The following is a 284,015-nucleotide window of genomic DNA, read 5'->3' as shown; positions in this document are numbered from 1 at the left end:
TGGGAGGCCTGAGGAAATAACCAGCTCTGTCTCCCCCGGAGTCAATCAAAACTACCAAGCCCTAGTGAGGGCAGAGGTCACTTCTCTCCTAGGAGAGCTGAGGGTGTTCTTGCACTCCCCTAACCTATGTAATAGTGACCACAGCCTAAACCAGGTGAGCTGGTGGGGCCACATAAGCCAGACTTGGAAGGACAATGCAAGAGAAAAGGATGAGCCCAAACAGTGCAAAATAAGAGAAGTAACTTAAGCTAGGTAACAAGTTCTGGGTGCCTCACTTTCTCCTCCACATTGATTCCAACCTCCCTCTTTTGCCTATGACAAGATTTCACAGCTCAGAGAACAAACTTAGTGCCATGACTGGAAATGTTTAATCAGAAGAAGAGGCTGAGGGAAGACCACATTGCTCTCCACAAATCCCTGAAAAGGGGTTGGAGGGAGGTGGGGGTTGGTCTCTTCTCCCTATTATCAGATGGTTGAAAAGACCTGAAATTGTGCCAGGGGAGATTTAGGTTGGATACTGAGAAAAATTTATTTCCTCAAAGTGTGGTCAGGTACTGGACAAGGCTGCCTAGGGAGGTGTTGAAGAAATGTGTGGACATGGCACTTTGGGATACAGTTCAAGTGGCATGATGGTGTTAGTTTGACAGTTGAACTCGATGATCCTAGAGGTCTTTTCCAACCAAAGAAATTCTATGATTCCATGACAGAAAGTCACAAAATACTCTTTATTCATTTCCACCAGACCCTACGTCTGTGCTTCTTCCTTGGGGAGTTCCTTATTTTCAGTCCACTCCTGAGTCTCTTACAGGGCCCACAGTTATCTGTCTCTCTATAATTGCAGCAAACGCTCATTAATCAATACAACCCTGGCCACAAATCTGCTCGTGAAATCCTGGCTTAGTTGGCACCTGGACTTCTGAATGTCTGTGAGACAAACCTAATTACTTCCTTGGCTAACAGAAACCACATACTTTGAACATGAAAAGCTCCATTGTTTAGATGAGTCCATTTTAGCAGTGGAAGCTGGCAAGCTGTGATGAAAGACCCAGACACAACACCTGAGACAACATCTTGATGCCTTTATAGGAGGCAAAGCACAGTTTAAACCTTTAGAGTTTTTAAGGCAAAAAAATTTCCAGTGCTGACAGAAAATACAAGATGGGGAAGGTTTCTACTTGAGAGCTGTTTGATTATAATGATACTATCCACAGGAGACTGATTTTGCTTGTATAAGCATGAGATGCCCAGAAAATTTGTGCTGGGTCGCACATTAAGCTGGAGAATTGGGGGCCACAACAGTTAAAGTGTAGAGAAGCTGAAGTCCTTACAAAATCACAGAGTGGTGGGGGTTGGGAGGGACCTCTAGAGATATCCAGTCCAAACCCCTGTTCAAGTAAGACTGTCACCCACAGCAGCTTGCCCAGGATCACTATGTCCAGGTGGGTTTGGAATCTCTCCAGAGAAGGAGACTCCACAACCTCTCTGGGCAGCCAGCACCATGGCTCTGCTGCCCTCACAGCAGAGAATCTTCTCCTCATCTTCAAATGGAACATCCTGGGTTCCACTTTGTGCTCTATGATGTCACACATTCTGCTCTATGACATCACACAACCCCTTCTGTGATGTCAGACAACTAACTCTATGGTGTTACACAATCAGCTCTATAATGTCAAACAGGCTGGCCCACGATGTCACACAGCCCTTTCTATGATGTCACATAGCACACTGAATGGCATCACTCAGCCTGGTCTGTGATCTCACAGAATCTGCTCTATGATTTCACACAGCCTGCTCTCTGAGGTCACACCTCTATCTTTGTGTCACACTGCCTGCTCTATGATGTCACACAGACCCGTTTATGATGTCAAGCAACTCATTCTGTGTCAAAAAGCCCACCATACTATGTCACCCAATCCTGCCTCTGTTCAAACAGCCTGGTCCAAAATGTTAGACAACCCACTCAAACAATCTGCTCTGACAGTGCAGCATCCCAAGGCACTTCCCCTGGGGCAGAGATTAAATTCTCAGGCACCTCCTCCCCAGCTGGGCGCAAAGAGCTGTGATATGTGTGATGGTGAAGCCACAAACACAGATTTGGAGGACAGAGAGCAATGGAGCTGCAAAGCAGAGATCAGCCTGCGAATTCACCCATGTAACATAAACAAGTTCAAGGAAGACACATCAGTTCCCAGCAAGGGCAGGAGGAACTGGACTTTGATGCAGTTTGCTTTTTTGACACCATCACACCATGATTCATTTTGTGTGCATTACCTAATACAGATGACTGTGAAGCTCTGATTCATTGACCTAGATAAATAAAGGAAAGAGCTAAGCCATGGGAGGAGATGGAGTTACTTGTGCTCTGCAGAGGCATGTAGGAACCTGTTAGGTACAGATGCAGAAAAGGGAAGCAGTGGAAAGAAAGTGAAGAGAGCGCTCCAGGAGCCACGTTAACTGGAAGTTCTTGCAAAATCTAGTTTATTGTTAGTGCACATGAACACTGGAGTCTGGAGAAGAAACAGGTAACAGCTGACTGAGGAGAATCTGGAGAGCCTGCACTTTAGAATCATGGAATCATTTTGGTTGGAAGAGATCTTTAAGATCACCAAGTCCAAGCATTAACCCAGCACTGCAAAGTCACAACTAAACCACATCCCTCAGCACCACATCCACATAGCTTTCAAATACCATGAGGGAAAGCAACTACAACCAGAGGTCTTCATTAGTCAACTAAGCAGGTGATGCAGAAAAGAAACAAATGTTTTGCCACCATCTGGAACTCGTGAAGGAAAAGCAGTGAAGGTATGAAAGACAGCAGAAAAAGTGTGTTAGGATTTAATGGCCTTAGTGGTGTCAGGTCACCAGTTTGACTTGATGATCTTAGAGGTCTTTTCTGATGAAAACAATTCTATGATTCTGTGGTATTCCCGACTCAGCAGAACAGGAACTCTCCCTACCTTGGCTCTGCAGAGGTGTGGTTTAGGCACGCAGCCTCCACCCTCATGCCTTCTTGTATTTCTACAAAAAATATTATCTCAAAACAACCTTCACAATCATATGCACAGTGGAAATTTCACATAGATCATTCCAGGGGCTGCATAAACCTTAAGCCTTCAACAAAGGTCAGACAGAAGAGTATCTGGTGCTCCGACCACCTAGGCTCCGTTGTCAAAGAGCCTGACAGTTTTCTCCTCCTTTCCCTCAAGACACATAGAGCTGTCAGGACCATGACCTTCTCAACAGACTGACAGTTCCTAATGACCGCAGCGCAAGCAGTAAAGCTGAAGGTGTGATGGATAAGCCATGTCATGGATTTCAAAGCATCCTTCATTTTTACTGGAGGACAGAGTTTGGATCAATATGCCTCTGTAGTATACTCTGATTTCAAAGGGTTTCAAATGAAACTCACCACAGACAACTGTAAAAGAACGAGCTTGAAGCACTGGGAGTACCAAGTGACTTAGCCACACACTCATGGAAGCCAAGTGCCAAAAATAAGGTGTCAAAATGATGGAACATGTGAAGAACAGTTTCTACTCACTACCAAAAATGTCCTTCAGAAAATCACTAATATTCTATGATCACTGAAGTTAAGCACTTCTGTTCACCTTGGCCTTCTTTCTGTGTTAGGAAATAACTATGAAAAACAACCTTGGCAAGTTGGCTAATCATTATCCTATCAGAGCTTATCGATCCCTCACATTCCTAAGAGAAACCACAGCAGGCTGCAGTAGCTCTCTGAATGAGCTACTGCTCAGGCTTTGGATAGGAGCTGGCTGGGCTTTGCATGCCCTTTTCCGTGCTTTCAGGAAATTATGCAGCAGAAGCTAGCAAAAACACTGCTGTAAGGTAATAACAGGGTCTTCTCCCCACCCCACAACTGTTGTGTTCCACTCAATAAAGAGGAAAAAAAAGCAGAAAAAGAAGGACAAAACAGCAGCTGTCAGATGTTCCTCAGGCACCCTCATTATGAAAATATTATTTCATGTTTTGCAACACCATTTTCCACAAGAGAGAGACACTTGCTCAGAGCTTTAAATTCTCATCATATTACAAGAATTTGTGAGCGTGATGCACTCCAGGAGACAGATGAATAAATAAGATTCCCCATAACTTTACATTTTAAACATCTCTCCTCTCTTACATAGCTGTGGAGAGGTAGAAGGGGAGCATCATTACACACAGAAAAGCACCTAAACAACGTGCCCATTTGTGCTCTGCCTTTTCCCTATCATTTCTCTTCTGTGACATCCAGAGATGTCTATTAGGCACAGAAAACACTCTTCTCCATTACCCAACAAATGAAAATACCCATGACTTCAAAATTACAACCAGATCACAACGAGGAGTCAGAAAGAGCTTATTTAGGCCAGCTGACAGCCTATTTCTCCTTTTCCAAGCCTGCCACTTTGCCTGCGTGGAGCAGAAGAAAGCTGATAGGAAGACTAATGACACCTAACATGCACACTTAGATGTTGCACACATGGATTTGATGTTCTGAGGAAGAGCCCTAAAATACTCTGTGCACCAGCATCCTCAGTCTCATAGCATCATAGAATAGTTTGGGTCAGAAGATTAAGATCATCTAGTTCCAACCCCACCACCACTATGGGCAGGGACATCTGCCACTAGACCAGGTTGTTCAAGGCCCATCCAACCTGGCCTTGAACACCTTCAGAGAGGGGACATCCACAACTTCCCTGGGAACCTGTTCCAGTGTCTCACTACCCACACTGTAAAGAATTTCTTTCTAACCTGCAATCTAAATCTTCCCCCTTCTGGCTCAATGCCATTCCCTCTCATCCTATCACTACAAGTCCTTGTAAAAATTCACTCCCCACCTCTCCTGTAACCCCCTTCAAGTACTGGAAGGCTGCCTTAAGGTCTCCCTCAACCTTTCTCCAGGCTGAACAGCCCCAACTCTTGCTGCCTGTCCTTATAAGGGAGGTACTCCAGCCCTCTGATCACCTTCGTGGCCTCCTCTGGACCTGCTCCAGAAATTTTATGTCCTTCTTGTGTGGGGGCACTAGAATTGGATGCAGCACTCCAGGTGAGATCTCAAGAGCAGAGCAGAGTGGGACAACCAGCTCCCTCATGCTCCACCCACCCCAACAGCCAGCTAACACTTCTGAACTACAGCATCCAATATTCTAGTTGTGTGCAACAGGGAAAATCCCTCTTTATGGGGCTTGAATGAGCAAATCCTGGTGCAAGAAAGAATTCCAACCTCTTGTGCTCAGGAAGATAAATATCCCCAAAAAAGTCAGTTAAAGTTAGAAAGACAACTGAAGGATTGAGGCTATGGCTATTCCTACACTGGCCACAACTCTTTGCAGCACTGGGGGCTCCAGTTTCCCCCAAACCCATCTAAGATGGTAGAAGATCCTAGCCAAGAAGCAAGGGGAAGACCCCCAGATTTTTTGCAAAGCAGGCAAGGCCAGGAAGGGAGACTGATGGCAGCAGAACTGGAGATATTTCTCCAAGGGCACATCTACACAGTCAGAGAATAACTACCATGAGCAGGTGGAATGCAAACAAAACCATTTCTAAAGAGAAACCCCAGATCATGCCAAGGTTAACATGTCTGGGGAAGGGCAGGGCAATCAGCTTGGGCTCAGACTCACACATCTACATGAGCACAGGCAGCCCTGTCTTGGGTCTCCCCACACCCTAAAAGGTCTGCACCCCACCAGAGAAGTGTGACACACAAGGTAGCATCACAGGTGTTTCCCAGCTCAGGAACAACTCATTGGATAGCAGATCCAAATCTGATATTCCACCAAGAAACCACACAGTAAGAGTTTATCACCTACATCATGCCTCATATTTTGTCTGCTGCTTGTGAGAAGCCCCAATAATGATTATATTGCAAATCAAGTATGATGGAGGAGATGAAAAAAGTGCAAGCAAAAAGGGCATCTGCAGTTTGCAAATACCTCCCAGGAAGAAACACCTTGGTCATCACACACCACATTCCAGCTGGGTTTTTTTGGCAGAGTAACCTGACCACAGGTCAGTCTAGGTAGCCAAAAGCAGGCATGTCCCCTCCATATGGTCATAAAAGGCAAAGGCGCACTGTCTTGATTGTGGCTTTACCCACAGATGGAGCCACTTCTCCTCAGCTGTATCAGGCCTATTTATGGCAAAGAAGCAAAATGGCAGGATAATGAGAGTGACACAATTAGAAATAATTAGCCAAGTGGGAAATCCATTCCCAGCCAATTACTGGTAAGAGGCAAGGACTGTGTGATAACAAGGCGAGACCACATTTCGCTGTTCTCAGCTCATCCTGCTTCCAGTAACAAGAAGGCAAAGGAGCAAATTGTTTCTTCATTAAAAATAATTGGCTAACAAGCACAGTACCAGTCGTGGGAACCTGGGAGAGGAATCGGACTCACGTTCCCCTGGACACCACAGAAAAGTCAGAGAATCATAAAATGGTTTTAGTTGGAAGAGACCTTTAACATCATGGAGTCCAACCACTAACCCAGGACTGCCTGATCACCACTAAGTCATCTCCCTCAGCACCAGAGCGACACAGCTTTGAAACCCTTCCAGGCATGGGAACTCCACTACTGCCCTGGGCAGCCCGTTCCAGGCCTTGGCAACCCGTTTGGGCAAAAAATTGGTCCTAATGTCCAACCTAAACCTCCCCTGGTGCAACTTGAGGCCACTTCCCCTTGTCCAACACTTGTTACTTTGGAGAACAGACTGACCCCACTTCACACCAGCCTCCTTTCAGTGAGTTGCAGAGAGCAATGAGGTCTCCCCCTCAGCCTCTTCTTCTCCAGGCTGAACAACCCTGGCTCCCTCAAACACTCGTCTCAAGACTTGTGCTCTAGACCCTTGTCGAGCTTTGTTGCTTTCCAGCACCTCCAAGCCCTGGAGTGGCTTTTTCCACTGTACAGTACAGAATTAACCAGGCTGGAAAAGACATTCAAGATCAAGTCCAACCTATCACCCAACACTGTCTAATCGACTAAAATCATAGCACTAAGTGCCTCATCCAGTCTCTTCTTAAAACACTTCCAGTGACTCCACCACCTCCCTGGGCAGCCCATTCCAATGGCAAATCACTCTTTCTGGGAAGAACTTCTTCCTAACATCCAGCCTAAACCTCCCATGGAGCAGCTTGAGACTGTGTCCTCTTGTTCTGGTGCTAGCTGCCTGGGAGAAGAGACCAGCCCCCTCCTGGCTACAACCTCCCTTCAGGTAGTTGTAGAGAGCAATAAGGTCTCCCCTGAGCCTCCTCTTCTCCAGGCTAAGCAGCCCCAGCTCCCTTAGTCTCTCCTCATAGGGCCTGTGCTCCAAACCCCTCCCCATGTTTGTTGCCCTTCTCTGGACACGTTCCAGCAAGTCAACATCTTTCCTAAACTGAGGGGCCCAGAACTGGACACAGTACTCAAGGTGTGGCCTAACCAGTGCTGAGTACAGGGGCAGAATGACTTCCCTGCTCCTGCTGGCCACACTATTCCTGATACAGGCCAGGATGCCATTGACCTTCTTGGCCACCTGGCCACACTGCAGGCTCATGTTCAGCCTACTGTCAGCAGGGAAAAGTTGTTTGGAGCAGGGGGTTGCCTTTAGAGGAAAGGCACAGATGCCACTGCAGGCTGAGTCAAAACCAGGATTTTGACTAATTCATATTTATCAAGCCATAAAATGATGACCACCTTGGTGGCAAAATGTTTATATTAACCACAACCCTGGCAACTGTGCAAGCATGTGTTTGGTGGAAGATTCAAGACCCAATGTGGCCCTGGGCAGCCTGATCAAGTTGAAGGTGTCCTTGCTCATTGCAGGGGAGTTGGACAAGATGAACTTTGAGGGTGCCTTCTGCAATCTGTGAATCTGACCACGAACAAGCAGACCATTAAGGTTATCAGTTCTCCCTCTGCTTGGTGCTGGTGTCTTCACAGAATCATGGTATCATAGAATCATCTAGGTTGGAAAAGACCTTCAATATCATCATCCAGTCATTAACACTAGTCTATCAAGTCCACCACTAAGCCATGGTGTTTCACCACCACATCTGAAGCACACACCTTTCTCAAAATACCCAAGTGCCTCACCAGATAAATCACACATAGGAAGAGTATGTAAATACCTCAAATAAATTGTCTACAGGGGACAGTATTCCCTGAGCACAGGTAGAAAAAGCTGCTGGAAACGGTGAACAAAGTGTCGGCGTCTCACTTTGAGATGTGAAAACAGTGACAACACTGTGATTTATGGGGCGCTAAAGCTCATTTGGGGAGAGAGGAGCTCACAGGAGCTGTGCCAGCAGAGGGTGAAAACACAGGACTCAGCTCTGCTCATCTACCGATTGCAAGGGCTAATATTTTAGAAGTGCAAGAGATAGGCAATGACCTTCCCCTTCAGAGCCTCAAATTGTTTCTGGGTTGAGCCTCTTAAAAACAAAAAGGTAGGTATTTGTCTGAATACAGTATGTCTAAGATCTTATCTACAACCTAGTAATTCACGGGGAGAAGACCAGAGTGAAAAGATTTAGGAGAGCTGCCTACTTTGTGTGAGCCTGCACTTAAAAAATACTAATTTAGGAGCTCAGGGTTCACCTTGACCTGGAACATTCAACCATGACAAGAAGAGATTAAACACAGTACATGACACATCGTGTTTCCTCCTTGGATGAGTGTGCGGAATGTCCAATCACCCCACTTGCACGATGTAGTCCTGAAAAATTATAGCCAGTTCCTAAATTCACTGACATCTCACACACAGAATCACAGAGTGTTAGGGGTTGGAAGGGACCTCAAAAGGTCATCTAGACCAACCCCACTGCCAGAGCAGAACCACCAAGAGCAACTCACATAGGAACACACCCAGGTGGGTTTTGAATGTCTTCAGAGAAGGAGACTCCACAACCTCTCTGGGCAGCCTGCTCCAGTGTTCTGTCATCCTCATAAAGTTTCTCCTTATGCTCTCGCAGAACTGTGCTCCAGCTTGCACCCATTGCCCCTTGTCCTACCATTGGACATCACCGAGAAGAGCCTGGCTCCATCTTCCTGACACTCACCCTTCACATCTTTATAAACATTAATGAGCTCACCCCTCAGTCTACTCCAAGCTAAAGAGCCCCAGCTCCCTCAGCCTTTCCTCAGAAGGGAGATGTTCCACTCCCTTCAGCACCTTTGTGGCTCTGTGCTGGACTCTCTCAAGCTGTTCCCTGTCTTTCTTGAACTGAGGGGCCCAGAAGTGGACACAATATTCCAGATGTGACCTCACCAGGGCAGAGTAGAGGGGGAAGAGAATCTCTCTTCACCTACTAACCACATTCCCTCCAAGCTACAGCTGTGCTGTCAGCATGGCTCTGGTGAAGTCCAGTTAGAGGGATTAGACTTCTCTGGGGTAGTCAGAATCATAGAATTGTTTTGGTTGGAAAAGACCTCTAAGATCATCAAGTTTAACCATCAACCTAACACTGCCACACCTATTACACCGTGTCTCAAAGTGCTATGTCCATATGTTTCTTGAACATCTCTAGGGATGGTGACTCCACCACCTCCCTGGGCAGCCTGTTCCAATGCCTGAGCATTCTTGCAGGAATGAAATTTTTCCTAATGTCCAACCTAAACCTCTCCTGGAGCAATTTGAGGCTATTTCCACTTGTCCTATGACCTGATACTAAAGAGAAGAGACCAACTCCCTCTTTGCTACAACCCAGAGGTGTAGAGAGCAATGAGGTCTCCCTTCAGCCTCATCTTCTCTGGACTAAACAACCCCAGTTCCCTCAGCTGTTCCTCGTATGACTTTTGTGTTCAAGGCCCTTCACCATCTTAATTGCTCTTCTTTGGACACTCTAGATATAGATACCAAGGGATATCATGATTCTTATGGTAAAATGGTATGGATGGGCAACATCTCAAAATGTAGAGGGCAGACAATGAATCTGGCCATAGTACTTTGTGCCATTAGGTAGGTAGGATGCTGTGTGGTTCCAGTGCCTGGTGGCAGAGTTATCTTTGCCCTGTCCAAACCACAAAACTCCTTCTTTTGACCCCAAAAGAGAAGGAGGGAAGATCTGCCACTTAGATATTTACAAACCAGCTGGGAAACAGAATCACTGTTTCTGGTTCCTTAATCACTTAAGTGGTGACAAGAGTTAATGGTCCCTGAAGCTTTCCCAGCAAATGTTCCTTGACATGCCATTTTCTTCACATCTCAATGATAGATAGGGAGTGAGGAGTCACTTTATGACAAGCCTTCTCAATTATTTAATAAGGCAGATTCTAATAACTTGGGGAAGTCCCCTGGAGAAATAAACGAATAAATACAGTTTCTCTTTTCTTCTGTGAAGAGCTGGAAAGGAAAATGGATCATCCCTCTCCTGCTGCCTGTCAGGTTTGGTTCTGGGACAGTGATTTTCTCTATTCCTGTCTCCATAGTTCTGGCTTCTTGAACTGCAGGTGAAAACCATAAATGAAAACAAGGGTAATTTTTGACTCTGATCAGGAAAAGTTGCTGTTCTATCTAAAGCTGAAAATAAGGCCAAATGCTGGACAAAGGGCAAGGTGAGCTTAGCAATTCTGATGAACTCTGCCCTTCTTCTGATGTCTCTCTGTTCAGATCACTTATTTTCAGATGAGGGTCACTGCTGAGGGTCTCTGGCAACCTCAGATAGTTCTTCTGTCCATTGAATGATGCAGAACTGCTACCATAACATTCACTGATCTTCTCATGTAAAACCACCCAGCCAAAGGATTATAAACGGGTCCCAGGGATCTGACCTTATGCTACAGCCTTGCACCAGCAACAGAGTTTTGTTTCACCCACTGCACTCCACCAAAAAAAAACCCACACTTGAAGGTGGCAGAGGAAATACTCAGGCATCTCTGTAAGTCATGGAGGTCTTTATGCAGCTGCATGTCAAGAAATCACAGAATCTCAGAGTGGTGGGGACTAGAAGGGACCTCTGAAGATCATTCAATTCAACCTCCTTGCTAAAGCAGGGACATCTGGAGCAAGTCATCCAGGATCACAATGTCCAGAATCTCTCCAGAGAAGGCGACTCCATAATCTCCTCAGGCAGCCTGCTCCAGGGCTCTGCCACCCGCACAGCAAAGTTTCTCCTCACATTCAGGGTTCCAGTTTGTGCCCATTGCCCCTTGTCCTGTCACTGGGCACCACTGAGAAGAGTTTGACCCTATCCTCTTGCCCCGACCCTATAGCTCTCATGGAACGCTAAGAAGATCCTCACTCAGGCTGCTCTTCTCCAGACTAAACAGCACCAGGTCTCCCAGTCTTTCCTCCTCACAGAGATGCTCGAGGCCCCTCAGCATCTTCACAGCCTCTGTTAGCTTCTCTCCAATAGTTCCTTGTCTCTCTTGAAGTGGGGAGCTCAGAACTGGACCCAGTACTCCAGCTGTGGTCTCACTAGGGCAGAAGAGAGGAGGAGGACAACCTCCCTCAACATTTCAGTCACAACATTCTTAATGCACCCCAGAAAATTATTTGCTTTCTTGGCCACAAGAGGACATTGCTAGCCCATGGTGACCTTGTCGCCCACCAGCACTCCCAGATCTGCTCATTTGTGCTGGGAGCCAGGGTCAGACTTAGGTCAGGGCAATTATCCTGCTGGAAATGCACATCCTGGTGCCCTTTATTTCTTTTCATTCACATTGGAGTTGGGTCCAATTTACAGCAATATCACAAGATGAGCAAAGCCACCACTTTTTGCACCAACAGATATAATGCATATGCATGGTGGAGAAAGTAGGCTGTGATATATGCTGGTCTGCATCCAACATATCTGCAACATCCCGCTATATCTCTTGAAAGAAACACCGAGCTGGGCATGCCAAAAAAGCAAAGAAGATAAATCTGAGCTTAACAGAAAGTCACTTGCATTAAGCCAAGGACACCTTCAGCCTGTTCCTGATACCAGTCCAAAACCCAGTTGCTGTCAAAGCCTTCCTCTGCCTATTTAGCAAATGGGAACAGGAGCTAGGAGCATTAAATGGTTAATCCAGGCTGTTTGTGGAAGATATGTCTCCACAAATGTTGTACCATCTGGTGCTCTGTGAAAGCTGGAGGAGTGGGTGCTGTATTTTCATAACAATACGCCCTTCTCCTCTCATTGATTAATAACATGAAGCTGTTTTGCCTTTGTTCTTCTGTATTTTAAAATATTTGTATGAAGGCTTTTCAATGTGAAATCCAGTAATTATCTTAAGAGCTGAGTCAATAGGTTCTTCAGGCAGAGAAATTACACAGTAAACCCAGCAGTAAAAAGCTCCCTGAACCAGGCCCAAAGCCAAAGTCCTTTTTCTTTTGCCCCAAATACCATTGTATCCAGGAGGCTTTTACCAGATGCCATCTAGAAGCAAGAAGGTGTTGCTACAGAAAACTCTGTGCAGTCAGTTCATGCCCACCCTAAACCATGGAAAGGTGGCTTGCACCATCTATATGCCCATACCAAGGCCAGGGCCACATCAAAACAAAGCGGGTATGTTGCCCTCAGCCAACACCTTGAACCTGCTCCAAGAAGGGCAGAATCACAAAATGGCTTTAGTTGGAATGGACTTTAAAGGTGATCTGGTTCCAACCATCCCTCCTTGCCATGGGCAGGGGCACCTCCAACTAGACCAGGCTGCTCAAAGCTTTATCCAGCCTGTCCTAAACACTTTGAGGGAGGAGGTGTTCACAACTTGTCTGGGCAACCCATTCCACTGTCTTTCCACCCTTACAGTAAAAAACTTCTTCCTAATGTGTTCTTAACATCCTAATCTACTCTGCTCTAGTTTCAAACCATTGTCCTTGTTCCTATCATCACACCCTTATAAATAGTCCCTCTCCAGAAGAGACTCGCTGCTCCACACCCCTCCACTTCCTGCCAAAACACCTCACTTTCCCAGTCCACCATCTTCCCACAACACCTGAGGGAGCTGCTGAAATGCTCAAGGCCATAGGGAATGACAGGAACTGAACACAATTACCTTCAAAGCCTCCTCCTTAGGCTACAGAGTTGTCCTCTCATGAAAGCGATGCTTTGGAAACACCAGGGGAGGAAAAGCTGCAGAGGGAACAAGATGTAGCCCCAAGCCAAATGTAGGTTCTCCACCTACTTCCAGTGGTCCTCAGCCAACAAGGGAATGATAACTCCTGAGTTTGGCTATAATGAAGGGAAAGGGGACAGGGACAGGGCGGGGGGGGGGGGGGAAACACAGACAAAAGCAGAGGAAAACATGGTCCTTCCTGGCATCAGAATCATATCATTGAATCACAGAACTGTTGAGGTTGGAAGAGATCTTTAAGATCAAGTCCAACTGCTCACCGAGACTTCTCAATCCCATCACTACTGCTAAGCTACTACCACTAAACCACATCCCTCATTAGCACATCACTGTCTCTTTTAAATACCTCCAGGGATGGGGACTCCATCACCTCCCTGGGCAGTTTTTTCCCGTGCCTGAGAACCCTTTCTGTGAAGAAATTTTTCCTGATATCCAACCTGAATCTCCCTTGGCACAGTTCACTGAACCAAAAATCAATCACCACACCACCAGCCCCTCTTAAGCTACTAATAAATTTAATGTGAGGGAGACAGATTTAAACCTGACCACAAACACCTTGATGTCAGAGGCAAAATCCCTCTTTAATTTAACATCTAGAAGACGGTTTACTGAAGCAGAATCTTTAGTTCCACCAGATGAACAGCTTGTGAAAAGGGAGCAAAAACAAAGTATACAAGCAGAAGTTGATTTAAACAGTGCAGTTTGCAGAGAATGCAGCTAATAAGCAATTTCTCATGAAGGTCCCCAGGGAACGTAATTTTTTACCTCCTCCAGGAAGCTTTATTTCACCAAGTGGTTCCAGTTTGATGCTGGAAACCCAAATGAAATGGTTTCACCCTTCCAAACATCTCAGCAGTTACAGAAGTTTAATTTCAATGAAAGTTTCATTTCAGTAAAAGCAGAGTTTCCTCCATGATTGCCCCCAGTGATTTGCAGCAGCAAAGCCTTGGAAAAGAAACATCAAATACTGGGAAATTTGTGTCAAAATTAAGAGCTTTCATGCTTGCTACAGCTCCCTGAAAGTGAGGTGGGAGTTGGTCTCTTCACAGTATCACAGTATCACCAAGGTTGGAAGAGACCTCTAAGATCATCAAGTCCAACCTGTCACCACAGACCTCATGACTAAACCATGGCACCAAGTGTCACCTCCACTCCCCTCTTGAACACCTCCAGGGATGGTGGCTCCACCACCTCCCTGGGCAGCCCATTCCAATGGCGAATGACTCTCTCTGTGAAGAACTTTCTTCTCACCTCCAGCCTAAACTTCCCCTGGTGCAGCTTGAGACTGTGTCCTCTTGTTCTGGTACTGGTCACTAGAGAGAAGAAACCAACCCCTTCCTGGCTACTACCACCCTTCAGGTAGTTGTAGAGAGCAATGAGGTCTCCCCTGAGTCTCCTCCTCTCCAAGCTAAACAATCCCAGCTCCCTCAGCCTCTCCTCGTAGGGCTTGTGCTCAAGGCCTCTCACCAGCCTTGTTGCTCTTCTCTGGACACGTTCTCCCAAGTAACATGACAGAGGAGGCTTAGGTTGGATACTAGGAAAAAATGCTTCCCTGAAAGGGCTGTCAAGCCTTGGAACAGACTAGCCAGGACAACAGGAGAATCCCCATCCCTGGAGAAATTTAAAATCCTTCCAGATGTGGTGTGAAGAGACACAATTTAGTGGTGACCAGGCAGTGCTGGCTTAATGATCTTGGGCTCAATGATTTTAAAGGTCTTTAGTAGCCTAAATGATTCTTTGACTCTTATGATCAGCATAACTCAAAATATATTTTCACTCTTTCACACATTGGATTTTAAAGCAGGGGGCAGAGAGCATGGCAGAGCAGCACCTCCAGCACCAAATTTGATCAGCCCCTTTGTTTCCCATAAAAAACACATCCACTTGCCCCTTCAGCCCACCATTTCCAGCTTTGGCAGAATTTCCCCTCTTCCTCAGCGTTTTGTCTCCTCCTTCCACTTGTGCCACAACAAAGTCTCCAAGTACAAACAAAGTGACCCTCATCAGGCAATAAAGAAGCAAATCCTCCAACAGCCGTTTCGTCTCCAACAGTTGGTATGCGAATGCTTCACTGCCTTTACTGTTTAGTCATGAAACCTTCATCACAAGTGTCATTTGGCTTTAACTTTGCAATAAGATAATTAGAGCACCACACTTATTAAAACCAGACTGCATCAGGGCCGACATTGACTGATGCTGGTTAGAGTTGGGACTTGACAGCCAAGCAGGAAGAGCAAGTGCATCAGGGCGCTAACGACGTTACGCTGCAAATGCTGTTTATTTTCTGTCAGCCCCAAACTATGCAGTAAATAACACATTATAGATTTGAATTAAAAAAAATATGTATCCAGAAATAACATTAGGTTAAAATGGAACTATCCATTACCCCCCTTTCTTCTGCTTTTGGGAGATTTCTCTTTTTCTTAATTTTTTTTTTTTTAATCTTAAAGAATTTGTGCAGGTTTGGTTTTTTTTTTGCTTTGTTCATTAATTGCTTTCTTCTGACTCCACTGTTCTGTTTCGGTACTCATAAATCAATGTAAAAAAGATGAAATGCTACTATTACAAAATGAGTGTAAAACTGGATTTGAATAAATTTCCTTTTGCACATGTTTCCTCCCATTTCAGCTCCATAGACGTCTACTTCCACTGAGAGCCAGATGGGTTTTCCTACCACAAAGTGGGCCTAGCTTGTTCCTTCTTTCACACCCCTCTCAGGTCAGCGTGCTGGAGGACAGGCCCCATCACAGGATCCTAGAAGGATCTTTGAGATTTTCACACCCAAATGCTCACTCAGAGCTCACAATTTCACCACTACTGCTAAGCGACTACCACCAAACCACGTCCCTCTGCACCACAGCCACACGTCTTTTAAATACCTCCAGGGACGGTGACTCCAGCACCCCCCTGGGCAGCCTGTTCCAGTGCCTGAGAACTCTTTCCATGAAGAAATTATTCCCAGTATCCAACCAGAACCTCCCCTAGCACAACCTGAGGCAGTTTCTCTTGTCCTGTCACTTACCGCATGTGAGATCAACCCCCACCTGGCTTCAACCTCCTTTGAGGTAGTTGTAGAGAACTAGGTCTCTCTTCTTCTGAAGACTAAACCACCCCAGTTCTCTCAGCTGTTCCTCCTAACTCTTATGTTCCAGAGCCTTCACCAGCTTTGTTACTGTGCTCCAGCACCTCAATGTCCTACTTGGACTGAGGGTCCCAGTATTCAGGGTGTGGCCTCACTGGTGCCCAGTGAAGGGGGACAATCACATTCCTAGGTCTGCTGACCACGCTATTCCTGATCCAGGCCAGGATGCTGTTGGCCTTCCTTGACACCTGAGCACATTACTGGCTCATATTCAGCAGCCTTGCATAGAATCAATAAGGTTGGAAAAGACCTCAGAGATCATCAAGTCCAACCTAATACCCAACACCTCATGACTAACTAAACCATGGCACCAAGTGCCACATCCAATCCTTTCTTGAACACCTCCAGGGATGGTGACTCCACCACCTCCCTGGCCAGCACATTCCAGTGGCTAACAACTCTCTCTGTGTGAAGAACTTTCTCCTCACCTCCAGCCTAAGCCTTCCCCTGGCACAGCTTGAGACTGTTTCCATCCCCTCAATTTTTTTACTCACCATTTCAGGCACTTTGGGATTAAATGACTTCAATTACAGACTTGAAAAGGTAAAACATTACTTCACACTTTTCTTTTTTTTTGCCATACCTGTCCTTCCTCCTTTTTTCTGTTTCTTGTTGTTGCTGTTGTTTTGTGTGGGGTCAGGGGTTTGTTTGTGGCTTTGGTTTTGTGTTGGTTTTTTGGTTGGTTGGTTGTTTTTTGGGGGATGCTTTTTGCTTGCTTGCCTCCCCTCAATTTTTTTACTCACCTTCAACCAACACACCTAGATCCTTCTCCACCTAGCTGCTCTCCAGCCACTCTTAACACATCCAAGTGCTGGGTTCTGCACACTGGCCACAACAACCCCATGCAGTGCTACAGGCTGGGGTCAGAGTGGCTGGAGAGCAGCCAGGCAGAGTGGGACCTGGGGGTCAATGGTAGGCTGAACACGAGCCTGCAGTGTGCCCAGGCAGCCAAGAGGGCCAATGGCATCCTGGCCTGCATCAGGAATAGTGTGGCCAGCAGGACCAGGGAGGTCATTCTGCCCCTGTACACTGCACTGGTTAGGCCACACCTCGAGTCCTGTGTCCAGTTCTGGGCCTCTCAGTTTAGGAAGGATGTTGACTTGCTGGAACGAGTCCAGAGAAGAGCAACAAAGCTGGGGAGGGGTTTGGAACACAAGCCCTATGAGGAGAGACTGAGGGAGCTGGGGTTGCTCAGCCTGGAGAAGAGGAGACTCAGGGGTGACCTTATCACTCTCTACAACTACCTGAAGGGAGGTTGTAGACAGGCGGATGATGGTCTCTTCTCCCAGGCACCCAGTACCAGAACAAGAGGACACAGTCTCAGGCTGCACCAGGGGAGGTTCAGATTGGATGTTAGGAAGAAGTTCTATACAGAAAGAGTGATTGCCCACTGGAATGGGCTGCCCAGGGAGGTGGTGGAGTCGCCGTCATTGAAGGTGTTCAGGAGGAGACTTGATGGGGTACTTGGTGCCATGGGTTAGCTGTTTGGGTGGGTTGGATTGGTTGATGGGTTGGACACGATGATCTTGAAGGTCTCTTCCAACCTGGTTTGGTTTATTCTAATAATAAAGTTTATTCTAATAATAAAGTTGCACAGGGTTGTTGTGTACTTGGCCTTGTTGAATCTCATACCCTTGGCCTCAGCCCAGCCAGCCTGTCCAGATGTTTCTGGAGAGCCTCCCTGACCTCCAGCAGATTCACCCAACTTCTTGTTATCTGCAAACTTCCTGAGGGACCACTGAATTCCTTCATCCAAATCATTGATAAAGATGTTAAAAGAGAACTGGGGCCAGCACTGAGCCCTGGGAAACACTGCTTGTAACTGGCCAACAACTGGATTTACCTCCCTTCACCACAACTCTCTGAGCCTGGCCGTTCAGCCAGTTTTTCACCCAACAGAGTAGCAATGAGCAGACCTGTATACCATTTATCTCCTTGCCAAGAAGGAGGCTGCATCCAGTACCAGCTTCAACTATTTGATGGTGATACCCACAACATGACAACATGCAGACAGACACAAGTCTAAATGTTCATCACACACTTTCTGGCTTTTTTGAAGTTTGCACTAGACTCTGGCACAGCATTCACCACAAGGGCTTAGTGTGTGAGCATTTATTTAAACAAACAACAAAAAATGTTGTGGAAACTAGAATCAGAAACCTCAGGAGAACTATCTGTCTATGCCTTTACCACAGAGCTCCTACCAACCTAATCACTCCAGTAAAAACTTACCTAATTTTCTAATGCCAAATGTTGGCATATGTGGTCCAAGATAGCTGAAATATTGAGTGCTTACAAGCTGCAGCTAAGGTCTGCTGTATGTGTATATAGATATCTACACATGTAAGTATAAACATAGATATAGATAGATATACACTTGGTGATGGTGCTGCGATTTGTATCCAGACTCATCTTAAATTAGTTCTGATAAGCCTGCAGCTCTCTGCTGTAGAGGTACATTTCGGGTGGATTTAGACTGGATATTAGGAAGAAATTCTTTACAGTGAGGGTGGTGAGACACTGAAATAGGCTGCCCTGGGAAGTTGTGGATGCCCCCTCCCTGGAAGCACTTGAGGCCAGGCCAAATGAGGCTTTGAGCAACCTGGTCTAGTGAGAGGTGTTGGAACTAGATGATCTTTAAGGTCCCTTCCAACCCAAACCCTTCTGTGATTTATGTACCAAAAATGTATTGTTTCCAGTTTTCCTAGAAGGACATTCATCATTGGAAAGCTGTGTGACTTTTGGAGTACTAAGTTGGGTGTTTTTTTCCACCTAACATTTCCTCTGTGGGAGATGCTGGAGGAATTGGGAAGTAAACACCTTTCCTTTCCCCAGACACAGAGAAAGAGAAAATACAAACTAGTTTTAGCTTAAACCCCAAGAGGAGGGGGGTGAGGAGTAGAATTTAGTACATTTGTGTTGTCAGAGTTTCCTGACTTTCCAAACCAAATTAGAGTCCCTTATTTTTGGTGAAAATGAGCATTTGCATTTTGCAGGAGGTGGTGCTAGAAGCACAGAACTGTTTAGAGCAGGAGATGTAAGCCCCAGTATGATATATTTCTCAGCTTTGAGAGGCACCTGTGTTTTCTGAAGTAAAAAAAAGAGCATTTTCACAGGATTGTGGCTCTCCAGAGCAATAGGCATCAGCTTCACAGTACCTGATCCTGCAGACGATCTCACGCTAAGTATACAGACACACAAAACTTGCTTTTGGATAGGAAAACCTCCACCTTACAACTTGTAACCCCAGACCCAGAAAAAAAATACCTGTGGATGTCAGCATTTTAGGACACAAATTGATTAAATTTTTTTTGCATGATTTGTGATAAGACAGGAAAGATAGAATTTGATTTTGCATGGAAACCTGCAGCTTGGGAAGACATTAGAAGATCAACATTCACACCACAGAATCCTAGCACAGAGAGGGCTGGAAGGTCATCTTGAGATCACCTGGTCCAACCCCACTGCTAAAGCAAGGTCACCCACAGCAGGTTTCCCAGGATCAAAATGTCCAGCTGGGTCTGGAATCTCAATCTCACCCTTTAGGTACCGATTAGCAGTAAGAAGGTGCTGATCTAAAGGTAAGGAAATAAGATGGGGAAATAAAATACTTGGACTATCTTTAGGCAAATTGGAGCACTTTTATGCTCCTCCCCCCCCAGCAATTAAAGGATCAAGACACTCACAAAAAGTCCAAGTTGTGTGCTCTTGTCACTTGAATTATCTCTGCCTGGAAATGTCTCACCACAGTGTTGAGCTGCCAGTGTTTTCATCCAGGCTTCAATGTTTTCAAGCCCTCACTGATGTCCATATGTCCATAATAGTTTATTTAGGCAAATAGTACTTTAATGACATTGAAGCTCTACCATTTAAAATAAAACATATTTGATTTCTGTGGTGTCCAGCTTTGGAGTCCCCAACACAAAAAGGATGTTGAATTGCTGGAGCAGGTCCAGAGGCTGAGAGAGTTGGGGCTGTTCTGGCTGGAGAAGAGAAGGCTCAGGGGAGATCCTGAAACACCCTTCCAGTATTCCAAGAGGGCTGCAGGAGAGCTGAAGAGGGACTTTTTACAAAGGCATAAAGTGACAGGACAAGGGGTAATGGCTTCAAACTGGAAGAAGCTGGATTGAGATTAGATATTAGAAAGAAATTCTTTACTATGAGGATGGTGAGGCACTGGAACAAGTTGCCCAGAGTTGTGGAGGCTGCAACCCTGGAAGTGCTCAAAGACAAGGTTGGATGGGGCCTTGAGCCACTTGGTCTGGTAGGAAATATCCTTGCCCATGGCAGGGTGGTGGAACTAGGTGATCTTTAAGGTCCTTTCCAATCCAAACACTTCTATAATTCTGCTATGAACATTTTTTAATTAAACGTATTTCCTAAGGGGAAAAAAAGACAAACTTGAAAGAAAGCTGTTCAGTCCTCCTCAAGCAAATGGTTCCTGGAACTGGTATGACAAAAATGTCACTTTTATTGCCTGTTGTTTCAGAATGGAAATAGCCAAAGCAGCCAGATTCCTTAGAAATTTGTTTTCCAATTGGTACCCCACTGTAAATTCAATGCCAGCTGATCACACTGCCATGAATGCAACTCATGTCTGTTCCATGAAGATCTGCTCTCCATAGCTCAATTCTGATTCCCTTTCTCAGTGCAGGAGATGCCAGGAAGAAAACTGTTCCTCCTCCCAGACCTGAACAAAATTGCTGCTTTGATGACTGAAAGGTGAATGCATTCTTCCTGCTTCTAAGTGACCGCCTAACCCTTTTGGTAGCAAAGTGTTCTAAGGATAGTTGTAGAGACTTTGAGGGAGTTGGCCCAGCCCTGTCCATCCAGTTGTACCCATAAAAAGTAAGTCTATCCCCCTGGAAGGAGCAATAAAAATGGTGTTCAAAAAGATATCTTACTGCACAAGGGTCAGGATACTTTATGTATCCGTTCACGGTGACGAGATGCTGACCCCAGCAGGCTGTCCCTAGGGAGACCCACAGTGCACAACTCACTTCTCACTTGTCTAATGATCAAGATAAAGGTCAAAAATGTTAAATATTCATCACAAATCTGTGGATTTGCACAGAAAATACAGCCTGATGTCTTCTCAACATTACCTGGTAGCTTTCTTCAGAAAGAAGCGATGAGGGTGGGACCTCTTTGCCGTTAGCAATATGGACCAGAAAGGTCAAAAAAAATTCAGCTGCAAATTATCCAAGTGACCACAAAGTAGACTTGCTTGGAGTCCCTGCCTGTTGCTATGAACAGCCCATCATCTTTCCCCTCCCTCAGTTAGTTAAGAGGAGTCCAGGAGGGGCCAAGGTCAAGCTCTCTGACTTCATAGGGCAGAAGATAGGGAATAATTAAATTGGTGTTTGACAAGCAGTCAGCACTAATCAGAATAAATTACTTCTAATCTGAAGCATCTTCTCTACAGCTACTATGGGTCAGTTACTACTTTAACTTTGGTTATTCTACCACAAACAGAATCTGGGATGAGAGATACACCCATTTGTCTCCAATCCCAACCTCTGGGGTTTCATGGGCGCAGCAGGGCTGCCCTGGAGCAGGCTGCTCACAGAGGTTGTGGCGACTCCTCCTCTGGAGAGATTTCAAACTCACTTGGGCATTGTGATCTTGGGCAGCCTGCTTTGGGTGCAGGGAGGTTGGACTAGATCTCCAGGGATCCCTTCCAACCCCAGATGCTGCAATTCTGTGATTGTGTTGTTTTATGTGGTTGAATTATTAACAAAACCACACACACACATTCTTTGATGTGCCTATTCATGCTGCTCTTTTATGCAAGAAAATCCCAACACCCATAAGAGAAAAAATTGCTTTCACAAATTGCACAACATTGGGGGTATTTCTGATAAGAGACCCACACAGATAAGAGAGAACTCCTCAAAAGCATACATATGTCCATATCCTCAGTTCCCCTCAGGTTAAGAAGGACATTGAGACACTTGAACGTGTCCAGAGAAAGGCAACAAGGCTGGGGAGAGGCCTTGAACACAAGCCCTATGAGGAGAAGCTGAGGGAGCTGGGGTTGTTTAGCCTGGAGAAGAGGAGGCTCAGGGGAGACCTTATTGCTGTCTACATCTACCTGAAGGGTGGTTGTAGCCAGGAAGGGGTTGGTCTCTTCTCTCTAGCAACCAGCACCAGAACATGAGGACACAGTCTCAAGCTGCACCAGGGGAAGTTTAGGCTGGAGGTGAGGAGAAAGTTCTTCACAGAGAGAGTCGTTCGTCATTGGAATGTGGTGCCCAAGGAGGTGGTGGAGCCACCATCCCTGGAGGTGTTCAAGAGGGGATTGGAGGTGGCACTTGGTGCCATGGTCTAGTCATGAGGTCTATGGTGACAGGTTGGACTTGATGATCTTTGAGGTCTCTTCCAGCCTTGGTGATACTGTGATCCTACCTACTTGGTTTTCAACTCTAGCATGCACAACCAGCCAGGACGTTGCTTTCCACAAACTTGTCACACACCCTTTCAAAGCTGTTGTGATAATTTCCCAACTTGGGACAAAAAACTGTGTGAGTTCTTATGCAAGCTGTTTGTCTACTACAGGCCATTAGTTTCTGTATATTTAACATGAAAATCATCCCTATCATTGGGATCTCACTGAGTTCATTCAAATTTTATTTCACTTTCAACACCAACAAAACTTCTCACAGTGGAGACCTGGAAGTCTCCTCCTCCATCCTTCCTATCATTGAACTGTGAAAATACTGTAGAACTTGATTCTATTAGAGTTGTAAAGCAACTCTAAATACACATTGCCCCAAGTGCATTTAAATATATGGAGGCAATTGAGAGTACTCAGAAATAAAGCAAGAGTTTGAAAACATTCATAAATCATCATCTTATTCTGCTATGCAACTATAAGAGCATTGTCTGGGGAATAACAGCGTGGCAGGGGATGGAACAGACCTCTGGAGATTTTGCCAACTGTCCCCTGCTAAAGCAGGGGCACCCACAGAAGCTTGCCCAGGATCACAATGTCCAGCTGGAATCTCTCCAGAGAAGGAGACTCTCTGGTCAGCCTGCTCCAGGGCTCCGACACCTTCAGAGGAAAGAGGTTTTTCCCTTATCTTCAGATGGATCCCTCTGGGTTCCAGTTTGTGCCCTTGTCCTGTCACTGGACACCACTGAAAAAAAGTCTGCTACCCCATGATCCTTTTAGCTCTTGCTGAGCACTGATTAGATCTCCACTCAGGCTGCTCTTCTCCAGGCTCAACAGCCCCAGCTCTCTCAGCCTTTCCTCCTCACAGAGATGCTCCAGGCCTCTCAGCAACTTTGGAGCCTCTGCAGGACTTTCTCCAGAAACTCCCTCTCTCTCTTGAACTGGGGAGCCATAACACAACAGAAGATACCAGCTGTGGCCTCTCTAGGGTAGCAGAGTAGGGTGTGTGGGGAGAACTTCCCTTGACCTGCTGGTCACACTCTCTGAACGCATCTAATATTCTTTATCTATCATGTTTTTTGACCATGATTCTTTCTATACAACACTTGCATTTATTCATCAGAAGAATAGGTAAACGGTTCAGAAAACTTTTGTGTTTCCTATTTGCTGATTCTGGCCTCAGAGAGCACATCTGAACTTCCACATAAAGCCACCTATCTTCCACTGTCCCCATCACCTGTCTGCTCTGTAAGGTGATTAACTCTATGATCACTATAAAAATGTTTTATTTAGTAGATAATTGTAAGCACTGGGTATCTCCCATTTCCAAATCTCTTGCTTTATTATCCTTGTCCAAGAAGGTCTTAATATTTAAGTGATTTACTGATTACTTAAAATGCCAGCCCAGCCATTAGGAGGTACATTCCACTGTGCATTGCCTAATTTTATAGTACATTATTTCTTTATAAACAGACCCATTACTCTGAAGCATTAATTAAACCTCTTTGCCCATTATGAACTCCATTTGGAAGACAACAGCATAACCAACTGCTTGCCTTTGATGGATGGGCCTGCAAACTCCACCTTTTGGCTCACACCTAAAGAGCTTCCCAAACAGCAGCGCCTACCGGAACATTATGCCATGGAGAGCAGTGATTTGTGGAAAGCAAGCAGCTAATGAATAATACATGGCATCTCCACTTCAGCAACCCAGTTTTGCTAAACTCTTTTGCATCAATAACCTGGTACTAAAAAGCTCTGTTTAATATTGTGAGCCCCAAAGGCTTTTTGAAATAGAATTACATCAGCCACACTTATAATTCTTCATGTTTGGAGCACGCTGCAGCTTGCCGTATCACTGGAGACAGCCTTCACCCAGAAGTTTCTCTTGGACACGTGTCTGGACTGACCTTGAGGCTTTTCACATTTCCCCCACAATGATATGACATTGAAGGCAACTGTAGAGCAGTTCATCCATCACCTCCTTTCAACAGTCCTTTTAGACTGGAAGACCTCAGGACACACACACTCAAGGTAGTCAACAGCATCTTAGCCTGTATCAGCAACACTGCGGCCAGCAGGACCAGAACAGTGATGGTCCCCCTGTACTGGGCACCAAGGAGGCCACACCTTGAGTACAGTTTGGGTTCAGTTTTGGGGCCCTCACTCCAAGGAGGACACTGAGGTGCTGGAAGGAAAGAGAAGGCAACAAAGCTGGTAAAGGGTCTGGAAAACAGGTCCAGTGAGAAGCAGCTGAAGGAACTGTTCAGTCTGGAGAAAAATGAGGCTGAGGGGAGACCTTCTGGCTCTCTCCAACTCTCTTCAAGGAGGTTGGAGCCAGGTCAGGGTTGGTCTCTTCTCCCAAGCAAGAAGTGCCTCAAGTTGCACCAAGAGAGATTTAGGCTGGACATTTTTTGGGGGGGAAGGGAACCAAACACACACAAAAAAACCACACACACAACTTCCTTCACTGAAAAGGTTCTCAAACACCGGAACAGGCTCCCCAGGGAGATGGTTGAATCCCCACCCCTGGAGATGTTTAAAAGACACAGAGATGTGGTGCTGCAGCAAAGTTAGGTGATGGTTCAACTCAATGATGATAGAGGTCTTTATCAACCAAAATGACTACGATTCTACAATCCAGACAAATCCATCCAAAACAACTCTTCTTAAGCAGTTGTTGTCCTTTCATCAGGATTTCTACATCAAAGATTAATTCAGCCTTCCCCTTCCCTCCTGGCATCAACTCCATCACTACCATATTCTTAAAGGCTCTTTGCTTCTCACAACGTGGGCATCCATCCCACAGTCTCTGTACCAGGGTCATACCCCAGTTCCCAATATTTATGACAGAATCAGTCAGGGTTGGAAGGGACCACAAGAATCATCCAGTTCCAACCCCCCTGCCATGAGTAGGGACACCCCACATTAGATCAGGCTGGGCAGAGCCTCATCCAGCCTGCTCTTAAATACCTCCAGGGACAGGGCCTCAACCACCTCCCTGGACAACCCATTCCAGGGTTTCACCACTCTCATGGTGAAGAACTTCCTCCTCACATCCAGCCTGAATCTCCCCACCTCCAGCTTCATTCCATTCCCCTAGTTCTATCACTACCTGATATCCTGAGAAGTCCCTCCCCAGCCTTCTTGTATAGACTCCCAAGGCTGGAGAAAGCCTCATCCTCCAGGCTGGATCATTCCCAGCTGTGTTGCTTCAGAGCACACATCCCCTTCTGATTTTCACTCCACAATAGTCAGATTTACATAAAACAGCTTGACATAAAATGAAACTCCAGCTCTCACTCCTGACTCTGTGGAGTATTTTGGTCTTTTACATCTTCTGTTCTCAGGTGTGCACAGCCTGAGGTATCAGCTCATTCCCTCCCACACCTCTTTGGAGGCCAGGACAGCCACTCCACAACTCAGCAGTTCAGGACAGCTTCATGTCCCGCTGCGTCTTAACATCCTCATTAAGAAGTCAACATTTACCAACAGCAACCCTGCAGATGTATGCACAGATGTCCTCTATATTTAGGAGAGGAAATAACCATGCTTTCTTCAGGTACCACTGTGTGCAGCTGACTGGGAAATGATTTAATGGTGCCCATTATAACTGAAAAAGCCAAAAAGCTATTAAAGGTTGTAGGAGAAGTGCTGTCACAGTTGGAGGACTCTTGGCTGAGCTGAGCCAAAGGCCACCTCACGGGAATTCGATTTATGAGGAGTTCAGAAAACATCAGGAGCAGCAGCAGTCATGACAGGCAGCAGAGATTGGTGCCACACATCAGAGACAAAGCAAAGCTTGCCATTCTCTCACTGGAAACTCCACAGCCACACAGGGCACCCTCATCCTGAGCCCACAGAAAGCAGCTCAGATGGTTCCCAGTTACCAGAGTTGTGCCACATCTCAGTGACAACCAGAGCTCCAAGCAGACCTGGAAGAAACACAAAATGAATTAAAACACAAAAGGCAAAGCAAGAGGGCTGGCAGCTGATGTTGCTTTCCAGCTATCTGCAAGCAACAGAAGAAAAGAACTGACAGAAGGATGTTCTGGCAGGGCTTGATGCAGGCCTTAAAGGGGAAGGATGAAGTTTTTCCTCTCACACCAGGCACTGACACATGCCAGAAGTACACAAAAGCCATCCCACCACCTTCCTCACCCATCCTCAGTTCCTTGCACCCAGAAACACGATCACTAGCTGAAGAGTATTCACAAGCAAACCCTCATCACACAACAATCTCCCCAGTCCTTAAGGAAACTCATTTGGATTCAGCAGGAGAGCTACAAAAACTGCTGCAGGAAATGATAGCTCAGGAGGGAGTTGGAGGCTTGCAATAGAGATAACACTGTGGGGACATTCATCTTCCAGCTATGGAAGGAAAATGCAAGGGAGGAGACGCAGACTGCCACAGAAAGCTGCTTCACTGCTCCCAGTCTCTCCCACACTCACCCCAACCATTCAGACCCGCATCATCAACTGACAATCCTACCAGCACCTCAAGCCTTCCCCAAAACCCCCAGTAGATACAACACTGAATCAAAACAGCCTCAGTGGAATAAAATGCCAGTCCTCATTTTGGGGTGGCTTTGAGGTTTTTTTAGGGGTGGGGAGGGGCAGTGTTGGGTTTTTTTTGGTTGGTTGGTTTGGAGTTTTTTTGCTTGTGATGCAAAAAGCTTTCAGATCCTAAATTGCAGTCCTGCTTCATCTGTTACATAATTACTCTGCTACCACTAATTAGCAGCTGACTGTAAACATAATTTCCATCCCAGAAGACATCCCCTGATTGGAGCACAGCTGAAAACACAAGTCAGGCACTGTGCTGGCCCTCGGGCCAGTTTGCTTAATAATCCCCAGGACTGGTCCTCCTAAAGTCAGAGCCTGTTATAGTGGCAAGCCAGGAAAAACCCAGAGCAATCTTGAATGTGAAATTAGGGGAGAAAACAAATTCTTAGGGAAAGAACGCTCATCTGGACACACACAAAAGTCTACCTAGGCCAAACAGTGACAAATTGCTCCTACCAGTCAGACTTGGAGAAGCCTTCAGAGGAATGTGCTGAAGAAATGCCACATTCTACTCAGCAGAAAGATCTGAGATTGATGCAATTAAATCCCTAAAGGTCTAAGGGTAAATGCAGTGGCAGTAATGAAAGCAAAGAGGGTGCTGACTCCAGCTAATTAAATGTCCATTTTGATGCCGATAGGATCAGTCCAAAAGTGGAAACTTGGATCCTGCCTGCAGCCAGTGGGAAATGTAACAAGGCAACAATGAGGAAGGGCACTGAGCAGAAAGTGAGCTAGGAAGGCACAGCACTGACCAGAATCAGTTTTGTTCTAGTCAAACCAGGACAAGCCAACAGGAAGATGAGTGCAACTCCCTGCAGCTCCCTACAAATGACTATGGAGGGAACGGTCCACACAGAGAAGCTATTTCATCCTGAGAGACAGATGTTCAAGTGCTCTCACAAAGCCAAGGTAGCAATGCCACGAGCAGAGCACACAGTAATTCCCACAAAATGGACAACTTAAAGAGGCCTTCAGCAGAGGTCGGGGACAGGACTATTTCAAATCAGATACTTCAATCACAACCCCCAAATTATCCCTAACTCAACAATTTCCTGCTGGAATATTCCCTGCAAAGTTCAATGTAACTGCAAAGTGTGGGTATCATTTGCTGCACAGAAATGAAAATTATATGTTAGGTTAGCATCACTCTCAAGACAAAACCTGCAGAGTTAGAGCCCTGGTAGTAGGATGGAGATATTGCCTGAACACCCTCCATTAACCATTTCATTAGGCCAGATCAAATTACTTCAGGAAGAACTTATCTCTAAAATCCATGGGGTTTAAACTTTCCCAGTAACTTTTTGAGCAGCAGCCACCATTATTGAGTTCCAAAATGAGCTCCAAAGATGGAGACTCATTTTCATCCCAGGGGCTTCTTCATCATCCAAAAACAGACAATGAATAAAGCAACTGTAATTCCATTTCAAGGAAAGAATCATAAAATGGTTTGGGTTGGAAGGGACCTTCAAGATCATCTAGTCCCAACCACCCTGCCATGGGAAGGGCCACCTCGCATTAGACCAGGTTGCTCAAGGCCTCCTCCAACCTGACCTTGAACACCTCCAGGGAGGGGGCATCCACAAACTTGCTGGGCAACCTGCTCCAGTGTCTCACCACTCTCACTCTAAAGATTTCTTTCCAATATCCAGTTTAAATCTCCCCTCTTTCAGCTTCAATCCAATCCCACTAATTCTATCACAACAAGCCCTTGTAAAAAAAAAGACCATCTACAGCTTTCTTGCAGTCCTCCCTGTACTGGAAAGCCACTCTAAGGTCTCCCTGGAGCCTTCTCTTCCCTATTCATCTTCATGACCCTCCTCTGGACCTGCTCTACAGTTCAGTGTTCTCCTGTGAAAGAAAGAAGAGGCTGGTGCTGGTCTCTTCTCATAGGAAATTGGTGACAGAACAAGAGGGAATGGCCTCAAGCTGCAACTGGGTAGGTTTAGATTGGACAGTAGGAAACATTTTCTCACAGAAAGAATGCCCAGGCATTGAAGTGTGCTGCCCAGGAAGGTGGTAGGGTCACCAGCCCTGAATGTGTTTAAGGGTTCTTTGGATGTGGTGCTTGGGGATATGGTTTAGGGGTGAACCTTGTAGAGTAGGGTTATGGGTTGGACTTGGTGATCCTGAGGGTCTTTTCCAACCTGAATGTTTCTGATTCTGTGAAGAAATTCAGCACTGCTGGATTCACCAAGAGTTTCCAGGATTTGGTTTGGTTTTTTCTCACTACACAAAGGAGCTCACCCAGCCCCTGCCCATAGCACCTGAACTTGTACCCTTGATAACATCTTATCACTGAATGTGAAGGTGAACCAGCTTTCAAGAACTGCAGAAACCTGAACACATACTTCTCCCACAGAGTCCTTGTCCTGGACTTGCACTCCAAAGTTGACTTTTAGGCTAAGTTTCAGGAGAATCTGAAGTAATGTCAGTGAAAATTAAGACACTAATAAGAGTGGATTGTTCCCACTGCAAAGGGACATTTTCATTAACTAATGAAAACCAGAGGGAAAATCCTTTTTCAGCCCAAGTCAGAGTTTTCAGCCAATCTGCAAGCAGACTATAAGGAAAGTCACTGAAGGTTAGTCATTAGTGACCATATCAAGGAAAGCAAGTTGCACAAATCACTCTTTTCCTCCTAAAACAATGCAGTCTTAGGCAAATGGAGTCTTTCCTCCATTCCTGGTGGAAGCATGAGGTCAATGAGCCAAATGCAGCAGCATTTCAGACAAGGGGGTCTGATAAGCTCAGGGAGACCTACATCAGCCCCAGCCCAGACCTACTTCTTGCAGGCTTCTCTGCAGGGGCTGCAAACCCTTGCAGCAGGGAGAATTGTAGAATCATTTTGGTTGGAACAGATTTTTAAGACTAAGTCCAACCATTAACACAACATTGCCAGGTCACCACTAAACCATATCCCTCAGCAACACAGCTGAGGGATGGGGACTCCACCACTGCCTTGGACAGCCTGCTCCAGAGCTTGACAATCCTTTCAGAAAATAAATTTTTCCTAATGTCCAACATAAAATGGAAGCTGTTCTGTCTCTTGTTCCTTGGGAGAAGCAAGCAACCCCCACCTGCCCCCTCCCCCCACCCCCCAATACCTCCTGTCAGGGAGTGTAATGAGTCAGAAGTTCTCCCATCAGCCTCCGTTTCTCCAGGCTGAACAACCCCAGGTGCCTCAACTGCTCTTCACCAGACCTGTTCTCCAGACCCTTCACCAGCTTTCATTGCCCTTCTCTGAATATGTTCTAGAACCTCAATGCCCTTTTTGAAGTGAGGAGCCCAAAAATGAACCCAGTATTTGAGGTGCAGCCTCACCAGCACGAAGCAGACAGGGACAATCCCTGCCCTAGTCCTACAGCTTGAGCTTGCATCTACAGTTTAAGTTTATTCCCAAAACCCCTCCTGACATGCCCAGCCATGGGGAGCAGATCCTGCATTACAATTCTCCACCATTCCAAGCACAGGGCTTCTGAAGCTACAGCCCTGAGAAGGGCAGTCACTGCTGTAGGATGGTGGTTGAATATCAGAGGTGCTGAGCAGACCAGCTGAACACAGACTGCAGAGGGTGGATGCCTCCAGCCAAGGCACCAATTTTGTTTTTTTAACCTCCACAAACCATGCTGAAACAACTTCACTGCCTGCTCCAGCCTCTTCTCAGAAGGTCCATGATCACAAGACAAAGCTTTCCAAGTCAGCTCTGAGGTCAGAAATGAAACATCCTGAAATACCAGTAGAAAAGAGCTTTTTTTCCTCTCCCCTTCAAGCATCAAGAAACATACAAAGCAAAGGGTTGCCCATAGCAAGGCTCACAGACTAATTATTTGCATCTTAACTACTTTCCAAGCCCACAGGGAGAACTCAGTTAACCATTTCCCCATCTGAGGTTTTATTTCATTAATGGGAGCTCTATCAGAAGCAGGACATGTTGATTTTAATGAGCATGCTCCCCTCATTTATTTGGCAACATCGCTTTAGCACCATGTAGATCTGCAGATCAGCAAATGAACCTTGTTAGTCTGTGTCTGCAACTCATAGACACAGGCAAAAACACCAACAAAAAAGCACTAACTGGCTTGATTTGCTGATCAGCAAGTTTGTAGCTTGCTTAAAAGTGACTGTACAGCTTTAATTCATTAAGAATAATTTAGTGATTTCCCCATCAGCATTTTCCACCGTCCCTCACTCCCCTCCAGAAACAACAGCTGGAAGGGGGGAAGGAACTCATCATTAAAACTCTACTCCATGGCTCCTTGTTGGCAAAGATTTCAAATTGTAGGGAAGAAGTAATCCCTAAACCTCCTGTATCCACCCCGAAGCAAACATGGACCCTGCACACAGCTCAGCTCCACCACCATCTGCCAGCTTCTGAAGCAAAGCTAATTCCATGCTTTCAAAGATGCGTCTCCCAGCTGATATGTTGTTTTATATTCTTCTCCATTCCTTGCATACCCTGCTCAAGCCTCTCTGCAAGCTCATCCTCCTCCATCAAACCTCCAAACCTGTCTGCTTTGAGTATGCAGCTCCCTTCAAATACATAACTTCAAGTGGGTGCCTTAAGAAGAGTGCAGCAAGAAGGTCAGGGGAGGTTCTTCTTCCCCTCTACTCTGCCCTACTGAGGCGTCAGCTACAGTGCTGTGCCCACTTCTGGGCTCCTGTCAGGACCTGGTTATCCTGTACCAACTGTGGTCAGCAGGAGGGATCATATGCTTAGATTGAAAGAATTCCCGTGGAAGAAATAAAGGCAAACCGACGCCAAACGGCTGATGAACTGGGTTTGACTGGAGTGGAGCAGAGAGGAAAATAGGAAGGACAAGGAGAGGGGAATGGAGAGAGGAAGAGAGACAAAAATCATTCCCTGGAGCCAGCTCATAGAATTACCACAACAGGCCCAGGTTCTTGGTGCAGTGCACACATTGGCCTTTCAGTGGGGCTGTTGCAGTGCTTTAAAGCAAGGCTGTCAGGCTATGTCACGCCCTGTTGAAGGCAATACAGCCTTTGAGATCTCACAGCTTCCCAGTTCAAGAGAGGGAACTACTGGAGAGAGTCCAACTGAGGGTCCAAAGACGCTGAGAGGCCTGAAGCATCTCTGTGAGGGGGAAAGGCTGAGAGAGGTGGGGCTGTTTAGCCTGGAGAAGAGCAGCCTGAGAGAAGATCTAATCAATGCTCAGCAAGAGCTAAGGGATGGGGGACAAGAGGATGGAACCAGGCTCCTTTCAATGATGTCCAGCAACGGGACAAGAGGCAAGAGATGCTAATTTGAGCATCTGAATGTCCACCTGAGCCCTGCCTCATTCCCTATTTCAACTCTTAACTGCAGCTATAACAATGCAGAATCTTCTTCCTTCCCTTTAATTTAATAACCAATCTAATTTATTGGATGACACCAACATTCTTTCTGCAGATCTTACCCAAGTGCATGCAGAGCCAGGATGGGAAATGTTTTGCAGCTCCCAAGAAGGAAATTTCCCAGTCACCAGCCGTATCAGGGAGAACATCCATGCAATAAAGATGTGCAAAGCATCCTGGTAACTACCAAGGGCTTCATCAGTGCAGGACGGGATGTGCCAGTAAAGACGGTGATACAGGCACTGCTCAGACCCATTTCACAGTTCTCTGTGACCTCTTTGATTTGCTAAAGAAAAAAAGGAGCAAGCACCTAATAAAGCAGCAAACACTGTCCAGGCATGGGCAATAGAGTGGGAAGGTGTAAGACAGGGAACAACCACGTGTGTTTTCACAGAATTACAGACAGGTAGGGGTTGGAAGGGACCTGTGGAGATCAGCTAGGTCAATTCCCCTGCTAAAGAAGGATCACCCACAGCAGCTTGCCTGGGATCACAGTGCCCAGGTGGATTTCACATCTACCCAGAGCAGCACACTCCACCTCTCCAGACAGCCTGTTCCAGGGCTCTGCCACCCTCACAGAAAAGAATACTCGCCTTATGTTCAGATGGAATCTCCTGGGTCTCAGTTTGGGCCTGTTGTCACTGTTCCTGGACACCACTGAGAAGAGTCTGACCCCGTCATCTTTCCTCCCACTCTTTAGCTCTTGGTGAGCACTGATCAGATTCCCTCTCAGGCTGCTCTTCTCCAGGCTCAACAGCCCCAGCTCTCTCAGCCTTTCCTCCTCACAGAGATGCTCCAGGCCCCTCAGCATCTTTAGAGCCTCTGTTGGACTCTCTCCAGTGGTTCCAGGTTTCTCCCTGCTTTGCTCAGGCTTCAGCCCTTGGTCTTAAGGTTACCACAGACAGAGCATCACCAGGTTTTAGGTCTGACCCAGACCAGCAGCATTTCTTCTTGCACTTTCAAAACAAGTCTTTGAGTGAGCAGAAGCAACAAGATCTGGGTGCACATCACTGCTGTGAAACATAGGAAGTGCCTGGATGGAAGAAGCGATGCAATTACCATCATACATATTCAACATGACTGCCTGGTGGACAGTAAGCTACCACACAGCATGTTGCAGAAAAGCTGCTCTGTCAGCTTACACCAGGCTGGATGAATTAACCCAACACACTGAGCATGTCTAAGGGGAATCACAGATGTGCTATGCTCAAGTGTCCATCTCTATTCTTTCAGTTAATGCTTTCATTTCCACCTTCATGTCAGGCAATGGGATTTCTGCAAGGGGAAGCACAGAGCACTGTGGCACATACAAACCTCCCAGTGCAGGCACAGAATCATAGAATGGTTTGGGTCAGAAGGGATCTTTAAAGAACACATAGTTCCAAACCCCCTGCCATGGGCAGGGACACCTTGCACTAGACCAAGTTGCTCAAGGCCTTGTCCAACCTGGCCTTGAACACCTCCAAGGAGGGGCCATCCATAACCTCCCTGGGCAACCTGTTCCAGTGTCTCACCACCCTCACTGTAAAGAGTATCTTCCTAATATGCAGTCTAAATCTCCCCTCTTACAGCTTAAGCCATTCCCTGCCTCATACTGTCTCAGACTGCCCTAGCTTGTTCATCTGGTACAAGAAAGCTGAGAAAAGAGGGAGGGACAGGCTGCAGATGGCACCAGTAGAGGCACAAATCATCCTGGAACACATCCACACTTACTGATGACAGAAGGCAGCTTGAGAAAGCTGCTGGAAAGCAGTGTGGCAGGAAAGGTCCTAGGGTCCTGGTGGACACCAGCTTGACCAGTTGCCACCAAGGTGCCCTTGCCCAAAGCCAGCCAGCTGCTGGCAGGACATGACCTGTCCCCTCCGCTCAGCATCAATGGGGCCATGCCTGCAGTGCTGTGCCAGGTCTGGGCTCCCCAGTACAAGAGACATACTGGGAAGAGCCCCCAGTGCCCCTCCACCACCACAGCTCCCCACTGAGACTGCTGGGGTCCCAACAGCCAACTGGTGTTTACCTGGTGCTGCCCAGGCAATAGGCACAGTGCCTCCTTGGACAGTGCTGTGGCAAGACTGGTGCTACTGGGTGAGGAAAGAAGACTTTGGAAAAAGTTGAGAAGCATTGTGTGGCACCAAGAGGCACTTGGCAGCCTTGAAAGCACCACCTGGGCTCCTTCTGATCATCACCAGTGTGCCCTGTGACACTCTTGTTGACTTGTCAGGACAGGCCAGCTTTACTGCTGCTGCAGGTCCAGGTGAGTTCTCTTCAAGGCTCAAGGACACATCCCCACCTGCTCATCCCAACTCCTCTGGCTACAAGTCCCTTCAGGTGGTACCTGATTGAGGCCAGGAACAGCACCGAGCTGAAAAACACTTCTGGTTTTTCTACTTCCAATGACCACCTGAACCTCCAAGTGCTGATTCCACTTTAAACAAAAAATAACTCCTGAATTTGACTGGCTCTTGAGGTGATGCAACCAACACTGTAATGCTCCTACTGCAGTCACCCTTTGGTGTTCCTCCTTAACCTGTAGGCCCAAGCATCCACCATGGCTGAGGTCTCTTCCACAGCTAAGGTGGTGGACCAGAAGTTCTCAGGCAGGACAGTTCCCTCCAAAGACTCTTGTTCTTCTAACTAGGGATTCTGGTTTTGAAGAAACCACTGCCTCCCCCAAACCTGAGAAGCAAGCAAGAGCAAAAAGAGAGAAGTCCTAGGATGGGAGACAGAAAGCCCAGTCAGAGGACTCTTTCAAAAACAATTCAGCATTGAGAAGGAGCATATGGACAATCCATGCCACATGCTTGAGTTTAAAGATGGACATCCATGGTTTGTGTCTTGGCCAAAGAAATGGAAAGGTGCAAGTTCCTCTGTGAATCTGGACAAGCCAGAGAGTGTCCCAGCTGAGCTTGTTTGAAATGCACAGGGTCTGAGCTGAGCTGCTTTGCCACATTTTTGCTGTGCTCTGCACTCTTGGAGCCATTCTTCTTTAAAACACAACTTTCAAAAAGCTTCCCAGAGCACACAGATGAACTCTTTCTTCACCTACATCCCTTGGGTCAAACAAGACATGAAGGACACTCTAGGTACAGAGCTTTAGCACTGTCACACAGACGCTAGACCAAGGTGTGGGTTCAGCAGCACCAGACAAAGGTAGAGCCTGGCTCATAGATGTTCAGAAGCTGTGGCATATCTCTGAAGGATAACAAAGAAACAGGAGAGAAGGGGATGTGCTTCAACTGAAATGAATGCAAATGCTATCTCCATGCCATCTGTAGCCATCTGTCAGCTTCTCATTTCTGTGTCACCCAGGAAACAGGAGATAAGAGGGAAATAGCAATGGTGTCAGTGGACAGAGCCTGACCACTAACATGCTTACCATTCCAACACAATGCTTTCTCACCTTCTAAAGAAGGGTGAGACTGCTGAAATCATGTCAAAACCCTTCTGGAGAGTACAAAGATTTCCCTCACCAGTTCCATTGACTGGAAAACATTCCCAGCTTGCTCCTCCTTCCACTGTCACTTCACTCCATCCTTTCTAGGTACTAATATGTAAGAGAGATCACCTGGATATGGAGAACAAAAGTAGTCACTGAAGACATTTCCTTCTTTTGCCCCAGATACCATCTCAAAAGCATGCAAGCGACAGCACCTCAACAAGGACATAAAGGTGCTGGAGCATATGCAAAGAAGAGCAACTAAGCTGGTGAAGAGCCTTGAACATAAGAGTCTGAAGGAATAGCTAAAGGAACTGAGGTTTAGTCTTCAGAAGATGAGGCTGAGGGGAAACCTTCTAGCTCTCTATAACTACCTCAAAGGAGGTTGGAGCACAGTGGGGATCAGTCTCTTCTGACAGAGAAGTGACAGAACACGAAGAAACAGCCTCAAATTGTGCCAGGGGAGGTTCAGGTTGGATACTGGGAAAAGTTTCTTCACAGAAAGGGTTCTCAGGCATTGGAACAGGCTGCCCAGGGAGTTGGAAGACATCCATTCCTCCTTGTGAGGATGGAAACAGGCATAGCCACAAGCACAAAGATCCTCTTAAACTTGCTTTGAGAAGCATTTGCCGAGTTTCATAGTCAGCTAAATCAATGAATCTGATTTCAGAAGAATGATGAGGACCAGCTGATTCAGGCATTTTCCTCCTCAGGAGGCCTTGATAAGAATGTTTTATTTCTCAGCACTTCTATTTTAACCTCAACCATAGCCCTTTTCCTCCATCAGAAACTGATGGTCCCAACCACAGATGTCCCAGGACTTGGGACCATGAGAATTCTTCAAACTGCACCTTCACCATAAAAATACATTTCCTAAATAGCATCACTGCCTCCAAACAAGCCCCTGACATGTTGAGCACAAAGAAAAGAAGAGCTGCTGCAAGGACTATTAATCAGGGGGTCCAGCATTGCAAGGGCTGTAATCAGAAGAGAAAAACACCAGGCAAGACTTTCTCCTTGCTTGTGAAAGTGAAAAATGGTCAAAAAGCCTGAATGGACCTACTCAGCTTTAGGCACCTTAATGAAGCCTTTGTCCTTTTCGTCTACCAACAATTTCTGCCCTCAGTGAGATCATTCCTCTTCCTTGACTCAATTTCAACATTTGAGACAGAAGTCTGGCAAATAAGAAAACCACAGAGTTTGCTTCTTCCTTACACAGCTTTCCCAGCATCAGCACACATGGAGACCACTCCCAAAACCCAGGCAAACCAACTCTTCACAAATTTATTTCACAGAGTCAGAATTGTACAGAATTGTTTCAGCCTGAAAGAAAACCCAAGATCAAGTCCAGCCATCCACCCAAGACCACCATGAACATTAAGCCATGTCCCCAAGTGGCATGCCCATGCATATTTATTGGGGCAAAGTTAGCACAAAACAAAATTATAGCCTAACCAGAAGCTCTCCAGAACTTTCTCCTCAGACACCATGATCATAAAAATCACAGAAGGTCTTGAGTTGGAAGGAACCTTCAAGATCACCTAGTTGCAACCCCCCTGACATGGGCAAGGATACCTCCCACTAGCTCAGGTTGCTCAAGGCCTCATCCAACATAGCAGCCTTGAACACCTCCAGGGAGGGGGCATCCACAACCCCCTTGGGCAACCTGTTCCCATGCCTTGCCACCCAGTGACATTGGGCCATCCAGTCCAAATACCCCCTCCTCAAGCTTAAATCAATTCCCTCTCATCCAATTACTACAAGCCCTTGTATAGCCTTCCTGTAGGCTCCCTTTGGGTACTGTAAGGATACTATAAGGTCTCCCCAGACCCTTCTCCTCTCTAGGCTGAACAGTCCCAACTTTCACAGCCTGTGCCTACATGGGAGGTGTTCCAGCCCTCTGATCATCTTCATGGCCCTCCTCTGGACCCTCTCCAATAGCTGAATGTCCTTTGTCTAGCTCCTACCTGTTAAGGGTAGGGACACCTTCTACTAGAGCAGCTTGCTGAAGGCCACATCCAGTCAGGCTTTGAACACTTCCAGGCTTGGATCCTCCACAACTTCTGAGCAACCTGTTCAAGTGCATGATCCCACACATGCTTCCACAAATCCTGGGCAAAACCAACCATGTCAGTTTGTGAGTCACCACAAGCCGCCCAACACCGCATTTCTGAGCAGCCTTAGAAATAGCTAGCAATAAAATGCCAGCAGCTTTTGTTGTCCTGTTTGTTTAGGCATTTCTTCTGCCTTATGCTCCATCTGTGTAACTTCCCTACTGCACCACTCCCAAGTGGCACCCTGTCAGCCTGCTCTATTTGGGGGGAGGGGGGGAGAAAAAAGGCAAAAAGAAATTAGCAGCCTCTCAGGAATTCTTTCATTTGCCATTTTATTTTCATCAGGAGCACCTCCTTCCAGATGGAAACACAGATTGGCACAAACTGCAAGCCTCCACCACTACCTTCTGTTCAATCCTGCTTTGCCAGGAAAGATTATGTCCCCAGACAAGCTGGAACTTCACGCCAATGGCAGATAGTCCCTTTGAATTAGTCCTTCCCAGATTCATTTTAGCAATTTTAATGAAGTTTAGTTGTTTACACAGCCCATGGCCTGGGTCTGTCAGCTCTACATATACCATCCTGCCTTATGAGGCTGTAAGGTAGGTAGTTATTTTTAATGGAGAACTCAATGAATCCCAGCACGGTGGAGGCCGGAAGAGACCTCTGGACATCCAGCCCAACCTCCCTGCTAGAGTAAAGGCACCCATAGCAGCTTGCCCAGGATCACAATGTCTGGGTGGCTTTGCAATCTCTCCAGAGCAGGAGACTCCACAGCCTCTCTCTGGGCAGCCTGCTCCAGGGCTCCAGCACCCTCACACCAAAGAACTTTCTTCTCCTGTTTGGAAGGAATGTCTTGGATTCCAGCTTGTGCCTGTTGCCCCTTGTCCTGTCACAGGGCACCACTGACAAGAGCCTGGCCCCATTCTCTTGCCCCCTCTAATCCCTTCACACACTGTTCAGAACCCCTCCATCTGCACCTCTCCAGGCCTTTCCTCCTCACAGAGAGGCTCCAGTCTCCTCAGCATCTTTGCAGCTTCCAATGGACTCTCCCCAGTAGCTACCTGTCTCTCTTGAACTGGGGAGCCCTGAACTGGACCCAGTACTCCACAACAGTGTGGGAGGAGAACCTCCCTTAACCTGCCAGCCACACTTTTCTTAATGCACCCCAGGAGACCATTGGCCCTTTTAACCTTACTACCCTACTTCCCAGGGCCAATCTAAAATGCTGTTAGTAAAAATAAGATTAATTTTAAACAAGTGCCTTGACAAAAATATCCTCTCAGTTCTGTTCTGCAAGGGACTTTGAGTGTCACATCCTCCTGGCAAAACCAAAATGAGAGCACTCTGCAAAGCAAACTTGAATTGAGCTCAACTACACTCACCCTTATTTCAAGCTGGTATTGCAAACCCCAGTAATTCTCACTGTCCTCCACCACATCACCCAAACTGTGTCTCAGCCTAAAGTGTCCTCACCAACAGCCAGCAGTGAAAATAATCATCAGAGCCTGGCAGCAAAAGCAACACATTTCAGTGTCACGTGCAAACGAGCGGAGAATCCAACTCAACCTTAGAGCGACTGGACTGAGAAACTCAAATCTAACAACACCAACAAAAAAAGAGCAAGTAAAATAGAGAAGCGTTGCCATGGTGACAGCAAGGCAGGGAAGCAAGAACTGATGGAACCTTCGCAGTTATTTAAATGCTTATTATGACATTATGCAAAACGGTTGAGTAAAGAAAGCAGCGAGGTTAAGGTAAGAAAAACAGTCACTGTGGGCTGGGCAAGGCAACCATTTGTAAGCCAGAAAGAAAGCCTCACTTGAATTGAGCCATTTCAAATAATGGCATAATTATTCCCTCTCAAATTAAGGAGGGAAATTTGTTTTGAAGAGCAAAGAAAAGAGGGAACTTGCATTGAGCATTAAAAAAAAAAAATCTTTGCTCAGCAAAAGCTGCACAAGTTCTCCTGCACCCTGCCTTCACACTCTTCAGCCCCAGCCATCTCCAGGTTCACAGAGAAATGGTTCACAGGTGAGGTCTGGCACTACTGTCAGAGTCCCACCTTTGGCTTTGCAGCATCTCCCCATTTGGATCCCCACTCTTTCCCTTCCTTTGAGCAGTAAGATAACACGAGATGAGCATGGTCATACCTAAAGCTTGTGCCTGTTGCCCCTTGTCCTGTCACAGGGCACCACTGACAAGAGCCTGGCCCCATTCTCTTGCCCTCTCTGACCCCTTCACACACTGGTCAGAACCCCTCCATCTGCTCTTCTCTAGGCCTTTCCACCTCACAGAGAGGCTCCAGTCTCCTCAGCATCTTTGCAGCTTCCAATGGACTCTCCCCAGTAGCTACCTGTCTCTCTTGAACTGGGGAGCCCTGAACTGGACCCAGTACTCCACAACAGTGTGGGAGGAGAACCTCCCTTAACCTGCTAGCCACACTTTTCTTAATGCACCCCTGTCGAAGAGACTTGGAGTCCAGACTTCCTCTGACATTCAGGTTTGGTGCAGAAACTAGATATTATCACCCATGGATGAAAGCAAATCAAGGCACTTCAGACAGCAATATTAGCATCCTCAAAAACCTTCTTGGTGTGAGGGTGCTGGAGCAGGCTGCACAGAGAGGTTGTGGTGTCATCTTCTCCAGAGAGACTCTAAAGGCACCTGGACAAGCTGCTGTGGATGCCCCTGCTTTAGCAGGGAGGTTGGACTAGATGATCCCCAGAGGTCCTTTCCAACCCCCACCATACTGGGATCCAAACACACCTATCATGGCCTCCTAAACCCAAAATGTTCACCCATGAACCTATGTGATGCTCTACCTCTGAGCTAGAGGATATATTATCCTTCCACTGAAAACAAAGAAAAATTTGCTACTTGTCTCTTCTTGACCCATAATTCACCCCAAACCTGGAGCAGGGCTGCCTGGTGGACTTTTCTCCAGCAAAGCTGATGGGAGTCAAGAGAAGTAAATCCCATTACAGACACTCAGGCCTTTGGGCTCAGCTCCTTCCTATAGCCATTCGTCAAGTGCTTTTCATCTGAAACATGATTCTGGGATTCAATTACTTTATAAAGTCAATATTTTAGGTCACAGCTTATGCATCAACAAAGACATCTCCAGGGATTAGAGTTTAGCATGGTGGAACTTTAAGTAATGTTCCCTGCACTGCTCCAGCTAAAAAAAAAAAAAAAAGTCAATAACATGGGTTTGTTCCCCTCACATTTCACTCTGATGCTGCAAAATTATTCACTTCAGTAAATTTAAACCATCAAGAAGGTGGAAATGTTCCTGGCTTCATTATTTCCAGAGAGATAAAACAGGATTGCTCCACCACCTCCTGTCCGTGTTCTTGGCAATTCTTTCCTCCCGCTGAGCTACTAAACAGGTGTGGGTCAAGCAAGCTCTCTCAGGATGGGTTTTGCCCATCCAAAGGGCCAACAGAAGGCCTGGAGCATTGCTTCTCCCCCTGTGCAGAAGTTGATTTCTGGTGTCAGAGGTGGGATTTTTTGGTACTAAAGAGTCCTCCAGTCTGTTTCAATTTCCTAAACCTCCCAAGGAGGTGGCACTCAAGCTGTGTTGCTGGTACAAGCCAGTGCATGCCAAACCCAGTGAGGACAATTTCCTCCTGAGCAGCCTGATCTGGTTGAAGACATCCTTGTTCACTGCAGGGAGGTTGGACTAGATGACCTTCAAAGGTCCCTTCCAAATCAATTGAGTCCTAAAGCCAGCAAACCCTCAGCAGTAGGGTGCCATATGCCCTCATAAAAGAGAAGACAGTGGTGCATTCTGGGGTACATCCTGTAGCTAGTTGAAGTCTCCCTCAAAGTGTCTGAGATCAAAACAGCATCACACAGACACAGAACAGTGGGGGGGGGGGGGGGGCAGGGAAAGGACCGCTGGAGATCTAGTTCAATCTCCTTATTAAAGCAAAGCCACCCACAGCAGGCTGCCCAGGATCACAATGTCCAGGTGGCTTTGGAAACTCTCCAGAGAAGGAGGCTCTCTGGGCAGCCTGTTCCAGGGCTTCAGCATCCCCTCAGCACAAAGGTTTCTTGAGTTCCAGTTTGTGCCTGTTTGCCCCTTGTCCTGTCACTGGTCACCACTGAAAAAAGGCTGTCACCATACTCTTGCCCCCACCCTTTAGCTCTTGCTGAGGACTGAGAAGATCCCCTCTCAAGCTCCTCTTCTCCAGGCTCAACAGCCCCAGGTCTCTCAGTCTTTCCTCCTCATAAAGATGCTCCAGGCCCCTCAGCATCTTCATAGCCTCTGTTGGACTCCTTCCAGTAGTTCCCTGTCTCTTGAACTAGGGAGCCCTGAAATGGACCCAGTACTCTATTTGTGACCTCATTAGGGCAGAAGAGATGGAGATGAGAATCTCCCTCAACCTGCTGGTCCCACTGTTAAGCTTTACCCAGGAAAACAGAGCACATGTTTAAGATAACTTTTTTCACGAACTGCACTTGGAGAGAAGTTTCCAGCAGCCCAGGTGGAATAGAACATCAAACAAAGCACTGGTAGGAGCCAACCTAGGATATTGTTCAATCCAGACTACAAACCCAAAATAAGATGCACTGAACCTGCTGCACAAGGGAGGATTAAGAGGCGTGGGATCCAAGGGGAAACCTCAGAGTTGGTTTCTCCACCCTTGCAAAAGGCAGACAGCAAAAGAAGAGGGAAAAGACAACTATGTAGGCCTGCAGGACACTTATCAAGGGGAAAACACCAGGATAAGATGGTCAAAAGCACATTTAGACTGGAAACTGATCAAGTTTCTAATGATCAAAATGAGAAAGTCTAGAAGAGCTTTGTAGTGAGGAGGAGGGCCAGTCAAGAAGGTCAGTAGGTCAAGCGAGGTGGTTCTACTCCTATACTCTACCCTAGCAAGACCATATCTGGAGCACTGTGTCCAGTTCTGGGGTCCCCAGTTCCCTAGGCACAGGGATATACTAGAGTGTCCAATGGAGGCTACAAGGGTGATGAAGGGAACATCTGTGTGGGGAAAGGCTGAGGCCTGGGATAAGAGAACACTTGAGAGAAGATCTTTTTAATGTTTATAAATATAGAATAGAATACTCTATTCTATTAATGTTTATAAATATCTGAGGGATGGGTGTCAAAAAGGGGTCAGTCTCTTCCCAGTGGTGTCCTGTGACAGGACAAGGGGCAATGGATACAAACTGGATGATACTCTTTCCTGTAAGGGTGCTGGAGCCCGCTGCCCAGAGAGGTTGTAGAGTCTCCTTCTCTGGAGACTTTAAAGACCCATCTGGATGCATTCCTGCATGGCCTGCCCTAGGTGGCCCTGCTTTCATAGAGGGGGTGGTCTTGATCTCTGAAGGTCTCTTCCAACCCAACCCCTACGATTCTGTGATTCTAGAATAGCTTTGCAGAGAGAAGTAGGACATCTGCCTGGCTTTTGGGTGGTTCTCAGTGGGTTAAGGGAGAGTGGTGGACACGGACATGAAGCAGTAGCAGGAAACAGATGTTAGTCAGTTAGAGGGTAGAAAGGCTCTGCAGAGGGACCTCGACTGATTGGACAGATGGGCAGAGTCCAATGGGATGGCTTTCAACAAGTCCGAGTGCCGAGTGCTGCACTTTGGGTACGGCAATCCCATGCAGAGCTATAGGCTGGGGTCGGAGTGGCTGGAGAGCTCCCAGACAGAGAGGGACCTGGGGGTGCTGATCGACAGCCACCTGAATATGAGCCAGCAGTGTGCCCAGGTGGCCAGGAGGGCCAATAGCATCCTGGCCTGCATTAGGAATAGTGTGGCCAGCAGGAGCAGGGAGGTCATAGTGCCCCTGTACTCTGCTCTGGTTAGGCCGCACCTTGAGTACTGTGTCCAGTTCTGGGCCCCTCAGTTTAAGAAGGACATCGAGACACTTGAACGTGTCCAGAGAAGGGCAACAAGGCTGGGGAGAGGCCTTGAACACAAGCCCTGTGAGGAGAGGCTGAGGGAGCTGGGATTGTTTAGCCTGGAGAAGAGGAGGCTCAGGGGTGACCTCATTGCCCTCTACAACTACCTGAAGGGTGGTTGTAGCCAGGAGGGGGTTGGCCTCTTCTCCCAGGCAACCAGCACCAGAACAAGGGGACACGGTATCAAGCTGCGCCAGGGGAGGTTCAGACTCGAGGTGAGGAGGAAGTTCTTCACCGAGCGAGTCATTCGGCATTGGAACAGGTTGCCCAGGGAGGTGGTTGAGTCATCGACCCTGGAGGCATTCAAGGGGAGATTGGACGTGGCACTTGGTGCCATGGTCTAGTCATGGGGTCTGTGTTGATAGGTTGGACTCGATGATCCCCGAGGTCCTTTCCAACCTAAGTGATACTGTGTGATACTGTGAAACTGAAGCCTCCCACCCTCTGCTCCAATATTTCAGGCTTTTTTACTACACAGTATAAATATCTTCAGAGTTTTAATTAAAAGTTTCAGGCAACCCAAGGGGCAGGGAAAAAAAAAAATCCAGGTTTCATTTGGGATGGGGGCCTTTTCCCTCCTCATTGTGAGGCTTAGCTCAATGTAAAATTACATATCTCAAATTCCTCCCTCCCCACCCCCCCAATCATCCAAACTGTAAATTTTGAGTCTGTGTCTAACAGGCTATCTACTTATCTTCACCAAGGCCACAGCACTTCATAAATTGCAGCTGAAGCCAGAAAAGCATCCAAAATAAAAAGGATTAAAAGTTAATGACTGATCACATTCCAAAAGAAAATTCCAAACCCAGAAGTGTTTTCAGCAAAGAGACCCTGCAGAAGATGACCATCCCAGTGCTCACCAAGACACATAATGGCTACAGTGCTCACAACAGTCCACAAGAAATTTTCAGCTGCAATGATGGGTCTCTCTCTCTTGGCATTAGCAGAGCACTGCAGAACCTTCCACATCAAAGCCAGCAGCTCGAGCCTCTGTGATACCTGCCATGAGAAATCTCAGGACTTGTTTCAGCTCCACCAGAACATACTCAAGAACAGACTCCAGGGTGCTGGGCCACAAATTGACCCAGGCAGCCAGGAGGTGCTTTCACAGAACCCCAGCACAGTGCAGGTCGGAAAGAACCTCTATCAGTCAGAGCTGCAAACACCACACAGCTCTGGCTTATGATGATTGTAGAAACCCAGAGTCACAAACTAGCAGGGGTGGAAGTGACACTTGGGGATCATCTAGTCCAACCTCCCTGCTAAAGCAGGGTCACCCACAGCAGCTTGCCCACAATCACAGTGTTCAGGTGGGTTTGGAATCTCTCCACATGAGACCACTCCACAATCTCTCTGAGCAACCTGCTTCAGGGCTCCAGCACCCTTACTCCAAGGAAGTTTCTCCTCAAGTTCAGGTGGAACCTCCTTGAAAGTATCTGGCTTCATTGTCTTGTTTCCACCCTTTACATATTGATCAGCATTGATGCCTACTGAGCCAACATGAATTGATTTTGGCCAGCACCATTAGCATCTCCCCTCACCTTGCAGCTCAGTGAGGAGGAAGCAGAGCAATGAAGGTGCCTGCATGCCTTCAGCAAAGAGGAGAAGCTACACCAAGAAAACCCATCAAGTATATTTCATTTTGGTTCCTTAGAAAGGGAAAGCAAGTCTGACCAGTGAGCTGAGCAGCTCAGTGCAACACTGTGGGCATCTGAATGGTCTTGCTTCAGCTGTGGTCAGGGCTGAATCACTCCCTGGAGCAGGGCATTGCAGGCAACCCTGATCCAGTTGCATTTGGCTTTGCTTAACTTCATGAGGGTGAAATTGGTCCACCCCTCAATCCTGACCAGGTTCCTCCGGATGGCATCCTTCCCTCCAGCATGATGACCACACCACACAGCTTGACATCACCAGCAACCTTACTGAGGGTACTGCAGTTCTACTGTCCTGGACTGCCAGTCCTCAGTGGTGCCTGCAAAGCCCAGCTCCAGGAAGCAATTCAGCAACCACAAATCCAAGTGGAGCATATAATGGATAGAGAGCAGTCTTGAGTAGAAGGGCTTGGGGGTGCTGGTCAATGAGAAGCTCAGCATGAGCTGGCAACGTGTGCTTACAGCCTGCAAGCCAACTGTGCCCTGGACTGATCCCCAACAGTGTGGGCAGCAGGTGGAGGGAGGAGATTCTGCCCCTCTGAACTGCTGAGACTCCACCTGAAGTGAAGCCCCTCTGTTGTGGAGCCCCAACACAAGGAGGACCAGGAGTTCAGGCAGATGATCAGAGGGCTTGAGAACCTCTCCTGTGTAGACGGGCTGATAAAGCTGGGGTTGTTCAGCCTGAAGATGTCCAGGGAAACCTGACAGCCTTCCAGTGTTTGAAAGGGGTTACAGGAGAGGGACTTTCTTTACAAAGGTATGTGGTGATAGCATAAGGTATGATGGATTCAAACTCGAAGAAGCTTGATTGAGGTTAGACATTAGGAAGAAATTATTCTCCGTGAGGGTGGCAAAGCACTGAAACAAGCTGCCCAAAGCAGCTGTGGAGGCTCCAAGCCTGAAAGCATTAAAGGCCAGGCTGGATCAGTCCTTGAGCAGCCTGATCTAGTAGTATGTTTCTGACCATGGTAGAGGGGTTGGATCTAGATCATCTTGAAGATCCCTTTCAACCCAAACCATTCTATGATCCATTCAAAATTACCTCAGGCTGAAACTAGCCCCAGGAAGAAAAGATGGAAATCCTCAGCCTCTGCAGAAGGTCTCTCTCAGGATTGCTTTGGCAGCTTCTTCTCACCAAAGGCTGGGGGCAGACTGTGCAGTTCGCATAAGTCAGGAAAATGAGATTTCACCACAGCAGCAGCACAGTTTGCCACTAGATAGAAGAACCTCCCTGCTTTGACACACTTTCCCTGTTGATAAGGGCTGATAAAGCTGTAGCTTCACAGGCATTTTCTGGCAAATGAGCCATAAAATAGGATAGTTTAAGTATTATCCTCTAAATGGTAAACCTTCCAATTATGCTTGAAGAAAAATTACTATATGCTGCTAATTATAGCATCCATGGCTTGGGTTTGTTTGAAGAGGAGCTCACTTCATTTAAAATAAACACCAACTTGGAAGGCAAGACAGGGGGTGGAAAAAAGGGAAAATGAGCAATGAAAGACCTGGAAGGTGCAGAGCGATTATACACCCACGTGCAACCATTTTCAGCAGCCTCCTTTAACCAGAATCAGCCTGGTCCAGAGCCAGCCACCAGCATCATGGCCCCACGGGGCTCCCAACGTACCTCCAGCATGCACCCACATCCCACCCAACTCCATAGAATGGTTTGGGTTGGGACCCAACACCCCTACTATGGGCAGGGACACCTCCTACTAGAACAAATTGCTCAAGGCCTCAGCCAGCCTGGCCTTGAACACCTCCAAGGAGGGGGCATCCATGACCTCTCTGGGCAACCCGTTCCAGTGTCTCACCACCCTCACTGGAAAGAATTTCTTCCTAATCTCCAGTTTAAATCTCCTGTCTTCAATCCATTGCTCTCCATCTATCACAAGGCCTTGTGAAAAGTCCATTCCCAGCTGTCTTCTAGGCCCTCTTCAGGACACCTTCCAGCACCTCCAGATCCCTCTTGTAACAGGGGCTCCAGAACTGGAGGCAGTACTCCAGGTGGGGTCTCAGCAGAGCTGAGTAGAGGGGGAGAATCACCTCCCTTGACCTGCTGACCACACTTCTGATGCAGCCCAGGATCTGATTGGCTTTCCGGGCTGCAAGTGCACACTGAGAGCTCATGTTGAGCTTCTCATCCACCAGCACCCCCAGGTCTCTCTCCTCTGGGCTGCTCTCCAGCCAGCCACTGCTCAGCCTGTATTTGTGCCTGGGATTGCCTCGACCCAGATGCAGGACCCACAGGTGTGGGTGCATTTCCACAGGTGGCTCTTAGAGCAGGTTTCTGGCTATTTTTACCTTGGCTGTAAAACCAAAACACCAAACTTTTCTGCAAGAACTCCAAAAGGCTCTGTTTTGACTGATAATCCTGTCCACAAACTCAGCTGCCCAAAACTAAGAGGCAAGGTTTGCAAATGGAGCCAAAGTGGAATTGGTCCAAAACAAGAAGGGATGAATATTCATGGCAATACTTTGGGTGCACCTAATCTATCTTTGTAGATGCCATGCCAAGGCTGGAGCTCTAAGCAGCAACAACAAGAAGAAACCTAATTATTAGCCCTTATCCTAATTAAGTATGCAAATAAAACAGATGCCAGTCATTAATTCCTCAGGAGATCACTGAAGCTCCCCAGGGAGTGGGCAACATGCTCCCCTGGCCCATTAAATGGTGTGCTGCACCATCATACATACTACAGGTATGTACAGTGTTCTACTCTGCTTGCACAAAGAGAAGCACAGCCCAATAGCCTTACTGTTTGTGTAACCTTAACTTAGTGGTAGCAGCTCAGCAGTAGTGGTGGGATTGTGAGCTCTGGCTGAGCAGTTGGACTTAATGATCCAAGAGGTCTCCTCCAACCTCATGTTTCTGCCATTCTAATTTGCCAGAAGATTTCATCACACAGCAAAAGATTGAGGCTGGATTTGTCTTCTAAACCACTGCAGCCCAAGAGGTGGCAGTGATGGCTTCATACTGCACCAAGAGCAGCTCAGATGCAGTCCTGCAGAAGTCCACAAAACTTCTACCAGCTAGTAAAAGCACAGGTCTCCTGCGCAGCAGCTAAGGGAACTGGGGTTGTTTAACTTAGAGAAAAGGAGATTGAGGGGAAAACTTCTGGCTCTCTACAACTCCCTGAAAGGAATTAGGAGGGAAGTTAAGGTCAGCCTCTTCTCCCAGGTAAGTGCTAGGACCAGGATACTCCCAAGTAACAAGCAGTTCATAGGAAAGGGCTGGGTTTGACTCTTGGCAGAGAAACAGTGAAAAAATTGAAACTAGGAGAATCACAGAATGTTTTGGGGAGAAAGGGACCTTTCAAGGTCATCTAATCCAACCCCCTGCCATCAGCAGGGACATCTCTAACTAGAGCAGGTTGCTCAAAGCCCCAAATAACCTAACCTGAAATGCTTCCAAGGATGGGGCATCTACCACCTCTCTGGGCAGCCTGGGACAAGGTCTCACCACCCTCAGTACAAAACATTTCTCTCTAGTCTCAGTCTCCCTCTTTTAGTCTAAACCATCACCCCTTGTCCTGTCACAACAGGTTCCTCTAAATAATCTGTCCCCAGCTTTCTTCTCAGCCCCTAAAAGGTCACCAGAAAGTCTCCCAGGAGCTTTCTCCAGGCTGAACAACCCCAACTCTCTTAGCCTAGCCTTACTGCAGAGGAGTTCCACCTCTTGCCAAGATTTATTCTGCAGTGCAAAACAGCAACATCCAGAAAGAGCAGAGATCACACACACACAGAGGCTCAAACACTGCCAGCACCTCCAAACTCTGAGGCTTTCCCAACACATAAAATATTGGCTGAACAGGACAGAGAGCTGAATTCTGCTAAAAAAGCTTCTGTGCATTTTAACATCCACCCAGACCTCAGGCCAAGTGACAGCTCTCCTGTACCAATGCACTGCTCTCACCTCATGGACTCAATGATCTTAGAGGTCTTCTGCAACAGCAACAATTCTATGATTCTATAAAAAGTGCTCAGACTTCCTTTTGGGATTTTCAGTACCCTTTTGCACCACATATACTGAACCAGATGTAATGCCCTGAAACTGCACCAGGGGAGGTTTAGGTTGGATAGTAGGAACAATTTCTTCACTGAAAGAGTGGCCAAGCATTGGAATAGGCTACCCAGGGAGGTGGGGTCACCATCCCTGGAGGCATTCAAGAAATGTGTGGACATGGCACTTTAGGACATGGTTTAGTGGCCATGGTGGTGTTGATGGTCGGACTTGATGATCTTAGAGATCTTCTCCAGCTGAAACAATTCTATGATTCTGTATCACACAAAGACTGTTTTGAAAGCCCTGCAATTGCAGGCAGCTGATTTTTAATCTGCAAAGCATTTTATGGCTCAGCTACCAGGTTAATGTGCAGTACCAAGGATTTCAATGGGACTATATCTATAAGCATCATTAATTCATACCAGTTGATAATAATCCCATAGTATGGAATTGGAAGCATTCTGCTATCCAAGGTGCTGTTTAAGATATACATCATGTAAAGAGTAAAGCTACACCACGAAGCAAAAAATAAGGGACAACAACTTCAAGAGCCCGTTATTATTAGCTACTGAACAATTAGGGAAGAACAAAAGTTTAGGAGTAGAGAAGGAGGCTGTATTTCACATGTTCCATCATCACCCCTGCTGCACAGGGAGAAATATAAAAACAGCTTGTAAAAGCCAAAGGCACAGGAGGAACTTTGAGGGCTCTGGATGGTTATGTTGCGGTGAGCCAGGCATGGCACCTCCAACCCCTCTACTAATGACATAAAGCCTATCCCCCGTGTCAGCTGCATTCCAACCAGCATCTTGAGGCCTTACCTCAATTAATGGGTTCAGTTTTGGACCCCTCAATCCAAGAAGGACATTAAGGTGCTGGAGAAGGTCTAAAAGGGCAATGAAGCTGCTGAAGGGTCTGGAGCACAAGTCTTGTGAAGGCCATTATAGTCCTTAGATTGGTGCTAGGCTCAATCTACACATCGGTTTGGTTGGAAAAGACCTGCCCAAAACAAGTTCATTCAGCCCCAGCCCTGCCTGGGATCACATTAGTTATGCAACAATCTTCAGCAGGGAGCAAAAAAATAAACCCTCCAGGATGAGTTAATTCTTAACTGCCATTACATACCCTAAGAGGGAAGTGTTCAGGAGGAATTAGGAAAAAAAAGCAGATAAACGAGCAGGGAATTTAGGACTGGGCTCCTGAGACTGGAAATTAAAACCCCTGCAGCATTCATCATAAAACCTGCTTTCAGGCTGAAGATGGCAACATGCTGCTTTGCTTTTCCAACTCTGGGAAAGGGATTTTCCTTGGATGGTTTCATGGTTGTTCAGTTCAGGAAAAAAAACAGAGAAAGGGCACCCAGCACTGCTCCAGTTCCTACCAATGATCTTGTTTTCAAGAGCCTCCTTGCTCCATGATGCTCATCAGCATTATGGAGCAAGGAGGCTCCTGAAAACATCAACATCCACAAATCACTGCTTGCTCTGCTCACAGCATTGCTACATTAAAAAAAAAAAAAAAGGCATAAAAAGCATCAGCAGCAAAATATCTCATCTACAAAACAAGGAAGAAATCACCCCCCTCTACTCAGCACTGCTGAGGCCACACGTCCAATATTGCATTAGGTTTTGGGGCCCTCACCACAAGGAGGATGTTGAGGTACTGGTACATGTCCAGAGAAGGCCAATAAAGCTGGTGAAGGGTCTGGAGAACCAATCTGGTGAGGAGCAGCTGAGGGAACTGGGGTTGTTTAGTCTGGAGAAAAGGAAGCTGAGGGGAGACCTTCCCACCCTTAAAAGAGGTTGGAGTGAGGTGGGAGTCAGTCTGTTCTCCCAAGGGAGAAGTGGCAGGATAAGACAGAACAGCCTCAACAACCTAAACCTTCCCCAGTGCAACTTGAGGCTGTTTCCTCTTGTCCTACCACTCGTTTATGGGAGAACAGGCTGATCCAAAAGGGTTGTCAAGGCTTGGAAGAGGCTTCCCAGGGCAGTGGCAGAGACTCCATCCCTGAAAGGAATTCAGAGCTGTGTGGATGTGGTGCTGAGGAGTGTGGGCTAGAGGTGACTCGGCTGTGCTGGACTAATGGTTGAATTATTATCTTAAACCAAACTGGTTTCATTATGCTCTGAACAAGAGGACACAGTCTCAGGCTGCGCCAGGGGAGGTTCAGGTTGGATGTTAGGAAGATGTTCTATACAGACAGAGTGATTGCCCATTGGAACGGGCTGCCCAAGGAGATGGTGGAGTTGCCGTCATTGGAGGTGTTCAGGAGGAGACTTGATGGGGTGCTTGGTGCCATGGGTTAGCTGTTTGGGTGGGTTGGATTGGTTGATGGGTTGGACACGATGGTCTTGAAGGTCTCTTCCAACCTGGTTTGGTTTATTCTAAATAAAGGTTTATTCTTTTACTCTAAATAAAGAGCTCCATGTGGGTAAACCTGCACCCATACACCCAAGACCTCCCAAATGAGGTAGCTGTAGGAATCGTTTTAGCAATGTTGCCAAACAGGCATTGGAATTGCAGCACCCAGGACTGTTCCCTGGGTCTGGATAATTCTCTAAATCAGCTCAGTTCTGAGCCAGAGAGCAAATTTACCTCCAGCATTGCAACAAATTAGCATCATGCAGATCAGAACCTGGCTTTTGGTATTCAGCTTTCAGGAAATGGATGGAAAAGTAATTTTCTTTGATGGACGTAGGGATCAGTGAGCTCAGGCATGCTTTCTCCAAAGCCCCATGCCACATCCTTAGCAACTCCATGCAATTTGGTATGACCCTCACGCTGAGCCTTATCAGTGCTATGTCTGGCACCTGGACAACTTTCCCCTCCTCAAAAACTTCCTCTCCACCTTGTTTTGTGGTGCCTTTTTTTTTTTAACCTTCAAATATGTTGCTACAGCAACCAGAGCATTTTATCAGCACTCAGGGGAATAGTCATCTCCAGTTCAGCTGCTCCATGGAAACACATCACAGCAGGGCCCTTCTCCATCCCTTCTTGGAGCAAAAGAATCTGACTCCACCATCCCGTGCTTGCTGGACCACAGGGTCCACAACAGCTGGGCAAAGGCAGGGGGATAGAAGGTGCTATGAAGGGACTCTCTCAGTTTGGAGCATTCAATAAACCCCCATGACAACTACTGCAATGCAGCTGTGATATCCACTGGACAAAATGGTTAAGTGTGCAGGAGTGGGAGCTCTACACTAGCACTTACCCAGCTTGGTCTTATACACTTCCAGGGATGAGGTACCCACAACTTCTCTGGGCAACCCATTCCAGTGGTCTTACCACCCTCATAGTAGAGAGCTTTTTCCTAATGTCCAGTCTAAATCTACCCTGCCCTAGCTTCAAACCATTGCCCCTTGTCTCATCACCACAGGTCTTTATCAATAGTCACTCTTCAGCTTTCCCAAGACATCATCCTCAACACGTATTGCACATCCGCCACATATTCAGAACAATCCCCCTGGGGACCAGCCTGTCCACAGAGCCACTGGGATGACACACTGATGCTACACAACAAAACCACATCATAATTCTCCATGGGAGCTTTGGATAATCAAATGATGGAAACAACATCCATTCAGCATCAAACTACCCCCAACAAAACAGCTCAAAAAACCAGACCCCTATATTTAGCCCATATCCAGGGTTAAACTACAGCAGTTGCTTTATGGCCCAATGACCCCTCCAGATGAAAAGCAGAGGAGATCCATGTGCTAAAGTGAAAGTGGATGTAATGAAACAACCAAGCTAATACAGATGCAAATGGAAAGTATAAAAGATTATACTCAGCCCAGTGAAGGTATCATGGTCATAATAAGCAGGAAAGAAGTCCTCAGCAGCATAATGATGTGCAAGCCCCTCCAGGGATGAGAAGAAGCAGAATACCAAAGAAGAAGAGCAAGAAGTCTCCTACCTTCCCCAAACTTCACCCTTATACTGAGCATGATGTTTATGGGATGGCACACACCTGTAGCCAGCTGGCTTTTACCCCTCCCAGCTTGAGCTCCTGATTGAATCCAAATTGCTAACAGCCCACAGACCATAACTGGGATTCTCTCCCAGCAAAACCAGGACACCCACACACACCAGCACAGCTTTTGCAGCCTCACAGCTCGTTACCACAGCTATCTCCACGTAGGACAACCAGCACAACACAGGCAAAATAGTCAAATTTGCCATTTCAAAGCAAATTAATTTGATCCTTTTACATGTGCTCCACAGCACCCACATCTCATCTCTGCACCACAGTCACAGAATCACCAAGGTTGGAAGAGACCTCTAAGATCATCAAGTCCAACCTGTCACCACAGACCTCATGACTAAACCATAGCACCAAGTGCCACCTCCACTCCCCTCTTGAGCACCTCCAGGGATGGTGACTCCACCACCTCCCTGGGCAGCACATTCCAATGGCTAACAACTCTCTCTGTGAAGAACTTTCTCCTCACCTCCAGCCTAAACTTCCCCTGGTGCAGCTTGAGACTGTGTCCTCATGTTCTGGTGCTGGTTGCTTGAGAGAAGAGACCAACTCCCTCCTGGCTACAACCACCCTTCAGGTAGTTGTAGAGAGCCATAAGGTCTCCCCTGAGCCTCCTCTTCTCCAGGCTAAACAACCCCAGCTCCCTCAGCCTCTTCTCATGGGGCTTGTGCTCAAGGTCTCTCCCCAGCCTCATTACCCTTCTCTGGACATGTTCAAGTGTCTCAGTGTCCTTCTTAAACTGAGGGGCTGAGAACTGGACACAGTAGTCAATGTGTGGCCTAACCAGTGCAGAGTACAGGGGCACAATGACTTCCCTGTTCCTGCTGGCCACACTATTCTTGATGCAGTCATGACAACTTCCATCAGAAAGCAAATCCTGAGACTCTAAAGGGCTTTCCAATGCTTTGGCTGGAAAAGGCAACCTCAAAATAATCCAAACAGACATCTAAACTGGGAAAGCTGCTTTGGCTTAAGGTGTCAGAATGCATTAAGGTGTCAGAACACACAGAAAGTGGGAGAACAGGTCCCATCACACCAGCGAGCCTTCTGCTTCTGAGCTACCATGGAGCAACTCCACCTGAGACTTAGCTAACCCATGTAACATCATATTAGATTACAGCAGACATGTAAGTAATTACTTAATAGAAAATTATTACAACAAGTTTTACTTTTCCAGACTCTTCAATTTCTCTACAACTACCTGAAAGGAGGTTGAAGCCAGTGAGGTAGTTGCAGAGAGCCTGAAGAGTCTGGAGAAGTAAAACTTGTTTTAATAATTGTATATTAAGTAATTACTTACAAGGAATCACTTACAAGGAATTACTCCCTAGTAACAAGTGACAGGACCTCAAGTTGCACCAGGAGAGGTTAAAGTTGGATATTAAAAGAAACTTCTTCACTGAAAGGGCTCTCAAGAGATTAGAAGATTAGAACAGGCTCCCCATGGAGGTGGTTGAATGTCCATTCCTGGAGGGATTTCAAAGCTGTGTAGATGTGGTGCTGAGGGACACAGTTTAGTGGTGACCCGGCAGTGCTGGGTTAATGGTTGGGCTTTAAGATCATCAAGGTCTCTTTCAACCAGAACAATTCCATGTTTTCACCACCTCCCAGCCCATCATTCTGTACCTGATGATCTCAGAGGTCCTTTCTGGCCTGGATGATTCCAGAACAAGAGGACACAGTCTCAAGCTGCACCAGGGGAAGTTTAGGCTCAAGGTGAGGAGAAAGTTCTTCACAGAGAGAGTTGTTCACCATTGGAATGGGCTGCCCAGGGAGGTGGTGGAGTCACCATCCCTGGAGGTGTTCAAGAGGGGACTGGAGGTGGCACTTGGTGCCATGGTTTAGTCATGAGGTCTGTGGTGACAGGTTGGACTTGATGATCTTAGAGGTCTCTTCCAACCTTGGTGGTTCTGTGATTCTATACAATAAGGCCAGGCTGGATGAGGCCTTGAGCAACCTGGTCTGGTGGAAGTTGTCTTTGCCCATGGCAGGGGAGTCAGAAATAGATGATCTTTGAGGTCCTTTCCAACCTAAACCATTCTGTGATTCTGTGAATGACTTCTCCTCTGTTGTTTTCCAGCTGCTTTACTCATATCTCAACATATTTCTTCTCTGTGTTCCTAATAAGTGAATTTTCAGCCTGTTGGAGTTTAAGATAAAATTAATATATTGGCAGATACCCACAGCAGCCTCTCAGGTGTTCATATTGAAAATTACTATTTTCAACAGTTCATGGCTCATTTCTTTAAAATTAAAATTAGTGTTGTGGCAGCTGGGACAATTTCCCAGATGCCTGCACAGAGGAAAGCGCAGACGTGGAGGATGTGAGGAACAAGACTCTGCTGCCTTTGGACATGTCCAACCATGGGGCATCCTGTGTCTGTGTCAGTGAGGATGACCTTAAACAGGGGCCTCCAACAGAGAGCACAATTATGGGTGAATCAGAGGTGGCTGCTCTTCTTTGCTTCCTGTAAACGTCTATGTTCAGCTGCCACCAGAGTGAGACCCTCAGTGAGATGCACGGTCTGAACTGGCACCACTGGTTTCACATCTTCGTGTTATGCCCTTGAGGTCAAGCAAGTTTCTCTCTTCACCACTCAAATCTCACCATCACACAGAACTCTAGACAAGTCTTTGACCGAAAAGATGCACTAAAACACTAAAACATTAGGAAATTGAGATATGGCAGCAAATGTTGCCAAGGACTGAAAATTCTCCATGTGTGGAACGTCTCACAGTTACCCACACCAGAGAGCATTTAAGGAAAATACACAGGTCCATGGAGCAGCACACTTCACACAAGTGCAAGGAAGAGGTCAGCCTCCATCTTTGCTAGTCACTGGGCAAAAACAAGGATTACAGTGGCCACAACCCTCTGAGGGGCAAGAGAGAGGCACTGTTTTGCTTTAATGCACTCCATCTTCATCCCACCACACTGCACAGCCACCGCTTTGTCACCTCCTGCAACGGGCACTAAGACCTATGGTCTTCAGTGGGATGAAGCCCCCAGTTCTGCACAGAGCTGATGTCCCAGTGGAGGGAGGGTTGATGGGGGTCATGGTTTAGTGGTGAATTGGCAGTGCTGGGTTAATGACCTAAAAGGTCTCTTCCAACCACGATGATTTTACAATTCAATGACGCCATGGCCATCCCTATGGCACAACTCTGGGGGACACAACTGCTGCATCCATCTCAGGAGTCCCCACTAGGAAGAGTCCCCATTAGGAAGGTTGTGCTCTTGGCCAGCAGCCCCACTTCCACAGCAGGGGTGAATAATCTACTTTGCTGGGTAGTGGGGCAGGGATTTGCCCCATGCTCCCAACAGCTCCATGTGGCAAGGTGAAACAGGGATGGGACAGGACAGGGACCCTTTCCTGCAGCCTCCACGCAGCACCAAAGTGTCCTTCTGCACTGTAAATCACTGGCAAACATTAATAAACAGCTCCATCTACTGACATCCTCACCTCCAAAATCCAGAGCCAGATACATCATCCAGAGGCACCCAGGGAGTCAGCCACATCTTACCCAGGCCAAGAAGTCACCAACTTCCAGCCCAGACACACCCCACACAGCCCCATCAGGGTGTTTTGCAGGAGAGCAAAGCTCCCAGAGCAGCTCCATGCCTCCTCCTGACCCAGCTCTATTAGAATTCCCTTTGAACTGCAATTAATTGCCATTAATTAAATCTATTTTCCTCTAGTGGAGTGAAATGTAATCTCACTTTAATATTGTACTGCAGCCAAGGAGATGTGATTAAAAAAAGCTAACGAGCCAAGGAATGAAAAGCAGCATCTGAGAATGAGTATCCTCCTATCCTCCTTACACCAGCAGAGTACTGGGACATAAAAAGATGTGGCCAAGCCTTTGCCACCCAGAAGTCATCTTCATCTCCAGCACCAAGCAATATGGTCCCCACACAGCCCCCTTGGAGGACTAGAAAGGGCACAAAAACCCTCCCTCCCACATAGCATCTTAGGTTAAGGTTTAGGTTTAGTTTGGAAAGACCTTTAAAATCATCAAATCCAACCATTAACCCAGCACTGCCAAGTCCATGCCAGGCCAGCCTGACCTGGAATGGTTCCAGGGATGGGACATCTACCACCTCTCTGGGCCAGGGATTCACCACCCTCAGTATACTTGCTTCATACTGCACCAAGAGCAGCTCAGATGCAGTGCTGCAGAGGCACACATAAATTCCAGCAGCTCATGAGAGCATTACTCTTGTGAGGAGAAGCTGAAGAAACTGGGGATGTTTAGACTGGAGAAAAGGAGGCTCAGGGGAGACCTTCTGGCTCTCTACAGCTCCCTGAAAGGAGGTTGGAGCCAGGTAGGGAGAGGTCTCTTCTCCCTACTAACAAGTGATAGGACAAGGATGTTCTTGGGAATGGATTTGGTTTATTGACTCTTGCAGCAAAACGGAGCAAAAAGTGAAACTAGGAGAATCATAGTATGATTTGGGAGGGAAGGGACCCTTAAACATCATTTAGTCCAAGCCCCTTGCAGTCATCAGGAACATTTGCAACTAGAGCAGGTTGCTTAGAGCCCCAAGCAACCTGACCTGGAATGATTCCAGGGATGGGGCATCTACCACCTCTCTGGGCAACCTGGGCCAGGGTCTCACAACTCTCAACATCAAAAATTTCTTCCTTCTCTCCAATCTGAATCTCCTTCTTTTAGTTTAAACCTTCACTCCTTGTCCTGTCACAATGGACCCTACTTAAAAGTCTGTCCCAGCTTTCTCATCAACAGCCCTCAAGTCCTGAAAGGACATCAGGTCTCCCTTGAGCCTTCTCTTCTCCAGGCTGCACAACCTCAACTCTATCAGACTGTCCTCACAGCAGAGAGCTTCCAGCCCTCAGATCATGTTTGTGGCCTCCTCTGGACATGCTCCAACAGTATCAAACCTGTCCAGGTTCCTACCCAGGGCTCAAGCATTCCATCCAGGTTCCAGCCACACAACAATGATGTGCAGCAGGAGCTGGAGGATCATGCAGCAGTGCTGGGCTGGCACACACCTGAGGATCACCAGGACGTCGTCACCCCAGCTGGATTTTCAGCTGAAGAGAGATCACAGCAAACATAGAGCAAGAAAATGTTCTTTGTGCCACTTTAACTCCATCTCACAAACTCAGTTGCAATTACTTGTTAAAGTTTAATTCATTCCTGGGAGAGGGGTGGAGGGAGCTGTCGATGCTGCTTTAACTCTCCCCATGGCTCGGCTGGCCTTTTTTATTTGTGTTTCCACTCTCAAGAGATAAATCTGTTTTTATCTCCTTCCTAGTTATCTAACAGCCTTAAAAAAACCCAAACAAACAAACAAAACCTCTTCAGAGGCAGGAGGAGGGGACAGACATTGTGTGGGAAACTCAGTGATGGCAAATGTACTGCGAGGAAATGGAAAATACCAGGAGGTGATTCTGCATCTTTGCTGAGTGAGACTTGTCTAATTTAAGGTCATGAGAAGCATTAATTGAAATGAACTGAAAGGATTTAGGAAGAAATTCTTTACAGTGAGGGTGGTGAGACACCAGATCAGCTTGCCAAGGGAGGCTGTGGATGCCCCCTCCCTGTAGATGCTTAAGACCATGCTGGAGGAAGCTTTGAGCAACCTGGTCTAGTGTGGGGTGCCCCTGCCCATGGCAGGGGGGTTGGAACTCAATGATCTTTAAGGTCCCTTTAAGGTCCCAAACCACTCTCTGATTCTGATTTTCACAAAAGTTCACATGAGGAAACAAACCCTCAAAGGATTTGAAACCCCTTGTAACACCCAAATATAAGTTGAGGCTACCAAAAGCAATGCAAACCCCCAGCTCCCTGGCTGGCCACAGAAGATTTGGGCTCTAATAGCCCAGCTGATGGGCTAAAGTGCAGAGAAGTAGGGAAGAGATGTGCAGCAAAGTGGTAATGGATCTTTTTAGTAAGGGCTGTCATGGACCACCTGAAATTCCCTCTGCCATTTCTCTCTATAAATGTCATCTTCAAGCAGATACTTGGCTATAAAGGGATGATTTTTATCTTTTTTTTTTTCCACTTCTGCCACAGAGTAGCTGTTTGTTCGAATGTAGAAAGAGTTACAGCCTCTGCCAGAGCTCCCAGCATGGCTTGGCTGCCAACTTCTCAGTAAGTTTGTAGATGACACTAAGGTGGGAGGGACTCTGCTTATCTGCTTGAAGGTAGGAAGGCTCTGCAGAAGGACCTGGGCAGCCTGGATCAACGACTCAAGGACAGCTGTGTGAAATTCAACAAGGCCAAATGCTAGGTCCTGCACTTGGGTCACAACAACCCCATGAACGGTCCAAGATTAGAGCAGAGTGGCTGAAAACTGTCAAACCAAAAGGTTCCTCAAGGTGTTGTTTGCTAGCTGGCTGAAGATGTGTCAGGAACAGAGTAACAAGAAGGACCAGGGCAGTGATTGTCCCCCTGTACTGGGCACTGGGGAGGCCACACCTTGAGTACAGTTTGGGTTCAGTTTTGGGACCCTCATTCCAAGAAGGACATCGAGGGGCTGGAGCAGGTCCAGAGAAGGGCAATGAAGCTGAAGGTCTAAAGAAGGTCTGGTGAGATGGCCTCATCTGCTCATCAGCTGGAGGCTGGAGCCAGGTCAGGGTTGGTCTTTTCTCCCGAGTGACAGGACAAAAGGAAATGGCCTCAAGTTGCACCAGGGGAGGTTTAGATTGGATAGTAGAAGAAACTTCTTCACTGAAAGGGTTCTCAAACACTGGAACAGACTTCCCAGGGAGGTGGTTGAATCCCCATCCCTGGAGGTGTTTAAAAGACACAGAAATATGGTACTGAGGTAGATGGTTTAGCACCAGCCTTGGTAGAGTTAGATAATGGTGGGATTTGATGGTCCTCAAGGTCTTTTCCACCTAAGACGATTCTATGACTCTGCTTCCTTGCAAGCAGTGTGCCTTGATATTCTCTGAAGCTCACCCCTTCCCATCCTCCATCCCTTCACCCTGCCAAAGCTTCTACCCCAGAGTAGCTCCTTCAGGAGGCTGTAAAAAGCAGTTTAACATTTACTAGCTTTTGGCAGCTATTGGCTGCCCAGTTTGGCTGGGGAAAAAAAATTAGCATTGACCTATGCCTATATCAGGAATTATTATGTTTTGAATCTACAGGGGCTTTTCAGGGCACCAATCCTCCCTGTCAGGGATGCTTTGTGTGACTGTCCGGGGTCATTAGGATTCATCACACGGGGCTGGGGCTTTACAGGAGGGAGAGTTTAGGAAGTGAGGGAAAGAACAAGGCAATAAACATCTCTAATGGGCACAGCAGCCGAGGAATGCACCGGAGGCATTTTCTTTTCCCTGAGACGGCAGCAGCCAGAGTTTACCCTGTACCACGAGCTCCTGCAGCCCTTAATGACTGAAAAAGCCACTTCCTATAATTAGACTTTCATAGGTGAAATGAATTTTTGCAGGGAGTGATTAGGAGACTTAATGACAGTCTCTCCCTGCCGGCAAGGATGCTAAGGGAAAGCTGCTTCCTGTCTTTCTTCAGAGGCGTGGAGTAATTCGATCTAAGCAGTGAGGAGAATGGACTCCTGCTAGGGTTAATCACGGAATCATTTCATCTGGAAAAGACCTTTAAGATCGTCAAGTCCAACCATTATCTAACTCTTCCAAGGCTGGTGCTAAACCACGTTCCTCAGCACCATATCTCTGTGTCTCTTAAACACCTCCAGGGATGGGGATTCAACCACCTCCCTGGGCAGCCTGTTCCAGGGTTTGAGAACCCTTTTGGTCAAGAAGTTTCTTCTAATGTCCAACCTAAACCTCCCGTGGTGCAACTTGAGGCCATTTCCTCTTCTATCACTAGTCACCTGGAAGAAAAGGCATACCCCACCTTGCTTCAACCTCCTTTCAAGGAATTGTAGAGGGCCAGAAGGTCTCCACTCATCCTCCTTTTCTCCAGCCTGCACAACCCCAGATTGTAATGTACCTGCAGCCCCTCACAGGCATGAGCAGTGAGAGTTGGCTGTGATGGAGGAAGGAGATGCAGCACAGGGAAGTCTCTGCCATCCCAGTGCCCATGCACACACATCCCCCTCTGCCACCACCTGGGCACCTAACAGCAACTATTTACCCTCATAAACACCATGACTTTGCAACAGCTTTATCCCTTGTCCACCTGGGATGTGGGGTGCTGTTTCCTCGGCCCTCAACACTCCTGTTCTTATAGATACCCTTTATGGCAGTAAACTTGGTGTCTTTTCTGCACACCCCATTTCAGATGGGGCTGTAGGACATCTCTAGGAAGCCACACCAGGATCCACCTCCCCTAAAAAGGGCAGGCTGGGGCCAGGGCAGTTTTTATCCATTCATGGGAAGGTGGAGTTGACAGAGCATCATTTTTCTTTTTCTTCAGTCTCCCTCTATAATCAGCTTTTGGGAAGAAATGAAGCAGAACCATTCCTGCTCTGACTCTTCTGCAGCTGCAGCCCTGGTGGTTTATGGATGTCACAGCTTTAATATTCCTTTCAAAACAGGCTGTGGACATAAAAGGTGGGTTTGTCAACCCAGCGATCGCCTGGGGCTAAGCCTCTAATTCTTCTGTGGTGTTGTGCTTTGCATTGAACCAGTTGGCTTTCCAAGATGAAAAAGTACTCTACACCAGCTCAGGGCTGCAGCCACAGCCCTCCCTGATGCCTGCTATCTCCCTCTTCCCTGGGAGAGAGAGAGGAGAGTGACAGACTCAAGGAGTTAGCATCTCTAATACTCTTATTTTCCTTATTTCTTCTGGAGCCCTGTACTAGCATCATGTCACCCAGACTCTCCTTATGACAGCACTATCAGTTGTTCCAAAATCCATCCTTGAGGTCCTGGAGAATGGCTCTGTTATGTAGGGTTTGATCTGTGAGGGGGTGGGGTGTTGTTGCACCACATGCTGCATCCCTGTGCCCTCAACTCCAGCCTGGGGAGCTGTGACAGGCTGGCACCGCACTGCTAGCATTTGCTGGAGGGACCATCTCCTGGGGATGCTGTAATGTGCTGGGTGATGCCAGGTTCTCCATGCTGTTAAATCACTCATTCTGCTCCCACCACAGCACTGCTTGGGGCTGGTTTTGTGCTTCCTGGTATCAGCTTCAAGCACAGCTCAGGAGATTTACTAACTTCCAAGCATAAAATGAGAAATAATCAATTTTCAGTCCTAGTCACATACCAAAATCGCCATTTTTCTTTCAGATCCCATTCTTTCTTCTTCTGTCCCTCCAGCAGGATGTTTCTGAGATACTCCCTCATTTTTCCCCACTCTCCCACCACCTTGCAGTTCCCATGAGTTTCTATCCTTGAGTAGGTCTTTTGGGAGGCTGTAAAACCAGCCTCACATTAAATAGCTGCCCCAAATCCATCTTCCAGTGAATACACAGGGTTCTGCTGGAAATATAACAGGAAGGAAAGGAAGGAAGGAAGAAAATGAAGGGAAGGAAGGAAAGAAATGGAAGGAAGGGAAGGAAGGGAAGGAAGGGAAAGAGATAGAAGCTCTCTTTCTGCAGTGGTAGTTGAATCAGACCACTCTGAACGCCAGCATCAAAGTTTGGGAACAAGTGCTGAGTAATTGCAACAACAGTCCATCCATCCCCACCCACCTGCTGACCAGTAACTTTTAGGAGTGAGCTGTTTAAAAGCAAGTGGTTGGATAGTCCATGGCTGGCAGCAGTGAGCTGGCATTTAAATGGAATGGCTGCCCTCCAAGAAAATAGCAAAATAATGACAGAAAAGCAGCCGACTCGAAATACAACAAAGCAGGAAAAGAAAGAGTCAGGATGAGCACTGCTCTCACGCTGGGGACACAGGCTGGGCTCATTGGAGTGATCTACTGCTGGGCCCACTCTGCCCACAGCAGCTGCTGGGGCTGGAACTGGCCACATACAAATCTCACAAGCCACACTCTCCTGATTTGAGCTATCCCAGAACCAATTCTGGCCAGTGCTGTGACTTCTTTGCTCAATCTCTGCTCAGTGAGGCACTTTCTGAGGTTCAGGGCGGGTTTGTACAGCCAGGGGCTACTTCTAGCAGGAAGAAGCTGGTGGGGAGAGCTCCTGCCAAGGGCGGGTTGCAGAAAGGTTCTGCTTGAGACTTGCTCCACTGCACACCAAGGGCCCTGCCACAGCTTGTGCCACACATTGAGGGGCAGGAAGGCAGAGGTGGTACCTGAAGGGAGGAGCAGACAGGTGACTCTCAACTGCTCAATGAAGGATTGCATCCCATGGATGGCACCTTCAGAAGTAAGCTGAGGGATCCCTAGGGTCCTGCTGCTTGTTCCCTGGCTGGTGCCCCTGGAGGACTCTGTCCCTTCTGCCTTCCATTCTGGTCTGTGTGTTCCCATATCCATTTCCAGAATCCAGCTGCTGAATCCAGTTCCCATCTGTCAGTGTTGTCTGAGCTTGCACAGCTTTGAGTTGCAGCACATTAAAACCCCAGTATTTTCTCTGTCCCTGGTGGCCTTTGCTCTTTGGTGCAGTTTCTTTGTCTACTAAGGGCTTTGCACACGCGTCACCCTTTGCTGCGAAGGAGTGTTATTAAGAGATCTGTCTCCTCTGCTCAGCCAACTGTCCTCATAAAATGTGGATATTTAACACTCCTGATGAGCTCCACTCTCCTGACAAACAGGGTACAAATTGGCCAGCAAGTCAGAGAATTAACTGAAAACTCAGCAATTGCACTGGTTTCATTTTCCTAGGAATTCAAGCTAAAACCACAGCCCAGCCTCCTCTAGAGAGAGCAAATGTTTGCCCTCACAGTCTGCACCTGGACCCGGGGGGACAAGGAGACATCCCAAAATGCTGTGTCATGCACAGACCACCCTGCACATACATTTCATGGGTGACCAGGTCAAACAAGGCTGAAACACCCAGGGTCATTATTCCCCACCCCTGCACCCATTCCAGGTCAGGCTGTGTGCGGCTCTGAGAAGCCTGCTCTGGTTGAAGATGTCCTTGCTGACTGCAGGAGGTGGGTGGACTAGATGACCTTGAAAGCTCCCTTCCAACCCAAACCAGTCTGGATCCTAGCATGACCATGTGCATGTGTGTGCAATGAGTTTGTGGGTTTGAGCTTATGAATTTTCAGGTGAGCAATGCCTTTGGTTTTGATGGAAATCACTGGTCTTGCAGAACCAGCATAGACTCCACGTGACATTACTCCAGAGTTCAGCTCTTACATTCACACTTTTCATAGAATCATAGAACCGTTTCAGTTGGAAAAGACTTCTAAGATCATTGAGTCCAACCTTCCACCTAAGACCACCATGGCCATTAAACCATGTCCCAACATGCCGTGTCCACACATTTCTTGAACACATGCAGGGACAGTGACTCGACCACCTGCCTGGGCAACCTACTTTTGGTTGACTTTTACACCATTTGCACCAGAAAATGAAGTTTTTTCCTCTCTTAAACCAGTTGAAAATTAAAGTATGATCAGTGGCAAAGCTCTTCCTGGTGTCTGATGGTCAACAGCACAAGCTCTAAACCAGCCAAAAGCAATTTTGAGGGCTCATACCCAAAGCTAACTCCAATCCATGGCCAGTTACTTCCAGCTCACACCCACATTCAGAAGCAGCCCCAACAGATCAGCTGTGAAGGAACGGTGGGATTTTTTTTCCCTCTGCCAAAGAGCTCAAAAGGTATGCAAGTACTCATACTGAAAACTGCTTTAGTTCCAGAAGTATCCAGCACACAGTTGGACCACCTCAAAAGAGAAGAACTAATGCTCTTCAAGAGTTGAGGATAAATGGTGCTGGTTTATTTGGTGTTTCATAAGCCACTTCTCCTTGCTGTCCCCACTGCAACTGGAGTGCTGGCTGTAGCAAGTACAGCCCTACCTGTAACATCTTCCAGTACTGCCTTCAGGCAAGCAGTTAATCTTCTCTCCCTTAGTTGATAACATTTTTTTGCTGTGGGTTATAGCTGTTAAAATGCAATTTGCACTCCCCAAATCAGAGGGCAGCCTTTGTGAGAAGTAGAAGCCTCGCAGTGAGGCATCAGTCTTTGTTTTCAATCTTCTAAGCACAACAAAGTTCCACTGTTCATTAAGGTAGTTGCAATAAAGCATTGGTGGAGCAAGCAAACAATCACAGAATCATGGAATCATAGAATCATAGATTTGTTTCTAGTGGAAAAGACCTTTAAGATGATCAAGTCCAACTGTGGACCTAACTGTTTCTAAAATTAGAAAGTCTTTGTAATGTCTTAACACGATGCTTTGCAGTAGTGTGGGGAAATGAAGGATATGCAAAAGGTAGAAGATTTCAGCCTCAGCAGCAAAGTTATGCTATAAATGTTGAAGAACAGATCACAGAATCATAGAACTGTTTTGGTTGGAAAAGACCTCTAAGATCATCAAGTCCAATCATTATCTAACTCTAAGTCTGGTGCTGAACCCTCAGCACCACATCTCTGTGTCTTTGGAAAACCTCAAGAGATCATGATTCAACCACCTCCCTGGGCAGCCTGTTCCAGTGTTTGAGAACACTTTCAGTGAAGAAGTTCCTTCTTCTCATGTCTAACCTAAACCTCGCCTGGTGCAACTTGAGGTCATTTCCTCTTGTCCTATCTCATTACTTGGGAGAATAAATCAGCCCCCACTTTGCCTCAACCTTTCAGGGAGTTGTAGAGAGCCAGAAGGTCTCCCCTCAGCCTCCTTTTCTCCAGGCTAAACCACCCCAGTTCCCTCAGCCCTCTTCACTAGACCTATTCTCCAGATCCATAGGGATGAAGGTGATCAAGAAGTTACTGAGGTCATCCACTTTCCCAGCCACAATCAAATTCATTGAGTCATTCCTATGCGATCCTTGTCTGACCTGTCTTAAAACCTACTGTGACAAAGAGGTCACAGACTCCCTGGCCACCTACCCCAGGAGCTTCTTTCTTCCTTTTAATAGTACAAATACATAAATAAAACCAGCACTGTTGAGCAAGACTTCACTCCTGTCTACATCCAGTAGAGCATGGAGATGTGCAGTACACCTTGCAAATGTGATGCTGAGGGACATGGGTTAGTGGTGGACTTGGCAATGCTGGGTTAGTGGTTGAACTCAATGATCTTAGAAGTCTTTTCCAACCTAAACAACTCTGTGTGGGTCTTCCACAGGAGCCCCAGCTCTCATCTCTAGTTCTTCATTTGCCTTTCTGCAGCTGGTTGCTCCTGTTGGACAATGAAACCAGGTTCTTCCCTCACTGACAGCCACTGGGTTTCTCCAACCATTTTTTTCAGGTAGTTTAGTTACATGGTTTTCAAACCTGGTTTTCCTGCACCTCCCAGCCTGATGCCAGCATGGTGGAACAGTCTTTTTAGCAAGGCCTGCTGTGACAGGAGAAGGGGTGATGGTTTAAACTAAAAGAGGGGATATTCAGACAAGACAGAAGGCAACATCTTTAATGCTGAAAGTGACAAAACCCTGGCCCAGGTTTCCCAGAGAGGTGGTAGATGTCCCATACCTGGAACCATTCTGGATCAGCTTGTTTGGGGCTCTGAGCAACCTGCTCTAGTTGCAGATGTCCCTGCTGATTGCAGGGAAGTTGGGTCCCTTCCAACCCAAACCATCCCATGATTCAATCTCTTTGGAAATGACAGTGCCTCCTACTGATGTCAGATCTCTGTTTAATATTCACAGGAGCCTAGTGTCCACCCCAGGTCTGTCTCTGCTCCTCACAACAGGGGATATGAAGCATTAACATCTCTTTTCCAAGAGAATATTTTAGTACGTCTTTTCCCAGAACCTGCCACCTGAGAGCACAGGTAAAGTAAAAAGCAGCAAGCTCAAGGTTGAACAGAATGGAGAACAGGTCTTATGAGGAGGGGCTGAGGGAACTGGGGTTGTTCAGTGTGGAGAAGAGGAGGTTGTGGGGAAACCTCATTGCTTTCTACAACTCCCTGAAAGTTGGTTGGAGTGAGGTGGGGATTGGTCTCTTCTCTCTAGTATCAGGTGATAAAACAAGAGGAAATTGCCTGAAATTGTGCCAGGGAGGTTTAGTTTGGATATTAGGAAAAATTTCTTTGCTGACAGAGTGGTCAGGTACTGAATAGGCTGCCCAGTGAGGTGGTGGAGTCATCATCCCTGCAAGCATTCAGAAAATGTATGGATATGGTTTAATGGCCATGGTGGTGGTGGGTTGATGGTTGGACTCAATGACCTTAGAGGGCTTTTCCAGCTGAAACAGTTCTCCGATTCTGTGAAACAACTGGCTAGAGAGGCAACTAGAGTGAACAACTGCAAGATGGATAAATTATCATCACTTGCCCCAGTAGAGCTTAAAAAGAAAAGAAAAAAAAACCCAGTAGAAAAAAAAATCAATCTTTCTGGTTGGAAGATGACAGCAGCTTATTTAATTTATGACAAAAGCAAAGACAAGAGGAGAAGAGCGCTGAAGATTACAGCCGCCCGGCGCAACGCTCTCCCCTCTAATGTAATGAAATGAGTGAAGAGCAAAGTGAATTAGTGCTACTGGCTGACCTCATCCCGCTAATCCCAGAGAGCAGAAGAAATGGAAGGTTGCAGTCACCAGCTCGCTTTTCAAGGTCAGTGAGGAGCAAAGTAGCCACTCTCCTCTCCCTGTGATTTTAGCATTAAGTAAGCAGCTGGCTGTGATCCTCATCATTTATTCTATTCAGTTTCTCAGGTGCCTTTTGCAGGTGGGTAACAGCTTCAGGAGCAAGGAGAGCATGAGAATGAGGGGCTGCAGGTATCAAATCAGCTCCCACACTCACATACACGGTCATCTCCACCTGTACTCAGCACTGCTGAGGCTGCACCTCAAATTCTGTTCAGTTTTGGACCACTCACCCCAAGAAGGACACTGAGTTGCTGAAGCAGGTCCAGAGAATAGCAACAAAGCTGCTGAAGGGTCTGGAGAACAGGTCTGGTGAGAAGCAGCTGAGGGAACAGGGGTTGTTCAGCCTGGAGAAAAGGAGGCTTTGGGGAGACCTCCTGGTTTTCCACAACTTCCTGAAAGGAGGTTGGAGCCAGGTGGGAACTGTTCTCTTCTCCCAGGTAACAGGAGACAGAATGAGAGGAAATAGCCTCAGGTTGCCCTAGGGGAGGGCAACCTTGAACGTGAGGAAAAATTTCTTCCCTGAAAGGGTTGTCAAGCCCTGGAACAGGCTGCTCAAGAAAGTGATTCAAATACCATCCCTGGAGGATATTTAAAAGCCATGCAGATGTGGTGCTGAGGAACATGGTTTAGTGGCAAACTTGGTAGTATTAGGTTAACAGTTGGACTTTTCCAGCCTAAATATTTATGTGATTTGATGATTCTATCTCTTGCTATTTGACAGTTCACACCAAGCAGATTAATTGGACTGTGGCAAGTCACAGCTCACCCCAGGGCATCATGGTTATTTAATTCTTGGACTGATTCTGAGTTGGTCACCATCCATCCCACTCTTGACTTCTAAACAATTCCTATCTTCCTCTTGTGCCTTTGCTCAGCAAAGTTATGGATGCTGTAAAAGGAGTTTTGTTTCAAAACTGTATTTCTCACACCCTGGCAAGAGCTTACCCCTGAGCAAACTGCATATAAAGTTTGGATGCTGGTAATGAACCACCTGCTGAGCTGGATTTTTCCACACATAAGACCATCCTCCACAAGCAGAAACTGCTCAAGACTGGTACAAGACATTGGTCACTGAAGCATTGTGCAGATTCATGGACTCTGGTTGCAGCTCCAGCTCTGGCTTGGGGCTGAATTTCATTGTGTGCAGATGGCTGTACTGCCACGGACCCATCACCCTGCTGAGGGTCAAGCAGGAGCTGCTTACATGCAGCCACTGTGAGACTGCCCCAGGATCAGGAGCTAAAAGCAGACAGAAGGTAAGTATTTTGCAGGGGATTTTGTTCAAGGGAGGTGCTGCTGGAGCATAGGTGGTCAAAAGGAGCAGTGAAGTGATTGTTACCTTTACTCAGCACTGGTGAGACCACATCTCAAACACTGAGATCAGTTTCGGGTCACTCACTCCAAGAAGCACATTGAGGTGCTGGAGAAGGTCCAGAGAAGGGTAACAAAGCTGGTGAAGGGTCTAGAGCACAGTTCTTGTGAGGAGCAGCTGAGGGAACTGGGGTTGTTTAGCCTGCAGAAAAGGAGGCTGAGGGGAGATCTTCTGGCACTCATAACTCCCTGAAAGGAGGTTGGAGCTAAGTATCACAGTATCAGTATCGCAGTATCACCAAGGTTGGAAGAGACCTCAAAGATCATCGAGTCCAACCTGTCATCACTGACCTCATGACTAGACCATGGCACCAAGTGCCACATCCAATCCCCTCTTGAACACCTCCATTGATGGTGACTCCACCACCTCCCTGGGCAGCCCATTCCAATGACGAATGTGGGGGCTGGTCCCAGGGAACAAGTGACAGGATGAGAGGAAATGGCCTCAAGTTGTGCCAGGGGAGGTTTAGGTTGGATATTAGGTACCATTTCTTCCCCAAAAGGGTTGTCCAGCCCTGGAACAGGCTGCCCAAGGCAGTGGTGGAATCCCCATTGCTGGAGGTGTTTAAAAGCTGTGTAGATACAGCACTGAGGAACATGGTTTAGTGGTGACCTGGCAGTGATGGATTAATGACTGGACTCAGTTGTCTTGAAGCTCTCTTCCGACCAAAATTATTCCATTATTCTGCATTATCCAAGAGATGCAGAAGAAAGCTGCATGAGGATATGGCCCTGCAGCTCAACTGGGGACTGATGACTGTGTCAGACAGACTTGACAACAGCTTTGATGGAACTGGTGTCAGGGCAGCGGTCTTGCAGAGAAAGGCTGCAGCACCCAGCGTTATCTCTCTGGGAAGATGGACACCTGGGCTGGAAGCTACGCTGCAGGAAATAGAGCCAAAGCAGCATTTCTCTCTGTGATATACACAGAGGATCCATCCTTCTCTCATTTTCATGACCATCACTATTGATCTTACTGAGTTATGCCTGAGCTGTAATTGAAGAGGAAGGGAGAAGGGGGTAGATCACTTCAAAGTCAGTAAGAACACTGCTTTTGAGAGACACAGTCACCAGATCCACCAAACAAAACTGTGTCTCTGAATGAAATGGGGTCAGGAAGAAGGGCAATGGTTTGAAACTGGAGCAGGGTTGGCATCAGGTTGGACATTCTTTACAATGAGGATGGTGAACTACTGGAACAAGTTGCCCAGAGATGTGATTGAGGCCCCACTACTGGAGACATTCAAGGTCAAACTTGACAGGGCCCTGAGCAATCTGATCTAGTGAGAGGTGTCCCTGCTCACTGTAGGAGGGGTTGGACAAGATGACCTCAGAGGGTCCCTTCCAGCCCTTTGCGCTCTGTGATTCTGTCCCATTTACATCTGGGAGGGGTTAGGCACAGATGACTGCACCTTGTGCTGCATGAGGAATAAAACCATTGTAAACAACCAGAGCAGCTAGAGGAGCCCAGTGGTTGCAAAGCAGCAAATCTCATCAAGCACCCAGACTTTGACTTGCACTCATGTGTACAAAGAATAGCAACAAAACTGGTTAAAGGCCTTGAACTCAGGTCTTAGGAGGGACAGCTGAGGGAGCTGGGCTGGTTTAGTCTTCAGAAGAGATGGCTGAAGGGAGACCTCATCAGCCTCTACAGCTACCTCAAAGGCGGCTGGAGCCAGGTGGGAGTTGATCTCTTCTAACATGCAACAAATGACAGGACAAGAATGCCCTGAAGTTGTGCCAGGGGAGACAGGTTGGACATCAGGAAAAATTTCTTCACTGAAAGGGTTCTCAGGCATTGGAGCAGGCTGTCCAGGAAGGTGGTGGAGTCACCACACCTAGAGGTATTTAAAAGATATGTGGATGTGGTGTTGTGGGATGTGGTTTAGCGGTAGTAGCTTAGGAGTAGTGGTGAGATTGTGAGCTATAGGCAAGCAGTTGGACTCAGCAGGTCTGTGACTCTATGACTCATGATTCCTCTGCTTGCATGTGCAAAAGCAGTCATGACCTATCCCAAGGAGCACCTCCATCACCTTGCACATGTGACATTGCCAGAAACAGGGGGGAAATAGTATTTTCAGTTGTCCTGCTTTCTAGTCATCCCACAGAGTCAAATATATAGCATTCATCTGATTTCACTTGCAAAAACCTGATGGAAGCAGAGTCTAGGACAAGAGTTCTTGCACAACAGGAGTGTCTCCCTCTCAGAGCCTACATCTGAGAGACTTCTGTTCAGGACACAGAGTCAGATTTGGGCAAGAGCCCTGCCACAGCTGCTGCACATTGCCCCAAAGAAAGGCTATCAAAGTCCATAGATCTGGCTGCAGGCACTGGATTTGGGGGCCCTTGAGGAAGGACATGGGTGGCTGGCCACTTTCCCAGTAGGAAACACGACTTTAATGCAGCTAACATTTAATTTAATTGCAAAAATCATTATATGCATGAGCTTAGAAGTCCTGAGGAGCTATCATATGAAATATGAAGGGCAAATAAATTTTACTGCCAGGGTTTTAACTTGGTCTGGGTGAGAACTCAAGCCCATATATACCTTTTGGAAACTTCTTAAATCCCCACATCTCTGCAGATAATCCTTAGAGATCACCAGCATGACTTTTCCAAGCCTGAGGCAACAGAAGCCATTCATGCCTGAGAGTGTCTGGAGAAATGTGGAGGTTTCACTAGGAAACCTCACAAGGAGCTCCACTTTTTCGTCCCCCTCTCCTCTTAGTGGGTCCAAAAGATGTGGATATTTACAGTAAGACATCCCAGGATGTCTGCACCATCACAACAGGTCAGGCCATGGAAGGTTCATTTGGCATCACTGCTTTTTGCATGCACCTCGCAGAACACAAAAACACCCAGAGACGCTTTTTGAAGTTCAAGGGCAATGCAAGGTCACACCACACTGGGCAAAGCATGGCATGGACCTCAGCTGGAGGCAAGGTGGGGAAGTGCAGCAGCAATTTCCCCCTAAAAAGGAGAGGTCTTGAGCCTTCTGTTCACCCTACAACATAACCACCTTGTGCAGATAAACAGAAAGGCAGAATTTGGAAAACTCCAGGGGGAGCATCAGCCCCATCAGTACCATCCAGCATAGCCATTTTGAGGAGTTTTCCTTCAGGATGACAATTGATTGTAGAATCACAGAATGGTTTGGGTTGGAAAAGACCTTCAAGATCACCTAGTTCCACCTCCCATGCCATCAGCAGGGACACCTCTCACTGGACCAGGTTGCTCAAGGCATCATCCAACCTGACCTTGGGCAGCTCCAGGCAGGGGGTATCCATGACCTCTCTGGGCAACCTGTTCCAGTGTCTCACCACCCTCACTGGAAAGAATTTCTTCCTAACATCCAGTCTAAATCTGCCCTCCTCAAGGTTCAACCCACCCACCCTTGTCCTATCACTTCAAGTCCTTGTAAAAAGTCCCTCCATAGCTTTCTTGTATTCCCTTCCAGGTGCCTGAAGGCTCTTCTAAGGTCTCCCTGGAGCCTTCTTTTCTCCAGGCTGAACAGCCACAACTCTCTCAGCCTGTCCCCACAGGGGAGGTGCTCCAGCCTCTGATCATCTTCGTGGCCTCCTCTGGACCCACTGCAATAGTTTGATGTCCTTCTTGTGTTGGGAGTCCCAGAACTGGACATGGGACTTCAGGTGGGGTCTCAAGAGAGCAGAGTAAGGGGGGCAGAATCATCCTGCTGGTCACACTTCTTTTAGTGCAGCCCAGGACACGGTTGCCTTCCGGGCTGCAGGCAACCATTGCCAGCTCATGTTGAGTTTTTCATCAGCTGACACCCCCAAGCCCAATTAATGCAAGAGTAAGATGAGGAAGCAGCCTGGTGGGACATCATGGCTGCCAGCACAGGATTTCACAGACCTGGCCCTGGCTGGGCTGGCTCCAGTGGCACAGGGATGATCTTTTGCCTCCCAGAACACCATTTTCTCATGTTCTTTACCTGCCCAGGCAACTCCAACCTTTGGCAGCTTGTGATTTCAGACTGCAGCTCCAGAAATGTCACTGCTGATTCTCATTTCTGTGTTTCAATTAATCATCCTCTCCCTTCAGGCATGGCCTAATCGATGGGGACAAGTGCACGGTCCCTCTAACCGATTCCTATTACTCCTCATTACGGCCTTTGTTCCAACCCTCTGCTTCCCCATCTGGCATTCAACCCTGAGACCCCCCACCCAAGCTGTCCTTTGACTGTCTCTGTGGGGACAACTGGGCTTTAGTTGTGTAATCAATTAGCCAGGAACCAGACCACTGGCTCAGATACCTTCTTAGAGCAGCCTTAATTTTGATTAATATCTCTTCATGACTTTAAAACCATATAGGCATGATTCCCTACCCAGCCATGCTTGCTAAAATCATAAATCAATCTCTTCCATTCCCTCCAGACTCCCTGAGACCTTTCCAGTTGCAGCCATCCAGCTCCTGCCACCACAGAACTTTATTTACTGGGTTTGCTTCATCCCCTCTGCAGACAAGAAATCCACTCACCAAAGCCAAAAAAAAAGCCAGAAATGTGGAGTTATTTGAGCTCCTGCAGACAGCTCACTTTTGAGCATCTCTATCCATGCCAAAGAGGATGGGAGCAAAAGTCAGAGGGTCACCCCACCACTGTCACCCAGAAATTTTGACCATCATCACCTTAGCACCTACAGGGGAGGTGGGGGAAACATACACACATATGCATGTTCTCACAGCTCTGTATATAAAAAGATGTCTCAGTTTTAGACACCAGCCAGTTGAGGTCCTCAAAAACCCTGTGTCATAGTCTAAGGTCCCCTTTCAGATCCTCAAGCCAGCCCATGTCAGGCCTTCTTGGTGCTCAAAATTCTTCCCATCCCAATTAGAATCATAGGCTGGATGGGACCTTTGAAGGTCATCTTGCCCAACCACCCTGCAGTGAAAAGGGATATCTTCAACTAGATCAGGTTGCTCAGGGCCACATCAACTTTGGCCTTGAACATCTCCAGGGATGGGGCCTTCAACACATCTCTGGGCAACCAGTTCCAGTATTTCACCACCCTCACTGTGAAGAACTTCTTCCTAATGTCCAACCTAAATATACCCTGCTCAAATTTCAAACCACTGCCCCTCATCTTATCACTACAAGCTCTTCTAAACAGTCCTTCCCCAGCTTTCTTGTAGTCCCCTCCAGGTACTGGAAAGCTGCTCTAAGTTCTCCCCGGAGCCTTCTCTTCAGACTGAACAGCTCCAATTCTTTCAGTCTGTCCCCATAATAGAGGTGCTCCAGCCCTCTAACCATCTTTGTGGCCCTCCTCTGGACCCACTACTCCAGCAGATCCATGTCCTTGCTGAGTTGAGGGCTCCAGAGTTGGGCACAGTACTGCAGGTGGTTTCTCACCAGGGTAGAGCAGAGTGGGTGATCTGCTGCTGGCCAAGCTTCTTTTGATGCAGCCCAAGAGACAATTTGACTCTGGGCCCCAAGTGTGCATTAAGAGTTAAGAGCTGATCCTCTCAGCCCACTTAGAGGAAACACTGAATAAAAAATGCTTCATTTTCTGGTTTCCACTTTTTATTCCCTTTTCTGATAACCCAAGGCACAGGTTTTGGGGCCTGCTCCTCACCATGCAATCTGTTGAGGGGGAAAGCAAATGGGGAGCCCCAAGTGTGGCCACACTATCAAAGTGTTCTGTGAGGTTTTCAGACCCATAGTCCTCCATAAGGAGAGGAGAGACCTTTTAAGGTGGAAAACTGCAAGTTAAGGTAGAAAACTGCAAGTGGGAGAGAGAGACATCATCTTTTTTATATATATTTTGCAGCATGACCCTGGCAGGGATAAGATAAAAGGATGTTGCTCTGCAATAAAAGATTCAAGGGTTATTTGTCAGTTCTCTGTTCCTTACCCCAGAAACTGAGATTTCAGCCAACACTTTGATCAGTTCTCCAGCCAGAAAAGGTAAATTTTTTGTATTGCAGCAGGATGGACATAGAATCACAGAGTCATTGAATTGTTTCCCTTGGAACAAAAACCTTGAAGATGCTTGACTCCAGCCATTGTCTAACTCTACCAAGACTGGGGCTAAACCATGTCTCTCAGCAGCACATCTACGTGGCTTTTAAACATCTTCAGGGAAGGGGATGCAACTACCTCCCTGGAAAGCCTGTTCCAGTGAAGAAGTTTCTTCTAAAGTTCACCCTAAACTTCCCCTGGTGCAACCTGAGGCCATTTCCTCTCATCCTGTCACCTGTTACTTGGGAGAAGAGACTGACCCCCACCTCACTCCAACCTCCTTTCAGGGAGCTGTAGAGAGCAATGAGGTCTTCCCTCAGCCTCCTTTTCTCCAGGATGAACAACCCCAGTTCCCATGCCCTTCTCTGGACATGCTCCAGCACCTCAATGTCTTTCTTGGAGTGAGGGGCCCAAAACTGAACCTAATATTTGAGGTGGCCTCACCAGTGCTGAGTAGGGGGGGACAATCCCTGCCCTGGTCCTGCTGGCCGCACTATTGCTGATCCAGGCCAGGATGCTCTTTGCCTTCTTGGCCACCTGCACACACCCTGGCTCATCTTCAGCCAGCTGTCAAACAACACCCCCAGGTCCTTTTCCACTGGGCAGCTTTCCAGTCACTCCACCCAAACCTGGAATGTTCATGGGGTTACAGCGACCCAGATGCAAGAGTCAGCACTTGACATACACAACCTGAACCATCCCTCCAGGGAGGTAGGTACTTTGAGAACAGCCCCTGTGCAAACAAGGCTGCTCACCCAAAATATCTCTCCTCTTTGGTTGTAAAGATCTAACTATCAAAGGTATAAATATCAAATTGCATCAGGGCTTGTGTGGCTGCACAAAGACCACAGCCAAGTTCTGGAGCAGGCATGGATGGATGGAGGACTTCACCTGAGGGACAGAGCAAGGTGCTAATTTTCATTTTTAAGTCCATAGCCATACAGCAATCTGGTTTATAGACCAGCTGAAGCAGCTGTGGCTGGGGCCATTGAAATGTCACTTGCCCCAGAGGGATCTGAAGGCCAAATGAGATGGGATATTTCCCTGGGACACCTGGACTGCAATGCTGGAGCAGAGTTCTGCAGGTGAAATACAACCCAAAGCACAAGCAAAGCCACTGCATCTCCCACTTGTCCTCCAGGGAGGGAAAATCTCTCCAGCACAGATACAGCAAAAAGCACAGCCAGAGGGGAAGTCTGCCAAGGTTTCTCCACAGGGGACTATGTCAGGGTAGCTGAAAGAAACACCACAGCAAAACTATCTGGCAGCCACATTTCAGTCTGGCTTTGGAGGAGTAAAATGATGTAACCATCATCAGAGAACAGAGTCCAAGACTCTCACAAGGGACAAGTGACCCAGGAGAAAGAGCCTCACATTTCATGTAAGTCCATTTTTGTATCCTCCCCACGAGGATCCCACCTCCCAAGACTGCTAAAACCAAAGCCCTGTGGTTTGCTTGCCACAGCAGAAGGGACACAGGGGGCCAGCCTCCCGCCAGCGGAGATAGGACTTTGTGAGCCACACAAAGCCTGTGTCGATAAGGCTCCTCTGCAGTCATCTGTTTTAAATGCCACAATATGCTTCAGGAGCTCTGACATTTGTGAAGTAAAAGCAAGTGGTGACCAAGTCCCCTCTCTTCATTAGCTCCTGTAATTGCCATTACCAGCAGCAAGAAGCACAGGACCAGACCCTGCAAGTGCTGGGTGGCCAGCAGATCAGGAGAGAGAATTCTACCGCTGTGCTCTGCTCTGCAAGATCTCACCTGCAGTACTGTGTCCAGCTCTGGAGCAGGGTAGATTTAGGTTGGACATTAGGAGGAAGTTCTTCACAATGAGGGGGGTGAAATAAAGGCTTTGATTGAAGTGGCCCTGGGCACCTTGATCCAGTTGGAGGTGTCCCTGCTCAACACAGCAGGGTTAGACAAGATGACCCTCAAAGGTCCCTTCCAACCCAATGCAATCTGTGAATCTATGAGTAAAGGTCCCTTTGGGACTGGTGCAGCACCTCATCCCATTCTCCATCCCCTCCAACAGCAACTCCTTGCTTCTCCCCTGGGAACTCCTCCCTGCAGCTTGCCAACAGCTATACGAAACAATTCCCCAGTTCACTCTCGGGTACTAATCATGTGTTTTACTGCACTGCTCGCTGCTGCTGGCCTGGTAATTAAAGGAGGGGACTCACTGAACATACCCTGCACTGCTCTGCTTCAGCTGGTGTCTCAGCCAGTGTCACTTCCCTGAGGAGGGATAATTTGGTCACAAAAAACTGTTGGTTAGTTGAGGGTCACCTGTTCTGCCCACTCCTCACCACAGGTGCCACCTCTGCCTTCCTGCCAGCCAAGGTGGGGCTCAAGCTGTGACAGTACCTTTGGACTTCAGAGGACCAAGTCTCAAGCAGAGCCTTTCTGCAGCCCAGCCCTTGGCAGGAGCTCTCTCCATCAGCTTCTCCTTGCTAGAAGCAGCCCCTGGCTGTGCAAACCTTCCCTGAACTTCAGAAAGTGCCTCACTGAGCACAGGCTGAGCTGGGAAGTCACAGCAGTGACCAGTTCTGCTCTACCTCATAATGAGACAATAATTCATCATAAGCTCTCTGAGTGACGCACAGCCAGAACTGAAATGGTTTGCCTGAGAATATCCAGGCTCATGGGACCCACTTAATGCCACAAAGTCTTTAGGACAGCAAACCACTGGAGCCCAAATCATGGAATTGTTTTGGTTGGAAAAGACCTCTAAGACCACTGAGTCCAGCCATCAACCCAATACCACCATGGCCATTAAACCATGTCCCAAAGTGCCATGTTCACACATTTCTTTAACACCTCCAGGGATAGGGACTCCACCACCTCCTTGGGAAACCTATTTCAATGCCTGACCACTCTGAGTCCCCCAAGACCAGGGTAGCCCAAGCCACAGCCCCACCACACACCTGGGAGAGCCAAGCTGGGCATTGATTTTGTGCCACTGGCTGCTGTGCCACCTTACATCAAACACTGGGAAAGAACAGGGGAAACATAACCAAGCTTTATGGATCATGTGAGCACATCAGTGTTGCAGACAAGACTCCATAAACTCAGGGCATAACTCCAGAGGATTTTCTGCTCTTCTAAGCCACAGGCCATTTATTTGCCAGGGTTTCTATAGTGCTTGCCCAGGGTATGTGCAATCAAAGCTGTGATGAACAATGCCTGCACACAGACACACACACACACACAAGAAGTCTATGTCTGTGTTCCTAGATCTTAAAAATAATCAGCTCCATAAAAAGCAGTCCTGAGCAAAGCTAACCCCCCAGGCAGGGGCTGGCTGCTGGGTTTCACCTGCTGTTCTGAGCAAAGTGATGGTGTTTTTTCCCCCATCATTGCAGAGGAGTCAACTTAGAAGCAAAGAGTAATTAAGCCATCAGGAGGCACTGCAGACACGTGAGGACCCCAAGTGTTTGGTTAGGAGGAGGTTTCTACAGCATATGTGAAATCCTAGTTAAAATTCTCACAGTTTCTGCACAAAATCCCAGTTCTGCAGAGTTACTGCAGGATTGGGAGGACGAGGATGGAGGAGAGCAAAGCAGAGCTCTGCAAGGAGAACATGCTGAATAAGCAAAGCTTTTACTGCAAAGCATGAAGCTTTAACTGGAGGCAAGACTTCAGCTACAGTCTGTGTCAGGTCCATCCAAGAAATCCTCAGCTTTGGCACCAATCTCCCCTTGCAGAGCTCACCTACCAGCCCCTCCTGGCAGAGGGCTGGGGGAAGCATCACACCAGTGGGTTTGGAGCTGAGTTTAGTCACAGTTTTACTCACAGGCCCTGTTGTCAGTGCAGCAAAAAAAGGCCCCCTGCTCCCATGTGCCTTTACTCTAATGAAATATTAGCTTTAAGTCCCCACCACCACCCAACAAACCTCTTCCAGTCTGGTGCCAGAAGAAAAATTATATAACCCCACAGGCTGCAAAGGCAGTGACTTGACAGGGCTGTGGGATAAAGCTGCAGAGATGAGGAGGAGCAGCAGCAGTTTCAGCCTCTGAAGTGATGCAAAATAAGGAGTAACTCACTCTGTATCCTACAAGTAAGTAAATCTCTCACTCCTGCTCAACAAGGTGCGTATCAGCATGCAGCTTTCAACCCTTCTGTGTGCAGAATCTGTCACCAGCCCACTCTGGCTGTGTTCTGGGGTGTCCTGGCTAGGGTGGGACAGGCAGACTCACTAGTCAGACAGCAGTGGCTGGTGGCCCAGTGTGGCCACTGCCTCCATCCCATGGGGACACAGCTCTGGCTGAGCCATGAAGACTCTGTCCCCTGTCACTGCAGCACCCCTCATCATAGTGAGGAAGTGGCCCAAGGTATTTTTAACCTATGACAAAGCCCAGGTAGTCACCCCTGTAACCCTCAGTATTCCGGCTCCTCTTTCTGCCCCCAAAAAGCCTTTTTTGGAGGGTTAATTATTTTTTTTTCCCCAAACAAAATCACAGACCTAAGCTGGATGCAATTGCAGCAGACCTGATTTCTATCCCTGCTGCCACCTACCTCCCCTCCTGCTCAAAGAAGCAAGGAGAACCACGGTGTGCATCCCCAACCAGACCCAGCAGGTCCCAGCAGGGGCTTCACAACCTGACAGGAGGTCATCTGGAAAGCTGGGGGCACACAGATATACACACACAAGTGCAGGGTGATGGTTTGCCTCAGGAGATTTTCAGACACCATGTCATTAGAATCATAGAATTGTTTAGGCTGGAAAAGACCTTTAAGATCATCAAGTCCAACTGCTAATCCAGCACTGCCAGGTCACCACTAAACCATGCGCCTTAGTACCACATCTACATGGCTTTGAAATCCCTCCAGAGATGGGGATTCAACCACCTCCTTGGGGAGCCTGTGAGAGAGCTTGAAGAAATTTCTCCTAATATCCAATTTAAACCTCCTCTGGTTCAACTTCACACTGTTTCCTCTTGCCCTGTCACTTGCTACTTAGGAAAACAGACTGACCCCCACCTGCTCCAACCTCCTTTCAGGGTATCATAGAGATTGAGGTCTCCCCTCAGCCTCCTTTTCTCCAGGATGAACAACCCGTTTCCTCAGCTGCACCTCACAAAAACCTGTGCTCCAGACCCTTCACCAGCTCCGTTGTCCTCCTCTGAACACCCTCCAGCACCTCAAGCTGCACTAGGGGAAGTTTAGGCTCGAGGTGAGGAGAAAGTTCTTCACAGAAAGAGTAATTGGCCAGGGGAATGTGCTGCCCAGGGAGGTGGTGGAGTCACCATCTCTGGAGGTGTTCAAAAACAGATTGGATGTGGCACTTGGAGCCATGGTTTAGTTGTCAGGTGGTGCTATAGGTAATAGGTTGGACTTGATGATCTCTGAGGTCTTTTCCAACCTGGTTGATTCTGTGATTCTCAACATGGTTCTTGTAGTGAGGAACACAACTGAACCCAGTACTTGAGGTGCTGTTTCACCGTGCCAAGTACAAGGAGACAATCTCCTGCTGGCCACACTATTACTAGTGGCACAACATGCCATAGTGGCTGTGGCTCTCATATCAACCCTAGTGCAACCTGTACCATGGGAATCATGTACAGACAGTGTGTAGGTTTGCCTTCAAGGCATAAAAATAATCTGCTTCACAAGCTGCAAATGGAATGTGCTCCCTTGGGGGTGTCAATATCATTTCCATACTCAGCCCAATTACAAGAGTCTCCTGGACTCTCCTATCAACAATGACCTGGAGTTTACTAAGCACAGGGGTATTCAGGATTTAATGCTGAACATTTGGTGCAATAAAGTGCTGTTGTAATTGATCTGGCCTCATGCAAACAGGATACTTGAGAATGGCAGCAGCTCTGTTGCAAGTCTAGCCAGGACTCAGAGCATGAAATCATTACAGAATGGGTTGGGTTGGAAGGGATGTCAAAGATCATCTAGTTGCAATCCCCCATCCATGGCCAAGGAAGGCTTCCACTATATCAAGCTCCTCAAAGCCATGTTCTCAAAGCCGTGTCCAACCTGAACTTGAATGTCTCCAGGGAGGGGGCATCCACAGCTTCTCTGAGTGATCAGTGCAGGTTTAGAGGGCACAAAAACACAGAGGGTATTTGAGATTAAATTCTCGTGAGATACTGTACATTGCTCAGCAAGCTGATGCAAGACCTCACTGGGAGCACTGCACCTAGGTCTGGAGCCCTCAGCAGAGGAAGAGCATGGAACTGTTCAAGCAGGTCCAGAGGCAGCCACAAACATCTGAGGGCTGGAACCCCTCTGAGGCCAGGCTGAGAGAGCTGGGGTTGTTCAGCCTAGAGAAGGCTCAAAGGAGACCTTCTGGTGGCCTTTCAGTGATTAAAGGAGATGAGAAGAAAGCTGAGGGCAGATTTCTGAGCAGGCTCTGTTGTGACAGGACAAGAGGTGATGGTTTAAACTAAAAGAGGGAGACTGAGACTAGAGAAAAGGAAGAAAGGTTTTACACTGAGTGGTGAAACCCTGGCCCAGGTTGCCCAGCGAGGTGGTAGAAGCTCCATCCCTGGAACCATTGCATGTCAGGCTGTCTGGGGCTCTGAGCAAGCTGCTCTAGTTGCAGATGTCCCTGCTGACTGCAGGAGGGTTGGATTAGATGACCTTGAAAGGTCCCTTCCAACCCAAACCAGCCTGTGATTCTATGCCTAGAAGCCAATGGCAATGCTGCTAACGGGGAAGACATCCATTTGATTTTTAAGTTTGTTTAAAGCAGTTTGAACACTAAACAAGTAAACATTTATAACTGGATAAATAGTTTTCAGTTTAGTCAAGAAGCATTCAGTGGATGTTGGCATAAATATTCAGTTATGGAAATTATTTGATTGAAATAGATTTTACATGCCATAAATAAACATTGTCTGCGATGAACACGCACTCCCAACAAGCGGCACGAATTAGAGAGCCACTGATGCCTACTGCCAGCCTTTGAAAATGTTTTATTTAGAAGCACTTCTGCTCACCACACAGCCAGCCAAATCCCATCTGCCTGGGGGGGGGTTTCTTGATGTTCATCTCACCACGTTATTAAACACTCGGAGCAGAAACGTGACTGCGTGGGCAGCACAGGGGGGGCTGCATGCCCTGTGCCCAGGGCAGCACAACCATGCACTGGGAATGGGCAGGTTTAGCAGAGGTATTGTATCAAAGGAGCAAGTGAAGCTGCAGACCAGGAGCCTGACAGGTGTAAGCAGCGTTGCAGTGGCAGGCTGTTGGGTGCTGAACTCTTTCCAGTGGTGCCCAGTAACAGGATGAGGTGCAATGGGCACAAGAGGGAAGGCAGGAGGTTCCACCTGAAGGCAGAAGCAGCTTCCTTCTTCTTCCTTCTCCTCTGAAGGAAGAGAAAATTGTCTGGTGTGAGAGTACTGGAGCCCTGGAGCAGGTTGCCCAGGGAGGTTGTGGAGTCTCCTCTGGAGAGATTCCAAAGCCACCTGGATGTTGTGATCCTGGGCAAGCTGCTGTGGGTGTCCCTGCTTTAGCAAGGGGGTTGGACTGGATGATCTCCAGAGGTCCTTCCAACCCACACCATGCTGGAATTCTGTGCTGGCCATCTGCAAAAATCAGGGGTGAGAAACCCAAGTTGTTTTACCAAAATCTGCTGCAGTTTCAGTGCTAGCTTGATACAGACAGAGAAGTGATGCTCTTTCCCAAGAAGAGAGCATTGTCCTGGCACTCAGCACAGCTTTTCACCTCATGAATCATAAAACAATTTTGGTTGGGAAAGACCTCTAAGATTATCAAGTCCAACCATTATCTAACTCTACCAAGGCTGGTTCTGAACCATAGCCCCCAGCACCATATCTCTGCTGCTTTTCAACACCTCAAGGGATGGGGATTCAACCAGAACCCTGGGGAGCCTGTTCCAGTGTTTGAGAATTCTTTCAGTGAAGGAGTTTCTTCTAATGCCTAACTGAAGCCTCCCCTGGTGAAACTTGAGGCCATTTCCTCTTGTGCTAGCAAAGTAACACATAAATGTGAGTTAGAATTCTCTATAGTATATTTATGAATAAATACCCTCAAGTTCAGGAGAGTTTGTGGTGACAGCTCAGATGGGGGTAGCTCTGCACAGTCTTGTAAAGAAGCAAATGAGCTTAGCATGAAGGTGGAGAAAGTCAAGAATGATCTGACCAGGGATAAACAGCAGTTTCCTAGTTTTAAGTTTTCTCTCCAAGATGTCAGCATGGTCAGGACCAGAGCATGAGGGTGTAGGGAAGCTGAGCCCAAAGCTGGAAAAAAATCCAAACAAACAACAACAGCAAAACAGAATGAAAGGAAAGGCAAAAAGCAGCATTTTGGTTCTGATGTCATACCTGAGACACCACTGTGGTCACACAGGAACCAAGCAGGAGCAAGGAGAGGGTCAAAGCCTTGGGCTGTGCCCCAGTCCTGCCATTCAGTGCTGGTTAAAAAACAAGGATCCAAAATACTGAGCTTTCTTAAAAGAAAGCAAGCACAAGCCATACCCAGGACAAACTCTTTGCACAGAACCATGGAATGGGTTGGGGACCCTTAAAGGTCACCTAGTCCAACCATCCTGCAGTGAGCAGGGACATCTGCAACTAAAGCAGAATGGTCAGAGACCCAAACAACCTGACCCGGGATGGTGCCAGGGACGGGGCTTCTACCATCTCTCTGGGCAACCCTGGAGAGGGTTTCACCACCCTCACCATCAAAAAATTTCTACCTCCTATGTCATCTGAATCTCCCCTCTTTTAGTTCAAACCATCACTTCTTGTCCTGTCACAACAGGCCCTGCTCAAAAGGCTGTCCCCATCTTTCTGATCAGCTCCTTTAAGCACTGAAAGGTCACCAAGAGAAGATCTCTCTGTAGCCTTCTCTTCTCCAGACTGAACAACCCCAACTCCCTCAGCCTGGCCTCACAGCAGAGGGCTTCCAGCAGGCAAGGGCTTACCGAGAAAAGCCGCATACTCCTGAGCACAGCTGCTCAGTCACTCCGCGCTGCAGGACTGTCTGCTTTCACCGCACCGCCACGAGCAATCTGCAGGCAGACTGTGCCACCTAGCTTCTGCAGCCAGACACAGCCTGCTCTGCTGGGATTTCAGCTCTACGTGCTGAAGCCGCATGTGTATGGGGCTGGCAGAAGCCCCTGTGCCTTTGGAGCTGGAAATCCATACCAACCTCTCCCTGGCACAGGCCGCGGGGTGGGTAGATGAAGAGGGTGGGTAAGACCCTGCCCAGAGTCCCTCTTGGAGATTGCCTGCCTGGCCTTGCACCTAAGCCTTGGAGGGATTTAAAAGCTGTGTAGATACAGTGCAGAGGGAGAGGGTTTAGTAGGTGACCTGTCAGGGCTGGATTAACTGTTGGACTTCATGACCTTAAAGGTGTTTTCCCATCAAAATGGTTCTAGGAGCATCACCAAGAGCCATCTCCAGTGATCTGCAGAGCTGGCATTATATATTACAGAGGAACACATCCACAACACCTTCACATGGGCAGTAACTGGACCTCATCCCACATCTGGACTACACATCCCTCGCATCTCTTCTGATTGACTCTCATGCCACCTGAGTGATGTCCAGCAGACATGAGAGACTGAGGACCTCAGAAACTTTTTCTCACTCTGCCTTTATCCACAATAATCACTACCAAACACATTATTTCTTCACAAAACCCCCAGCTCCCTTTCCCTCAGCTTGGAGCTGGAGTGATGAACAGCATTAAGCTCAGTGTCCTCCACTCCGAGCACTGCCTGCAACCAACACGTTGGAGCAGCCTCCAAATCACCTCAGGCAGAGCTTTGCTCCTTGCAGAAACTCAGTAACATCAGTATGGGGAATATCTATGTCCCTGGACAAGCTGCTGTCCCTGCTCCAACACATCTCACAGTACAGAATTATCCCAGTTTCACAGCTGGGGAACTGAACCCTGTAGTACAAAGCAACTTGTTGAAGGGCAAGGAGCCAGATCCTGATCTAGGTGATGAGGAAACACCTTGCTGGGTCTGATACTCACCTAAAGATGCTGCAAGTAAGCATGAAAATCACACACAGCCTGGTCCCACAAGCCACCTGTTGCACTAAACCAGATCTCAACAAGTCCAAGACTACCTCTGCATACAGGAGGGTCACCACAAGGCACAGGTGTGGTGAAGGCACATTATGCCCAGATACTGAATCTTGTCCCAGCATGTGGACAAGTTCCCCCTCCTCCAGGAGGAAGACAAAAGCCAAGGCATTAGCCAGGCTTGCATGCAGCCAGCGCATGCAGTGTTCATGCTGACACCAAGTATGGGCATAATTCTCGCTTCACGCTTTCTATAGGCTGAAGCCAGTTGTTTATGAGAGTGCCCATTGGTCAAGCCCAGCCTCGAGGAATCTATAAGTATCACCCCAGTTGGTAAACACGTTGCCCCCTCATTCACTTTGTCTCTGTGCTTGCTCAAGAGAGTAACTCTCGAGCTGCAGCCTTTGCCATTGAGCTTATTGTCGTTAGCTTCTGTTATACATGCACGCATACTGGAAGCCACTGCATTGTGAAGAAGCCCAGAGGGAGGACCTTAGCGACGCCTGAGCTCAGCGTTGCTACAGCCAGTCGTACCGACCGGGACAGCCCACTGTGGACTGGACCAACCCCCAAGGGTAAGATCTGCCCAGATGCCGGGGAGAAGGGACTTGATCGATACCGAGTCCACGTATGCCCAGCCCCGCCATAGTGGGAGAGGAGCCGCCATATGCTGCTCTGAGCCCTGTGAATCTCAGGGAAGACTAAGGCATTGTTCGTGCCTATACTGCACCGAACCTGGGACCACTCCGAGAGTCTTGCTGCTCCTTTAAGCTCAGTAAATGAGAATCCGCCGCCTAGCGCAGCCGCATTCTCTCCCCGAGGCTGTTTGCATCAGCTCCGAGAACCGCCGTGATTGGGCCGACCCTGTAGCTTTGCCTGCTGCTGCGTCGTCCGAGCCCACCTACCAGCCACCGTTGTCCTGCCCTGCCGTGCGAGCCGACTTTGAGGGGCAACCCCACGGGCCAACCCCGACCAGGACCGATCCCTGTTGTCTGGAGGGAACAGAATATCGTTCACGTGTTTTCCATCCACTAGCACTCAGTTCAAAGTATCCGCGTCCAGCAGAGTAAGCGCTGACTCATAGAAAGATTGTAATATTGCTGTGTATAGCCAGGAGCCGCCCGCGTCCCGCCGAGTCGCCATCTAGTGGCCAAGCGACGGAACTGCACCCTTCATTATATAAATATAGAAAGGGTTTATAGATGGTTCAATTAAGTCCTAATCATAACACTAAGCCACTTGTGGAATCTATTTCACGAGCGTATACTAGAACATGTATATAAGTTGGTGATTCATCAGTTATTAATAGTTTGATCATTACTAAAAATAATATTTTCATAATTCATATTTCATATTCATAAATTTAATAACCTCTTCACCACAACAGGCCTTCCTTGTAGCTGCAGGCAAGAAGGTGCCAAGAACAGAGTCTCAGGAATTCCAGCATGGTGAGGGTTGGAAGGGACCTCTGGAGATCAGCCAGCCCAACAACCCTGATAAGCAGGGTCACCCTCCACACCTTGCCCAGGATCACAATATCCAGGTGGCTTTGCAATCTCTCCAGAAAAGACTCCACAACCTCTCTGGGCAGCCTGCTCCAGGGTTCCAGCACCCTCACACCAAACAAGTTTCTCCTTCTGTTCAGATGGAACCTCCCAGGTTCCAATTTGTGCCTGTTGTTGTGCCCCTTGTCCCATCTCTGGGAAACACTGAAAAACAGACTGACCTCAATACTGCCAACAGCTATCTCAGATAAAGTTCTTTTCTTACCAGACTTGTCCCAAACCTCATGGTCTGAGTGCAAAGCTTGGTGCTACAATATCTGAAGAACATGATTTAGTGGAGAGTAGGAGTTTCTACAGGGTTGCCACAGCTTGTCTGCATGAATTACATTTTTTTCCCCTATCTAAGCATGTCAGAAAGTTTCATTTCTCTCTAGCCTAAGGATGAATATAAAAGCCAACGTTCTACCCAAAGCCTTGCAAATTCCTCCTGGAGCTTCTGACAACTGGAGATTTGATCTGGTGCATAATCCAATGCAATTTAATGTTGTGTTTGGGGTTGTTTTTTTTTCAACAGCCCAAATCCCCTCTAAACTCTATTTCAGCAATTAGAGGTTCATATCTTTGAAAGCTAAGACACTGCTATCTTTTACTTGGCTCCAAGGAGGAAACATTATTTCCCTACAGGAAAACATGCATTAGTTGCTCGCTCGTAACGCCAAATCCTGGAGAGCATTTTGATTTTACCTGCTCTTCAGGGGAATCAGCAGCGCTTTGCAAACTATTTGGCTTCCAGATCAGACAGAGCTTCACATCTGCATGCCTTCAGAGGCTGCATCCACCAGCTTCAGGAAGAAACAAAAGGCAATTTTTGTGAGCTCAGGAAATTCATAGGTTTTGGCACCTAGTCTGTATTTTATATTGGGCAATAAATAGCTACTTAAGGCAGGAGTAAGGTACAAAGGGATTACAGGTTGTGCTACACAGGACTTAAAAGATGGAAGCAATAGGACAGGGGAAAGGAGAGAGCATTTAAAGGCTTCACAGAATCCCAAGGTAACACTTCAGGTATTTTAATGAGCACAAAATAATTCCAAAATGGATTTTAACTTTGTTTTCAACTAGGAAGCTGTTTTTCTATTGCTGTCCCCAGCTACTTGTACAGAGTGGGGTTTATTGTTGTTTTTCATCATGTAGATAACATGGATGATCCTGGGACCAGATTCTCAGCTGCTTCAGAACAGCACAGCCACTGTCCTGCAACAGCAGCCACACAGAGAAGACAAAGAAGGTGCTCTCAAAGCCACTTGACCACAAGAAAGTGGTTTTACCTGAGAAAGACAGGCAGATATCCACAACTCCCTACTAGACTTAGCATCATAGAATCATTTTGGTTGGAAAATACCTCTAAAATCATCAAGTCTAACCATCAACCCAATACCACCATGGCCATTAAAACAGGTCCCAAAGTGCCATGTCCACACATTTCTTGAACACCTCCAGGGATAGTGACTCCACTACCTCCCAGGGCAGCCCATTCCAGTGCCTGACAACCCTGTGAGTAAAGAATTTTTTTCCTAATACCCACTGACCCACCCTAAATGTCCACTGGCATAATTTCCTCTTGTCCTATCACCTGATACTAGGGAGAAGAGACCAACCCCCATCTCACTCCAACCTCCTTCCAAGGAGTTATAGAAAGCCAGAAGGTCTCCCCTCAGCCTCCTTTTCTCAAGGCTGAACAGCCCCGATTCCCTCAGCTGCTCTTCACCAGACCTGTTCCCAGACCCTTCACCAGCTTTGTTACTCTTCTCTGGACATGCTCCAGCGCCTCAATGTCCTTGGAGTGAAGGGCCCAGCACTGAACCCAGTACTTGAGGTGTGGCCTCACCAATGGCAATCCCTACCTTAGTCCTGGTGGCCATACTACTGCTCATCCAGGCCAGCATTCTGTTGGCCTTCTGGGCCACTTGGGCACACTGCTGGGTCATATTCAGCTCTCTGTCAACTAGAATCCCCAGGTCCTTTTTTGAATGCCTCTTGCAGCTCTGCATGTCTAAATAATACTGCTGCCACTTTCATAGATTCATAGAATGGTTTGGGTTGGAAGGGACCTTAAAGACCATCTATTTCCAACCCCCCTGCCATGGGCGGGGACACCTTCCACTGGACCGGATTGCTCAAGGTCTCACGCTAGTACCCAGCATGGAGACATCCTCCTGTCACCAACACGTTGTTGGGAAGAGAAACCACATAGATATGTCCCATTAAGAAGCACCATAAAAACATTTGGGCACCTGTATTTGGTAGTAAGAGGCAAGATGAGTACAGCTCTCTGCAGCCTCCAGCAGTGGGGAAGTTAAAGAAGCCTCCCTGCTACTTTGCATCCTCACTGGTCTTGTCTTTCACTAAAATGTTACACTGAGCTCACTTGTGCAGAGCATGGAGTTAAAATCATGCAATGGTTTGGGTTGGAAAGGCTCTTAAATATCATATAGTCCAACCACCCTGCCATGGGCAGAGACACAGAATCACAGAATGGTGAGGCTTGGAATGGACCTCTGGAGATCATCCAGCTGACAGCGCAGCACATTTATCCTGCAGCCTGTTGCTGCCATCCCACAGCATTAACCCCACAGCCCTTCAGCTTTTGGTGGACACACCTCAAACCCCATCTCAAACCCCTGCTCAGCAGCCCCCCCATCTCCAGAGATTCCTCACAGAAGTTTTGTCATGAAAAGGCCAAAAGCTGTTATGTCAGACCTGCATACCTGCTTCTGGCAGCTCAATGCTGAGCTCACAGCTGCAGGATCCACTGCATTTCTGCTTCCACCACCACACAAACTAGAACCAGAAAAGGCAGTCACACTTCAGTGCTGCAAGGTACTCACCAAGGACAAAGAAGAGAGGACAGTGCTCTCTTGGGCTCAGGAAGATTTTATCATCACTCTTGTCAGATAACGTGGAGAGGCAACTAGGAGAGGTGAGGCCTTCCCACAATTAAACCTTGCAAGGGAGGTCAAGGACAGCAGAAAGGGCTTATTAAAATACACTGCAGACAAAACTAACACCAGAGGCAACGCAGGGCCTCTGCTCAGTGAGGTGAGCACCCTGGTGACAGAGGATACAAAGAAGGCGGAGTAGCTGAATGCCTTCTTTGTCTCTGTACTGCCAAAGACTGTCCTCAGGAGCTCCAGTCCCCCGAGGCCCCGCAGCAAGTCAGGATAAAGGAGGAGTTTGCCTTGATCGAGGACTGGGCTCGAGAGCAGTGCAGCAGCCTGGATGTCCTGATGGGATGCACCTGTTAGTGCTGAGGGTGCTGGCAGAAGTCACTGCTAGGCCACTCTGCATCATCTTTGGTAAGTCAGGCGGAACAGGAGAGGTGCCTGGGGACCGCAGGAAAGCAAATGTCACTCCAGTCTTCAAAAGGGTAAGAGGAAGGACCCAGGTAACTACAAACCAGTCAACCTCACTTCCATCCCTGGGAAGGTGAGGGAGCAACTTATCCTCAGCCTTGTTTCCAGGTGTATCAAGGATAAGAAGGCCATTGGGAGCAGTCAGCATGGTTTTACCAAGGGGAAGTCACAGCTGACCAACCCGATAGCCTTTTATGAGGACATAACCAGGTGGACAGATGATGGTAGAGCAGCGGATGTGGTCTATGTTGATTTCAGTAAAACATTTGACACTGACTCCCACAGCATCTTTGTACCTAAACTGAGGCAGTGTGGTCTGGATGACTGGGTAGTGAGGTGGATTGAGAACCGCTTGAAGGAAAGCAGTCAGGGAGTTGTGGTCAATGGGACAGGGTCTAGCTGGAGGCCTGTATCTAGTGGAGTCCCTCAAGGGTCAGTACTGGGACCAGTACTATTCAATATGTTCATCAATGATCTGGATGAGGGCAGAGAATGCATTGCCAGCAAGTTTGCTAACACAAAACTGAAGAGGAGTGGCTGACACACCAGAAGGCTGTGCTGCCATTCAGCAAGGCTTGGACAGGCTAGAGAGCTGGGCAAAGGAGAAACTGAAATAAAAGGCCAAGTGTGGAGTCTTGCATCTGGGAAAGAACTACTCCATGGCCCAGTAGAGGTTGGGGACTGACCTTTTTGAGAGCAGCTAAGGGGAAATGGACAGCATGGTCTTAGGCCACCAACGTGCCCAAGGTGGCCAGTGGCATCCTGGGGTGTATTAGGAAGGATTTGGATAGTAGGTCAAGAGAGGCTCTCCTCCCCCTCTGCTCTGCCTTGATGGGGCCATATCTGGAATGTATACAGTTCTGCACCCCTCTGTTGAAGGACCTCAGGGAAACACTTGAAAGAGTCCAATGCAGAACCACAAAGATGAAGTGGAACATCTTCCTTATGAGGAAAGGCTGAAGGAGCTGGGTGAAGGGTGAGTGTCAGGACAGAGCCAGGCTCCTCTCAGTGAGGTGCAATGGTAGGACAAGAGGCAACATGTGCAAAATGGAGCATAGGAGAACAGAAGGGAAAACGTTTTCACTGTGAGGGTGACAGAGCACTAGAACAGGCTGCTCAGAGGTTGTGAAGTCTCCTGTGAAGACATTCAAAACCCACCTGCATGTATTCCTGTTTCACCTGCTCTAGGAGGTCATGCTCTAGCAGGGGGTTTGTCTTGTTCTTTTGAGGTAATTTCCAACCCCTAACATTCTGTGATTCTGCAGTCACATGGAATAAATACTCCCAACCACCAGGCCAGTGTTTGGTTTTACTCTCATTCCACCTGCTCCTCATGCCATTTTGGGTCTATCAATTTAATAACCAGTAAGCAGGAGGGGGAAAAAAAAACAAAGGGCAGGGGAGGATTCCCAAACTGAACAGCATACACACAGCTGAAAAGGACAACCCATTTGCCATGTCAGGCATCACCCAGGTATTTATCTAGTCAGTAATCTTGAGATTCAGCTTGGATGCTCCCAAAGCAGCCTAAGAGCAGTACAGCACTCCAACCTTCTAAGCCCCTTGGAGAAAACTGGAAAGCCCAATTCCAGGCTTTTGCCACTCAGATGGTTTGCCTTACTCTCTTCAGTCCTCTCTTATCAGTGTGTGAACTCAGAGACTGCCAGATGAAGTAGATGGGGTGCGTGGCTCCAAACTTCACAGCACATCACACCTTGGCGCCAGCTAACTCTTGTCCAAATCCTACTAGCTCAGGACATCACTGTCACTTTTTTAGTCAGTTGGAGCTTTCCCCAACTTCCCACACCCTGAAGTACTATACTTCCCAAAGAACAACAAAGGATTGAAGACAAAGCCTGAGGTAGAGGTCTGCACCACAAGCAAATCACATCACCATTGTATGTATCAGGAAGAGCAGTCTGACAGCATGCAGCCCCAGTCTGGCACTACTGGCAGCTGCACTCCAGCAACTGCCTGGACATTCACCTACCAGTCCCTTTAAGCAGGCCATTCCAGAACTATGCTTGCAAACCAGAAGGCTTAGTGGCATCATTCAAGCATCAGCATTCTTAAAGATCACCTGATTTTGTGTGTGAAAGCTGAGGACAGCCACACAGGCACCTCTAGCCCTGTCCCCAGCACAACACCCACCCCTCAGGGAGAAGTATAGAAGCAGAAGCCTTCTGCTACCAGAACCATTACAAGAGACAAACATACACACATCAATGGGGCAAGGAGATCATTTATTAATTAGAACTATGCCAAGATGTACAGATGTGCCAGGGAGGCCCCAACAGCTTCCGGCGACAGCCTCATCCTCTTGGCGCTTAGTCCAGCTGGAAAAAAGAGAGTAAAGAAGTCAGCAGGGAGCAGCGCAGCCGCCCCTCCCAGACAGCCCCGGTGCTGGCACTCACCTTAATAAAGCCGATATCCTTGGCGTACTGACGGAAGCATTGCCGACACATGTTGAGGCCGTATTTGCGGATGAGGCCGTGTCGGTTGGAGCACACGCGGCTGTAAGGAATTAAAAGAGCAAGACCGGTCAGGGCGGGGACAAGGGAAACAGGAGTAAAGCGTGCAACATAGCCCAGGGCGCCCAAAATCCACCCAGACAACAGCAAAGGCGCAAACTGACCATGAGCGAGAGCCCTGGCCGAATTTCCGGGGGTGACTCCAGTAGAGCTGCTGGTGGCCCATGCTGCCTGCTACGCGCGGGGCTGCGAGAGGAAGATGGCGCCCGGCGCATGCGCTAATCAAGGCAGCTTCGCATCCCGGCATGCACCGCGATGCTCCCCCTCCCTCCCGCGGCGTGACGTCACGGCTGCGGCCACACTAGAGGGCGGCAGGGGCCGCCGGCAAGCGCCGGGCGCGGTGGCGCACGCCTGTAGTCCTAGCTACTCGGGAGGCTGAGCACGCCGGATCGCTTGAGCCCAGGAGTTCTGGGCTGCAGTGCGCTATGCCGAGCGGGCGTCCGCGCTAAGGCCGGCATCAATATGGTGAGCCCCGGGGAGCTGGGGCACACCAGGTTGACTAAGGAGGGGTGAACCGGCCCAGGTCGGAGACGGAGCAGGTCAAAGCTCCCGTGCCGGTCAGTAGCGGGATCGCGCCTGTGAATAGCCACTGCAGCGTAGCCTGGGCAACACAGAGAGACGCGGGCTCTTTTTGCTTTTTGCACACCCCAGCCACCATCCACACATTTTGTAGCCCGCGCCCCACACAGCACAGCCTCCTGACGGGGGGAACGCAGCGCGGCGCGCACCCCAGAACACTGCCTCCTGCTGGATGATGCTGGCACCTCTGCCTTGCACGCATGCTCTGTGTCACGAAGTGCCATTATAAATTAATGATTTTTTTTTCAACACTGTTGTTTATTTGCTTCTCTTAATCTACGTTAGCAGTTAGACTTGGTCTGTTTCCAACTGAAATTATTCTGTGATTCTTCCATTCTCGTTAATGGACGGAAAATTTATTCTCAACTTTCCCTCAGCAAGCAGCCTGGTCTGTGCATGTAGAGTTGGCGTCCACACAGTTTGTATCTGTAGCTCTGTTCAGCTACATACAGGCTCATAGAATCGCTTTGGTTGGAAAAGATCCTTAAGATTAACAAGTCCACCTGCTAAGGCAGCACTGCCAAGACACCACCAAACCACGTCCCTCAGCACCACATGGACACAGCTTGGGGATAGGGACTCCAGCGCTGCCCTGGACAGCCTCTTCCAGGGCTCAACCACTTTTGCTGAAGAAATTGTTCCTCACGTCCAACCTAAATCTCCCCTGGGGCAACTTGAGGCCACTTCCTCCTGTCCTATCCTTTGTTACTTAGGAAAATAAATGAACGCCCATCCTGCTACAACTTCTTTTCAGTGGTATTATTCTGATTTCTACCACCCTCAGGCTTGAAGCAGCTCTTCAGAGATCCTGATATTTCATTGGGATTAAATTAGCAAGGTGGAAATTGTGAAATACAGTTATCTTTATTCTTCCAAAAACCCTGCCCCAAAATCATGTACAAACTAGTTAGATTTTATTTGCAGGTTCTTTCTATTCGGTCACAAATTCTACAAGGATGCTTGTGGGCAACTTTAGTGCAGTTCAGAGAATTCAGGAAATGGAAAAGACTAAGCCACAACAGAGCTTTACCCCACTTATAAAATGGAGGCAAGCCAGGACCTTAGGGAAAGCCTACGAGAACGCCGGGTTTGCGCACAGGAACGGAGCAGGAATTTGAAGACAGTGCCTAGGTCTCCTCCATGGCAGGCTCCAGAACCTCAAGCTTATAATCCAGTTTGTGGACCACATGGCACAGATTGAAAGGGGAAAAGGGACCAGCCAAAATCAAAGTGTCCACAGACACAAGTGCCACGAGGCACAACTCGTGGAGCGACACTGTCTGAGCAGTGCCGGAGAAGCCGCACTGCCGGCACATCCCAGCGGACAGCCAGAGTTTTACAGCAAGGCAGGGTCACTCCAGCCGCAGGCAGGGAGCAGGGCCCCAGGGTAGGCAGGTGCGGGGAGAAGCCAGGTCCGAGTGCTGATTTCTTAAATTTCTTAATTTAAGGAATTTCTTAAATTTCTTACATCCAGAGCGAGAGTAGAGAGTCCAAAATGAGTGCCAAAACTGATCCAAAAATGAGAACCCACTGGTCACTCTAGGATTTTCCTAGACAATGTGTCCAGTGCCAATATATACTGGGCACAAAGAACCCAGCCAGTCACAGTTCCAAATCCCAGCACGGGGTTCCTCTCCGTGGGTGAATACATGCGAGGGGCTTCAGCTCCCGGCAGGAAGAATGGGCACCTTTTTACCTGTCCCCCAGAGGGAGGGAAGGCAATTTCGCACCTTGGAAGGCAATTTCCCACCTTTGTCTTCTCCCAGTCAAACCTCCACAGATGGAGGTGGGGGAAGGGAGGTTTGAAGCACCCGGTAACACTCTAACAATACCATTTTGCATAATGAATTCGTTACTTTTTTCAGTTCATTAAATTTACCCCTCTTGTTTTGATAAGCCCTACATTCTCCTCTCATTTATAAAGTCTGTGCTGTGCTCTACCTGCAGAGAAAGCAGAGAATAAGGTCTGGCACCTGCATCTAAAATAAAACTCCAACTGAATCACAGTCATAAAGAAACACGGAATGGCAGGGGTTGGAAGGGACCCCTGAAGATCACCTAGTCCGGTGTTCCTGCTAGAGCAGGAACCCTCTGCTGCAGCAGAAATTGATCTAAAGATTTGCCTGTGGTGCTGGACCTGCAACACAGAGCAGCATGCCCCTGTGAACAACCACAACCCATCTCTGAAGCTGGGAACCTGTGAGGAAAACTTTCATCACTAGAGGTTAATGTTCACAAAGGAGACAGAGGAGTTCTGTAACACTTCATTAGAATAAAGGGAGAGTTCACAGGGCAGATCTCAGTGGGGTCTCTCTGACTGATGGAGATCACAACCTCATTTTATCCTAATTTCCTGGTCACATTGGCTGAGGTACTCAGAATGTACAGACTTCCTGAGCTACCTACTACACATTCCCCCCTTACACATACACCCCCTTGCATCATACATCCCATGTTCATTAAAACGAGGCTTTACACCTCAGTAGCCTATTAAGCCTGCACGCTATCCCAAAAGTTCAAAGGTTCACGTTGTGTCCAGCTGCTCCTGGTTCCTGCTGCCTTTGAAGGACACCTTGATAACCCAGGGAAAGACCTCTCTGGAGACAAGAGTGATGAGGATGATGAGGACTTTTTGTTATTTGCAGATAACAAAAATAGTGTCAGAGATTCCTAGCCTGGTCCTCTCATTGTTATCTCAAATTTTGTCTAGCAGCACCTTCCTTTATAAAGACACATTCTGCCTTGTTCCTATCAAACCCAACTGTCATGTTCCATGTCCCTCACACCCTGGCTTAGGCTCCTTGCTGATGCCAACACAGTGTGCCTCATCTGGCGTCAGCTCCTGGTCACCAAACACGGGTGACATACGGGGCCAACATGCCTAAAGGGCTGTTCCTCATGTCCCCTCAAACCTGCCATTCACCTCAGCTCCTCAACACAGCTGAGTGCCAAGTCTTGGGGTGGTAACTAGAAAGCTGCCTGGCAGAAAAGGACTTAGGTATGTTGATTGATAGATAAACATGGGCCCAACAGTGTACTCAGGTGGCCAAGAAGGCAAACAACATCCTGGCCCGGATCAGCAATAGTGTGGCCGGCAGGACCAGGGCACTAGAGAGGCCACACATCAAATAGTGGGTTCAGTTTGGGGCATCTCATTCCAAGAAGGACATTGAGGTGCTGGAGCAGGTCCAGAGAAGAGCAATGAAGCTGCTGAAGGGTCTGAAGAACAGGTGTGGTGAGGAGCAGCTGAGGGAACTGGGGTTCAGCCTGGAGAAAAGGAGACTGAGGGGAGATCTTTTGGCTCTCTCCAACTCCCTGAAAGGAGGATGGAGCCAGGTGGGGGGCAGCATCCTCTCCCACCCCCCAAAACAACAACAAAACAGGCCTCCAGTTGCACCGAGGGAGGTTTAAGTCAGACATTAGGAAAACCTGCGTCACTGAAAGAGTAAACAGCCGTGGAACGGACTCTCTAGGGAAGTGGTACAATTGCCGTCCCTGAAGGGTTCAAAACATCCATGGAAGTGGCACTAGGGGTACGGTTTAGTGGTGACCTGGCAGTGCTGGGTTAAGGTCTGGACTTGATGATCTTGGAGTCTTTTCCAGCCTACAACGATTCCATGATTCTCTCTCCCCTCAGAGCTATCTTCCCTTCGGTTCCCTCCGTAGCCCCTCAGACGCTCCCCCGTTTTGGATCATTCCCGCCGAGCCGAGCCGAGCCGAGCCGAGCCGAGCCGAGCCGAGCCGAGCCGAGCCGAGCCGAGCCGAGCCGAGCCGAGCCCAGCCCAGCCCAGCCCAGCCCAGCCCAGCCCAGCCCAGCCCAGCCCAGCCCAGCCCAGCCGAGCCCAGCCCAGCCCAGCCGAGCCCCTCCTGCAGGTGGCGCCGGCGCCTCGCCCCGCTCTGAGGGCCCCCCCCGCCGGGACTGCCCGGCTGCCGGTGCCGCTGGTACTGCCATTCTCCCCTCCGCCCTTCAAGCCTCTTTCACCGGGGGCCCCGCTGCCCCTGGTCGGCAGCGGCGGGTGTCGACCGAGATGATTGCAGACAGGCATCGCGGAGGGCGCCTGTGCGCCGGGAGCGGGGGAGGTCCCCGGGCGGTGCCGCCGTCCCGCCCGCCCCTGCGCGGGCCGTTGACCGGTGGCGGGCGGCGATGCGGCTGCAGTGTGAGGTGGAGGTGGTCAGCCGGCTCCTGCCCACCTGCGGGCTGCGGGGCCGCGGGCGCGGGACTAGGGCCCTCCTGTCGCTCGGCCGGCCGCCCGGGCGGGCGCAGGGTGGAGGTGGTGGCATTTACCTCATGGTGTGCACGGCGCGGGACCGGGTTGGCGCTCGCTACAAGGTGAGGACGGTGGGGCTGGGAGCGAGCCGGGAGCGGGGCGGGTCCTGTCCTGTCCTCCTCGTCCCGCCGCCGTTTGCTGAGCGCTTGCTGTGCCCCGCAGGTTCAGGAGAACATCGAGCGGTTCTTCACCCGCTTCGTGGAGGAGGGCAAGGCCACCGTGCGCCTCCGGGAGCCCGCTGTGGACGTCTGCCTCAGCAAGGTGGGTGAGGGAGCTACGGCGGGAGACCCGGAACATCGATCAGGAATCGGCGCTGTGCCCGTGCTTGGAACCGACCAGCGTGGGGAGGCGGCAGGGTGGCTCACAGGAGTGCTGGAGGAGCCCTACTCCTGTCTGCTTGGGGTTCGATCTAGAAATGCCACACGGCGACCAAGTCTTGTCTTGCCAGTCTGCTTTGACCTGCAATGACTTGGTCTTAGACGGTATAAGGGAGGTAGCACCAAAGAGATTGGCTTTGTGTGTGCTCAACAGGTTACAGCAAAAGGAAGGAACTCCTTCATTTCACTGAGTAATTAAAGGGGTCGATCAGAAACGTGGAGACAATGTTTTTAGTGGGGCCCGTTGTGAGAGGACAAGGGTGATGGTTTAAACTAAAAGAGGGAGATTCAGGCTAGAGAAAAGAAAGGTGGGTTTGATGCTGAGGGTGAAGAAACATTGTCCCAGGCTGCCCACAATGGTGGTAGATGCACCATCCCCAGAACCATTCAAATTTTGGGGCTCTGAGGAACTTTCTCTAGTTTAAAACATTCCTGGTAACTGCAGGGAGGTCTCCTTAAATTTCCAATCCAGTTCAAAGCATTCTATGATTTTGTGCTGGAAGGCTGGGCCAAACTTTCTCCTTTCTTTTGCTCCCTCTGGAGTAGCTGCAGGAGCAGAAAAGTCCATTTTTTCTGTAGTTCTTCATGTTTTACTTTAAAAGTAAGAATTTTCTCATTTCTGTGATACCATGTTGTGCTCTTTGGCCAGAAGTTCTATCAAACCCGTCTAACTTGGTTTTCAGAGCTGGAGACACTCAGTATGGATCAGCAGAATAGGCACCACCTCACTTTAATGCTTAGCTGATATCAGGACTCACTAAAGTACTTATTTAGATCTTGGAGGATATTTGGAAGCTCTCAAAGCTCTCAATTGGTTTTAATCATGCCAAACTCACCCCACATACTTACATTCAGTTTTTATGTTGTGAAGATTTGGTTGTTTTTTTTTTTTCTCTGTTTGTTACAATAATGCTTTATTAGAATAAACCAAACCAGGTTGGAAGAGACCTTCAAGATCATCGTATCCAACCCACCCAAACAGCTAACCCATGTAGCCTTGTGGAAGAGGAAAGCAGGACAGTGACTCTAAAACCTTCAGAGTTAGGTTGTGTGAATAAAAGCAAGTAATTTTTTGTTAGGAAAATCACTGACTTTGTTGCAAGTGTATTTCTTGGGCCTGGAAGAGATAATTGAATCATTTCAGCTATTTGAATGATTTGATGAAAAGAGCAGTTTGTGTTGCAGGATTAAACAGAAAAGAAGCAGGATGTGTCCTGATCCAATTTGTCTTGAGAGAAGCAAATATTCCCTGTAACTTGCAAAACCCCCAAAACTCACATGTGTTAAATCCAGAATAATTTCCTGCTACTCTGGACACTTCTGCTGGGGTGTGAGCGGTCCGAAAGGTTTATCTTGGAACAAAGGTACAAAATGAGGCCTGTTGTAAGAGATTCTACTAGTAGTACAAAATTAGAGAGCAAAGGTCTGTGTTTTCATGCAGCAAGATCTGATTTAGACCACTTAGAGGGGCTGTGAGGAAGCTGGCAGGCATTCACAGTGTGGGCAGTAATTTAGTTAACTGTATCTGTTGTTTTCTGTATGAGGAGATACTTGGTGACTTTGCTAGACTAAAAAGAAAGTTTCAACTGAATACAATGTGTGTTTTAAACACCTCCCAGAGTGGGGACTCAACTACCTCCCTGGGCAGCCTGTTCCAGTGTTTGAGAACCCTTGCAGTGAAGAAGTTTCTAATACCTAAACCTTCCTTGGTGCAATCTGATGTAATTAACTCTTGTCCTATGACTTGTTAATTGGGAGAAGAGGTTGACTCCGACATGGCTCCAAACTCCTTTCAGGGGGCTGTAGAGAACAATGAGGTCTCTTCCACTCAGCCTCTCCAGGCTGAACAACCCCAGATTCCTCAGCTCCTCCTCACCAGACCTGTTCTCCAGACCCTTCACCAACTGCTTTGCCCTTCTCTGGACCTGCTCCAGCACCTCAATGTCCTTCTTGGAGTGAGGGCCCAAAACTGAACCCAGTACTCACCAATGCCAAGCACAGGAGGAAGTAAGGCTCCTTTTCTCTCTCAAGATGGATGAAAGCTTTGTAGAAAAGAGATTTCCAGGTGTGACTGCACTGGTTGCATGCAGCTGGCGTGTCAAACCCCCCTCATTGTGCTCTGCCAAGCAGCCAGGTGATTTGCTGCAATCAGCCACATCAGAAAGTAGCTGTGAAACGTCAGTCTGGAGCTTTCAACCCTGGAGCAAAAGTAAAGTCACTATGGGTTGGGTTTCTTTTCTCCTTCAGCAAGCCCATGCCTGCTGCACTGCAGGCAAGGTCTGAAATCCAGTTAATCTCTGATTGCCTTGTCATCCTTCATTTAGCTCTGAAACAAGGGACATCAATGCAGATTAACCTCATTTCCTGACATCATTCTGTGGTTGAGGCTTCAGACTTGGGGCAGAAAATTGTCCTGAGCTCTTCCAATTGATTATTTGTTTTTTATTGAGGAAATTTGTCTGAAGGATCCACCACACAAAGTACTCTTAGTTTGCCATCATGTAAACAACCCATAAACTTATTCTTAACAGCCTAGAGCTTTCAGCTACAAGAAGCAGGCATCTGTTGCCTCTCATACTTTGAGAGCAAAAATTTTTTTGTATGCCAAGTGTGGTGAAACCCTGGCCCAGTTTGTCTGGGGAGGTGGTAGGTGCCCCATCCCTGGAACCATTCCAGGACAGGTTGTTTGGGGCTCTGAGCAACCTGCTCTAGTTGCAGATGTCCCTGCTGACTGCAGGAGAGTTGGACTGGATGACCTTGAATGGTCCCTTCCAACCCAAACTATTCTTTGGTTCTATGAAATATTACTTGTAACTCAATTCTAATGTGTAGTTGTGTATTTTACTTGGTGTTTACAGATCTGAAGGACATTTTCTTATTACTTCCAAACTTAGCTAACTCTTCCTTACACTCAGAAACATGACAAATTTGCCTTAGTTACATGGGCTGAGAATAACGAATGGTGGTGGCCTTGGAAACAAAGGGGTTTGGCCTGCAGCTTCCCTGTTGTCTGGAGGGTATTGCATCAGGAGGTGAAATGGGACATGTACATGGGATGCTTAAAGAATCATTTCAGATTAGGCTCCCTGTTTGAGAGAGACAGGAAACTACAGGAGAGATTCCAGCAGAGGCTACAGAGTTGTTGAGGGGCTGGAGCATCTCTGAGGAGGAAAGGCTGAGAGACCTGGGGCTGTTGAACCTGGAGAAAAGCAGCCTGAGAAGAGATCTTCCCAATGCTGATCAGTGTCTGAAGGGTGGGGGGCAAGAGGATGGGGTCAGAGTTTTCAGTGGTGCCCAGAGGCAGGACAAGGGACAGCAGGGACAAACTGGAACCCAGGAGGTTCCGTTTGAAGAGGAGGAGAAACTTCTTTGGTGAGAGGCTGCTGGAGTCCTGCAGCAGGCTACCTAGAGAGGTTGTGGAGTCTCCTTCTCTGGAGACATTGCAAAGCCATCTGGACATTGTGATCCTGGGCAACTTGCTGTGAGCAACACTGCTTTAGCAGGGGATTTGGACTGGATGGTCTCCAGAGTTCCTTTCCAATTCCCCCCATACTGGGATTCTGTGATTGCTGATGCTGTCAAATAGATTTGGCCTTTATTCTCTTGATCACTTTACATCTAGAAGTCTCTGAGATCATTACTCTGCATTTTGAAGTTCTTATAGCATATTATGTGAGTGAGTTCTAGAATTAGAATTTGGTATCAACAAATACATTGAGCAAAATTGTCTTTCAGGTGCAGAAATTGATGTCACTAGGGTTTGGGCGAGCTACAGCAGGGGCCTTATGACTCTGAACCACAACATACCTCCACATATGTTCTTTCCTTCAATGAGATGACTTTTGCTTGTATGGATGCATGATGCTTTTTATTTTGGAATTCACTAGATGCATGTCAGCTTGAGTCCTAAGAAAGAGAAATATTTGGTCACAAAAGCTAATTCTGTCAGTAGAACAAATGTATTATGGCTTTCTTGGCCTTTATGTAGAGCACAGGTCATCTGGTACCACATTAATTTTGACTCTCTGTCCTTACTGCCATTATTTTATCCCACCTAAAGCGAAATTACTTGTTTGCAGAAGGACTGCAAATCATTGTTTTCCTGTTTGATGCCATCACAACCCTAGAGAGCTGTGTGTGACCAGAAGCGCTCATTTAACCTGCCTTGAAGCTCTCCACCTTCCTTAATGTTCAACTTGACTTCAGCTTCCATCACTTTCCTTCCTCACAACTTCCTCAAGTTCCATATCTGTTTTTATCAGCTGTCCCTTTATCCTGTTGTGGGTTAGGAAGATCACGGGGGGGGGGGGGAGGAACAACACAAACAACCAAAAAGGAACCCAGGGATTTACTTCTAGTTGGTTGGGTTTGGTTTGTTGATTTGGTTTGGGGTTTGGTTTGTTTGGTGTTTTTGCCCCTGTGTTTTATTTTCAGCTGTGAATTTGGTGCTTTGTTGGTTTCCCCAGTCATGCAGCACAGTATGGTTGATCTAAATTATTCACAGAGGTCCTAACTTCTCATTCAAACTCTGCAGCCTATTTGTTCTTAAATACTGTAAGCAGCACATCCATCAGATAAAGGTTGATTCTCTTCCCCATTTCATTGCCCTGCTGAGTTGGTAGCTCCTGATCCATGCAGATGAGGGAAGAGCTGTGGATGTGTCTATCTGGACTTTACTACAGCATCCTCCTGGAGAAACTGAATGCTTATTGCTTGGATGGGTGTACTCTTTGCTGGGTAAAAGTCTGGGTAGATTGCTGAGCCCAAAGAGTGGTGGGAATGGAGTTGGCTCCATTTGGCAACCAGTCCCCAGTGGTGTTCCCCAGGGCTCAGTGCTGCCAACAGCTCTCTTTCTGGATGAGGGGATTAAGGCACCATTAGTGCTTTTTGCAGATACCCTAAGTTGGGTGGGAGTGTTTATCTACTTGAGGTTAGGGAGGGTCTACAGAGGGACCTGCACAAGCTGGATGAATGGGATGTGCTTCAGCAAGACCAATGCTGGATCCTGCACTTCAGTCACAGCAACCCCACGAGCACTCCAGGCTTGGGGCAGAGTGGTGGGAAACTGCACAGCAGAGAGAGATCTGGGGGTGTTGCTCAACAGCCACCTGAAGATGAGCCACTGTGTGGCCAAGGTGGCCACCTGGCCTGGATCAGCAATAGTGTGGCCAGCAGGACCAGGGCAGTGATTGTCTCCCTGTACTTGGCACTGATGAGGCCACACCTGGAATAGGGTGTTCAGTTTTGGGCCCCTCACTCCAAGAAAGACATTATGGTGCTGGAGCAGCTCCAGAAAGGGGCATCAAAGCTGGCAAAAGGTCTGGAGAACAGGACTTGTGAGGAGTGGCTGAGGGAACTGGGGTTGTTCAGCCTCAAGACAAGGAGGCTGAGGGAAGACCTCATTGTTCTCTACACCTCCCTTAAAGAAGGTTGGAGCCAGTAACAAGTGATAAGACAAGAAGAAATTACCTAAAGTTGTACCAGCAGGGGTTTAGGCTGGACCAGGTAGCACAGGGCAGTGGTGAAGTCCCCATCCCTGGAGAGATTTAAAAGCCATGTAGATGTGGTGCTGAGGAAGGAACATGGTTTAGTGGTGACCTGCCAGTGCTGGGTTAATAGTTGCACTCAGTCTTGGAGATCCTTTCCAATCTAAATGATTCTATTATGTACTAAACAGTTCAGAAAGTGTTTGTAGCAGTGAGCAGAAGGATTAACAAGGTTCCATCTTGGTGTTTTCCCGCAGGCAAATGCCAGCAATCTAAAGAATTTCCTCTCAGCCGTGAGACTGGCTCACCAGGGGACTGACACAGGAGCTCTCCCGCTCTCAGCTTTGGTACCAGCAAAGACCTCAGAAGTTGAAAAACCAAAGGCCAAAATGATCATAACTTCAAGAAGGGACTATCCTCTCACCAAAAACTTTCCTTATTCCCTGGAGCACCTCCAGGCCTCCTACTGCAAGCTGGCTCGAATTGACACACGAGTGCTTTGCTTGAAGAAGCTCCGCAAACTGGACCTAAGTCATAACCACATCAAGCAGCTGCCCGCCACCATTGGTGACCTGACCTGTCTTCAGGAGCTCAATTTGCACGACAATCACTTGGAGTCCTTTAGTGGGGCTCTCTGCAACTCCACCCTCCAGAAGTCTCTGCAGTTCTTGGACCTGAGCCAAAACAAAATTAAAGCGCTTCCCATTCAGTTCTGCCAGCTGCGGGAGCTCGTCAACCTGAAGCTGGATGACAATGAGTTGATTAGGTTGCCCTTCAAGATTGGGCAGTTAGATCATCTGCGCTTTCTGTCAGCAGCTCGAAACAAACTCCCCTTCTTGCCCAGTGATTTTAGGAAACTCTGTCTTGAGAACTTGGATCTCTTTGGAAATCCTTTTGAGCAACCAAATCCTCTTGTTCCCAACATCCAGCTGAAAATACCTTTGACTTTATTGGAGTGTGCTGCAAGAGCAACCCTCAATTACAGGTAAGAGTAGCCTGATGAGTACACGTGGCACCTACTCTGTTTCAAACAGAGGTGAGGTCCCCAGCAGTGTGGACAGTAGGTGGAGGGGGGGGGATTCTGCCTTACTGCTATGCTGAGAATCTCACTTGCAGTGCTGGGTCCAGCACTAGAGTCCTCAGCACAGGAGAGACATGAACCTGTTGGGGCATGGCCTGAGAAGACCACAGCAATGATACAAGGGCTGGAAGCTGAGAGACTTGGGGTTCTTCAGCATGGAGAAGGCAAGCCTCCAGGGAGACCTTCTGGTGGCTTTTCAGTGCTTCAAAGGGCTGAGAAGAAAGCTGTGGACAGAGTTTTGAACAGGGCCTGTTGTGATAGGACAACAGGTGATAGTTTGAAATGAAAAGAGGGATATTCAGATGGAAGACAAGAAAGAAATGTTTTCCCCTGGGAGGGGTGAGAAAGTGACCCAAGTTACCCAGAGAACTGGTAGATGCCCCATCATTGGAACCATTCTAGGTCAGGTTGCTTGGGGCTCTGAGCAACCTGCTGGCTGCAGGAGGGTTGGACTAGATGACCTTTCAAGGTCCCTTCAACCCTAACTATTCCATGTCTAAACTTCCCTAACTAGTTTTTGTTGTTGTTGTTGATGGTGGTTTGGTTTTTTTTCTTCACCTCTTAATCCTAAGGTTAAAGCTGTTTAAAATTCCACTGGTGAAATTATCCCTTTGTTCTACACAGTAATGCAGGAAATTGGTGACTTAGAAGCATCTAGAGAATTCTCTAGGTGGTAATGCTTTTACCCACAAAATGGGGGCCACCATAAGAAAATTATTTTGTCCAACCATGGGATAATTGGAGAAATCTGGGGATTCTCTTCTATCCTGCTCATCTTGTATTGAGGAGCTTACACTAGAATGGATGTTGTGGCATGGATCCTATTTTGTGTTAGGCTCCAGCTTGGAAATTGCTTCCTGACATGGTTGCCTTCATTATTGTTTTTGGCTCACATTGAAGAGGACTAAAGCTGTATGTGATACCCACAAGTCTGTGTGAGCAGTGTGTTGACAAAAGGTCCCACCATATAGCTCCTGGCTGCAGATTTGGTCTGCCTCTGCTTTAAATGGGACCTCACAGAAGCTGTGTTAGAAAGGTACTGTGAGGTGGCTTCTCAGAGGGCAAGTATTCTGCTGGGCTTGGCTATGAGGAGAGGCTGAGGGAGCTGGGTCTGCTTAGCCTGGAGGAGACTCAGGGGTGACCTTATTGCTGTCTACAACTATCTGAAGAGGGGTTGTAGACAGGCAGAGGTTGGTCTCTTCTCCCAGGCAGCCAGCACCAGAACAAGAGGACACAGTCTCAGGCTGCGCCAGGGGAGGTTCAGGCTGGAGGTCAGGAGGAAGTTTTACACAGAGAGAGTGATTTGCCATTGGAATGGGCTGCCCGGGGAGGTGGTGGAGTTGCCATCACTGGAGGTGTTCAGGAGGAGACTTGACAGGGTGCTTGGTTGCATGGGTTAGTTGATCAGGTGGTGTTGGGTGACAGGTTGGACGTGATCTTGAAGGTCTCTTCAACCTGGCTTATTCTATTCTATTATCTGCTGCAAGTTTCTCCCTGTGTGAGATTTTGTAGGTTTCCTCCTCTAGGTTTCCCTTGAGCTGTTAATTTCCTTTGAAGTGAGGGTAGAGAAGCCCAGTTCTGAGGTAAATTTAAAGTTATTTCACTATGTGAATGTGGTCCTTACCAGGTTGTTGGTTCTTATCAGCTTTCTCTCCCCTCCCACACCACATTCAGAGCCTTCCAGTACCAGCTGCTGCTACTCCCACCCTGTTTTGGGTGGAACAAGGACTACACATACACAAAAAAAAAACCCAAAAAAAAACACCAAAAAAAGAGTCAGGGAAACAGAAAGAGAGGGAGTGAGAGGCAGACTTGAAGTGTTCCTGATCTCCCTGCTATGCCCATTGCTGCCTTGGGGATGGGGAGTGCCCCTTCAACCTGGGTTCATGGCTCAAAAGTCAGTGCTAAAGGTGGCCACAGGCATGCAGGGCACACCCTGGAAATGAGCTGAGCAACCAAATGTTCTGCTTCAAATTTATCCACTTCTGACCTTGCTGATTTTTTTTATTGGAGTAATTAAGCTCCACGTGTCTTCCAACTTGACAGAAATTTCAGGGGGGTTGATGTAAATATTAAGGGTTTGGGGGTTTTCTTTTTGTAGAGAAAATAAACCCTCAGCACTGGTCCAGCTTTGGTGATTGGTTATGTTACTGGAGCACCTGAGGATACAGAATGGTTTTAAACTAAAAGAGGGAGATTCAGACTAAATAGAAGGAAGAAATTGTTGCCACTGAGTGTGGTGAGACACTGGCCTGGGTTGCCCAAAGAAGTGGTAGATGCCCTATCCCTAGAACTATCCCAGGTCAGGTTGTTTAGAGCTCTAAGCAACCTGCTGTAGTTTTAGATGCCCCCACTGACTGCATAGGGGTTGGACTAGATGACTTTTAGATGACTCCTATCCAACTCCAATCAGTCTGTGATTCCATGATTAACTCGGCCTCTGGCTCTCATGCATCAAAATTAAAGAATGTGGCACCACACAGAACAGAAAAATGTTCCTGGAGTCTTAGTGGGACAAGGGACAATGGAAACTGTCCCCTCACCCACGGCTTTGTGGTTATTAGGAGACAGCATTGGTCAGAGTGCTCTTGATACCTGAAATTAAAGGATATCAGTTAGACAAGTGGGCTACAAATAGTGTCTGATGTTCACCAGAGGTGAGAATTAGCAAAGGAGGAGACACAGAAGGGATGATGGGATGAAGAGCCTTGTGAAAGGAAGAAAACAGGAAAAAAAGGGAAGGTGCAAAAACAAATGTCTGGAAATCTTCATAGTGGCTTGTAGGCAGGTGCCAGAGCTGTGATTGTGTTTCCTGACAGGGTAAAAAGGATGTCCTGAGACTGAAGTGGTGAGGGAGAAAACTCCAGAGGAGCCTCAGCAATATGAGTGATGGCATGGAGAAGGAATTGGGAATGTGTAGGTGTAGTCGGGATGTGAGTCACTGGGAACTACTCTGAGTCCCCAGGGACAGCTGGGCACTGGCAGTACCCCAGTGTTGGAGTTACCTCAGCAGATTACTTCAGGGAAATAATTTCTTCTGGGCACAGAATCGCAGCATGGTGAGGGTTAAATGAGACTTCTGGAGATCATCCCATCCAAACCCCCTGCTAAAGCAGAGTCACCCACAGCAGCTTGCCTGGGATCACATTGCCCAGATTTGGAATGTTTTTGAACAACTACTCTGGGCAGCCTGCTCCAGGACTCCAGCACCCTCTCACCAAAGAAGTTTCTCCTTCTCTTCAGATGGAACCTCCTGGGTTCCAGTTTGTGCCCATAGCCCCTTCTGTCACTGGGCACCACTGACAAGGGTCTGGCCCCATCTTGTTGTGCCCCACCCTTTAGCTCTGGATGAGCATTGAGAAGATCCCCTCTCAAGCTGCTCTTCTCCAGCTTCGACAGCCCCAGGTCTCTCAGCCTTTCCTCCTCACAGAGGTGCTAAAAGCCCCTCAGCATCTTTGTAGCCTTCACTGGACTCTCTCCAGTAGTTCCTCGCCTCCCTTGAACAGCTTAGTCCAGAACTCTGCCCAGTTCTGCAGGTATTGCCTCCCTGCAGAGCAGAGGTGGGGGAGAACCTTGCTTCGCCTGCTGGGCACACTTCTGAATGAACCCCAGGATGGCATTGTTGTTCTTAGCCATGAGGGCACATTGCTGGCTCATGGTGAACTTGTTGCCCACCAGCACTTCCAGGTCCTTCTCCACATATCTGCTTTCCCCTCACCTATCCTGGCGCAGGGGGTTATTTCTCCCCAGGTGCAGAACCCTACACTTGCCTTTGTTGAACTTAGCAGGAACGATGCAGATTTAAAAAGCAGCAGTTCTTGTTCCTGTCCCTGGATGTCATCATTGGCACAACACAGCACAAGTGGTGTATCAAAAGAACCTTCATTTGTCACCTGCAGTGTAAAAGGCTCATTTTTGTCTCCTCTTTCCTCTGGGTATGATATTTTTACAGTACTGCCACTTCTTCATGTTGAGTTAAGCTGGCACTGTGCACTCACAGCACGGAGCCAGCCTTGTCCTCACTGATCCCCACCAGCATGGACAGCAGGTGGAAGGAGGGGTTTCTGCCCCTCTGCTCTGCTGAGATCCTACCTGCAGTGCTAGGGGCAGCTCTGGAGTCCTCAGCACAGGAGAGACATGGACTTGTTGGAGGAGGGCCAGAGGAGGCCACAGTGATGATGCAAGGGTTGGAAGCTGAGAGAGCTGGGGTTCTTTGTCGTGGAGAAGAGAAAGCTCCAGGGAGACCTGGTGGCCTTGCAGTGCTTCAAAGGAACAAGAAAGATGTGGACAGAGTTTGAGCAGGGCCTTTTGTGACAGGATGAGGGGTGATGGTTTGAACTAAATAAGGGAGATTCAGATGGGAGAGAAAGAAGAGTTTTGCTTTGGTTTTGTTTTTACCTTGAGAATGGCAAGACCCTATCCCAGGTTGCCCAGAGAGGTGGTAGATGCCCCATCCCTGGAACCATTCCATTATTTGAGGCTCTGAGCAACCTGCTCTAGTTGCAGATGTCCCTGTTGATGTGCAGGGGGGTTGGACTAGATGAGCTCAAAGGGCCCTTCCAGCCCAAACTATGGTTTCTAACATGTCTCATGGTAGAAAGTGAGGAGTAAATTGTGGGTGCTTAGGCCAGGATGAAATACAGTGACCAACCTGGCTGGTGTGAGAGATGAGTAGATACCTGCCCAGTTGCCTGTTTATTCATTATTAATCTTAATTATTGACTATAATTAATTATTATTAATCTTTTTCATTCTCTACTGTTGTGCTACAGGCTGCTAAGATTTATGTGAACTCCCTGGGTCTTCTTGCAGTGTCTCCTGCAGTGTCAGGTCACAGAATCATAGAATGGTTTGTTCTCAAAGGGACCTTTAGGATCATCTAGTTCTGACTCACTTGCCATGGGTGGGACCACCTTTCACTAGACCAGGTTGCTCAAGGCCCTGGTCCTTGGTACTGAGAGGGCAGTGATGTGGTTGTGTGTTTTTGGAGGCTGTCTTGGAAAGTGGTGCTTAATTCCTAATCCAGTATTGCAAAATCCCAGATTTCCCTTGGCTGTGACTTCAGAAAGTTGTCTGTTCCAGCTGGTCCATATGTTGTGTCACTGTGTTTGACTGCCACTGGTTAATTTTGTGGTGAATTCACACTTCTCTTGTTCAACAGAATCCCTTTTGGTTGTCATCTCCTTCCTTCCCACCTTTGTGAAGATCTGCAAGTGGCTAAAACCTGCCAGTGTGGGAGTGCCTGTCTGAGCAGCTTCATTCAGATCACGGTGACCATGAATCTCCATCACGTAGCTCACACCGTGGTCCTCGTGGACAACATGGGAGGGACGGAAGCACCCATCATCTGCTACTTCTGTTCTCTAGCCTGCTACTCCCAGTTCCTGGACAGGTACCTGCAGACCAATGGGTGACCATTGCAATGGGTAGAAAAGCTCTGCCTGAAGTTGTGTCCAGTGACAGAGGAGCCTGAAATTGTTTTCTGCTTGTTTATCCACATGTTGTCATAGAGTCTTGCAGGGAGGGATGCTGGCAGCCTGATCTGGTGGCCTGACTGTTCCTCCACCATTAGAATCTCTTTGGTTGGACATGAAACCTCCTTAGAATGTATTTTGCTTTCTTTTTCCTCTGACTGTGACTTTGCTGGGAGCATCACGACCATTTGCTTCATGGTGGGATTTATTCTTGCTAGAGGGAAGCTGGGCATGGATCAAACTGCTTTGCTTCCTTCCACTTGAAGCTCTGAACTCCACCTACAAAAGACAACCACACAGATTCATCACTGGACTCTTCCCAACTTGTTTACGACAGAGCAACTTGGTAGGCTGCTACAAGGAGATATCATTTGACCAGTTCAAAACTGGTCATGTCACTCTAGGTGCTGCTGCTTCAAGTTCTGTTACAGCATTCTCACCTCAAGCAGGGACCAGAATTGCTGCTGGTTTTTTTACCACAGGAAATGGGGTTTGGTTTTACCTCTTTGTGATACCAGAAACTCCTTTAGATTTCTAAACACCTGCCGTGAATTTTGTTTCTTGACTGTTCTGTTTCAAAGGTTCTTGAATTGTTCACTGTGTTGACTTAATAAATTTTGGAACCCTCCTCAGAGGATCTGAATTGTGGTTTCTCCAACCAGTTTGTCATCCAGTCTGTTGTAGGAACTACCCTCCTACCCTTTTTCCTGGTGAAAGCAATGAAATAACCCTGAGTATCCACACACCCTTACTCCCTCTCTTAGCTGCCCTGTGGCTGGGGTATTGAATCAGTATGGACCAAAAGCCCCTTGAGAAGTCTTCAGGTATCCTGTGCCCTGGAGTGTGGGATGTCTTGGAGGGAACACATTATGCTGCTACTTTTGAATTAGGATTGAGTGTCCAGAAGTGAATTACACACTGTTGCCTGAATTTGTTGCTGTGGCCATCATAGGTAATTCCAATGGAAAAACAGGGAATCTGTAGTTAGTGAGTGTAGAACTGACCTAGGTTGGACTTGGGTGACATCTAAATGTGGTGTGAGGAGCAACCTGAAAAGTGGCAGCAGTTGTGATTGATCACAAAATGGTTTTAATCCACAGGGGAGATTTCAGACTAGAGAGAAGGAAGGAATAAATTTTTTTACCCTGAGGGTGGTGAGACCCTGTCCTGGCTTGCCTAGAGAGGTGGTATATGGCCCATCATTGGAACCATTCCAGGTCAGGTTCTTTGAGCAACCTGCTGTAGTTGCAGATATCCCTGTTGACTAAATGACTTTTAAAGGTCCCTTACAACTCAGACCAGTCTGATTCTGTACTGTCTTGCAGCTATCACATCTATAAGAGCACAACCTTCATCCACCTTATGAAAATCATTAAACTCTTCACTATTAAGAGACATTCACAGCAGAAGTAAATGTTGAAGCACACCTGCTTTGCTCTGACAAGGCCAGGAGACTTTTTCCTAAGGAAAAGAAACCTTGATTCTAGAGGTATTTAGTCACTGGGAAGAAATTATTCTCCATGAAGGTGGTGAGACTCTGGAACAGGTTGCCTGGCAATGCTGTGGAGGCTCCAGGCCTGGAAGTGTTCAAGGCCTGACTGGATGGGGCCTTGAGCAACCTGGTTTAAGGGAAGGTGTCTGCCCATGGCAAGGGGAGTAGGAACTAGGTAATAAAATCATAGAATGGTTTGGGTTTGGAAGGGACCTGAGATCTTAGGGTCCCTTCCAACCCAAACCATTCTGTGATTAAATGTTGTCATTGCAGCTTGCTGTGGATGTCTTAACTTGACTGTGTTCTTCTCGTACAGTAACTTCTCAGCAACCACAGGAAGACCTGGCTGAATCATTCCTGACATGTTGCTCTTCAACTGCAGGGAACTTGTGAAGGAGGAGGCCAAGTGTGCCTGAAGATTGGGTGTTGAGGTAAGGCCCAAAGTGCTAACCCCAGGAGGCTTCAAGTAGTCATTGGCTGAGGTCATTGTGGAGGGAGAGAGATCTCACCCTGATTGCAGCAGCCACAAGATTGCTCATGGAAAATAATCTCTTGGGTGGAGCATCTGATGAAGAGTAGGGAAATGGAGCATGCACAAATGAATGTTGCCTCCAGTGGGACTCCTCAGGAATTTGAGATGCAGATGTGCATGTGTCTGTGGAGTTTCCCAGGGGAGCCAGCTGTGCTGGCTGGAGGAGGAAACCCCCTCTGTGTGGCCCAGGAGGTGAGCAAGGCTGTGAAGTCCTCTCCAAGCCCTTCTATGCTGGGAGGGGAAAGATCAGCAGGGAGGGGTTTGAAGGCCAAGGTGAAGAGAAGTGCGGCTTGGCCTAGGGAGGAAGCTGGGAGCAGTGGAAATGGTTTGCTGCCAGCTCTGCATCTACTGGTGGGGTATTTGAAACTCATGCTTGTGCACTCAGCTGGAACTGTCTCCTGATCTTCTGAAGCTACAACAGCTGACACAGCATCGAGAAGGACAGGCTGACAGAGTTGGGAATGTTCAGCCTGGAGAAGGCTCCAGGGAGACCTGGTGGCCTTTCAGTCCTTAATAGGGCTGATCAGAAAGCTAGGGACAGACTTTTGAGCAGAGCCTGTTGTGACAAGACAAGGCATGATGAACAAAAAGGGAGATTCAGACTAGAGAGAAGGCAGAAGTTTTTTTACCCTGAGAGTGGTGAGACCCTGGCCCAAGTTATCCACAGAGGTGGTAGATGCCCCATCCCTGGAACCATTCCAGGTCAGGTTGTTTGGGGCTCTGAGCAACCTGCTCTAGTTGCAGGTGTCCCTGCTAACTGTAGGGGGGATGGACTACATGAACTTTTAAACATCCCTTGGAAGCCACACTAGTCTGGGATTCTGTAATTCTGCAGAGCTCAGCTGTGGTCAGCAGAGGCCAAGCTGTGTAACTGTCATGAAGAAGCTGTCCTGGAAGCACCATTCTGGTCCCATCCATTACCGCTGTGCCCAAGAGGCTTGGCGTTTGCCTCCGATTCAAACTTTGCATGGCAAGGTTTTGGTAGCAGAGGGGTGGCTTCTGTGAGGAAAGTGCTGAAAGCTTCTATGTTCATCAGAGCCAATGCCAGATAGCTCCAAGACACACACACCACTGGACAAGGCCAAGCCTATCAGCACCTCTGGGATAACATCTTTAAGAGGGGAAAAAACAAAACCAAGGAACTTCGGCTGGAAAGAATAGTGAGAACATGTGAGAGGAACAACTCTGCAGTCCCCAAGGTCAGAGGAGGAGAGGAGGTGTGCCAGGCACTAGAGCAGAGATTCCCCTGTATGGTGAAGACCATAGTGAGGTAGGCTGTGCTCTGGCACCTCATGGAGCTTCATGGTGGAGCAGATCCACCGGCAGCCTGTGGAAGACCCCACACCAGAGCAGGTGGATGCCCAAAGGAAGCTGTGACCTGAGAAGCCTGTTCTGGAAGAGGCTTCTGGCAGGACCTGTGGATTTAGGGAGAGAAGAGCCCACACTAGAGCAATCTGTTTGTGAAGGACTATGCCCCATGTAAGGGATTCAGGGTAGAGCAGGGAAAGAGTGAGCAGTCGTTTCCCTAAGGAGGAAGGAGCAAGCAGGAACAAATGTGTGATGAACTGACTGCAACCTCCCTGGGGTTGTTGCCACTCATTTGGGAGGAGGTAGGGCAACCAGGAGTGAGGTGCTCAAGTAAAAGGGAGGAATGGGGTGATTCCAGAATCATTTAGATTGGAAAAGACCTTCAAGATCAAGTCCAACCATCAGCCCTCCTCTACCAAGTCCACTAAGCCCCACGCCCGAGCACCACATCTACACAGCTTTAAACACATTCAGGCATGGTGACTCTTAAGATTTGATTTTCTTTCTCATTGTCCTACTGTCATTTGTAATGAATTCATTCTCCCAAATTGGGTTTGCCCCTCATGGTACTTAGTGAGGGATCACTCCCTGCCTTTATCTTGACCCTCAAGCTTCTCCTTCCCCTGTCCAGCTGAGTGATAGATGAGCTTTTGGGCACCAGGCATCTCAACCAAGGCCATCCCACCACATCAACGCAGTTTTTGCAGGCACAAAGCCAAGCTGTGGGAGTTAGAGCTCTCCTCCTGCTCTGGGTCCTCAGGACCTAAGGGGGTGACAGTGTTTGACCTTCAGGAGCAGGCCATGGTAGAATTCATTATATTGCAAATTTAGAGTGAGTATTGTAGGCAATCACTTTAGAATGAGAATGATCTCGGTCTTGCCACGCCGGGATGGATTTCTCGTTGTCTGGCAGTTCTGGAGTGGGTTTAAATGTCCTAGTCTTGCCATTCTAGAATTGTAGCCTTGCAGCTTAGCTCTTGGTGTTCTTGTCCTTACTCTTGCCAGTTTAGAATGCTCTCTGGACACTGTGGCAAATCTAGAAATACTTCATCCTTTCTTATTTTTGCTATTCCAGAATGAGTATTTGTCCTGTTCTAGGCTGCTTTAATCGAACTCTTTTAAATCCCCAATGAGTTGATCTCCCGGAATTTTGCCCTTCTCGGCCAGGTTTATGTACTGTTTTCGTCCCAGTCTGTAATCACGTTATCCTGGATCACCTTTCCCACTCCGATTTCCTTCTCTATCCAGTCCCTTCCACAGTAATTCCCTCTTCCTTTCCTCCCCCAAACACACGCACCACAGACACCACCGCTCCCCGCACCCCCCAAGTAAGTTTATGCTTACCACCCCCACTGCCACCGCCCAAACTCTCCCCCGAGGGACACAAACCTGGGCCGGGAGAGGGGCGAGAGTGGGGGCGGGCTCGGAGGAGCCCGTCCTACATCCTCGCCCGCCCTCCATCCACTCCCGCCTCCCGGTTCCAGTAATGGCGGCCCCCACTTATCCCATAACCCTCCCAGCGGAAGTTCCGGTGAGTGGCAATCCATCCATCCAATCGAACAGCGCCGTCCGCTCTAGCGGTGTCAAATGGTATGAGGCGACGTGTGCGCGTGGGGCGGCGGTAACGCGGGCGCGCTGCCTGTGGGGAGCAGAAGCGGCGGCGGCGGCGGCGGCGGGAGGAGCGGCAGGAGAAGCGGCGGCCGCCGCCGCCGGTAAGGATGCGGCTGCGGATTTATAAACGGAAGGTGTTGCTGTTGGCTTTGGCGTTGTCGATTTGCGCGTTGGCGTTGTGGGGAAGCGGTGGAGGAAACGGCGGGAGGAGGAGGCAGCAACAGCGGGGCGGTACCGGTATCACCGGGGAGCCGGCGAGGGCTAGCGAACCGCCACCTCCTCGTCGCTCCGTTGTTAACGTTTCGGTTGTGACACCTGCTCCGTTGTTGCTGACGGAGAACGGGACGTTGAGTTACCGTTCGCTCGTTTACCGGTTGAACTTTGACCAACCGGTGAGGAACGCCGGGCGCTTCCCGGTACGTTCCAGTAGCGCCGCAGACGTGGTATTGGTGGTGCAAGTGCACGATCGAGCTGAACATTTGAGGCTGTTGTTGGACTCGTTGCGGCGAGCGGCGGGAGTGGAGAACGTGTTGTTGGTTTTGAGCCACGACCTGTGGTCGGAGGAGCTTAACCGGCTGGCGGCACGCGTGGACTTCTGCCCGGTCCTGCAGGTTTTTTTCCCCTTCAGCATCCAGCTCTACCCGCGTGAGTTCCCTGGTCACGACCCCCGGGATTGTCCCCGCGACGTGGGCAAGGCGGCGGCCCTGCGCCTGGGCTGCATCAACGCCGAGTACCCCGATTCCTTCGGGCACTACCGCGAAGCTCGCTTCTCCCAGACCAAGCACCACTGGTGGTGGAAGCTGCATTTCGTCTGGGAGAGGGTGCGGGCGCTGCGGGACCACGCCGGGCCCGTCCTCTTCCTGGAAGAGGACCACTACCTGGCGCCCGACTTCTACCACGTCCTCAAGAAGCTGTGGGCCCTGCGTGAGCAGGAGTGCCCCGAGTGCCAGATCGTCTCCCTGGGCACCTACAGCCCCGTCCGCGGTGGCTTCGCCGGCCGCGCCGATAAGGTGGAGATGAAGACATGGAAGTCCACCGAGCACAACATGGGCATGGCCTTCGGCAGAGACACCTACCAGAAGCTCATCGAGTGCACGGATGCCTTCTGCACCTACGATGACTACAACTGGGACTGGACTCTGCAGCACTTGACTGTCTCTTGTCTTCCAAAGTTCTGGAAAGTGCTGGTTCCTGAAATCCCCAGGATTTTTCACACGGGGGACTGTGGCATGCACCACAAGAAATCCTGCAGACCCTCCACCCAGAGTGCCAAAATTGACTCTCTCTTGAACAGCAACCAACAGTACCTGTTTCCTGAGACCATGAGCATCAGTAAAAGGTACTCCATGGCCCCCCTTTCTCCTCATGTGAAAAACGGAGGCTGGGGAGACATTAGGGACCACGAACTGTGTAAAAGCTACCGCAGACTTCAGTGAGGAACCCTCACAGCCTTTTTGAGTTGTTCCATGCTGTCTTTTGCAGACGCACACGTGTGTAAACAAAACAACCCCCCCGTGCATTTATCGAGTTGGTTTCTGCTTTAATCCGAATAAACATTCTTGTTAAAGGTGTCCCAAAAGAGTAAAACAAATCTTTCACGGTTCAGCCACCACCTTCTGGAAACTGGTGACATGGTGCTGCTGGGCAGCGGTCGCAGCTCCTACACTAACGGTGGTCGCTGCTCTGTTTACTAGGAGGAGGAGACTGGTGTTTAAGTGGATCTTTACTGGTGCTTGCAGTGCCCTAGTGGCACCTTCTGCCATCCCACCCAGGGTCACTTCATGCCTAGTATCTGCATCCCGGCTTTGGTTGTGATGTCTGGATGAACCTATGAAGGATTAAAAAAAAACAAAACCAGGCCCATTTAATTGTTTTTACTGCAGTGTAGATAAACCTGAGGTTGGTTGGTTGGTTTTTTTTTTAGTTCTGCTGAAATAAAATTTGAGTTGTTTTGTAACTGCCAGAGAAGTTTTTGATTCTGACAGAAAGCTGCTAGAAAGAAAGTCAGGAATGGGGTGGGCAGGACTTGGGGGGAGAGGGGGATCTTGTCTTTAATGTCTTTATTTCAGAGTGCTGAGTACATGCCATCGCCCATGGTCACAGCCTGTGCTTAACTTCATTATGAAGTTTGTCATGATGCTAATTGATGCAGAATTAAGTAACAAGTAGGGGAGTTGGAAGTGGATGATCTTGAAGGTCTCTTCTGTCCCAAAGCATTTTCTGCTTCTTTGAAATGTTTGGCATGACCCCTCTTTTGTTTGGATCTGAAAGAGAAACGCCAGCTTTCAAGTCGGTCAGCTGTGGAAATCCACCAGTAAAACAAACCCTGAATGCTGCTGTGTAATGGAAACGCTGCGCTGGAGCTGAAAGCTGCTGGGTAACAGCCTGGGTTCAACCTAACAGAGCCACTGTGCTTTGAAGCATGAGGAGCAGTAGGAAGCTCTTTGTAGGACAGAGAAAGGGGTTAGAGAAAGAAAAATACACTGAGGAGAGATATTTAGAGGGAGGTTTTATACTGAGACCTTTGCAGGGGGAAAAGCATTTTTTGGTTGGTCCTCTTAGGACTACAAGGATCTGGGTTGTGGTGAAGGCAATGTAAGGGCAGATGGAGTCAAGTGCTAAGACCCAGTTTGCCCAGCACCCTCTAGGCAACGGCAGGCAAAAAGCAGCTCCTTGACACAAACAGCAGTGTGACCTCTGATCAGTGTCTGGAGTACATTGGTGCTCATCAGTGCACCTTGAAAAACCCAACTGGAAAGGGCCCCAGGGCAAACAGGCTGGCTGCAGCTGGAGGATGAAGCTGCAGCATGGCAGAGCTCAGCGTGCTACTTGGAACATCACATCAGGAAGAAATTCTTTATGGTGAGGGGGGCAAGACACTGGCACAGGTTGCTCAGGGAAGTTGCAAATGGATGTCCTCTCCCCAGAACTGTTCAAAACCAGGTTGAATGGGGCCTTGAGCAACCTGGTCTAGTAGGTGGTGTGGGCATGGCAGTGGGGTTGATGATCTTGAAGGCCCCTTCCAGCCCAAACCATTCTATGATTTGAATGAAAGGCTGTGTAGCAAAAGCTCTCCTAACACCATTTCTCCCCTACTTCCTGGGCTGTAAGTTAAATGTGCATCTGGGAGCCAGGCTTTTGGGAAATGCTCCCAAATGGCAGGCAGGTGTTTATTTTGACTGCAAGAAAATGCTGCTGCTTTTATTTTAATCCAGGGGTAACTTAACTGCCAGGATTTTGTAACTCTGTTGGTACCTGCTCCATTTGTAGTGTCACAGGGCTAGTGCCTGTGCCAATGCCCTTTGATCTCTTCCCACCAGAAGCTGTGTCTCAGAGCTAAGCAGGGTCAAGCCCAACCAAGCAAACCCTTCAGCAGGGAAGAAGGTAGAGCAGAAGCTTCTGGCTTCTGCTGCACTTCAGAAAAGTAAAACTTGGACTTCACCCCTCCCCTGCACACACATTTAATAGAGAACATCACAGAACCATGAGTAACTCCAGAGCAGCTAGGAAACACTTAACTTTCTTCTAAAGCATGTTTGTGTCTTGTATAACTCAAAAGAAAAGAGAAGTTGTTCCAGGAGCAGTGTGAAAGGAAACCGAAAAGTTTATTATTAGTTGTGTTCCTTTAGAAAGCTGAACCAGCCCAGGGCCTGCTGCAGCTCTGGGGAAACTGGTTTTGAGGAGTAAATCTCAGCTAATGGATAAAGTGAATCCATTTTACAAACCTTAATGGTAGCAGACACACAAAAAGAGAAACTGTTTTTATTGTGCACTTAAGTCCAGCTCCCAGACTTGGGGATATGGTGGTGTGCTGCAGACCTGAAGTGACATCCTAGGGTGGGAGACTAATTAGAACTTCTCCCTGTAATAAGAAAATTCATTTGATTGCTCAAAACTGCAGGATGAGAGTTGTGGTGGTTATCACAGAGTGAAAGCTCTGAAGGATGATGAATTCTGGCCTGCACAAAGCAGTTCCCCTGGGAGCCAGTCAAGAAAGAGATGTACAAATTACAAACACTCCCAGTGATGCAGCAAGAGACTAAGAAAAAGTTGTAAAAACAGTAAAGATGCATTTTCCTCCCCCAGCAAAGATTCACCTTCAACTGCACCTTACTTGGAAGTAAAACTGTTTCAGCCCACACCTGTTTAGAAAAATCCAACCTGTCAATGTCAAAAAATATTAACAACTATTAAACATATTGACAGAATCCAGTTTCAGTAGGAACTTGTGTTCTGCTCTTAGCCCTGAAGTCCTAAAGCGAAGGTGGAAGTAGCAGAAAGCTTCAAAAACACAGAAGGAAATCCTCAGATAACTAAACTAGTCCAAATCATACAGGAAATCATTCTGAAACTCAAATGGGCAGCACCTCGCGTGGACCCGAACGACCTGCACGCTCCCATCCTCTGCATTGACCTCTCGCAGGGCTGGGGAGAGTGCTCGGTTGTGCTGGTTCCCCTGTGTTGATCCTGAGGGTGCAGCCTCTCCATCTCCATCCCCTTCCCCCTCCCCTCCTGCTTGTTTGTCAGGGCCCACAGCCACCACAGCTTCACCCACTTTCACAGCACCATTTAAAGCTGGTTCCTCTCTGGTAGACTGGTCAGGAGTTGCTGAACCCATGTCAGAAGGTTCATGCTGCAAACAATGGTGTGAACTACAACCTACTTTTCCCATTGTTTCAGCTGCTGCAGAAGGTGTGGAAGTTGTGCTGGTTCCTGCAGCACGTTCTCCGTCGCCTGTCTCCGCTGTGGTACAGTTTGTTTCTGCCTTTGTCTGGGGGCAGTTGCTGTTTGGCTCTTCAGCAGGATCTCCTCCTGAGCTGCTGAGCATTGTTCCTGTTCCATCCTGGTCAGAGCGGGCTGTTTCCTGAGGCTACCAGAAAATAAATAGGTTGGTTTCTGCCTGAAACAGGCCAAGATACTCGTTTCTCCACAGCAGGCTGAGGGAGGTTCTCCTACTCCCATACGCTGCACTAGTGAGGCCAGCTCTGGAGTGTTGTGTCCAGATCTGGACTCCCTATTTCAAGAGACAGGAACCTACTGGAGAGAGTCCAGGGGAGGCTGGGAAGATCTCTGTGAGGAGGAAAGGCTGGGAGACCTGGAGCTGTTTAGCCTGGAGAAGAGCAGCCTGAGAGGGGATCTTCTCAGTGCTCACCAAGAGCTAAAGGGTGGGGAGCAAGAGGATAGGGCCAAACTGTTTTCAATGGTGCTTAGTTACAAGAGGGAACAGACATAAACTGGAACCCAGGAGGTTCCATCTGAAGACAAGGGAAAACTTCTGGGTGTGAGGGTGCTGGAGCTGAACAGGCTCCCCAGAGAGGTTGTGGAATCTCCTCTGGACAGATTGCAAACCCACCTGGACATTGTGATCCTGAGCAAGCTGCTGTGGGTGACCCTGCTGTAGAAGGGAGATTGGACTCCAGAGGTCCCTTCCAACCCCTACTAGTCTGTTACTATGTGATTCTCAGGCCAAGTCAATTCATTGCTGAGGTTTCCTGGTCCTGTTTGGCACGTGGGCATGAGTGGCAGGGAGGCCATTTGCCTGCTGAGGGTTTCCTCTGCCATAGGAAGTGCTGCTGGGCTGCTGCCAGGTGTTCACAAAGAACAACAGTGAAGACCAGCCAGTCACCACGCCCAGGCTGTTCTCCAGAACTCGGGGGCCACCAAAAGAGACAAGGGATCTATACTCTCATTCCAAGAAGTGTGTTTTAACCTTGCAGTTAGTGAAAGTCCCCTCCTGTTGTGGTGAGTTAGCTGCCTTCCTGAATCATCCCAAGTGAGCAAATCCAGGAACTGCTGTGGTTTGCCTCAGGAGAGCATGAGCTCTGAGATACAGTGCTGTCAAAACAGCAGTTACCCAATTTCACCATCAGCCAGTGACTGCTATAGCAAAAAGCAGATGATAACTTCTTGTTCTATCAGTGGGCAGCCAGGATCAGGCAGACATCTATCCACAAGCTCTGGGTTCATGGATTCTCTCACACCCCCAGCCCTGTCTGACCCAAAAATCACTGTCCACTCCAGCAAGAAGTGAAAAAAGCCACTAGTAAGTTCTCAGCCCTGGATGATTCACCCACATGAAGGTGTGGTGATGTAAGGTGTCTCAGATGCCCTTCCTCAGGTACCAAACACACTCAGCTCCTCTCCAACAACTTGAACTTTCAATTTTCATGTACAATCCACACCAGCTACAAAGATTAAGCCTGCCAAGTAATGCTGGAGCCACTGTTTTCAGGGTAAACTCAGTCCTCCAGCTTAGTTCCAGAGATCACATACTTCATCTGAACTTGCTTTCCAAGAAACCATCTCCACATTAACTCTATCTGCAGTCTCCAGTTTGTGGCCACAGAAGGAACCTGGTTGTCCCTGCCTATAAAGCTTCCCTCTAAACAAAGTTCTACGTGGATTACTGACACCAAGAAATCTTAGTCAGTTTGGGGAGGGGGTGTTACCTCACCTTTTCCTCTCTACAAAGCTAACTTTTTTTTTTCCTTCATTTGTCCATCTCCTGGTTTGCAAAGGGATCTTATATGAGTGCTTTATCAGGCTCCAGAGACCTTCTGTCCTTTATATACACAGAGCGACTTTGGAAGCCTGACCAAGGCCTTAACCATCATAAGTGGAGAATTTCGAGACAAGCCACAAACAACCTGACCTGGAAAGGTTCCAGGAGTGGGGCATCTCCCACCTCTGGGCAACCTGTTCTAGTGTCTTACCACCCTTGCCGTAAAGGATTTCATCCTAAAGTCCAGTCTAAATCTATCCTCTTCAAGCTTCAATCCATTCCTTCTTGTCCTATGACTAAAAGCCTTTGTAAAATGTACACCCCACCCCCAGCTTTCTTGTGGGCCCCTTCAAGTACTGGAAGACAATGAGACTCGATTCATCATAGACATAATCCTCAAGGTTTTCTCTACTTGTGCAATAAGGCACAGAATGAAGCAGTGGCAGTGACTGAGCACCCTCTGTCCATTTTCAGGTGCCCTTTCCACTCCAAATAGCAAGTTTCTTTGCCTCTCCACTCCCTCCTAACCCCAAATCCCTCTGAGTAAGTTCACTTCTGGCTACCAGACACCCAGAAAGGTGTGCACGCAAAAGGTGGCTTGTCTTAACCACGGGCTGCAGTACTGCAGCCCAAACTCCTGGGTATTTGGAAGATGTGGATTCTTCACTGCTTTATTTCCTTTTTAAGAACATCCTGGGGTTTATTCTGATGATGACATTTGTTTGCAGCATGTTGTCATCAGCTCTGACCTTGAAGGACCTGGAGTTTTAGTGTATGTGTGCCATGGTGTATTCCTGCTGTCTCTAGTGATTGTATCACAGTTCTCCATGAACTTCAGTGAAATGTAGTAGGTTTCGATCCCATGGTCACATTAAATGGCACAGACATTAGCCTGTGTCTCTAACCTGACATTTATACTCTCAAAAAACAGCCCACCCATGGCCTTCCCTGCTACATCAAGGCAAAACAGGAACAAAGGTCAGATTTGATAGGACCTTGCTGAAGAACATACATCAGTCATACACACATACATCAGTAAGTACTGCTGCCAGGCTCCTTACCTTCAACCTGATTTGAATCCTGTCCTCAGTAAAATCAAGGGCTTCAATTAACGGCTGACTTTCCAGTGTTGATTGGGAGCAAAAGGAAGGGCGCAGCACAGCGTCTAGAAATCCATCAATGTTTTCTTCACTGACAAACAGTCTTTCCTAAAATAAAATTGTTTTTAAAAGCAGGTTACATTCTTTCCATACTGCACTTCAGTGGTACTGGAGCAAGAAACTCACTCCAGACACAGGGGGCTACTCGAGAGAGTCCAGCAGAGGCTACAAAGATGCTGGGGACTGGAGCATCTCTATGAGGAGGGAGGCTGAGAGACATGAGGCTGTTTAGCCTGGAAAAGAGCAGCCTGAGAGGGGATCTGATCAATATTCAGCAGGAGCTAAAAGGTGGGGGCAGATGACAGTGCAAGACTCTTCTCAGTGGTGCCCAGTGAGAGGAAAAGGGGCAATGGACACACACTGGAAACCAGGAGGTTCCATCTGAAGATGCGGAGAAACTTCTTCAGTGTGAGGGTGCTGGAGCCCTGGAGCAGGCTGCCCAGAGAGGCTGTGAAGCCTCCTTCTCTGGAGAGATGCCAAACTCAGCTGAAACAGTGTGATCCTGGGCAAGCTGCTGTGGGTGACCCTGTCTTTGTAGTGGGGTTGGACTTGATCTTCAGAGGTCCCTTCCAACTCTTTCTCTCTCTCTCAATACATTACTAATACATATATAAAAACTCCCTCTGAGCAATGATTCCACCATCCTCACCTGTCTTAACATCTAGAAGTTGTTATGCTTTTAGGAATTTGCTTCAGACTCTTACTTCAGGAAAATGCAAACATTACCTTGGATCTGACCTTCTAAAGCCAAGGCTATGAAACATGCATGGCTATATCCATTTCACATCCAGACACAGAGGCCAGTCAGATCTCCCTTTGGGCAAGCAGAGACACCCGCTGGAACTGTGAAGAGGTATCCACAAAATATCAGAATGCTTTGGGTTGAAGGGACCTTTAAAGGTCATCTAGTCTAACCCCTCAGCAGTAAGCAGGGACATCTGCACTAGAGCAGGTTACTCAGGTCAAGAGCAGAGTTTGGGAGATGTTTTGAAGCTGTTAACATGCAGTTCACAAGCAACACGAAACACGTTGCTACAGGTTTAAAAATTTAAATCAGTTACATGTAATTAAAGATCCTCAAGTATATCCTGGAGGGGCTCTTTCCTAAGAAGTACAGAGCTTTCCCTGAACTCATATGCTTCCTAAATCATCTGCTGTAGGCCACATGTAAGGACAGACAAGAGTTGTTAGGGCTAGGCCAGCCATGAGATGAGCAACAGACACTCTATGAATGTCTTTTCTTTCCCAAAGGGAAGAAAAAGGGAAAAAGGGAGAGAGACTGATGGAGTGGGAAAGGCAATTGAAACAGCTGACACTGGCAAAGGAAGAAGAGGCTTGACCCTGGTGATCCCTCCGCTTGCTCCTGAAGATGCCATCCATGAGATGCAATCCCTGTTTGGGCAGTTGAGAGTCACCTGTCCTGTCCACTCTTCCCCACAGGAGCCACCTCTGCCTTCCTGCCCCTCAGTGTGAGCACAAACTGTGTCATTGTCTTCAGTGTGCAGAGGAGCAAGTCTCAAGGAGAGCCTTTCTGCAGCCCAGCCCTTGGCAGGAACTCTCCACATCAGCTTCTCCCTGCTAGAAGCAGCCTCTGGCTGTACAAACCTGCCCTGACCTTCAGAAAGTGCCTCACAGAGCAGAGCCTGAGCTGGAAAGTCACAGCACTGACCAGAATCAGTTCTAACTCAAACCAGGGCAGCACAACAAAAAGGGCCTATCTTAGAGGATTGTTTTTATGTTCTGTGAATTACTTTGGTTCAACAACCAATTGTTTAGTTGGAAATAGCAGGGAAAAGTTGCAAATCTTCTACTTTAAGTCACACTTCTCAACTTCTCCATCCAGTTCTAGCCTCTTTGTTAGGCCAATGAAAGTTAGGTTCAATTATCACTGACATCTTGCAGACTGAGAAGCAAAAAGGCAATTCTGCACATTTTTGGCCCCCTGTGGATGTAACCTTATGCACAGCCAGATGCTGCACTGTGTCTAAGGTACAGAATTTAACTGTCATCCTAAGAAAACAATTCCACAGGGGAAAAACAAACCATCCTCCTAATTTTTTTTCACTGTTTATGTTAGAAATCACAATATTAAAGTCCTAACATACCTATTGCCAAAGTTTCTATCCAAAGGATTGAGTTCATCTCTATAGAGAAAAACAAAAAGCGCAGGCAAACAAAATTAGATGCTGTAACAGTCTGGGAAAAGATTAAACTGTAACAGGGTCACTCTGATAGAAACCCCCCAGTAACACACTTCATCTTTGCACTTTCTAATACAAACCCCAAAATATTTACTCCCTCATTCAATTTCCTTTCTTGCCTGCCAGAAAGGGGCCTTGACACTGCTTTAGGCTTGGAGAAATACTCTGCAAAGTTCAATAGAAGGTGTCAGAGGAAAGAAACAAGGCAGAGAGCATAGGCAAAATAACCCGTGCAGCACCAGAACTCCCACAGGCTCATGAACTGGATCACCAGCAAGGCCTTGGACAGCACAGGAGATAGGTTTCCACCTCCACAACTATCGCTTTGCCCACACATCACAGAACAGCTCAGCTTCCCTCTGCGGGGGTTGTGGCATGATGCAGAGTGGTGGAGGTTCAGCCATCCTGCCACCCTGCCGTGCTTCATGGAATCATAGAATGGCTTGGTTGGAAAGCACCTTTAAGATCATGCATTCTGACCACTAACCCAGCACTGCCAAAACACACTGGGCTTTGGGTCTCAGCAATCTTGCTCTGCAGAGCAAGAGAAAGGTTTGGGTTGGAAAGGACCTGTCAAGGTCATCTAGTCCAACCCCCCTGCAGTCAAAAGGGACATCTGTAACTAGAGCAGATTGCTCAGAGTCCTAAACAACCTGGTGGGGCATCTACCAGCTCTCTGAGCAACCTGGGCCAAGGATTGACCATCCTCACTACAAAGAATTTAGTCCTTCTCTCCAGTCTGAATCTCCCTCTTCTAATTAAAACCCATCACCCCAAGTTCTGTCACAACAGGCCCTGCTCAAAATCTGTCCCCAGCTTTCTTCTCCATCTCTTTAAGTACTAAAAGGCTACCACAAGGTCTCCTTTGAGCCTTCTCTTCTCCATTCTGAACAACCCCAACTCTCTCAGTCTGTCCTCACAGCAGACTTACAGTCCTCCCATCATTGGCATGGCCTCCTCTGACCTTGTTCCAAATCCCTATGGACCTTCTTCAATTCTCTCTGTTCTCCTGGATCACTGTGAATATGAGCAAGTCTCTTTACTCCCATTTGTTCCTAAATAAACTGAGGAAAACAATCTTTATTGTGAGAGCAGAAGTATTTTATGAAAGGACACACTCACTGTGCTTTTGTGCTTTTAACAAGAGTTGGTGCCTCACCTTGTTCACATCCATAAGCAGCATAATAGAAAGAAATCACAGGTACAGAATCATAGAATCAATAAGGTTGGAAAAGACCTCAAAAATCATCAAGTCCAACCTGTCACCCAAGACCTTGTGACTACTAAACCATGGCACCAAGTGCCACGTCCAGTCCCCTCTTGAACGCCTCCAAGGACAGTGACTCCACCAGCTCCCTAGGGTGGAGATCACCTGGAAATCAGGTGAGAAAATGTTTGAAAAGCAAAAAGGTAGCCACAAGTTTTCTGTTAGGTCTGAACAAAACAAATCACATGCTTACATGGTTTTGAAGTGACTTTAACCACAGGGTCATTTGCAGAGCTATTGCCTCGGAAGTCAGTGCCATGGAGAACCAGCAGCAAGTGGGGGAGGAAGTGCTTTGCCATAGGGCTCAATACCCAGGGCACAAAGGAATGGCTTCATGGAAGCACTGCTGAGAAAGCAGGAGATAGTTTACACTCACCAAAGCATAGAAACAAGAGAGAAGCAGCATGACCCTTGGGAGAGAGAGCTTCAAACAGAAAGTGCCTCCCCGGTCAGGTGTGCAAGTGTACTACGAGATGAGAGTGCCAGCAAACGCAACTTTGTACTTTAGCACCAAACCCAGGAAGTTAATCTGAAGAATTCTCTTCCTGATTAAAAAAACAATTAAAAAAGTAATTGTTTTCTTCGCAGAAAATACTGTTAAAAAACAGAGTGGAAGGTCTACTGATCACAGATTCACAGACAGGTAAGGGGGTTGGAAGTGACCTCTGGAGATCGTCCAGTCCAATCCCCCTGCTAAAGCAGGGGCACCCACTGCAGCTTGCCCAGGATCACAATGTCCAACTGAGTTTGGAATCTCTCCAGAGAAAGAGACTCCACAACCTCTCTGGGCAGCCTGCCCCAGTCCTCTGCCACCCTCTCAGCATAGTTTTTCCTCATGTGTAAGTGAAACCTAATGGGTTCCAGTTTGTCCCCATTGTCCCTTGACCTGTCACTGGACACCACTGAAATGTGTCTGGCCCAATCCTTTTGCCCCCCCCACCCCTTAGCTATTGATCAGCACTGAGAAGATGCCCTCTCAGGCTGCTCTTCTCCAGGCTAAACAGCCCCAGATCAGCATTGCAGATGTGAATAAAAACTGCCCACGATGATGTCCCCATCACTTTGACTAATGACTATAAGCCTTTGTGACCAGCTTCCCCAGCTCAACACCATATTCGCAGAGCACGACACTTACATTTCAAGGAAGGATTTAAAATGTTATCACAGCAGCCTGGCATCAATCACAGCACCTTGTGCTGGACATACAAGCCATGCTGTTTGTTATCAATATAATGATTATCATTAGCCTGCTTGGCCAGCCTGTGATGGTAACTCAGCCTCTGCATTCATGGTGAGCATAGCCTGAGGCATTTATATCACTGCAGATGTTATCAAAGCACAGACCTTGAGGAAAAAAAAAAAAAGAGTCAAGAATTTATTTTAAAGCTTGTTTGCTCTGGCTTGGAAGAGCAGCAGAGGAGAAGCATCTGCAGATGATTTCAATGACCCTGGAACATAATTCTTCACTTTCAAACAGTTTATTTGCTGGTATTTATGATACTCTCTTAGCAACTCAGAATTGAATTTATTTTTCCCTGCACATGCTGTCATCTGCTGTTTGGTACACATTTGTTTCTCCTTGTGACTAAACTGAGACCATATTAACATAAACGTTAGCAGGAATTACTTTGGTTTCTAGACCACTTCATCATCCCAAACCGTCCTTGTACTGCATGGTGCTGACAGCGCGGGGCAGCAGCACTGCCAGCAGACACTGTGTGAAGCTACTGCTCCCATGGTTCCCCTTGGCTCTCAAACTGTGGAATCATAGAATTGTTTCAGTTGGAAAAGTCCTCTGAGATCATCAAGTCCAACCATTGACCTACACATCATCATGGCCAATAAACCATGTCCTGAAGTGCCATGCCCACACGTTTCTTGAACACGTCCAGGGACAGCAACTCCACCACCTCCCTGGGCAGTCTGTTCCAATGCCTGACCACTTTTGCAGGAAAGATATTTTTCCCAATATCCAACCTAAACCTCCTCTGGCACAATTTCAGGCCATTTCCTCTTGTTCTATCACCTGATACTATGGAGAAGAGACCAATCCTCACCTCACTTGAGTCTCCTTTCAGGGAGTTGTAGAGAGCAATGAGGTGTCCCCTCAGCCTCCTTTTCTTCAGCTCCCTCAGCTGCTCCTCACAAGTCCTGTTCTCCAGACATTTCACCAGCTTAGTTGCTTCTCTATGGACATGCTCCAGCACCCCAATGTTCTTTTGGAGAGAGGGGCACAAAACTGAACCCAGTATTCATGGTGTGACCTCACCAGGGCCAAGTACAGGAGCATGATCACTTCCCTACTCCTGCTGGTCACACTATTCCTGATCCAGTTTGTTCTGCACTGATTATCCGAAGTCATAGCTAGTTACCATCCAGAGTCACTTCCCACACAGACTGCAATTAAAAATCAGGATGGATTTCAAGCTTAAATTATTTCCATCTCTTCTGTAATGAGAAGCTGATGCGAATACGAAACAGGACTTGGATCTCCAGGCATCTCGGTTTGCAGGATCCCACTGCAAACCAGCTCAGCATGAGAAGTGGAAGCTCTCAGTTTTGGCAAATGAAAGCACCTATACTGGGGGTGAAAAGTTTATTATAAGGTATCCATGCCTGCAAAGATTAAAGAGCTCAAAAGAAGCTTTCAGGAGCTTAATCAGGAGGTTAATAATGTTTCCTGACATGACTGTTCTGTGTAAGCACATTATTCCCATAATGGATCTACCAATTAAAGGCTACTCAGAAATTAGTTTGTTTTATGGCAGTAGCAAACTAATTATATTTCTTAATGTAGTTTGGGAAAGAGATTACTTGGAAATAAAAAAAAATAATAATTAAAAATATCTAACACTAAGTTTGTTCTGTTTTCTTTTTCCATCCTCCCCTGACCTCCCAAAAAATTCACTCAGAGTCCTAAAATGCTGAGCACAGAATTAACGGAACCAAAAATAAACTGCTGTAGGATTAAGCACAACAGGGCCAGTTTCCGGCAGTATCTTCGAAGACATGACCCCTTCCTATTAACTCTTTGGGGCAGCTTTGAAGTGGGAAGTTATAACCCTGACTTTCAAAGGAAGCATCTAACACAGCTCAAAATAGCTTGAAATAAGAGCAAAATCCTGGAAAAGTGTGGAAATAAGGGCAAAATGGCTTGGGAAAATGGAAAAAAAAAAAACCCAACTTGGAATAACATGGAAATTAGGCCAAAATATCTTAGAAAAGTAGCTTGGAATAGCATGAAAATAAGGGCAAAATAGCTTGGAAATTAGGTCAAAACCCTGGAACCATGTGGAAATAAAGGCAAACCCTGGAACTAACTTGGAAATAAGGGCAAAAAGCAGCAGTACAGCTAGCTCTGTTTGGACTTGCAAGTGCTCTCTGGTAAAGATTTCTCTCTAAAAGATGGCACAGAGTTAAACCACAGATGCATCTTTTACTTCCCAACCCAGCTCCTGATGTTTCATGCTTGACTGACCCTCAAACCAAGACATACATTTATCCACAAGAGCCCTAATTCTGAGATCACTGAGCACCAGGGCAGCCCTCGCATGACCCCATAGCCCACCCGAAGCATATCTAGCCCACAAGCCTTTTCCACACACTCTGTGTCAGAAGCATCAAAGCTCTGCCACTCACAGATGACTTTTTTTCCAGGGAGTAAGTGGCCTCTCGGCAGCCCCAGCACGGCTGGAGAAAATGGAATCTGCTTGGACAGCACATACAAGACAAATACTGTGCTAAATGAGGTAACAAGAGAATTAAGCACAAAACTGACAGACCCTCTGTTGTAAAGACTAAAAAGCATTCCCATGGGGGAGTTGTGCAAACAGGTCACAGCAGGTGTTAGTTTCTCTTGGAGGAGCTACCCTACACAATACTTATTTGCCAAATCAGAAGACACAAGTCCAGGGGTTAGAATACAACATGTGACAGTCAATGTATGAAGTGAGCAAAGGTCAAGGGCTTCAGTGTTATTTACTGATTGCTTTCTAAAGATAAAAACAGTAAGAGCTTCCAAAGGATCTCCTTGACAAGGTGCTGGTGACTGTACCAAGCAGAAAAATCACACTTCGTTTTTCATGCTCAGTAACACACCCAACTAAAATATTCTCCATGAAGGCACCAACATTCACACAGAAGTCACACAAAGCTTTTGTATCACTATGCAATTCCCTCTTAGGTACCTACATAATCCTCACAAAGAGCAAAACTAAGGCTTAGTTCAAACCATGATGTGATGAGGAATCCCAGCACAGTGGGGATTGGAAAGGACCTCTGGAGATCATCCAGTCCAACCCCCCTGCTAAAGCAGGGTCACCCACAGCAGCTTGCCCAGGATCACAATGTACAGGTGGGTTTGGAATCTCTCCAGAGGAAGAGACTCCACAACCTGCTCCAGGGCTCTGCCTCACACCAAACAAGTTTCTCCTCCTGTTCAGATGAAACCTCCTGAGTTCCGGCTTGTGCCCATTGCCCCTTTTCCTGTCACTGGGCACCACTGAGAAGAGTCTGGCCCTATCCTCTTGCCCCCACCCTTTAGCTATTGATCTTCATTGTGAAGATGCCCCCTCAGGCTACTCTTCCCCAGGCTAAACAGCCCCAGCTTGCTGAGCCTTTCCTTCTCACAGAGATGTTCCAGGCCCCTCAGCATCTTTGGAGCTCATACTGGGCTCTCTCCAGTAGTTCCTGGTCTCTCTTGAACTGGGGAGACCAGAAGTGGAGCCACTATTCCAGGTGTGGCCTCACTAGGGCAGAGTATAGAATGAGGAGAATCCCCCTCAAGCTGCTGGCCACACTCATCCAAATGCACCCCAAGAGACCATTTGCCTTCTTGGCCACAAGACCACAGTGCTGGATCATGGTGAACATGTCCACCACAACTCCCAGGGGGACTATAATATGACAAGACAAATACAACTCTGCACTTGGGCAATAACCAAATACTTAGAGTCACATTTTTTTCATATGGTAAGTGTTAGGAAAGTATCATCTTGAGTCATAATAAAGCAGAGTAAACTTCTCCCTGCTGTGCTCTGCAGATCAGGCATAGGGTTTACATGAGTTAAATCTTAACATTCTCCCTGACAGAACATGGGCTTTTATGACAAAAGGGATTCTGACCCCAGGAAGAGCAGGCACACATCCTCTATACAAAGTTACTTCAGTCTACTGAGAAGGGTGGGAAGGATGTGGATCAGCATGAAAGGGAATTATTACTTTAATCAATCTTCTTCTAATCACATGAAAATGAGCACACATGACCCCAAACTGGCAGGCAGAATTAATTATCCACCAAACATGTTTCACATGCTACTACAGCTGAGCCTCCAAGTCTCAGTAGTTCAAATACACCCACAACAAAACTGGTTTCTGTTAAGAATTGCGCATTTCACTCCAGGAAACCAAACACTGAAAGACAACCCTTTAGCAAGGCATGATTTCCACACTGCCCAACTCCAGCTCTGCCCTAAACCAGGAAATTCTGGGACATGTTGTTCTCGGAAAGCTTCTCTGGCAGGCTTACAGATTTTAGTAATGGTTACTGAACTCTCAACCAGTCTTTTTTCATCAGGTATTCCCAAGGTTCTTTTGTGTTAAGCTGAAGGGAAACTCTCTGATGAAAGAATTCCATAGGCTTGAGCTCAGAGGGTTTAAATAAATGGAATTGGGAGATTTTGAAACTATTAGTGGATAGAACAAGAGGAAATGGCTTCAAGCTGCAACAGAGAAGGTTAGGTTAGATATTAGTAAAAATTTCTTTACTGAAAGAGTGGTCAGGCATTGGAACAGGCTGCCCAAGGAGGCAGTGGAATCACTCTCCATGGAGGTGTTCAGAAAATGTGTAGACATGGCACTTGGGAACACAGTGTAGTGGTCATGGTGGTGTTAACAGTTGGACTGGATGATCTCAGAAGTCTTTCCAACCTTAATGATTCTATGAAAATAATGGAGGGAGCAGAGCCCACAGCTGGTCTTTCAAGGGCAAGAGCAGACAGCAAATCTGGCAGCAGTAAAGCCAAGCAACTTTCCCTCTAGAAAATCAGGGGCTGGAGCAAGCACTGCAGGAAGATCAACACCATGTGGTCTCTGGTACAGCAACCAAGCACGATGCCAATGACAAAGATGATTTTTGAAGCCCTGAAATATGTGACTCTGGTCCACAAAGTCCAGAGTTACAGAATCTTTATTTTTAAAGGGTTTCTGAAGGGCAGGTGTCAAGAAGAAGTGGCCAATCTGTTTTCAGTGGTGCCCTGTGACAGAACGAGGAACAATGGACATAAACTGTAACACAGGAAGTTCCACCTCAACATGAGGAAAAACTTCTTTACTGTAAGAATGATGCAGCCCTGGTGCAGGCTGCCCAGAGAGGTTGTGGAGTCTTTCTCTAGCTTTCAAAACCCACCTGGATGTGTGTGACCTGCCCTACATGATCCTGCTTTGGCAGGGGGGTTGATCTCCAGAGGTCCCTTCCAACTACTACCATTCTATGATTCTACTCCCCTTAACAAATGTATAGGCATTATGGCTTAGCCAAGGAAACTACACATAGAGAAAGGGAAGCAATGGTTGCAACCATTCAAAAGAAGCAAGGGCTCAGAGTTAGAACAGAGCTGACTATTGTGTGGTGAAGCAGTAAAACCAAAGCAACATCAAGGGCTATCAGCACCTCAAAAGGCACAAACAGGACAGTTACACCACAAAATCTTGCTGAAAACAAGCACATGCTGGGGTGGGAATTCAAACTGCTCAGCATCTATGGAAACTGAACTCTAAATAGATCATCTTTCAGTGCAGGGATTCAAACCTACATGACCACAAAAGGAAAACCAGTCCTTGAAATTCTGTTTCGAGATCAGCGTCCTAAGGACAAGTTCAACTCATTCTTCTAACAATATCTCTGTCAGACCAATTTCCAAGAAGAAAAGAGGCCAGCGAGATAAGAGGAACATCAGAAGCAGGCAAGGCAGGGCTGCACAATTACCCACACCGTTATTGTGCAGTGGATCCGGGCAGGGCCGAACAGACGATCCCAAGCCGGCGATGCGCTGTGCACAGGCCAGGGACCAGGCAAGATGCATTCTGCTCACGTGGGCAACAATTAGCGCAATGCGATTTCCTGGCTGCCGAGTTAATGAGAGACAATTACATAGGCAGCCTAACAGGGTGCTGCAAGAGCCACCAGGGCAGTTCACTGTGAGCCAGGCACATGCTCTTGTGGCCAAGAAGTACAATAGTCTCCTGGGGTGCATTCAGAAGAATGTGGCCAGCAGGCTCTCCTCCCCTTCTGTTCTGCCCTAGTGAAACCACACACCTGGAATAGTGGTTCCACTTCTGGTGTCCCCAGTTCAAGAGAGACCAGGAACTACTGGAGAGAGCCCAGTATGAGCTCCAAAGATGCTGAGGGGCCTGGAACATCTCTGTGAGAAGGAAAGGCTCAGCAAGCTGGGGCTGTTTAGCCTGGGGAAGAGTAGCCTGAGGAGGCATCTTCACAATGAAGATCAATAGCTAAAGGGTGGGGGCAAGAGGATGGGGCCTGACTCAGGTGCCTGGCAACAGGCACAGACTGGAACCCAGGAGGTTCCATCTGAACAGGAGAAACTTCTTCCATGTGAGGGTGCTGGAGCCCTGGAGCAGGCTGCCCAGAGAGGTTGTGGAGTCTCCTTCTCTGGAGGGATTCCAAGCCCACCTGGACACTGTGATCCTGGACAAGCTGCTGTGGGTGACCCTGCTTTAGCAGGGGTGTTGGAATGGATGATCTCCAGATGTCCTTTCCGACCCCTACCACACTAGGATTCTGTAATTATGCAGGTAGCCTAACAGAGTACTGTAACAGCCACCATGGCTCAAACTATCACCCAGTTGAGCATATTTCAAAAGTAACTTACCCAAAAAGGAATCTGTTCCCTAAAACAGCACAGAAACTCTTGATTTCCAGTAAGAAGTAACTTCCTAGAAGATAGTGGAGTAGGAATTTCATATCTGTGAAAACCACTGGCCTCTTCTTCTGGCAATGCTGCTGCAGGAGAGATTATAAACAAGCAGGCTGCAGGGTAGCTGGGAGGTGCAAGATAAAATTCCTGCTCACCTCGGCCTCTGAAAGCTCCCTGAAGTGATTAAACAGGGCACTGCTACTGTGGGCACTCCTCAAACACTCTTCTGTGACAGATGCAACGCCTGGCAGACCTCAATGCATGAAGTGTAACTCTGATTTATAGAGCAAGATCCAAAGGAGGAAAAATGCCAGGGATGACAGCAGACAAATTGAAGGAGTCAACAGAAGCAGAAGAGAAAGTACCATGAGCAAATAGTTAATGGCATATAATAGTAGCTCTAATTAAATATTAATTTTTCTCACTTCACTCTGAGTGAATGCAGCTATCAGCACTGGCACAGGCACTTCTGGGAAATAGCACAGTTTAAAAAAGGCAAACAGAACCTAAGACTTCAGATTATTTCAGCTGCTTCAGTATGCAGGCCTGGCATCCAAAAGGGCTGCACCCCAGAAGAAATCAATCCTTTTTGGTCTGCTACATGAATGAATGGCTGGCAGGCCTGTGACTAATGCCCAATCTCTTCCTCCTCCTACTCCACCCAAAATATTTTGCAATATATAATAAATTTGGCACATTCAAAGATGTTTTAACTCATAAAATGGTAATAGTGTGTAAAATCTCGTTACTGAATGTCCTTTTAATAATTTTCAATCAAAAGATGTTCCCCCAGCCACAGTGAGGCCTGCACATAGCAAATGCTTTCAATCGTCAGACTGAGATCAAAGCGGAAACATCCATCAGCCACAGAACTAAAGAGATACTGCAGCAGAATTTCCTGTTCCCAGACTCAGTTCTCAGCCATATCCCACAAAGTGGCTTCCCTTGAAACCTCCGTTCGGGCCTGAACATCACAAAATGAGGAAGCACACAGACACGCAGGATGGGATTCAGACTACCTAAAAAAGCAGATTAAATGGCTGTAGTTCATACATTTACAGAATGGTTTGGGTTGGACAGGATCTTAAAGATCATCTAATTCCAACCCCCTCTGCCGTGGGCAGGGACACCTTCCACTAGACCAGGTTGCTCAAGGCCTTGTCCAGCCTGGCTGTGAACACCTTCAGGGAGGGGACATTCACAACCTCCCCCAGCAACCTGTTCCAGTCTCTCACTGCCCTCACTGTAAAAAAATTTCTTTCTAATACTCAGTCTAAATCTCCCCTCTTCCAGCTTCAATCCATTCCCCCTCAATCACTACAAGCCCTTGTAAAAAGTCCCTCCCCAGCTTTCTTGTAAACCCCCTTCAGGTACTGAAAGACTGCTCTAAGGTATCCCCAGACCCTTCTCTTCTCCAGGCTGAACAGCCCAACTCTCTCAGTCTCTCCCCACAGAGGTGCTCCAGCCCTCTGACCATCTTCATGGCCTCCTCTGTACCCACTCCAACAGTTTGATGTCCTTATGCTGTGGGCACAGGAACTACATGCAGTATGCCAGTTGTGGTCTCACAAGAGCAGAGCAGATGGGGAGAACCACAAGATACCCCATGCCCTCTGTACTAACACAGGATATGGGTGGTAGTCTGTATGATGGGTTATTTGGCACTGCAGTAGCACCCAGTACTTTACCACACCAATTAACAGTGGTGCCCAGTGTCTCATGGCACCACTTGCATGGTCTTGCAGGCTCCTAGTTGGGTCAAAGCAAGCAAAAAGCAGTGAACCACCCAGTCCAACTGGGATGAGCTCCATTCCCACTTGGGATGGAGTAATTAAGATACTCTAAGCCACCATGCCAGTGGATAGATTTCAACCTGCCATTTTTTTTGGACATGTACTCCCATGGTACATTATCCAAACCACAAATGATTGTAGTAAAATACAGCCAGACTACAAATCGCAGGACTGGAAGATTATGTAAGAATTGTGCAGCCTTATTCCCTGCTCAGGAGAAGATGACTGAAATTTCTGAGCTTACAGAGTAACAGCTCTCCACAAAACTTGTGAGTGCTTCTTGACAGCAAGAGTGCCACAAGGCGAGCATCCCTTTGTGGGGACACTGCCAATTCTCAGCAGGCATACCAACCTCCTCCTGCCACAGGGTGTACCACTGCCTAATGGCCCATAAAATGATACAACAGCTCAACTGGAATCATCTTCAGGCTGCTAAGATGAACTACCCTAGTACAATGGCAACAGACAGCAGTCCACAGATGTGGCTTGCTGCTCTACTCTGGTGGAATTAATGAATGTTCCTGAATCTGTAACTGGGAGTTCTGCCCTTAAATACAGACACAGGTATAGGCCACTCACACATCAGCATTTCATAGAATCATGGAAATTTTTTGGTTGGAAGAGACCTACTTAGCACAACTTAAGGCCATTTCCCTTTCTCCTATCACTTGTTACTAGGGAGAAGCAGCCAATCACCACCTGGCTCTAACCTCTTTTTGGGGAGTTGTAGAGAACCAGAACATCTCCCCTTGGCCTCCTTTTCTCCAGAATAAACAGCCCCAGTTCCCTCAGCTGCTCCTCACCAGACCTGTTCTCTAGACCTTCACCAGCTTTGCTGCCCTTCTCTGGACATGCTCCAGCACCTCAATGTCCTTCTTGGAGTGAGGGTCCCAAAACTGAACCTAGTATTTGAGGTGTGGCCTCACCAGTGCCCAGTAAAGGATGACAATCAGATCCCCGGTCCTGCTGGCCACACTATTGCTGCCAAGCCAGGAGGCTGTTGGCCTTCTTGGTCACCTGAGCACACACGGGCTCATATGCAGCTGGCTTTCAACAAGCACCTCCAAGTCCTTTTCCACTAGGCAGTTTCCAGCCACTTCGTCCCAAGCATTCTTGGTGTTGTTGAGACCCAAGTGCCTTGCTGAACCTCAACCCATCGATCCAACCTGTCCACATTTCACAACACTCTATGCATGTGTGTATATCAGAGGATTATAAACATCTCCCTCCTTCATGTAATGGACTGCATGAGCAATTTACATGGCCTCAAAGGCTGATGCTACAGGCATAGGGCAGACTCCATTTTTACTCATAATTTTCCTTAGAGAGAAAAAAACCAAAATCCGTACAGGAGGCAAAAGTCACTTCAGTTCCAAAAAACAATGTCAGCTCCATGATGTGACCTTTGTTTTGCTCATACAAAGAGCAGCACTGATTAGGTCACTCCACTTACATCCGTTAACAGCCCCGTGAAGGAAGCTGTTTCCTTCACTGCCAACTTCTCCTGAGCTCAGCCCGATAACCTAACACCTCCCTGAGACATCACTCACAACCTAACCCAAACAAAGTCACACAGACCAGTGACACGGTGGCACTCTGGGCAGTTTGCCAAAGAGACCTTGCCATTTTGAAGCCGTTACCTGTAAAGCGGAGGCATCAAGGCCGAAGTAGAACTTCTCCCAAAGCCCGGTGTTGCCGGGGCCCTTGGCGAGCCCGATGGCAGCATTGTGGGGAGACACGCTAACACTGGTCTCGGGGGACAGCAGCATGTTTGTGGGAGGGAACTGTAAGAAGAGGGCATAGGCACCACTGTCACTAGAGAAACGGAGGCTGTAGTGGTTCGTGCCCACATTCCCACTGAGGCTCTGGGGCTGGATGCCAGGCACACGCAGAAGCAGGGTGAGGGAGGCCTCATCCTGCCGGCACTGGAAGGGCGGGCACGTGGCGGCCTGAGCGCCGCCAGAGCCCCGGGGAAACTCCATGTCACCGGGGGCCGGGCTCTCGGCAGTGCACGAAGGGGCTTCCCCGCTGGGAGAGGCTTCTTCGGGGCTGGGAGAAGCGGCGCCAGAACGGGGCGATGGCAGGTCCCCAGCCAGGGATGGCTCGCCGGACTCCCCGTCGCTAACGGGGCCCACTTCACCGCCTTCCTCAGCCGCCGCCAGCTCGCCCGGCTCCTCCGCACGGAGCTCAGCCTCCTCCAGCGGCTCCCTGCCCAGCCTCTCCGCACCGGGCTCGGTCTCCTCCAGGGGCTCCCTGCCCAGCCCCTCCGCACCGGGCTCGGGCTCTGCCTCCTCCAGTGGCTCACCCGGGCCTAGAGACTCCTGCGGGTCGGGCGGCCGCACCACGGGCAGCGTGACCACAAGCTGCCGCTGGGCTTTGTTGAAGGAAGCCCGCCCGCCGCTCTCGTTCACGTCGTAGGGGAGGCGGAGACGCAAGCGGTAGGCGGGACGCCGCGAGTCGAGGCGCAGCTCCCGGCCGCGGATCTCCAGTGTGGCCTCAGCGGCGGAGCGCAGTAGCGGCAGCTCTATCGTCACCACCAGCTCCCGCGGCACCGGGCTGGGCGCAGAGTCGCGGCAGTACCGGTAGTCTTGCAGGTCAACGTAGGAGCGGTGCCGGATGCTCCAGCGCGGCGTGGTGGGACCGCAGGGCTGGGCTGCCGGGGGAGGGGCAGCGGGCGGCGGTGGAGTGGTGGGCGGAAAAGGGAAGGGTGGCAGCGGGGAGTCGCCGTCGGCGGGCGGTGGCGGGGCACCGCCGGGCAGCGGGGTGCGGATGACGGGGGCCTGCGGGACACCCTTATACTTGGTGCCGCGGAGGACGGTGGCGTTGGCGCGGTCGAGCTGCACGGAGCAATGGCGTTCCACGGCCTCCAGCGCCGTGTCGCTGAGCAAGCGGCGGAAGCGGGCGCTGCGGGCAGCCAGGCGGAGGGCGGCCGGGTGGAAAACCACATCGTAGATCAGGCGGCGTTGGCCGCCGCGACCCAGCTCCTCACGGCCCGGCGCCAGGCTGTAGGGCAGGGCCCAGCGGTGGCCGCCGGGCTCGGGGTGAGCCTGCGGCGCCCCGACGTGCGGGTTGCTGCAGACGTTGAGGTAGCAGCGGCGGGAGCCGGCCTGGCTGGTACGCAGCACGTAGCCCGCTGCGGGGTGAACGAAGCGCACCTCTATGCCGCGTTCCCGCTCCAAGGCCGCCACCTCCTCCTCGTACAACCGCCGCTGCTCCGGGTCGGCCAGCTCCGCCGCGTACTCGGCGAACAGCGCCCGAAACTTCTCATCGCGAAAAGCCCGCTGGAGCCGCTCTGCCTCCTCGAAGCTGAGCTCCAGGTCCTCCAGCTGCCCCGTGGCCGCCATGGCCCCGGCCCCGCTGCTGCCGTTGCTGTGGAGATACCAAACAAGATGGCGCCTCCGGCGCGTTGCTATAGCGATAGTAAACAAGATGGCGGCGCCGAGCTATTCCGGGCTATTGCTATGGAGAAGCCAAACAGTATGGCGGGATGTCCCCGTGCCGTGCCTCTTAAGTTTCCCGCTTCATTGAATCGTTTAAGCTAGAAAAGACCTTTAAGATCATCGAGTCCAACACTGCCAGGCCACCATTAAACCATGTCGCTCAGCACCACATCTACACAGCTCTGAAACCCCTCCAGGGAATGGGGGCTTTTAATGCTGCCCTGGGAAGCCTGTTCTAGGCCTTGACAACCTTTGGGGGAAGAAATTGTTCCTCATGTCCAACGTAAACCTCCCCTGGTGCAACTTCACATGACAAAACATGTCTCCATGACTTCACCAAGATTCACCTTCAGCAGGCATCACCATTTTGAAACTATAAGCCCTTGCACTAGGAACTCTGGAGGGTTTAAGGGCCTCACACTTACAGTGCCAACTTGCACCCCAGAACCAGCAAACAAATAATTAAAGACAATTTTGTGTGTTACTTTGCAGAATTTTTACTCTGTGATCTTTCTTGGAGTCAACTGGCCTTGCTGAGCCTTTCTCTTCCCTTCACTTTTGGCTTCATGGTGGCTCTCAGCCCTTGCCTTTGTCTTCTACAGGGGTGGCTCTCCACCACTGTCTCCTCACCCCTCTGCAACACTCATTTTACCCACATCTCTGAGCTGTCTCTGCCCTCCCCTCCCAGCCCAGGATCAGGAAGCATATTTGGAAGCACTGGTAGTCTGTATTTTGGGTTTAATCCTGGGTAGCTCAGCTCCCAGCTTCCATCCATGTCCTCCCCCCTGTCCCCTCAACCATGCTTGTGTCAGTATCAACACAGTGGGAATGGGGCTATGAAATAGAAGAGTGGGTTCTGAGGCTCCCTTGTCTGTTGTACACCTAATTAGGACACTTTGGGGTAGCACCACTCTGGTTTCCTGGTCTTGATTCCCACAAGTGGCTGTAGCATAGGGGTTTTTTGCTTATTTTCATTGAAAAGGGACCAGGTTCAAGTGCCAACAGGCTGCTCTCTGCTGTAAGTCAAATCAGCTGTTGATGCAGCAGTTAATGCTACCAGGCTCTGGCTCTCTCCCACCTTCCTGATTGCTCCTTCAGGATTTCTTCCTCCATGCCTTCTTCAGAGATCCATGTCTTTGTTCCTCTTACCTCTCCTCATCCGCCTGCCTAACGCTATCTGCAAACAGACTACATTCTCCCATCAGTAAATGACATCTCACAAATATTCTCTAGACCTCTCCTGTCCAAGGACACACTGTAGTCCACAATTAAGTGTCTCCTGTAGGTAACAATCAGCTCAACTCAGCATGGCGACAGACAAAGTTCTCCTTGTCTTTACTGTCTTTTTTTGTTGGGTTTTTTTTGAGATGGATATTTTGTTTGATGCGCACACATCTGGTCCCTCCAGCTGCCTTCTTTTATAGTGCTTTGCCAATTAGTCTTTACCATGTCTCTACATTTTATCCAAGCTAACAGCAGTATCTTTTCCTGTAAATGTTTATTTGTGTACAAAAGACATAATTTTGGCTTTGACATTGATTATCAACAGCCTGTAATACATCATAAAACTCAACCCATCGCAATCAAGTGCTACAGTTGGCTTCACTCCTCATGGAAATTCAGAGACCTTGAAGCTTGCTGAAAATAGCAAACAAAAACAATAGTTAATTTTTAAAAATATGCTTAATAAATAGAATATTATTCTGTTTCTTCATCTGTGAAAGACTTATTAATGTTTTAGACTATTTAAAGACTAAAACATCTCAAGGTAGGACATTTTCTACATTCAAATAAAGGCTGCATGGGCGAAACTATTATCACTTTCCTTCAGAGAGTGGGGAGCATTATATTTGAGATTTGAAATCAAAGATTAATCAAATTTGAGATTAAATCAAAGTATGAAAGTGGCTTCTGGGCTTGATTATGATCAAGTATAATTAACCTATGTAACAATCATGTCCAGAAACAAATAATTTTCCCAACTGGCTTTCAGTTATTGAAAATCATATTGAATCATAGAACCACAACAATTATTTGGGTGGGAAGGGACCTTTGAGGGTCATCTAGACCAGCCCTCTCTTTCCCCCAGTCAGCAGGGACATGTGCAACTAGAGCAGGTTGCTCGGAGCCCCAAACAACCTGATCCAGAACGGTCTGAATCTCCCTCTTTCACTTTAAAACCATCATCCCTTGTCCTCTCACAACTAGCAGTGCTCAAAAGTCTGTCCCCATATTTCTTCTTGGCCCCTTTAACTACTTAAAGACCACAAGAAAGTCTCCATAAAGCCTTCTCTTCTCCAGGCTGAACAACCACAACTCTCTCAGCCTAGCCTCACAGCAGAGGGCTTCCAAGCCTCCCATCTTTGCTGTGGCCTCCTCTGGCCCTGCTCTAACAGCTCCATGTCTCTCATGCACTGAAGACTCCAGAGCTGGCCCCACCACTGCAGTGGAGTCTCAGAAGAGCAGAGGGGCAGAATCCCCTCCCTCCATCTGCTGCCCATGCTGCTGGGGATCAGTCCAGAGTGTGACTGGTACATTTACCTTTAATTTTACCTATGCATCATGCTTCTTATAATTTTCTGACTGGCATTTCTAATTTATTAATATTTAATTTCTAGGTATTTAGATTTTTTTTACACTGCCTAAGTATGAAGTACAAGTTTATGTTAAACTGTTAAAACATTCACTTGGTTTCTAGTATCAATTTTCCATGCCCTTCTTGATAATGAGAAAGGAAGTACTTATATAGAAATATAAATACCAATGAGAAACTGAATATATTTACCTGTCTTCAACTGTCTTGTTGGAGGGGTAAAATACCTTGAATGAAAATCCACTTCTTGGAAATGAACCCTGCCAAGAAAAATGTAGACATCACCCTTGCATCAGTAAAATACAAGTAGCAAGGAGACATAAACTGAATGTGTCTGCACCCTCTTCTATTTTGGTAAAGCCTAAGGAAATCTTACAGGATTTATGCAGATGCAGTCTGTGTTGGTGACAGTGAAGGGGTCGTATTTGTCTGCAATGACGAGCATGTCAGGCACAGGATAAACCCTCAGCGAGTAGTCGTAGGCCCAATAGACTGGGCTAACGTACAGCGGGAGCGGCGTCAGGTGGCCCTGGGACAATATGGTCTTTACAAACTGCAAGACAAAGAGTTAGTCTGAGCCATCTTCTAGAAGTCAGTTGCACTCCTGCAGACATTCATGCCCTGCTAATAAAGAAACTTTCAACCTGGAAATGTTTTTTTGGTGTTTCTCAGTCTCTCTGATTATTTCTAGAACAAAGCAGCACCAAACAGCAGTCAGCTGCTGGTTTCTTTGTTGTCTTGTGGGGTTTTTTAATACATAAAGTCCTTCCTGAAGCATACCAGCCAATATTTGAAGATACTGATCAGACTCTCCCAAAGAGACAATCTGATTAATTGTTTCTCCAATCCAGAATACACCAACACTGCCACAGCTTCCATTTTGTGGTGTTTGTTTTGTTTCCTGGCAGTACCAGTTACTGGAAGTGTTCAAAGCCAGGTTGGATGGGACCTCAGGCAACCTTGTCTAGTAGAAAGCATCTCTGCCCACGCCAGGGGATTGGAACTAGATGATCTTGCAGGTTCCTTCCAACCACAGCTATTCTATGATTCATTTGATTCCCAAATTACTTCAATTACTTTGTCTGTACTTGCAATTGTCCTGCTCCAGGTGCCAGCTGACCCCTGAAATTCCCTTTTTCATCTGGCAAATCACAGACAGAGTATTTTGGTTCTTGAAATTCTTTTCTCAACCCCCTTGAAAGCTTTTATTATTTCTGATCAGTCATGTGGCTGCCATTGGGCTCCATTCTCCCCAAAGGGCGAAAATCACACAGGGACATGGTGGAAGGGTCTGCTGTTGAATGCAAATGATGCACCAACCACAGGCTGAGTTACTCCACTAACACTATTCAAGGCATGAAGACACTAATAATTCACTCTAATGTTAGGAACAACATTTCCTTCTCTCATCCATCTCACACCTTGAGTACTGTGACATGACATTCATCACCACATCTTGAGTACTGGGTTCAGTTCTGGGGCACTCACTCCAAGAAGGAACATTGAGGTACCGGAGCATGTCCAGGGAAGAGTAACAATGCTGGTGAAGGGTCTGGAGAACAGTTCTGATGAGGAGTAGTTGAGAGAACTGTAGTTGTTTTGTTTAGCCTGGAGAAAAGGAGGCTGAAGCCCTTCTGGCTCTCTTCAACTTCCTGATAGAAGGCTGAAGTGAGGTGGAGGTTGGTCTCATCTCCCAAATTACAAGTGATAGGATGAGGGGAAATTACCTCAAGTTGTACCAGGAGACATTTAGGTCAGACATTAGAAGAAGCTTCTCGTCTGAAAGGGTTCTCAAACACTGGAATTGGCTGCCTAGGGAGCCAATGGTTGGATCTCTATCTCTGGAGGTGTTTCAAAGATGCAGGGATGTGGTGCTGAGGGACACAGTTTAGCACCAGCCTTGGTAGGTTTAGATAATGGTTGGACTCAACAATTTTAAAGGTCTTTTCCAACCAGAACAATTCTTTGTTTCTATGCTCTTTTCCCATTAATGGCTTGCAGGGAACACACATGTACAGGCAAACATGCACACCAAAACCAAGGAGCACCAGCATCCACAGTAGGTTCCCTGTGTTCACAAAGAAGCTGAGCACCATCCTGGTGAAGGAAGAGCTGAAGGAAGTCTCTGAGTTAAACAAACAAACAAAAACCCCTCAATAAAATAAACAGAAACAGACTCAATCCATCACTGCAACTAGCCAGTTCTGCCTGGATTTTTCTCATTCAATTATATCAGTAAGTCTCATCAGCTCCTGCTGTGCATTCATTAACTAGAACTATAACTCAGAGAGCTGTGGCCATGTATCAAAAGCAGGATTAAGACTTCAAGGGAGATGGCAGAAGCAGCAGATGACCTTTTGGAAAAGTGAGATGCTGCTTTACTGCAAATGTAGCTTGTTAATTGATCACTTCTTTGAAAAAAAGAAAACAAAGTCATTTGTGTGAAACTTTGCCTTTAGGAATCTGTATTTCTTAGAACATCATACAGTGCTGCTGCACATACACCAAGAGGCAGCTGCTGTGAAGTTCTGTGTTTAAGAGTACCTGTGGTGGGACAGCCAGAATGACTGGATGTCATCAAACACAGAATCACAGACTGGTAGGGGTTGGAAGAGACTACTGGAGGTCATTGAGTCCAACCCCCCTACCAAGGCAGGTTCACCTAGAGCAGGTCACAGAGGACCATGTCCGGGTGGGTTTTGAGCGTCTCCTGAGATGGAGACTCCACAACCTCTCTGGGCAGCCTGCTCCAGTGCTCTGTTACCCTTAAATTAAAGAAGATCCTCCCCATGTTTAGGTGGAACTTCTTATATTCACTACCATGGTTCCAGTTATTTTCCTGTCAAGATGGAAATGAAGGTGAAAACAGAAGTACAGAATCTTAGGATCATTAAGGTTGAAAAACACCTCCAGGATCGAGTCCAATTGTTAACCCAGCACTGCCAAGTCCACAACTAAACCACATCCCTCAGCACCACATCCACACAAGTCTGAAACTCCCCCAGGAATGGGGACCCCAACACTGCCCTGGGAAGCTTGTTTCAGGCCTTGACAACCCTTCTGGGGAAGAAATTGTTCCTCATATCCAACCTAAACCTCCCCTAGTGAAACTTGAGGCTATTTCCTCTTGTCCTATTGCTTGGTCCTTGGGAAGAGAGGCAGACTCCCACCTTGCTTCAACCTCCTTTCGGGGAGCTGCAGAGAGCCAGAAGGCCTCCTTCAGCCTCCTTTTCTCCAGACTAAACAACTCCAGTTCCTTCAGCTGCTCCTCACAAGACCTGTTCAGACCTTTCACCAAATTCACTGCATTTTCCTGGACCTGCTCCAGCACCTCAATGTCTGTCTTGGAGTGAGTGGCTCAAAACTAAACCCAAACTGTACTCAGGGTATGGCCTCATCAGTGCTGAATACAACCTCCTTTCAAACAGTTGTAGACAGCCAGAAGGTCTCCTCTCTGCCTCTTTTTCTCCAGGGTCAACAACTCCAGTTCCCTCAGCTGCTCCTCACAAGACTTGTGCTGTAGACCCTTCCCCAGTTTTGTTGCTGCTGTTTATTGAATACTGAATGTACAGATCCTTCTTACAACATGTTGTGACAATGCAGAGTAGAGCAAGCTAAATGCAGACCCGCCAAGGAGATCTTGGCAAGAAATGCTGAACACAACACTCACATGGTTTGGAATGTCCATGTTGCTGCTAGGGAAGCGGATGCAGTTTCTGCACATTTTGTTTACCAAATCTTCACGGAAGATGATTATTTCTTGGGTGCAATATTGAATCCTGAATGGAGAACATTAATTCAATTTAACAAATGGAGATGAAACTAAAAGATAGGGAGCTGCTTTATGAAAATGATCTCCTTCTCATGTAGCAAAATGAAAAAGCACATTTCAGTGGAAACACTTATTTCCCTTCTTACCTTCATTCTCTCCAGATTCAGAAAAAAACCCCATGATGCTTCTGGTATTTGCTATCAAACTTTCAGCACTACTTCTCTCCTCAATAGTTTATTTATTTTATTCACAGAACCATAGAACCCCAGACTGCTTTGAGTTGGAAGGGACCTCTAAAGGCCATCTAGTACAAGCCCCTGCAGTCAGCAGGGACACCTGCAACTAGAGTAGGTTACTCAAAGCCCCAAGCAACCTGACCTGGAATGGTTCCAGGGATGGGGCATCTACCACCTCTCTGGGCAAGGTGGGACAGGGTTTCACCACCCTCACTGTAAATACTGCTTCCTTCTCTCTAAACTGAATCTCCCTCTTTTAGTTTAAACCTTTATTTAGAATAAACCTTTATTTAGAATAAACCAAACCAGGTTGGAAGAGACCTTCAAGATCATCGTGTCCAACCCATCAACCAATCCAACCCACACAAACAGCTAACCCATGGCACCAAGTACCCCATCAAGTCTCCTTCTGAACACCTTCAATGACGGCGACTCCACCACCTCCTCGGGCAGCCCATTCCAATGGGCAATCACTCTCTCTGTATAGAACTTCTTCCTAATATCCAACCTGAACCTCCCCTGGTGCAGCCTGAGACTGTGTCCTCTTGTTCTGGTACTGGCTGCCTGGGAGAAGAGACCATCATCCCCCTGTCTACAACCTCCCTTTCTCCTGCCACAACAGGCCTTGCTAAAAAGTCTGTCCCCAGCTTTCTTCTCAGTCTCTTTTTAAGTACTGAAAGCCTGTAAGAAGGTCTCCCTGGAGCCTTCTATTCTCCAGGCTGAACAACCCTAGCTCTCTCAGCCTGGCTTCCTTGCGTGTAATACTAATGTATTTAAAGCTAATTAACAACTAATGAAAGGGAGGAACTCTGATAATTTGAAACATTTACAACAATTTTTTTTCCCCCCAGAATTTGTAAACTTGAAAAATTACACCTGCAGATGAGTCATTCAGTGAAAAAAAGAAAAGGGAAAAAAAAGCAACATGAAAAAGAGCAGTAAGCTCCACAGGTACCTGCAAGGATTTGTGGTGAAAACTGAAAATGGCACCAGCTGTCTGAATTCCTCTGTAATATTTTCAGCCAGGGGAGGTCTAAAATAAACAGCAACAGATGTTACCAAGCAAGCCTTGCTTTAACTTTGTAACTCAACATTCCAAAACGGGAGAAAATGAAGCAAACTGACCTTGGTAAAACAGAACCAGGACTGGGGTCTTCAGGGCCAGGAACAAACACAAACCGACTACTGTAAAAAAGTTCAAGGTATACCTTTTATCTCCTAGAGGTATCTAAACATTGAGTATGTGAAGCCCTTACTTCTCAGATGCATTGTAAATAACCTACTCTGAAGCAGAGATGACAGCTCTTCCTGGCCTTAAGCACCACAGAAATCAATGCTAAGATGTAAGCTACATATCCACTCCTCCCTGAAGTGGAGGAAACCTTAAAAACTCCTCACTATGGAAAGATGATTGACTAGGGGCAGGGAGAATCATAGAATGGTTTGGATTGGAAGGGACCTTAAAGATAACTAGTTCCTAGCCCCCTGCCATGGGCAGGGACACCTTCCACTAGACCAGATTGCTCAAGGTCCCATCCTGCCTGGCCTTGAACACCTCCAGGGAGGGGGCATCCACAACTGCCATGGCAATCTGTTCCAATGTCTCATCACCCTCACTGTAAAGAATTTCTTCCTAATATGCAGTCTAAATGTCCCCTCTTCCAGCTTTGACCCATTCCCCCTTGTCTTATTACAACATGCACTTACAAAAAGTCCCTCCCCAGCTCTCCTGTAGCCCCCTTCAGGTACTGGAAGGCTGCTCTAAGGTCTCCAAGCCCTCTCCAGGTTGAACAGTTCAAAGTCTCTCAGCCTGTCCCTACAGGGGAGGTGCTCCAGCCCTCTGATCCTGTTCATGGCCTCCTCTGGACCTGCTCCAGCAGTTCCTTGTCCTTCTTATGCTGGGGGCACCAGAACTGGACACGGTGCTCCAGATGGAGTCTCAAAGCAGAGTAGAGGGGGAGAAAGCCGGGCCAGGGACTCAGTGGCAATGGGCTCCAGGATCCCTTAAAGGGATCCCAGATAATCCAGCAGCGGCACACCAGGTGCCTCCACCAGGACAAAGGATCAGTACAGAGGATACACTTGCTCACATCTCACAGAGCTCAAGAGCTGTGGCCATTGTTTTGGGGCCCTTTTTAGGAACTAGCTCTGCTGAGGGGCTCCTGTTACAAATTCCAAGATCAGAAGCCAGAAAGGATAAGCCTGGCTGGCTCCCTGGGTTCTACTTTCCTTTGTGTAATTAAATCTCTCAAAGGGATTTAGTTCATCAGGCCTGGAATGGGCTCCCACAGAGCAAGGACAGAAGAAAGGATAAACAAAAGATTCCTTTGCAAGATGGTGTGCCTTTGGCTAGTTCCCAAACTGTGGAGAACTGCATATGCAAGAATGGAAAAGACAGCAATGAGATGTCTCCATGTAGGCATGGAATAGCGTTTCAGGTGACTATCTGGGGGCTGGTACAGAAGGCCTGTAGGTGCTCATAGCAGCAGAGATTCATAGAATTGTTTAGGCTGGAAAAAACCTTTAAGATCATCAAGTCTGACCATCAACCCAACACTACCAAGTTCGCTGCCAAACCACGTCCCTCAGCACCACATCTACACGCTTTTTAATACCTTCAGGGATGAGGATTCAACCACTTCTCTGCACAGCCTGTTCCAGAAGCAGACAACCCTTTCAAAGAAATTGTTCCTAATGCATAACAGAAACTTCCAACAGTGCAACTTGAGGTTGTTTTCTCTTGTCCTGTCACTTGCCTCATGGGAGAAAAAGCCAACCCCCACCTCATTTCAACCTCCTTTCAAGGAATTGCAGTGAACAATGAGTTGTAGTGAACAGTGAGGTCTCTCCTCAGCCTCCTTTTCTCTAGTCTAAACAACCCCAGCTCCTCCTTCCTCTCAGCTCCTCCTCACCAGACCTGTTCTTCAGAACCTTTACCAGCTTTGTTGCCTTTCTCTGGACATGCTCCAGCACCTAAGTGTCCTTCTTGGAGCAAGAAGCCCATAACTGAACCCAGTAATTAAGGTACGACACTGACTTGACTTCAACGCTAGTTTGCAAAGCGGCACTCTGCTGATTCCAAGGGAATTCTCAGGGAAAAGGGCTCACCCAAATAGCACTCTGGGGAACTTATGGGCCATGTTTAATCCATATGGGATACAGGGAGAGGCAATTTCACCTTTGCTCACTCACAGCAGCTTCCAAAAGCAGGCTATTTTAGATAAAAATCAAAGCCTTACGCTGCTCCCAAAACAAACACAGAGGCCTGTGACAGGAGCAGCTGCCATCTGATCATAGCACAACAATGGCTCTCGACAATGAGAAAACACAGCATCTGTTAGGTTCTTAAAGTAATTAAAGCAAAGGTTTCACAAAATAAACACTTTTCCTTTTTTCATAGCACAGTGTACCTTTGATGGATACTGGGATATTCACAGATAATATCTGCAAGAGCCTTCAGAGAACCTGGAGTCAAGACAAAAGAATCTGTGATATAACACCTGGTTAGACATGAAGCACACATATGAAATCACCCCTAGACTTCAGTGCATTAAAAAAAATGTCTCACTTAGAAAAGAAAGGATTTTTTCCTGCTCTCTTTGTTTTGCCATCATGATGTTAATTTGTTGCCTGAGTGTACACAAAGACTTCCCTACCTTTCAGTGACTGAATTTGATTTTTTCCGTATGGTGCAGAGGAAAAATTTCCACAAAAGAAAAAGCAGGTTGGAGGTGCAGAGGAATAACCTGGGAAAACAAGAGTTTCTCTGTGAGTGCAGCCATAAACCTCAGAACCTTCCAACTTTCCCCTCTCCAGCCCATTCAGCAGCACTTCAAGCTCTGCTGCTGTTAATACACTTGAAGAATTTTCTTGACACAGGTTTTTGTTAACTCGAAAATGATGAGGGCAAGGTACAAATGTCACTTCAAGGAACTCTCTGTTATTTACAGGCCCAGTTCCAACAACATTATGTGTGTGTAGCCAGCCAACCACTGACCCTTGTCATAAAATGACACAAAGTACAATTATAATAAATAATACAATTTAAAACCACACTCTTTGTTTAAAGAGAAAAATAGCAGGTAGGTGGCAATGGATCACCATCAACCTCCATGCATCACTCCAGTTCAAGGGCTCTACCAACATTTAATTCACTGCTTGGCATTATAAAGCATCAATAACTGGAACAGCCCCAATGTTTTCATGGAATCATGAAGGTTGGAAAAGGCCTGACCAACACCACGCCTTAAAGCCAACCATGGCTTTAAGAACCTGGTGAATCCTCCCCATATCACTAATCACTCAGAAGCACATTCTTCAGAGCAAAGAGTTTAAAAAAATGAAGCCAAATTCCCATCCTCACAATAAAAATAAAAATAAAACCACCTACTCAGGAATTCATCTCACATTCCCTGTTACTCTCCATTTTCCTAACAGGCAGTAGCAGACTTGGATCCACTTTGCTATTTTTCAATCCAGTTGGTAAATAGGACAGAATTGTTTATAGCAGAGAAATGGCTCATCAATGTTTAATCCTTGCTGAGCCACTCAGCTATTATTTTTAGCCTATAATTATGAGGCTTATTAATTGCCTATTAAAGAAGTCTCAAAATAACAAATGCAATATTTGCTTCTTTGCCAGGTGAGTTCAGAATATTAACCTCACTGACTAACGTCCCTTTATTACTTCATTATAAGCCATCTTAGGTCCAGTTCAGTTTGCTTCAAGGATCCTGCCAACTTTGATCAACATAAACTGTTTTTGTAACTTCTAGATGAGACAGTGGCCTGGTTTGGGCTACATAAGAACTAGTTCTGGTCGGTGCTGTGACTTCCCAGCTCAGGCTCTGCTCACTGAGGCACTTACTGAAGTTCAGGGCAGGTCTGCACAGCCAGGGGCTGCTTCCAGCAGGGAGAAGCTGCTGCCAAGAGCTGGGATGCAGGAAGGCTCTGCATACCAAGGGCATTGCCACAGCTTGTGCCCCACCTTTGAGGGCAGGAAGTCAGAGGAGGCAGACAGGGGGATGAGCAGACAGGATAGGTGACCCTTAATTGCCCAACAGGGTACTGGATCCCATGGATGACATCTTCAGGATCAAACTGAGGGATCCCCAGGGCAAAGCCTCTTCGTCCCTGGCCATTGTCCTAGGAGAACTCTGTCCTTTCTGCCTTCCATCCTGGTCTGTGTGTACCTGAATCCAGTTCCAGAATCCAAGTCCTGAATCTGGTTACCATCTGCTGCTGAGTCCAATCTGGCACTTGCCCAGTGCCTGCTCCCAGCATCAGTGGTGTCAGTGGTGCTGTCATTGCCATCATGGCTTGGGTTGGCTCTTGGTTTGTGTCTCTTTGTCTCTGTTCCCTGGGATTGTTCTTCTTTCCATCCCAGCTGGTTGAGTTTCTTTCCCAGCCCATCAGACTCTCCCCCTTATTCCCTTTCTCTTCTGTTGGGCAGGCAGAGGGCTTCAGAGAGAGCCTCTGCTGCTTTTCTTGTGGCCAGCCCAGCCCTGACCCCTGACAGAGTGGCAATTTGTATTCAATATTCTTTAGGTGAGTTTCAGTTTCCTACCCTTAATTTTATGCTGCTTGTTTCTAAAGCACCCACCCTCTCAGGCTTCCATTCTACCTAAGTGTGATGGTTTAACCCACCCTCATCAACAGACAGAACAAGCTGTTCCAAAGCTGCTCTGGAACACAAAGAAGCAATTCACAGATCTCACAGATGCTTGCTATCCAAATGTTGTCAACATTGCTAATGTAATGATGTGTGGAAGAAACAGTTCATATTTTAAGAGTAACTGACATTTTTTTGTAGGTAGAACCAGAAAGTACTGGAGGAACTGCTGAGCTCTGATGAAGTATGAGGTTTTCTTTAAGCCTAGGAAGAACTTTCACGAGGAAGAGAAACATTTTTGACAAGGCACAGAAAAATGGCAGCTGTCCAAAACAACATTAGTAGCAAATGATGTGTGAAAAGGAATCACAGAATGGTTTTGGTTGGAAAAGACCTTTAAGATCATTGAGTCCAACTATTATCTAAGTCTGCTGATGTGAGTGCTGAACCATGTCCATCAGCACCACATCTACATAGCTTTCAAACCCCTTCAGGGATGGGGATTCAACCATCTCTCTGGGCAACCTGTTCCAGCATTTCAGAACCTTTTCAGTGAAGTTTCTTCTAATATCCAACCTGAACCACCCCTGGTGCAACTTGAGGCGACTTTCCCTCATCCTTTCACTTGTAACCTGACAGAAGAGACCAACCTCTACCTTGCTCCAACCTTCTTTCAGGGAGTTTCATAGAGCCAGATAGTGTCCCTGTAGCCTCCTTTTCTCCAAGCTTAACAACCCCAATTTCCTCAGCTGCTCCTCACGAGACCTATTTTCCAGACTCTTCATCAGCTTTGTTGCCCTTCCCTGGACCTGCTTCAGCACCTCAATGAATAGAATTGAATTAACCAGGTTGGAAAAGACCTTGAGATCATCGAGTCCTTCTTGGAGTAAGGGTCTCAAAACAGAACCTAGCACTCAATGTGAGGTCTCACCAGTGCTGAGTATAATCACCTTCCTGGTCCTAAACTATCAGGTTACACTTTAAAATGTTTAAAACTGTTGCCTGACTTGTTTGTTTGTTTATTTAAAGTGTACTTTTGAACAAAGGCTTAGAAGCAGTAGGACATTAGGAAAAGTTTTGGACATTAGGAACAATTTCCTTCCCTGAAGCAGGATAGCCAGGGCAGTGGTGGAGTTTCCACCTGTAGAGGGACTGAAAATCATATAGATATGGTGCTAAGGGACATGGTTTGGTGGTGGGCTTGGCAGTGCTGGGCTCAGAGTTGGACTTGATGACCTTAAAGTTCTTTTCCATCCAAAATGATTCTATGAAACCACCGTCTTGCTGTCATTTGTCCACTGTCCAGCTCTCCCTGCCTGACAGGAATGCTCCTGTAAGAGACTACATTTTACAGAGTTCACAAAGCTAATCTAGCTTAAAACTGTCACCAACAAAGGCAGTTAGTTTTCTATTGAGTTATTCCCTGAACTACATCACTATGGGATCAGACTTTCAAGCCCATGCCAAGCAGAGGACACAACCACAGACTAGGACCGAGGATCCCAGCAGGACATCAGATTGCCTTGGTGCATTCATCAGGTCCACTCATCCAGGCTGCTGAGGGCCATGGACAATAGTACAAACTCTCTGAAAGAAGGCTGAGAGTCATAGCAGTCCTCACTTAAAAGAGGGGACATTTAGACTAGATAGAAAAAAGACAATTTTAAATCTGAGGGTAGTGAGACAGTGGCCCAGGTTGCCCAGAGAGATGGTAGATGCCCCAGCCCTGGGCCCGTTCCAGTCAGATTGGACAGAGCTCTAAGCAAGGTTACTGTAGTTGCAGATGTCCCTGCTGACTGCAGGGGGTTTGGACTAGATGACCTTGAAAGATTTATTCCAACCCAAACCATTCTGTGATTCCATGATTCACCTACCTGAAAACATTGTGTGAAGCTTTTCCAGTACTTCAGCTTGGTCCAGCCACACATCAGAAAGAAACACAAACATGGCATCTTCGTTTTCATCCTCCAGCTGCTTCAGTTTTGCAGATGCCTTTACTGAAGCTGAAGAAGGCCCTCCAAAGAAGTTTACATTCCCATAGAAGGCTCTACAACATCAAAATATGAGTTAGTTCTGTTTCTTTCCCAAATTGTTAGTTTTGATTATGATTCACTTAAATTATTTTAATTACCATGACAGGTAGCTCAGAGGCTATCAATAATCATTTAGCACTTCATGGACAAAGCAAGGAAGAGAAGTGGCTGTTACCTAGACATGAAGCAGGGATGCTGTCCTACCATAACTCAGCAAATGATCTCAGGGTAATATTTATCCTGGGTTCTTTCCCACATCCAATCTTTGAGCAACACAGAGTTTCTTATTCCCATGCAATAGTTGCCTAGTTTTGCAACTGGGAAGGGCTCAGATCTCACTCGTCATTAATATGCAGAACCGAAGGGCCTTTGGAAAGGTTTTTCTGCTTTAGCACTGGTCTAAGCAGCTCAGCACATCCCAGAATGGCTTCCTTAAAACTATATTTATTTTGAAGCATTTGGGGAGGGGGAAAACTAGCATAATGCCACAGAAACTGCAAAAATGATAATGTGCATTCTTAGAATCCCAAACCAAAACATGAAGGGAGGCTACCAAAAGTCAGTTTTATACCTCGTGGTAGCAGAAGGCTCAGTAGGTGGAAATCCAAAAGCCTTCACATGAAAAACTTCATCTTCATACCAACCTAAGAGATTTTTGGAACAACAAAACAAAAGAACCTTTAGCTTTTATAACATCATGTCCTAGACCTTAGTCAGACAGCTGGCAGCTGTGCTGGTCTCAGCCTCCATCGGTCCCTCACTTGTGATAGGACCAGTCTCTGTGCTGATTAATGGTGAACCAGAGCAGGGAACTATCTGGCTGACAATCAGACTGAGCAAGAAACCAACTACTTTGTTAGCTTCAGATTCCTTGGATGGCTTTGCTGCACAGCCACATAAACAACCTTCTCAACCCAATTGAGTCAGAATGCAGAAGAATGGGAATCATTTTGGTTGGCTCTGCCCTGGAAGAGTCTTAATCAAAGTGCACCCTGTCTCAGGAACTGTCCCACCTGTGAGAGGAACAGAAATAACGTGTGCTATTTGTTCTTGCTATCATTTTGCTCCTAACTTTTATTTACTTCATAAATTATAAAGTGCACTATGAATGGAGCTTTGAGCTCCAGGAGGTTGGAACTCGATGATCTGTAAGGTCCCTTCTAAATCAAACCATTCTATGATTTCCCATTTGTTTCCCAAATGATTTCAATTCCTTGGGCTGTTCTTGCAGTTGTCCTGCTCCAGACACCAGCTGGCCCCTGAAATTCCCTTCTTCATCTGGCAATTCCCAGCCAAGGTATTTTGGCTCCTGAAATTCTTTTCTCAAGCCCCTTAAAAGCTTTTGTTACCTCTGATCAATCATGTAGCTGCCATTGGGTTTCATTCCGTGATTGTATTAGTCTGTGATTCTCTGATTATATGACTCCGTGACATGAGAAGATAGCCTGGGATTAAGTGTATTGCACAGGCCAACATTCCACACACAGAAAGGTCCATTATTTTTGCTAAAACAAGGCTCCAAATCTTCAAGCTCTTCCATCATCTTAATGAGAAGCCTCATTAAAGTCTCTGACAGACCAAAGCTTTGCCAACAGAAAGCAGCATTTCTAGACTGTTGAATCATACTGTTTGGTTTGCAGAATGATAGAATCATTTCACATGGAAAAGGCCTCTAAGATCATCAAGTCCAATCATTCTCTAACTCTGCCAAGGCTGGTGCTAAACCATGTCCCTCAGCACCATACCTCCACCTCTTTTAAACCACCTCCCTGAGCAGACTGCTCCAGTGTTTCAGAACCCTTTCAGTCAAGAAGTTTCTTCTAATGCCAAACCTAAACCTTTCCTGGCACAATTTGAGCCTGCTTCCTCTCCTCTTATCCCTCATTAGCAGGAAGAAGTCTCTAGTCTGTCTCCTTAATCTACTTGTATTTCCTCCAAGCATGTTGGAGCGAGGCTCACAAAGCTGCTATAGATGCTCATACCCCACCATCATCACTGAAACCTAACCAATTTGGCAGAGCTCTGTTAACTCTTCTCTGCCCCCAGAGCCCACAACATAACAGGAAAGGCTTACAGCCAAAAATCTCTCACAAATTGAGCTTATGGTCAAGCCCCATCAACATGAGACTTGTCTGTTCAGCCACATCTGGTAGACATGTAACTGCAGCAACAGCCAGGAACATAATAACTTATTACAACTAAGAAAAACAGTCTTGCCTTACCTTCTGCCAAAACAAAGCATGATTCAGTGTACAAACCACTGTGGAACTGGTGAGGAAAGGTTAAGAAATCTCTTTGTCTTAAATCAGGATTCTTAAATGAGTAAAAGTTTGCTTTCCAATGGTGTCATAGATTTGGACACTGCTGAAAGGTCATAGCCTGCCTTAAGAGAAAGGTAATTAATTAACTCGGTAGCTGAGCAGGTAAGTTCATAAAGGGCTGGCAAAGAGGAACAAAGCTCCACTTCCATTAGGAGGAATATTAACCTTGGCCTAAAAGTCTCTGTGAAACAGCTTCAGCAAACAAGTGACTCAAAAAGAAGGAAAAAGACAGAGCTGTAATTCTCAGTATGTAATTTTTAACATTGGTTTATCCTTCAGTTAAAAACTCTCCAAGTCTACATCTTCAATTCTTACACCACAGTAAAAGGATATGGCTTTACTAAGGTCTAGCTGGACCACTCCTGTAGGGTCTTCCAGGAAAAATTTCCCCTAAAAAACCAGGATTAATTAATAAAGAAAAACACACCCAGCAGATAAATTGTTCAATCAGAAGAATCTATCAATCAGCATGTAGAAATAATTCAGCACTTTTAAAATACTGTCAGCTTAGACTACAGTGGGAGAACCAAAACCAATGTAGTTTATAGTCACTTGTCCTGGTTTGAGCTAGAACAGAACTGATTCTTGTCAGTGCTGTGACTTCCCAGCTCAGGCTCTGCTCAGTGAGGTACTTATGAAGTTCAGGGCATGTTTGCACAGCCAGGGCTGCTTCTAGTAGGGAGAAGCTGACAGAGACAGTTCCTGTCAAGGGCTGGGCTGCAGAAAAGCTCTGCCTGAGACATGCTCCTCTGCACACCAAGGACACTGCCACAGCTTGAGCCCCACCTTTAAGGGCAGGAAAGCAGAGGTGGCACCTGAGGGGAAGAGCAGCCAGGATAGGTGACCCTCAACTACCCAACAAGGGATTGCATTCCATGGACGGCATCTTCAGGATTAAGCTGAAGGATCAAGCCCTTTGCTCAATGGTTGGTGTCTTAGGAGAACTCTGTCCCTTCTGCCTTCCATCCCGATCCCTATGTTCCTCAATCTACTTCTAGAATCCAAGTCCTGAATCCAGTTTCCATCTGCTGCTGAGTCCAATCTGGGACTTGCCCAGTGACTGCCCCCAGCATCAATGGTGCCAAAGGTGCTGGGATTGCAGCAGGGGTTATGTTGGCTCTTGGTTTGTGTCTGCATGTCTGTCCCATGGGACCATTCTTTCCATCCCAGCTGGTTGAGTTTCGTTCCCAGCCCATCAGTCTCTCTCCCTTCTTCCCTTTCTCTTCCCTTTGGGAAGGAAAAGGGGGGCATGGAGAGCCTCTGTCACTTGTCTAGTGGCTAGCCCAGCCCTGACCACTGACATCAATGTATATTAGCACCTTCCCTTTGAGCTGTTTCGGTCTTGATTGTTGGCACCTCCCTTCCTAACAATCACTGTTCAATGCTGTGGCAAGTCCTAACACAGATATTGGAAGCTTGAGCATTTCAAGAAGGGGCATGCCTGAAAAATGGGACTGGTTCTAGTTGCTGACATAAAGCATTACAAAAAGAAAAGATGAGTCAACATGTGTCCAGGTAGCCAAGAAGGCAAATAGCATCCTGGTCTGGATCAGCAACAATGCAGCCGGCAGGACCAGGGCAAGGATCATGCCCGCTGTGCTCAGCACTGGTGAGGCCACACATCAAATACTGGGTTCAGTTTTGGGACTCTCACTCCAAGAAGGACAGAGAAAGGCAACGAAGCTGGTGAAGGGTCTAGAACACAGGTCTTGGGAGGAACTGCTGAGGGAACTGGGGCTGTTGGGCCTGGAAAAGAGGAGGCTGAGGGGAGACTTTCTGGCTTTCTACAACTCCCTGAAAGGAGGTTAGAGTGAGGTGGGGGTTGATCTCTTCTCCCAAGCGTAAAATGAGAGCAGAAAAGGAAACAGCCTCAAGTTGCACCAGGGGAGGTTTAGGTTGGACATTAGGAAAAATCTGTCCACCAAAAGGGTTGTCAAGGCCTGAAACAAGCTGCCCCAGATAGTGGTGAAGTCCTCATTCCTGGATGGATTTACAAGCCATGGAGATATGGTGGAGAGGGACATGGTTTAGTGGTGGACTTGGCAGTGCTGGGTTAATGGTTGGACTTGATGATCTTGGAGATCCCTTCTAACCTTAATGATTCTATGAAAAAAACCCTGCAGTGGGAAGACAAGGACATTGTCTCGCACACTAGCGCCAAATGCTTGTGGGAAAGTCTCTTCTTAAGGAATGGATCTTGCACCACTGATGGGAGCTCTGCACTGACTCCCATGTCACGATAGAGTGGCGAGATGCTCAAGTCTCATTGTCTAGTCTATGACAACACTGAATGAATGCTGGCCTAGGTACCCATAATAAAAAGCAACCTACCTCCTTAAGCTGAGTTATCATCCCAAGCACAATCACTTCTCCCACTTTGGCTGTATTGCCCAAGAGAGTTTCTACTGTCTTCAGCTGGAACCAGAGACAAAAAACAAATAAGAATTAAATTAAACTCTCCATTTATCTTCTTTTTAAAGCAGTAAGACAAAGCCCAGCAAGCAGATGTTTTTAGCTAAGTACACAAACAAGCTATGAGAGAACTCAGTAGAAAAATCTAGGACACATTCTGAATGTCTTGAGGGAAGGGTTTCCAGTAATGGCTATTTAAAAGAATATTAAAGAACTGCTTAGCAAGTTGTTTATTGTCATTACTTTGCTTATAACTGGATGGAAATTGGGAAGAACAAGTGGCACTTTCTGCTCTGGCCTGCACCCATACAGTAACACCAATCACTTTTATCAAGGATCCCTAGATGGATGGCAGAGAACACTCCAGAGCAGTACAGGTGACATCTCAGAGTGTTGTCTGTTGTTTTGGTATAGACTTGGCTTGGTCTATCAAGCTGCAGTGAAGAGAGAAATTCCTTCTACAGCACCAGCATGAGCAATACACCAGCCGCTGCTGGCAGGGAGGACAGGAAGCAGCCAAGAGAGAGAGAAAGCAACCAAACTGGGAGGAGTGGCTATTACCTCATCAGGCTGTGCTGCCATCCAGTGAGACCTGGACAGGCTGCAGAGCTGGGCAGAGGGGAACCTCATGAAGTTCAATGGCAAGTGAGGGGTCCTGCACCTGGTGGGGAGTAACTCCCTGCACCAGTACAGGTAGGGGGTGACCTGCTGGAAAGCAGCTGTATGGGGAGTGCTGGTGGGCAAAAAGTTGACCATGAGCCAGCAATGTGCTCATGGCCAAGAAAGCAAATGATATCCTGGGGTGTATTAAGAAGACTGTGGCCAGCAGAACAAGGAATGTTTTCCTGCCCCTCTTCTTTGCCCTAGTGAGGTCACACTCGGAGTACTGTGTCCAGTTCTGGGCTCCCTAGTTCAAGAGAAATAAAGCAGTCTTGGCTACAGAAACGCTGAGGGGGCTGGAGCATCTCTGTGAGGAGGAAAGGCTGAGAGACCTGGGGCTGTTTAGCCTGGAAAAGAGCAGCTTGCAGGGGAATCTGATCAGTGCTCAGCAAGAGTTAAAGGATGAGAAGCAAAAGCATAGGCCCAGACTATTGTCAGTGGTGCCCAGTGACAGGACAAGGGGTGAAGGGTTTAAGCCAAAAGACTGAGATTCAGACTAGAGAGAAAGAAGACATCTTTTACACTAAGGGTGGTGAGACCCTGGTTCAGGTTGCCCAGAGAGGTGGTAGAGGCCCCAACCCTGGAACCATTCCAGGTCAGGTTGTTTCAGGCTCTGAGCAACCCGCTCTGGTTGCAGATGTCCCTGCTGATTGCAGGGGGGTTGGACTACATGAACTTGAAAAGTCTTTCCCAAGCTAAACCGCTCCATGAGTCTGTGATTCTATGAATATGAAAAAGCTGAGATGGGAACAGCACAGACTGAAGTGACAAAATTATTGTGAATTTAATGCTTAGCAAAAAGAGAAGCAGGGAAAGCATCTTCAAGCAGAGGGAAGAAAAGTGTAATAAACTGAACAGTTAATGCCCTTCCACTTCAGGAAGCCACATTTGTCTCCTGGTGATCTGAGCCAAACAGCTGCATTTTTGACACACAGGCCAAAAATAATCAAGAAGAACTCACTTCATCAATTACTCATACTGGATATAAAATTAAGAAGTCTCTGGAGAACTAATACTGCATTGAAGTGTAACACATGCACAGCTCTCTTTGAGAGAAAAAACAAAATCAGACTTTTTTTACCTGGAATTTGCTCTTACTGTCATCAGGATGAGCATCAATCGGTGAAGGAGTAAACAACTCATGTCTGTGAGTCCTCTGCAGAAACCAAAATTGAAGTAATTCAGTTTAAAAAGAAATGAGCACCACCAAAAAGCCAGTTAATTACAACCACTCTACAACAGACTTTTTTTGAAGTTCTCTTACTCTCTTTTACCCAGCAGCATCTAATTCCCAGAGCATAATCAGTTCTTTTGACAAGACTTTGCTTTTAAGAAACAGATGATCAATATACTGGACAATAGAACTAACTACCATCAAAGCATCTCTAATGCTTCTAAAAGAAGTTAATTTTTACTATCTGAGAGGAACAGGTGAGAGAGAAAGGGTAAATAAACTGCATTAAGTGTTAACTACATGGAGAAGACAAGGTTTCTTTTAGTGGCAGGAATTGTCATACATCAGCACTTTGGGTTTTCAAGTAACAGGAGCCAATTACACAAAGAGAGAAATTACAGAGAGCACAAAGAAAATGCTATGTAGCAATTTTCACTCCTTTCTCTGGTTTTCACGAGGTGTGAAAGCCTCACACTGGGACAAACCCATCACTACCAGCCCATGCAACACAGACAGTAATTCCTATCAGCTGCCCTCACCCACATGGAGACCTGAAGCTTCACTCTGGAGGTCTTAAAGGACTACAGATGACAACCAAACACAAAACTTCTACAATAGAAAGTCTATATGAAATCATCAGGAAATGATGTGCAAAACCACAAGACAGACTAGGAAAAGGAGGCTTCAGAATACAGACCCCATGGATACCTCCAGCTGCTCTTCACTGAAGTCAACCGTTTTCATAGAATCACAGAACAGTTTGGATTGGAAGGGATCTTAAAGATCATCCAGTTCCACCATCCCTGCAGTCAGCAGGGACATCTTCAAAGAGATCAGGTTGTCCAAGACCCTTAAACATGACCTTGAACACTTCCAGGGATAGGGCACCCACAACCTCTCTGGGCAGCCTGGGCCAATGCCTCACCACTCTCATCATGAAGAATTTCTTCCTTATCTCTAATCACAATCCACCCTCCTTCCATTTGAAATCATTATCCCTCATCCTATCACCACAACCCCTGATAAAGTCCTTCCCTATCTATCCTGCAGACCCCCTTTAAGTACTAGCAGCATACTGTAAGGTCTTCTCAGAGACTTTTCTTATCTTGTCTGATGTTTTTTGTGTGTGCCAATTCCATCACATTTCACTAATCACTCAGCAGTTAACTGGTCTTCCAGGGCAGAGGATCACAAATTGTAGCACACATTTTCCTAGTGGCAGCAAATTCCCTGGTAGACAGAAAGTTGTTGCTGCTACAGAATGTCTTATCCTGTGGCTGCAACTACCACATGGTCCAAAGGACCAGCAAGGTGGCACAGACAAAAAAGCTGTGCTCACTGTGGGGTGAGCGGAAGTAAGGAAAGAACAAGGCTCTGACCTTGTTCTGTGGGACACCAGACAGCAAGTGCTAAGGGGCTGACTCACAGATTCTGAAGGGACTGGAGCATCAATGTGAGGAGGAAAGGCTGAGAGAGCTGGGGCTGTTTAGCCAGGGGAAGAGCAGTCTGGGAGGGGATGTGATCAGTGCTCAGCAAGAGTTAAAGGATGGGGGCAAGAGGATGGGGCCAGACTCTTCTCAGTGATGCCCAGTAACAGGACAAAGGGTAACAGGCACTACATGGAATCCAGAAGGTTCCATCTGCAGATGATGAGAACCATGTTTGGTGTGAGGTTGCTGGAGCCCTGGAGCAGGCTGCCCAGTGAGACTGTGTAGTTTACTTTTCTGGAGCAATTCCAAACCCACCTGGACATTGTGATCCTGGGCAAGCTGCTCTGGGTGACCCTGCTTTAGTAATGACATTGGACTGGACAATCTCCAGAGGTCCCTTCCAACACCTACCACTGTGATTCTGTGACTCTTTCCAGCTGTATGCACAGCCTGGTCCAGAGCTACCTCCTACAGCAGCTGTGAGTACCCACAGCTACTACCCCAGTGGTGCTGAGCAAGTCATGTTGGGAATTCCTGTTCTGAAGCTGCTTGCAGCACAAAACAAGATGCAGATGCTATTAAGAAGTGACAAGGGGTGGCTGGCTGTCATTGGGCATTTTCAAAACTGGAAAACAAATAAATACCTAAACAAATAAATAACTAAACCAGAACTTCATGCTTCAAAGAGAGCCTGAAAAAGAATTTCTCAGGGCTTTGAGTCTGTATTAACTCAACAATGCTAATCAAATGTAGCACACAGCCAGACTGCAGGAGGAAAACAGAGCAAGAGACAGGTGAAAATACATAATCCCCCCCTGGGGACATGATGCTGAGATGCAGAAACGCATGAATCCACCATGCTGCATGGTGACAGATGAGAAGACTGATAAACCTTAGCACAGACCCTGTCCTTATTCAGATTTAAAGTGTAACTCATAAAAATCACCTCAACACATCATAAATCCCATCTTCTTGTTTATGTATTTTGTTAAACAAAGCAGAACCCTTCCTGACCTGTTGTAAGATAGAGTAGCGTTCACGAAACAGCTCTGCTTTATCTCTGGCGCTTCCAAATAAACTTGGTGCAGGCAGGCTGGTCATTGAGAGGCTGCAAGAAATTTAACACAATCAAGATTAAAAAAGGGGCATTTCCCACTGAAAAAAAAATTACTTCTTGATCTGAAAGTTATAGAAGGCTGCAAAAGCTGTAACACTACTGTGTAATTTATTTACTCAGCAAGAAATATTTCTGCAGGGGATGCTGTGTTTCTGCATTTTGAAGGCTACATCCATCTAATTTCCCTCTAACAGTCCTCGAGATTTATCTTTGCACCTGGATGGGACTCTGCAGGAAGCAGGTTTCTCAAAACCAGTTATGTCTTTCAAGTGGCCATGAACAAGAGTATTTGCTTCCTCTTGGTTAGCAGATTGTATTCACGGGTTTCTCAGCTTCTGATGGCCTGCAAAGTTACAAAGTGGCAGTGGAACTAAATTCCTACTGCAAACTCACAGATCGCTTTTGCTGGACTGACGGAATCACAGAGTGGTTCAGGTTGGAAGGGAACTTTCAAGGTCACCTAATCCAAATTCCACTGCAGTCAGCAGGGACATCTGAAACTAGAGCAGATTGCTCAGAGCCCCAAACAACTTGACCTGGAATGGTTCCAGGGATGGGACATCTACCACCTCTCAGGGGAATCTGGGGCAGGGTCTCACCAATCTCAGTGTAAAAAAATATATTCCTTGTCTCCAGTATGAACCTCCCCTCTGAGTTTAAATCCATCGCCCCTTGTCCCATCACTACACTGCCTGATAAGGAATCCCTCCCCAACTTTTTTACAGGGTCCCCTTTAAGCACTGAAAGGCCACCAGAAGGTCACCCCAAAGCCTTCTCTTCTCCAGGCTAACAGCCCCACCTCTCTCGGCCTGGCCTCACAGCATAGAGATTGCAGTATCATGGACCAAGGCTGGAAAATGGGTTGTGTATTACACAAAGGCTGCTGCAGTCCCTCACAATGAACAGCTCTGTCCATTACTCAGATAACCCCACTTGAAGCTGTTTGAAAGCAAGGTTTCTTTTTAGCTCAGCTCTGGACTGCTTGGTGTCAAATTCTTTGGGTAGCAAAATATTTACAACCAATTCCTCCAATTCCTTGTTCCTTTTTCCAACCTCCAGAATCACCAGTTGTTCCTAATTTTCCTTCTACAGCTTTTGTAGCTCTCCTTAGAGATCCCCCAGGGCTTCAGAGAGTTGCAAGGCTACAGTCTAAAAAAATCAACACATGCAACAGACAGACTAAATTGATTTAAAAAAATTCAACAGCCAAATGTGAAAAAATAAACCTCAAATCCACATTGAGTGATGGAATATCCTTAGATTTACTGTCTCTTTTATTCATTAGATGGCATAAACATGGTTGGATATTGTACTGTCTGATAAATATTGGAGTTTCAGAGCTGAAACATCACTGGCAGCAGGGAAGACACAGCCACAGGGGATACAAGTCTCCATTTCAGTTTCCTCCATCAGGACTAGGAGAATCCCAGTGGCACATTTATTTATGAGCCAGCATTTATCACAGAGTCTAAGCAGCTCCTGAGAGACTAAGAAATAAAATTGCCTCGCTTTCTCACTCAGGCTTGAGATGAGACAAGAGGAAAAGTTTAGGAAACAGACTTTTAACCCTTAGGAAAAGAGGATTATTTTTTTTTCTTAAAGTAAGAAGTGGTTGAGACTTAAAATCCATCAGACATACGGTAGGAACTTCTTCCTCTCTGAGTTGTAAATAAAACGTGGGACGTCGAAGGCTCCAATAATGTTGAAAACATTTTCTCTGAAATAAAAACACATGCACAGCATGAGATGAAGTGGATTAAACACTAACAAAACATGCTGCACACATTTATATCTGTTTTCTTCACCTGCATTACCATCATTTCTCACTCCACCTCTTCTAATTTACAAGAGGAAACAATTCAGAAGTTCATTTAGAAATGGGGGAGGGGAACATCTCCTTCCCTAACCATCCTCTGCTGTCTTTTTTGACCACAGAACAGCCTTTCCAGGGTTAATGTCTTAAAGAACAGTTACAGTATCACAGTATTACCAAGGCTGGAAGAGACCTCAAAGATCATCAAGTCCAACCTGTCACCACAGACCTCATGACTAGACCATGGCACCAAGTGCCACATTCAATCTCCTCTTGAACACCTCCAGGGATGGTGACTCCACCACCTCCCTGGGCAGCACATTCCAATGATGAATCACTCTCTCAGTGAAGAACTTTCGCCTCAGTGAAGAACTTTCTCCTCACCTCGAGCCTAAACGTTCCATGATGCAGCTTGAGACTGTGCCCTCTTGTTCTGGTGCTGGTTGCTAGACAGAAGAGACCAACCCCTTCCTGGCTACAACCACCCTTCAGGTAGTTGTAGAGAGCAGTGAGGTCTCCCCTGAGCCTCCTCCTCTCCAGGCTAAACAATCCCAGCTCCCTCATTCTCACCTCATAGGGTTTGTGCTCAAGGCCTCTCACCAGCCTTATTGCCCTTCTCTGGACACAGTCATGCACAGACCTTTAGACTATTAATCAAGGTGGTACATCCCATAGTCTTCACTGGTTCAGCTCACTTCTCTGATGCATCTCATTTCACTCTTACAGTAAGTGGATCAAATTCATCAGAGTAGATAAAAGTCTCCCATGAATCTTCACTAAGGCTTAGAATCATCCAATTGTTTTGGTTGGAAAAGACCTCTAAGATCATCGTGTTCAATCATTAACCCAGCACTAAATCCTGTCTCTCAGCACACCTCTGCAGCTTTTAAACACCTCCAGAGATGAGGATTCAACTACCTCCCTGAAAGCCTGTTGAGAAACATTTCAGTGAAGAAGTTTCTTCTAATATCCAACCTAAACCTCCCTTGAGGCAACCTGAGGCTATTGCCTTTCATCCTATCATTTGGCACTTGGGAGAAGAAACAAACCCATCTCTGGCTCCAACCTCTTTTCACAAGTTGTAGAGCCAGAAGGTCTCCCCTCAGCATCCTCTTCTCCAGGTTCAACAACCCTAGTTCTCTCAGCTACTCTTCACAAAAACTGTTCTCCAGACCCTTCACCAGCTTTGCTGCCCTTCTCTGGACCTGCTCCAGCACCTCAATGTCCTTCTCGGAGTGAGGGTCCCAAAAATGAACCCAGTATTTGAGGTGTGGCCTCACCAGTATGAAGTACAGGGGTACAATCACTACCCTGGCCTTGCTAGTTGCTGCTTTTGATCCAAGCCAGGATGCTGGTGGGTGGTGGCCTTCTTGGCCACCTGGGCACACACTGGCTCATCTTCACCCAGCTGTCAGCCAACACCCCCCAGGTGTCACCTTTTTCTACCAGACAGTTTCCAGCCACTCCACCCCAAGTCTTGAGCATTCATGGGGTTCTTCTGACCCATGTGCAGGAGTTGAGTCGCACCTGGCCTTATTGAATCTGTCACTGTGCTTACCAGCACTGGACAACCATCAGACATTGATGTCTTAGGCTTTAGAGTGCATTTCATGCAAAACTTTGACTTTCTACAACATAATTCTAGAGGGTTGAACAAGTTGGCTCTGTGATCTGCAGAGCTTTTTCCATCAAGACTGAGAATCTCTGCACCCAGATTTCTCTACACTTCTGGAGCAACAAAAGTCGTGAAATATACAAAGCAACACCAAAAAAGTCACACTCGAACCATCTGCATCACAAAGCTTCCAACAACAAAGAGAAAAGCATAAACCAAATTTGCTTCATGATGAGAACCTGTGGGATCACACTGTCTAACTGTCATGCCAAGGAAACCATTTATTTTCATGCTTTGCATTACGATGTCAAAACACAACATAAACACTGAAGGAAACAAATTCATCATCATCACAAAGTTACCAGAAACTCAAGTAATTGTTCTCTGCTTTGTTAGCAGAGAGAGGAAATCAGTCATGGTTTTCAGCAAGCAACCCTGATATAAAAAAACCAGCAGAAATACACACAATGGAGGAAAAGATTTCCAGGTGCTTTCAGAAAAGAAATATGTGGTGAAAGGCACAACAACCACCTTAGATAATTTTGATCTAGAGAAAAGGAAATAAAAACATGAACAGAGGGAGCAAGTTCTGCCTGCACTGTGACTTTTGGTTTGTTTTATTGTTTGATGTTCAACCTGTACCACAGAGAACCAAAGCATTTTAATTTCAGAGTCACAGAGTGGTTTGGGTTGGAAAGGCTCTTAAATATCATCTAGTTCCAACCCCCCCCCGCCATGAGCAGGGACATCTACTTCTAGACCAGGTTGCTCAACATGGCATTGAATCCAGCCTGGCTTTGAACACTTCCAGGGTCAGAGTCTTCACAAATTCTCCAAGCAACCTGTTCCAGTGCCTCATCATCCTTATGGGGAAGAATTTCCTCCTAACATCTAATCTGAATCAAGCTTCTTCCAGTGTGAAGCCATCACCCCCTGTCCTGTCACTCCATGTCTTTTTACAAAGTTCCTCTCCAGCTTTCCTGTAGCCCCCTTCAAACAATGGAAGGCTGCTCTAAGGTCTCGCTGGAGCCTTCTTTTCTCCAGGTGAACAACCCCAACTCTCTCAGCCTGGCCTCACAACAAAGATGCTCCAGCCCTGTGATCAACATTGTGGCCCACCTCTGGACCCATTCTAACAGTTACAAGTCCTTATTGTGTTGGGTGTTCCAGAGCTGGCCACAGTCTTGCAGGTGGGATCTCATCAGAGTAGAGCAGAGGGGCAGAATCCTCTCCCTCCACTTGCTGCCCACACTGCTGTGGATCAGCTCAGGACACTGCTGCCTTCTGAGCTTTAAGCACATGTTGCTGGCTCATGTTGAGCTTCTCATCAACCAGCATCCCCAAGTCCTTCTCCTCAGCACTGCTCTCTGCCCAGGCTGGATTTATGCTTGGGATTGCCCCAGCCCAGGTGCAGGACCTTGAATTTGGCTTTGCTGAACTTCTTGAGGTTAACACTGGCCCACCTCTCAAGGTCCCTCTGGGTGGTACTGCTTCCCTCCAGCACACTGACAACACCACACACCTTGGTGCTGTTGGCAAGTGTGAGAGTCTACCAGGCTGCCCAGAGGAGCCTCAGCACCGTTCCTGTATCAACCAAACATCTCCCCAGAGGACCACAGCTGTTCTCCAGCAAAAGCCTCACCACCATTTCTCTACAAACCCAACATCTCCTGCAGTACCTTTCCTCCACAGACTTTAATTGTCTTGGGGGGGATGAGGGGTGTGGTAATATAATTCCTTTCCTCTTCTCTCTATCTCTCGTCTCTCTCTCCCTCTCTCTTTTCTCCCTCTCCCCTTCTTATGTCCACTTTATTTATCTAATAAATAGTCTAGCTGTTGATACTTTGGCCTCGTTTGTGCCTCTAATTTCACAACACGGGAATATTTAAAAGAACTGTGTCTCCGGACCGAGACATCTAATGTCTCCGGACCTTGAGAGCAAGTTTGCTGAAAGTACCTTGATCCCACTGTCCATGTTGCCAACAAGGATGTTACTCAGAGAGGAACATCATTTGCTATTTGCCTCCACTTAGCCATCAAGCCATCAACCATGACTCTGAGTAATCATCAAGCCAATCTCAGCTTCACATTTAGAATCACCTGGAGGCTTACCCATGAGTAACAACTATTCTATGAAGGAACATTGCTAACCTTTAAAGAGCAGGAAGGCAAAAACACAAAGCAATTATGGCATGTGTAGCACTGCAGAAAACACCTGACATTTATTTCCCCAGAAGAAAGAAGGGTTTGAACTCCTCTGAGCCTTAAAGAAAATAGCATCACCATACATAGTTTCATCTGATGCTTGGCTGCATTCCTGGACGGCTGCTTCCACCATGGATTGTTCAATCATATTAGATGACACTGAAAAGAAAATTGCAAAGGATGAGAAGTTTCATATTCTAACTTCTTCTAACCAGAAGAATACATCTCAAGCTAAAAATAACCCCCTACATCCTGTGCCCACCATTAAGTCACTAAACATGGAGAGTGAGACAACTCCAGTTCATGCAAAGTCGAAAAAAGAACTATATAAATAGAATATAGAATAGAATAGACCAGGTTGGAAGAGACCTTCAGGATCATCGCATCCAACCCATCATCCAATCCAACCCACCTAAACAACTAAACCATGGCACCAAGTACCCCATCAAGTCTCCTCCTGAACACCTCCAATGATGGTGACTCCACCATTTCCCCAGGCAGCCCATTCCAATGGGCAATCACTCTCTCTGTATAGAACTTCTTCCTAACATCCAACCTAAACCTCCCCTGGTGCAGCCTGAGACTGTGTCCTCTTGTTCTGGTACTGGGTGCCTGGGAGAAGAGACCAGCCCCTGCCTGTCTACAACCTCCCTTCAGGTAGTTGTAGAGAGTAATAAGGTCACCCCTGAGTCTCCTCTTCTCCAGGCTAAGCAATCCCAGCTGCCTCAGTCTTTCCTCATAGGGCTTGTGTTCCAAACTCCTCATCAACTTTGTTGCCCTTCTCTGGACTCATTCCAGAGTGTATGTGTATGTGTATGATCTGAGCTTTCACATACCTAAGATTAATTTGGTTCCAGGACATTAACCCACAAATTGCTGTCATAGAACCATAGAACTACAGAGGTTAGAAGAGGCCATTGAGAGCATCAAGTCCAACTGCTCACCCAGAGCTCACAATCCCACCACTGCTAAGCCACTACCACTAACCCATGGCTGTCAGCACCACCTCCACATCTTTTAAATTCCTCCAGGGATGATGACTCCACCACCTCCCTGGGCAGCCTGTTTCAATGCCTGAGCCTTTCTATAAAGAAATTTTTCCTCATGTCCAACTTGAACCTCCCCTGGTACAACCTGAGACCGTTTCCTCTTGCCCCATCACTTGTTACATGTAAGAAGAGACTTGACTCTCACCTCGCTGCAACCTCCTTTGAGGTAGAGAGCAATGAGGTCTCCCCTCAGCATCTTCTTCTGAAGACTAAAAAACCGCAGTTGCCTCAGCCACTCCTCACACAACTTGTGTTCAAGGCACTTCACCAGCTTTGCTGCCTTCTCTGGACATGCTCCAGTCCCTCAATGTCCTTCTTGGAGTGAGGGGCCCAAAACTGAGCCCAGTACTCGAGATGTGGCCTCACCAGTGCCCAGTACAGGGGGACAATCACTTCCCTGGTCCTGCAGGCCACACTATTCTTGACCCAGGCCAGCATGCTGTTTACCTTCTTGGCCACCTGTGCACATTTTCCAGGATTTTTCTGGATTGCACTTTTGGAATTAGTAATACATAGAAAGTGATGCAGGCAGAGTTTCTCCAATGCTACAGTGCCCCAACTGTTACCAGCATATTCTGCCTAATGTTACTGTCATGAGATCAAGTTGGATTAACAGAATATCAGCATCTGCCTTGCTGCTTCAGAGAACACCCAGGGAGTGGTTAAACTCCAGCCACAGTTCTTTTAAGTTAATATACTGGAGCACCTGCATCTCCTGCTCCACTTGGATGTGAGGTCAGTGATCTCTGAACAAAGAGAAGCGACTGTTTCCTTCCTGAATTCACAGCTAGGCAACTCAGACTACAGCTGTCAACATCCCCAACCCTTTTCTGGGCTTGAATAACAAGTGAATTAAAATCTCATTATTTCTTCAGTTTACTTTAATACTTAAAATGCAATTCTCAGATCCAAAGATGTCCATACAAACTCAGCTAGGCACTTTTAGCAGCTGGCATTGAAAAATTTAATTCTTCTTAAAAAAGTCAAGAGGTACCAGGCTGCCAAAATGAGCACCATTTAAATGGCAAAATTATACTGTTTTATGCTGGCACCTCAGCATTTAACATAACAAAATGTCAACAAACATATTTATCTTGATCAACCCAGCAGACTAGAATGACACCTTGCTGCATATGCTGCCAGTTGCTTAGTCTTTGTCTAAATAAAGTGCAAAATAAACTCAGCAAGCTTGAGAAAACGGAATTGTTTACTCACAACGCTGTTTTTCAACGGCATCGATGACATTTTCGATTGCACTGTCAAGTTCTACTTCACTGACGGACTGGAGAGCTTCGGTGAGATACTTCAGAGCATCCCTAATTCCAAGGAATAAAGTCAGCTCAGAAAGCAATTAATATTTAATAGAGTTTATATAAACTATGGCAATTTGGGCAGATGTGCACATAATCCCTAAACAGTTTATGATGAGAAAAGCAGAAATAATTACTACCACACTGGCTGAAGAAATGTAAATCGTCAAGATAGGAAGTAATGAGGATAAAAAGCAGACACAGAGAACCTCATCTTCTTACAATCACATGATTAAGCCAACCAGGAATCCATCAAGCCAAGTCTTGAGTATTTCCAAAACTTCAATAGTCAATCTATTCCAAAGTTTAATTGTTCTTGCAGTCAAGGTTTTATTTTAAGCTTGTGCCCATTGCCTCTTACACTGTAACCATCCTTGAAAAGAAAGGAAGTTTCTTTTCCTTATAACCACTCTTTAGGAAGACTGGGATTAGATCCTTTTGAATCTTCCCTTCCTTAAGGCTCAGTAAGCCCAAATCCTTTGCATTTTTTCCTACATGAAGTTTTCCAAGCCTCTAATCATGGAATCACAGAATGGTTTGGGCTGGGAGAGACTTACTGAAGTTCATTTAGTCCAACCCCCCTGCAGTCAGCAGGGACATCTGCAACTAGAGCAGGCTGCTCAGAGGCCCGGACAACCCAATCTGGAATGGGTCCAGAGAGGGGGCATCTACCATCTCTCTGGGCAAGCTGAGTCAGTGTCCTACCACCCTTAGCATAAACAAAAGCCTGTCCCCAGCTTTCTGATCAGCCCCTTTAAGCACAGAAAGGGCACCAGAAGGTCTCCCTGGAGCCTTCTTTTCTACAGGCTTTCAAACTGTCCTCATGGCAGAGGTATTCCAGATCATTTTTGTGGCCTACTTTGGACCCACTCCAACAGGTTCACGTCATTCTTGTGCTGATGACCCCAGAATTGGATCATTTTCATGGTCCTCCGGTAGATCATCTCCATTTTTAATGATACTCTTGAACAGAAGAAACTACAGGACAAGTAGGATTTCTCCTGTTGCAATCTGTGTTACTGTCTCTCACTTATTTTTTGTGCACTGGCTCCTTCTGACCAATCCCCAGTAGGTACACTGAGCGAACACAGCTCCTTCCCTTACACACCACAAGCTCCAGGCCATGGCCACCTTAACAGCAGCACCTACTCCACTTTATCAGTATCTCTGGCACTGGAATTTTCATTTTAAATAACACAAGAATTTAAAACCCACTTCTTCCCTCATCCTTAGACACCACTCTCCCACTAAAAAGATAACAATTTTCTTATTAATGTCATCTGCTGGCCAATCAAGACTGACATTTTAGTTAACAGCCTGGCCTTCAAAATGTCTTTGGGATTCAGGAGCTCTGAACTTGGACTCCTCACTAATGAAATTGCCAGGACACTGTTCAAAAGAATCACATCCCATCCGTGCCATAAACAAAATGGAACTAATATTAACACATGATCTGGAAAAATATGAGCAAGGGGAGCCCCGGGCACTCTAATAAATCATGACACCTTCCACTGCAAGCAGACACCACTTTTCTTTGACCTTGCAATCTCTAATACACATTGTTACGTACCTTTGGAAATACTATTTCTGCCTCTAGTAAGAGTTGTTTAATATGGAATTGGCAAGTGCAACTTGGAAAGAGATCCCAGAGGTGTCAGGGACAGAAGCAGACCAAAGGAAAATCCAACAAAACATCCAGCAACATCAAGAGAGAGGGTATCAAGGGGAGAAGCAAGGGCAGTTTTTTATGCTACCTAAATCCAGGGCAGATGCTGCAGTGGGTGAGGTCACAGAATCACAGAGTGGTAGGTGTTGGAAGGAACCTCTGGAGATCATCCAGTCCAACACCCTTGCTAAAGCAGGGTCACCTACAGCAGGTTACCCAGGATCACAATGTCCAGGTAGGTTTGGAATCTCTCCAGAAAAGGAAGCTCCACAACCTCTCCAGGCATCCTGCTCCAGGGCTCTGCCACGCTCATACCAAACAAGCTTCTCTTGTCCAGATGCAACCTCCTCGGTTCCAGTTTGTGCCCACTGCCTGCCACTTATCCAGTCATGGCACCACTGACAAGAGCCTGGCTCCGTGCCCTTGAACCCCCACCCTTCAGCTCTTGCTGAGCATTGATCATATCCCCTTCCAGGCTGTTCTCTAGGCTAAACAGCCCCGGGTCTCTCAGCCTTTTCACAGAGATGTTCCAGGCCACTCAGCATCATCGTATGTGAAGATGGACAGAGGGGGCCCACAGGAGCAAGACAAGCAAAACAACAAGGCTTAGGAGGAAAGACTCCAAAGGCCTCAGCGGGAGAGGCGAGGAAGAGGAGAGAAAGAGGAAGCGATGCGGAGGTGTGGACACGACCCTAACCAAATCGCACAACGCGGAATAAGCCCCGAAAGAAGGAGGTGGCCTTGGGGGAGGTATGCGAGCCCCAACCCCGCACCTGGCGGAGCGGGTACTGGTGCAGGGCCCAGGCTGGGCCGCTTATCCCGGGAGATCCGCCGCCTCCCGCCCCCCTCCCGGCTCTACTCACGCCCGCAGCAGGAGCCCGCGCAGGCGGAACGCGGAGCCCACCCGGCGCCGCAGCCGCTCCGGCTCCATGACGGCAGCTTGGCGCCAAAAGGCTCCGCGCCGCCCCCCTTCCCTCACTGCCTCACCGCCCTAGCCCTGCCCCGGGGCGGGCGGAGGCTCCAGGCCAGCACCGCCCGCGGCCGTTGGGGGCTCTGCCTGGGGAAGTGTGGGGCTGAGGACCTAAGGCTTGGCAGCGGGGCCCGGCTGATCCCCCACGCTGCGGGGTGTGCTGTGTGCCCGCGGGAGGCACGACCGATCTCCGGGCTCAGGACAGGCCTGTGACGGGGCTTTCTCTCGAAAATGGGATGGTTCCACCCTGCCGATCCAGGGAACCGTCCTGCACACACCAGTTACAGCACGGTTGTCCTTCAGGGAATGTCACCAGAGAAAAGCACAGGAACACGGGCAGCAAATGCGGTGCAGCTGACACGAGCTATCCCATCACGTTTTATTATGTTCCCTTACAGACAACGCTGCTCACAGTACTTCTGCCCCCTCTTCTTTCCCTGTAGGCCTTATCCAAGGTTAGCAGGTAGTCTGGAGTCTTTGCAGATTCATTTTTACTATAAAGTATCCATCAAATACTTCCAGCTATGAATCAGTCCTGCTTGTACTCCTGTAACTGAGTCTTGTTCTCACCCCTTGATGCCTTTAACCTGTACGATGGCATGGGATGCTTCCCTCTTGTTCTTCATGTCTTCTCACTCACTGATCACCCTCCCTGAATATTCACCAGCCCTGGACTGGGGTTGTCAGCAGCCTGCTGTGCTTCTGCAGTGGGTTGCTTGGTTGTACAGTATCTGTCATAACTCTGCCTTGCCTTTACCACTCTCCCAGAATCACACAATAGTGGGGGTTGGAAGGGACGACTGGATGATCTCCAGAGGTCATCCAGTCCAATCCCTCTGCTAAAGCAGAGTCACCCACAGCAGCTTGCCCAGGATCATAATGTCCAGGTAGCTCTGGAATCTCTCCAGGGAAAGAGACTCCGTAACCTCTCTAGGCAGTCTGCTCCAGGGCTGCAACATCCTCAGAGCAAAGAAGTTTCTCCTCATCTCCAGATGGAACCTCCTGGGTTCCAGATTGTACCTGTTGTCCCTTGTCATGTCACTGGGCACCACTGAGAAAAGTCTGTCCCCATCCTCTTGAAGCCCACCCTTTAGGTGTCTGCTTTTCTCCAGGCTTAACAGCCCCAGGTCTCTCAGCCTTTCTTCCTCACAGGGATACTCCAGGCCACTCAGCATCTTTAGAGCCTCCACTAGACTCTCCCCAGTAGTTAGTTCCTTGTCTTTCTTGAACTACAGAGCCCAGAACTACACCCTGTACTCCAGATGTGGCTTCACTAGGGCCATACAAAAGGGCAGGAGAGCCTCCCTCTACCATCACACCACATTTGTCTTAATGCACCCCAGGAGACCATTGGCCTTCCTTGTGACTCAGACACATGGCTGGGTTTTGGTGAAAATATCCACCAGCTCTCCCAGTTTCCCCTCCATGCAGCTGCTTTCCAGCAGGTCAGCCCATCACCTGTACTGGTGCAGGGGATTCCTCCCTAGCTACAGGAGGAAAGAGTCCTACACTTGCTTTGTAGTACTTTTTTCTATCTGGAAGTGTGCTCTTGGACCTTGGTCCTTTCTCTTACGCTCTTACAGACTGACAGTAACTGTCCTACCTGGGTGCCAAGTTTCCCATGACAGCTCTTGGTTGCTTGAGAGTGTATGGTAACCCCCATAGTTCTTCCGTTCATCACTACCAGTGTGCAGCAGTGTCAGACAGAGATCCCCTCCAGCTGATTCTGTCTTGGCTAACAAGTACATGATGGTCTCCACAGCTGTTTATACACATGTTGAAATCTGTTGCAACATCCCAAGTCCCAGTATAGAACACAATAAATATATTGTGCCTCTGACAGTTCCAGTCTTGTGGGGCAGCTTCTCTCCAGGTGAGAAATGATTGATATTTCACTCAAACACTTTGAGCCCTGTCTCTCAGATTACAGATTCATTCCACAGAAGGCTCACAAAGCACCTCTGAAAGAAAATTCCTCAATCAGAAGACTGCAGGGATGGAAAGATGGATAAAAAATGTCATCCTGTTTTGTACAGGCCATTCTCAACTGCATAATTTGCAATCACTTCTCCTCCTCTGGGAGCAGGCTCATGGGTGGAGCTGTATCTTCTCTCTTTAGAGGAAGAGCTACCATCTGACAGGTCTCAGCTATTTTGTCAGGATATATGATCAATTTTTCAGTGCAGGCATGCAGCTAGGTACAAAGTATGAACTCAATCCTTAATGCAAGTTCTTCTGTTTGGTAAGACTCCTGATTATTCTCTCAGGAATATCTGATGTTGACATTCAGCTCATGTCTCACTTAAAGAAGGAAGGTACAGTTGGAGAAGAAATATACCCCTCATCTAAAAATAAACTCATTTTCTTTCCAGCTATGACCAAAATGGGAGTGTAAAGCATACTCCTACAGCATTCTGATGTATTTGGGGTTCTGTTAGGTTGCCTGGAGCCTCCCACCAGAGATATAAAAGTATTCCAGCATGAGCTGTAGACTTCTGTTCCACTGAGCCATCTGTCTTCAGCTCTAGAAGCTACGCCTCTCGTTCCAAGAAGGACATTGGGGTGCTGGAAGGGCAATGAAGCTGGTGAAGGGTCTGAAGAACAGGTCTGGTGAGGAGCAGCTGAGGGAACTCTGTAGTTGTTCAGCCTAGAGAAAAGGAGGCTGAGGGGATAGCTTCTGGCTCTCTACAACTCCCTGAAAAGAGGTTGGAGGCATGTGGGGGTCAGTCTCTTCTCCCAGGTAACAAGCCATAGGACAAGAGGAAATTCACAGATTCACAGATTGCACTGGATTGGAAGGGACTCTCAAAGGTCATCTGGTCAAACCCTTCTGCAGCCAACATCTGTAGATACCTCCAACTAGATCAGGCTGTCCAGGGCACACTGAGTTTTGATCTTGAATGTCTCCAGGGACAGGGCCTCAACCACATCCCTGGGCAACCTGTTCCAGTATTTCACCACTCTCGTTGTAAAGAACTTCCTCCTAATGTCCAACCTAAATCTACCCTGCTCCAGTTTCAAACCATTTCCCCTCCTTCTGCCACTACAAGCTCTTCTAAACAGTCCTTCCCCAGCCTTCCTGTGGGTCCCCTTCAGATATTGAAATGTAGCTGTAAGGTCTCCCTGGAACTTTCTCTTCTCCAGGATGAACAGCTCACATTCTTTCAGCCTTTCTTCAGAGGAGAAGTGCTCCAACCTTCTGATCATCTTGGTGGCCCTCCTCTGGACCTGCTGCAGCAGATCCATGTCTCTCTTTTGTTGGAGGCCCCAGAGATGGACTCAAACACTGGAACAGGCTACCCAGGGAGGTGGTTAAATCTCCATGTCTGTAGGTGTTTAAAAGAGGCAGAGATGTGGTGCTGATGGACATTGTTTAGCACCAGCTTTGGTAGAGTTAGAGAATGGTTGGAAATTATTATCTTAAAGGTCTTTTCCAGCCAAAATGATTGTATGATTCTATGCCCAGTTCTTCATCTCCACTGACTACCCTGACTTTGTTGGACATCACTGTGCTGCAGCCTCAGCACATGTGCCTTTAGAGCAGAGACAGCCTAATGGTTTGTAATCAGACAATAGATTGACCTCATGCTGAAGGTAAATCGATGGAATTGTTTTGTTACACTGAGCATGATAAATCTCTAATTTTCATGTCTGTCACTACTTCGCTGGCAAAAAGATGGGCTGCTGACTTTGCACTTTTCCTAAGCTTGTTTCTGAGACATCACTGTAGCGCTACCTGACCTGTAGATCTATAGGTCGAGTTTGCCTGTTAGCCATGTTCTTCATCCGTCTTCCAAATGCTTATTCTTCTGCTTTAACCATCACCCAGTGAAACACCATTACATGTCTTCATTTTAATTGAATCATAGAATAATTTGGTCTAGAAAAGACCTTTCAGGTTATTGAATCCAACTGTTTATATTAGCAATTGTTGTTAGAAATAGTTATTTTAGAATAGAATAGAATAGAATTAACCAGGTTGGAAGAGACCTTTGAGATCATTGAGTCCAACCTATCATCCAACACTATCTACTTCCCTCCTAGATCAAAGAGAGCAAATACATGTCCCACTTTCACAAGAAAATCCTTACAATTACTTTTTGGTGTCCTTTTACAAGATACTGAACTGCTCCTTTCTCACAAGCTCTAGTCCACTGCTCTTTCTGAAGAACTGTGCCTCTTTTATTTTGAATTCCATTCATTCCAAACCAATCCACAGTTCAGCTGGAACTCACTGTTCTTGATCTAACAGTGTCAGAGTTGGGAGGGCAGTGGAAGAAGCTATTGCTTTTTCCAGTCTGCTGTTTAAGGGCAGGCAAACACAGAGGAAAAAATATATAGTCTTTATTTATAATGGTGGGAATAACAGGGCTGGAAATCCCTCACATAATAAGGTGTAGTTTGGGACGTAGTGGGATATGACCGATTGAAATCCCAGCATCAGCTTTATTCTGTTAGCTAGTTCTACCTCAGCACTAGCCCCAACACTCTGAAGTACTCTGCAACACTGCTGCATAGAGTTTCTTGCTTCTTCTGCTTGCAGGCTGTGGGGTAGAGGATAGTATCTACAGGATGTTTCTCTCAGGGTTCAACAATTTGAACTCTTATACAATTTTCTTAATTACTACCAGGTACTATTTCATAGCTATTTCTGGCAGGAATGTGTCTGTCACACCTTCAGAGAGACAGCAAGTTCTGCTATGGTTGTCTTACACCTTCTATAATGAGATTAAACTCTTCTTTCTGTTCTTGGATGAGATTTGTGTTTAGATATTCTCAGTGATTTTTTCCCCTCCTCTCTTGCTCTTTATTCACATCTGCATGGTTTAATAGACTTTTAGTCTCGTCTCACGCCACAACATCCATCGAGCCTCGCTGGGCAGACACTTTGTGTTCTGGCCCACAGCAGGAGTCTGTACCCACATCAACGGGTTCCTTCCAGGAACTGTGCAAGGACAAATCTACCAAAGTGCATCCACACGGCCACCTCCGTGACCCCCTCACAGCCCCCGCCCGGCGGCAGCGCCGAGGGAGCCGCACGGCACCGCCGGACAGGGCACCGCCAGGCAACACCTCGCGCGCCTCGAACCCTTGACCCACAGAAGGTATAAAGGCCAGGCCGCAGCGGCAACGCCCGCTATGGCCCCTGCGCTGAGGAGAGGGTGACGCCCCATACTTTGGACCCTCCTCGCTTCCCGTCCGCCTGAGGGGAGCGACCGGCGGAGAGCCGTAGCCTCTCCCGGCGGAGGCGGTGGCGGGACGCGAACACTGAGGCAGGCGAGCTGCTTCCTCCTCCTCCTAAGATGGCGGCAGACTCCACGGAGCAGTTCTGCGTGGCTGAGGAGCGGAGCGGCCACTGCGCCGTGGTGGACGGGAACTTTCTCTATGTGTGGGGGGGATACGTGGTAAGGCGGGAGGAGGCGGCTGGAGGGCGCTGGGGGCGAGCGGGGGAGGGAAGCTGAGAGTGTGCGTGTGTTGCGGGGGGGGAGCGCTGGAAGCCGCCCGACGGGACAGCGTCGCGGGGCGAGGGGAAAGAAGTCTGAGGAGCTGCGGGACAAAGGAGAAGCGGAGGGGGGGAAACTCCCCCTCTGTCTGGTCTTGGGCCGCTCGCCCCCAGCCGCCCCCTCAGCCGGCGCAGCCCCTCGGCGGCCGATAGCGGAGCGCTGTTTACCTCAGCGCGGGCGCTGATTGGCTGCCGCTGCAGCGTGCCCCGCAGGGGCGGGAGCTTTAAATGGCGAGGGCGCCAGTGTTGGCTCTGCGGGGAAGGGCCGCGGGGAAGCAGTTTTCTTCGTAGATTCTCTTATCATTATTATTCTCTAACCATAGATATTTCTAGCCGGCGCCCATGGCTGCCTGCTGCTCTGTTTTCAGCTGTCTCCATCACGAGGGGAGGGCTGGTGGAGCCAGTTTGCTTCCGCTTCCCTATGAACGTATGGTTCTTTCCTGCTCTGGAAGTGCTTCTCTTGTCTCATTTCCTCTGTGAGGTGACAACTGTAATTTGTAGCTGTGATTTTACAGTGTGTAATTCGTGTTTTTCTTCCTGAGTCCTTGCATTTTTTACTTCTTAGTAGTTGTGTGTTAGGTGCTGTGCATTTTCCTCCCTCAGAAGCAATTCTGTCACTTCAGAAACAAGCTGGGGGCAGACTAAAATCGCGTCTGCTTTATTTTTGTTTTTCCTGCCAAAAGATCAGTACCAGTTTTGGCTTAAGTAAATCCTTATGACCCTTATCTGTGAGTTAATTCAACCCAAAAGAACTATATGTGATACTCACTTTGCAGGGGTTGGACCACATGACCTTTAAAGGTCTTTTCCAACCCAAACCATTTGTGATACAGAGCAAGTTAATTTTACCCACAGTGTCTGTGCTTCTCAGCCCTAAAATGTGAAAGTGTTTGTACTTGGTATTAATCCTGGTTTTACCTAAGTCAAAGACATGCTTCTATTAATGTATTTCATATTCTGTCTGCATTTTTCATGGGCTAAGGTAAATTTTCAAATGTGCAAAGCTTGTCCTTCTGTACTTAAGTAAAGAATTCTACCTGGGGGCTCCTGAAACTCAATTTTAAGATTGATTATAAATTATGAGTGTGTGCAGTAGAAGAGGGAAGGACGTTTCTAGGGCTCTCAGGTACAAGTGGCTAGTTGTTTCTTGCTTATCATCTAGTTTAGTTCCTGGAAATTAGACTGGTTAAATTTTGGGTGGTTTTATTTGGTTTAGGATTTTGTTTGTTTTTCTCCTGTTGTGTTTTTTTGGTCGTGGTGGTGGTGAGTTTTTTGCTTGTTTTGAACCAAAACCATTGGATCTAGATAGAGCTGGGCAGCTTGTGGTATTTGAGGAATTGCTTTTGTCCCGAGCTCAATGCATTTGACTTAGAAAGGGTTGTGCTGCTGTAATACTGAAAATACAAACAGATGTTGTGTACTGAAACACAAACTCTTAGCTGCGTAGGAAGCAGGGCAGCAGGATTTCACTGTTTGGGTTACCCTGGCACTCGTTTTCTGTCACATGCACAGGCTTGCCCAACACCAAACCGTAATGAAATGGAGGAACCTTCAAGAGGTTCAAGAGGTTGTAAACTGTTGCTACTGCTTCCCCCCCTCCCCCCCTTTGTGAGTCTTTGGTAGGTAGTGGGTTTTGTGACTACAAGTCATGCAAGGATTTGAATACTTGTATATTTGTAGTGTCAAGTAGTTAGCCACCTTTAGAATAAACATATAATTAAATGTGAGTCATCAGTAATATCCAGGAAGATGCAGTGTCTTTTTCTGGTGTTAAACTCCATAACACTCTATGTAAATATTCACCATCTGAATCACTGTAAATAGTTGCTGGGTCTGAGTGCTTTGGTTTTCAGAAGATGAGGTTAGACAGGCTAATGCAGAGTTTGCAAAAGTTTGCTAATAAAGCACCCTGGGCTCATACACGAGGCAGACTGTTAGGCTTAACAGATCAACTTTGCGAATGTTTTAGTAGTGTTACATATTTGTGGAGAGTATTGTGAAAATCGTTGTTACTCTTTAAGCAGACCTTGAAGCAGGTAAATAATTTTTGGTTTTACATGTTGATGGTGGACTGCTGCTCAGCTAAGTTATTTTTGGCATCGGTGTGTTTGCTCAGAGCTGGCCCTGCAGCAAACGCTCCACCTCTGACTGCTGACGTATCAAGATTAAATTGAGTAAACTTTTTGCATTTTGAAAGCTGCAGAGTGTGTAACAGCGCAGCCTGCCTTATGAAAGGTACCTGTCAGTTTAAACTGTACCAAATAGAGTGTGTAATGCCAGGTTGGCACCTTCCAAAGTGAGAAGGTAATAATGAAGTATAAACGAGAGGCAAGAAATCAACATCGGTAACTAAACTGTTGTAAGTTAAATGAAAAAAAAGGGTACTTAAATATTTTTCCTCATTTGTTTCATTTTGATCTTTTTATGTACTGACTCTGGCTGCTTATGCACACCCCCACATCCCCCAACATTCTTTAATTTCTTTCTAATGCTAAGACAATAATTAATGGTATAATTGTTACTCAGCCTCAGTGCTGCAGTTACATTCTTTTGAGCTTCCTTCTTCTGTTTGTTACTTTTTCCTCATCGTTATTTTCCTTACATGGCCTCTGTTTGGGAGCCCTTGCAGTTCTGTGTTCCCTTAGGAATTAATTCTCTCCTTCATCTTATGGTATAGGTTAAGCTATTTTGTAGCTGACATTTTGTTCTTCCAAAATCTTTCCTTCAGTCACTGCAAGCAACTGTTCTTTTTGTGCTTTTCAGTTACACTTTTCTCTATATTTATACATTATGCCCAGTAGTGCCTCCTAATTAGAAGTATCTACCAAAACAGACGGTAATGAGTTTCCACTTGGGAGCTTCAAATCTGGTCTGGCTTATGCTGTTACACGTCTTTCTTGGCAAAACCTTAAATTGGTCAATCTGTGCCTTTAATGAGTGAGCCTGAGTAATTAAGTTCCTTGTTTTTAAAACTAGTACCTTTTTTAACTTTCTAGTGAGTTTCACCCATCTACACCATGTTGTAGAGTGTCTCTTTCTGGAAAAGATAGAAAGGGGTTGTGGAATAAGGAGGAAAAAAACTTCAGAACCCTCTTTTCATAGAGATGCACAAAGCCCCAAAGAACAGCATTAGTATTTTGATGCTCTGTATTTATAGAATCAGAATCTTTAAGGTTGTAAAAGACCTCCAAGATCTAGTACAGCTAGTTAACCCATTACTGCCAAGTCCCCCACCAAACCCTCTCCCTCGGCACCACATCTACATGTCCTTCAAACCACTCCAGGAATGGGGACTCCACCATTTCCTTGGGTGGCTTGTGCCGGGGTGTGACAACCCTTTACAAGTTGGCTGTTGAAATATATTGAATATAATATATGAAATATAATACTGACTTCAATGTAGAAACATTGCACTCCTTACCTCTAGTAGACCAAACTTACTTCTTTCTAATCTTCATACCTTAAAATGTGTGATTGTAGGCGGTCTTGATCCGTGAAGCTCGATGGCATTAGGAAACACCTAGCACAGTGTTCTTAACAGCTGCCAAAAATAAAAACCAACTTTTTTTTTTTTTCTTCTAGGCTAAAATAGAATAGAATAGAATCAACAAGGTTGGAAAAGACCTCAAGGATTGAGTCCAACCTGTTACCCAAGACCTCATGCCCACTAGACCATAGCACCAAGTGCCACCTCCAATCCCCTCTTGAACACCTCCAGGGACGGTGACTCCACCACCTCCCTGGGAATGTCAGATATGAGCATTATTGAGCTGACTGTTTAAAATTGTGATGATCAGAGCAATAATGTCAGGGTGTGATTTGTGCTCTGGTAGATGCATCTCCTTAAGATTATTCTGTGTTGCTAAGGAACATGATTTGGTATTTCATTTTAATGGTGTAGGACTGACTTAACAGCTGCAAATTCTTTTTTGATTTCAGTCAATTGAAGAAAATGAAGTTTATCTGCCTAATGATGAGCTCTGGATCTATGAAATGGATAGTGGGCTATGGTGAGTTGCTATTTATGATATAAAGTTGGTCTTTGCATAGATTACAGTTAGCTACAGTTAAATCACTACTTGGTCGTGTCCCCTGCAGCTTAAATAATGGATATTTAACGTGAAGACTGAAGAACAAGCATATGCACTTGTATGGTAGCTGTAGGTAGCACATTCATTCCTTAAGTATAATTGTGTGGGGGTTTTTAAATCAAGAGCCTGTTTGCAATGGTCAACTTAAAGCATTGTGGTTAAAAAAAAAGGGTGCATTTTGTTTGGGTTTAGTTCTCCATACGTTAACTTTTGTGTTAAAAGGAATGTTGAGACACCGGGTATTTGACTTCCACTTCTATTTACAATTACTGTATTTTGGCTATAAATTATGTTCTTGCATAAATAATCTTGCACATCACTAGAATCACATTTTATAGTCATTGTGTTAAATAGTCTGTGGGAGACAGAAGCCTGTTTTTACCATTTTTCAGTGGCTTCTTTTGAAAGTACTTTCATTCAGACTGGCAAAATAGTATCTTTTTGAGCTTAGACATGTTTTCTGCCAGCTTTCTCTCTAGTCTCCCACCTGTTTATCTATTTCTTGCTTACTCATATTGAAAACAACAATTTGGAGGGGAAAAGAGGAGAGTTAGATCAGGAGGATGTTTTACAGAATGGATGAAGTTCCACATCTGTGGGGTCAAGACACTGGGAAAACAGCAGTTTTCATATGGATAGCTGCAAAGTTTTAGCAAATCTTTCTTTAAGATGATAACCCTCACTGAGACTGTTTTGCTGCCTTTTTTTATGGTGAAGGACTTGGCTAAAGCAACTTCACACTCTTGCTTTTCACCTCTGATGGCCCCTGTGTTGGTTGTGCTCTTACAGCTGTTTGTGATCACCCAGGAAATTAGATCAGGAAAGTGATCGGTGTTAAATATAACTGTTTTTTCCTAGGGTTATTTTTAACCTGGATCCATTCTGGATCTCATTTAGTTTACAACACAAATAGTTGTGCATGTAGAGCTGAGTGCACAGGAATGAGCAGAATGAGAGAACGTGAGCAGAGAAGGGGAAAGAGGGCTGGCCTGGGGCAGTGTCTCTGGCCAGAGCAAAGATTTGGAAGCAGTGCCCTGGGCAACTGTTAGTGAGCACCGTTTCCAGTAAAGGCAGGTTACAGGTTCGTGAACACATGTGCAATACTCACCTCCAAGTCCTCTTACACCACAGGGGCTAGTTCTGGCCAAAACTATTTTTAGCTTTAAAAAATATTATTCTGTTTGGGTTGGGTTTGTTACTTTTAACAGAGCAACTTTATAAGAGTTGATGTCTGTGCTGAATTGCAGGACAATGCACCTGATGGAAGGAGAGCTGCCCACCTCCATGTCAGGAAGCTGTGGGGCAAGCATTAATGGGAAGCTGTACATTTTTGGTGGATTTGATGACAAAGGATACAGTAATCGGGTATTGTATTCTTCCTTTCCATGATCTCTTGTATTTGAATGAGGGAATATGCTGATTTTACTGCTTTGTCTGGTGTGCTTTGCCTATTAATTGAAGAAAAAGTACAAGTAAAGCAGAAAAGTATACTTCTAAACTGAGGAAAAGTCTTTATTGCTTTAATATTCACCTCCATATATTTTGGGAAGGGTTTTTTTCACTAACATTGCTCTAGAATAATTCTGTTACTTGAAACTTTCTGTATTGATTTCTGAAAACTCCCAGGGCTTTCTCCAGTTGCCTTCTCCCCCAGCCTCCTAAACATTTTGGTATCCAGAACTGAAATTGATCTCAGAATATTGCTTTTATTTTTACTCCGTGATAGTGATTACTTTTCTTATACAGTCAGCTAATAATTAAAATTGAATTAGAGCTGCCCGTTTTCCTTGTAACTGAAGCCTGGAACAGGAAAACAGATGAAATGAGCTGTTCTATCATTTAGTGTAAATGAAGTTAGAGCTCAGTACTGACTAGAAAATAAACAAAATAGAAGCTAAACAAAATAGAAGCTATGATCAAGTTTAATGCACAAACCATGCTGACCATTGGGCAGCCGTCTGGTCTGTTTAGGCCAGTAGAATTGAACCAAGAGCTCTTTGTCTTGCAGAAGTTCTTGGCAAGACTTCATCTGACTCTGGAAGGAGGAGGGTGAGACTGTTCTGCTCTGGCTAAGGGAAGACAAGGAAAAAGACCTGGGAGTCCCTGTGGATAACAGGATGAACATGAGCCAGCAATGTGCCTTTGTGGCCAAGGTGGTCAATGTCATCCTGGGGTCAAGCAAGTTGAGGGAGGTTCTCTTCATCCTCCACTCTGCCCTGCTGGTGAAGCCACAGCTGGAATACTGTGTCCAGTTCTGGGCTCCCCAGTTCAAGGACAGGGACTTGATGGAGAGGGTACAGCAAAGGGCTGCGAAGATGCTGAGGGGACTGGAACATCTCTCATACAGGGAAAGACTGAGAGAATGGGGTTTTGTTAGTCTGGAAAAGAGCAGGTGAGGGGGGCTCTCTTCAACACTGATCAACACCTAAAGAATGGGTGTCAGGAGGATGGGACCAGTCTGTTTTCATTGGTACCCAGTGACAGGATGAGGGGCAGAAGCCTGAACCTTGAGAAGTTCCATCTAAATATGATGAGAAACTTCTGTAATTTAAGGGTGATGCAGCACTGGAACAGGCTGCCCAAAGAGATGGTGGAGTCTCCATCTCTGGAGACATTCAAACCCCTCCTAGATGTGTTTCTGTGTGACCTTCTCTACGTGCATCTGCCTTGGCAGGGGGGTTGAGCTCCAGAGGTCCCTTCCAACTCCTACCATTCTCACACTTTAACTGGATTCTTGTGGTGTATTAAACCCTCCCTATACATTGCATCACTGTCACTGTGGGGGTTTTTGATTATTTTTTTTTCCTAATTCAAATGCAAATAGTGACTTCTGAGGGTGGTGGGTGATTTTGTGCTGGATTCTTCACCGTGGCTCATACTGAACATCTTGTCATTTTGTTTTTCTTTTAAGCTGTATTATGTTAATTTGCGAACAAAAAATGGAACCTATAGGTGGAAAAAAATAACAAATTTTAAAGGTCAACCTCCTACCCCACGTGACAAGCTTTCCTGCTGGGTGTATAAGGACAGGTAACACATTAAGAGTATTTCATATGTGTTAATTGCAGAGGGAAAGTGCTATAAAGTGAAGAGCACACAGGTTTGGGAGTCATGAAACTTGAAAGTGTAGCTTGACTTGCTGTGGGATTTTGTGTCTCTCTCCTAACAACTTTCTGCCAGAGTTTTCTCACATGTGAGCTCAGTGTCGTGGTAAGGAGAAACCCACCTTAGGAAAGGGCTGAGAAATTCAGTGCAAATTTGTGGAATACTTTGAGCCTTTAGATAAAAATCATGTCTGTTACTTCAGGTTTTCATTTTAACACATTAAAAACTCTCTATAAAAATTACCCCTTTTTTTGTTATGTTATTTGAGAATTATTACCTGCAATAAAATAGCTGAGGGTTGAATTTCTTCTTCAGAGCAGACTAAAGGAGTTGTGAAAACGGCAGCAGAAAGAATGATAGCGCAGTAATAAAACCTCTAAAAGGACAGGACAATGAGTGATGGGTTTAAACTAAAAGGGAGATTCAGGAACCCTCAGTAAGTTTGCAGATGACATGAAGCTGGGGGGGAATGTTGATCTGCTTGAGGGTAGGGAGTCTCTACAGAGGGACCTGGACAGGCAGAAATTGATGGGTTGAGGCCAATGGGATGAGGCTTGACAAGGCCAGGTGCTGGGTCCTGCACTTGGGTCACAACAACCCCATGAACACTTGAGGCTCGGGGCAGAGTGACTGAAAATTCCCCAGCAGAGAAAGACCTGGGGTTGTTGGTTGACAGCTTGCTGAAGATGAGCCACTGTGTGCCCAGGTGGCCAAGAATGCCATCAGCATCCTGGCCTGTATCAGCAACAGTGTGGCCAGCAGGACCAGGGCAGCAATTGTCCCCCTGTACTTAGCACTGGTGAGGCTGCATCTGGAATAGTGTGTTCAGTTTTGGGCCCCTCAATCCAAGAATGACATTGAGGTGCTGGGGCAGGTCCAGAGAAGGGCAACAGAGCTGCTGAAGGGTCTGGAGAACAGGTCTGGTGAGGAGCAGCTGATGGAATAGGGGTTGTTGAGCCTGGAGAAAAGGAGGCTGAGGGTAGATGTTCTGGCTCTCTACAATTTTCTGAAAGGAGCTTAGAGCCAGATAGGGGTTAGTCTGTCCTCCCAAGAAACAAGTGTTAGGACAAGAGGAAATGGCCTCAGGTTGCATCAGTGGAGGTTTAGATTGGACATTAGAAGAAACTTCTCTGAAGGGTTCTCAAAGATTGCAACAGGTTGCCCAGGGAGGTGGTTGAATCCCCCATCCCTGAAAGTGTTTAAAAGACTCAGGTGTGGTGCTGAAGGACATGGTTTAACACCAAACTTGGCAGAATTAGATGATCTTGAGCTTGATGATCTCAAAGATATTTTCCAACAGGAACAATTCTACATTTCTATGTTTACAGCTGGCTAACCAATATAGCAGGAGCACAGGAATTTCATTGGAAAGGGGTAGAAAGTGGAGCAAAAGCATAGGAATTCCACTGTCTTCTGTGCCCTCTGGAGACTGACATCTGAAAATGTGACTTGATAACTGAGCTTGTGGATGGAGGAATGGAAAACAGGGACTTGATGTTCCTTCCTTGCTTGAGTGGATTTCTGTCAGGCTTGAGGAGTGTAGCTGTTACCTTTCTCTCAATAGGCTTTGCTATGTAATTAGTGCAATATGAAGCATTTAAAATTGTTTATATTATTAATACTACAGGAATGAACCCAAAACTTGATTTATTCTGACAGTGTATTAATTTAACTGTTGATTACACAACAGCCAACTGAACTGATTTATTGTTCTTCTTTTAGGCTAATATATTTTGGTGGCTATGGCTGTAGGAAACACAATGAACTGAGTGATTGTTTTGATGTCCACGATGCATTTTGGGTAAGAAGTCTGTCATAATTCTGAGTCATTTCTCCTCTCTGATGGTCAAAACCTCACCTTTTCAAATGTTCATACTGACTGAGTATAAATGTAGTATAAAAATAGGGAAATATGTCTAACTTTTCTGTTACCTGGAGCATCATCAAACTACAATCTTCTGCTTGGATTTGAAATTCCATGTTGGGAGTAGCAGTGGGTGTTGAATGTATCACAAGTACCCAGTGCTAGGCTTTCAGTGCAGCAAAGCGATGCTGTCAGAAGAGGAACAAAGGCAATATTTGAAATCTGGGGATATGTTTTACATATGAAACTCACTGAAAATGTAGAATTTATTTCCTTGATGGTAGCAATGGGAAATTTGTAGCTGCACAGGTCTAAGTGACAAATATTATCAGTTAATTTCCTTGTTCTCCAGAATAAATACCATTATTTTGAAGATTTTAGTGGAGGACTTTGAAGATTTGGGATTTTTAATGGAGGAGTTTGAAGGTTTTAATTCAGATGCCTTGTATTAGCTTGATCTTACAATTAGTAGAAAGAATGAGAGCTGTTAAAGCTTGTGAGGGGTTTGGAGCACAAGCCCTATGAAGAGAGGTTGAGGGAACTGGTTTTGCTTAGTCTGGAGAAGAGGAAGCTCAGAGGAGACCTTATAGCTCTCTACAGCTGCCTGAAGGGAGGTTGTAGACAGGTGGGGGTTGGTCTCTTCTCCCAGGCAACCAGCACCAGAACAAGAGGACACAGTCTCAAGCTTCACCAGGGGAGGTTCAGACTGGATGTTAGAAGTTGTTCACAGAAAGAGTGATTGCCCATTGGAATGGGCTGCCCCGGGAGGTGGTGGAGTCACTATCACTGGAGGTATTTAAGAAGAGACTGGATGGGGTGCTTGGTGCCATGGTTTAGTTGATTAGATAGTGTTTGGATGATAGGTTGGACTCAATGATCTCAAAGGTCTTTTCCAACCTGGTTAATTCTATTCTATTCTAGAATTTAACAACAAGAATTAATAAATAGATATGTATTGAAGGGAGTATAGATCCTTACATCAAATGTTAAATACTTAGAGAAATGGCTTACTCTGTACAATCTATTTATTTCTCAGTGTCTTACACTCAAAGTTAGAAGGCAGAATTTGTCTGCTGCAGTAAATGATGTAGATGCCCAAACCCCATGTTCAGAAGCATCAGCACCTCTCACGTTCCTGAATGCTGTTGAGTTCAACTAGACCCTAGCTCCTGTATTATCATTAGTAAATCCATTAGAATGTTGCTTTTATCAAAATTTTCTGGTTTAGTTGATCATTTCTGGGGTTGTATCTTTTGACAAACACAAAGGTTTTAAAGTAAAACACACTTCTTTTTAATTTTTAAAATTTTGTCATTAACTTTTTCCATTTTCTTTTTTAGGAAGGCCAGATATTCTGGGGATGGCATAATGATGTTCACATTTTTGATACAACTACACAAACTTGGTCCCAACCAGCAATTCGAGTGAGTGTCTTTTAGTCTTTTTTTCTTGACATAATTTTGACTTATGTTGTGCACTAGAAATTGGTGTTGGGAAAAGTGTTTTGAAGATGCTCAGGACTGCTCAGGCTTCCAATGCTTGTTATTCTGAGCATTGTGTATGTGTAACTGCATCACCAGTACAAGTGAGGGGTTGAGCTGCTAGTAAACAGCTCTATGGAGAAGCACCTGGGAGTGCTGGTCAGCAATGAAGTCACCATGAGCTAGCAATGTGCTTTTGTGGCCAAGTGTGGTGGGTTAACACCTTTTTCTGAAAACAAAAGAAGAAAGCAGGGTGGAGGGCTTGCGGGTACTTTACACTCCCTGAAGGGCGTCTCCCCCCTGGGAAAGCTGAGTCTGTTCCACTTCCCCCTCCCTGCCCAGCAAGGGTATAAAAAGCAGGACCTCATAGCTGTTGGATCTCCTTTTTGGCTCTTGCCTCTGCTGGATGAGAGCTACTGCAGCTGCTCACCTGATCCTTCTCCCTGCTGCCTCTGCGCCTCTTCAGAGACAGACTGGTTTTGTATTATTCTTTTTTCTATTCCCCTCCCATCCATTCTTGTTCCTTGCCCTTGTGAACCTTATTCCCTGTTATTGCTATATATATATTTGAAGAAAAAAAATTATTTGCCTCTCTACTTCCAAGCTGACTCCAGATTGTTGATTAGTGGATTTGCTCCTTACCTTTTTTTTTTTTCCCTCCTCTCCCTGTTTGGAGGGAGGAGGTGGGGGGGGAAGTGGGGAAGAGATTCTCAGCCTTTTCCCCATTTGAGCTTTTAACTCTCAGTTAAGGCTCAAACCACTACACCAAGAAAGCCAGTGGTCTCCTGAGGCGCATTAAGAAGAGTATGGCCAGCAGGTGGAGGGAGGTTCTTCTGTGCATCTGCACCAGGGGAGGTTTAGGTTGGATGTTAGGAAGAAGTTCTATACAGAGAGAGTGATTGCCCATTGGAATGGGCTGCCTGGGGCGGTGGTGGAGTCACCATCATTGGAGGTGTTCAGGAGGAGACTTGATGGGGTGTTTGGTGCCATGGGTTAGTTGTTTAGGTGGGTTGGATTGGTTGATGGGTTGGACATGATGATCTTGAAGGTCTCTTCCAACCTAGTTTATTATTATTAGTGCAGCTGCAGCAGGAGTTGTGGGTGCAGTTCTGGGCTCCCCAGTTCGAGAGACAAGAACTACTGGAGAGAGTCCAGCAGAGGCTACAAAGATCCTGAGTGGACTGGGGCATTTCTGTGAGGAGGAAAGGCTGAGAGAGCTGGGGCTGTTGAGCCTGCAGAAGAGCAGTCTGAAAGGGGATCTTTAAAAGGTTCAGCAAGAGCTAAAAGGTGGGGGGAGTGTCCCTCTCAGGAGAGATTCTAAACCCAGTTTGACATTGTGATCCTGGGCTGACTGCTTTAATCTCTAGAGGTCCCTTCCAACCCCACCATGCTGGGATTCTGCGTATTCCCTTCCACAATTAATGTTGACAAACCTTTTGAACAAATCTCTCCTGGTTATGCTGCAGTGTTGGAGTAAACAGATCAGATGTGCTGCAGCAAATATGCTACTTCAATGGTCTTCCAAAGGAGCATGTGCACTCACTTTCCCAGTAAAACAGTAGTGCATATATTGACATAGAATAATGGAATTGTTTTGGTTGGAAAAGACCTTTAAGATTGAGTCCAATCATTCTCCAGTGTGACAGATAGGATGGTAGCCTATAAAAGTTCACAAAATCCTGGTGAGTTTGTGTAAGAACTCAGAAGTACCTTGTAATATACTGTCTGACACTATTTTATTGCCTTCCTCTCAAACTAAAGGCAAAACCATGAAATCACTATTGAAAAATAAACCCCATTTTTTTTTTCCATCTTTATTTCTGCTTTAGACATTGAGGACTCTTTGGCAGGTAGCTGTTGGCTGTAACCTCAAAATTTTAAGGGGTTTTAGTACCAGCTTGTGATGGTTTGCACTTGGAATTGTAATGTTTCACACAGAATAGCAACAATAACTGATGTGTTACTATAATTTTATGATTAGAAATTAAATAAAAATTAATTGAATTTAATTTTAAGTAGAGGCCAGGAGGCAATATGTTTAACATTATCAACTGAAGGAACTAATTAAAGCTGTCCTTGGCAAGTATCTTACGAGGTCTGTGGAGTCTTGGACATGACTATTTCTGTCTATAGCTTGAGTTCGGTCAGCATATTCATAGAATGATTTTGGTTGGAAAAGACCCCCTAAGACCAAGTCCAACCACTATCTAACTCTACCAAGTCTGGTGCTGGACCCTGTTCCTCAGCACCGCATCCGTGCCTCATATAAACACCTTCAGGGATGGGGATTCAACCACCTGCCTGGGCAGCCTGTTCCGGTGTTTGATAGCCCTTTCAGTGAAGAAGTTTCTTCTAATATCCAACCTAAACCTCTCCTGGCACAATTTCAGGCCATTTCCTTTTGTCCTATCACTTGTAACTTGGGAGAAGAGACCAACCCCCGCCTGGCTCCAACCTCCTTTCAGGGAGTTGTAGAGAGCAAGGTCTCCCCTCAACCTTTCTCCAGGCTGAATGACCCCAGTGCCCTCAGCCACTCCTCACAGTGCTTGTGCTCTATGTTGATGCATATTTGTCTTATTTTTGCAACCTCTGTCTTACTGACTTACCACCACCATTATGTGATCTTTGGATAATATTCTGAAGGATCTTCTTTGGCTTCTTTCAGGGTGGAGATCCACCTCAGCCTCGAGCAGCTCACACATGTGCTGTGCTAGGAAATAAAGGTTACATCTTCGGAGGACGAGTGCTGGTTAGTGTTGAATTAAAACATGTTATTGTCAGTAATATTATTTCCATCTATGTTTTTTTTATTGTTTTATAGTAGGGGTTGTTGAATCCAGGATGCTGCTTTTCACTCCCCACCTCTACTTCACACAAAGAGGAGTCTGTTCTGTCAGTAGTATAAATGGTCAATCATACATTGTCCCAAAAAGAGGAAGAAACAGATGATTGTATCGTAAATGTAGATGTTTTCAATCAACAAAAATAGTTGTGTGCTTAACCTCTGTAGGAGATGCTTCCTCAGAAGTAAAGAGGAGGAAGCCTGCTGATAGACATGTTCAAATACAGGATGAGGTGCTAGCATTCAGTGCTTCCTGTAGTTTGTCACAGTTATACATCAAACCTGCTCACTTAAATGCTAGCAAGTAGTAAATAAAACTTGAGATTTTAGCTTGTGGTTGTCCTTCTGTCTCCTGTCCTTCATCCCACCCTCCTCCCCATTAAAGAAAGAGGAAAGGTGTTAGAACATACACGTCTCTCACACCTTTCTGTTTGCTTCCTGGGAGACTGAAGTTCCAAACAGAAAGGTAAGAAATAACAGATCTTGGCTGGATCTATAATTTAAAGTAGCCATTTTTGTTGAGCAGAAATTACTGAGATCCAGGTGTCTGGCAGAGCAGCCTGTGATTATTGTGTCTGCATAGCAAGCTCTTAGTCTCTGTGCATTCAGGCTGCTGCAGCATGTCATCTGATAGCACAGGCTGCTGCAGGCAGAGGTCATTGCAGTCCTGTTCAACCTCTTCCCAGCTCTCTGAAGCTCAATTTAGCAGTCTCAGTCTTTACCTTTAACAGTGCTTTGTGCCCTTTACACAGATGATGTGCAGGACACCATAGAGAATGCTCCAACACCTTTATTTTGTGGGTCCAACATAAGGTTTTTATCCCAAAAGTGAGGCTTGTATTTGTATTCTTGATAGTTAATCCCAGATTGTTACCACTTCATGCACTGTAGGAGGATCTTAAATGGGTTGTCCCTTAGGTAAGTGTCAAAGGCAGTGTAAGAACTGTGTGTAGGATGCAATCAGCGCATATTTAAATCAAGGGTAGGTTCCTGGCTACGTAATTTTACATTTTCCTATCTCTTTTTAACTTAAAAGCCATCAGCATCATCCTTCTGATATACTTAGCAAACCTGAAGCCACCACTGGTAAGAAAGGAGATACTAAAACCTCTCAGAAGTATGCTTAGTTTTTCTAGTACTAGGCGGAGGAGACTTTTCTTTTGCTGAAGCATTAACGTAAGAATTTCACCTCTAGGCAGCAAAATCAAAGACAAAGCCCACATTCCTGCCTTATGCCTTAAATAAGGGTGGTAGTAGGTGGTCTTAACTAACACACTCTCCCCTATTGCTTGTGTACGTTTCTTTCTTGGATGGAAAATGTACCAGCTCATTTTAGAACTGTTGCAAGACCAAAGAGAAGATAGTACTTTAAAGGCATCTGTATGAGCTGGAGTTTATCAGGAAGGTGAGAAGCAGATTCTGTAAGACAGGGAGAAAAACCAAAAAACCTCCCAATTTAAGTCACTGTGTGTACTCTTCCCTATTTGTTTTAAAATTTGTTTTTTGCTCTTTTCACCTGTGGCTAATTAGAGCCTTTAATAACATACAGCTAGAGGATGAGACCTGATGCTTTCTGTCTTTGTTATGATGCAAAATGACAGTGAAGGAGCTTTTTAAACCCCATGGTGCTGCATTTCTGTTCCAAGAAAGGAAGAATTAGCTGTTGGTTGGAGATGCCCTTCCAGGAGTTACATGCTAGGTTCGTCTTGGAAAGCTGCCACAATCTCGCCCCTGCATTCTCAAGTACTTGCAAATGAAACATTGTAAAACTGCCCTTTGTTTCCTGCCCCCTTGTAAAAGCTCTGCTCTAAAGTGGTGTTCTTCTCAGGGAAAGTCTGCAGTTCTGTTACAAAATGGCTTACTCCTGCTTGCTCAGACAGAAACCAGACCTACAGATCCAGGCAGGTTCGAAGTGGGCTGTACAACTTCCAGTCAGTTTTTCTGTTTCAATTATCTCCCACAGCTGTAGGAAAAGTTTTTAGCCAGGTAACTTCTCTGAGCAATCAGAAGAGAAAATAACTACAGCTGATCCTGTTTATTCTTCCCATTATGTGTTCCATGGCCTTTCACACAGGCTCATGGTCTCTGGGATAGTTGTGCAAGCTCCACCTCTGCCCAAGAGACAACTGCCATAATTTCCAGAGCTGGAGGTATGGACAAGGTTGATTTGCAAATAACTCAGGAAATAAAAGATTATTTGAAGAGACTGAACAAGTATCTAGTCTTGAATCTTGTGTGTTCAGGGTTGGCCTGGCCAAGTGAGCCCTGTGCCTCTGCTTGGACATGCTCTTTGGTATCTGCTGTGTAAATGAGCTCTTGTTAATCATGTCTGGACTGAACCCTGCTCATCATTTAGCAAGCCTGCAGGTGTGAGAGGGGAAAGAAGCATAGACGGGAAGGAGTAAACATGCAGCTCAGGACCTTCTGACCTACCACTAAACTCTTCCTCAGCCTTCAAAGCCTTGCTTCCTCTGGCTTTTTTGCTAGCAAGGGCTGTCTCTGCATGGTGCAGAGGTCTTCACCCCAGAGCCAGAACAGCACTGAGTGTTGTGTCTGAGCTAATTAGGGTTATTGTGCTGTGCCTGTTGCAACTGGACTGCTTTAACTCAAGCTGGGATTCTCATGCAGCCTCTGCAGGTGAAATTCTTATCAAACTGGAGCTCGCCTGTCATTTCTCCACTCTGCATGTCTAGATATGCCCTAAAAGGACGTGCCCTCTGGCTTCTCTTTAACTCTGCCTGTTTGACTACAGGACTCAGAAATACAAGACGACTCTGATCTGAAAAGGTTTTTGTCTTCCTCAGGTAGCATCAGCTTCTTTAATAACCCTCTTGCAAAATTCCAGTGAAACTGCTTGGGAGCAATGTCTGAAAAAAGTGAAGTTTTGGAAAGCCATATTTAATATTGTAGGAGAGCAGCAAGTTAAATTTTCACCCTAGTCATTGTTACTGATTCACTTTCTATCCTAGAAATAAATGAATAGAGACTTGGAGATGTTAGGGAATGTTCAGTGGGGCTTGAGGAATTAATGAAACAGGAAAGCTAAAGGCATCAGAAAGCCACTACATTTCCTGACTACAGGAGTAACTCCTCCCCAGAGGGTAAAGTCTTGCTTTTCTCCATACATTAAGGAGCAAATACGGGGTTGCTCTGCTCCTTCTTCACATTCTAGTTCACCATGATACAAATCTTCCCAGGGAAAAGGCTCTGCAAGGAACCAGAAAGGGCCAGGAAGTGTCATGAGGCTTCTCCTATTCATCTTTCTGGGATGAAAGGGCACCTTTTTCCAAACTTGGAGATAGAACTGGTAAAAGAAGATGGTGATGATGATCAAAATCAATTGTACCAGGAGTCATTTGAAAACAGGCTCAGAAGTGTTGTGTGGATTCTGTTCCTCCAGGTAAGCCCTTGCAAACAAACAAATGGGAGAAAGCGGGAAGGAAGGAGAGTTAGTCCAAAAGTTGATACAAATCTCATTTTTGATTGAAGTGGCAAATTTTTGTGTAAAGAATGATGAATTAAACCCAAAGTCTTTCCAGCAGCTCTTCACATATCTGATGCTGTAATGTATGCATGTTTCTATTTCTCCTTACCCTTTCTGTCACTGAAGATCAAAAGATAGACTGAGCTGCAGTCCTTCTCTTAGAAAGCTTTGAGCTGCAGTGGCTGTTGGATGGTAAATCTCAGACTGGAGGGCTGCAAAGAGTTTACTGTAACAGCAGTGAGCTGTAAATATGTCACCTTTAATGCCTTTCATCCTTCTGGAAAGCTAATCCTGAGACAAAGCAGATCTTTCTTCATGTTTACTGAGCTGCACAGAACTGAACATGCTGCAGATAAGTAGGATGTCTGAGGAGCCCTTGCAGCACAAAAGGAAATGCAGACCCTCTTAGGAGACTTGATGCTTTTAAGCCACTTGAGAATTGTTCTAGAATTATCAGATGAATGATTCAATTTAGCAGGTAGCATTTAGAAATCCATGAGGAACTGGAAGGAAACTTGGCATATTCCAAGTGGTGATACCATAACCTGACTGTGCTTTACAGGATCTTAAATAAGGGTTGGGTAGGAAGGCATTTTCAGTAGCTAAAGCTATATAAAGGACTGAATCTTAGACATGAATGTCCCAGCTGATGCTGTGTTTTGAATTCAGAATGAGGTTGATGTAATGATGCACCTGTCAATCTGTTAAATCATGAGAATGTAAAGATAACACATTGATTTCCCAGGAACCAAGAAACTGAAAACTGCTCCATCTCCTGCCTAATGCCTAGGAAAGGAGTCAGCGAGGAGGGCTTGGACAGAATCTTCTTGAAACCTTAAATTCCAGCATAACAGCAACTTTCTTTCTAGTCTTTAATAGACATCCTGCACATCACACTGATGTTTTCCAAGATGATGAAATATTTTTAGTTCTAGAGGCCAGGATGTTGCCTGTTCTTAAAGTGTCTGGCTCTGTACAGGTACAGCAGAAGATAGTAATCACATTTTGCTTTCTGCTTGTATCATTTGTTCCTCACCACCTTCAAAGCCAGCTGAAGCAGCAGGAAATGAGTAGACCTCTCAGCAGAAGACAGATCTGTTCCTCTAGCTGTCAGTTGGATTACACTTTATCTCTGCAAGAGGGTGAATATAACAAAGTTTCTCAGGCAGTACACAAAAGCCCTCAGTTGCTTGTCTTCAGTCTATTGGCCTCTTGGAAGGCCTTTCAAAAATGCTTCTCAACATTCTCTTCCCTAGAACAGCAAAGGGCTAGCACCTACTTGATCAGAGCTATCCTGAAAACCTTGCTGTTTCCTGAAACATCCAAGAGACTTTTACATTGCTCTGGTGGATAGCTTTGAAAGTCTCTCAAACTCCCTAATAACTGGCTGATTTCTCAAGGGTAAACCCACTCCTGTCCTGACATAAATCACAAGTCTAGTTTCTGCTACAAAGGAGCTGCAAGCTGGAGAAAGGCTTATTCTAATAGATCTATGGACTACCCTAGGAGAAAAGAAATGGTTAAGGTAAGGCAAGATACATTTCCCTACTTCACAGCTATTGTTTTGTAGTACCTAGGGGAATCACAAATAGCAGTTAAGTGTATCACAAGCCATTGAAAATACTGCTGCAGTGTAAAATAAAGAAATTCTTCCTTATATTCTTCCCCCTTGTATGGTTCTGAGGTAGTCTCTTCCTCTCAAAGCACAGGAGGATAAGCAAGTGTATTGATTTCTCATGGATCCATTTTATTGGGTTTTAAGGCAAATGCTAAAGGGTCATAACAACTTGTAACTTTGTGAAAGGACTTGCCTTATGGAGCAAAGAGAAAACTACAGATGTGATGGACTTTCTGTGGCACGGCACGTCCCAAGTACAGCATCTACCAGAATATTTTGAGGAATAAGTGATCAGGGAGGAGGATGCAAAGAAAAATAAATCAGAGGAAACTATACATAGTGTTACACCTTCTGCAGTCACCTACCCTGAATTCTATGGATGAAACTTGAATATGTTTACAGGAGCTGAAAATCACATAGTTCTTCACTATTGAAAGTTAACATTGGCCCCATACTGCTGTGTGTCACTGTAACTATTCCTCCCAGATAGTTTTCTGGTTGTTGCATGGTGGGATTTGAGAAGAAATGCCTTTTTCTCTGCCTCACAGTAAGAGTTATTTTAAGGCACATGGGTACAGTTTTCTTCACAATATTGTTACGTGGAATATTCTGTCCTCGGAAGGCCTCAACTGAAATGCTTTGTTCATTGTTTGCTTGAGATAACACAACTGGTATTTGATTTATTTTGTAGCAAACTAGGATGAATGATTTGCACTGCCTGAATTTAGACACTTGGACTTGGTCTGGAAGGTAGGTTTCTTTCTCTGAAACATCCAAGTTGCACATAGCAGATTGAAACCATCTTGCTAAATAGTTTCAGTGGTAATTTTACGGTTATTCCAAGAGCAGAATGGGAATTTGGGGACTGTTTTAACAGCTGCTACATTGTGATTTCAATTTAATTTAATTTGCTAATGGTTACTAAGCTTTTTCTGTTCTGCACCAAAGCATCAATGATGCTGTTTTAAGCACAGCATGTAGTGATTTAACATCCTCGTTTTCTAGATGGGTACCTTTATCCATATGGAATTTTAGTTGTGATGTCTTTCTGAATGCTCTTTTTACTATCTATATTTGGCTCATCATGGGGGAAAGATCCTCCTCCACTCCAAGATAGGCATCTTAACTTTTTTTTTTTAAATAAGTAAAAATGTGAGGTAAGTATTTCAGTTTTAAACTACATAGGGTATTGGTGTACTTCCTAGGATTTGTTTACATGTAGCATTTTCCCAGGAGGGGAGAGACTGTAGCTCCTCAGGATCCATTATGTTTTATCAGGATATTATCTCAAATAACTTAGTCTGTTTCCCCACATGTGCTGTGCAGATTGTTTTCAATATGCTGTCCTTTCTTTGCTCCCCTGAGTGATTTCAGTTGTACCTTAAGTAATGACTTGTGATCTTAAGACTGAAACATTATTATTTTGTTTGCCCTTTGATGTTTAGATAGTAACTCTTCTCTGAACACTTAATTACAAGGGATCACTTTTGAATCTGAGCTCTCTTCTCCAGAATTAATTCAGGTCGTGTAAGTGCAGCATTTTTCACTGGGAAAATAGTCAAGCTGCTTTTAGGACAAACTAAATTAATCATTACATTTTCTGTCAGGTTGATTTTTGTTTTTCCCCCCCAACATACTTTGAATGTTTGTTTTGTTTATTTTGCTTCCCCAAGAATTAATATCAGTGGAGAGAAACCAAAGGATCGATCCTGGCACACGTTGACTCCAATAGGAGATGACAGACTTTTTCTTTTTGGGGGGCTAAGCTCTGATAATGTTCCTTTAAGTAAGTAATTTGGAGATTATTATTCTGTTGTTCACTTCAGTGCTAACCTTGTAGCACCATGTATCTTTGTTGTCTTCCTCAAATTGCTGAAACCTAAAACTTGCTACAGAACTTTCTTGATGTTTGAGTATTTCTCTATCTTCTTACTGTTTTATAGTGATATAGGAGCACATTGAGTAGTACAGTGAGAACACATGATAATAAATTTTTCATCAAACTGTCATTTAAAAGAATAAAGGCAAGAGGTTCAACCCTTTTGATATGAACAAAGGGTAACTTTGACATCAAAAGCAATTGCAGAAGGAAGATACAAATAACACCATGAATGTAATGTAGCGTTTTGAGTGAAGAGCAAATCACAGCTACAAAATGCAGCTGAATCCTGAGCTTATCCCCAGCACTGTGGGCAGCACACTGAAGGAAGTGATTCTACCCCTTTCTGAGGGGCTCTGCCAAAACCCCACCTGCAGTGCTGGGGCTAGCTCTGAAGTCCTCAGCACAGGAGTGACATGGAGCTGTTGGAGCAGATCCAGAGGAAGGCCATGAAGACGATCAGAGGGCTGAAGCATGTCTCCTGTATTTGAAAGGGGCTACAAGAGAGGAAGTTTTGACAGAGGCATGAAGTGAGAGGACAAAGGGTAATGGTTTCAAACTGCAAGAAGCTCCTTTGAGATTAGACTTCAGGAAGAAATTCTTCCCCATGAGGGTGGTGAGGCTCTGGAAGAGGTTGCCAAGAGAAGTTGTGGAGGCTCCAAGCCTGGAAGTGTACAAAGGCAGGTTGAATGGGGCCTTGAGGAAGCTGGCCTAGTAGGAGGTGTCCTTGCCCAGGGTAGGGGGGTTGGAACTAGATGATCTTTAAGGTCCCTTTCAACCCAAACCATTTTATGTTAACTGCAAAGTAGGATAGTCATACTGAGTTCCTCTTCTAGAAAAGTCATCTTTTCATGAAATGAGTGAAAAAATTAAATGTCAGTTATGTTCCGCTGGGAGGGAGATTTCAATGCATTGAGGTCTTTGAGTGAGTGATGAAGAGAAATGACAGACTGAAAAGATGCAAGTAAATGTAGTGATGGTTTTACTGTTCTCTTAATAAAATGCTCTCTTAGGACGTGGAGCTTTTTGTATAAATAAAGGTGATAGTTTATCCCAAGAAGTATTGATGTTCTAATCTATGTTCTTCTGTTGTAGGTGATGGCTGGATTCACAGCGTTACAACAAATGGATGGAAACAGCTCACCCACTTGCCTAAGAGTAGGCCTAGGTATACAAAAATCAATCCTGTTTGCTGAAATTGAAGCACTTGAGAAAATTAAGTAATTTAAATTATTGAACTGTGTTTTTTAAAGCCCATTATATGAATATCTTGGAAAAATTGATGCAGTGTGGTTGAATAATTTGCTTTAATAACATGTTCCTCCAGATCTGATACAGCATTATCACTTTCTATATTCACTATAGCTGATGCTTGCTTGCATTAAAAGATATTTTGTGGTGAAGGATCTGGGTGTCCAATTAACCTCCTCTTCTATCACCAAATTATATGAGAAAATATGTATCTTAGCTTTTGAGGAATTAACTTCTGAGACTAATAAAAGCTAATAAATGTTGATGGATTATTAAAAATGTGGGGGAGACAACCAAGAAAACTCTGCACTGTTCAAGGTTCAAAAGTAGCCATGTTTGATTGTTTTTTTGCCTTGAGCAGAAGCAGCTAATTGTGATTATAGTCTTGGAAAGTTAAATTTAATACTAAGCAGTTCAGTAAATTACTCTGGAGGTCTATTTTGAGGGCTTAACTGCCAGCCAAAAAGGACCTAGTTCTGGAATGTCTGTCTGGTGTTCCTACTTGGAACAACACCACAGATCTTCCAGGCTCTGTTCCTGTCTCCTCTCTAGTTTAAGGCTCCAGAAGAGTCTTTCTGGCTAAGGTTCATGTTCTGAACCAGAAGCTGCCATTAAAAACAGGCTCTTGCTGTATCAGTGCACAGACCTCTTTTTTTTAAAGCACAATATCTGAAGTATTCTCTGTGTTTATAACCTAAGTACCATTGAGTTGATTTGCTCTAGGTAGTAAATACTCAGCTTTTCATGAAATCCATTCTATACATTCACCCAGATACTCTCAACACAATTCTACCTCATTCCTTTAGTAGACTGTCCAATTCTGGTCTGGCACTTGCATGCTTTCTTCCTCACGTTCTGTTTTCTATTACTGAAATATCTTTGCCTCCATTAATTTTCTTCCTGTTTTATCCTATTCCAGGGTGTCTTTTAAACAGCATTTTTAGACCAAGTTTTCTGCTTTTTTAGATTCCAGACCCTCTCCAGCTTGAATAAACTTGCACCTTAGCTCCAGAATTACTTTTTTTTGTCCTCTTACAATCAGTGAACTGATAGGAAGGGACTGATATCTGCCTTAAATATCAAAGCCCATCATTAGCAGTCAGGGATCCTGTATCTTTGTGTTCAGGTCGGATAGGAGACCATTCAAGTAATGTTAACTGCTGAAGTGGGCTCCTCACCTTGTGTAGTCATGGAAGAGGATTGGGAAGGGACAGGATGTGAGGGGTTTTTTTCCTACAGGTAGCAGCCCAGGGAGCTGCAGCTCAGCCTTTACACTGTAATTAAGCTGGAATAACATTTGTGCCTGAGGTGGTGGTAGGGCTGGATCCTAGGAACCCGTGACCTGAGCCCCAAGTGGTTTTCAGGCAAGTTGAGAGCAGATCCCATACTGGGCTACACAGTGGAACAGTCACTTGGCTGTGCTGGCAGAGAGGCTGTTGAGCAAACCACATTACTTGCTGCAGAAGAAGCACCAAAGAGGGTTCCTGGTGTTGGTACTGCTAAATTTGCTGGGGACTGTACTGTCCACTCAGCCCAGACCCTCCTAAGAGCAGAGCTTTTGAGTGACCCATTGACAAGAGTCTCAGAGCTCCCTCAAGCCCAAACACGTCCTGTGGTTCACCATTTGAAGGTCTTGGTGTGCAGCCTGTAGGCTGAGGGTCATTGCCTTCCATTGATTAACTATTAAAGTAAATTACCTCCCCTCCCTTTAAACAATAAAACAAAAAAATACATCAATAAACTTTTTTAGGAATTCTTGGAAACATTGATAAAAGGAACCACGTGAAAACCCTGTTCACATATTGAACTGGTTTGAGTGGGAAGTATTTAGTTGTACCATGACTGTATCCCTGTACTGCAGGATCTCTGCAACCAGTAAAAGGTTTAAGTTGGTTGTGTCACTCATGGCTTTACAGCAGGACTTAAAATACACTGGCAAGGATCTGTAGATGTGTACTTTTAGGTACATTTTTATTACATGTATAATATATTTTGTGATGCTAGATGGTGTATCATGCCTGCAGGAGTATATTTCCCCGCTGCTTCTGCACAATCCATTCCCTCCTTAAATTCTGTAAAGGAGAATGTCCTTCAATCTCCATTTTTAGTAATTTCTAAACAAACTATTTATTCTAAACAAGTAATTTAGTAATTTCTAAAGAAATGACCTTCCAGGACATAGATCTGTGGTTCTCTCTGGGTAGAAAATTATGCCCACCAACCGTGCTTCAGCTAATATTTTGCATGCTGGGTTGAAAGAGATCAAATTGTTTGTTTAACTCCCTCCCTGGTGTTTTGGTTGCAATGTAATTCTGTTGTTCTGGTTAGAAGAGCTGCTTGAAAACAAAACCAAAAAAGGCTACATTTGTGTAATTTAAATAACATGCTTTGTCAGAATGTTTAGGTGATAAGTTAGAGCAGCTGTCAGAGGCCAGGAACTGTCAGTCGGTATTAAAAAAAGCCTCAGGTTGCAAGCTAGGATGTCTCCAGAGTGAAGGCAGGAAAGGCTTCCCAGTGTTCTTCGGTGATGAAGTCCAGGCCAGAGTTTTCCTAATGCAGATAAGGCAGAGACAGATCTATCCTACAGGTATGAGGAGGAGAAAAGGTGGGATACAGTTTAGCCTAAGGAGAAGAGTGAACAATTGTTGATATGACTGGTGTGAGGACCTGAAAATGTTTATTTTTGCATGTCACTGGGGTTAAGCAGACTTTAAAAAGGGCCAGAGCTCTGTGCTGATAATCATCTTGTGATACGTCAGTAGAAATACAGATTTTTGATCTGCTAATAATAAAACCACATCTAGCAAAATGCAGCTGCTGAAGTAGCAAAATCTTTGGTAAAGTAAGGTTTTTACTTTTGGGTTGGTTTGTGGGTCTTTTACACCTTGTACTTTTATACACACAGCACAAGTTGTGTGGATGGGATGTAAATGACACACAAAAAATGGTTCCCAGGACTGTCTGGGGGAAAGAGTAAAGCTGCAGTAGAATAATTTGTGTTCTAAGATCTCATCCTAGTGTTAGGGGATAAGAGTCAGTACTGAAAATCCCCCAGTCTTAAAGCTGTTAGTATTGAAGTTATGAGGCCTTGAGCAGCCTGGTCTTGTGACCATGGCAGGGGTGTTGAAACTAGATGATCTTCAAGGTCTCTTCCAACTCAAACCATTCTATGAATTTAAGAAATAGTGGAAATTTTGAAGAGAGAAACAAAAGCTGTTGATGGTCAAAGCTTGTTTCACATGATTTTTCTAAACACTTTTCTGCTGTAAGGTTTGGTTGGAGTGGTGATAAGTAAGTGCATAAAGTGAGTACAGATGAGTCAAAGAACGACAAAAATTGTTCTGGATAAAATACAGTGGTTGGACTTGATGGTCTTAAAGGTCTTTTCCAACCTAAATGACTCTGTGTAACCATTCAGTGAAATTCTCATGAGGTGGATGTCACATTGCTCTCCCCTTTTATATTGCCGAAGAAGTGAGTCACATCCTATTTTAAGGCTCTATTTTCTACCTTTGAAGCCTTCTGAAATTATGTCTTTGTCTTGGTTTCCTAAGAAAGGTTACATTGCAGTGCTCTGTGCATGCAGGGCTACTTCTTAGATGCATTTTGAATCAGTTGACCTATTTCAGTGATATTTGACAAAACCGAGATGCTCAGAGATCCTAAGTCCAAACATACTCTGTGCAAATATATCTTGTAATTGCCTCACTCAGTTCTCCATTCTTCCCCAAGAACATGGGACGCAAAGCCGATAAAGCATCTTTGTCATTTCTGTAAGCCACAGAGCAATGTGTAAAGTGGCACCTCAAACTATAAAACTCTTCTGGGTAAGTAGTGAGGCCAGCAAGACTTCAAGGCTCTGTGCCTAATACCCTGGAGATGTTTAAAAGACAGAAATATGGTGCTGAGGGATGTGGTTCAGCACCTGACTTGGTATTGTTAAAGCACAGTTGGACTTGATCTTAAAGGTCGTTCCAACCAGGATTAGAGAAATGACCTTTCCATTTTCTTATTCCATTTCCATTAACTTAGTTCCTTAAAGCAAAAAAAGTCTTGAAAAGAAACTTGAATATGAAGAATGGAGGAGAGTATGTGTGAGGTGAAGAGGTTAACATGCCAGTAAACTTACTGCTTATCTGAAACCCTTCAAAACCAGGGATTTTGAGATGTGTTTTGCTGCTAACACACAACTGCTGGTTGCTGCTTGTTCACTAATTGTCTATCACTTTATTTCTAGATTGTGGCACACAGCCTGCCTTGGAAAAGAAGGAGAAGTGATGGTGTTTGGTGGAAGCAAAGATGACCTGCATTTCATGGACACAGTCAGTAAACTGAATAATGAAATTTTATAGCAATTAAAATTTATATGAAGTTAATATTACCGGGTTCATTGATTCACATGGGGGGACAGATGTGACCCTACTTGTTCTTAGAGTTTTAGGAGGGTTTTTCCTGCCATTACAAATAGGAATATGTGTATTCCTTTACATATGTGTGTGTATGCTTATAAATTATATAAGCTTATAAAAAGGAAATTGTTACTGACATTCTTTATAAATAACTACTTAGGTGTTACCAGTTTTAAATGATGTGTGTTGTAATAAATTACAGAATGATTGACCTGGAGAAGAATGTTTTGTGCTGGGAGGGACATTTAACCTAGAATAGTTCCTAAGTGTAATTAACCTATGTAACAATCATCTCCAGAAATTAATCTGTTTCCTCATTGGGTCTCAATTATTGACAACTGTATAGAATCAGAGAACCACAAAACTAGTTGAGTTACAAGCACCCTTTGAAGGTCACCTAGTCCAACTTCCCCCTGCAGTCAGCAGGGACATCTGCAACTAGAGCAGGTTGCTCAGAGCCCCAGATGACTTGGAATGGTTCCAGCAGTATGGCATCCACCAACTCTGAGCAGCCTGGGATAGTGTATCACCACCTTCATTGTAAATGTCACAGTTTTGGTAACAGTTAGGAATTAACATAGTAGTAATTCCAGACAGTAGCAATTTTGCTGAGATCAGCTGTTTGTTACTTTTAACTGTTCTTTTTTTTTCCTGTTGTTCAGGGTCACTGCAGTGACTTGTTGATATTTCAGACTCAACCTTATTCACTCCTCAGGTGAGTTGAGGTTACTGGCACAAAGTCAAGTGTAAATTATGTGTGCTTTTACATGTGGGTATTAACCACATTCTATATAAGCAGGTGAAATACAGTTATCTTCTCAGTAAATACTTGAAACATGTAATGTGTGGCGATCCAGAGCAGTTTATATGTTGGTGCTGTGGAAAATTCCCTTCTGCACATGCAAGCACAACATATGTAGTGAACATCACAAGCCCTTCAAAGAAGCACTGACTCTTGGGGCTTGGAAGAGACCCCTGGAGATCATCCAGTCCAACCCCTCTGCTAAAGCAGGGACACCCACAGCAGCTTGCCCAGGATCACAACGTCCAGGTGGCTTTGGAATCTCTCCAGAGAAGGAGACTCCACAACCTCTCTGGGCAGCCTGCTCCAGGGCTCCAGCACCCTCACAGGAGAGAATTTTCTCCTCCTGTTCAGATGGAACCTTCTGGCTTCCATTTTGTGACTGTTGCCCCTTGTCCTGTCACTGGGCACCACTGGAAAGAGTCTGGCCCCACCCTCTTGCCCCCTGCAAGTCCTTTAGCTCTTGTTGAGCGTTGCTCAAATCCCCTTTCAGGCTGCTCTTCTTCAGGCTCAGCATACCCATGTCTCTCATCCTTTTCTTCTCACGGAGGTGCTCCAGGCCTCTCATCTTCGGATCTTCCACTGCACTCTCTCTAGTTGTTCCTGTCTCTTGAACTGGGGAGCCCAGAACTGGACATAATACTTCAGGTGTGGCCTCACCAGGGCAGAGTAAAGGGGCAGGAGAGAACCTTGCTCAACCTGCTGGCTTGACCTGCTTGGCTTGACTCTTCTCAATGGAACTCAGGACACCATTTGCTGCCTTCATCACAAGAGCATGTTTCTGGCTCATGGTGAATTTGTCCAACAGCACTCCCAGGTCCTTCTCCACAGAGCTGCTTTCCAGCAGCCCACCCCTCCCCTGTTACTGGTGCAGGGGTTTTTCATCCCCACGTGTGGGACCCTACACTTGTCCTTGTTCAACTTCGTGAGGTCCCTCTGCCCAGCTCTGCAGCTTGTCCAGGTCTCACTGAATGGCAGCACAGCCTAAGGGGGTGTCAGCCACTCCCTGTTTTGTGCCATAACCAGACTTGCAGAGGGTCCATTCTATGTCTTCAAGTCTTTGAAGATACAGAACAGGATGACACCAAGAGCCTCTGACTAGGCTGCCCCACTGATCACAACCCTCTGAGCTCTGTCCCTCAGCCAGTTCTAGCAGATGTCACTTTTTCTTTAGTTTGTAGACCATTTATTTAATTTTTTTCCCCCTTCTTCAGGCTGTGTCTTGACTGCATCGGTAAGAACGCAACTCTCCTCAAGAATCAGATACCCTGCTTGCCATCAAAACTTCTGCAGCAAGTGCTGAAAAAAATCACTTTCTGGGCTGCAGTCAGCCACAGGCAGGAGAAAAAAGCTGAAACTGAAAGACAAAACCAACTGAACACCACATGAAGGACATCAGTCAGCCAAAGCTGAACACTTGGGCTTATCTACAGTGTGCAGCAGGGTCTTTTGCTAGTGAACTTTTACTAATGCTACAGAACAACTCTATGTTAAGCTCAGTTTCTAAAGTCAGGTTTGAGAACAAAGAAATCCTCTTTATGGAAGCCTCCTTGTTTTCTGCAGTATAGAAAACTGATCAAATTTTGTATATATATATATATAGTTAATTTCTGCAGTTGTGGTCTTAATGAGGCAGTCCATACAACTTCATTATTTTTTGAAGGTGACAAAGATGGTTCAAAATGTTTTCCAGTGGGATAAAAACAATGGCATAAGTCAAAAATCTTGCTCCAGCCTTAGCACATCAGCCTTTCCACAAAGACAGAATTAGTTCAACGCACTATCTTTGGAGGATTCACAGCCTTGGGAAAGGTAGCAACCTACTAACCACTACTGAATCTATCTGATTCCACCAGACTCCATCATCTGGCCATCCAGAAGTAGGAAAAACCAGTACAGTAACCGTGGAACTGGGAGAAGAAGCTGCAGTGAGCAGTGCTGCTGTTTGTATAAGAAAACTTCTGAGCAGTTCAGAAAATGGTTTTGCCACGTTTGTCAGCAAGAAGCCCTTTTTTGAAATGGGTTGTATATTGTATTTTGGATGTGTAAAGTTTATATTTCTTGGTTAAAAAAAATAATGCTTATTTATTGTTTAAGAGGAGCATATGTAGTACTTGCTATTTTCCTGTTTCAAATATCTAGGAGCACAGTCATTAAAATTTTATAGAGGGTTCAATCAAGACCTATTTTGTCTTGTTTTTTTTTTTTTCCCCTCCAAACTGCAATATTACTTACTTGGGGAAGGGCTATTTTTGGTGCCAGGGCCATTTGGGGACTGGGTAGTGTAGCAGAGCTGTAATTTTGTCTTAAAAAAACAAAAAAGCAGACGTAATACTAAATGCTTAGGTTGTCATCCCTGAGATAACAACACCCATTTCTCTTGACAATGAAACACCCCTCATCTGTGTTTGTCCCAGAGCTTTCTGGAGAGGTGGAACAGCAAGAGAGTGCCCAGCAGGACCAGGTCAGTGATGGGCCCATGTACTCAGGCAACAAAGGTGGTGAAGGATCTAGAGAACAGGCCTTGTGAGGAGCAGCTCCCTGACTGAAGGAGGCTGAGGGGAGACCATCTGGCTCGCTACGACTCCCTGAAAGGAGGTTGGGGGTGCGTGGTGGGTGTTAGTTTCTTCTCCCAAGGGCATTTCAAGATACGGTTTAGTGGACGACTGTGGTGCTGGGTTGAGGGTTGATCTTCACCGCCCCTAATGGCTCTATGACTGGACGGGACAGGTCACCGTCCATTCCACACTGGCTCTACCTGTCACAGCCCTGAGTCACTGCAAGTGACCCGCGGTGGCTCAGGTCCTGCGCTGAGGTGACTCCTGTTAGCAAGTGGAGAGGGTATCGCCGCTGCCCCCTCAACCCGCACCCTCTGAGAGCCCCTCCGCTCCCGCGGGGGCCGGGCGGCGCCTGCGCGGCGCTGCCGGAAGCTGCTGCCCGCAGCGGATGTTGACGGAGCGCGGCCCGCTGAGGTGAGGGGCAGGGGGGCGGCAGCGGTGACACCGGGACCGCAGACCACTACCACCAGCGCGGTAGGGCCCGGGGGACGGCGGCTCGGGGGCTCTGGAGCGGGGACGATCGGCTGAGGCGGAAAGGGGGAGGGCCGGGGCTAGGAGTGGACGGTGAGGAGGAGGCTGGGGGAGAGAGGGGGGAGCGGCCCTTGACAGAGAGCGAGGAGGGTCGAGGCCTCGTTAGGGCGGTTGGCGAGTGATGGCGCATTGCTGTTAGGGGTATGTCGCGACAGGGAAAATGTGTCGTGAGGAGATAATTTCTGTCTGTGAGCAGCGAGATGTGTCGAAGCATAGAGGGCTGGGAATTGGCAGGGACTTAGGAGAGACGTTTCGCTACAGGACTGTGAAACTGCTGAAGGGGGATACAAGTTGCCCAGAGTGTCTTAGTTTGTTTACAAACAAAAACGTGAAAAAAAGCTAATTGAAGAGTGGTGGTCACTGAGGAGAGGTCAGTAAAAGTCTGTTCAGCTCGAAGCAGGCGGATTTCACTGGGGTGTGGGTAAAAGCTGTCTAACTTAAAGCATAAAGCTCAACAATAAGGTACCGGAGGTGGTGTAGTGCCTCCACCGCTGGAGAAATTCACGGTAAAGAGAATCCTGTCAGCGGTGGTGTAGGTGTGGAGGGTTCGCTGTGCGTGCAGGCTCTGATCACCTCCTTGCAGCCCTTCTGGCTGCACAGAACCATCTCCTGGACTGTGCAGCCTCCCTCACCCTTTGATCTGTGTCTGAAGCTCTTGGTGTGGTGACAGCTTCAGCTGGAGGAAACCTAAAAACAGACAAGGACTGGGGAGTAACTGATAAGTGGAAGGTGACTCAGTTTTTCTCAGGGGTCCCCCTGCTCCATTTCAGCCAATTTCCAGAATTGCCTGGCAGGGCTGACCTCAGTGTCCCTTCCTGGTTTGATTCCTCCCATAGCTGTGGCTTTGAATTACCAGTGACAGCATGGCTCCCGGGCTTCACTTATACCAAAGGCTCTTGTGTGGAGGCTGTTCTTACCCCTGAGCTGCTCGGGAGCTGTAGGCAGGATGCACATAGCTGTGGTCTTTTCAGGACACTCTGGGGTTCGTCCTTCTGGAAAAGACCTTTCAGGCCATTGGGATGTCTATGCTTCGTGGGGTTTTGTTTCAGCGTAGGTAACACGTCCTGCATTTTGTAGCTGTGGGAAGGTTTGTGTTTGGGACACCTGGCTTAGTTAGCCCAAAAGGAGCTTTGCTTGAAAAGCTGCAAGACTTCTCACTTTTGTGAAGGCCATATTGTAAGCAAAGATGTCAAATTTATTACCCTGTGGGTTGGTTGGTTGTTTTTTTGGTCACCAGTTAATGTATTTACAGATGAGTGTGATTTAAAAACAAAAATAGAGACCTTGTCTTCAGTTTGGAACAGAAATGATGAAAAATTACATACAGCTGAGGAATTCCTCTATGAAACTGTCTTGACTGATGGGATAGATTCTACCATGGAAACATCATAGAATGGTTCATAGAATCATTTTGTTTGGAAAAGACCTTTAAGATCATCAAGTCCAACCAAGTGTGGTGCTAAACCCTGGCCCTCAGCACCACATCTTTGCATCTTTCAAACACCTTCAGGGATGGTGATTCACCCACCTCACTGGGGAGACTGTTCCAGTATTTGAGAACCCTTTCAATGAAGAAGTTTGTTCTAATATCCAACCTAAACCTCCCCTGGTGCAACTTCACGTCCTGTGGCTTGTTACCAGGGAGAAGAGACCAACCCCTACCTGTCTCCTACCTCCTTTCAAGGAGTTAGAGAGAGCCAGAAGGTCTACCCTCAGCCTCCTTTTCTCCAGACTAAACAACCCCAGGTCCCTCAGCTGCTCCTCACCAGACCTGTTCTCCAGACCCTTCACCAGCTTTGTTTCTCTGGACTCACTCTAGCACCTCGGTGTCCCAGTTTCAGAGGTGTGGCCTCACCAGTGCCCAGAGTAGGGCGACGATCACATCCCTGATCCTGCTGGCCACACTACTGCTGATCTAGGCCAGGATGCTGGTGGCATTCTTGGCCGTCTGGCTACACACCAGCTCATCTTTAGCCAGCTGTCAACCAACACCCTCAGGTCCTTTTCCACCAGGCACTTTCCAGCCATTCTGCCCCATGCCTGGAGTGTTCATGGGGTTGTTGTGACCCAAGTGCAGGACCCAGCACTTGGCCGTGATGAACCTCAGCCCATTGATCCAGCCTGTCCAGGTCCCTCTGTAGAGCCTCCCTACCCTCAAGCAGATCAACACTCCCTCCCAGTTTAGTGTCATCTGCAAACTTACCGAGGGTTCCTCAGTCCCCTCACTCAGATCATTGGTAAAGATACAAAAGAGAGCTGGTCCCAGTACTGAGTCCTAGGGAACACCATTTCCATCACTGTGAAAGAAACAATGTATAGCTTCTCTGTGGTTTTTTTTTTCCTGTGGTGGTTTTCAGAGCTTCCTACTCTGTTATTCTGTGCACGTAGTGCTGTGTCGAAATGGCTGACGAGAACGAAGACCTGCAGGCAGATGAAGAGCTCCCAGCTCCAGCTGAGGAGAGCTTTGAGCAGCTGGAGAATGACAGCCCTGCTGAGCGCAGTGGGCACGTGGCAGTCACTGATGGCCGCTGCATGTATGTCTGGGGAGGCTATAAGGTAGGCTGTGAAGTAAACCTTCTGCCACCCGTGGTGCTGCTAATTAGGTCCCATTAGTTTGGGAGTGACTCTGAGAATTATCCCTCCCCTGGAACAGAAGAGCTCCAGTTAACAGATTAGAATCCGACATACATGAGTTTTGAAATGTCAGAGTGAGTTGTGTTAAAAGGCAGATCTCGGCAAACAGGTAGCTTTGGTGGGGTGCTGCATGGTGTTTGTCAGCTCAGTGTGTCTGCTGGGAGAGGAGAAAATCCTGTCTGATTTCATAGAATGATTTGGGTTGGAAGGGACCTTCAAGATCATCTAGTTGCAACCCCCCTGACGTGGACAGAGACCTTCTAGACCAGGCTGAACTGCACACCATGCAAAAAAGTGCTGTTATTGGCAGCATTATCAGCACATCTCAATGCTGTGTGTTAATTGTGGCAGGTTGGTTGGTTGTGGTTTGTCACCCTGGGGCGTGCAGGGGCTGCAAGTCATTTCACAGTTTTGACAGCAATTGAGATGAATTGTCAGTGAACTCGATGAGTAAGCTGGTATTTCCAGGGGCAGCTTTGGTGTGGTGTTCTGGTGGTGTCATGCAGGGGGCAGAGGAACTGAAAAGGACCTTTTGACTCATTTATCATAGAATTGTTTTGGTTGCAAAAGGCATCTAAGATTGAGTCCAGCTGTCAACCTAAGACCACCATGGCCATTAAACCATGTCCCAGACTTCCGTGTCCACACGTTTCTTGGAACACCTCCAAGGATGGTGACTCCACTGCTTCCCTGGGCAGCCTGTTCCAATGCCTGACCTGCACCCTGGTAACCCAGCCTGGGCTGTGACATTGTGGTTTAACTTCCATTTACCCCAACCTGCCTCTGCTGGGAGGTTGTCTGGTCTCCAGCAGAAGCTAGAATAGGCTCATACCTGCTCTCCAAGCAGGTGAGAAGTACAGGAGTGTGGCAAGCACTGCTCTTGTTGCTGTCCTGTGAGTAGATCACTGAGGGGGCATAAACATTCCCAGGAGTAACTCAACACACCAAGCATCCTTCTTGTGTTGCTTTCTCTTTTCTGACTTCTGCAGAATGCCCAAGTGAGGGGATTTTATGACTTCTACCTGCCTAGGGATGAAATATGGATCTACAACATGGAAACTGGAAGATGGTACAGTAAACAATTAACTTAATTGTTGTGTTTGGCAGTGGGTGGGTAGGGGAGCACCCAGAAAAATACTTAAATTGGTCTAGAAAGCTTGCTGAGGGGTTTTGGACAGTGAGAGAATTCCCTGATCTCCTTGTCACCACCTATCAAACTGCAGAATAAATGTGCAAAATATTTGCCAGTTTTTCTGGGTTTTTTTTCAACAACAAAAATGTTCTGCAGGGGGTGAAGTAGGAGAGGCAGCTCAGACAGGAGTGTGTTATCAACACTGGGAAGTGTTTGTGCAGGAAATAGCGCCTGGAAATTGTATTTTGATTGTGGTGGTACATCAGTGAGGGCATCTCTTTAAGGGGTTAGCTGTAAACGTTGATGTGGCCAGAGAGATGGTCTCAGAAACTCAAGTCATCTTAGATCAGTGGGAGCCTGGAAGCATGAAACCTTCAGGCCTGACAGCGAGAGAGAAAAGTGGAATCTGCTTCTGGTGCTGTCTGGGGCCTTGCTGTGAAGCCAAATCCCCTCAGCACTTTGTGATTGCATCTGTGCTTCCAGCCCTCGTGGCGGTCAGGCAGGGCCCTGGACATGGCCTGGAAGTTCATCTTTGTGGTTATGATGTCTACAGCATGCAAAATCCAGTAGCGGAAGAGGAACCTCCAGTTTAGATGAGCACATCGTTTTTTGCCTGTGGATCTCTCTGGGGGTTTTGAACGCATAAATCACGTACTGCACTAGCACTGGAACTGGGCAGGCAGCATTCCTCCCCCACAAAACATGTATTAATTAAATTGCCTCATTAATGAAATCCCCCCACACCTCCCTCATACTGGCTGTGTGTTGTAAATTGTTCAGCCTGTGAGGATGTGAAGAGCTCAACAACTTGGAATGGCCCGCAGTGACCCAGTACAGTTTCAAAAGGGTGGTGGTATACAAGTCCACTCCAGGTAAAATCCTTATCAGGCATAAAAATCTTTCAACTGTGCTTCTAGGAAGAAGAGTAAAACAGAGGGAGATGTTCCACCTTCCATGTCTGGAAGCTGTGCTGTGTGTGTGGACAGAGTAGTCTACCTCTTTGGGGGACATCATGCACGTGGCAATACAAACAAGGTTGGTAATTCAAAGACAACCCCCTCCTCATTTTCTCCTCCTTAGCTTTTTTTCAGAGTGGTTCACCTTGTCAGTGAACTAATGTCCATCCAAAGCCAGAAACATGTGATCTTCACCAATCATGGAAACATTTCCTTGGGAATGACTGGGCTGCTTGGACTTTGCTTCAGAGCTTTAATAACAGGGGACGCTGAAGGTGTCATGTCCAGTCATCGTGTCCTTCACAGCTTCTGCTGCACAGCGTTTTCATCTCCTGGCTGCACCTCTAGTTCTTGGAAGCCAATGAATAGCTTTTTCATCGTGTCAGTGGTTTCCCCAGACATGAACTAACTGGAGCTGTGCACTTTTTGTGCTTGCCTAAGAGGTTTTGACTAACAAAACACAGCACTTAGTGCTCGGAGGGTTATTTTTCCACGCGGGTGATGAGCTGGCTGACTTTTGCCTGTTGAGTGCATTCATTTCTGTGCAACAGGTCTGATAGCAAGACTTTTGTAACACAGATCAGCCCTCAGCTCTGCATCATTTCACATGGTCATGGCTTTGCACCACGGAAGAAACGCCCTGACCCAAGATCTGGGTGGTTGCCGTTGTTATGCAGTTCACCCTATAAATCACGTTGCACTGGTTGGTGCGTTTGAATTGACTCCCATTGAAAGATGGGGATTTCCAGAGCTGCTGAAATAGCACCAGGAGGTGACATGAAACTGCTCTGTAGCTGTTTGGAATGTTTTTCATTCTCTGGAGCCTCTGATAATACTTTCTGATGTTCCTGAAGTGTGGTTTGAATTAGTTTTGCCTTCGCTCTTAAAGCTAAACTGAAAGCAGCTTTGATGTGATGCTTGCAAAGAGCCCTGGAACAATCTGAGCTGATAAATTGTGACTTGCTTCCTTCCTGCTGTGCTATTCTGACGTTTGCTGTTAGTTTACAGATGTGTGTCAGCAATTTCTCCCCATGTAAAATGCAGGAACATGCAGAGAAGGGATGATACTATAAAACCCCATTGATTTTTAACAAGGTTTTCTTTGTGGTAAGACAACTGCTACTTTGTACCCACCTTCAGTGGGTGTGTCAAATGCCCAGAGCTGTGCAAAAAAAGGTATTTTGAGGCTTGAATCTGCAAAACAGATAACAGATTTTGCAAAAAGATTTTGTTCCAAATGTCATTGCTCTGCAGCTAGGATGTAGACTGGATATTAGGGAGAAATTGTTTACAGTGGGGGTGGTGAGACACTGGAACAGGTTGCCCAGGGAGATTGTGGATGCCCCCTCCCTGTAGGTGTTCAAGGCCAGGCTGAATGAGGCCTTGAGCAACCTGGTCTAGTGGAAGGTGTCACTGCCCATGCAGACAGTTCTACTTGGGTAGATCTGAGCCTCCTCACTAGTTGCTGACTCTTGCTGTCAGGCTTTTCAAAGTATTGTTACAAACAAAACTCTGTGTCTAAAGAAATTAAACTGGCTGCTGGGTTATGAGCTGAGCACAATGTGAGGCTGCATCCTTCAAATAACTGTAAAGGAATTAGAGCAAAAAAGAGCAGCACTGGAGAAGACTAAGAAGAGATCTTCTCAGTGCTGATCAGCATCAGGGTGGGGACAAGACAATGGGGCTGGACTCTTCAGTGATGCCCACTGACAAGGAGGAGAAACTTGTTTGGTGTGAGGGTGCTGGAGCCCTAGAGCAGGCTGCTCAGAGAGGTTGTGGAGTCTCGTTCTGTAGAGAGATTCCAAAGCCACCTGGACATTGTGATCCTGGGCAAGCTGCTGTGGGTGCCCCTCCTTTAGGCAGGGGGGTTGGAGCTAGATGATCCTCAGGGTACCTTCCAACCCAAACCATTCTGTGATTCTAGTGAAGGAACATCTAGTTTTGTCTCTACCAATACATACTCACTAGAAGTTAGTATTTTAATTTTTTTAAAAGCTTGAAGCTGTGTGGCTAAAAAAACCAAACCAACCAAACCTCTTTTTTTTCCTCTACAGTTCTACATGTTGAATTCCAGATCCACGGACAAAGTGCTGCAGTGGGTCAGAGTAGAGTGTCAGGGGGTCCCCCCCTCATCAAAGGACAAGCTTGGTGTCTGGGTTTACAAAAACAAGTAAGGCTGCAGCACCCAAGTCAGCACTGCCTGCCCTTGTGTGTGTCTCTGCTTCTGTTGCCTCTTAGCCTTATCCTTCTTGTGTCTTCTTTGAACAAGAGCTGTGGGAGGACTCTGCCTGCGGATGTGCTGCAGGGAGGGCTGGATTTCTTCCTTGGCTCACCTTTTAAAACTGCTCCATCCTTTAACTTGTGATTAGGTGGAAAACCCTCGCTCCCCACTTGGGTGTCTGTGAGCTGCAACGTGCCTGTGTGAGTCACAGTCCGAAATGTGGGCTTGTCACAGGCAAACTTTCCCAGCTGCATGGGAAATTTATTCTTCCCAGAACAACCCTGTGGAGGATTAGAAGTGGGGTTGGAACTAGATGATCTTTAAGGTCCCTTCTAACCCAAACCATTCTGTGATTCTCCAAATGCAGTCTTCTGGTCACATCTCATGCCTTTCATAGTATCACAGAGTGGTTTGGCTTGGAAGGGACCATAAAGATCATCTAGTTCCAACTCCATGCCATGGGCAGGGACACCTTGCACTAGACCAGGTTGCTCAAGGCCCCATCCCATCTGGCTTTGAACACTTACAGCCTCGGAGCCTCCCCAACTTCTTTGCTGAGAACAGGGCACCCTGTTCCATTGCCTCATCACTCTCATGGGGAAGAATTTTGTTCTAGTGTCTAATCTCAATCAAACTTCTTACAAACCCTTGTCCATGCCTTTGTATAATGTCCCTCTCCTGTAGCCCCCTTCTAATACTGGAAGGCTGCTCTTGAGCTGCTCTAAGGCTCCACCATGGAGCCTTCTCTTCTCCAGGTTGAACAGACACAACTCCCTCAGCCTGTCCCCATAGCAGAGGGGTTCCAGCCCTCTGATCATCTTTGTGGCCTCCTCTGGACCCAGCACTGCAGGTGGGATATCTGTTTCTTTGATAGCTGGAGAGCAGGAAGCCATGCATCTGGCTTGTTCAGCGATGCACATGGTTAATTCAGGACTGTGTTATCTCCTGTTGATCTTACCTGATTGAACATGTTGGGATAGTGTCCCAGAGATGCCAGAAGGCTTTTTGGCACTGCAAATGCTGGAAAAAATTAGGAAGACAAGGAGAAGGTGTTGAAGCCAGATGAGCTGACATGCAAAACATTGCACTTGCCTTGCACCCTCCTCCTCCATTTGGTTAGTGTAGCGCTAGCTCCCTGAGCAGGGAGTGGTGCCATGAGATCAATCCAGCCTTCTGGCACTGCAGGATAGACTGAGGAAAGACCAGGTTGCACAGGATCTTGTTCAGTTGGGTTTGCAATCTCTCCAGAGAAGGAGACTCCACAATCTCTGGGCAGCAGCCTGCTCCAGGGTTCCAGCACCCTCACAGCAAATAGTTTCCCCTTGCTCCTCGTGGATTATCTACCCCAGATTGGTTTCTCAGAGGTTTCCTGGCTTCCAGAGAACAGAACTTCAACATGATGACAGCTCACACAGTCAGGATTGTCCCCTTGCAGGAGAAGCTGGAAAGGCTGATCCCTGCAGAGCAAGGCTCTCCCCACAAGCTATGGGCCAGGTGTGAGCAGTGCTGCTGGAGTACATGTTGCCAGGGGCTGGGAAGGTTTGGTGTGAATTTGAGGTGACAATCAGGGGCCTCTGATTCTTCTTTGGCCACAACTGGCAAGAGTTACAGGTTCTTACTGTCACGTCAGGGTAGGGATTTCAGCTACTACCTACAAAACCTTACCTGGACAGCACAGGCATTTTCTGGTGTGTCCATTACATGGAGAGAAAGCTCACTGTTGGGATTATTACTATGTGGTTTGTGGCAGAGGCTCAAGAAAGATAGGAAATGGAGGCTGGAATTCAGTATCTTTAAGGTCCAACCCCAAACCAGTCTGATTCAGTGCCACCTGCCTGTGGTGATGGTTTTCAGGTCCTTGCTGTGGAGAAAGCTTGTGGTTGCAGTAGGTGATGTGATCAGATCAGGCATGCAAGGCTGGAGCTGTGGGTGTTCAGTTTGGTGTAGCTTGGTTGTGATTCTTTCATAATGCAGGAAGAATTTTTGTTCAAGCCATGCCACGGGTTTCTAGCATGTGCTGAAACCCAAGCATAAAATCTAAGTTACATTTAAATCAGGGTTTTAAACCCTCAAAAGCACAGTAAAACCATTTGAGTGACTGCTCATGGTCACAGTTCTTCAGCCCTCAAAACCAAATTGAGCAAGAAGATGGCTTCCCCACAACTGAAGACTTCTTGGGCGGCTTCATTGGTAGAGGATCTGCTGCATGTAATGTCCCCTGGCCTCCTCCTCCACACTGACCATGCCCAAGCTGTAATTCTTTCACTTCTTACAGGAATGTCAGTGAATGTTTTGGGCTCAGGCGATGTGGGAAGAGGGCTTGGAAAGGGCAGAGGTGGGAAACCGCAGGAATAAAATCCCTGTAGCTGCTGTGTGGGAGCACAGGTAGGGAAGGTTGACTGGCAGCAAGCTGGTAGCTTGACACAGTTGGAATCAGAGCAAAGCTTGGAAGCCTGAGGCCTGGGAAGCAGCTGCAGAAGGATTTAGTGTGGGAGGGTAGGGTTGATTAGGCAAGAAACGGGGCCCCACACCTGGCAACCTTGCATTGTAGGCTTACTGGGAGCTGAAGGAGCTTCCCTGCTTTTCTTGTGTCCTGTTTGAGTACAGCCTTTGCACAACTTCGGTTTGTAGCAACAGATGTGAAAAGTTAACGGTTGGACTTGATCATCTTAAAGGTCTTTTCCAACCTACATGGTTCTGTGATTCCATGCTAGCCTTTCTCCTCAACTTTTGTGCACTGTTCTGTGTTTCAGGCTAATATTTTTTGGTGGCTATGGTTATTTTCCTGAAGGGAAGCAACGCGGGACTTTTGAGTTTGACGAAACCTCGTTTTGGGTAAGTCCACCTTGAAGCCATTTCTATTTAAAGTTTATTATTTGATGAGTGCTTATTGAAACTTATGGCTTATTTCATGCTTTTAAAGAATTCAGGTCTTCCTAGAGGGTGGAATGACCACGTGCATGTTCTGGACACTGAAACTTTTACTTGGAGCCAGCCTATAACTACGGTAGGTCCTCTGTCAGTTAAAATTGCAGCTCTTAAGAGAGGTGTGCACTGTGTGCTCTGTCTCTTGGAATCATAGAATTGTTTGAGTTGGAAGAGTTCTTTAAGATCATTGAGTCCAACCTTCAACCTGAGACCACCATGGCCATTAAACCTTGTCCCAAAGTGCCATGTCTACACATTTATTGAACACCTCCAGGGACAGTGACTCCACCACCTCCCTGGGCAGCCTGTTCTCTTGTAGCATCCTCTGAAAATAATCATGACTCTACTGAGTCTGACCTCGCTGCTTTAATTTGTGTCAAGTTAGAAGAGGATGATGATAAAATGGCCTCCTCATGTGGCTTTGCAGGGTTAGCAGTAGCCTGTCCAAGCAGCTATGGGCTGCAGATGGGCTTTGTGCCTGGCTGTGTACTTGATCAACAGAATCACAGACTGGTGAGGGTTGGAAGGGACCTCTGGAAATCACCCAGTCCAACCCCCATGCTGAAGCAGGGTCACCCACAGCAGGTTGTCCAAAATGTCCAGCTGGGTTTGGAATCACTGCAGAGGAGCAGACTCCACAACCTCTCTGGGCAGCTTGGTGCAATACTTTGGCACCCTCTGTTACTGCACTACAATGTGCAGTGTGAAGCTCTTAACCTGTTGTATCTCGTGAGGAGGATCCTTCTCTAGCCTCTTGTCTCTCTGGTTAACTGTTTGCAAGCCAGCAGCACAGAAACTCAGCCACAATAGGTTACTCTTCTTCTTTGCTTCGCCTTGCAGCCTTCTTCATGTTACCAGCCTTTAACTGTCGTGTGCTCTGTGACCTTGCCTTCTTTGGGATCCAAACCCATCCCTAAATGCTAGGAGTTAGAAAAGGTGGAAGATCTCTCTGCAGGACCTAGTAGTAGCTAGCAGGAGGAGGTGAGAAATGCCCTGCAGGACTCCCCAGCTGGCTGTGTGGAGCTGAGCTGCTCTCAGTGGTGCTTTGCTGGATGATGAATCACAGGCCATGGCTGGTGGGAAGCACCATGTCTGCAGCACTGCTGTTTCTGCTGTTCTGGCAGACACTCCTGGCCACGTGAGCTGTCACCTGTGCCAGAGCATTGTGGAGTCCTGTTCTCTGGAAGCCAGGAACACTGAGAAAGCAGATGCTCCCAAGAGGAGAGCCAGAAGTCCCTGCCCTTCCTGAGATAATTCTCTTCCACCCTCAACCTCCTGCATAGCTGGGCTACGGCAAGCCTGTGGAGCAGGAAGATACAACAGGGTCTTTACTTAGTCTGTCTGATCCAGCTAGGGGAGGAAACCTGGCCAGGACCGTGTGACCAGGACTCTATTCAATTCTCTGTTTCAATTCCCTGTACCTTGCTCTCTTGCCAGGGAAGTGGGACTGTTTTCTCTCCTATAGATGGAATCCTTGAGGTATCATTAGCTTGTATTTGGGGCCTTACCTTTGAGATACTCTTGGTAGAACTGGTTCAGAAACATCCCCTCAAAATACAAAGGACCTGCAGCCTAGTCAGGAGCATTCTTGAGGCCACTTAAACTTCATTCAAACCACTCTTTTACCAAGGATTTCCCTCCCACCAAAACCAGGAAACTTGCCTTTTATTTTGGGGTTTTTCAGTTCTAGCCTCCTCACTCCAAGAAGGACATCAAGGTCTAGAGAAGGGCAATGAAGCTGGTGAAGGGTCTGGAGAACAGGGCTGGTGAGGAGCAGCTGAGGGAACTGGGGATGTTTAGTCTGGAGGAGGCTGAGGGGAGACCTTCTCTCCACAACTATCTGAAAGGAGGCTGAAGCCAGGTGGGGGTTGGTCTCTTCTTCCAAATAGGAAGTTACAGGACAAGAGGAAACAGCCTCAAGTTTCACCACAGGAGGTTTAGGTTGGACATTACGAAAAATTTCTTCTCCAAAAGGATTGTCAATGCCTTAAAACAGGCTGCCCAGGGCAGTGATGGAGTCCTCATCCCTGGAGGGATTTCAGAGCTGTGTAGCTGTGGTGCTGAGGGACATGGTTTAGTGGTGGACTTGGGAGTGCTGGGTTAATGGTTGGCTGTGATCTTAAATTCTCTTCCTTCCAAAACAATTCTATGATTCTGTTTGGATCTGTCTTTCTCTCCTCACCTTTTGTTCCCATTGACTTACATGCTTTCATCCTTCAGTGACATTGTGCTCCTGGGGAGCTCAGGAATACAAAATACTTGGTTTCCTGTCATCCTTACTGTAAAGTGATGGCTTGGTACATTTCTCTTGGGTGCAGGATTGTCAAAACAGAACAAAGCACTCTCTCCTTACAAGTAGACGCTATCTGAAATGTCCCAGAAGTGCTGAGGAACAGAAGTGCAGTAAGATTGCCTGAGAATTGGAGGAAATGAAATTGGAGATCTGTAACTCCTTATTGAGCTTGCCAAAGAATTGCTTTGTCTTGCTGCATACAGACCTCAAAAAATAACTCAAGAAAAACAGTGTCTAAAAATTTATTATCTTATTTACAGTCCCAAGTCTTCTGTGACCTGAAGGACCTTCTAGCATAAGCACTTTGGACATTAGGAGGAAGTTCTTTACAATGAGAGTGGCAAAATACTGGGACAGGCTGCCTGGGGATGAGGTTGAGGCTCCATCCCTGGAGACATTCAAGATCAGATGTGGTGTGCCCTGGGCAGCCTGATCTAGTTGTCCATGCAGGGGGGTTGGACAAGATGACCTTTGAGGGTCCCGTCCAACCCAACGCCACCTGTGAGTCTGTAAATCTCTAAAAGCAGAATTTATGTCACAAAATCACGGGGTGGTGGAGGTTCATCTGGAGATCTAGTCCAACCCCCCTGCCAGATACCTTGACACTTAAAAAGGGGGGGTGGTAAATCAAAACCAACTAACCCAATTTGTAATGAGTTTTCTGATCTTCCATCCATCAAAAATGGATGCCCCCTCCCTGGGGGTGTTCAAGGCCAGGTTGGATGAAGCCTTGACTAACTTGGTCTAGTGGAAAGTGTCCCTGCCTATGGTAGAGATGTTGGACCCAAACCATTCTATGAATCTATGGATCTGTGGGAAAAAAAAGAGAAGTTTCTGTAGATAGAACAATTTAATAGATGTTTTTTCACACTCTGTTCCTTGATGGCCTTAAGTCTGACTTTAGTTCAGCCTTTACTCTCTGGTGACTGATGGGTGGAACTGAGGGCTTGCTTGCCTTTAGCAGGACACTGAGAACTCTCCTAGGAGGCCTGAGAGAAGCCCAGCTCCCACCCCACAGAACCACAGGCTGGTTTGAGCTGGAAGGGACCTTAAAGATCATCTAGTTCCAACCCCCCTGCGATGGGCAGGGACACCTCCTAGAGCAGGTTAGGTTGCTCAAGTCCCCATCCAGCCTGGTTATGAACACCACTTCTACTTCTATGCTCCTTGTTCTTGGTCCAAGCTTTGGTGGGCATCACTACCATGCCCATCACCACCATTTGGTTTCACCACTTCTCTTGTCCCTCCAAGACAGCTGTGGCTGGTTCTCAAGGCCAATTGCAGCTCAGCCCACCCCAAATCACCTCCACGTATGGGAGGACTCTTCCTGACACTCACATGGCCGAGAGCACCCACCTGCTCATCATGTGTCCTGTCACCCCACACCACTCAGGGTGCCTGGTGTGGCCATAGACACAGTTTTCTCTGTGTGGTGGGCATCTTCGGTCAGCTCCTCTTAATCTGCTGCAGGTTTTCTTTCGTGTCTCCACTGAACTTACCTTCTTATCTCACATTTTCTGTTCCCAGGGTAAAACTCCATCCCCACGAGCAGCTCACGCCTGTGCCACTGTTGGGAACAGAGGCTACGTGTTCGGTGGCAGATACAGAGTAAGGCCCAGCCCAGTTTGACCACATGTCACTGAAACGTCAGCAGAGCATCTCAACCATCTTCTGCTTTCTTGTAGGAGTCCAGGATGAACGATCTCTACTACCTGAATCTGGATACCTGGGAGTGGAATGAAATGTAGGTTCTAAACCTTGAGTTCTTTAGTGTGCAATGCAATGTCAAGGTGACACTTTGACTTTATACAGTAAGATGTTTCCAAAGTCACTTCTGATGTTACAAACTGAATAGTCAACACAAGGCCAGGTTGAACAGAGCCTTGAGCACCCTGGTCCAGTTGAAGGTGTCCCTACCCAGGGCAGGGAGGTTGGAACTAGATGATCTTTAAAGTCCTTTCCAACCCAAACCATTCTGTGATTCACTTCTAATAATTCTCATGAACCTTGGTCTACTCCAGGAAGAAAACTCAGGTAGAACTGAGCCTCCTCACCAGTTGTTGGCTCTTGCTGTCAGGCTTTTTAAAGTATTGATACAAACAAAACTCTTTTTCTGTGTCTAAAGAAATTAAACTGGCTGTTGGGTCATGAGCTGAGCACAGTGTGAAGCTGCAACCTTCAAATAACTGACAAGGAAGTAGAGCAAAAAAGAGCAGCACTGGAGAAGACCAAGAAGGGATCTTCTCAATGCTCAGCAAGAGCTAAATGGTGGGGGACAAGACAATGTGGCCAGACTATTTTCAGTGGTGCCCACTGACAGGACAACGGGCAGAGGACACACACCTTAAACCCAGGAGGTTACATCTGAACAGGGGGAGAAACTTGTTTGGTATGAAGGTGCTGGAGGCCTGGAGCAGACTGCCCAGAGAGGCTGTGGAGTCTCATCTGGAGAGATTCCAAACCAGCCTGGATAGTGTGATCCTGGGCAAGCTGCTGTGGGTGACCCTGCTTTAGTAGGGGGGGTTGGACTGGATCTTCAGAGGTCCCTTCCAACCCTAGCAGTCTGTGATTCTGTGATGTTATTGTAGCATGTGCGTATTTGTGGTTCTTCTCTTGAAATGTAGAATCACACAAGGCATCTGCCCAGTTGGCCGCTCGTGGCATTCTTTAACACCAATCTCCTCAGATCACCTCTTTCTCTTTGGAGGATTCACCACTGACAAGCAGCCATTAAGTAAGTCACCCCAAAAGGATTGTGCCTTCTGTTGGCTTTTGGGTTCTTGGTGGTTTGGGTTTGGTTTCTCCGTGTTGGGTTTTAGGCTCTTGATGGTTTCGGTTTTGGGTTCTTGGTGTTGGCTTTGTGTCCTTGAACAGTGGAGCACAGAAGCTTGAATTAATGTCTGAGCACCTTAGAATTTTTGCCAAATGCCATCCCTGCAACTTCTGATCCATCTCTTTATGGTCAACAGCCAATTCCACAGAGCAGGGGCTACCAGTTGTGTTCAGACAGTACTATTTATAGCAATGAATCTGCTCTAAAAATTGATCTGATGCAAACTGCATGTGGACCTTCACAGTTCTCCATCTTCCCCTTCTGCCTTCACTCCCATAAACCATTACTCAAACTTGTAGCCCAAATATTCTGTAAGGTTTTTCCAAAAAGGGTTGATTTAAGACCAAAAAATGGGCTGAAGCCCATGTTTGGTGCCATAAACATGGGAGAGCCAACAGAAGTTGGGGTTGGGTTTGTCTTTTTGCTCCTTTTCAGGTGACGCTTGGATTTATTGCATCAGCAAGAACGAGTGGATACAGTTTGAGCACAATTATGCTGAAAAACCAAGGTGGGTCCACCTGGAAATGTTGTCTGCACCTTTTTGGCCTTGCTCTTGCTGCTGGTGAGGATGATGAGGGTGATGTTTTGGCTTGTGAAATAAGGTTTGTGCAAGCAGATAGTTGCAACCATCCTCTAGAAGCCACGCTGCTTCTGGAGGATGGCTGTAACCATCTGCTTGCAGCTTCTGCTCCAACCAGGCCACCTCACCTCAGTTTACCCTCATGAAGGGCAAAATTTCCTCTCATTAACTTCAAAATTTGAGCTTGATTTTGCTTCTGATTCTAGGTTGTGGCACACAGCATGTGCAAGTGAAGAGGGAGAGGTCATTGTTTTTGGAGGCTGTGCCAACAACTTGCTTGCCCATTCTAAAGCTGTAAGTTGATTTTTGAGCTTTCCCCCACACTTCTTTGGCAGCCCAAGTCCTTGTTGGCACCTTCGCACTCCAACAAGTGTGAGCCCATTACAGACTGGCAGGGGTTGGAAGGCACCTCCGAAGATCATCAAGTTCCACCCCACTGCAGAGCAGGATCACCTAGGGCAGGTCACACAGGAACATGTCCAGGCAGATGTTGAAAGTGGCACCAGATCTGGGTTTTGATTCACCTGGAGGCCCCACTGTGCCCATAACTTCCCCTCTTGTAGGATTTGGTGGACATTTCTGTCTGTAGCCTGGGTGATTTAGGTGGAGTTCAGTTCTCACCATCAGCTTTTCCTCACCAGTCCCATACCATTTCCAGGGTCTGTTTGTGTGAGCCCGGGGTGGTTTGGTGTACCAAGGTGGAACCATGTGACCCCGCTGCTTTCCTCTCTCTCTTCACCCTCAGGCTCACAGTAATGAAATCCTCATCTTTTCTCTACAACCAAGATCTCTCGTAAGGTAAGAAAGCAGCAGTCAGAATTGCTTAGGTTTTAAGAGACCACCTGAGATCAAGTCCAAGCATTAAAGACTTCAACCTGAAACTGTTGTCTTCATCCAAGACAGTGCAGGGTCACCCCCAGACCTATTCATGTCCCTAAACTACTTCAAAACATTCTTTCCTCACAGAATGGCTTGATTTGGAAGGGACCTTAAAGATCATCCAGTTGAAATCCCCGAGACAGGGACACCTCACATTAGACCAGGTTGCTTAAAGCCTCATCCACCCTGGTCTTGAAATACTTCCAGGGATGAGGCATCCACAACTTAGCTGGGCAACCTGTTCCAGTTTTTCACCACCCTCATAGTCAAGAACTTCTTAATGGCCACTCTAAATCTACCCTGTTCTAGTTTCAAACCATTATCCCTTGTCCTGTCACTACAGGCCCGTAGAAATAGTCCCTCTCCAGCTCTCTTGTAGCCCCCTTCAGGTACTAAAAGGCCTTCCTGGAGCCTTTTCTTCTCCAGGCTGAACAGCCACAACTCCCTCAGCCTGTCTGCACAGCAGAGGTGCTCTAGTCCTCTGATCATCTTTGTGGTCTCCTCTGACCCTCTCTAACAGATAGAATTCCTTGTATCGGGGGCTTCAGATCTAGACACAGTACTCCAGGTGGGGTCTCACAAGAGCAGAGCGGAGGGGCAGAATTGCTGGGCCCAGGTCAGAAGCACACACTTGGCACTGCTGCTGAGACCGATCCCTCACTGACAAGCTGTGCAGAACCCTTCCCTTGCAGCCCATGGTCCTCCTAACTCCAGTTATGTCTTCCCTCTCCCCAAGGCTGTGCCTGGAAGCAGTCATCTGCTTCAAGGAGATGTTGGCCAGTTCCTGGAACTGCCTCCCCAAGCACTTGCTGCACAGCGTCAATCAGCGGTTTGGAAGCAACAACACCTCAGGCTCCTGAGCCCTGGGGCCATCCCTGAGCTGTGCATGGAGGAGCAGCTCCCAGATGATGTCATCACTTGACCAAGCGTGGCAAACGTTAAAGTTGTCTAGGTTAACTATCCGTATCCTCGTAGGTAGGTGCTTCTTGCCTTTCAGTTGCATGTGAATGGCCTAGAGAGAACCTATTTTTGTGTAAAGATGTTTGCAATAAATGTATTTAATGCAGGTGGGAGAGACAGCCTCTGCTGAAACTAAAATCTAGTTCTGGGCTTGTCCCCCTTGAAGAAGGGCAGCCCCAAGTGAGAAGATGGGGTGGGTGGCGGGAAAACACTCACTATGGAGTCCTTCTTAAAGAACCCGAGGACTTCAGTGGTCATGCAGGAGATGCTGGGGCATGCCCTGACTGTTGAGTGTGGCTTTAGTGTAGGCTGAAGATGGCCAAGCCAGGTGAGGAGTCCTGGTGTAGTCTACAGCTTTAGGAAACCTGCTTTAAAGTCAGAGCAATGGGATTTTGGAACTTGTAACATTGTCAGCGTTGATGAACTGTGGTAAACGTTCAGCTGGTGGAGCACTGCTGCTCCCTCCTTTGTTTGTAGTTTGTTGTTTTGGAACTCATTGATGTTGTGGAACTTCAGTTGTGAACCTTAGGTAGCAGATATTCTGCCCTGAGAAGTGGGACTGAACCTGCTTGAGCCTCTTACCAGCTATGTCATTGACCTGTGGAGCTTGCCTACAGATGGAACAGCCTGAAGGACTCCAGCATGGTGGAGTTACACTGGAAGTGACCATGGAATAGGTCACCTCCTGCCAGCAGGTGACACGGGTGACAAGGACCAGGCTCTGCTGCTGTGGGAGAAGGGGTAAAATCATGTCCAAGTTCTCCTCAAAAAAACCCAACAAATTAAAACCTTTGACTTCTAAAACAAACTCATTCCTGTGGTGCCTGCACTGATTTGGAGGAGCTTCAGCTGTGGCTTGGGTGATGCAGACCATAAAGGTTGTGGTTTCACATCTCAGGGGGGTGCCAACACAGCACAGGGGGTTTGTTCTGACCCTCTAGCCTCAGGTTCTTCACAAAATCCTAGAATCCCAGCATGATGGAGATTGGAAGGGCCCTCTGGAGATCATTTAGTCCAACCCCCCTGCTAAAGCAGGGGCAGCCACAGCAGCTTATCCAGGATCACAGTGTCCAGGTGGGTTTGGAATCCCTCCAGAGAAGATTCCACAACTCTCTGGGCAGCCTTCTCCTCATCTCCACAGGAGCAATAACTGCATGGCCCAGCTTGGCTACGCTGGTGGGAGCAGATGCTCTGGAGAACTAAGAGCTGGGGCTACACCTCCTCTCTCCTGGCAGCCAAGGGCACATTTGGGTAAGGAATAAAACTCCCTTTTCTCAAGTACTTTGCACTGACACTGTCCCACGCCTGCTAGAAACTCCAGGCTCCTGCAGAGGGAAGCAGCAGGGATAAGGAGCAACCACCACCACTGAGTTCTGCTGTGGCAGACCAAGGCAGGGCTTTGCCTCTTCAGGGTGTGGGGAAGGAGCTGCTGAGCTCCAGTGGTCAAGGCCTTAGAGAAGGAACCAGGTGAGATCAGCTCACTGACCAAAAGCCAGTGCTTTACTAGGTGCTTTTATGTTACTTGTATGGAGCTGTTGGAGTCCATCGACCCATGGTGTTCCCATGGAACCCAAATTCAGTCCAGGTCTGTCCGTCTGTCCCATCTACTGGATTCTGACTGCAGCAGCAGTGTGCTAGTGGGAAATCCAATTCTAGGCTCACTTCTTCTTCCTGTTCAGGAGGTGAGGTGCAGACACTTTCACTTTTCCAGGAATGTTTCTTGACAAATCTGTGTCCTACAAAAGAAAAGGGTGAGGCTGGAGACAGCAGACTGTTTATGAACACCATCCATCCTCACTCCAGAGCTCACTGGCCAGAGCTGATGTGCCTCTTTCTGCCATCTTCAACCCTAGGCTGCCCAGGGAGACTGTGGATGCCCCCTGTCTGGAGGTGTTCAGGGCCAGGGTGGATGTGGCCTTGAACAACCTGGTCTAGTGGAAGGTGTCCCTGCCCGTGGCAGAGAGGTGGGAACTAGATGATAGGAAGATCCCTTCCCATCCAAATGAGTCTATGAATATGAAGCTGATGTGGGGGCTTCTGCCCTCTCACTGGGTTTTGCTAACTGAAGTCTCAATGTCTGTGCAGCTTCCATGCATCGACTCCACTGGGATGGGCTGGGTCAGCAGGTCCCTGACTGTTCCCTTCTGGGTGGCTGACCATTAATTGTGGTGTTTGTAGCAAAGCACCACTAAGTCAACACTGTGACTGCTGCTGTTCAGCTGCTAATCACTGAGGCATTACAGCCCAGCAGGCAGCCCATAGATGAGGATCACTGACATGAAGTAAGTGGTTGACAAGTTCTCTCCGAGTCCAAAAATACTGAGTGACCTGGAGCGTGTCTGTGAAGTGGAAAGGCTGGAAGACCTGGGGCTGTTTAGCCTGGAGAAGAGCAGCCTGGGAAGGGATCTTCCCCTCAGCAAGAGCTAAAGGCTGGGGGTAGGGTGAGGATGGGACCAGACTCTTCCACCTCCCACCATGCTGGGATTCTGTGTAATAAACACCTCAGGACTGAAAGCCACAACAGGCAGCACAGGAGGAACAAGAGGACTTTGGGTCAAACAGCTGACTGATCCATGGAAGAAGAGCCTAGCAAGGAACTAACCCTCTCCCAGGTGGCAGGTATGGGAGCACTGCAAGCTGATGGGGTCAGTTTGAGCAGGAAATGGTAGAAAGGGCAAGAATGGAGAAGAAAACTGCATCATGGGGGTAAGACCTTCCCAAACAGGGGGATACTTACCCAGCCCACGATAAGCACCCTGCTAGGGGACAGGGGCAGGCAAGAGCCCACCATGAGCCTTATGAACTCCCAGTGCAAGAAACTGCCTCTTCCACCACACACTGCCAGGGGCAGTAGAAATTCCCCCTGCCAAAACTAGAGGGCATCTTGGGAGAAGACACTTTTGTCAGACACAATACACAACACAGGAACCTTGTGCCCAATACATTAGCAATCCTGGAACAGGCTGCCCAGGGAGCTTTGAAACACCTCCCTAGAGCTGTTTAAGAGGCAGTGATGTGGTGCTGAGGGACATGGTTGCAGCAGCATTGTTAGAGAATGGTTGGAATCGATCCTAAAGGTCTTTTCCAACCAAACCCATTCTGATTCTATGACTCTTTCCAGCCTAAGCAGTGCCTCTTCCACAGCAGCACTGAGAAACACAACACTGCTAAAAAAAGCCTTGAGTTTGGGAGTATTTCAGCCCAAAATGATGCTAGGTGTTCAAGGTCAGGCTGGATGAGGCCTTGAGCAACCTGGTCTAGTGGGAAGTGTCCCTGCCCATGGCAGGGGTGTTGGAACCAGATAATCTTTAAGGACCCTTCCAACCCAAACCCTTCAGTGACTCTCTGTGAAGTGTGGTGCTGCTGTATTTGAGGAGAATGCATGCAGAGAGGGCAGTCACCTTCACGCTGCGGAACAGGTCCTTTTCTCTTGCACTGGCTTCTTTGGACTGCATAAAATTGTGCAAGGCGATCTTGGCAGCTGTGAAAACACAGAAAACGTTCAACCAGGCCCTAAAAACCTGCTGGCCTCAACAGGTGGAGTGCTGAGAAGGACTCCAGAGCTTTTGTACAGTACCTTTTCCCTTCTTCTGGGTGCCTGGAGTGAGCTTGACTTTGTACCTTCAAGAAGAAAAGGTTTCTGTGAGAAGGCAGCAGCCACCCCTCCCTGCCCACCCCAAGCACTGCCACTCACTTGTAGTTCGTCATGGCTGTGTAGGGAGCACAGATGGGAACAGCGAAGAGCAGGATGTCCTCGGGGTGTGGCTGGCCTGTCAGGGAGTCCAGCAAGGCCTCACCCTCCTGCATGGGCAAAGTAGCTTCACTGTGAAACCAGAGAGCATCCCCCCAACACCTACCTACTGGTTTCACTGGGGACAGAGGCTGAAGATGTCTTGCCTTCCAGCTGAACTACGACTGCAATTCCACAGGTACCATGTGTCAGGACCAAAACAGACTCAGTTTAGCTTTGTCACGTCACTGGCATTGGATCACCAAGCCCCACCTTGTTACTGACCATCTCCCACAGCCCAGAGCCAGCTGTGCCCTGGGGTGATCCACAGCTGCATGGGCAGCAGGTAGAGGGAGAGGATTCTGCCCCTCTGCTCAGCTGAGACCCCAGCTGCAGTGCTGGGTCCAGCTCTGGAGTCCTCAGCACAGGAGAGACGTGGTCCTGTTTGAGCAGGGCCACTGGAGGCCACAGCAATGATGGGAGGGCTGGGAGCCCTCTGCTATGAAGCCAGGCTGTGAGATTTGGGGCTGTTCATCCTGGAGAAGAGAAGGCTCCAGGTGGACCTTCTGATGGCCTTTCAGTGCTTAAAGGGGCTAAGAAAGCTGGAGACAGACTTTGGAGCAGGGCTTCTTGTGACAGGACAAGGGGTGATGGTTTAAACTGAAAGAGGAACATTCAGACTAGAGAGAAGAGATTTTTGACACTGAGGGTGATGAGACCCTGGCCCAGGTTGCCCAGAGAGGTGGTAGAAAGCCTTTTCCCTGGAACTATTCCGGGTCAGGTTGTGGCTCTGAGCAACCTGCTCCAGTTGCAGATGTCCCTGCTGACTGCAGGGGGAGGTTGAAGTGGATCTTCTTGAAAGGTCCATTCCAATCCAAACCAGTCTGGGATTCTATGATCTTTGATTACTAAAATCACATCATTTGAAACAGCGTGGATTTATTTTCAAATGAATCAAACAGGAACCCCCCAAAATGTAGTTAGGCCTTCAGGGAGTCACCAACACCTTTCACCTCCAAACAACTGTTATCCTCCTTCATTAAAGAATCTAAAGGAGAAAATCTTGCCTTGGGCAACACCCCCAGCCTGTAATTACAGAAAATTTAAAGCCATTTGATATGTAAATCAACTTGTAAACTAATAAGGAATGTAGCAGCATGGTGTTGTGCCATCCTCCAGCCCTCAGACACCTCCAGAGGCAAATGCAAGGCACAAATGTGTCAGGCCTTAGTTTCTCTATGTCATAAACAGGGTAGGAAGGGAAAAATCATAGATTTATAGAATGGTTTGGGTTACAAGGGCCTTTAAAGATGATCTCATTCCAAAGCCCCTGCCATGGGCAGGGACACCTTCCACTAGACCAGGTTGCTCAAGGCCTCATCCAATCTGGCCTTGAACACCTTCAGGCAGGGGGTGTCCACAGCCTCTCTGGGCAAACCTGTTCCAGTGTCTCACCACCCTCACTGCAGAGAATTTCTTCCTAATGTCCATTCTAAATCTGCCTTATTCCACTTTCAGACCATTCCCCCTCATCTTATCACTACAGGTCCTTGTAAAATCTCTCTCCAGCTTTCTTGGAGGCCCCCTACAAAAAAAAGAGTTTGTTTTGATGAAAATAGAGGAAAGCTGGGTTCAAAGAGCCACAAGGCAAGAAGAGGACTACTAACAGCAGCTGACAGCCTGTGCCTCTTGTGCTGCTCACAGCAAGCTGCGTGCTGCAGCAGGACCCACCAGCTTCCAGCAGGAATGAGGCCTTCTCCTCATCACTTAGTTTCAAAGATGAGCATTTACCTCCACTCCTGGCTGATCCTGGTCTTGCTCCTCCTGTAAACAACAAGAAGGAGATATCAGAGCTGAAATGAGCACACAACTTCATGCTTTCTCCCCCAGCCCCTGGAGGAAATCAATTCATTTACCAGCAGTCCACACAAAGCCACTTAGTCCCTGCAGAGACACTTGTACAGCAAAGGGGAGAGCTGCAGCACTTCCCCATGTCTGGAGGGGAGGAACATCTCTTTCCAAATCCTTATCTGGGAGGACAGTGTGGGGCTGCACTGAGAGATTGACTCACAGCAGGGCTGCAGAATCCACAGTTACGTCTCAGCAGCACTGAGTGGGAGGCACTGGCTGGACTGGATCCTGGGCAGCCCTTGTGCTGGCTGCACAGGAAGGGAGCATGCAGGGAGCCTGCTGCAGGGCTTTCTGGTTGCCTTTGAAACCCAAGGGCTCCTCAAGTCATGGTGTTGGCCACAGAGCTCTCAACAGTGTCCTCATGGCCAAGAAGGCCAGTGCTCTCCTGGGGTGTGTGGCCAGCAGGTGTAAGGAGGTTCTCCTCTTCCTCTGTTCTGCCCTAGTGAAGCCACATCTGGAGAACTACATCCAGTTCTGGACTCCCCAGTTGAGGAGAGACAAGGAACTACTGTATAAAGTCCAGTAGAGGCTCCAAAGGTGCTGAGGGGCTGGAGCATCTCTGTGAGAAGGAAACCCTGGGGGTGTTTAGCCTTGGGAAGAGCAGCCAGAGAGGGCACCTTCTCAATGCTCAGCAAGAGCTAAAGGCTGGCAAAAGGATGGGACCAGACTCTTTTCAGTGCTGCCCAGTGACAGGACAAGGGTACAAACTGGAACCCAGGAGGTTCCATCTGAACAGAAGGAGAATCTTGCTTGGTGTGAGGGCGCTGGAGCCCTGGAGCAGGCTGCCCAGAGAGGTTGTGGAGTCTCCTGCTCTGGAGAGATTCCAAAGCCACCTGGACATTGTGATCCTGGGCAAGCTGCTGTGGGTGGCCCTGCTTTAGCAGGAGGGTTGGACTAGATGAGGTCCCTTCCAGTCCCTATCAAGCTGAGATTCAGTGCTGCTCACCTTCTCATCCTGCTGCTCCTCCATGTCTGGGTCCTGTGAATCATGCAGCAGGATTCCTGCTGGGAGCGTCTCCTTGCCCCCTCCAGCACCACGATGCACAGCCTTGGTTTTTTGCTGTTGCTTCTTTGCTTCTTCTTTTGTCTTCCCCTTTTTCCCTTTTTTTCCTTTCTCCTCCTTGTTTGTCCCTGCAGACTGTGGTGACACACAGAAGTGGTCAGAGCTAACAGACCAAGTGACCTTGCCCCAGGGGAAAGGCAGAACTTCTCTCACTCACCCCCAGCAGCTTCATGATGAGCTCCCGGTCCTCCTCGTCCTGGTCCTTGTACTTCTCCTTCATCTTCTTCATTTTACTCTGCAGCAGAGAACACACCAACAGCTTTAGAAACACTGACTTTTGCAGAGTTTTGAATTCTCAAACTCCTAGTTGCTGACCCCACATGAGAATGAAGAAATTGTTTGCCATGGGGTGGTGAGACACTGTCCCAAGCTGCCCATAGAAGAAGTTGAAGCCCCATCCCTGGAACCATTCCAGGTCAGGTTGTTAGGGGCTCTGAGCAACCTGCTTTAGTTGCAGATGTCCCTGTGGAGTGCAGCAGGGTTGGACTGGATGACCTTGAAAGGTCCCTTCTGACCCAAACCAGTCTGTGACTCTGTGATTCCATCAGGCAGCCACAGCCCTCCACCAGAAACCTGGGATTTCTGCCCACCCTGCACATGGCAACAGCTGAACCCATAGGTAAACCTGGTTCCAGCCTACCTTCTGGCCTCGCTTGATGGGCTGAGGGGCTGGCACACCCTTGTTGCTGCTGGGAGCAGGGGGAGGCTGTGTTTCTGTCTCTTTCTGCTTGTCTTCAGGAGGCTCCAAGTTCTCAGAGTCATTTAGTTGCTTCTTTTTCTTCATTTCTCTAAGGAAAGCAATGAGTTGACACAGTGGCTCTTGTTGTGACCTCTGCCAGCAGTGCCACCCCACTTCCCCGCTACAGGGGAACCTGAGGCAGGTACACTGGGAGTAACCGACCCCTCCTCTGGAAAACCTCTCAAGTACACAAGAAACTGTTCACAGCCAGCACTCCCAAAGGACAGCAGGAGGCACCATCCCAGAGGCAGAACCCACACTGGAAATGCAGGATGGGCAATGAGCATGAACCAGCTCATACTGGGAGGTGCAGTGAAGCCCTGGAGAGGAAAGAGGGAGGAAGGATTCACCTCACAGCAAACACAAAGAGGTTCTCACCTCCTCTCCTTGGCAGACAGATGCCTTCGCCCCTGGGACTTGCTGTCAATCTATGAAGTGAAAGGCAGTTAGAGCACACCATGTCCAGCAGCAGTCCACACTGCCCTTTGCCAAACATCTCAGCTGGCACCTTACCAAGTTGGGCTCTTCCTCTTTGGGGATGACTCTCTGCAGGGATCTGTGGGTATATTGAAATGGAGCTCATCAGCAGACGTGGGGCAGCTCAGCTATGGACTTGTCAAGCACAGCCCAGACATCAGCTGCCTTGACTGTAGCACGCTTTCAGCTTTCTGGTTCTTGAAAATCCCCGTGGATGGATGGAAGGAGGAACACCACTGGGATTTACAAAACCAGATCAGGTCTCTGCCAGCTTGTCTCATGCTCATATACCAACAAACCACAAAGACAGCCTGGTACAGCATGGGCTGTGGTAGGTCCTGCAGAGTTTCCCATTTCCACCCACTCAATCCCATCTCCTCACACCCTCTAAGGATTGCCACTTCCAGGGACAAGCTCATCTTGCAGCCACATGCAAAGCAGTAAATCAGCACCAGCCTGGCAGAGAAGAAACAACTCGTGACTCAATTTCTGGCAGCTCTAAGAAAAATGAGGGCAGCCACCTCCTGAGGAGTAAAATCAGTGTGTGGTGGGATGCTTGGGCCAGACCAGGGAATAGCAAAGATGAAAGAGCCCAATCTCCCTAGGATTTGGGAGCGAGGTCTAAAGCTAGCAGCCCACAAAGAGCCATGCAGGACAAGAGCAGGGAATGGCACCCAGCATGGCACTGTTCCCACCATCCAGGCCTGCTGCCCTGCACTCTGCCTACAGAGCTGAGCACTGAAAGAAGTGATGGCAGCTCCTCCTAGCCCTCATCTGGGCAGCATTTGAAGAGGTTGGAGCCCCTCAGAAGTGTCCCCACTGCTGACAAAGCAGCTGCTTCTTCACTCACCTTTGAGACTGAAGATGTGACAGGTCGATGGTTGTATCTGGGTAATTCACCTCTTCCTCCTTCACTTCACTCTTTGACTCTGGGTGTTCATCTTCAGATTCTCCATCCTCCTCTTCAGAGTCACCCTCTGGAGGAGGAGGTGGGCTTGCCCCATCCTGGTCGAGATCAGCAACATCCTCACGATGATTACCCTCAGGCACAGCTTCCACATCCTCTGATGCTTCCTGACACTCTGCTTTTTCATCTTCATTGCTGCTGTCTCCTCCATCTGGGGCAGACACATGAAGAAAACACATCTCACGTGTGAAATGCCAAAATGACCCTTAACAGTGCAGGGAACTCAGTGCCAAACCCCAAACAGTCATAGAATCACAGAATGGTTTGGGTTGGGAGACTTTGAAGACCTTAAAGATAGACGTGGTGCTGAGGGACATGGCTAAGTGGTAGCAGCTTAGCAGTACCGGTGGTACCGTGAGCTCTGGGCAAGACCTTTGATGCTCTCAAAGGTCTCTTCCAACCTCAACAGTTCTAAGATTCCATGATCATCTAGTCTGACCCACCCTGCCTTGGGCAGGGGCATCTTCCCCTAGACCAGGTTGCCCAAAGTCCCATCCAAGTCACCAGCAGTGCACACAGCACCTGTCACATCCACTGTACCTAAGAGCTCCACTTCTTCAGCCACCAGTTCACTGGCACTGCTGGACACCGTTTCCAGATCCTCATCCTGCACTTTGATTTTCCTTTCTTCTCGGTGTCTCCAAACACAGCTTTCATCCACCTAGCACCAAGAGAGGCCTTTACCTCATGCCAGCACTAGCTCCTTCACCAGCCAGTTCAGAGCCAGACCCAGCTTTATTCTTTCCCTTGGAGCACTTTTTGCTATTTAAAAGGTGTGGTGGGTTAAAGATGAAACCAGCACACTGAAACCCATCAGACAACCCAGAAAGTAGAGCCAGTGAGGAGAGACATGCACAGCTGCACCACCAGCAGGCTCCCAAAACATGCTTCCAACAGAGCTGCTATCAAAATGAAACAGAAGTAGTAATGTTCAGTGTCTGTTTTATGTGAAGACAGTGCAGAGTGGGGGGAAATGGAAATGAAAGTGGAGTCGTTTACAGCAAACAGCTTCTTATGGGATTTGTCCCAGTGGGAAAACCAATTGGGAATACACTGATCAGCAAGAAGCAGAAAAGAAGCCTCCTACAGCTCAAACCAAATGACAAAAGCCAGCAGGAGCTGCACAGGGAAAGCAGTACCTTGAACAAGAAGCTAAAGCCCATCATCAGGTAAGAAGGTGGAAGGAAATTCTTCTTCCCTGAAAAACAACGGTAGGTTCTCATGAGGAGGTTTAACAGCTGTGCTGCTTGATGGGTTTTCAAAATTCCTTTTGATCAGAGGCTTCAGGCTACCATAAAAATGACACTGGGGCTTGTTCTGTCTCTTAGATAACATCAGGAGAAACTCAAAAGCAATTTAGCTAATGGTCTTCTGCCCAGGGCTCAGCTGGAAATGCTGCTGCAGCTGCCTGATGGTGCCTAAACTGCTCAGAATGGATCTTCAGGAGAAGAGAGCAATCTGCCAGCTGCCAGGGTGAGGGAAGCACCTCAGGTGGCTGTCACTGCAGGCCAACACAGCATCTTCAGACAAACACCTCATGTCTGCTTCATACTGTTCCTTTGTCTCACCTCGAATCATGAAACTTCCAGTAGTGAGGTACTCTCCTGTAGGTGCAGTTTTAGAAACCTGAAAAAAAGACACCATGATATACTCTGAAGAGGACCTGGCACAGGTCAGGGCTGGGCAGGAGCAGCTCTAAACAAAAGCAACATTCAAGCAAGCTGTGTTTTTAACTTATGAGGACAGCTCTGCAGAAGGACCCTGTGTCCAAAGAGGTTCTTCCTGTCCTGTGTAGGGTATTTTCCCAAGAGATTCACAGGCTTATAGAATGTAGTTGGAAGGAACCTTAAAGATCATCCAACACCCCTGGCAAGGACACCCTCCATGAGACTAGGCTGCTCATAGTGCCATCCAACTTGGCCTTGAACACCTCTAGGAAGGGGGCATCCATGACCTCCCTGGGCAACCTGTTCCAGTGTCTCACCACCCTCCCTGTAAACAATGTCTTCCCAATACAATTCAGCTCAATGCCCAGCTACTGGCACTATGTCTTAGAAGTCCTGGGACAGCAACTGACTTATTCAGGAAACAAGAACTAAAGCACTGTAACCTTGATTTTGATGTATGATATGCATGTCACACCAGGGGTTCTCCTCTGCCCCTGTCCCAAAGTGTGGCAGTGCCAGGGAGGACCCACAAGGAGCAGTATCAGAGACAATTTTCCCCCACATAGAGACAAAATCACAGAGTGGTAGCGGTTGGAAGGGACCTCTGGAGATCATTGAGTCCCTGTCAAGGCAGGATCACCTAGAGAAGGTCACAAAGAAACATGTCCAGGTGGGTTTTGAATGTCTCCAGAATGAAGACTCCACCACCTCTCTGGGCAGCCTGCTCCAGTGCTCCAGCACCCTTAAATTACAGAAGTTCCTCCTCATGTTTAGATGTGACTCCTTTTGTTCAAGGTTGTGCCCATTGCCCCTTGTCCTGTCACTGGGCACCACTGAAAATAGACTGGTCCCATCCTCCTGACACCCACCCTTCAAGTATTGATCAGCATTGATGGGATCCCCCTCAGGTTGCTCTGCTCCAGACTAAACAGTCCCAGTCTCTCAGTCTTTCCTCATGGAAGAGCTGTCCCAGTCCCCTCAGCATCTTTGTCCTCCTTGAACCAGGGAGCGCAGACTGGACACAGTACTCTGCAGACACAGACACTTCATCTGCATTCACACACCAGATCCTTCAGATGTGCTGCCTGCAAAGCTGTTGCAGGAGTGTCCTTACCTGGTTGTGGGAGACCCACCAAGCACTGGTGACAACGCGGGCGTCCCAGGCGGCGCTGTAGCACAAGGCCATGGTGCCTGCCTCTGTCAGGGTCCGAGGAGGGATAGGTTCACCTGTGAAGGGACAGCCAGCAGGTCAGACAACATGATCCATGCTCAGCACATGAAATTCTGCAACTTCCATGTGTGACCTAATCCAGCACATGGGATTTCCAGGGGCTTTGGGCAGAGATAACAAGGCCTGGCTCAGCTTGAAGGCAGCATGGACAGAGCAGGGGCAGTGTCAACAACTGCTCTTCACAGCTCCCAACAGAGCCTGAAGCCACCTGTGCTATGGCTCAGCTCCACAAGCAAGCAGCAACTATCCCAGAATCCCAGTATGGTAGAGGTTGGAAGGGACCTCTGGAGATCATCCATTCCAATGCCCCTGCTAAAGCAGGGGCACCCACAGCAGCTTGCCCAGGATCACAATGTCCAAGTGGCTTTGCAATGTCTCCAGAGAAGATGACTCCACAACCCCTCTGGGCATCCTGCCCCAGGGCTCCAGCACCCTCATAACAAACAAGTTTCTCCTCCTGTTCAGATGGAACCTCCTGGATTCCAGTTTGTGCCCACTACCCCTTGTCCTGTTGCTGGGCACCACTGAAAAGAATCTGATCCCATCCTCTTGCCCCCCACTCTTCAGCTCTTGCTGAGCATTGATCAGATCCTTTCTCAGCCTTCTCCATGTTAAACAGCCCCAGGTCTCTCAGCCTTTCCTCCTCACAGAGATGCTCCAGGCCTTTCAGCATCTTTGGAGCCTTCACTGGATTCTCTCCAGTAGTTCTCTGTCTCTCTTGAACTGGGGAGACCAACACTGGACCCACTTCCCCAGATGTGGCTTCACCAGGGCAGAGCATAGTGAGAGGAGAACATCTCTCAACCTGCTTGCCACAGTCTTTTTCATGCACCCCAGGAGATCAATGGCCTCTTGGCCACAAGGGCACATTACTGGCTTATGGTAAACTTGTTGTCCACCAGGACTCCCAGGTCCTTTCCCATGCAGCTGCTTTCCAGCAGGTCACCCCTCACCTGTACTGGTGCAGGGGCTATTTCTCCCCGGGTGCAGGACTCTACACTTGTCCTTGTTGAACTTCATGAGGTTTACCTCTGCCCAACTCTCCAGCCTGGCCAGGCTGACTATGCTCCTAACAACAGAAGATCACCTTCCACCACGTTGCAGCAATAGGACACAGGTAGGGCTTGCACATTTGGTCTCCTGTGAGAGCTATCCCACCACATTAACACTTTATGGCTGAGATCATGTGGTGCCTGTGCCACCAATTAAAGCCTCAGAAGGATGCCAGGCTCTGTGTCCAGCAGCAAGCGCTGGCACCACCACCTCTGCCATGTGAGTATCACTTGCCTCTGCAGGCACATCTCTATGAGAACTCCTTCCCACCAGAATCTTAAGTGATCAACTGCAAGCAACCAGTCATGGCTGAGGAGCAGCAGCAGTCAGTGACAACCCAGCCTTGGAAGAACTACTGCCTCCAACATCCCAAAGGGAAGGGTCTGCTGGAGCTGAGTACCACTGTGAGGTGAGCACCAGCCTGGGCTCAGACATGCAATACAGAAACTGCCAGGTCACAGTGTCCCCAGGGTTCTGCAAGTTCCTGCATCAGCCCTGCAGAAGGTACCTGATGGGTTCTTGACCACACAGCTCGTGGCTCCATGAAGATCAGCATGCACATAGATGTCCCCTGGAAAAGAAGTGGCTTGGATCAGTCACAGATGTGGGAGCTACACAGAGCACTCCAGCTAAGGTGAGGGTTCCCAATATTAGCTGGAAACAGCTACTTTGGCTGCAAGGAGCAGAATGGGAAGAGGACACAGGAGACTTAGTCCATCCCAGCTGCCCCAGCTCCTTTGCTGGTTCCTCTGCTCCCAAGAGTATCACACAGAATCAGAGTGGTAGGGCCTGGAAGGGACCCCTGGAGATTGAGTTCAACCTCCCTGCCAAGGCAGGATCACCTAGAAAAGGTCACACAGGAAGACATTCATGTGGGTATTGAAAGTCTCCAGAGGTGGAAATTCCACCACCTCCCCGGGCAGCCTGTTCCAGTACTCCATCAATCTTTAATTTAAGAAGCTTCTCTTCCTGTTTAGATGCAACTCCTTATGTTCAAGTTTGTGCCCGTTATCCCTTGTCCTGCCACTGCTGAAAATAGACTGATCCCATCCTCCTGACACCCTCCCTTGAAGTATTGATCAGCATTGATCAGATCCTCCCTCAGTCTGCTCTCTTCCAGACTAGAAAGCTTCAATTCTCTCATTCTTTCCTCAGAAGACAGATGTTCCAGTTCCCTCAGTATCTTTGTAGCCCTTTGCTGTACCCTGTCCTCCTTGAATTAGGGAGCCCAGAACTGGACACAATCAGCTCCTACTCTTATCCCTCAGAGGATGAGGATCCGGCCTCCCACAGCAGAGCCCCAGCACTCCATGGACAACACACAGTCCTCAGGAGTCAGTGTCACCAAAAACCCTTTTACCTAAGAACCTACCTAAGAACAAAGCAGAGAGACCTTTCCATGTCACCCTTGTGTATCTACAAAGTGGAAGACAAGACAAAACCCAGACTCACCTGGTTTTAGATAGCGCTTCACAATCAGCTCGTTCTGCTGTTGATCTCTTCCAGCAATGATGAGGTAATTCTCTGAGCTAATGAACCACAGGAACTTTTCAAACCTGGCAAATGACAACAACCCATTCTGTGAAAAACACCTGGGACTAACAGAACTTTGCAGAGGTCTTTATGCCACGCTTTTGTGAATATCCATCTCAGCATCTACAACTTGCAGAAACTGCAGTTTCACACCGATGCACATGCCTGGGGCATAAAAACAAGGCATGGTGCAAATACAACAGCCCTGACAAAGATGCTTTGACAAGAAACAACAAGCAGCATCACCACAAAGCCTTCTTCACAGAATCACAGACTGGTGAAGGTTGGAAGGGACCTCTGAAGATCATCCAGTCCAAGCCGCCTGCTAAACCAGGATCATCCACAACAGCTTCCCCGGGATCACAGTGGCCAGGTGGCTTTATAATCTCTCCAGAGAAGGACTCCACAACCTCTCTGGACAGCCTGCTCCAGGGTTCCAGCACCCTCACAGCAAAGAAATTTTTCCCTATTTTGAGGTGGAACTCATGGTGAGCCCCACTTCTACACCAGTGAAAAGTCGGCCTGACCCGGTCCTAAATCTGCACATTGACAGTTCGTTAGATAATGAAACTGCACTTGCCAATAGACCTTCCTGGCCTTCTGAATGGTGGAGACTGTCTGCACTTCTCTCAAGGTCTGCTTTGTCTTCTTCTCTGCTGATTTAAATGCCTGTAGAGACAGAAAGCATGAAAAGCCAGCACAGGAATCACCACAGTGTCAACTGAACAGCAGGAAAGCTGCTAGGAAATGTCTCTGAACATCTACTGCTCTTCACAGGCCTGTGTTCCCCTCATGCACCTGCAAGAGAGATGCCTTAAAACCTTCAGAGAATCACAGAGTTGTTTGGATGGGAAAAGACCTCTAAGACCATGGAGTCCAACCATCAACCCTAGGACCATCATGGCCACTAAAACACATCCCAAAGTGCCGTGTCTGCAACACTTCCAAAGAGAGTGACTGAGCTCTTTAAGGATTTCCCCAGTTTTGCCCTCCTGCCTCCATCAGCACTGCTCTGTAGTATCTCCACAAGGTGTCCTGGTGGAAACCAGATGATACAGCAGGGATCTGTGATCCTCAGAGTACAAACTCAAGAACAAAACAACCCTGGCTGGCTGTTTTTTAACTTCATTATCTTGTTAGGGCTACTAAGACCACGTCAGGATCCTCCACTAACCACTAACAGGAGCTCTGAATTTAACTCTCTCTGCCTTTTTAAATATCCCTGCATTTAAATTATCTCCTAAAAACACAGGAAGAAGAAATACCTTTTCTGCAGCTTCCACTGTCTTCTGAGTTTTCTTAGCTGCATGTCTTTTGTGATCATAGTACCTGTGAAACAGGACTTTGTTTGTATCCAAAATCACCTGAAACCCCACAATCCATAACCCGAAATCCTACCAGAACCCCTCATTTTCAAAATGTACTAAATCACAATCCTCTGTATCTGTTGTTCAGTATTCAGCTTTGAGATGGTTTTGTTTTGTTTTGTTTTGGGGGTTTTGTTTGTTTGTTTGTTTGTTTGTTATAGTCCAAATCTTTGTCTTGGTCTTCCCCAGAGAAGAGCAGGCAGAGGAAGTCTGTGTGGCAAAAGCTGCTGTTTTGTTCCATGGGTCACCACATAGAATTGTGCTCAAAATAACCATCATAACCATTAAACCACATCCTAAAGTGCCATGCCCACACCTTTCTTGAACACCTTGAGAGGTGGTGACTCCACCATCTCCCTGGGCAGCCTGTTCCCAATGCCTGACCACTCTTCCAGGAAAGAAATTTTTCCTACTATCCAACCTAGACTTCCTCTGGTGCAACTTAAGGCCATTTCCTCTCATTCTATCACCTGACACTGGGGAGGAGAGACCAACTTCCTCCTGGCTCCAACCTTCTTTCAGGGAGTTGCAGACAGTGAGGTTTCCCTTCAGCCTCCTTTTCTCCAGGATGAACAACCCTCAGCTGCTCCTCACAAGATTTGTGCTCTAGAACCTTAACCAGCTTCATTGCCCTTCTCTGGACATGCTCCAGCACCTCAATGTCCTTCTCAGAGTGAGAGGCCCAAAACTGATCCCAGTATTCAAGGTCTGGCCTCCCCAGTGCTGAGTACAGGAGGACAGTCCCTGCCCTGATCCTGCTGGCCACACTATCACTTCTTCTTGGCCACCTGGGCACATTATTAGCTCATCTTCAGCTGGCCATCAACCAACACCCTCAGGTCCTTTTCCACCAGGCAGTTTCCAGCCACTCTGCCCCAAGCCTGGAGTGTTCATGGGGTTGTTGTGACCCAAGTGCAGGACCCAGCACTTGGGCTTGATGAACCTCATTCCACTGGCCTTGGCCCATTGATCCAGCCTGACCAGGTGGCTCTGTAGAACCTTCCTACCCTCAAGTAGATCACCACTCCCACCCAGTTTAGTGTCATCAGCAAACTTACTGAGGATGCACAAGAGCCCAGTGCAAGCTACCCATTTCAATTTCTAATTTTTATTTCTAAGAAGACATAGAGAGTCCTGCTTCCTATGATGATGCCACTAAGAATTCCTGGCATGCAGAAACTTCTGCCCTTCACTTGGAACCTTACTTTTTGGCATTGGCATAAGCAGACAGACTGAGATCGACGTCAACCAACGACGGTTTGTTCTTCTGGGGTTTCTTCAGCTGTTTGGGTTTATTCTTCTTCTTTTTTCCCTTTGGTTCTTCTGTTTCTTCTTTCTCTACATCAGCAGCATCCTCCTCCTCCTCTTCTTCAGATAACACATATGGGTTCCTAAAAACACATGGCATCATATGATTAAGATACAAGAAGTGATTATTTTTCACCCCCAGTGCAATGCACTCCTGTTTTTATTCTCTCATGAGGACTCAATATGGACTAAGGAAACCAGGATGCCTTACACACAAGCCTGTTGGTGTCTTAGAGTCAGCCAAAGCTTGAGAAGGAAAAAGAAAACCAAAGCAGAAGATAAAGTACAGGTTTCCCAAGGAAGCACCATTTCCCAAGGCAATTTCTTCTATCAAAAGGAAGAAACGGATTCTGTGATTCTTTGGTTCCAGAAACTGCTGCAGCCTGGGACCTATGCTGCTTAAGGAAACCTTCCGGTGGTTTAGAATAAAGTTACACAGACTCTAAAAATACTAAAAGAAAAGCTATTATGGTAATCCAATTACTATTAATTTTGAAAGCAGAAAAGGAAGCATCCCTCTGCTCAAACAACTCTGTTCTCTTCATGCTGCTGTAAAAAAAAATGAATGATTTAAATAGAATCATGGAGTGGTTTGGGTTGGAAGGGACCTTTCAAGGTCATCTAGCCCAACCCCACTGCAGTCAGCAGGGACATCTGCAACTAGAGCAGGTTGTTCAGAATCCCAAATAACTTGACCTAGAATAGTTCCAGGGATGGGGCATCTACCACCTTTATGGGCAACCTGTGCCAGGGGTCTCACCACCCTCATCTTCAGAAATTGCTCCTTTCTCTCATCTGACTCTCCCCTCCTTTAGTTCAAACCCATCACCCCTTGTCCTGTCACAACATGCCCTGCTCAAAAGTCTATCCCAAGCTTCCTGATTCCTTTAAGAACTGAAAGGCCACCAGAAGGTCTTCCTGGAGTCATCTCTTCTCTGCTGAATAACCCCAATTCTCTCAGGCTGGCCTCACAGCAGAGGGATTCCAGCCCTCTGATTATCTTTGTGGGCTCCTCTGGCCCCACTCCAACAGGTCCATATCTGTTTTGTGGTGAAGGCTCCAGCGTTGGACACAGTGCTCCAGATGAGGTTTCTCCAGAGAAGAGCTGAGGGACAGAAACACCTCCCTTGACCTGTTGACCAGTACCAAAGCACAAGCTAAGACGACACCTGTGTCCTACACAGCTCCCACCGCCAGTCCTACCTGCATTTGATACCGGTGACCTGCAGTGTCCTTACCTCAGCAGCATTGTGATATGATTTGTCTGAAGCTTTAACTCTTTGATTGCACTTGCAACAGGGTCTCCCTGGGCTTGAGCCTCTTTAACAATGGCTCCAATCTCTGTCCAATCTATCTGGTTGGCTAAGGCACTCCGGACCACCTGAATGGCTCGGTCAACGATCTCCAGGTTCATTTCAATAAGTTCTCCTTTTATCTTATCAGCTTCCTTAAGGAGAGAAAGAAGTTCATAGCTTTTGAAGTTAAACACATTCAGCAAGTCTTTAGAAGAAAACAAATGTATTAATAAATACAGAGAGGTGTTCACAGGGCTGAGTGCTGGGGCCTCCTCACTTTCATATGTCTATCAATGATCTGGATGAGTGCACTGAGGCACCCTCAGTAAGTTTGCAGACAACAAGGAGTTGAGCAAGAGTGCTGATCTGCTTGAGGGTAGGGAGGCTCTACAGAGCAACCTGGATAGGCTGGATCCATGGGCTGAGTTCAGTGGGATGAGGTTCCACAACGCCAGGTGCTGGGTCCTGCACTTGGGTCACAACCATCCCATGAACACTCCAGGCATAGGGCAGAGTGGCTGGAAACTGCCCAGCAGAAAAGGACCTGGGGGTGTTGGTTGACAGCCAGCTGAAGATGAGCTAATAATGTGCCCAGGTGGCCAAGAAAGCCACCACCATCCTGGCCTGGATCAACGATAGTGTGGCCAGCAGGACTAGGGCAGGGATTGTTTTCCTGTACTCAGCATTGGTGAGGCCAGACCTTGAATACTGGGATCAGTTTTGGGCCTCTCACTCTGAGAAGGACATTTTGCTGCTGGAGCATGTCCAGGGAAGGGCAGTGAAACTGGTGAAGGTTTAGAGCACAAGTCTTGCAAGGAGCAGCTGAAGGTTGTACATCCTGGAGAAAAGGCTGAGAGGCTCTCTACAACTTCCTGAAAGCAGACTGGAGCAAGGTGGGGGTTGGAGCCCTCTGCCAAGCAACAAGTGATAGGACAAGACAAAATGGCCTCAAGTTGGACCAAGAGAGGCTTAGGTTGGACATTAGGAAACATTTCTTCTCACAATGGGTTGTCAAGGCCTGGAACAAGCTGCCCAAGGCAGTGGTGGAGTCCCCACCCCTGGAAAGATTTCAAAGCTGTGCAGATGTGGTGCTGAGGGACACGGTTTAGTGGTGGACTTGGACTTGGTTAATGGTTGGATATGATGGCATTGAAGGTTTTTTTCAACTTAAACAGCCATGATTCTGTGAAATCCTGGAATGGCATTGACAAATTGATCACATAGGACAATGGCCAACTTGACTCCTGACAGCAGAGCAGCTCAAGGAAATTTTGGGCAAGAAAGGTACAAGGCATTCCAAAGGCAGCAGACCCCACTGGGCAGGCCTAGGCTTCCTGAGGGGCTCCAGGGTGCTCAGTGACAACAGAAGGCTTCCCTTTGGGGTCTGACACCATCCAGAGCAGGCACAATTCTTCATGAAACACTCCATTATCTTCTTAGTTAAAAAAGTAACACCAGGGCAGCTGAGTCTTACCTGAGCTTGCTGGAGAGCTTCTAGTCTGTGCTCATGGTCACGACGGACATTTTCAAGTTTCTTCAAGGCTTGTTTTTCCTCAAAGAAAAAAAACCAACAACAAATTAACAAAAAAATCAATTATATGACTTGTATTCCCAGCAGAACCAACATCACACATCTTGAAATCTACACCCTGACTACCACAGACTCAGCACTCTATCAAGAATGTATCACTATCAGCAATAGTGTGACCAACAGGACCACAAAAGTGATTGCCCTCCTGTACTCGCTGCTGGTGAGGCCACACCTTCAGTACTGGGTTCAGTTTTGGGCTGGCCCCTCAATCCAAGAAAAACATTGAGATGCTGGAGCATGGCCAGAGGAAGGCCACAAAGCTGGTGAAGGGTCTGGAGAACAGGTCTGGTGTGGAGCAGTTGAGGGAGCTGGGGTTTTTCAGCCTGGACAAGAGGAGGCTGTGGGGAGACTTCATTGCTCTCTACAGCTCCCTGAAAGGAGGTTGGAGCTAGGTGGGGATTGGTTACTTCTCCCTAGTAACAAGTGATAGGACAAGAGGAAATGGCCTCAAGTTGCACCAGAGGAGGTTTAGGTTGGACATTAGAAGAAACTTCTTCACTGAAAGCAATCTAAAACACTGGAACAGGCTGCCCAGCTGGGTGGTTGAATCCCCATCCCTGAAGGTGTTTATATGAGGCGGAGATGTGGTGCTGAGGGACATGGTTTAGCACCAGACCTGGTAGAGTTGGAGAATGGTTGGACTTGGATGATCTTAATGGTCTTTCCCAACCAAAATGGATTCCGTGTGTTCCACAGCAATAATAAGGAATGAGACCTCCCTCACCACAGGCTACAAGAACCAAGTGAATTGCATGAAGCTCAGAGAGCCACCTCAGTTGCCCCGGTCTTGGATGACAACATACCTGCTGCAGGGCTTTCAGATCAATTTTCTGTCCCTCCAGCTTGGAGTAGAACTCATCTGTTGCCTGTAAGAGAAAATCAGCTATCAGAGTCCCCAAGCTGCACTAACTTACACCAGGAACAAGCAGATAGAGGTGGCTCTGCTCACAAGAGGTGGCTATGAAGCACTAAGAGAGAAGAAAAACGTGACAACTTCCTCCATTTTACCTTTGCATGAGATGAGTTCAGCAAGACCCTCAAGGATGTGTCTTACTGCAAACCAGGGGTTATGCACAAGTAAATAACTGTCAAAGCTACAGGCCATTTTGCTCTTGGTTTTGGTGGGTATTTTTTGCTAGGAAATGGGGGAAATGAAGCTGCAGTTTGACATTGTGCCCTTCAGGTTAAAGAACTGCAAATCTAGACCTGTCTGTCTGGAATTCCTCCTGCTTCAATAAGTCAATTTTAAAAGTAATAATAAACAAGACACAAAGAAAAAGACCAAAAATATGCCCAAGAACCGCTTCTGGTGTTCAAGTTGCCAGAGAGAGTGCTTAAAACTTAAGGAGAGGAAGGTTTTGGGCTGTTTGGATCATCAGTAGTGTGAAAACAGTGGCAGAAATTCAGCCAAGAAGCGTGGATAGGAAAGTGAAACGGAATTCTGGAGATCAAAGTCAGGAACAACATGCAGTTAATGATTTCAGATGTTTATGAGTCAAGGCCCAGGAAGAAATAGCACTTCAAGGACACACTCAGTCAAGTGCCTGAAGCTTTCAAAGTAGTAACTAGGAGAAGTATAAATGATCACATTTATACTGACTGTTTGCCTCCAGCAATAACTCAGTGTCTGAGCTGGTAACAGCCACATCAGCCCAGGTTCCATGCACACCTCCAGTCAGTGCTACAAGCCTTATTTCAGCCATGGGACCTGAGCTCACCGAGACAGCACTGCTCAGGAGCAGCCTAAAGGCTCTGCTTTAGTTGGCCTTTTCTGTGTAAAACACTTTATCCACAAAAATCCATCATCTCTTCCAAGGTCTATGTTTTCATTAACAACTTCTCTAAGTACACTTTAGCATCAACTAAAGCACTTAAGTACAGTATCAGCAAAAGCACTGTACCTTATTGAATGAGTCAAATTCCAAGTAGGGGCATTTTGCATGTTGAGAAAACAAGAAAGGATGAAATTCCTCATATCTGTAAAATACACATTTGATATTATCACCTGAAAACTAGTTGATCTTATACAGAATAGCAGAAAAAGAAAGGCTTCAAATATTTACGTGTAGATCTCTTCTGCTGGTTTATCTGCTTCCAGACTTGGCTTTTTCTCCTTTTTCTGGATAATGTAACCCTAAAAGAACATAGAAATACATCATCAGCATCTGTCTTTGAAAAAGATTCCAACTCATCTTGATAAGGCAGCAAGTTTTAGGTGCTAACCTACTGATCATAGAATAGAATCATAGAACGCATTGGGTTGGAAGAGACCTTTAGAGGTCATCTAGTCCAACTCCCCTGCAGTGAGCAGGGACATCTGCAACTACAGAGAGCTACAGGGCCCCATCAAGCCTGACCCTGAAGAATGTCTTCAGGGATGGGACCCCACCACCTCCCTGGGCAACCTGTTTCAGTGTTCCACCACCCTCTTAGGACTTCTTCTTAATGTCCAAATCAGCATGAGACTGAATCATTCTATCCAGGAGACCCTGTGGCAGACGTGCTGTTTCTCACCAAGTAAAGCCCTGACCTTCTGCTTGACTCCAGCTTCTTCCAGAAAATAAAAAAGTGGGCTTCTCTTAGAAACCCCAGCACAATCTTACAGCATCTCACACAGATGCAGCGTTTACACAGACTCACAAAATGGTTTGGGTTGAAAAGGATTTTCAAGATCATCTAGTTCCAAACCCCCTGCCATGGGCAGGGACACCTTCCATTATCCCAGGTTGCTCAAGGCCTCATCCAACCTGGCCATGAACACCTCCAGGGAGGGGGCATCCACAACCTCCCTGGGCAACTTGTTCCAGTGTCTCACCACCCTCACTGTCTAAATCTCTCCTCAAGCTTCACACGCACGTTGTGGTGTAACCCTGGACAGCAGCTAAGCATAACACAGATGTTTGCTCACTCCCCCACCCAGTGGGATGAGGGAGAGAACTGGACCCAAAAGAAAATAGGTTAAGACAAAAACCAATTTGGTAGGAGAGAAAAGGAAGGGAAAATACTAATAATATAAAATATACACAAGTGATGCACAATACAATTGCTCACCACCTGCTGATCAGTGCCCAGCCACTCCTCAAGCCAGCTGCCCCCAGTTTATATACTGGCTGTGATGCCATATGGTACGGAACATCCTTTTGGCCAGTTTGGGACAGCTGTCCTTGCTGTGTCCCTCCTTCTAGTTCCTTCTGCACTCCCAGGCTCTGCTGGCAGGGCATAAGAAGCTGAGAAGTCCTTGTCTTAGTATAAACACTGCTTAATTACAACAAAACCATCAGTGTCTTATCACCACAATTCTCACACTAGATCCAAGACACAGCATTGCACCAGCTGCTAGGAGGAAAATTAACTTTCTCCCAGCTGAAACCAGGGCAATGCTACTGAAGCAAAAGCCCAGTTCTCATACATCATCTGCTTGTAAATTATTTAATTGCTGCATATCCAGTGCAAGGCAACAATTTTTATACCCTGTCACTACCTGGAACCCAAGCTCACAGTAAAATCTGAAGGTTGTAACACCAGGAACAAAGAATCCCAGCATGGCGGGGGTGGAAGGGACCTCTGGAGATCATGCAGCCTCCCTGCTAAAGCAGGGGCACCCAGAGCAGCCTGGATCACAATGTCCAGGTGGCTTTGGAATCTCTCCAGAGAAGGAGACTCTACAACCTCTCTGGGCTGCCTGCTCCAGGGCTCCAGCACCCTCACACCAAACAAGATTCTCCTCCTGTTCAGATGGAACCTCCTGGGTTCCAGTTTGTGCCCACTGCCCCTTTTCCTGTCACTGGGCACCACTGAAAAGAATCTGGCCCCAAAAGCAAAGCCTCCAAAACAAGTGCTGAGCAACACCTGCCTCCCCATTGAGCTCTGCAGTTCCTGTCTAACTGGTAACCAAACTGCCCAGCTGGGACCCACCTTCCCACTGAAGTTGTCAGTCAGTGCCATATATTCTTCAGCTTTCTCTAAAGCAGTGAGCACTTTTTCAATATTTTCTAAGGAGAGAAAAGGGAAGGAGTATTTCAGAAGAGCTAAACCAGAAAGATATTTTTATCTAAACATAGCACAAAACTAATCAACAGAAGACCCAAGCAACTGCTCTTCAGTCCCTGAAGCAACCTGTCCACCTTAACCAGGTGAAGTAGGATTCTAGGCTATCTCAAGAATAACATCCCAGATATTCCTTCAATCCTGGTACTTCACCACAGCTATCACTGCGTGTTCTGAACAAGCTCTTTGCTAGAAAGTTGATTTATTACAGCACCATACTCAAATCCTTTTGATTTATGGCAAATATAAAGCACACAAGAAAAATAAGACTACAGGAAAACCAGCTCTGACTTTACAACCCCAATCTGTACTTTTCCAGTAAAAGTGAAGCTGCTGCTTTATCAAATCCCCACCAAGTTTGCTGCAAATAAAGGAAGATGGGGACTTTTACATTAAAATGATGATTTTGTTTAATGTTAAAATAACCTTTTACATGGCCAGAATTCCCCTGATGTTTAAGGCACCATCTCATTACAAAATCATCTAGACTAGAGGAGGACTTTGATGTTTTATTTATGACATATGCATAATTAAAGAGTTTTAATGTAAACAGTGATGCTCCCTGACTTAAAAACATTAATAGTATAAAACCATATGGTCAGAACTAGAGCTTTAAGGAAGCCTCATTTCTGTCTCTACTATATAGACATCAAAATGACCAGGGATAGAGTACAGCCTTTAAAACATCCTTTCCTACAAACCTTTACTTTCCATATGCTGATTTATTTTGACAGAACCAGGAAATCCAACTTCTAGAAGGCAATGTTCAATGAGAGTGGCTCCATAAGCTGTTACAAGAACATAATGAAGAATCATCAGTAGAAGACATTCACAATGAAATCTCTATTCATACTGAAATGCTGTGTTTCAACAAGCTAGAGCCATGGAACTGCAGCCAGTCCTTAGGATGGGGAGAGGGAAGGAGTTATGGTCCCAAATTCAGGAGGCAGAGCCCAGGAAAAACAGATAATCGTGGTGGTTCTCTAAGAAATGCTCCCTGCCTGGGTTTCAGCTCACAGCTGATTGGTTCTTACATACTTAAGGGTGCTTAGGTTCATCTGGAACTGGGAAAGGTCTAGGATAGGGTGACAATATACCAGGAGGATGGGCTTTGCTGGCTGCCAGAGAACACCCAGATAGATACATCAAGCATCCTAGATTTACCACACTGGTCACCGCTTCAGGGACTGGTGGCACTGGCATCCTCCAACCACTTCCTACCAACATCCTTGCCCTGACTTTACACTTTTATCTCCTGTTTGATTCAGAGATTCATAGAATGGTTTGGATTGGAAAGGACCTGCAAGATCATCTAGTTCCAACACCCCTGCCATGGGCAGGGACACCTTCCGCTAGACTACACTGCTCAAGGCCTCATCCAACCTGGCCATGAACACCTCCAGAGAGGGGACATCCATGACATCCCTGGGCAACATGTTGCAGTGTCTCACCACCCTCACTGGAAAGAATTTCTAAATCTCCCCTCCTCAAGCTTCAATCCATTCACCCTCATCCTACCACTACAAATCCTTGTAAAAAGTCCCACTTGGATTCCACTGAAGATAAGACACTGGGCAAAATATATCAAGACAGAGTTCTAACAGAGATACTGTCAGATCCTCATCGCTGCAGGATCATGGCAAGACCCACCTCTTCATTCAGCTGGCTTGGAATCAAAAAAATCTCCTCTGTTTTCAAAGGCTTCTATTGTTTGTCAGTTTTCAAACGGATTGTCATCGACAACATCAAACAGAGAAGACTGCTTGAAGTTGTTCAGATTTCCAGGATCACAGAATCATAGACTGGATTGGGTTGGAAGGGACCTTCAAGATCACCTAGTTCCAAACCCCCCTGCCACAGACAGGTGGCATCTGCAGTGCCACACCACTAGGTTGCTCAAGGCCCTCTCCAGCCTGGCTCTGAGCATTTCCAGGGTTGGACTCTCCACAACTTCATCATCTAAACATGATGTGCATTGACCCCACTTGGTTTTCTAACAGCAAACAAGTACTTACGAAGATGTGGGTTAAGAACCCTCTTCAGCTGTTCCTCTTTGGGTGCATTCAAGATTATTTCAGTTAACCTGTGAAGGGTAACAGAGAGCAGTAATGCCAGAGGACAATGGAGTTTAAGGCTATGATGTATTGCTACAAAATATTTTCAGTTTCCAAAATGGAAATGCAAAATGGCCTATAAATGTGAAAAGGAACAGTACAGGTTAGGGGTTGAGCTGCTGGAAAGCAGATCTGTGCAGTGCTGGTGGATAAGTTCACCATGAGCCAGCAATGTGCCCTCATGGCTAAGAAGGAAAATGGTCTCCTGGGGTGCATGAAAAATGATGTGGTCAGCACATCAAGGGAGGTTCTCCTACCCTCTACTCTACCCTCTACTCTCCTACCCTCTAACCTAGAGAAGCCACATCTGAAGTACTGGGTCCAGTCCTGGGCTCTCCAGTTCAAGACAGACAGGGAACTACTTGAAGGAGTCAAGCAAAAGCTATAAAGATGCTGAGGGGCTTGGAGCATTTCTGTGAGGAGGAAAGGCTGAGAGACCTGGGGTTATTTAGCCTGCAGAAGGCTGAGAGAGGATCTTCCCAATGCTGATCAATAACTAAAGGGCTGGGGGCAAGAGGATGGGGTCAGGCTCTTGTCAGTGGTGCCCAGCAGCAGCAATGGAGGTTCCAACTGAAGACGAGGAGAAACTTATTTGGTGTGAGGGGAAACTTCTTTGGTGAGTCCTGTGGAGTCTCCTACTCTGGACAGATTCCAAACCCACCTGCACATTGTGATCCTGGACAAGCTGCTGTAGGTGACCCTGCTTTAGCAGAGGGGTTGGACTGGATGATCTCCAGAGGTCCCTTCCAACCCACACCATGCTGAGATTCTGTGAAAGAACTACTCAAAGAGAAGCTGCCTTTCACAGTTCCATGGAATTTGGGTTTATTCCAGTAGAAACACCATCTAAAAGCAATTACCTTTCCAGGGTTGGCAGAGGGGCAGGAGCTTTTGCACTGTCCACTGGGTATTTCTCCCGAACTGCAAACCTGACATCGTCAGCTTCATCTGTGCGGAACCTCAGGATGTTTAAAATGATGTATTCATGGTCTGTCAGGACAATGTTACCCTGCAAGCACACCAGAGGGTACCATCAGCAGAGCCGTGTGCTCATGTCCTTGCTTACAGCGTAGCAACACCACACTCACCCTGTCATACAGCTCGACAATCAAGTGATAAGCAGCCTCATCGCTCCCAAACTGGAAGTCCACGATTCTGTCTATCCCCAGCTGTGTCACACTGACGAGCCTCCTGGTCTTTAAGTGCTTACGGCACTGTAATGACAGCAAAAATGTCTGTGAGATGATACAAACAGACCTGATGGGTGTCAAGGGTCCCCGAAGATCTCTCTCCCTCTACCTGGAAGTGCTCACGAGCAAAACGGACAGGGTCTCAAGCAACCCAGTCTAATGGAACAGGCATGACAGGGGTGTTGTACTAGGTGATCATTAAGGTCCCTTCCAACCTAAACCACTCTTCCACCTCGGTCTCACCTCCTGCCACTCCTGCCACTCCTTCCCCCTGTCTCACCTCCTGCCACCCCTTCCCACTCGGTCTCACCTCCGGCCACACCTACCCATCGGTCTCACCTCCTGCCACCCCTTGACCCTCGGTCTCACCTCCTGCCACCCCTTCACCCTCGGTCTCACCTCCTGCCACCCCTTCCCCCTCGGTCTCACCACCTGCCACCCCTTGACACTCGGTCTCACCTCCTGCCACCCCTACCGCCTCGGTCTCACCTCCTGCCACCCCTTGACCCTCAGTCTCACCTCCTGCCACCCCTTCCCCCTCGGTCTCACCTCCTGCCACCCCTTGACACTCGGTCTCACCTCCTGCCACCCGTACCGCCTCGGTCTCACCTCCTGCCACCCCTTGACCCTCAGTCTCACCTCCTACCACACCTACCCCCTCGGTCTCACCTCCTGCCACCGCTTCCCCCTCGGTCTCACCTCCTGCCACCCCTACACCCTCGGTCTCACCTCCTGCCACCCCTTCACCCTCGGTCCCACCTCCTGCCACCCTTTCCACCTCGGTCTCACCTCCTGCCACCCTTTCCCACTCGGTCTCACCTCCTGCCACCCCTTGACCCTCTCTCTCACCTCCTGCCACTCCTTCCCCCTGTCTCACCTCCTGCCACCCCTTCCCACTCGGTCTCACCTCCGGCCACCCCTTGCCACTCGGTCTCACCTCCTGCCACCCCTCAATCCTCGGTCTCACCTCCTGCCACCCCTTCCGACTCGGTCTCACCTCCTGCCACCCCTTCCCCCTCGGTCTCACCTCCTGCCACCCCTTCCGACTCGGTCTCACCTCCTGCCACCCCTTCCCCCTTGGTCTCACCTCCTGTCACCCCTTCCCCCTTGGTCTCACCTCCTGCCACCCCTTGACCCTCGGTCTCACCGCCTGCCGCCCTTTCCACCTCGGTCTCACCTCCTGCCACCCCTACCCCCTCGGTCTCACCTCCTGCCACCCCTTCCGACTCGGTCTCACCTCCTGCCACCCTTTCCCCCTCGGTCTCACCTCCTGCCACACCTACCCCTTCGGTCTCACCTCCTGCCACTCCTTCCCCATCGGTCTCACCTCCTGCCACCCCTTGACCCCTCTCTCTCACCTCCTGCCACCCCTGGACCCTCAGTCTCACCTCCTGCCACCCCTACCGCCTCGGTCTCACCTCCTGCCACCCCTTGACCCTGGGTCTCACCTCCTACCACCTCTACCCCCTCGGTCTCACCTCCTGCCACCCCTACCCCCTCGGTCTCACCTCCTGCCACCCCTTCCGACTCGGTCTCACCTCCTGCCACCCTTTCCCCCTCGGTCTCACCTCCTGCCACTCCTTCCCCATCGGTCTCACCTCCTGCCACCCCTTGACCCCTCTCTCTCACCTCCTGCCACCCCTGGACCCTCAGTCTCACCTCCTGCCACCCCTACCCATCGGTCTCACCTCCTGCCACCCCTTGACCCTCGGTCTCACCTCCTGCCACGCCTTGACCCTGGGTCTCACTTCCTGCCACCCCTTCCCACTCGGTCTCACCTCTGGCCACCCCTTCACCCTCGGTCTCACCTCCGGCCACACCTACCCATCGGTCTCACCTCCTGCCACCCCTTGACCCTCAGTCTCACTTCCTGCCACCCCCTTCCCCCTCGGTCTCACCTCCTGCCACCCCTACCGCCTCGGTCTCACCTCCTGCCACCCTTTCCCCCTCGGTCTCACCTCCTGCCACCCTTTCCACCTCGGTCTCACCTTCTGCCACCCTTTCCCCCTCGGTCTCACCTCCTGCCACCCTTTCCACCTCGGTCTCACCTCCTGCCACCCCTTGACTCTCGGTCTCACCTCCTGCCACCCCTTCCCCCTGGGTCTCATCTCCTGCCACCCCTTGACCCTCGGTCTCACCTCCTGCCACCCCTTGACCCTCGGTCTCACCTCCTGCCACCCCTTCACCCTCGGTCTCACCTCCTGCCACCCCTTCACCCTCGGTCTCACTTCCTGCCAACCCTACCCCTCGGTCTCACCTCCTGCCACTCCTTCCCCATCGGTCTCACCTCCTGACACCGCTCTCCACTGGGTCTCACCTCCTGCCACCCTTTCCCCCTCGGTCTCACCTCCTGCCACCCTTTCCCCCTCAGTCTCACCTCCTGCCACCCCTTCCCCCTCGGTCTCACCTCCTCCCACCCCTTCCCCCTCGGTCTCACCTCCTGCCACTCCTTCCCCATCGGTCTCACCTCCTGACACCGCTCTCCACTGGGTCTCACCTCCTGCCACCCTTTCCCCCTCGGTCTCACCTCCTCCCACCCCTTCCCCCTCGGTCTCACCTCCTGCCACCCCTTCCCCCTCGGTCTCACCTCCTGCCATCCCTTCCCCCTCGGTCTCACCTCCTCCCACCCCTTCACCCTCGGTCTCACCTCCTCCCACCCCTTCCCCCTCGGTCTCACCTCCTCCCACCCCTTCCCCCTCGGTCTCACCTCCTCCCACCCCTTCCCCCTCGGTCTCACCTCCTGCCATCCCTTCCCCCTCGGTCTCACTTCCTGCCACCCCTCGAGCCTCGGTCTCACCTCCTGCCACCCCTCGACCCTCGGTCTCACCTCCTGCCACTCCTTCCCCCTCGGTCTCACCTCCTGCCACCCCTTCCCCCTCGGTCTCACCTCCTGTCACTCATTCTCCCTCGGTTTCACCTCCTGCCACCCCTCGAGCCTCGGTCTCACCTCCTGCCACCCCTCGACCCTCGGTCTCACCTCCTGCCACCCCTCGACCCTCGGTCTCACCTCCTGCCACTCCTTCCCCCTCGGTCTCACCTCCTGCCACCCCTTCCCCCTCGGTCTCACCTCCTGTCACTCATTCTCCCTCGGTTTCACCTCCTGCCACCCCTTGACCCTCGGTCTCACCTCCTGCCACCCCTTGACCCTCGGTCTCACCTCCTGCCACCCCTCGACCCTCGGTCTCACCTCCTGCCACCCCTCGACCCTCAGTCTCACCTCCTGCCACCCCTTGACCCTCGGTCTCACCTCCTGCCACCCCTTGACCCTCGGTCTCACCTCCTGCCACGCCTTGACCCTCGGTCTCACCTCCTGCCACCCCTTCCCACTCAGTCTCACCTCCTGTCACTCATTCTCCCTCAGTCTCACCTCCTGCCACCCCTTCCCCCTCGGTCCAACCTCCAGCCACCCCTTTCCCCTCAGTCTCAACTCCTGCCACTCTTCCCCTCTGTCTCAATTCCTCTTTCTGTTTTCCTGACTCCAAGGTAAGAATATAGAATTGCTTTCTTATATTCAGCCACCCTCTCAAGAAGAAACTGTGAGTGAGTTTACCTTCATTGCAAAGCTGGATGGCATCATGTTTTTTGGCCACTCAAACTCAGTCATGTGAATGCGTATACCAGATTCCAGCAGCAGTGTGGCCTTGCAGTCTGATCTGTAAACAAAACAAAGACTCAAACACTTGGCACATGAGCAGCCACCTCTCACCACCCACCAGTTTGCACTGGAATGAGATCAGAGCACCACAAACCAGCAGCACACTACGAACAGAAAATAATGAGCTGGAAAACTGATTGAACAGTGCTGTAGACAGCAAAAAGACATCACAGAACAGTTTGGGTTGGAAAAGACCTTTAAGTTTATCCAGTCAAACACTTCTCTAACTCCACCATGTCTGGGGATAAACAATGTCCCTCAGCACCACATCCCTATGTCTTTTAGAACGAATCATAGAATGCGTTGGGTTGGAAGGGACTATCAAAGCTCATCTTGTCCAACTCCTCTGCATTGAGGAGGGACATCTTTAACCAGATCAGATGCCCTGAAGTTCATGGGTAATTTGGCCAAGCCAAAGGGAGTTAAACATTCTCCAATACAAGTGGAGGCAAAGATGAGCAAAATTCCATCCAGACAGTGATGGAATGGGCAGGTTCATGACATCACATCAGCTCTACCTCCCAATTGGCCTGAGCACCAGGATCACCATTTCTGCTCTTCATTCTTCCAACTCTTCTATTCCCTCCCCATATAAAAAGAAATTTTGGCAATTGTGTGGTTTTGCTCCAACACCTTTGGACTTCTGTATGTTTTCTGCAGTATTTCACCCTTCATATGCTACCTCCTGAGAAATTCCTGGGTAAAAATTACTGCATTTTACCAAGGAACAGCAGAATTTCACTGAAAAGCCATCAGAAAAGCCACACTTCTGTCAACAGAAATTACATATGTACAACAAAATCTAGTTCTGATATGGACAGCCACAGCGCAGAGAAAGGTGAAGAAGGTCTTACTTGTGAAGGCGGATGAGATAGGTCTTGTTATCCACATCATAAACATTGTTCACTCTCATTCCCAATAAGCTGTCAAAAAGAAAACACATGCTTTGGAGAATGCAGTATACAAACCACACAAGTGGCTGAAAAAAATAATTCCCAGTGGTAATTAAAATATAGAGAAGTGAGAGGTACGATGAATTGCCAAGCAGTAACCAAAGAGGCAGCAAAGGAAGCTTAACAGAATGAGCTGGAAGCCAAACAACCAAGAAATGGAGAAACCGCTATGAAAAAAGTGCAACGAGCTAAACAAGCTGCAACCAGAGAGCTTTTGGATCTCTAATACATGATGGAGGCCAAGCTGCCAGCTCCTGCAAGCATTCCTCTCTGTAGCAGGGATACAAAATTTACTGGTTATATTGGAATGCTTTGCTTCTCTGGACTAATTCTGCATCACTCAGGGAGCCCTTTGCATGCATGTGGCACTGGTAGCCTCAGCACAAGCACAGAAACGGTTTGGGAGGGGGTCACCAAGGGGCTGAATATGCAGATTGCTCCGGACACCAAAAGGGCATCAGAGCGCCTCGGGGATATGGACTGAGAAGCACTGGAGCTTCCCAGCTGGGTGGGAGAATAAATGACAAACTAGAGGGCCTTCCCCGTGCATACAGGAAAGGGAGAGCACTCAACTGCTCCCCAGGGAGAGGCTGGAGGACGTAAGTAGGACAATGAGAGGGGGCACAAGAGCACCAGGCCTTCCCTGATAGGGTAACAAGAGAGACAGAGAGGACTGAGTGGCAGAAAGATGTGCTGGGGACACTCGGGCAGCATCAAATGGGCCCTGTGCTGCCACAGCACATGACAGAGGTGCAGCCACAGCGTGGGGCTGGGCTCCCCAGAGTGTTACACAGTCTCTGTATGGGGATGGTGCAATGACCCCAAAGCAGAACAGCACCGGGGAGGGCTGAAAGGTGGGGCGCGCCATGGGGAGGGAGGAGGACTGGCTGAACTGTCAGATGGGGCACTGCGAAGAGCCACAGCTGACCGGCGGTGGGTAGAGCAGATGAAGGGGAGATGCGCAGGGCTGTGCGGATGGTGGGGGAGGGAGGGGACGCGCGGGGAACACAGACGGGTACCTCAAGAGGAGGAGGGCAGAGCAGGGGTGAGGCAGGGCAGGGCACCGAGGAGGGGCAGTGCGGGGCTGTATACGGAGCTGGGCCGCCCCACGCAGCCGTGATACCACGGCGGGTCCGGGGCACCTGGGGCTGCTGGGCCAGGGCCAAGAACCGCCAGGCCGAGCCCTGCTGAGGGCAGAGAGGCGCTACCGGCGGGGCCGGGCCCCGCTTTCCGGGGCCGCGCAGAGCGGGAGAGGAGTCAGGCAGCGCCGAGGGAGCAGTACCTCTGCCGGAGCTCAGCGAGCACCGCTCGGATATCGATGGTGCTGAAGCGGGACTTCATCGCTCCGGCTCCGCCACCCGGTCCCACCGACAGCACCGCCGGGCATCTCACCGCGCGCCTGCGCCGCCGCCCCGTTACGGGTCGCGCCCGGCACCAAATCTCTGTACTCCGCGGCCGTGCATGCGCCCAGACGGCTGTGCTACGAGCGGCCAGCAGGAGGCGCTGCTATGCGGGGCCGCTGCTGTGGGACTCGGGGTGTGGCGCCCCAAACATGAGGCGCGGTGCACGGGCTGCGAGCCGCGGGGTGCGCAAAAGCCATGTGGGTGTGGAAAACGCAAAAAAGAGCCCGCGTCTCTCTGTGTTGCCCAGGCTACGCTGCAGTGGCTATTCACAGGCGCGATCCCGCTACTGACCGGCACGGGAGCTTTGACCTGCTCCGTCTCCGACCTGGGCCGGTTCACCCCTCCTTAGTCAACCTGGTGTGCCCCAGCTCCCCGGGGCTCACCATATTGATGCCGGCCTTAGCGCGGACGCCCGCTCGGCATAGCGCACTGCAGCCCAGAACTCCTGGGCTCAAGCGATCCGGCGTGCTCAGCCTCCCGAGTAGCTAGGACTACAGGCGTGCGCCACCGCGCCCGGCGGCTGTCGGCGGCCGCTGCCGCCCTCTAGTTCGGCCGCAGCCGTGACGTCACGGCAGCTTTGCCCGCCTCCCTTTCCTCTCACGGACTCTCTTCCCTTCTCTTGGTCCTCTTCTTTTGCCGTGTTCCCCTGATACTGAGGGGCCTGAAGCAACTCTGCGAGGACGAAAGTCTGACAAACTTCGGGCTGTTTAGCCTCGAGAAGAGGGAATCTGATCAATGCCCACCAAGAGCTGAAGGGGGCAGGGGAAGGGGGAAGGGAGCAGGGCAAGAGGATGGAGCCAGTCTCTTCTCAGTGGTGCACAGGACAAGGAGCAATGGCCACAAAATAGAACCCAGGAGGTTCCACCTCAACAGGAGGAGAAACTTCACTGCTCTGGATGTGCTGGAGCCCTGGAGCAGGCTGCCCAGCAAGGCTGTGGAGTCTCTGGTCCGGAGAGATCCCAAAGCCACCTGTACATTGTGATCCTGGGCAAGCTGCCGGGGGTGCCCCTGCTTAAGCAGGGCAGTTCGACTAGATGATCTCCAGATGTCCCTTCCACCTTCCCAGTGGTCTGGGATTCTGTGGTTCTCCTTCTCTTCTTGCCCCTTCAGCACATGCTCAACACTGTTACCTGCTGAGGAGGCAGCAAGGCTCTGAGCTGGTGGGGAAAAGAGCACTCCTTCCAGGGCAACTGGCACCTCCTCGGCACAACCCCCAATTCATTGTTTCTTACGCATTTTAAACGCTTCTCACATGGTTTAGAAACAGCTGAATTTTTCACTCTGTGCCTCTCTCTCCCCTTGGAGATGTAGTCCCCGTTCTGCTACCCTGGCTGTGGTGCCCCAAGACACCAGCTCTGCACATGCTTCAGCACTTAGATCCCAATACCTCACTGCCCCATTCCATGCAAAAGAAAATTGGTCCTGTTCTCCCACCTGGGCTCTGCTACAGGGACAGTTCACAAGTACCATGCCATTACTGATCAGCACAGGAGTGTTGACCTGCTCCATCTCCAGCCTGGGCCAGTTCACCCCTCCATAGCTGACCTGATGGCCCCTGGTTCCCCCAGGACCACCATACTGATGCCAGCTTCAGCACGGACATCTATTGCAGCCCAGAAACCCCAGGCTTGAGCCGATCCACCAGTCTGAGCCTCTCTGGTGCTTGGATTACAGGCACAAGCCACTTTGCTGTTCTTCAGGGTTTTGCAGATTTCTTGACATCCGTCTTGTGTGGGCTCTGCCCGACCACACAGGGGCAGTGAGGAACTGAGAGAATGTCCTTCGGCTGCTTGTATTTGATGTTTAAAAATGGGTGGGTGGATAGATACAAAATATTTCTGAGCACAAGCAGGTTTAAGCAGCTGAGGAAGCCCAGAGTTCTTGTTTTGAGCCAGAAGAAGCATCTTTATTTTCATTTTAAGCCAAGTAAGGGGCATCAGGGAGCTCTGTCTAGCCCTTGGAATAGGTTGCCCAGGAAAGTGGGGGAGTTATGGTCCCTGGAGGTGTTTAAGAAACATGTGGACAGGGCACTCTGGGACATGATTTAATGACCATGTTGGTGTTGGGTTGATGGTTGGACTTAATGATCTTAGAGTTTTCTTTCCAACTGAAACAATTCTATGATTCTATGAAAGCTCAGTAGGCTTCAGTTAACGAAGAGCAGATACAAGATGTCCCTCTCCCTGCTTTGAGATACTCCTCACAGAGAAAGGCTTCTTGGTTCACCAGTGGTTTCCTAGGAATATAAAGCTCAGAGCTGAGGACACAAATGAACTGTGGCAGTAAAACCCAACAGAGCAGACTAATGAGACACTCCTGGGAGCTCTGGAGTGTGCTGCCTAAGCTGATGGTCTTTGGGAGATGCTTGTTGCCTCACAGTTGTGCAGGATCTCTGAGTCAGAAACATGATGGGAAGTTCTGCTGCCTCACATTTCCCATTTTAGAAGTCATATATATTGGGATACCAAAGGTCACGTTGAGTCTTGGACTGTGTCCTTTCACTGCTCCAAGAAATCACAACACACATCACCAAAACATGAGCACACCTGAATCACAGAGTTACAGGCTGCTTTCAGCTGCAAAGGACCTTTGAAGGTCATCTAGTCTAAACCCCCTGCAATCAGCAGGGACATCTGCAACTAGAGCAGGTAGCTCAGAGCCCCAAACAACCTGACCTAGAATGGTTCCAGGGATGGGGCATCTACCACCTCTCTGGGTAACTGTGGAGACACCTGATTGCTCTCAGCATGGTGCAAAAAGCATGAAGTGACATGGGTTACCCATTACTCAATACAGATAAGTGTGACAAGCTCAGCCTGGGCAGCTGACATCAGCCACAAAGGCAGAGGGTGGCAAGGACAGCATCTTCAGGTTGAACATCTGGGGGAGATGTTTTGCCTTTCACCAGCGTACTGCACCCTTTGGTGACTGCTCCCTGGCACAGGCAGCTGACAAGCACAGCATTGTGCAGGGGAAAGATGCCAAAAGAGGCTGTGTCCTGCTGTCTCACCCAGGCTGTGCTACAGGGGCTGTTCACAGGCGCCATCCCGCTACCGAGCGGCACGGGAGCTTTGACCTGCTCCGTCTCCGACCTGGGCCGGTTCACCCCTCCTTAGGCGACCTGGTGGCCCCCGGCTCCCCCAGGACCACCATATCGATGCCGGCCTTAGCGCGGACGCCCGCTCAGCACAGCTCACTGCAGCCCAGAACTCCTGGGCTCAAGCCGTCCACCAGCCTCAGCCTCCCTGATGCTAGGATTACAGGCACAAGCCACCGTGCCCAGCTGGCTGCAGCTCCTGCTGCCTCTGCTCTTCAGTGCTTGGGAACTCCTTGGCACATCATCCCTCTTATGATTAACAGCAGCAGCAACGCAGTGGGAATGAAGGGGAGAAGAAGCATCAAGTACAGGAACCCTGGCTCCCACAGGAAATAGTGTGGCCAGCAGGTCCGTGGTAGAGATGGTCCAGCTGTACTCAACACTGGTGAGACCACACCTCAAATACTGAGTTCAGTTTTGGGGCCCTCACTCCAAGAAGGACATTGCAGGGCTGGAGCAGGTCCAGAGAAGGGTAATGAATTTAATGAAGGGTCTGGAGAACAGGGCTTATGAGGAGCAGCTAAGGGAACTGAATTGTTTATCCAGGAGAAAAGGAGGCTGAGGGGAGACCTTCTGGCTCTCTACACCAACCTGAGAAGAGATTGTAATAAGGCAGAGGTGGATTTTTTTTTCTCAAGTAACAAACTATAGGATAAGAGCAAATGGCCTAAAGGTGCACCAGGAGAAGCTGAGGTTTGACATTAAGAAAAGTTTCTTCTCTGAAATTGTGAAGCTCTGGCCCAGACTGCCCAGGGACATGGTGAAATCCCCATCCCTGGAAGGATTAAAAAACACATATAGATGTGATGCCCAGGGACATGGTTTAGTGGTGACTTGGCAGAGCTGGGCTAACAGTTGGACTTGATGCTTTTAAAGATGTCTTTCAACCAAAATGATTATGTGATTCTAACTAAAATTCAGCTCTTTAAGATTCAACACAATACTTTGCTCTGGAAAGGCCAAGTTAAGCTTTTGTAGGCCAAAAACTTCACATTGTGGTCCTACTCTAGGCTGTATCAGTGAGAGCTCAGAAGGATTTCCTGAAGAGAGTCTAAGAGGCAACCTACTTGCTACACTGAATGTCTGCAGGCATAAAGATGTGTTTTGATTCTCAGAAAAGGACACAAAAGTAACAAAAATGTGATGCAAGGAATAAAATGCAGGAGCTTCTTGCCTTTATCCATTCACTGCTGTGATAGACAGCTGTCTAGCAATACTTCCACAGAGTACTGGAGATCTTCATGCTGTGTTTTGCCTGTCTTGAAGGGCCTGTCTTAGGGACCTCCCCAAAGCATCCCAATGCATGTAACTGTGCATCTGGTCAGGATTGGGGATGCTGCAAGTCCCTCATCTCTCTGGCCTCACAGAGACCTGTTTCTGCAAGGAAATCTTTGAGCCAAGATACTCAGCTGAGGCAGCCTTTGGTCTAATCCAGATGTGTCCATTGGCAGACATCAGCACCAGCCCAGCCAGAGCCTCATGCTGCTGCCTCCACCACCACAGGTTCCCTCCAGGATCTCCCCACCCTGTGCACAGGGCCAGGCTGAAGCCACCCTAGCCCTGACCAAAGTGCTAAAGACACTAAATGATGGTGTGTTTGCTTTGCATTTCTTGAAGTGCAGAGGTCAAAGCATGGGTGTACCCCTACCCAAGTACACATCCCTCCATTTCAGATATGGACATATCTCCTCCTCCTCAAGGCACAGCCACACCTCCTACCCAAGGCCAAGCCCACCAGCAGCCACTCTGGAGGTATCAAAGTGTTTCTTCCAGACTGCCTGACCCAAGTTAGCGGAGCAAAGTCCAGAGGTAAAGTACACACGCGGCAATACAGTCTCAGAAAAGACAAACAAAGGTCCTCCCCAGTGCTACACAAGCCTCAAGTCCTTAAGAGTGTCAGGGCTGGATGAGGCCCAAGAGACATCTTGTTCTGGGTTCCTATTATCTACTTAAAGAAGAGCTGTCAGTGACAGCTGGAGTTTTGGTTAAAGGCATTAAGATAATGATTTAGGTGTCGTGAGCATGAAGACTGGGCATTCACAAACAGGGGAGAAAATCTGATGGGAATGAGCTTGGCGGACTGAGGAGGAGCAAAGCACAGCTAGGATGCAGATAGAGTCCTGACAGCAGTGCTGGCCCGCTAGCACTGTGCCTTGGTGCAGCTCCTCACCATCAAAGCAGCACTTGAAATAAAAAATGAGGCCACTCAGAGCTGGGGACACTTTGGTTGCTCCACTCTGAGCTCAGGGGGAGGTCTGCCCTGTGGTGCTCATCTGACAGCCGGTTATTGCCTCTTGCTCAGCAGGGGCAGCTACTGCAGGCTCCAGCTGAGCATCCCCCACACGCAGGAGCTGCAGCTTTGTGCAAAGCCTTAAGGGTAAGCTGAGCTCCCGAAGAACCAGCCTGGGGATCCCACTGAGCTCCAAATCTCCACCCCTTCTGAGGGCTAGGCAGTACTCCTGCTGTGTTTGGAACCAGAGACCCTTTGAATGACAAACCAGAAAAGGAAAAAGAACTTGGAAACTGTCATCAAAGCTGCCTCTGCATCCAAGTGTGGATGCAGAATACAGCAGAGAGCTGCCAGCCTGCAGCACTGACTGCAAAGTACCAACACTATGAGCTTCTTGGGCATCCTGGTGTCACTGCCATGTTTTGCAAGACACTGAGGTGGCTCAGAACATCAGGACATCACCAATGGCCTGGCTTGGGGTGCAAAAACCACAGGATGCAGGTCTCCAGGGAGTCAGCCAGTGCATCCAGCTGAGTCCTGGAGGTCATTGATGTAAATCTAAACATAAGGTAAAACTTACTTACTTTGAGGGTGGTAGAGCCCTGGAGCAGGCTGCCCATAGAGGTTGTGCAGTCTCATTCTCTGGAGAGATTCCAAAGCCAACTGGCCATTGCAATCCTGGGCAACCTGCTGTGACAGACCCTGCTTTGGCAGGAGACCAAGACTAGATGATCTCCAGAGGTCCCTTCCAACCTCTACCATTCTGTATGTCCTGCTTTGCTGGTGGTGTGAAAATGGAACAGCCTCACAAATTATTTTTACTCTTGTTAAGGCTTCATGATTTTTGCAGATGATATTGTTGTGGTGGTGATTCAGGATTTTGAAGTATACAAATATAGTTGGGCACTATCCCCCACCTACACTTCCTCTGTCTGCTACTGAAAATTTCCTGTGAAAGAAGCCAGCTTGTTTGTCAATACTAACTGCAAACCAATTTTGATGTACTTAAGATACAAAACAAACCTAAACAACCTGGAGGCCAAACTGTTTTTCCTGCTGGGAAGCCACTTTAGAAGAGGTCTTCCACAGGAGACTGGAGGAATACAGAATCACAGAATTATTTTGGTTAGAAAAGACCTCTAAGATCATCAAGTCTAATCATGAGCCCAACACCACCATGACTATTAATCCATTCCCAAAGTGCCCCATCCACACATTTCTTGAACACCTCCAGGGATGGTGACTCCACCACCTCCCTGGGCAGCCTATTCCAATGCCTGACCACTCTTGCAGTAAAGAATTTTTTTCCTAATATCCAACCTAAACCTCCCCTGGCACAATTTCAGGTCATTTGCTATCACCTGATACTAGAGAGGAGAGACCAACCCCCACCTGACTCCAACCTCCTTTCAGGGAGTTACACCAGGGAAAATGTGGCATTTTGAGTTGTTCTTCAGGGTTCTCATTACATCATTTCAGGGCACACACTAACAGAAATCTGCTATGGTCAGAATACTCTACAACACCTCCTTTCCACCTCTGCTCCTTCCCTAGGGCTGTTACACTGATGCTATGGGAAGAGGCCAAGGATCTTATGCTGGCAGTAAAGCACTCACACACCACTGGAGCCGGCAGGTTTAGCTTCCTGGCCAAGCCCAGCTGTGGCTGCACAGACAGAGAGATCACAGAATCACAGGAAACAAGGCTGAGACGCCCACGGGGGACCGTCTCCACCACTCCCTGCCCACAGCCACTTGCTCAAGGAAAGTGCTTCTCTAACCTGACTCACCCCTACAAAGGACACTTGCCCTATTGTATCAGATATCTCGGCGATAAGAAATCTACCAGTGGAATGCAATTGTAATGTCAAGGATGTAATTTGTTTTCACAGCAGAAGAGTTTATCTAATGTAGATACTAAACCCAAAGCATTATTATATTCCCTCTTCCTTCCTTGCAAAGCCACAAAGGTTTTTGAAGGATCAGTGCAACAGTCTTTTCCTATCTCCCTCTGCCAAAAGAGGAGAGGAAGGTCAACAAGATGAGCTACACCATATTAAAATAGGCTTGGTCCGATAATCCAAACTCATTGGGAAGTTATATCCACAGAGATAAAAACCAAGCAGCTATGAACCTATTTGCTTGAGGTTTGTTTATTCTGATGGGTATCACATAACGTATGAAGGTGTATAATTTTGTCCCCCTGTACTCAGCACATCTTGAATGCTGGGTTGTTGTGGACCCCTCACTACAAGGAGGACATTGAGAGGCTGGAACAGGTCCAGAGAAGAGCAACAAAGCTGCTGAAGGGTCTGGAGAACAGGTCTGGTGAGGAGCAGCTGAGGGAACTGGGGTTGTTGAGTCTGGAGCAAAGGAGGGTGAGGGAAGACCTTCTCACTCTCTACAGCTTCCTGAAAGGAGGTTGCAGTAAGGATCTTCTCCACAGTGAAAACTAATAGGACAAGAGTAAATGGCCTCAAATTGCACCATGGGAGGTTTAGGTTGGATATTAGAAGAATATTCTTCACTGAAAGGGTTCTCACAGAAACAGACTGCCCAGGGGAGTGGTTGAATCCCCATCCCTGGAGGTGTTTAAAAGACACAGATATGTGGTGCTGAGGGACATGGTGTAGCACCAGCCTCAGTATAGATAATGGTTGGACTTGATGATCTTAAAGGTCTTTTCCAACCAAAAAGATTCTATAATTCTATGATTTTCATTCATCTCTTTATTGTGACTACACTTACTGAAGGGCAGGACATGCAAACACAGCCTCACAAGCCATGAAACAATAGATGCAACCCTTGGTACCTGCACCCCCTGTATGTTTTGAAGATAAGGAACAGGCTTTTCTGCACCAGGCCCAGAAGAGATATCTAAAGATCCTACTGATATTTACTATCTTTTCCCCCAGGCTTTAACCCATAATCACTTTGTAACCATAACTGCTTGTTGCTTTCCAGACTGTAAAGCCATGCCAGCACAGAAGGGGCACTTGGCTCAGTGACACATTGTCAGCCAGTGCTTCCTTCTGAAATATTTAATTTGTGCAGGGTGCTCAGTTACTCGCTAGGTGTTGACAAGGACCCAAGAAGGTTTTTAATTCTTAAGCAGGCATGTGAAACTGAGCCACTTTCAAGAGGTCACTTTTTTCAGGTAATCTAGAACACGGTCTGCCATTGTAAATGCTTTTGTTGGGTGTTTGACCTTGAGGAGCAACCAGCAACATAAGAACCTACAGTCTATGGAACAGACTGCACCTCAAATACTGGGTTCAGTTTTCAGCCCCTCACTACAAGAAGGACATTGAGGTGCTGGAGTGGGTCCAGGGAAGGACAATGAAGCTAGTGAAGGGTCTAGGGAACAAGTCTTATGAGGAAGACATTCAAGATCGAACCTGAAGGAGCCTTGAGCTGATCTATCTGGAGATGTCCCTGCCAACTGGGGGGGGGGGGGGGGGGGGGGGACGGACACGGGATGACAAAATGACCTTCAAGGGTCCCTTCCAACCCAATGCATTCTGTGATTCTGAGTAGCTGAGGGAACTGGGCTTGTTCAGCCTGGAGAAAAGGAGATTGAGGGGGGACCCTCTGACTCTCCACAACTCCCTTAGAGGAGGTTGGAGCCAGGTGGGGGTCAGTCTCTTCTCCCAAGTAGCTGATGAAAGGGTGAGAGGAAATGGCCTCAAGTTTTGCCAAGGGAGGTTTAGGTTGGACATTAGGAATAATTTCTTCCCCAGAAGGGTTGTCAAGCCCTGGATCAGGCTGCCCAGGGCAGTGATAGAATCCCCATCCCTCAAAGCATTTAAAAGACATGTAGGTGTAGGTGTGTCAATGAGAGACATGGTTTAGTGGTGACCTGGCAGTGCTGGGTTAAAGATTGGACTTGATGATCTTAAGAGTCTCTTCCAACCAAAATAAATCTATGATTCTATACATAGTGCCTAATGTACACTTCTTTCCAAGGAGCGGTTTTAGGGGGTAGGTTTCTGTCACCTTTCCACAGGCCGAGCACTGAGATGATGAATCTCTTTTGCTCAGAACATCACACTTCACCTTTGATGCCGCATTTCCATCCCACAGCTACTTGAGTCACTATCTTCAAAATAAGAACCTGTCTTACAATACATCTCACACTGGGACAAAGACACATTTTAGAGGCTTGCAGCACAAGCTGTGTGGTCCCCTGGCTCTCCAAGGTACTATCCAGGGACTCAGCAGTGTAGTTCCTTGGACAACAAAGCCTTTATTTGCTTTACAAAGTTATGCCACTTACATTCTGCATCCTGTTTACCAACCTTTCTGTTCATTTACAGAAACTAGTATGTCTCTACATAAAAATGTTTCAAAAGTAGGTGGTGCTGTCTCACCAGCTTCTCACCCTTCCTCTGTGGGACTGGGAAATGTGAGCTACAAGGACTGACATGAACAGAGTTTATTCGTGACTAATTTGAGATCTTAACTATTGAAAGTGCTGAGTTCTCAAATGTCTTTTCTACTATATCTTATCCTAGAGAGTGGTAATAATGACTTTAAAAACACATGCCAAACCATCTCAAATCTTCTCCTGGTGCACATACTACACAAACAGAAAGTTCTCCTGAAGGGCATGGAGGATCCTCACAAACAAAGCCCAGGGCAGGTGAAAAAGACATTTGCCTGAGCAGACCCCATTTCTATTCCATGGCATGTAGCTGTATCTCCATGTCCTCGGTTAAGTTTTGGACTCCCTGTCTGAAGAACTGCAGTGCATTGATGCTTCTTTTTTGGGCTTTTAGACCTGTAAGATGGCAAGATCAACTTTGGACACAAACTGGAACACAGGAAGTTCCACCTCAATATGAAGGAAAAATTCTTTACTGTAAGGCTCTGGAGCTCTGAAACAGGCTGCCTAGAAACGTTGTGGAGTCTCCTTCCCTACAGAATTTCAAGACCAATCTGGATATATTCTTGTGTGACCTGCCCTGTGTGATCCTGCTCTGGCAGGTAGGTTGGACTAGATGGTCTCCAGAGGTCCCTTCCAACCTCCACCATTCTGTGAGCCTATCATTCAGTAGGTCACACAGTGGCAGCTGAAGAATACAGCACCATGCTCCACCTCAAGGTGGTCCAAGAACTGAGCAGCATCAATGGCAGGAGTGGAAGAGCTCAAGGAGCTATTGGGGTGCCCAGCCTGTCCCCACTCCAGCTGCTGAGGAACATGCAGCTGCTAAAGGCTCAGGGACTTGTGGGTCAAAGGAAGCTGAGCAGAAGCTGCCGACCACAGCCTGGAGTAGCATAGCTCATCTTGGCCACATACTCACCCAGGCCAGGACATGCAGCAGGAAAGGAGTGGGCCCAAGCTGGCACTGATTGGAGCACACTCTTGTTTGCTGATAGCAAGCCTGGGCATGCAGGAACCCTCCAGCAAGGGGAGCAGCTCAGGAAGCACTGCTGCTTAGTCAGCAGAAGGCCCCACTGCATGGAGATCTGCTCCTCAGCAGCTCTCATGCAAGAGCAGCTGCTGTCCCTCTGAAAGCAACTGCCCACCTCAGAGAGTATTTCAGAGGTCCCACTTCTTCCAGTTTACCAGGTGGGAAAGGAGAGAAGGAGCTCAGGAAAAACAAGAGTTCAGTTGTTTCTCAGGTGAAATGGGCAAAGCCAAACTGGCTAAACCCCATCTGCAGACAGTCCCCAAAGATGAGGAACAGAAGTCACCAGTAAACCTTGAAAAGGCATCGTTCAAGAGGAGACACCCAGGGAACAACATACCTGGGTCCAAAGCAGGGGGAGAAGGTGATAGAAAAGGTATTTCACCCCTTTGCCATGACTCATTTTGCTTTGTGCCTTGTGGAACCCACTACTGGGTGACAAAGCTATCTTATGCAGCCCAGAATCATAGAATCATTTTGGTTGGGAAAGCCTTTTAAGATCATCAAGTCCAACCATTCTCTAACTCTATCAAGATTGGTGCTAAACCATGTCCCTCAGCACCACATCTCTGCATCTTTTAAACACCTCCAGGGGTGGTGATTCAACCACCTCCCTGGGTAGCCTGTTCCCAGTGTGTGAGAACCCTTCCAGTGAAGAAAGTTCTTCTAATACTCAACTTAAATGTCCCCTGGTGCAACATGAGGCCATTTCCTCTCATCCTGTCACTTGGGAGAAGAGACCAATCTCTATGACCAGACTGACAAGCACCCCAGACACCCACCATTTGGTGTTTCATTGACCGTGCTGGCTGCTGGGCACTGACACATATTTAATGCTTGAAATCCACATTCCTCAACTGGCAGATCCCAGGAGAAAGGAGCAAACTCTCAGCTATTAAAAGGAAAAGCAGAAAAACCTCCTGTTGGGTCACACCCTCCCCTTAATGCTTCACACAGTCAGAACAAAAACGCTGAACAGAGTCACTACCTGAAACCAGAAAATGCTGCTGGGAGGCCAGCAGGTAGAGCAATCAATGCCTGCACAGGGACAAAACCAGCATTTTACAGATCCTGACATCTCCTTTCCAGTATTTGAAGTGGGCTACAAGAAAGAACTTTTTAGAGGGGCTTACAGTGATAGGATGAGGGGGAATGGATTGCAGCTGAAATGGGGAGGATTGAAACTGAATATTAGGAAGAAATTCTTTAGAGTGAAGGTGGTGAGACACTGGAACAGGTTGCACAGGGAGGTTGGGGATGTTTGCTCCCTGAGTCAAGGCTAGGTTGGATGAGGTTTTGAGCAACCTGGTCTAGTGGGAGGTGTCCCTGCCGAAGGCAGAAGGTTGGAAATAGATGATCTTTAAGGTCCCTTCCAACCCAAACCATGCTATGATTCCCAAGTACTTTGGTCAAGACTCATGGTGCTGCACTACTGCTGCCTGATGTAATAACTACCACAAGTGTTCACCAGCACGGAAATGGTGCAGGGAGCAGAGCCAAATAGAAACCCACTAACGTCCACATCCTGATGTTAATTTTAGCTCTGCTGTGCAGTAAACTCTACTTAGATAAATTTCCCATGCCAGCAAGAAGCTGAACTGGCTGTATCCAGCAGGATCACTAGGGCTTGGTGTAAATCCCACGCCAGGACAGTACTTAGCAGTATTATCCACTGCTTTAAACACCAGAGCATGAACTCTGGCAGTGCCTGACACGTGTAGGGGACACTTGTGAGCCCTGGTGTCAGCAGAGCATACCCCCAGCACAGCCTGCACGGGTTCACTAGGAGACCACAGATGGAATGTTTTTCTTGGCATCCTCCCTCTTTGCTCTCACTGCATGAAAGAGCAAGGCTTCCTTGGAAACTCTTATTGTCATCCACTTAGGAGTCCTGCAGTCTAGGAAATCTCCCAATTCTTCTAGACTGACACCGATTTCCTTTTTGCTGTTCCACAGGGGATTGCTTTGTGTGTGCCACATAATGTGTGTCATAAAAAAAACACTAAAGAATTGGTATTTTTGAAGGGGTAGAAGGATATGGTTAATTTTTACACACACACAATCCCAACTGAGAGCACGCCTTTGCTCTCCAAAAGGTGACGAGAAAGATGATCTGCTGTGAGGGCAGGCTGAGAGTTAGGGTTGTTCAGCCTGCAGCAGGCTCCAGAAAGACCTTCTGGTGGTTTTCCAGTGCTTGAAGGAACTGATCAGTAAGTTGAGGACACTTTTGAGCAGGGCCTGTTGTGGCAGGTTAAGTGGTGATGAAGTAAAACTAATAGAGGGAGATTTAGACTAGAAATTTTTCTGTGGAGGGTGGCAAGACACTAGCCCAGGTGGCCCTGAGACGTAGTAGATGCTCCATCCCTGGAACCGTTCCAGATCATCTTAGTGCTGTGAGCAAACCACTCTAGAGGCGCTGAATTAGATGACCTTTACAGGTCACCATTCCATGAATCTGTAATGACCCTATGAGGTGGCAGCTGTGGCACTCCAGGGGCACGGTGACTGGAGCGCACCTTAGTCCAGCACCACACCCCACACGCTTCCCCACCCCCAAGCGCTGAGCTGTAAACCCTCGGAGCACAAGTCGTTCCCATAACGCCCCAACCCAGTCCGTTTTCTCTTCCCAGGGGATCACGGACCCCGGCTGGAGGAGCCGCCCTGCGGGCCGGGGCAGGGAAAGGGGGGAAGGGAGGGGAAGGGAGGGCACAGTGGGCTGGGCCCTTTAAGATGCTCCCCGCGGCCGCTCCCGCTGACGTGTGATCGCGTGGCGCCTCTCCCCACGGAAACCCCGCCCCCTTACTTCCGGCCCCGCCACGCAGGCGCAGGCGCAGTCCCCGCCCGAGGCCGCGCGGGAAGCGGGGTAGCGCGCGCAAGACACCCCGGAGCGGAAAGGGGCGGGAAAATGAGCGCCCAGTTCCGCCTACCCCGCGATCCGGCGGCAGCTCATGCGCAGATGCACTGCGGCGGCTGGCGGCGGAGGGTGGCGCCGTTGAGCGGTGGGGCGGGGCGGGCGGGGCGCGGGCCGCGCATGCGCGGTGGCGGCGGAGGAGGGGAAGTGAGGCGGGCTCGCGAGGCGCCTTTTCCGGCGGTGCTGGCTGAGGGAGCGGCGCGGAGCGGAGCCGGCCCCGAGCCCCGCTGGGCCGTCCTCAGGTAACTTGCCGCCGGTTCCTGCTTCCTTGTCCCCTGTTCGCCCGCCTCGGCCCGCCGCCCTGTCTCACTTTCTCTCCCGTCCCTTTGCAGGTTGGGACGCCGAGCCGCCGCCCTCTGAGCCGGCATCCATGAGCTGAGAGGCGCCGGGGTGGGAGCCAAGGCAGCGAGCCGGGCGGAGCCGCCGCCGCCGCCTGAGGCCCGGTGGAGGAGCGGAGCAGAGCGCGGCGCGGCCACTCTTCCTGCACGGCTGAGGCCTCTCCTCCCCCACACCCCTTTCCTCCCGTCCTGCTTCTTCCGCAGCCGCCCCATGCGCGGCCAGCGTTGAGCCCCGCCTGCCCTTGCCCTGACACCCCCTCCTATCCCCTTCGCCCCGCCGGACCGGCTCCGCTCCGCTTCGGCCCCCGCCCAGAGCGGGCTGCTCGGGTGGGTCGGCGCTCGCCCTCCGCTCCCCCCCAACCCCTGCCCCGGAGGCGCCGGGCCCCTTGGATGCCGCCGAGATGGGCAAGGTGCTGTCCAAGATCTTCGGCAACAAGGAGATGCGGATCCTGATGCTGGGTCTGGACGCGGCTGGTAAAACTACCATCCTGTACAAACTGAAGCTGGGCCAGTCCGTCACCACCATCCCTACCGTGGGCTTCAACGTGGAGACGGTTACGTACAAAAACGTCAAGTTCAACGTGTGGGATGTGGGGGGCCAGGACAAGATCCGTCCCCTCTGGAGGCATTACTACACGGGCACGCAAGGCTTGATCTTTGTGGTGGACTGCGCCGATCGAGACCGCATCGACGAGGCCCGCCAGGAGCTCCACCGCATTATCAACGACAGGGAGATGCGGGACGCCATCATCCTCATCTTCGCCAACAAGCAGGACCTGCCCGATGCCATGAAACCCCATGAAATCCAGGAGAAACTGGGCCTGACCCGAATCAGGGATAGGAATTGGTACGTGCAGCCCTCCTGTGCTACTACAGGGGATGGACTCTATGAAGGGCTGACATGGTTAACGTCCAATTATAAATCCTAATGAGAGAATTTAACTATTTAGTCTACAAAGAATTAAAGAAAACAAAACAAAACAACAAATAACCCACATGGCTTTCCAGAAGAATGATTCTCTACTGAAAAGTAAAAGCATCCATAGGATTATGATCACCTTTCTCCAGTTACCACCCTTTCCTTCTGCACACTTGACTGGATTCCTGTTTTAACTCTTTGCTTGGCGTTAGGATGCTCTAACCTCCGAATGTGACACACGAACACAAGCACTAGATGCTATGGCAGACTTCCAGCAGACAGGGGAAAGAACACATTGTAGACTTGCTAAGTAACTTTTTTTTTTAATTATTTTTTCTTCTTGATAGCCCTGAAGAAGGTTTGATTATTTGGGGGGGATGGCTGGGGAGGGGTTGTTTTCAGTGTATGCTTTTTCTTCTTTTGTTTTTTTTTTCCCCCCTTCTTTCCTTTTTTTGGGATTATATTATTTTTTCCTTTCTCTCACTTGCTGTAGATTGCTACATTTTTGCCTTCACGCCGAAAATATGTTGCTAGGTCTGCTTCATCTAGTAAACTGAAAATTACTGCTTAAAAAAAAAAATCAAACTGCAGTCTGTCTTTTTATATTGAGGACTTTTATTTTTTTGTTGTTTTGGTTCATTTCTGTTAATCTGTAACTAAATAGTGACTCTCAGTCTTCATCTCTCAGCCTCATAATGCAACGAATCCTTGCCTGCAGGAGCAGATAGCATGGATACCACTGTTCAAAGTGCATATCAGGCCCTAGTGTTCACCAGGTAACATAAGAACTGCTTTGAAGTGTCAACTGGGGAGTTCTGAACAATACATCATGCATGAGGAGGGATCTGAAAGAAGTTCCCCATACCACATAGCTACCATATAGCCAATAAGACATGAAGGCTCTTGTAGTTCCAGGGTAGATACTCTTTGAGTTTTGCCTCTTGCATTGCAAACTTTAATGTTTAGCTGCCTTTTTTTCCTTTTTTTTTGACTCCTTGTGTCGGTCTCTGAGTCAGTGCAAGATGGGTTCCTTCCAGAAAATGCAGCAATAACATGGCAGTGTCACAAATTTGACTGTAAATGGCAGATCTTAAGGCAAAAAAAAACTAGCGCCGACTTGCCTGTCGAATTACTTTCGTCTCAAGACAGTTGAAAGCATCTTAAAATAATTAAAAAATTCTGCTTCTTTCTGCTGTGCTCCTGGAGAAAGGAGCTTTATTATTTCCTTTTCCATTTTGTAGACTTCTGTGCTAAGCTCTCACCAAGCTCAGACCTCCTGCCATCTGAAAAATAGACATTTTGAGGGGAGGGGGGAAAAAAACAACCCGTTCATGGGTTTAAATTTTCCATGGCTCGCCTGAGCTTCTGCAGGTCGTGGCAGCCTTCACCATCCGTGTCTCCTGTAGCCGGTGGTTGCTGTAGGTCCTGTAAGAAGAGAACTATGTTGGGATGTCTGCAGCCCATTGAGTAACTCCTAATGAGAGCAGGGAGGAGGAGGAAAGCAGCGAGTGAGGGAGTAGACGACTATGAATGTAAACTTCCATAATTAGTTCTTAAAGGGCAAGCAGCTCATTTGCCATTTCACAGCTCACAGATGTGACTGGCAGAAAAAAAAATACCACCCACCCCACTCAGAAGAAGTATTAGCCTGAAAACTCAATCAAGTATTAATGCTGGGTGCACAAAATGTTAAAAGCAGCTGGTTCTTATTCAGCCTTAAGGATTAACTTAAGATTTCCTCAAGGAGTTAAACTCCACTGGGGAATTCTAGGAATGTATGCTACACAACCAGAAGAAAATGGAAATTTTTTTTTTTTTTATTACTACTATGTTTTTGGTCTTTTTTGTTGTCTATTTTCAAGGATTTTTACGTGAAACCGGGGGGCATTACACTACATTTCTGCGGTGCCGACGCCGCACGCTGAGTACATTGTGTATGGAAGCTCTTACCAAAGATGTATGGGAAGGTGGAAAAAAATAATACTGAGTTTGCTTCTGGAATGCTTTGGACCACTTCAAAGTTCTTTTTAGAACCTGGTTCCAAATGATTTCTCTCCATGTGGGGACTGAATGGGGTCTGGATGCTAGAAGATAGAGCATTGATGGGCTAGAAGCCTTTATGTTAGAGAGTCTGCAGCAGCTTAATGTAGAATAACTTAAACCTCAGCTCCAAAGAAGAGGAGGTGAGGTGTTTGGGGGTTCTTTTTCTTACTCGAGGCTTATTGCCACTGAAATGCCATTGCTCTATTTTCTAGTTGGTTGTGTTTGGGGTTTTGGTTTTGGGGGGGTTTTGGTGTTTGGTTTTTTTTTTCCTTTGCTGTTGATGTAACTTAACAAATAGTGTGGTGGTATAAAGACTAAAAATACAAGAATCTGGTTACTGTTTTCTTCTGGAGCGTAAATAAAGCAGCCAAGCACAAAGTAAATGCCTAAACTGGAAAACTTGAAGCTCTCTATTAATGGTTCTTGAACTTTCTTAAATCTATTCTCAGTCAACATGAAACTTCAGTAACTTCATTTTTTTTTGTGTCTGAGTTGATTTATGATGTTTCCAAGTGCTGGGGCAGAATTCTCTCTCTAGACTTTACGTTAAGTTGAATCCACAGTTTTGTATTCCCTTAGTGACTTTGTTATTCCATTTTTGTAGCTGAAAGGAAACTGGTTTATGCTTCTGAATTATTACCTTTTTTAATCTCTCTTTTTTTTTTTCTTTTTGAAGTTGGGAGGGTGGGGGAGGGAGAGGAAAAAAAAAAAGTTACTGAAACGTGTTGGAGACGTCAAAAATAAACGGCCATCGCTGCTGAACCACAGATCAAGGTTTCACTTTCAGCACATCCTTTCTAGGTTGTAGCTGAAGCTCACCATGAAATAGTGGTCAGCAGGCAGCCAAGCAGAGCCTGTAGGATCAAGTGGCAAGTTCTGTGAGAAATCCTGTGATTTGGAAACTTTTAATTTGGAGGTTTCAAAGCGCATCGATTTTTGTGTTCATGTGAATCTATGGAGTAAGTTCTGAATGGCGTTAACTCGTGTCTGATAAGTGAATGAGTTTGTAGACTGTGATCTCCCTGACTTAAAAAGTCAACAGGACTCTTTTTTTTTTTTTCTTTTCTTTATTTTGTGTTCTCAATATGGCTGTAGTGTTGGTAAAGAACTAATAAGCAGAAAATAAAGCAATTATACAGCAGAGCTCTCCTGGTATCTTACTTACATTTAATTCTGAGAGAAACAGGAAGGGGCAATATGGAGCTGGAGTAAGCGTGTCCTGCCAACACAGAAGGCTCTGTTCTGTATGTGAGATTCAGAAGTCTATCTCCTCCCAGATATAGATTAACTACAAGTTTTATCAGTGGTGCTGCTTTAATGCTCCCATGTGCAGTTCAGAGTCTTTGGCCAAACTTTAGTGTCAGCTCCACGTAACCCAGGGTGGGTGAGAGGACAGGGAGGGACTGTGGCTGAGCAAGGACTTGGTTGGAAAGGGAAGATGAGGCTGGACAAAAGGGTAGCTGAGTGAATAGGGCTGTGCTTGTGGAGTGACAGATGTGAAGCTGGGAGGTCTCTGATGGATAGGACACAAGCCGGTCTGATGAAAGGACTTGGGTCCCAGCAGTGGGGTTACTGCAACAGCAGCTACTGGGCTGGGAGCCACCTCAAACTGCCACCAGCCACTCAAATGAGCAGCCAACAGAGGTTTGAGTTGGCTCCCAGCACTCACAACTGCAGTTGTGAGGCCAGGAGATGAGGAACTGCCTGTTTTTCCTTGTTGCAAAAGCTCTTGGGAATTGCCAGGGAATCTTTGTTGAGCCTGGGTGCTGGGGTGGCTGCAATCCTCCTCAAAGCAGTTTCTCTTCCAGGGTGTTGAGATTGGGCTCTGTCTACCTGAATGTCAGTTAAGGGTGTGGCTGTGTAAATGAACTTAACTCTGCCTTAATTAAACGACCTGGGAGTTTGGAGACAAGGTTCCAGAAGAGTAAACGCATGTCTCTTTCACTGGAGCACTTAGTCATGTCTCCAAATGTCAGCACCTTCTCGTTTTCAATTGGACCTTTGTTACAGCAGCAGTTAGCATGACTCCCCAGAGCACCCTTCCTGTGACTCAGACCTCAGCAGGGCTATTTTTTTGTTGTTCCTCAGTCACAGGGCCATGGCCCTCATGGATAGGGTTGGGAGAAATGTCCCTGCCATCCCTAATTGGAGATTAACCCTGTTTAATGTCATACTTTCCCCAAAGGAATGTCTCCTGGTTAAAAACCCATTGGTTCTGTTGTCAAAACGAGCTGTGATAGCTGTTTGTTTCACTGATGGACCTGGATGGTGTTTTACTTCTTACTGGGAACAGGAGAAGTGACTGTTGGGAGTGAAGAGCTTGCCTTGGGAGCTGGGAGTAGTAGAAGCAACTGCTGGGAGTGGAGAACTTGCTCTGGGAGTGTGGAAGTAGCCTTGGTGTGGGCACCATGACTCAGACTTTCCACTAACACATGGTTGTGCCTTTTATCATGAATTTGTTTCTGATGTATGTCCAGCCTGATGGGCTCAGTAATCTGAAATCCCCTCAGCTTTGGTGCTTTCTGGGAAACAAAAGCTTTGCCTTTGTTGGGGGAAGCCTCATCCTTGGTGAGTTGGTGGCATCTCAACACACTGCTTCTGTCCCTCTTCTGATGTCCTGAGGACAGCTGGAACACCAAGGCTGCTCAAGTCTGTGTCTCAGAATTACGCTCTCAGGGTTTGAGGTTGAGGTGGATGACTTGAGCACCACAATCTGTCTGGCTTTCAAAAGCAGGAGGATGAGGAAGAGCAGCGTCACTTTAGTTCCAAAGGGGTGAAGCGGGTGAGTCAGAGCCCCGTGGTGCTCAGCAGCCAGGGCAGTGTCCCCAAAACACACCGGGAGCTCGTGTGAGCGGTGTCTTTTCACAGGCTGTGAGCTGGGTATGTGGTGTCTTACCCAGGAAGTTGCTCTTCTCTTGCCCAAGAACAGGTATCTCTGGCCTCCTTAAAAAAAAAAAAAAAGAGAAAAGAAAGGGAGGGTTTAAAAAAAAACATCTGGTAAAGATGTGAGTCATCTGCTGACTTCTCCAGCCCCAGAGCCTCGCCGTGGTTTAGCAGGCTCAAGGCCCTTGCTTTGCCCGCAGAGAAGCGTTTTGCCTTCCTGAAAATGCATTTTGCTCCTCTGTTGCTGGTTTCTGTAGCTGTATCTTTTAGGATGGCATGAGTTAGGAAAATTGATTAAGCAGGACTGCATGGTGTTTTGTGAGAGATGGAGTCACAGAGTGGCTTGCATTGGAAGGGCCCTTCAAGATCCTCTAGTCCCAAGCCCCCTGCCATGGGCAGGGACATCTCCCACTTAGACCAGGTTGCTCAGAGCATCATCCAGCTTGGTCTTCAACACTTCCAGGAATGAGGTGTCCACGACCTCTCTGGACAACCTGTTCCAGTGTCTTCCATAGTGAACAACTTCTTCCTAATGTCCAATCTAAATCTACCCTGCTCCAGTTTCAAACTATTGCCCCTTGTCCTATCGCCACAGGCCGTTATAAAAAGTCCATCTCCAGCTTTACTGTATTGATAATGCATGGAAACTGATAACATTTCAAACCTGGTAACTCATGGAACACTTTGTTTTCATCAGGAGTATTCAGCTGAGTGCAACCTCAAGGGGCAACCAGCACCAGCAGCTCGTGTCTGTGTAGGACCCTGTGGTGCCCCAACTGCCCTTCAGAGTTGGTTAAAAACTCCTTCAGTGGTTAAGTAGAGAGGAGGGATGAAGCTGAGATGTCAACAACAGGCTGAACTCCTGAACTTGTTTCTATGTCTGCGCCTAGAATGGATTCCTTGTTTGAAACAGAATGGGGGTGATGCTGCCTGGGCCAGGTGCTGGCTTCACCCTGAGGTTTCTTTCTGGTGGAGCAGGAGAGGAGGGGAGGCTTTTCTCTCTCATCATTACAGGAGATGAAAACTTGTGGAAAGTGCTGTGCTGCATGCCAACAGGCTGGCTGTTTTAAGGGAGTGCTCTCTGAATTCATGTTTTGGGAGGGAAAAGAAAGACCCTTAGACAGATCACACTGTGCTCAGCTGTCTCACACCATCTCTCAATCTCTGCACTTGCAGGAGAGCGTGGGGTGGGCTGCCTGGCAGACCAGTAGCAAGGAGAAGCATTTTAACAAGGACTATTTGGGGAGACTATATTGCTCTTTGTGTGCTTGAGCTGCAGCGATGCTTGTCCCCAGGCCCATGAGGGTCCATCAGAGGAAGGTACATCCTGGGGAAAGTGGCAGGTGGCCAACCTCCAGCTACTTGGGATGGAGAGGAGGAAAGCATCCAGGGCTGACATCTCTGAAAAACCCCTGGTGTTCATTTGAAGCTGGTACTTGAAGAACAAACTGGTTAGATGAAGAGTGGGAGCTGTATGGGTTTGCAGCACTAGGGTAAGGCTGCAGGGTGGGGCAACCTCATCTAGTGGGAGGTGTCCCTGTCTGTGGCAATGGGGTTGGAGCTAGATAATCTTTAAGGTCCTTTCCAACCCAAACCATTCTATGAATCTCATCCTGGAAAAGAGAAGACTCTGGGGGGACCTTACAGCTGCCTTACTTGAAGGGAGCCTACAGGAAAGATGGAAAGGGACTTTTTGTAAAGGTGTCTGGCAACAGGACAAGAGGGATGGTTTTAAGCTGAGGGAGGGTAGGTTTAGACTGGATCTTAGGAAGATGTTCTTCAGTACAAGGGTGGTGAGATTCTGGAATAGATTGCCCAGAGGGGTTGTGGATGCCTCCTCCCTGGAGATATTCAAGGCTGGGCTGGATGAGACCTTGAGCAACCACATCTAGTTGAGAGGTGTCCCTGCTCATGGCAGGTTGGAGTAGATGATCTCTAAGGTCCCTTACAACCTAGGCCATTCTATGAAGCTCTGGCACCGAGCCCAACACCCGGTGCTGACAGCTTCAGACTCGGAAGTCACATTCGCTTGGCACGTGTTCTCAGGAGGAGACTTTGCACTTTGAGCTTGTGGAATGTGGGGTCACATAGTCCTCGTGCTGTTAATATTTGCTGGGTTTGCTCTGAGGAGCTTTCTGCATTTTCCTTTTGAAGACATGGGTGTTGGGGAGCAGGCACGAACCCCACGGTTGTTAACTTCCAGTGGAGCAAGGTGCACTCCTGCAGTGATCCCATTAGCTTAACATCTGCCAGAAGGCCCTTTCCCCATGGGGGCTGGATTAGTCTGGAACTGACCCAGCTCTCCAGGAAGCTTTTCCTATCACATATTGTGGCTTTCAATCTGCTGCCCTAACAGTAACTCAACCCGCCGCCTGGCTCTCACCGGAGAGCAGGAGCTCTTGCAAGCACAGCAGTGATTTGGCTCTGCCTCTCCTGCCAGAGCAAGGCTGGCTGATTAAATGTTCAAACTGTATCATGGTTGAGAGTTCGGATTGCATCCTACATCATAGAATGGGAGGGGCTGGAAAGGACCTCTGGAGATCATCGTGTCCAAGCCCCCTGCCAAAGCACGATCACCAAGGGCAGGCTGTGTGGGGAATGCATCCAGGCAGGTTTTGAAAGTCTTCAGAGAAGGAGACTCCACAACCTCTCTGGGCAGCCTGCTCCAGAGCTCCAGCACCTTTATACCAAACAAGTTTCTCCTCATGTTCAGATGGAACCTCCTGGGTTCTAGTTTGTGCCCTTTGCCCCTTGTCCTGTCACTGGGCACCACTGGAAAGAGACTGGCACCTTCTTGATACTCACCTTTCAGATATTTCTTCTCTTCTCCAGACTAAACAGCCCCAGGTCTCTCAGCCTTTCCTCATCAGACAGATGCTCCAGTCTTCTCAATGTCTTTGTAGCCTCTGTTGGACACTCTCCAGTATATCCCCGTCCCTCTTGAACCGGGGCCCCCCAAAAGTGGACACAGTACTCCAGATGTATCTCTCCAGGACAGAGTAGAGGGGGAGGAGAATCTCCCTTGACCTACTGGCTGTGCTTTTCTTAATGCACCCCAGGATACTCCTCTTCTTCTAAAGGGTTGTTTTGGCTGCTCTGACCTGCAGTGGGATGGTTTTCATGTCAGCACTCAAAATAAAAGCACTTCAGGATGAGATGAGACTCTGTTGGTTTGCCCTGCTTCTTCTTGCTACCTAATACAAAGCTTCAGGACAAAGCTCCCCAGCACCTGGCCAAGCTGGAAGAGGAGCCAAGTTCAGCAAGGCAGCAAAAACCCAAAGTTGTTGGCATTGGGCACTGCATTGTAGAAGATGTTGAATGGCTGCCAGTAAGTTGTCCCTGGATCTCGTTCTGGCTGGTTCATCTTACAACCTTGGACTAGTTAATGAATTCAAAGTCCTCCAGCCCTTCCCTTCAAGCATCTTGAGTATGTGGTATGTGCAAGCCAGGGTCACCATCAGCTGGGCTGGGCTGCTGCTGCCTGGACACTGGTGATGCTCCTAGGCTGCTTCTGCAGCTTCAAAGGTATCTTTTTTTTTGCCTCAGGCCTGCTTCTGGCCACTGTGCTGCAGCTTTCTGGTGCTCCTAAGGGAGGGATGGGAACATTTTGGATCAGGGTAGTGTATGTTCTCCCTTAAGTCATGCTGCCTGCAGCATTGCAGCTGCAATCTCAGGATCTCAGCTCCTGCCTTACCTGTTTGGTTGATACCTAACAAATGATCTTCTGCATTTTCCTCTTGGTAGGAGGCTATACTCAAACACAGCACCAGAGCTTCCCAGATTTTATTTCCATGGATCTTATTAATGATTTATGAATCATATACTTGGTTTGGTTGGAAAAGACCTCTAAGATTATCAACCCAACCACTGAACTACCACCACCATGGCCATTAAACCATGTCCCAAAGTGCATGTGTTTCTTGACCATCTCAAGGGACGGTAACTCCACCATCTCCCTGAGCAGCCTGTTCCAATGCCTGACCACTCCTGCAGGAATAAAATTGTTCCTCATTTCCAACCTAAACCTCCCCTGGCACAATTTGAAGCCATTTCCTCTTGTCCTATCACCTGATACTAAAGAGAAGGAGGAGAGCTGCATCTCACCACAAAGATGATCTACAGCTTTCCACCTTGTTTGAAGCTGCACATGGGTTTCCTTCAGCTAAGACCACCAAGTCATATCCTGAAAGCCCCTTGCTCCAACACTATACTTTCTTTGGCTCATGGCTTCCTCTTCACTGTGTTGGTGGCCCCCCAGCCCCACTACACCAGGGGAAAAAGGAGTTCCACAGCTTCTCCTTCCCCTCTTTCACACACTCCAGCAGCTCCCAGTCCTCCCGGAAACACTGCAAGTAGTGAAACTGGTTAGTCACGTTGCCACTGAAGGAGTGCTGGCACCCGAGCACGCGGGATCCGTGGATTAACTCGTTCCGCCCGCGGGGTGCCAGCTCCTCAGCAGCCTGATGCATTATTCAGCAGCTGGGCTGCTTTGGGGCCTGCAGAAAATAAAACAGAGCTTCCCAACACTTGAGGGTTGTATGGATTGACGTGTCTCATCGGAAGCTCGCAGTTTTCTCCTCTCTTGGAATGCTCAATGCCAAGACCTGGAATATTTTGCTGCCGGCTGCTGTGAGCAGGCTTTGCTCCTGAGCACTA

The 284,015-nt window shown here is 47.5% G+C and overlaps 9 protein-coding genes across 15 annotated transcripts; 5 read left to right on the top strand and 4 right to left on the bottom strand.

Moving 5' to 3' along the window:
- Positions 1-92,601: 92,601 nt before the first annotated feature.
- Positions 92,602-93,123, bottom strand: RPS29 (ribosomal protein S29). The gene is made up of 3 exons (XM_068149157.1): positions 93,013-93,123; positions 92,792-92,891; positions 92,602-92,713 (listed from the first exon to the last, which is right to left on the bottom strand). The coding sequence occupies exons 1-3, from the start codon at positions 93,072-93,074 to the stop codon at positions 92,705-92,707; spliced, it is 171 nt and encodes a 56-aa protein (XP_068005258.1). The 5' UTR covers positions 93,075-93,123; the 3' UTR covers positions 92,602-92,704.
- A 4,356-nt stretch (positions 93,124-97,479) lies between these two features.
- On the top strand, positions 97,480-110,816 carry LRR1 (leucine rich repeat protein 1). The gene is made up of 4 exons (XM_068149156.1): positions 97,480-97,817; positions 97,918-98,016; positions 103,876-104,603; positions 109,861-110,816. The coding sequence occupies exons 1-4, from the start codon at positions 97,632-97,634 to the stop codon at positions 110,111-110,113; spliced, it is 1,266 nt and encodes a 421-aa protein (XP_068005257.1). The 5' UTR covers positions 97,480-97,631; the 3' UTR covers positions 110,114-110,816.
- Positions 110,817-115,120: 4,304 nt separating this feature from the next.
- Positions 115,121-117,073, top strand: MGAT2 (alpha-1,6-mannosyl-glycoprotein 2-beta-N-acetylglucosaminyltransferase). Its single transcript, XM_068149155.1, has one exon. The coding sequence runs from the start codon at positions 115,224-115,226 to the stop codon at positions 116,550-116,552; it is 1,329 nt and encodes a 442-aa protein (XP_068005256.1). The 5' UTR covers positions 115,121-115,223; the 3' UTR covers positions 116,553-117,073.
- Positions 117,074-118,862: 1,789 nt separating this feature from the next.
- On the bottom strand, positions 118,863-139,347 carry DNAAF2 (dynein axonemal assembly factor 2). The gene is made up of 3 exons (XM_068149149.1): positions 137,614-139,347; positions 122,680-122,826; positions 118,863-119,986 (listed from the first exon to the last, which is right to left on the bottom strand). The coding sequence occupies exons 1-3, from the start codon at positions 139,315-139,317 to the stop codon at positions 119,435-119,437; spliced, it is 2,403 nt and encodes an 800-aa protein (XP_068005250.1). The 5' UTR covers positions 139,318-139,347; the 3' UTR covers positions 118,863-119,434.
- A 582-nt stretch (positions 139,348-139,929) lies between these two features.
- Positions 139,930-173,390, bottom strand: POLE2 (DNA polymerase epsilon 2, accessory subunit). Of its 4 annotated transcripts, none has more exons than XM_068149151.1 (19): positions 173,294-173,390; positions 170,670-170,770; positions 168,489-168,564; positions 164,412-164,489; positions 162,670-162,763; positions 160,133-160,207; positions 158,311-158,394; positions 156,314-156,369; positions 155,881-155,930; positions 154,230-154,302; positions 153,500-153,672; positions 149,671-149,760; positions 149,425-149,479; positions 147,140-147,196; positions 146,970-147,047; positions 145,677-145,785; positions 142,383-142,559; positions 142,199-142,266; positions 139,930-141,051 (listed from the first exon to the last, which is right to left on the bottom strand). In XM_068149151.1, the coding sequence occupies exons 1-19, from the start codon at positions 173,359-173,361 to the stop codon at positions 141,033-141,035; spliced, it is 1,581 nt and encodes a 526-aa protein (XP_068005252.1). In that variant the 5' UTR covers positions 173,362-173,390; the 3' UTR covers positions 139,930-141,032. The 4 variants fall into 4 exon arrangements, with proteins under 4 accessions (XP_068005252.1, XP_068005251.1, XP_068005253.1 ...); XM_068149150.1 differs by having other exon boundaries at positions 139,931-141,051; positions 147,140-147,199; XM_068149154.1 differs by lacking the exon at positions 173,294-173,390 and adding an exon at positions 173,204-173,275 and having other exon boundaries at positions 139,933-141,051; positions 147,140-147,199.
- A 5,213-nt stretch (positions 173,391-178,603) lies between these two features.
- Positions 178,604-207,909, top strand: KLHDC1 (kelch domain containing 1). Its single transcript, XM_068149148.1, has 13 exons — positions 178,604-178,805; positions 182,843-182,913; positions 184,242-184,359; positions 185,906-186,024; positions 187,822-187,900; positions 189,304-189,387; positions 192,110-192,193; positions 198,080-198,138; positions 199,062-199,174; positions 200,363-200,435; positions 204,756-204,840; positions 205,590-205,642; positions 206,944-207,909. Exons 1-13 carry the CDS (start codon positions 178,704-178,706, stop codon positions 207,116-207,118), a joined length of 1,215 nt encoding a protein of 404 aa, XP_068005249.1. The 5' UTR covers positions 178,604-178,703; the 3' UTR covers positions 207,119-207,909.
- A 751-nt stretch (positions 207,910-208,660) lies between these two features.
- On the top strand, positions 208,661-227,042 carry KLHDC2 (kelch domain containing 2). 4 transcript variants are annotated; one of them, XM_068149145.1, is made up of 14 exons: positions 208,661-208,701; positions 211,207-211,374; positions 212,442-212,521; positions 213,502-213,619; positions 215,595-215,710; positions 218,515-218,596; positions 218,685-218,768; positions 222,510-222,590; positions 222,668-222,726; positions 223,607-223,716; positions 224,251-224,323; positions 224,602-224,689; positions 225,141-225,193; positions 226,011-227,042. In XM_068149145.1, the coding sequence occupies exons 2-14, from the start codon at positions 211,219-211,221 to the stop codon at positions 226,132-226,134; spliced, it is 1,224 nt and encodes a 407-aa protein (XP_068005246.1). In that variant the 5' UTR covers positions 208,661-208,701; positions 211,207-211,218; the 3' UTR covers positions 226,135-227,042. The 4 variants fall into 4 exon arrangements, with proteins under 4 accessions (XP_068005246.1, XP_068005245.1, XP_068005247.1 ...); XM_068149144.1 differs by having other exon boundaries at positions 208,680-208,761; XM_068149146.1 differs by lacking the exon at positions 226,011-227,042 and having other exon boundaries at positions 208,680-208,761; positions 225,054-225,143.
- A 660-nt stretch (positions 227,043-227,702) lies between these two features.
- Positions 227,703-259,517, bottom strand: NEMF (nuclear export mediator factor). The gene is made up of 33 exons (XM_068149143.1): positions 259,408-259,517; positions 258,027-258,095; positions 257,068-257,170; positions 253,416-253,541; positions 253,188-253,336; positions 252,229-252,296; positions 250,915-251,001; positions 250,082-250,158; positions 248,230-248,300; positions 248,068-248,143; positions 246,970-247,032; positions 246,050-246,127; positions 244,519-244,727; positions 243,178-243,363; positions 241,871-241,934; positions 241,186-241,274; positions 240,525-240,628; positions 239,581-239,643; positions 237,903-238,015; positions 236,690-236,747; positions 236,261-236,319; positions 235,662-235,782; positions 235,005-235,272; positions 234,191-234,233; positions 234,056-234,105; positions 233,579-233,726; positions 233,096-233,173; positions 232,822-233,013; positions 231,756-231,788; positions 229,929-230,035; positions 229,812-229,855; positions 229,636-229,715; positions 227,703-227,970 (listed from the first exon to the last, which is right to left on the bottom strand). The coding sequence occupies exons 1-33, from the start codon at positions 259,464-259,466 to the stop codon at positions 227,893-227,895; spliced, it is 3,213 nt and encodes a 1,070-aa protein (XP_068005244.1). The 5' UTR covers positions 259,467-259,517; the 3' UTR covers positions 227,703-227,892.
- Positions 259,518-273,316: 13,799 nt separating this feature from the next.
- ARF6 (ADP ribosylation factor 6) lies at positions 273,317-277,619 on the top strand. Its single transcript, XM_068149142.1, has 2 exons — positions 273,317-273,418; positions 273,509-277,619. The coding sequence occupies exon 2, from the start codon at positions 273,916-273,918 to the stop codon at positions 274,441-274,443; it is 528 nt and encodes a 175-aa protein (XP_068005243.1). The 5' UTR covers positions 273,317-273,418; positions 273,509-273,915; the 3' UTR covers positions 274,444-277,619.
- Positions 277,620-284,015: the final 6,396 nt, after the last annotated feature.

Source organism: Melanerpes formicivorus, unplaced genomic scaffold (genome assembly GCF_026170545.1).
Source record: "Melanerpes formicivorus ecotype bairdi unplaced genomic scaffold, bMelFor1.0.p_v2 SCAF_17, whole genome shotgun sequence".
Lineage (NCBI taxonomy): Eukaryota > Metazoa > Chordata > Aves > Piciformes > Picidae > Melanerpes > Melanerpes formicivorus.
The sequence above is the reverse complement of the archived record's forward strand: the minus strand, read 5'-3'. Positions and strand labels throughout refer to the sequence as shown.

Bases quoted from the DNA above. Each gene is read 5' to 3' on its own strand.
- NEMF (XM_068149143.1), bottom strand. From the start codon at position 259,466: ATGAAGTCCCGCTTCAGCACCATCGATATCCGAGCGGTGCTCGCTGAG. The intron at 257,171-258,026 runs GTAAGACCTTCT...TTTTGTTTACAG, and splicing joins TATCTCATCCGCCTTCACAA to ATCAGACTGCAAGGCCACAC. The intron at 233,727-234,055 runs GTGAGAACCTCT...TGCTTTCCTTAG, and splicing joins CTGTCTGCCAAGGAGAGGAG to AGAAATGAAGAAAAAGAAGC.
- DNAAF2 (XM_068149149.1), bottom strand. From the start codon at position 139,317: ATGGCGGCCACGGGGCAGCTGGAGGACCTGGAGCTCAGCTTCGAGGAG. The intron at 122,827-137,613 runs GTAACGGCTTCA...ATTTTATTTTAG, and splicing joins TTGATGCCTCCGCTTTACAG to GAAAGACTGTTTGTCAGTGA. The intron at 119,987-122,679 runs GTAAGGAGCCTG...ATTTTCTGGTAG, and splicing joins GGATTCAAATCAGGTTGAAG to CCTCAGGAAACAGCCCGCTC.
- KLHDC2 (XM_068149145.1), top strand. From the start codon at position 211,219: ATGGCTGACGAGAACGAAGACCTGCAGGCAGATGAAGAGCTCCCAGCT. The intron at 215,711-218,514 runs GTAAGGCTGCAG...TCTGTGTTTCAG, and splicing joins GTCTGGGTTTACAAAAACAA to GCTAATATTTTTTGGTGGCT. The intron at 224,690-225,140 runs GTAAGTTGATTT...CTTCACCCTCAG, and splicing joins TGCTTGCCCATTCTAAAGCT to GCTCACAGTAATGAAATCCT.
- ARF6 (XM_068149142.1), top strand. From the start codon at position 273,916: ATGGGCAAGGTGCTGTCCAAGATCTTCGGCAACAAGGAGATGCGGATC.
- POLE2 (XM_068149150.1), bottom strand. From the start codon at position 173,361: ATGGAGCCGGAGCGGCTGCGGCGCCGGGTGGGCTCCGCGTTCCGCCTG. The intron at 170,771-173,293 runs GTGAGTAGAGCC...CCTTGGAATTAG, and splicing joins CGCGGGCTCCTGCTGCGGGC to GGATGCTCTGAAGTATCTCA. The intron at 142,560-145,676 runs GTGAGTGTTGTG...TTTGTCTTGCAG, and splicing joins ACATGGACATTCCAAACCAT to TTTGTAAAGACCATATTGTC.
- RPS29 (XM_068149157.1), bottom strand. From the start codon at position 93,074: ATGGGCCACCAGCAGCTCTACTGGAGTCACCCCCGGAAATTCGGCCAG. The intron at 92,892-93,012 runs GTCAGTTTGCGC...AATTCCTTACAG, and splicing joins GGCCAGGGCTCTCGCTCATG to CCGCGTGTGCTCCAACCGAC.
- KLHDC1 (XM_068149148.1), top strand. From the start codon at position 178,704: ATGGCGGCAGACTCCACGGAGCAGTTCTGCGTGGCTGAGGAGCGGAGC. The intron at 198,139-199,061 runs GTAGGTTTCTTT...TGCTTCCCCAAG, and splicing joins ACTTGGACTTGGTCTGGAAG to AATTAATATCAGTGGAGAGA. The intron at 204,841-205,589 runs GTCAGTAAACTG...CCTGTTGTTCAG, and splicing joins ACCTGCATTTCATGGACACA to GGTCACTGCAGTGACTTGTT.
- LRR1 (XM_068149156.1), top strand. From the start codon at position 97,632: ATGCGGCTGCAGTGTGAGGTGGAGGTGGTCAGCCGGCTCCTGCCCACC. The intron at 97,818-97,917 runs GTGAGGACGGTG...TGTGCCCCGCAG, and splicing joins GGGTTGGCGCTCGCTACAAG to GTTCAGGAGAACATCGAGCG. The intron at 98,017-103,875 runs GTGGGTGAGGGA...GTTTTCCCGCAG, and splicing joins TGGACGTCTGCCTCAGCAAG to GCAAATGCCAGCAATCTAAA.
- MGAT2 (XM_068149155.1), top strand. From the start codon at position 115,224: ATGCGGCTGCGGATTTATAAACGGAAGGTGTTGCTGTTGGCTTTGGCG.